At 37.6% G+C, this 286,038-nt stretch overlaps 23 protein-coding genes across 33 annotated transcripts in view; 10 read left to right on the top strand and 13 right to left on the bottom strand.

Annotated features, from left to right (window-relative positions):
* cacna1sb (calcium channel, voltage-dependent, L type, alpha 1S subunit, b) overlaps window positions 1–6,035 on the bottom strand; it is a 19,489-nt gene extending 13,454 nt beyond the window's left edge. The window contains exons 1-9 of the mRNA XM_056773230.1: window positions 5,836–6,035; window positions 3,909–4,014; window positions 1,704–1,843; window positions 1,389–1,522; window positions 1,085–1,237; window positions 741–946; window positions 525–628; window positions 210–361; window positions 61–142 (exon numbers count right to left, since the gene is read on the bottom strand). Of these exons, the coding sequence (XP_056629208.1) occupies window positions 61–142; window positions 210–361; window positions 525–628; window positions 741–946; window positions 1,085–1,237; window positions 1,389–1,522; window positions 1,704–1,843; window positions 3,909–4,014; window positions 5,836–6,035 (1,277 nt within the window). The remainder of the gene's footprint in view (window positions 1–60; window positions 143–209; window positions 362–524; window positions 629–740; window positions 947–1,084; window positions 1,238–1,388; window positions 1,523–1,703; window positions 1,844–3,908; window positions 4,015–5,835) is intronic.
* A 542-nt stretch (window positions 6,036–6,577) lies between these two features.
* Window positions 6,578–8,854, bottom strand: tmem9 (transmembrane protein 9). Of its 3 annotated transcripts, none has more exons than XM_056773390.1 (6): window positions 8,833–8,854; window positions 8,346–8,446; window positions 8,149–8,240; window positions 7,945–8,053; window positions 7,734–7,865; window positions 6,578–7,584 (listed from the first exon to the last, which is right to left on the bottom strand). In XM_056773390.1, the coding sequence occupies exons 2-6, from the start codon at window positions 8,439–8,441 to the stop codon at window positions 7,444–7,446; spliced, it is 570 nt and encodes a 189-aa protein (XP_056629368.1). In that variant the 5' UTR covers window positions 8,442–8,446; window positions 8,833–8,854; the 3' UTR covers window positions 6,578–7,443. The 3 variants fall into 3 exon arrangements, with proteins under 3 accessions (XP_056629368.1, XP_056629369.1, XP_056629367.1); XM_056773391.1 differs by having other exon boundaries at window positions 8,579–8,849; XM_056773389.1 differs by having other exon boundaries at window positions 8,678–8,849.
* A 218-nt stretch (window positions 8,855–9,072) lies between these two features.
* Window positions 9,073–12,957, top strand: suv39h1b (SUV39H1 histone lysine methyltransferase b). The gene is made up of 6 exons (XM_056773342.1): window positions 9,073–9,168; window positions 9,960–10,135; window positions 10,361–11,014; window positions 11,543–11,689; window positions 11,963–12,092; window positions 12,201–12,957. The coding sequence occupies exons 1-6, from the start codon at window positions 9,150–9,152 to the stop codon at window positions 12,332–12,334; spliced, it is 1,260 nt and encodes a 419-aa protein (XP_056629320.1). The 5' UTR covers window positions 9,073–9,149; the 3' UTR covers window positions 12,335–12,957.
* Window positions 12,958–13,352: 395 nt separating this feature from the next.
* Window positions 13,353–20,961, bottom strand: si:ch211-167b20.8 (protein phosphatase 1 regulatory subunit 3A). The gene is made up of 4 exons (XM_056773257.1): window positions 19,773–20,961; window positions 18,066–18,106; window positions 17,813–17,898; window positions 13,353–15,829 (listed from the first exon to the last, which is right to left on the bottom strand). Exons 1-4 carry the CDS (start codon window positions 20,627–20,629, stop codon window positions 14,495–14,497), a joined length of 2,319 nt encoding a protein of 772 aa, XP_056629235.1. The 5' UTR covers window positions 20,630–20,961; the 3' UTR covers window positions 13,353–14,494.
* Window positions 20,962–27,851: 6,890 nt separating this feature from the next.
* On the top strand, window positions 27,852–32,346 carry foxp3a (forkhead box P3a). The gene is made up of 12 exons (XM_056773530.1): window positions 27,852–28,007; window positions 28,185–28,259; window positions 28,349–28,439; window positions 28,564–28,726; window positions 28,816–28,923; window positions 29,019–29,106; window positions 29,213–29,281; window positions 30,908–31,061; window positions 31,279–31,355; window positions 31,435–31,536; window positions 31,833–31,954; window positions 32,141–32,346. The coding sequence occupies exons 1-12, from the start codon at window positions 27,852–27,854 to the stop codon at window positions 32,214–32,216; spliced, it is 1,281 nt and encodes a 426-aa protein (XP_056629508.1). The 3' UTR covers window positions 32,217–32,346.
* A 394-nt stretch (window positions 32,347–32,740) lies between these two features.
* tspy (testis specific protein Y-linked) lies at window positions 32,741–37,383 on the top strand. Its single transcript, XM_056773302.1, has 7 exons — window positions 32,741–34,206; window positions 34,380–34,457; window positions 34,557–34,668; window positions 34,771–34,925; window positions 34,999–35,075; window positions 35,173–35,318; window positions 35,417–37,383. The coding sequence occupies exons 1-7, from the start codon at window positions 33,343–33,345 to the stop codon at window positions 35,581–35,583; spliced, it is 1,599 nt and encodes a 532-aa protein (XP_056629280.1). The 5' UTR covers window positions 32,741–33,342; the 3' UTR covers window positions 35,584–37,383.
* Window positions 37,384–41,233: 3,850 nt separating this feature from the next.
* Window positions 41,234–56,963, top strand: sema3ga (sema domain, immunoglobulin domain (Ig), short basic domain, secreted, (semaphorin) 3Ga). Its single transcript, XM_056773261.1, has 18 exons — window positions 41,234–41,773; window positions 44,781–44,902; window positions 50,539–50,699; window positions 50,846–50,908; window positions 51,028–51,147; window positions 51,246–51,339; window positions 51,625–51,744; window positions 51,860–52,005; window positions 52,093–52,207; window positions 52,832–52,901; window positions 53,112–53,256; window positions 53,345–53,567; window positions 53,680–53,768; window positions 53,863–53,904; window positions 54,040–54,197; window positions 55,027–55,094; window positions 55,432–55,559; window positions 55,732–56,963. The coding sequence occupies exons 2-18, from the start codon at window positions 44,800–44,802 to the stop codon at window positions 56,125–56,127; spliced, it is 2,241 nt and encodes a 746-aa protein (XP_056629239.1). The 5' UTR covers window positions 41,234–41,773; window positions 44,781–44,799; the 3' UTR covers window positions 56,128–56,963.
* Window positions 56,964–57,199: 236 nt separating this feature from the next.
* Window positions 57,200–64,100, bottom strand: wasa (WASP actin nucleation promoting factor a). Its single transcript, XM_056773277.1, has 11 exons — window positions 63,731–64,100; window positions 61,729–61,869; window positions 61,422–61,508; window positions 59,957–60,053; window positions 59,811–59,843; window positions 59,671–59,706; window positions 59,322–59,487; window positions 59,067–59,245; window positions 58,074–58,981; window positions 57,461–57,569; window positions 57,200–57,384 (listed from the first exon to the last, which is right to left on the bottom strand). The coding sequence occupies exons 1-11, from the start codon at window positions 63,830–63,832 to the stop codon at window positions 57,332–57,334; spliced, it is 1,911 nt and encodes a 636-aa protein (XP_056629255.1). The 5' UTR covers window positions 63,833–64,100; the 3' UTR covers window positions 57,200–57,331.
* A 2,289-nt stretch (window positions 64,101–66,389) lies between these two features.
* On the bottom strand, window positions 66,390–81,518 carry slc38a5a (solute carrier family 38 member 5a). 2 transcript variants are annotated; one of them, XM_056773317.1, is made up of 16 exons: window positions 81,295–81,518; window positions 76,805–76,924; window positions 71,882–71,966; window positions 71,478–71,593; window positions 70,426–70,499; window positions 70,105–70,197; window positions 69,559–69,640; window positions 69,395–69,477; window positions 69,057–69,115; window positions 68,822–68,947; window positions 68,664–68,743; window positions 68,461–68,561; window positions 68,255–68,370; window positions 68,005–68,149; window positions 67,800–67,903; window positions 66,390–67,729 (listed from the first exon to the last, which is right to left on the bottom strand). In XM_056773317.1, exons 2-16 carry the CDS (start codon window positions 76,870–76,872, stop codon window positions 67,628–67,630), a joined length of 1,434 nt encoding a protein of 477 aa, XP_056629295.1. In that variant the 5' UTR covers window positions 76,873–76,924; window positions 81,295–81,518; the 3' UTR covers window positions 66,390–67,627. The 2 variants fall into 2 exon arrangements, with proteins under 2 accessions (XP_056629295.1, XP_056629293.1); XM_056773315.1 differs by lacking the exon at window positions 81,295–81,518 and adding an exon at window positions 78,714–78,873.
* A 979-nt stretch (window positions 81,519–82,497) lies between these two features.
* On the top strand, window positions 82,498–95,128 carry stk38a (serine/threonine kinase 38a). 2 transcript variants are annotated; one of them, XM_056773320.1, is made up of 14 exons: window positions 82,498–82,553; window positions 84,302–84,438; window positions 85,093–85,144; window positions 86,743–86,865; window positions 87,011–87,094; window positions 87,175–87,298; window positions 88,970–89,124; window positions 89,276–89,378; window positions 89,605–89,666; window positions 89,944–90,061; window positions 90,151–90,274; window positions 90,416–90,511; window positions 92,094–92,188; window positions 92,301–95,128. In XM_056773320.1, the coding sequence occupies exons 2-14, from the start codon at window positions 84,308–84,310 to the stop codon at window positions 92,435–92,437; spliced, it is 1,404 nt and encodes a 467-aa protein (XP_056629298.1). In that variant the 5' UTR covers window positions 82,498–82,553; window positions 84,302–84,307; the 3' UTR covers window positions 92,438–95,128. The 2 variants fall into 2 exon arrangements, with proteins under 2 accessions (XP_056629298.1, XP_056629299.1); XM_056773321.1 differs by having other exon boundaries at window positions 82,535–82,557.
* A 1,449-nt stretch (window positions 95,129–96,577) lies between these two features.
* Window positions 96,578–98,086, bottom strand: tmem81 (transmembrane protein 81). The gene is made up of 2 exons (XM_056773374.1): window positions 97,990–98,086; window positions 96,578–97,523 (listed from the first exon to the last, which is right to left on the bottom strand). The coding sequence occupies exon 2, from the start codon at window positions 97,475–97,477 to the stop codon at window positions 96,689–96,691; it is 789 nt and encodes a 262-aa protein (XP_056629352.1). The 5' UTR covers window positions 97,478–97,523; window positions 97,990–98,086; the 3' UTR covers window positions 96,578–96,688.
* Window positions 98,087–102,182: 4,096 nt separating this feature from the next.
* Window positions 102,183–166,186, top strand: prex1 (phosphatidylinositol-3,4,5-trisphosphate-dependent Rac exchange factor 1). The gene is given in 41 exon segments (XM_056773231.1): window positions 102,183–102,766; window positions 118,770–118,835; window positions 119,601–119,723; window positions 122,520–122,624; window positions 122,947–123,048; window positions 123,492–123,653; window positions 126,229–126,362; window positions 126,625–126,740; window positions 128,524–128,673; window positions 132,321–132,468; window positions 136,866–136,966; window positions 138,068–138,171; window positions 138,449–138,498; window positions 139,218–139,293; window positions 139,511–139,583; window positions 141,385–141,527; window positions 144,688–144,780; window positions 147,727–147,875; window positions 148,136–148,221; window positions 148,942–149,081; window positions 149,164–149,275; window positions 149,441–149,622; window positions 149,940–150,101; window positions 150,739–150,949; window positions 152,104–152,359; window positions 154,288–154,494; window positions 156,663–156,751; window positions 156,840–156,922; window positions 157,342–157,432; window positions 157,767–157,895; window positions 158,645–158,686; window positions 159,346–159,563; window positions 159,991–160,093; window positions 161,329–161,472; window positions 161,925–162,039; window positions 162,194–162,254; window positions 162,384–162,458; window positions 162,460–162,560; window positions 162,825–162,927; window positions 163,127–163,194; window positions 163,278–166,186. Coding segments are annotated over 41 exon segments (4,869 nt in total). The 5' UTR covers window positions 102,183–102,613; the 3' UTR covers window positions 163,321–166,186.
* Window positions 166,187–166,641: 455 nt separating this feature from the next.
* On the top strand, window positions 166,642–189,102 carry kcnq2a (potassium voltage-gated channel, KQT-like subfamily, member 2a). The gene is made up of 17 exons (XM_056773250.1): window positions 166,642–166,974; window positions 170,517–170,607; window positions 171,287–171,413; window positions 171,801–171,976; window positions 172,745–172,873; window positions 173,248–173,358; window positions 174,552–174,647; window positions 174,875–174,969; window positions 175,328–175,390; window positions 175,555–175,584; window positions 176,081–176,134; window positions 179,650–179,828; window positions 180,978–180,995; window positions 182,276–182,375; window positions 182,964–183,095; window positions 186,767–186,884; window positions 188,369–189,102. The coding sequence occupies exons 1-17, from the start codon at window positions 166,679–166,681 to the stop codon at window positions 189,080–189,082; spliced, it is 2,529 nt and encodes an 842-aa protein (XP_056629228.1). The 5' UTR covers window positions 166,642–166,678; the 3' UTR covers window positions 189,083–189,102.
* A 318-nt stretch (window positions 189,103–189,420) lies between these two features.
* On the bottom strand, window positions 189,421–195,482 carry si:dkey-183p4.10 (uncharacterized). The gene is made up of 9 exons (XM_056773256.1): window positions 195,415–195,482; window positions 195,040–195,224; window positions 193,294–194,868; window positions 193,065–193,131; window positions 192,521–192,930; window positions 191,911–191,977; window positions 191,735–191,786; window positions 191,528–191,644; window positions 189,421–190,671 (listed from the first exon to the last, which is right to left on the bottom strand). The coding sequence occupies exons 2-9, from the start codon at window positions 195,080–195,082 to the stop codon at window positions 190,570–190,572; spliced, it is 2,433 nt and encodes an 810-aa protein (XP_056629234.1). The 5' UTR covers window positions 195,083–195,224; window positions 195,415–195,482; the 3' UTR covers window positions 189,421–190,569.
* A 300-nt stretch (window positions 195,483–195,782) lies between these two features.
* dnase1l1l (deoxyribonuclease I-like 1-like) lies at window positions 195,783–198,904 on the bottom strand. Its single transcript, XM_056773370.1, has 9 exons — window positions 198,806–198,904; window positions 198,425–198,574; window positions 198,215–198,303; window positions 198,039–198,125; window positions 197,826–197,944; window positions 197,614–197,726; window positions 197,348–197,505; window positions 196,855–196,951; window positions 195,783–196,751 (listed from the first exon to the last, which is right to left on the bottom strand). Exons 2-9 carry the CDS (start codon window positions 198,560–198,562, stop codon window positions 196,671–196,673), a joined length of 882 nt encoding a protein of 293 aa, XP_056629348.1. The 5' UTR covers window positions 198,563–198,574; window positions 198,806–198,904; the 3' UTR covers window positions 195,783–196,670.
* A 228-nt stretch (window positions 198,905–199,132) lies between these two features.
* LOC130440277 (TRAF3-interacting JNK-activating modulator) lies at window positions 199,133–206,170 on the bottom strand. 2 transcript variants are annotated; one of them, XM_056773301.1, is made up of 16 exons: window positions 205,982–206,170; window positions 205,485–205,761; window positions 205,045–205,110; window positions 204,295–204,747; window positions 204,019–204,133; window positions 203,757–203,826; window positions 203,472–203,499; window positions 203,323–203,352; window positions 203,100–203,195; window positions 202,519–202,590; window positions 202,215–202,355; window positions 201,935–202,072; window positions 201,528–201,660; window positions 200,700–200,839; window positions 199,986–200,105; window positions 199,133–199,733 (listed from the first exon to the last, which is right to left on the bottom strand). In XM_056773301.1, the coding sequence occupies exons 4-16, from the start codon at window positions 204,664–204,666 to the stop codon at window positions 199,533–199,535; spliced, it is 1,656 nt and encodes a 551-aa protein (XP_056629279.1). In that variant the 5' UTR covers window positions 204,667–204,747; window positions 205,045–205,110; window positions 205,485–205,761; window positions 205,982–206,170; the 3' UTR covers window positions 199,133–199,532. The 2 variants fall into 2 exon arrangements, with proteins under 2 accessions (XP_056629279.1, XP_056629278.1); XM_056773300.1 differs by having other exon boundaries at window positions 201,528–201,663; window positions 205,982–206,168.
* Window positions 206,171–206,249: 79 nt separating this feature from the next.
* atp5pb (ATP synthase peripheral stalk-membrane subunit b) lies at window positions 206,250–210,084 on the top strand. Its single transcript, XM_056773377.1, has 7 exons — window positions 206,250–206,399; window positions 207,120–207,156; window positions 207,383–207,528; window positions 207,628–207,791; window positions 207,907–208,032; window positions 208,271–208,450; window positions 209,877–210,084. The coding sequence occupies exons 1-7, from the start codon at window positions 206,372–206,374 to the stop codon at window positions 209,952–209,954; spliced, it is 759 nt and encodes a 252-aa protein (XP_056629355.1). The 5' UTR covers window positions 206,250–206,371; the 3' UTR covers window positions 209,955–210,084.
* A 340-nt stretch (window positions 210,085–210,424) lies between these two features.
* On the top strand, window positions 210,425–218,853 carry eps8l3b (EPS8-like 3b). Of its 3 annotated transcripts, none has more exons than XM_056773273.1 (20): window positions 210,425–210,576; window positions 211,792–211,845; window positions 212,639–212,709; window positions 212,789–212,853; window positions 213,151–213,309; window positions 213,500–213,649; window positions 213,859–213,950; window positions 214,095–214,225; window positions 214,322–214,416; window positions 214,508–214,625; window positions 214,712–214,782; window positions 214,937–215,011; window positions 215,155–215,300; window positions 215,381–215,552; window positions 215,677–215,708; window positions 216,230–216,323; window positions 216,458–216,583; window positions 217,431–217,540; window positions 217,677–217,809; window positions 217,984–218,853. In XM_056773273.1, the coding sequence occupies exons 2-20, from the start codon at window positions 211,808–211,810 to the stop codon at window positions 218,020–218,022; spliced, it is 1,917 nt and encodes a 638-aa protein (XP_056629251.1). In that variant the 5' UTR covers window positions 210,425–210,576; window positions 211,792–211,807; the 3' UTR covers window positions 218,023–218,853. The 3 variants fall into 3 exon arrangements, with proteins under 3 accessions (XP_056629251.1, XP_056629252.1, XP_056629250.1); XM_056773274.1 differs by having other exon boundaries at window positions 216,227–216,323; window positions 217,452–217,540; XM_056773272.1 differs by having other exon boundaries at window positions 210,426–210,576; window positions 216,227–216,323.
* A 638-nt stretch (window positions 218,854–219,491) lies between these two features.
* Window positions 219,492–221,959, bottom strand: LOC130440320 (glutathione S-transferase Mu 3-like). The gene is made up of 8 exons (XM_056773381.1): window positions 221,808–221,959; window positions 221,008–221,083; window positions 220,858–220,922; window positions 220,703–220,784; window positions 220,491–220,588; window positions 220,210–220,305; window positions 220,005–220,115; window positions 219,492–219,927 (listed from the first exon to the last, which is right to left on the bottom strand). Exons 1-8 carry the CDS (start codon window positions 221,841–221,843, stop codon window positions 219,832–219,834), a joined length of 660 nt encoding a protein of 219 aa, XP_056629359.1. The 5' UTR covers window positions 221,844–221,959; the 3' UTR covers window positions 219,492–219,831.
* A 998-nt stretch (window positions 221,960–222,957) lies between these two features.
* On the bottom strand, window positions 222,958–244,396 carry ampd2b (adenosine monophosphate deaminase 2b). 3 transcript variants are annotated; one of them, XM_056773253.1, is made up of 19 exons: window positions 244,357–244,396; window positions 243,105–243,200; window positions 232,223–232,341; window positions 231,986–232,116; window positions 231,588–231,656; window positions 231,380–231,488; window positions 230,431–230,617; window positions 230,092–230,218; window positions 229,727–229,816; window positions 229,376–229,505; window positions 229,021–229,215; window positions 228,314–228,445; window positions 228,040–228,203; window positions 227,710–227,836; window positions 227,266–227,429; window positions 224,704–224,824; window positions 224,180–224,353; window positions 223,946–224,056; window positions 222,958–223,838 (listed from the first exon to the last, which is right to left on the bottom strand). In XM_056773253.1, the coding sequence occupies exons 2-19, from the start codon at window positions 243,184–243,186 to the stop codon at window positions 223,623–223,625; spliced, it is 2,448 nt and encodes an 815-aa protein (XP_056629231.1). In that variant the 5' UTR covers window positions 243,187–243,200; window positions 244,357–244,396; the 3' UTR covers window positions 222,958–223,622. The 3 variants fall into 3 exon arrangements, with proteins under 3 accessions (XP_056629231.1, XP_056629232.1, XP_056629233.1); XM_056773254.1 differs by lacking the exons at window positions 243,105–243,200; window positions 244,357–244,396 and adding an exon at window positions 238,790–238,866; XM_056773255.1 differs by lacking the exons at window positions 222,958–223,838; window positions 223,946–224,056; window positions 224,180–224,353; window positions 224,704–224,824; window positions 244,357–244,396 and adding an exon at window positions 224,837–226,222 and having other exon boundaries at window positions 243,105–244,347.
* Window positions 244,397–247,786: 3,390 nt separating this feature from the next.
* On the top strand, window positions 247,787–253,581 carry gnat2 (guanine nucleotide binding protein (G protein), alpha transducing activity polypeptide 2). The gene is made up of 8 exons (XM_056773366.1): window positions 247,787–247,904; window positions 249,748–249,790; window positions 250,009–250,150; window positions 251,071–251,228; window positions 251,899–252,027; window positions 252,822–252,951; window positions 253,114–253,267; window positions 253,337–253,581. The coding sequence occupies exons 1-8, from the start codon at window positions 247,787–247,789 to the stop codon at window positions 253,525–253,527; spliced, it is 1,065 nt and encodes a 354-aa protein (XP_056629344.1). The 3' UTR covers window positions 253,528–253,581.
* A 1,455-nt stretch (window positions 253,582–255,036) lies between these two features.
* Window positions 255,037–269,963, bottom strand: gnai3 (guanine nucleotide binding protein (G protein), alpha inhibiting activity polypeptide 3). 2 transcript variants are annotated; one of them, XM_056773353.1, is made up of 9 exons: window positions 269,373–269,963; window positions 264,557–264,599; window positions 264,227–264,368; window positions 263,896–264,053; window positions 260,285–260,413; window positions 260,074–260,203; window positions 259,419–259,572; window positions 258,201–258,411; window positions 255,038–258,104 (listed from the first exon to the last, which is right to left on the bottom strand). In XM_056773353.1, the coding sequence occupies exons 1-8, from the start codon at window positions 269,488–269,490 to the stop codon at window positions 258,221–258,223; spliced, it is 1,065 nt and encodes a 354-aa protein (XP_056629331.1). In that variant the 5' UTR covers window positions 269,491–269,963; the 3' UTR covers window positions 255,038–258,104; window positions 258,201–258,220. The 2 variants fall into 2 exon arrangements, with proteins under 2 accessions (XP_056629330.1, XP_056629331.1); XM_056773352.1 differs by having other exon boundaries at window positions 255,037–258,104; window positions 260,074–260,413.
* Window positions 269,964–273,253: 3,290 nt separating this feature from the next.
* gpr61 (G protein-coupled receptor 61) lies at window positions 273,254–277,986 on the bottom strand. Its single transcript, XM_056773322.1, is given in 4 exon segments — window positions 273,254–273,953; window positions 273,956–274,012; window positions 274,015–275,486; window positions 277,494–277,986. Coding segments are annotated over 3 exon segments (1,392 nt in total). The 5' UTR covers window positions 275,240–275,486; window positions 277,494–277,986; the 3' UTR covers window positions 273,254–273,843.
* Window positions 277,987–286,038: the final 8,052 nt, after the last annotated feature.

Raw genomic sequence — 286,038 nt, 5'->3', positions numbered from 1 at the left:
TTTATGCATGAGGTACAGTTTTGTTTTATTTTCTGTGACAGGGAGGATGACATTACATACTAGAAATAGACCACCCGGTTGAGCCCCTCCATCTGGTATAGGCTGTCTGTCTCTGATCCCGTGTCCCTTCTAGAAAGAAGTGCTGTAAGGTAAATTAAAGAAAGCTTAATATTACACTTTTCAAACTCAAGTAAGACAGAGAGACAGACAGCAAGCGCCATTACCCGCCATATCTTCATCCATTTCAGCCTGAGTGATCCATTCCATGTAACCTTTCAGATCCTCATCCATCTGTTGCGTTTCTCGTAGCTTCTGGTACTCTCCTCGCGAACGGGACTTCTCTCTTTCCTTAGTAAACTCTCTAAAACAGAAAGAACACATCTCAGTTAGGACACAAAGCAGTTGTGTTGCCAAATTGCATCTTCTATGTTGTCCGAATATAAATAAGGTTTTGAGAGAAACTATGTACCATATATACCGTTAATAGTACAAAAGCCTAAAAACATCAAAAAATGTATTAATACCCGCTCAGAACTCCAAGAACCAGATTGAGAATGAAAAAGGATCCCAGCATAATTAGAATTACAAAGAAGATCCAAGGCCAGTCATTTCCCAGAGCGTCATTGACCTGAAAAATCAACTCATCCATTAAAATGCACTATTAAAATTAATTAATAATTGTCATATCGTGATCTCTGACAAATGTAAATAGGAGCACCATCATGTCCTTAAGTAATTACCCAGTAGAGCACTTCAGTCCAGCTTTCCGTTGTGATGCACTGAAATACTGTAAGCATGGCAAAGCCAAAGTTGTCAAAGTGAGTGATTCCAAAGTTTGGACCAGGCCAACCTGCCCGACATTCAGTGCCATTGATGGTACAGGGTCGCCCATGTCCAGCCTGAGCGCAGGGTGAAGGTTTCTCGTTCTCTCTGACAGCGATGATATCTAGAACAGAGGAATCATCAATATTAATTATAAATAAAGTTTCCTTGCATTAATGTTTCAGTATATTAACATCAAAATGTATAAGGTTGTTTTGAATCTGTGTTTATTAGATGTGGTTTCAAGATATACAGAACTCACCCGTGCCCTGATAGTAACACGTCTTGTGCATTTTACACTTGAACAGCTCAAGGCCCATAATGGCAAAAATAGTGACCATGAAGAAGACCAGCAGCGCAATATGGAAGAGAGGCAACGTAGATTTCATTATAGAGCTCATCACCACCTGCAGGCCTGAAATACAAGAAGTATAGGTCTAAAATCCAATTGATCAGATGATCTTATCCATTCGTCTATTTGATCTCAATAACATTGATTATGTATGCTCTTTAAAATCATGTTTTTACAGTGAAAAAGCTGGTGAGCGTTTTTAAAATGTTCTTACTGGGAACTCCTGAGACGAGGCGCAACGGTCGCAACACTCGAAACGCCCTGAGTGCCTTCATATCAAAACCTCCACCCTTCTCTTTAGGAGCTCCTCCTACTGAGTTGATGGTGTCGACAACTAGTGTGAACAGCCTGTGGAGATGGGTTAAAAGTTTCTTTCAAAGGACTGTTCTTTGAGGAAATAAAACAACTAAAAAATAGACAGATACTTTATAACATTTTTATGCTCCACAGATAAAAAAACTATGTAAATGTCAGGATTTTATGACCTGAGATTTAAAAAAACTACTGAACTTCCAAAATCTCCTCTTACCCCATGAACACAATGACAAAGTCTAGTATGTTCCAACAATTTCGTAAATAGGCTCCATCATGAAACAGAAGTCCATAGGCTATTATCTTTAGAAAGCACTCCAATGTGAAAACGACCAGAAAGATGTACTCCAGACTCTCCTGTAACAACAGAGAAAACAACCATAAAAAGAAAGCAATGTTACGTGAGAGATTAATGCCATGTAAAATATTATCAGTATATGTATTCATGAAGAGTTTCAAATAACTCTGATAACCAGATCATTTTATTAATTAAGATTTTTTTTTATTATGTTACTACGTTTTCTTGTGTTAATAAGCTTATTATTACTTAATCAAAACAACCCAAATGCAGTTTCATTGAAATTATCTGTTATCTGTCTTTGCACATGAACTCTTTTTACATTGTTTAAGTTGTTTAAACACATGAATCCCTAATTTTATTATTTAATATTTTACATTGTATACATATTTAAGGTAGTTTCACAATTCCAGGATCTATATTTAACATATCGCCATTTGGTTGCATCAAAACAAAACAAAATCCGATGAAATCAGCTTTCAGTCACTTTCCAAAAAAAATTAAGCAGTACTACATATCTTGAAATGACTGTTTACATCCCAGAAAGGGTTTCAGTTCAGTTCAGCAGTACTCCAAGAATGTACACATATGCAAAACAATCTTAGTGCCACACAAATCTCAAGGCCAAATTCCTGACCAACAACTGTTCCCGGGTCTGTTGTGAGAGTCTAATGTGTGTGTTTGCCAAGCTTCTGTTGATTCATTGGTGCTTCTTATTCTACAGTAGAGGTCTTTGACCTAATTCTGAACACCTCTACTGCAGATCAACTCTCAGCTCCTGTTTCATGACTTAGGATCTGAGGTATGGACGGCCCACCAGCACAAGTCACTGTAACCCCAGAGAGGAGCAATGGGGAGTACTAAATACATGAGCTGGGCTCAGATTTGTGCCATTTGAAATGTAATGACATCCAGAATATAACTGCACACACTAGTGGAAAGAATGTCTGACCTAGATACCTCCAATAAAGCTTGAGTCATGTTTGTGTAATACAGTAGATTTTTCGTTTCTTTAGATGTCGACTCATTAAATCATGAAAAGCTATTTAGCAACCTAGAAACTGAGTTGTGGGAGTAAATGATGCCATCAGTGTGCAAGTATGCTGGACAGATGATGTGAGACAACACAGTCATTTCAGTAGAATGTCGATTAGAACAATCATTTCACATGCGTCACTAAAGATCCCCTTCTGACAGCTGAGTGTATCTTTAAACCCCACACTCATACCTTTGGATCTCAGAGATGCATCTAAACCTGCCTGCACTGCAACTCACAAACCAATGTCTAAATATACAGCTCTCATTGCAAAACCATCTACAAAAGCAACTTACATTTAACCATTGATTTTCTTTTATTAATATAAAAAAGCACAAAAATATAAAGTATATTATTTAGAGATGCACCGATATTAGATTTCTCCACCGATACCGATTATTTAGAGTGATATCTGTCGATACCGATATTAAAGATTACATTAATATTTCTTAACTTTCTGACTGTTATTAATTCTCATAATGACTATTAATATTGATCTTCAAACTGGTGATGTTTCTTAACATTTTTACATAGCTCAAATTCATTGCATTTTCCAGTCCTGTTTTGATTGACAGGAGATATCAGTCCCGATCGTCGGATATTTTCAAACTATCGACCAATAGCTGATTATTGGCCACCGGTGCATCTGTAATATTTATCCACAACAATCTTTTTCTAAATCCATAGAAAAATCCAACAGGGCATAACTACAAGCACACGCGTACAGTATCAGTTTCAAGTGACATGCACCTCTTTCATAACCCAAGAGAGACAAAACCTGAGCAGGCGAAATGCTGAACAAAATTTTATCTTTTATGTTAACTTTCTCTTGAAACAGACCAGGTGGTGTGTCTGAGACATGTCTATCCATTTAATCCAGTTAATCTATTGTTTCATAGAGGCATTCTCAAGATCTCAAGCTTCTGGAAGGGGTACTAGTCTCTCTGGGAATTCCTGGAAGGGGACTCACATTCACCCTCACAACAGATGATTTGAATATAATTATTTTATCATTTCATAAAAAAATCTATGAATGTGTCAGTTATCGACATAACAGATTTTAAATAGAGTGTGAACTTGCATCTCACCAGTGTTAAGTTAGTGTTGTTGGTATCCTCTTCAGGCATTGGAAGAAACACAGCCAGAGCTATACAGTTAGCAAAGATGGTTAGCAGGATAATGATCTCAAAAGGTCTGGAGGAAGCTGATCAGGAAAACATTTGGGATGTGAGATGAACCTTAACATATTTTAAGGTCAAAAATCATTACTAGCCAAGCGCCAAAAGCGCATGACAGCTGGCTTTGGTGAGTTATTCACTAGCTGACTGGTACCTTTATTAGCTACTGCAACATAATCTGTGATTTACTAAAAAAAATTATAAGAAGGAAAGTCAGTTTTGTAAATTTACTATGAGTGGATGACCAATAATAACTTAGTTAATGGCACAAATACGTCAGCTTTTTCTAACTTGTGTTGTAATTCTGGGACGTCCAGAATTCTTAGCTTATTATGTCAGTTGGTTATTAATCTAATCGGGGATCTTCAATTCATCAGTTATCTCTAAATCAGGCCCAATAACTGTCATATACAGTATATCCAGACTTTAATTATTATTAAATGCTGTGTGCATTTCTACCACTAGGGGCCTAATGGAGAATTTCCCTGCCAACTCAGCATCTTGTCCACTAGTGATCCCAAACAACAGCTGTGCACACCCAGAATATTATTCAACTGTTTAAATACACTTTTGCAAAACAGACTCCAAAATTACTCCTCCTATTTGACTTACACAAAGTTCTCTTCTGAATTCTTATCTGGTTCTTCCACTTTTTGAACAATGCTGGAAAAGAAAGTCACAATTGGCCCTATAAGACAAATATTTACTCTAAATGTCAGTTATGTGACCTCAAAGAGGGAATTAAACAAACTGTTTCCATCCATTTCTGAACTGCTGCATTTTTTTGTATTTTGATATCTAGATTCTTATGATCATGTCAAATTCCTACAGCATTTAGTGACATAAATCTTTGTCTGTTTTTAATCATATTTTCAGAGAAAGCCCTTTAATTCTGCTTGGTAAGACAAAAAACCTCCAGGTGTACAACACACCTTATAACAATGTTGAACTCAAAATGCTGTCCACTATCCAGATGGAAAATTAGCACTGAAATAAAGTCTTGGTGGTAATGTTTTGCCATTTGGCTGTAAATAATATGAGGATCATACCCTTATCAGCATCCCTGTGAATACATGAGGCAACTGTTTGTCTGTGGTGAGCTTCACACATAACATAAGCTTAACATCATAATTTAACTGGCAGCAGACAGGTATGATGGCGGGTTTGAAATCAAATAAACGTGTCTGTTTTGTTCCTTCTGATAGACCACAATATCATCGGTCATATATCTCACTTTTAAAGCCACTTCACCCCAAAATAAAAATTCTGTCACCATTAACTCAACATCAAGCGGTTCCAAATCTTTATAAATGTATTTGTTCTGATGAACACAGAGAAAGATATTTGGAAGTATGCTTATAACGAAACTTGCCCCCCCCCCATTGACTCCCAGAGTAGGAAAAATTACTTTATCATTTATTTTTGTTCTGTTGAACACAAAAGACATTTTGAAGATGTACGACCGCAATCAGTTCTGGGGCAATTTTGACTACCATTGTATTTTTTCCTACTATGGTTGTCAATGGGTGTCAAAATCTGTCTGTTTATAAGCATTCTTCCAAATATCTTTCCAAATTAATACAGATTTGGAACAACTCGAAGGTCAGTAAATGATAGAATTTTGGTTTTTGGGTGAAGTATCCCTTTAACTCAAATAGCAGAGTAAAGGAAAGGTAATAGCCATGGTTGTGAGCTTTTTCTGGCATGCATGCTAGATCTCACCAGGGGACGGATCCCTTTCTGTGACATGCCCAAAAGCACTCCCCATATCGCATATACACATTAAACATCAAACCACAGTCCAAAACTTTGCCACTAAACCGAGATTGAAGGATACTTCCATTCCACAATGTTGATACAGGTCTTGCGGAAAGGGTTTTTGAGCTTGAAGAAGAACAGAGTACGTGGAGGTCGAGGGTTTCCTCCAGTGGCCTGCAGTTTCTTCAGCTTCTCTCTCTGCTTTCTCTTTAGTTCTTCCTCATTCATGATGAATGAGGCCAAAGCTGCCGTCCCACCGCCACCACTGCCCGAATCCATGATGAATCCCAAATCTCCACAAAACAGAAAAGAAATTCCCTTTTTTCACCCGTATCACAAAATCTGATTTAAGATTCCAGGCTTAGCAGGTCCTTGGTCTCCTTAAGTCCAGGGCAGGTATTAGTATGGTCCTAAGCCTCACTCCCTCTGTGAGGAAGGAACTTCTTGGCCCTGGCCCCTGCTGCAAAACTACACCAGACAAGGAGACATCAGAGGGGCAGGGAGCATTTAGACACAGCTGGTCCCTTATGAGGTATATATATAGACAGGCTGTCAGTGTCCATTCTTGGGGTTCTGGGGCAGGTGGGGGGGAGGGGCCTAGGGGTGCAGCAGGTGAAGAAATGATAGTAAAGAGAGCGAATAAAGTTATACAACAGCAGAAATAATTTTGTTTGGGCGGTTAGCATATTTCTTAACTAAATAAAGCTTGCCATAAATAAACTACTTAATTTAAATATTAGATCCTTTGAGAATATGTTATTATATAATATATGAATTTTATTATTAATTGGTAAATCGGATAAAGAATAATCTGCACATAGTTGACAATTTTCTGTGTTTATTTCAGTGAATTTTCACATAAACAGAGGTTTAAAAGTTTTTTTGAGACAACCTGTAAAAGACATTATTGTAGCAGCAAATACCATAATCAAGCAAAAATGTTATAAATAAAATTACGTTTTGAAATATCTTCACATTTTGTGCTCCAAAAATCTTTCTGAAGAGTAACCATAAAATGTATAAATCATATCAAAGCAAACATATTGTTTATAGTTTATGGACAATAACTTAAGATCTAACAGAATTATTGCCTTGATAATTTTTTTATATTTAAGATATATATTTGTGACATATGCCATCCCTTATTGTGTTATCAATAGGCAAACAATGTAGAGACTAAAATAAAAACATAAAACCCAATCATCAATAATATACTCAATCTGTACATTTACATATAAGTGCAAAATGAAACTAAAAGTGCAATGACATTCTACACATTTTAAACCGCAAGTATTTTAGATTATATACAATTCCACAACAGTGTTCCCAGAATACAGTCATGGCAATAACATATTTTGCGATGCCGTTTCAAAGAAAAGCAGGGATAATACTTCAAGATATTAGTTAAGAAATGTAAATATGAACACTGAGCTGTCCAACTCCCTTTAACTGCAAAATAGAATAGTCAAGCAATTTCAGAGCAACCTTATTAAAATGTTTCCATGTTAGCACAAGCTTCAGTTTGGAAGCAGGATACAATCCAGTCAGCCTCCGTACTATTATAATAGCACTGCAAAGACAGTAGGCTCAGTGACAAAACATGTGCAAAAAAAAACTGAAATTTCAAAACCATCATGCATGTTTCCTCAGTCAGTGATCCAGTTCCCCTGACAATCAGATGAAGGGTTTAGCTGAGCAGCTTGTGGCGGTCAAACACAGTCTTGCGTTGCTCCTGAACCTGTTTTTTCCAGCGCTGCTGAGCTCCCTCTACCCTCTCAAGCACCGTATTCCCACGGCCCTGAGCACCATCCACATGAGGCCTCAAATCCTGCAGGGGGAGACAAACGGCACAAATTATGCTCAATCCCAAGCAAAACTATTCCATGTATGCAAGTGTGATGTAAAAATAGGAAAATATCTGTAAAACTGTTCCTGGACCAAACTTTATAAAATGAGTAGGAAACAGACGGCACATGCCTCAGAGTCCTCCTCGTTCTGCAATGGCATGGTGTAGGGATCATGTTTGCGGATCAGAGGATCAACTAGAAGCAGGAACAGCATGTACAGCAAAAGAGCTCCAACAACCGACAAGTAGATGATAATGGTCACCTAAAAAAACAAGGCGACAATTAAATCATAAAATTTGCCTGTTATTTTGATTTTTATTAGATTACTAAAGCGGTAATACCTTAATGGTGTTGCTACTTCGCTCTTCATACTTGCACTCACAAAGCAGACAGTATGCCTCCACATCATGACCAGGAACTGGCATAGGCTCCACCACATGCAAACAATTACTACAAATAAAGACAATGATAAACCAGAGATGAATGACAAATGTATAAGCTAGTCATTACATGCAATTATGCCAGATCCGTATATCCAAACTCACCAGTCTTTCTGGGACACGTTTTTATTGTAGATATGGCCACTTATGTTTCGGTAGGGTGGACAGATGCACTTACAACGCACATCTTCAAAACTCTGTGTGACAGAATCATATTGACACGTTTAGGGGGCGTTTTAATATAAGTGGGACGTCTGTATTAAATTTGACAGACGGAGTTTTACAATAGGAAAAACAAGTACCTTATCTGCATGCGCATGTGATATCACCTCTATGACAACTAGAAACATCAGAACAAGGACTGGTGTCCGGAGAATCTGAGCGAAGCAGGACGACATGACGCCTGCAAAATAATAAAAATAACAATGTATTTTATTTTTGACAATCGATGGAATGATTAAATTGTCAATGAAAAGATAGAAACAAATCGCTATTTATTTAACAAAGTGGTATATATTAAGGTATATACCTATACCTTAATAGATATAACTGTTACGACGTAACGTCAGCTTGGCAAAATTCACGTTAAGCTTATAGAAAACGCTCTCTCAATTGTAGAGTTGGGCCTTCTTACCTCTCTGTGGTATGTTTTAAAATCAAATAAGACTAAAACATAAAGCGCCAAACTTGTAGACCGAAAGCTATCTAAAGGTAAATTACGCAACATTTAAGAACACATATAGCAATATTCCCTAAAAGCAATGTCTTACAAACATGTGTTTACATTACCCGGATATTCACGAATGTTCCCGTGTCACACGGTTCCGGAAAATTATACGCCCCGCCCCCGTATCCGATTAAAGGCAAATTAAAAGACCACACAAAAATGATTTATTACTAAACTGTGGATGTGAGACATTTAAATTAAATTTAGCTTCTGAATATTTTGTTTACTTATTTCTTAATATTTGTACTTATGTACGATCAGTTGTGATTTCCCTGTAGTGTAATGTGCCTCTATTGGTTATTCGAAACGTCACTCAGACCCCACCGCATCCAATCATTGAGCATTCTTTGACTCATATAGTTTTGGCGGCGGTCGGAAGATGGCGGAAAATTTGAAAGGTAAGGATATATCGTGTTAAATCGCTCAGAAACATTACTTTACACAACATATGTTTCACATATTACCCACGCTGTCGGTTAAACTCTGGCTTTTTTATATAAAAGTCGGATAGAAACATTTTATTTAGGAAAAACGTTTGCTCAAGTTGGTGATACAAATTCACATTAAGGTCGATGTTATGGCTTCCGCGCGCTATTCGGATCTATTCATCAAGCGCTTTGTGCAAACCGCAGTTTATATGTTTCTCTTTCTGTAAAGTTAACCAGCATAACGCAAATATGGTTCAACGGGTTTGCACGCTTAGTAGTTTGTTACATTCTTACAGATTTTAGCAAACTTTTCCCGCCCCCCTGAATGATAACTTCGCTTTTGTCCATAAGGACACTTAAATTAAATAGCATCGTTGAAAATTTAACACTTAATCCTTGATCGAAAGAGTCATTGCATCTCTTGGCTAGTTTATCAAACTCTTGTTTATCGTAACATTTACATTTTCGACCACTTGTTGATGACGTTTCTCGCACTTGTCCTTCTTTTTATGTGTTTACTGCTGTAACGTTACATTTTTGTAATGCATTCATGTTCTTTATGTATTTGTTTGCCATTTTTAAATTGGAATTTTAAATTCAATAAAAAGTGATGCTTTATAACGTTAGTGCTGTGGGTTTGCAAGAAGCTGTTTGCTAAAGCGTGTCTATAAAAAACATGTGTGTGTTTTACTTCCGTTTATCGTGCAAGTTAGAAACAAAACAAAGAGTAACAAACTAATTATTGTGCTTTATATTGGAAGTGTGTAGAGTAGCATGCATTGCTACTGTAGATCAGCTGGAGACGCTGTGTCGACAGGAGGGTGTTTTGTGCGCCAAGCTTGGCATCAACAAGCACAATCTGGGCGATTATGACGTTGAATACCTCTGCGACTACAAAAGAAAAGTCATCACCGATGGGAAGACACAAACGGTACAGGTGAGGATTAAAACTGCAAATCTTCAATATATCTTCTTTTGTGTTCTGCTGAAGGAATAAAGTCATACGGCTTGTAATGATATTTGAGCGAGTAAATGATAATGATAACGATAACATAATTTAAATTTTTGGATGAACTACCCCTTTAATGCACTTTTTTTATATGTAACATTCCTACCATATATCTGTTTCATCTTTGAATGCATTTTCTTATGATCTTCACAGGAGTCATTCTTAGTAAAATGGAAAGGCTATCCCGAATCTATGAACACATGGGAACCGCGAAAGAACCTGAAGTGCATAGATCTGCTCAATCAATTTTGGGCAGACCTGAACGCAGAGATGCAAAGACAGAAGAAGCGCTGCGCCCCCCGACGGCTAGATCCCGCCACCGCATCCTTCCTCGTCCAGCAGGCAAAGCTCCGGCAGACTCTTAAACTGTGGGAGGTGCACCTCAACAGCCTGGGCACCCACAAGGGCCATATCTACGTCACAAACAAGGTGGATTTGGAAGGGCCGCCTAAGAACTTCACCTACATTAATGACTATAAGGTTGGCGACGGGATTTTGCTGAACGAGGTGTCCGTGGGTTGCGAATGCACGGACTGCCTAAATTGCCCAGTAGAAGGCTGCTGTGCTGGAGTGTCCCAGCACAAGTTTGCGTACAATGAAATCGGCCAGGTCCGCATTCGGCCAGGGTTGCCCGTTTATGAATGCAACAAGCGTTGCCGCTGTGGACCGGACTGCCCCAACAGAGTGGTGCAGAGGGGCATTCGGTATTCCCTTTGCATTTTTCGAACAGACAATGGCAGGGGCTGGGGGGTACGGACCATGGAACGCATTCGCAAGAACACTTTTGTCATGGAGTATGTTGGGGAGGTAAGAAGCATGGGGTGTGTGGCTTTAGCCCATTCTGTCTAAGTCAACTATTTCAAATATTTCTGTGGAACACAGAAGATATTTTGGGAAATGTTTCAGAGACTTTGTGTTTATACAATATAAGTCAATAGGGACCCATGTTGTTCATTTACCAACGTTATTCAAAATATAATCGTTTATACTCCTTTGGAATGACATTGTTGTGAGAAAATGTTTAGGTGAACTATCCCTTTAAATATATTATTTAAGGTGTGTGTCATTAAATCATAGTTTACACTGCAGAATTATCTAATATCATTTATAATGACTTTGTTCATTGTTATTTCTACGCAGTTAGGTGCTGCAGCACTGTCAGTTTAAGGTTTTGTGTTATCACATGGACATGTGTTCCTTCACTACTTGATAATGTGTTTATCTAGCAACTGACACTTTCAAACTCGCAGTGATGGATGATTGGCTGTTTATCAATTTTTTCCAGAAGAAACTCTGCCATGATCGTTTGACGACTTTGTTTATCATATGCTTTAGATCATTACAACAGAGGAGGCCGAACGGAGAGGTCACGTGTATGATAAAGAAGGTGCCACCTACCTTTTTGATCTGGATTATGTGGACGATGAGTACACAGTGGACGCCGCTCACTATGGAAACATCTCCCACTTTGTCAATCACAGCGTAAGTGTACTTTAGCTTTGATTTTCTTAGTATGACCTTAGACTTTTGAAAGCATTATGATTTTACAATACATTAGTTTTTTTAAATTGATGATTACAAATGTAGCAACACCTTCTAAAGTTAAGCAGCAGTAGAATATACAGGAAAGTTATGAAATTAAGCAAACGAATATTTAAACGCTTCATTGCAATGATCTTATGATCTCTATAAGGGATGCTTCGAATTTTAAGCAAAGAAAGTCACTGACATTGTTCCTCCTTTGTTTACTCACAGTGCGACCCCAACCTTCAGGTCTACAATGTGTTCATTGATAACATAGACGAGCGGCTGCCAAGAATAGCGTTCTTTGCCACACGTGGCATTAAGGCAGGAGAGGAGCTTACCTTTGACTACAAAATGAAGAGTAAGTTGTTGTTGTTGTTGCCAAACAAGTGGCAGCCAAGCTGCAGGCATAAATAAATCTTATGTAAATAAAACCTCAAAACTCATTCTTTTTCTAAATTTTCTACAGTCGATCCAGTAGATGCTGAGAGCGAAAAGATGGATTCTAATTTCAGTCTGACAGGACTTCCAGGTTCTCCTAAGAAACGTATGCATATGGAGTGCAAATGTGGTGTGGCAACATGTCGAAAGTACCTCTTTTAAGGGGGAAGCAATGCTGCAAGAACATCATGTGAATTTGAATAATGACATCTACATTGTTGGAAATGTTTAGGAGGTATTTTTAAATGCCTCGCTGAATTTTACAGTGCTTTGTTTTTAGCTTTCCTTAAGATCAACGTTCTATTCAAAATTGTTATCCAGTGTTTTCCATTAGCATTTCCCTATTGGATTTCTATTTAAAAACTATGTTTTGGTCTGACTTTTTATTCTGTATTAATTGGTAAATTTCAGTCTTGTTTTGCATAAATGTGACCACAAAAAGGAATCTTATTTCAAATGTATAGCTTTTTAAAATGGTCAAATTTTAACTGTTTGGCTAGGTTTCTTTTTCCTTCCCAGCTGTTTTACCAAATATCTCTTAGTGTCCATGAGATATTAATGTTGAATCATTTAAAATGTCATTTACTTATGTCATCTGGTGTTGCTTGCCATTAATTGTCCACTTGGTGGCGAGATTGTAGTAGTGCACAACGAAGCAAGTTTGTTAGAAGGGCAGATTTATGTGGCTGGTGCCCTTTACACATGCACAGTGTTGCCTTTCTGTTTTGTGTACATAGTGTAACTATCCAAATGTCAAAAATATATGAATTTACTGTTAAACTGGTCATTCTGTGGCTGTGTGGTTTGGGAGTTTGCAGAACTGGACAGTGAAACTAAGCGATGTGTGCTACAGATTCATGTCTGATTCGGAATTAGTCTCAGGAAATCTCACACTAGCTGCAATTCTTAAACGTGAGACAAAAATCTGAATATCTGTGCATATATGTATATAATTTCTTTTTTTTGGTTTTGTATTAAAAAGTAAGATGCTCTGTCACAAGACCTCACGTTTATTAGAACACACATGGATTGAAATTAAGTCATTTGGTGTCATTTTTATTAAATATGTTTTTTGTTTCTTTGTAAATTTCCCTTTTTTGTAACTTCTCTAAAGTTTATTTTATAAGCTTGTTGTCATCCTAAAGTCTTAACATGTGAAAAGAGACACTCAAAAGAAGACTTGAAATAAACTGATCAACTTTATTATTTAGCTATAGAGTTGAATCTCTCAAATGATAAAATATAGCTCTGTTTTCTTAGTGAACACGTTTTCACTAATGGAAGCTACTGAGCACAACGTATGTGTATACAGCTTGTTTTGTTTGCTCATCCAGACATTAAATCCAACAATTGACACAACAAAGGAATAACATGGCTAAGTAACTTTACAGTCATGTTTGGAAAGAAATAAGCCAATTCTTTAAGGAACTGCTGTATCATATCTGCTTACAATGAAGTTTAGTCACCCAGTAATTTGATGCGTTGACTTCAGAGTAATGCGTGACCTTTTGGGCTGATATCAGAGGCCCGATGCACAACAAAAAGACCACAAACACACTTACAGAACAACACTGTCCTAACTTAAGGAGCTAGCTGTATATTTTGATTAAAACATGATGTAATGGCTTAAGCGTTCCATGTAAATTTGGATAAATGGGCGTTACATTTTATTTAAGGTGTATAGGCAGAATATTTGTCTAATCTGGTATTGCCACACATTCATTTTCACAGTGTAGTTCAATCAATCAATATACCAACCCAATGGCTTAAAACAACAAGACTTACAGTATACTCTGCCTTGTTCTGAAATGTTTGTACAGAATCACAATTTATCACAAAGAATAGTTGTACCTAAAATCTTGATCAGCCTTAAACCCCTTACAGGTTCAAACATTTCTAATTTCCATACAGTGCTACAAAATACCCTTGATTTCACTTTGTCCAGGCCCATTTCAGTCTAAAACATAAAACCACAAACATCATCCAATCTCAAGTCACCCAGTGTATCAATAAATACTTAAAATTCTTCCCTTTCCATCTGCCTGTTGCTACACATACCACAAAACTCTTCAAATGCACAACTCCATAAGCGTAAGTTGACATATACTGTTGTTTATAAATAAACTTTAGCCAATTTAATATAGAATTACTTCCTAAACTGTCAAACACTGAATCTCTTCACAAACACAGATACGACACTGGTTACATTGGTATTGAATTATTTTTGGAATTCATTAAGGCACAATGGAGAAAAGAATATAACATGTTAAGGCTTTTCATAGTGCATGGAGAAAAGAAAATCTTCACAGAAAAGACCAAAAATCAGTAACAGAGGGACAACAAGAATAATCCAACAACCAGGAAGATGCTGGGGTCCTGAAAGCCAACAGCCAACAAGACAGCAGCACTAAAGCAGGTGAAAGAGGCGGTCACGCACCTCTCCAGAATCACTTCAGTCTCATTCTTTGATACTGTAGACATGTTACCGGTCTCTCTGGGCAGTGGAAGCGTGGTTTCTAAGTCTTTACACGTCTGAATTGCAATGACAGAACTTTTATCACCCTGACATGTTAAATCCTCTTGTGCTGAAGAAAGCACAGTTGAAGGTTGAGGATAGAAGGCAATATCGAGAGCCATAGATGATGTTTCAGAAATGCTGGCCAGCTCTGACGTTTCCTGTGCGGTTGTTTGATGGTTTGAAGTAGACACGGGATTACCCTGCTCACCATTGTTTGGATCCTCATTTGGTTCTTCTTGCGTGATGTTCAGCTCATGATTAGAAGTGTCTTCAGGTGGACAGATGGGTGCGCTATGGGTTTCTCTGTCCTGTTGAAGACAGGAAGCCGCCAAACCATCCATTTCCTCACCGCCCTTCTTTGTGCTTTCCACTGTCAACATTACTTCAACTGTCTTGGAGGTCTCAGCTGTGACCAAAGAGACAAATTCTACTTCCTGTTCTTGAATTCCTGTCTCCAGAGGATGGTATTGGGCCTCTATCAAGCTGTATACAGTCATGGTTACACTTTGTTCCTCCACATCTTCAGTTGTGTGATAGTTCTTCACACTCTTTGAGAACGGAGGCGGCACAGATTCTTCCAACTTGTCAAAGTAATTCTCTGTCTTTTCCTCTCCAACATTTTGACTTTGTTCTTCGACCACGTTCATTCCTGTCCCATCTATTTCTGACTGTATGCACACAACATATTTCTTCTTTAAATCATCTTCTTCCTGAATGTGTGGTGCATCTGAAAATCTACCCGATAAGTGTTGGCCTAACTCAAAAGGCACTTGGACTGGTATCTCAGGATGGATATCATCTTGTTGTGGGTGAAGGGAATGGTCAGGTTTATTAGAATCCTCAGATTCATAATTTTCATCACAGGGGTGGACAAATACAGTAGGAACGGGCATAGAAAGGACAACATTAAAGACGTCAACCAGTGACTCACAGAACTGTGAAGTGGATTGTGATTGAGACTTGTGTAAAGTTGAGGATTGAACAGTTTCATCTGTAGTTTCATCTTGGGGTGATTTATATGATGATGTTGACTCTAGAGGAAGTGGTTCTCCTTGGAGAGAAGCTGTAGTAGAAAGAGGACATCCTGCTCTGGATAAAGACCTGGTGGACTGAGGAGGACTGGACAAATTCTTGGCGGTCTGCAATGGAAAAGAAATGTGACAAATAGCTTGGAATTTTAAACTACGCATTTCCAGAGACGTGGACAAACAAAAGTAACTTGCATATGTAATGACACACAACATTAATGAACTGGAATTCCTACTGACTTATAAATCATGTAAGATGCAGGGCACAAACCTGAAACGTATTATGCATTTTCATAATCGTTTCTTGATAGCAACTAGTTTAGGATTCACGACTAAAGCATTTTGTTATACATACTATTATTCATACCAGCACTAACCATGAACACCATTGATCCACCAATATTAGTTATATATCTATGCTGTATAATTCATGCTCTTTTAACTCATATACAAGATTTTTTTCATCTTTAATGATTCTATAGATTCACTATAGATGGATCACTATCAATACAGAGACACTATTTGTATGTAAAGCCACCTGTCATCCATTTATCAAGATTCTGTTTTAAATAATTGAAGTAGTTAATCTAAAATGAGTTAATAAGTGCACGTATTAATTGTTTATAAAAACACAATATTCCATAAAAAAAAATATATGATTTCATGGTGACTTTAACATTAGTTTAAGTCTTTAACCATTGACATTAACTAACATTAACTAAGCTTAATAAATGCTGATAAACTATTGCTCATGTTGGTTCATGTCAGCTGACGCATTTACTAATGTAAACAAATACAGCCTTATTGTCAAGAATTACCAATATATTTTGTAACCACTGACAGATGAGCAGCAGGGTGTTTAAATTTGCAGTTTTCCCCTCAAATAAGTCCTTGCCAAAACAGCCCATGGGGAAAAGCCCAATAACATTAATACAAGATCTCTCACAGTCATTTTCTGATGTGGGAAATCTCAGGAATACATATCTAGATCAGTATAAACAAGAACTTGGAACAAAGGTATTTTAAAACTCCACAATATAAATGAATTCAACATGGTTGATCTAAACATCATGTATGATAAGTCATGATACAGGATGCACATTACATGCAACACAACGAACAGATGACGTTAGCAAGCCGTAAGGTTATCAAGCCGCATGCACATTACCTAAGTTGTTGCTGAAGCTTCAATGAGCTGTACAGATAGACAGATGAAAAGAATCCAAATATCAACAGAAATTCATTTGTTTTTTAACTCTTGTGTTTTCTGTGACACCATGATGTTTAATACTTTACAACCTTGACCTGTACATAAATGGTCCTACTATCCCAATTCTTTAAAAGAACTGAAGTACAACCTTTATGCTTTTGTAGTCAGCCCAGCTGCTTCTACAAACAACACAACTTCTCATAATACATTTTTAAGAGCAGGACAAGCTTTCCTGTTTAAAAACGGCTAAGAAGTGCAACAGAATAAAATAAATACATTTTTACAAATGAACAGTTAACCCCCCCAAAAAACGATTCATTTACTTACTTATGCTGCTCCAAACTGTTTAATTTCTTTATTTTCTGCACAAAAGACGTTTAGCATGCTGCTCATTTCCATACTGTTCATCATGAGGTGTGTAAATAATAACAGTTTTTATTTTTGGTTGAACCCTCCTATTTAAAGTGGATATAGTCATTATTTTCAATTATATAGAAGCCACTTTCTGCAATTTATAACATTTTAAATTATGTTTATTTTGCAGTTTTCTCAAGTGCATTTAAGATTTTTTGAAACAGCATTAAAGTATTTCATTATTTAAAAGACGCATAAAGACTCGAAATAAACTAAAGTTTTACAAACAACAAAACAATTGAAAGATGGCATGCAAAAAGCGTAAACCGAAAAGTGAGCGAAAACCGAAAAGTTTCCCGTTTTAAGGTCATAGAAACCTAAAGGTAAAGGTTAAAGTCAGGAGCGGAAAATAAAGCTCTCTTTAAACCTTTGACTTTTGATAACTCTGTCTGATCCACGCCATGACATTTTCAACTTGCTATCCCAGCAGCACCTGGAACAAATGTGCATATAAAACAAAGCTCACTCACATCAATGTCGATCTCCGGCTGGACTACATTCCGTTGTCCAAAAGAGGTTTTATTCTCGGCTGGTTCGAATTCATTGCTTCTCAGATCTGCTTAAACAGAACCACAAAGTAATCTGAACATAAAATAATTTGGATTTGCCATTTGTGTGTTTTATTGACGCTGAGTGAAAACATATTAAAGTTAAAAAAAGTACAGTATCATGACATTGTGCAGTTGTTTTTATGTGTGGATATTGAAAATATGAATGACATACCATCTTCTTCATCATTAGATTCATCATAATCAGTGTTTGCTCTAAAAGAAAAAAAACACCATTAGTTAAGATTCAATAAAAATGTGTCATCATTCCGTTTAAATAATTGGATAGGAAATTTGAGAACTTCACAGAATAATAAATTGTAAAATATAAATGAGTATTATTCATTTGCCAAGGGTTTACATGATAATAACTCTTACATTTGTTATCATAGTAGCACCTGACCGCCTCCAGTTTTTTCAAGTTAGTTTTTTTGGATGTCAGTTTTGTGGGTAGACTAACCCACACTCCACTCCTAATCTAAATGTTGTTGACCTGTCCAAGTATTCAACATAGAAAAGCAATTTTCGAACCCCACCAAATCACATTAATGGTCATGTAGGGAAATACCCATTTTACATTCAAGTTTATAACTCACAGATAATGCACTTTCAATTTCTTGATACAGTGAGTGAATGTGTAGGGTTCAGCTGGGGACAAAATAATTTTCATGCGCTAAAATGATTGATTGACCTCCTGTCTTATGGCGCTCTATTTGTACTGCGATTGGGCAATGAAAAAGAAACAAGATATGACATTTAGAAAGGATTGCAAGCATCATTGCTTATGAATCTGCTTGGTCTCTGTCGGATTCACAACTTGACTTCGATCCACTCACATGAGATGAGTTTCATGACAACGCAAGTGCATTTGACTACTAGATTGTGTTACCAGGTTTTACAAACCTGTGTGAAAATGTTTATGCTTCTTTTGCCTCAAAACTACAATGTATGGAAAACTAAACCTTAAAAGGATCCTCAAGAATTAATCGAAATATCACTAAGCTAATAATATGCAGACAAAATGTGAAAAGAAATAAAATTCTGTGAAAGGTTAATGACAACTGCTCCAGACGCACAGATGAGAAGTAGTGTGGATCTACATTTGGTGGCGCGCTGCGTTTCTACTAAGAAACCCCTGCAGAAAGGTCAGAGGTAAGGTCTCGGTACGCCAGAGCTGAAAGTGACACCTGCCTTGTCCTATTTTCATCCTCCTCGCACACCACTGAATGACTGCCATTCTCAAAAGAGAGGGAGGGGGTGAAGTGTGCAGCTCCAGGCTCACACAATATACAGATGCTTTAATTCTGTAAAACAGACCCTGTGTTTTAAGGTAACTTTGTAAAAAAGTGTAAACAACAACAACGGATATTTCTAAATGATATTTAAGTGCATGCCTACAACTTAAGAGTAATGCTCATATTTTGGTCACCAAAGCCCATCAGAACCTGTATGAGGCCTTGAAGGTTTCGTCGAACGCATGAGTCTTCCGGTCTGTGTTTGGGTATAACATAATTTAATTTATCTTATATTAAACGTATATTAATAACCACTTATGTTCATATTTTATTGTATATGAATTGCATTAAATTAAAACAATTAAACAGTTATCCCCTATGTCCACCGGAAGTTAGGTTTGGGCCTAACGTTTGTTGTTGCTGCTAAAACCGTCTTATACACATTGAAACAAAAACTTGTGTGTTAAACATAAACAGTATCGATGAGCCCCCCAAATATGACATATAGCCTATGTATTGAATTCAGGTATATTAAGGCACATTTTGAGATCATAGGTCACCTTATGGGAAGGGTGCTCCTCAATATTATCTTTTTTTTCTGAATATTATCACTGCACTGCAACCAATCTATGATGACGCCCACTTACCGGTACCTTGGGGGCTTTAATATACCTCTCAGCTCAATATTCTCCTCATAGCTGGACTGGGTATTGTCCTCTTCGTAAGATTGTAACAGGGTTACTGAATAATTTTGGCCGGAGTTATTCGCCCAAAACTCTCCATCTGACGTCTCATAACGCACCACAAAATTGATGCGCGCTCCGTTGAACAGATACGGCGGAGAGAAAGACAGCTTCACAGAGAACATGTCCGTTTCGTCGTCGTTGGAGCCCTGCACGTAATCTGCCGGATAATCAAAGTGAGTGATCCAGCCGTCCATAGTGGACCGAACGTAGACCGATTTCTGAAAAGAAACGTTGAGGACACGGATCAGCACCTTAAAAGCCAAGGGCTCATCCGGCACGGATGTCACGCTCTCCACTTCCAGCTTATTGGTATGGACGGAGAGCACCAGCTCCGTTCCCGTGAGCGCCTGAAACTCTGGCAAAACGCGGTAAGTGGGCTCCTGGTAAGCCTTTTGGTAACGCGCCTCTTCTTCCATCCATCTCGATTCGTCTTCTTCTTCTGAATCAAACGGAACAAACACCCTGACATCAACCAACTCGCCTCCTCCCGTGCTGTCGGCGAAGGACACTCTCCGGTCGGGTAACCCGAGGCGAATGCGCATGTACTCGGCTGTTTCATCGGCAATCGATGGTCCCCGCTTTCTGGGCACCGGGGAGCATCTCGGTATAAGCCGGGCGTCTTCCTCGGTTTCTTCGTCATCTTCATCGTTAAAGGGGGAACTGTTGTTCTCTTCGTCGGAACGTTCGACCCTCACCGTCCGAAAGAGATCCTCTTGAGAGGGAATGGTTAAGAAATTGTTGTTACTTCCCTGCGCCATTGCGTCTGTTTCTGACCCCGAAGTCGCCTCGAGTAGGCAGGACACATGAAAAGGTGCCGATGTAATCGTGCGCGTCCGTGCGCAAAAAGTCAGATCGTGCTCCCCTGCATCGCGCCAATGGAGACCCGCGGAGCTGCAGCGAGGGTCTTCCACCTCGTTAGGATGGGATCAGGCCTAAATTGTTGACATAAACAAGAGCTGCGATTTGGAACTCGTAGTCCCCAGACACACACAAGTGAATAATTTAGAAGAAAGCTGCAAGTCCATCGTTTTACTAGAGGTCAAGAGGAAGATGGGCTCTGTTGGTATATCCCTCCCCCTTATCTCTTGTTGGTCGCTCCAAACAACACACGCCCCCACTTTTATTTTAAAGGTTTAAAGTCACGCGGATTTGTTTGGTTGTTCTTATTGCAGTTTTTAAGGAAAATAACCCTAATAAAAACGCAAACTTATACTGCTATAAATAAAAAATAGGTTACTATACATACTAGTAATAAAACTATAGCCTAATATATATATATATATATTTTTTTTTACAAAACATAAAAAGGTATGCGAGTAATAATTAACAATATCTAAAGTTTTGAGTTTTTTTGAGTATGACGACGATATTTTCATTTAAATAACTGTTGATGAGGCTTGTCAATCATTGTTAGATATTAAAGCAAAATAAAAGTCCCGCCGTTAGCCTACCTGTCTCTGATAGTACAATCGTGGCTAGCTGTATTGGCAGTGACATAGATTTTGTGTTTTGCAAAGTTTGCTGCTTCTGTATTTGTAGATCATTTTTCCACATGTTTCTGTGGTATACTGGATATTTTAAATAAGAACATGTTATTTTAAAGGCGTTTATTGCCAAAAACAAAATATATGCATGAGTCCAAAGGGCCATGTTTTTCATAACCTCTGCAATTTCCTCTGGCATGCTGCATACTCGCTTCTGCCAAATCTTTACTGATGACGAACCTTCCTTGCCTTATTAGTGCTCTGAATTTTTGACCAATTTTTGGTCTTCTGCTTGTCATACTTCTTGACCACAATTGTTTAATTATTTAAAATGCATCGGATCACTCTGCATAATCAAGAATGTGAATGAACACCATAACAGCTTAAGCAGAAACTTTGCAAAATAAAGCATTTATGTCACTGCCAATTCCTTTGGCCACGACTGTACAGTTTTAGGTTTTAATTTACAATCATTAATTAAAGCCTTGTAGGTTAAAATTGACTTCTCACAAAATAATCCAGCAGGATTGTAAATGAATATTGTGAAATAAAGCCAAACACTGACAGAGAGAATTTGTCATTTTAATTTAAGGAAAATAACTCTTCAAATGTATAAATTGAATAGTAAACTCTAAGATGGAGCAGTCTTGCTAACATCTGGGGATATAACACATTGTTTAACCACGAATAACTCTTGTGGGTTTAAGACACAGCACTTTCAATGTTTTAAGGGATACTCCAAACACAAAAATTATAATTCAGTTGTACACAAAAAAAACATAGTTTGATGAATTTAGGAAAGCAAACATTACACGTTTGGAACAACTAGATGGTGAGTAAGGCTAATTGATGACAGAATTGTACTTTTTTGGTGGAGTATCCCTTAACATGACATAGCTTCTTTTGTCTAGTACAAATTTCAGCCATTTTAAAACAATGCACTTTCATTATTCCAACCATCCCTGCCAAATGTGTTACACTATAGATTGTGGAATTTATAACAATATAAAAAAAGAAAACCATTAAAATATCCATAAAAGTAGAAACGTTGTGCATCATAAAAGCTACCACTGTATAAACAAATACAAAGTTTAGATGTTTGAAAAATGGATAAATGTAATTAAGACAGATTTGACAGGTGTATAGTACTCACTTGTACGCATATTTTAACTTACATTGTTTAAATTAACAGTCAGACTCAACCTAGTGAGTCCTACTGAGGACTTGCCGGTTATAAGTAGGCATTTTGTGTAACCGTTTTTTTCAACAGTTGCTATAACACAATTTGTCATGGCATATAAAATATGCTTTAAAACAAAGCTTTTGGAGTGATTTTCCCTGTCGAAATTAACTGCAACCTTTATAAAAATTATGAATACCTTGCATCTGTCTTTCATATTTCAAAAGTCTTTACAGAGGCTTGTTTTTCTCAGACCATTGTAACTCTTCTCAAACCTGCCAAGTACTGTTGCAGAATAATAGTACTATAATAAATCATCTTGAATAAAAAGAAACAAATTTTGAATTTACAACAAAGTTTAATATCAACAGTGTTTTAAAAAACATATGTTAACAACGTTAAGCACCCTAAAACATGTTCTTTGAGTCATAAATGGCTCAATGTTCTTTTTGTAATTTTCAAATATTTAACTAATTTATATTTTCATCTTATTTTATAGGTGATCAGTTGGTTAAAACCTCATCATCAGTTATTTTTCTTTGCTGTCAGAAAACTTAAAGTGTAAGTATAGACGTAAGAATACGGTTCATTTTCAAACAACATCATCAACCACAAAGAGACAAATAATAAAGTCAATGTTCAAGCACACAGCATACAGTATCAAACTCTTTGTTTAAGAAACAAAAGCGTTCTCTTTGTTATAAACGTAAGTGTAAATATTTTAAAACAATATTATGAAGATATCCATAAAATGTTATGCCAGTAACAATATATGTGTTGTTTTAGTATACACAATTTTTCAACAACAAAAACTTTAGAAAAACGAATAGTATACCAGGATATGAGCTAAAATTCTGAAGGAAATAGACAAAAAATCTTATTTGTAACTTATTCTGTATTAAATTGCTGCCCACAATTGCATTTGTTTTTTTAATATAACTGATTTAATTGTAAAGATTTGAATAGTAAAACATGTTCATCATTAAATGATCTGCCCCATTGCCTTTCGGGACAAGAATGGTTTGTTTACGTCCTCAGGAAAGGCATGCATGTATATATACGTGAGTTTGGGGTATCAAAGATGCACCATTTGTTCAAAACTCAATGACCTTTTTAACCACAGGCTGTTTTTTTCCTGTGTTAAACTAATCAACACACATGTTATACGTGTACATAACTTCAGTCTCCCCCCAGAACCCAAATTTAACGTCACACCTTGAACACGGACTTTCCGAAGACGTAACAGGTTATTTTCACATTTTTTGGTGTTCCGGAACGGACATCCGGTACTATTTTGTTGAAAATACCATATATGCCCTTATTAAATTAATTCAAAACAGTGGGTTTTGGACTTAATCTATGACAAGAAATATCCATAATGGTTTAGTTTATAAAATAAGGAACTACTGGACTTCTTCATATAATCTGAATAAATGAGGGAGAACAGACAAATCTGTAGTAAAAGCATTTTACAGATGGTTCTGTGGTAAAGTAAAATCTGGGCATAAGGAGATGAGTTTGGGCTTTTGGTCAATGGTGTATCTAAGACGTACCATTAAAGCTTCGGATCAGAAGATGCTTTCTCAAGCAGTACACTTAGGACTAAATCTCCTAATCTTGAAAGAGCCTATGAAATCTATAAAATATTAACCATAAAGTGAACACTGAGAGTAGAAAATAAAAAAACACCGGGTGTAGAAAAAAGAAATGCCACATAATGTGGAGACATTCTGTCTGGTAGAAAAAAACAATCATACACGTTTGTGCATTCACACACGCCAACAGCGTGGGGGAAATTATTCCCGCCCGTTTTCCACTAAATGTCACACAAAAATTATAAAAGGGTTGACCCAAGTACTCACCCTAATAACAGCTCTCACTCACATCTCTCACAATTGCACGGCAGGTGAGTTATTTTTCACTTTTTTCTTTACGCTGATTGTATTCATTTGGCAATCGGTTTATGTTTGCCCATTACTGCAGGAGGGAGAAAAAAAAAATTAGCCAAAAATAATGCCTATTGGCCTAAAAGTAATTTTTGTTTGCCTTTTTGCCACTTGCCATTTTGCAAGAAGTGTACAGGGATTTATGAAATTGCAAATGAAAAGCTTAAAACACATGTGTATGATTATGGAAATTTACGTACATTCTTGTGGAATGTTACCACTCACACAAAGTACAACTATGTACAACATTGTTCATTCATTATTTTAAATTAACACATGTAAGCTTATCTTGTCTTCTCATTGATTCAAATAATCAAAAAACATAAATTTGACACATCGAAACACCATTTTAATACATTTAAAGCCTTTGAAAACCCCACATCATGCAAAATCTGCAACCCTTTGAAACACATCAACACTGCAAACAATAAGCTCATCATAGTGAAGAAACCCAACAAAGTGCTTTCCTGAACTGCAGATGCAAACTCGACGTTTGGTTTCTCTTTCCTGTCGAGACGCACCACAAACGAAGGACAATTTTAGCACAAATTTTAGCACATCATTTAGCAGAAAAGCCCTAAAGACTAAGGAAAAGAGTTACAGACAAAAGGAAGGTGTGGGAGGTATTGTAAGGCTTTTTCTTATTCACAGAGCTCCTGCACTCGTAATAGTAATTCCATCGTGCGTTAGTTGTCAACCACTGGCTATGTGATCAATGTTCCATATCACAAGAGGATCACTCAGGCAATAGGTGTAAAGGGTAAGTTGCAAAACTCTAAAAATAGAATTTGTACCTGTCTGATGTACTTGCACGTTGAGAGAAAATGTGTTGAAAATGGGAGCAGATGCAGTGTTTTGGAAATTGCCAGCTTGGCTGACGCAAAATTATTAAACGCGTTAACAGGATTGAGAGTTTTAACCATGAAATCAAAACGGTTAGAATGTAAAATGTCATATTATGATAGCGAGAGATAAGTTCCGATAGCATAACCAAATATCACCTTTGACATTTTTTTCAAATGCGGAACACAGATCATCAACATTAACTCAAATAACTTAAAAATGTTATGCATGTTCTTTTTTGGAAGATTGAAAGTCTGTCAGACACTTACTGTGCTACCTGAAAATGTGTAAATTAACTTATCTCTGATACATAAAAGTGTAAAAAATATATGGTGGGAGGAACAATTTAGAAAATCTTCCTTATGCCAATATTATGAATATTAATAATATCAAAAATATATATTATTAACAATAAACTCTACCCTTATGTTCCCTAAACAATGACAATTAAGTTCTATTCTATTCTATATTTCCAGAAGTCACATTCAAAAACAGCTTTAAAATAAAATAAAACACTTCTTTACATATTGCCATAGAAAAAGTGACACTAACCATCTTTGTGGTATCCAAAATTGAGCTAAACCATGACTGCAACAATACATTTCTAAAATTGTGTCAGTGTGTCCGTTTACCAAGCGTTGTCATTTCTATCTCTCGAATTTACAGTACAGTACTCCAAATATTCCACTGTCGATTCATATCATGTTTCGCGCAAACAAATAAAAGCAATTTTTAAATTACAGACCCACTGTAAAGTGTGGTATGTTAAGCAAAATCAAAAGGCTGGAAAAAGTGAGTCAAAATGAAATCTCCAGTATGCTATAAACAGCTAACCTGGTGGGAGCGGAATTAGGCCAAAATATTCTTTCTGATTGTTTGTTTGTTTCTATTCCGTATCTGATTATACGGTGTGAATTGAAAGTATTTTATCGGTTTAAATTAGATCCATATCAATGCAAACAGCCCTCTCAGATCTAATAATCATAACATGGAAACTAGAAAGATTTTTTTGGAGTTATTGCGAAATGAAACTTTCTGCTGGTCCAGACTATACTCATATCTGTTAAGTGAATGGAACCGAGAGGATGCTGTATTCAGAGAGAGAAATGAATAATGGGTTTCAGTGCCTTGAATAATCCAATATCATCTTAAGGTCAAAGTCTCAACCCACAGAGAAATTATTGGAAAATATATACACCCTTGCACATACCCAGTGTAAATAAAACATTGCAAAATTGCAATGGTGCCCGTAAAATTATAGAGAAAAAAAATGACATGACATGGTGTGCATACACTACTTTTGTGTTACTGGCGGACAAAAACATACTGAAAACCCTTTTTTTCTTAAGCTTGTGTAGGCATTACACGAAAACATCTGATACTATTCAGAACCCACAAAATGAGGCTCTCTACTTATTTCTTATCTTCTCCTTATCAGGGCAAGTTGCTTACTTGAAAAACCCCCCAGGTGAAAAAATTTGACATTTATCACATACTGGAAGTGGTTAATTTTAAATGTCATTCACCTGACAGAGAAATAAGCAACACAAACGTTCTGCATCGCTTTACTCTGAACACATGACTTCTTAACAAGTTCAGAAAACCGCAATGACACTGACGCTCCAAGGATGAAAGCTAACTTTCTTTATACGTTTAAAGGCACTTCATTTAAGTTGTTTTTTGTTTCAGAAAGTGTTATATCGATTATTTTTTGTGTCTGCCAAAAACTAATTTAAGAATAACGTTTTGATGTATCCTAATACCTCTTTTTTGGCTCGAAGTCAGAACGACAAGCACCACCAGAGTGGCAAACAAAGAGCAAGTGTAACAGATCAGTCAATTACGATAGAACTTCTAAAAGATTCCATCAATTTTAATGAAAAGATAAAAACAAAACATATTAAACAAATAGAAATTGTTGGATTCAATTTGAATTCAGTAAAAACATCACTTTCGTCAAAACTGTTTTTGATAGAAAATGTAAATTAAGAAAGGGAACAATTTTCTCGAAGAAAAACTGAGATTAATTTTATGACATGTATATTATCATTTTTTATTTGAAATAGGCTACTTGTAAGATGCTTCTCTGGTGGTAACAATGTTACATTTTGTAATTTGTATTTGAATCAACAATATAATTAACTATCTGTAATTATGTGTGTCACAATATACTGGTATTGACAATAAAACTATTAATAACCATGATTATTCATATAGTGTTAATATGACACATATGAGAATATCATGAGTAATTTGCTCATTAAGTGCCACAATGGTTTACAAACTATCTATCTTTGTCTCGTATTTGAGTATAATGTATCGGCCAAAAAAGAGAAACAAAAATAAACAAAATTTTGTGAATTATTTAGTTAACATTGTTATTTTGAATTCTTGCCAAATAATTGTCTTGTGAAAGTCTGATAATGTGAGAGACCATTTGCAATGTTACCGCTGGAACCAGCCAGATGCTCAGAGTGATAATCCCGTCTGAGGTAGATTTTATTTCTCATATATCTCATTTTAAGGAATGCTTCAAAATGGAGCCAGTAAGCACAGAGGTGAAGATATCAGGAGCAGACAACATCCATATCAAGAGGAAAACTGTCCCACCTTTCGCAGTTCACAGATCAAATCCAAGCGCAGCAGTTCACCCCTGAGCTCAGTCAAGTCCATGGCTACCAAGGTTAAAAACCAGCCTTTTATGTACATTAATAGTCCATCCATAAACATCACGTTTAGCACAATTTACATGTTTGTTTAAATCCCAGAATGTTTACACTGGATTTTGGTTAAGCTTAAATGACCTTTGTCACACTATTAAAACATTTTATGTACTTTTGATATGTTTGTGAATTCAAAGGCCTCTGTTACATTGGAGAATGATCTTAGACGGTATGGCTCTTTCCTCATTCAAAATTCCACCCCACAACAGCAGGTACGTAAGCTTTATCTAAGAATGTCAAGCATCGGGTTACGTGACAAAACTGCATTTTTTTTCTGTTTCTCTTCTGTTTCCTGTTTCAGAATACCAACGAAAACACAAGCAAACAGCAGCTTCATTCCCGACAGCTAAGACCGTCAGTACTACGCAAAGGCAACCAGCCTTTCCCACAGGGTACTTTACAAACTCACTCTGCTTTCAAATTACTGAAGAAAATTAAACATTTTAATTTGAGCAGATTTTAGAACACAACCATGTTAAAAAAACACATACCTTTTGTTATACTCCTTAAATGTAGATGTTCACTCTGCTGTGCACGACTGGGTTGTGAATACTGTGTGTAAGACAGAACCTGAAAGCGAGCAGTCCGATTTTGCCCCGTTTTACAATGGCCAATCAGAGAGCAGAAGCAAAGCCTCCGGGTCAAGTCCTCAGCCAAGCAGCACAGAACATACTGAAAGGTGGGATTCAAATGCGAATAAACAAGCAAACAAACAATATGTTCAAATGGACTCTGGTGTGCTAAATAAACTTAACAATTTTTCACTAGGAATGCATATTCTGTTCAAGAGGACTTGCTTTGTGTTAAAGGACAATGTCGATGGCCAGGTTGCTCAAAGAGCAAGGAGGTGTTCAAAGAATATGCGCATTTCCTAAGGTAAAACAGATTAATGGATGGACGCAATGGTTTTTAAAGAATAACTCCTCTAATAAGCACATCTATTGTAAATGCTTTTCTGTTCAATGACACAGACATCTGTCTAATGAGCACGCTCCTGGAGACAGAAGCATAGCCCAGCTGAGGATGCAGAAAGACAAGGTGCAACACATGGAGAATCAGGTACATAACAGCAGTACAGTAAAAACAATAAAAAATAAAGCATATCTAGATAAAACAACGGATGACTGTTAATGAGATTTGATGATATTTGGTGTGTTGATGTTAGTTAACTTCAGAAAGACAGAAACTTCAGGCCATGCATCTACACCTGTTCCAAGCCAAATCTTCCTCTGAGGTAAGAGTGAATAGTATGCATGTGTTTTGATGTCATAGTTGCACATCAACTACTATGCTTTCAAGAAAATAGAGTTCTGATATACATTGTGCTTGTTTATTCTCAGGGAACACACAAATTAATCAAGCAATAAAATTATTTTAAAAAATGATACGCGTCTAAAGGGAAAAAACGTTATCAAATGCAAGAATGTTACAGTAAGTGGAAAAGAATCACCCTTTAGATTCACTAGACAAAAACTATTACAATTCTAAACAAAAGTAACTCTAAATATAGGGTACTAAATATTAAAACTGTCACTACATAACAAAATTAAGATAATACTCACCCAAAAATAAAAAATTATTTACTGACCCCTAAAGTAACAATATTTTTTTCATTAAATATTGTAGAATATATTGTAAATAGCTTACCTATGTGGGTCATTCACATTTTAAAAAAGTTTTCACTCTTAATCTTTAGTTAAAATCGGAAAATGCATTTCCGTTCTGTAATGACTATCCATCTACCGCCGGCTTGGGCAGGGCATCCATTAACTCCTCCCATTCCACTGTCAGTCCCACCATTCGAAATTCCATTTTACTCAGAAACTTGTCATAATATAAAGTTTTTAAGTTATTCCAAATCTGTATAAATGTCTTTCTAATAAACACAAAGATATTTGGAAGAATGCATATAACCAAACAGTTTTTGGCCACTAGGCAAGATTACAATGGTAGTCAAAAGTGCCCCAGAACTGTTTGCTTTCCTACATTCTTTGAAGGGTCATATGGCGCAAATACGTGTTTTTAAGAGTCGTTGATGTGTTATAAATAGCCCATGCATGTATTAAGACACGTAAAATTGCAAAAATGAAACTGTCAGAACAAAAGATGCATTCTATCTAAAAGCGAATGCTCACCCAGACCTGCCTGAAGCGCTTCATGTAACCACACCACCACAAATCTACGTCAGTTCGTGGTATTATTTGACCGCCCAAATGTTTAAACAGGTAAGGTGGGCGTACCTATCAGTACAATTGCTTTGGAACCTTAAGGTTAACTGGCCAATCATAGCACACCTTGCTTTTCAGAGCGATGATCTTTGTAAATAATCAGCGCGTTTCATAGAGGCAGAGCAAAGAGGAGATACGGTATGTGGAAAATACAGGGCTTTTGAACCTTAAATCGTGAATACACATTGCATTACATCTAAAACAAATCATAATAATAATTTTATCCGTGTCATGTGACCCCTTTAAAATATCTTCTTTTGTGTTACACAAAACAAAGAAATGCAGTTTTATCTACTATGGTAGTAAGTGGTAGCCAAGAACTGTTTGGTTACAAGCATTTTCCAAATATCTTTATCTGTGTTTATCAGAACAAAGAAATGTATACAGATTTGGAACAACTTAAGGGTTAGTAGCCTAAATGAAGACAGAATTTTTATTTTCAGGTGAACTGTTCCTTTAAGAAGGCGTTATCAACAATGATCCCAAGTCAATTTAAATGAGGGTCAAAAATCCAAACTAAATGACAAGTTTGTCCGATACGATTTTTTTGGCCTGATAGAGGGAAGAACGAAGGTGTGCTTTACTGTTGCTCCTAACATCTTTGTGATGTAGTTATCGCTCTCTGATCTCAGGTCAGTACCAGTGTGGACAAACTAGGCCATCTTTCTGGACACCTACAACCTGCTGTGTGTCAAAATGCAAATGGTCTCTTTGACACTGAGCAGGTGGCAAGTGATGCATTAGCGCAGGGATACTGGCAGATCTCTACCTCACAAGTTATACCAGGTCATTCAGCACCCCCCCATCCACACACACACACACACACAAATCCGGGCAAAACAGAACGCTGAATTCTCCATTTACGGTTTTATATTGTGATGGCTAAAATTGTGCTAAAACAAATCTATTTGAAATAATTGGATTAGAACTGACTATATATTTGTGTGCATTTATTTTTTATTTTACATTGAACTTTATAATGTTATTTTGTAACTGCTTATAGGAATTATCCCCAGTTTTGAGTATTATAAATACACAAACATCCGGCCACCGTTCACCTATGCCTCCATGATAAGATGGGTAAGTGTTCTGAATCCCACTCTCTATTCTATTATCATTTACTGTGAGTCACATAAAATGTGTATTTGTTGTAACCCAGGCGATCCTAGAGACACCAGAGAAACAACTGACTCTCAATGAAATCTATCACTGGTTCACCCGCATGTTCTTTTATTTCCGACACAACACAGCCACATGGAAGGTATGACATAGTGTTTGCACTGTCACTTAAAATTTTTGCATTTTTATATTTGTCATTCCATAACTCAGAGCCCACAAAACCAATCCTGAAAGCCACAGCTACTGTTTTCAACACCAGACGACTTTCACATACATGTCACTAACAGAATGAAAATAATGATTTTATGTCAGTGCAAAGTAAATGCAAATCATCTATATGTAATTTAAATATCTATATATCTTAAACTAGCATATCACTTTTTTTATTTACATAAGCAATTCCCCTGCTGATTGCAAGGTATGTTTTATTATCTGTAGAATGCTGTTCGGCACAACCTGAGTCTACATAAGTGCTTTGTGCGTGTTGAAGGAAGGAAAGGTTCTGTTTGGACAGTGAATGAAGAGGAATTTCTTAGAAGGAAAGGACAAAAGTTACACAGGTACTTTGCTTCACTTTGCATTCCTGTCGGTTGGAATATTGAACAAGAAGGAAATTAGAAACTAGTTCAACCTGATCAACCGGCCTAACAAGGTCCCAAAAAGAGCAACTGTTGGGGATGGGAAACTGCTTGGTCTTATATAATCTAAAAAAGATTCAAAACCATTTCATGCTACCTTTTTTCCAGGGACCAGGATATGGGCTGGATGACACCTTTTCACCTGTTCCCTTTGACTCCACAAGGGGAATCTTACCAGATGTGAGGGACCTCAAACAATACTCAACCACTAACAATATTATCTTTTAGAATAAATGCAGTTTATAGGAGCATTGATCTCAGTTAAGACTGTTATACAGTAAGTTGATGCAGATTGATACATTTACACCATGATGCATGTTACCCACATTCAAAATAGTAAACTGTTTAGCGTAAACTGTAGTATTTTATCATACTACTATAGTATAGTATTATTACTAAAAACATACTACTACAGTATGTTGTAGTGTTCATTATAACAAGAACAATAAATGTTTATAAATAATAAAGTACACATTACTATAGTACATTTCAAAAACACTATAGTATCTATGGATTTTACTAGTTCACTATAGAAAATATTATGTTATTTTTTGCGAGTTTTGATTTTTTCCACTCATTACTGCTGTACAAATACAGTCGTATTTAATATTAATATCGACAAAGTGTATCATTATTTTACTAATTGTTCTAAAATACATATGCAAATAAAACTGCAAAATGACATTAAATCCTAAACTGTCCGACTATTTTCTAGAGAGTGAATGAATAAATACAATACAATACAGAACGTAGACTTTTGGCCCTTAGAAAAAAAGAAAGCAGCATCGCCAGGAAGAAATTTCACACTGCGTAAGTGTAACGCGGCGTTGATATGCTTCATGAAAGTAGATCGTCACAAGGTTCAGTACTGCGCGTATACGATTGGTTGAGATGTTTTGCGCGGTGCATTTCGGCCAATGACAGCATTGTTTTTCTCGCTCGTATGTAACGCTACAGATAAATGGCGAACGGAAGGGCAAACTGTAAACAAATATAACAGAACTAGACGTTATTTAAAAAGGCGCCACGTGGCTTCTAAGGAAAAACACCACAGTAGCACGCATGCCGCTTTTAAGTACAATCGTGAACGTTTGATATGATGGAGTCGGAGCGCACCTAAAAAAATCAACAAGAAGCTATCCAGGCCTGCTGAAATTTGTGCAGACAAGAATATGGCAGTGCTGTAATGTGATCCGGACTAGGGAAAGCGAGAGAGAGAGAGAGAGAGAAGGGAGAGAGACCCTTACAGTACGCATCATTACTATACGATTGAATGATTTGTCTAAAGTAGTTATACCTCAAACGGTAACATGAGCGCAGACTCGGACAGCGGCAAGCCGTCCGAGATCAACCAGAGGAAAAGAAGCGCCAGTCCTAGTGCCGCGTGCGAGTCCGAGCTACCCAAGCAAGCGAAAGTGAGTGAAGAACCAAGCAACGAGTCTCGTGGAGATGTTGCTCCCGGAAAAGTTAAGAATGGTGAGCCAGAACATGAAACGGAGCTTCTCAAAGGTTCTGCGGAGAGCTCTGATCCTCTCGATAAAGCAGACTCCCAAAAGCGCGCAGGACGAACTGTAACAGACGCACCTAATGTTACGAACGCTGGAGATAGAAAGGCTGGGTACCAACAGCAGTCCGACTCCGCAGCTATCGCCGCTGCCGAGGCGCTAGCCAGTCTGATCGGCGGAAATGAGGACGGTAAAGAAATGCCCTGTTCCTCTAAACAGGCGATTCGCGAGAAATCCAAGGATAAGTCTAATCGTCCCAGCTCCTCTAAGGGAAGTGGTAGAAGGATGACGGAGGCAGTCGCCGCGGACAGCTCCTCGTCCCTGCTGCACGAGGACAGAGATGATCCAGAACAGACAGCCTTTATAGATGATGATGAGGAGGAGGAGGAAGACGAAGACTCCATTCCCGGATCTTCATCCACGGCTAGTTCGTCGATAGTTTCCGATAACGAAGACGGCGAGTGTGCCATAGTGTCGGTGAAGATGGCCCCGGAGGTGCGACAGTCCGTAGCGCTGCTCGCACAGGTGCAGATGCGCCTGGACGCGCTGGAGAAGAAAAGCGCGCGTCTGCATCAGCGCCTGGAGATGAAACTGAGCCGTCACCGACGCCCTCACCTGGACCAGCGCAGCGCCATCACTCAGGCTATCCCGGGCTTCTGGCTCACTGCTGTATCCTTAACCACAATGTGTGATATGCCAAATGGGTTAAACAGTGTATTCTGACAATTATAAAGTTGTCACAAACACGTGACTTGATAAAAGCTATTGAGTTTGTGGAGTCCAGATGTTTGTTGTCTTCCATTTTTTTATTCATGTCGTCGACTTAACTGAGAGTCCATCAGCTTTTGAATCATCCACATCTGTCAGCGCACATCGACGAAACCGACGAAGATGCTCTTAGCTACATGACTAATTTAGAAGTAAAACATTTGACTCTATATATGTAGAGGGAATATTATTTTCTTGGTTCTCCGGTCAGTTTCATGCAGCTGATTCATTTTTATTGTTGTTATTAACAGGTTGAGACTTTCAAGAACAACAAACTTGGCTACCGGATTTGCTTCCATTTTCGGCGAAATCCATTCTTTCAGAACAAAGTGATAGTGAAAGAGCTGCATCTAGGAATAGGAGGTGAGTTCAATTATCACAGTGCCCATTCTGTTTGATCAGTTGCATAAAATAATTAAAGTGTCTTTATTTTATGCTGTGAATTGCTTTCGTTTTTTTCCTTAGGGTCTCCAGTGTCTTTCTCAAACCCGCTTTTGTGGCACAGTGGCCAGAATCTTGTGGCAAGTGGAGATCCACATCGAACGTCACAGGGAGTCTACCAGAGCTTCTTCCACTGGTTCAGTGATCACAGCAACCCAGGAAGGGACGACATAGCACAGGTACAGCACAGGTGAAAATCTGATGAGGTCGAATGCATCAAATTAAGACTAACTGTGTGTTTTGTGGATGTAGTTACTGAAAGATGACCTCTACAGAAACCCTTTGAGGTATTATCTGACTCCTCTCTGGGAGCCACGAGAGAATGGCAGGTAATCCAATGTTGTGTAACTTCTGTACAGAATCTGAAAACAGTACCAAAATGTCTTATTTTGTAGGTTTTCCTAAATGTGACTTAATGCTCAACAGCGCTCCTAAACCACAGGGCAGCAATAATGGAGACGAGTGTGTAATCATCTCCGATTCAGATGAAGAACTGGAGAAAAATAATCAAAACCAGAGCCAAGAGCAAGAAGAAGAAGAGGAAGAGGATGATGATGATGACCAAATTGGAGGTAAAACAGGGAGAATTTTAAACTTAATTTCCAAACCACGTTTGGCAGGATAATCATGACTTGATTTTTCTATATTCAAGTTTGTGTTTCTTTCACAGGGTCTGAAGAGAATGACAGAGATGAGGGGGAATCCTCCGATGAGGAGAGAGAGGAAGAGGAAGTGGACATTGAGGACGTAGACAAGTCACGTGATTCTGGCGGATGTGAGGTCAGAGATCAAGGACAGGAAGAGGGAGATATTGATGTAGATGAAAGGGATGGTTAGGAGGAGAGTTAGAAAGTGGAAGTGTCTCTGTTTCTTTTTATGCCGAGAAGCATACTTGGAGTTTTCTAAGGTCTATTTTAGTGGTTTCTAAGTAAATGAAGACTGTACATTAAGATTTCAATTCATATCTGGTTGACAGCGCTTATTGATCAGGGTTAAGCCGTGTTTGTGTGTGTTTTTTTGATTTGTTGTAGATGGTACTTAGGTTTGTTTTATATTTTACACCATAGCGAAGATAATGAATAAACAGGTTAAATGTGTGCACTCCAAGAAGCATCTTGTTTGTCCCCTAATTATTTCATTTAAGTTTTGCAAAATTATGTAAACAATTCTAACATGCTTTGAAATCACTTTTATTAAACTCCACCACCACTTGTTATTTGATGGCAGTTAAGAGTTGGTCATTTTTAAAAGCAATTAGGAAAATACCCCAAACATTCTCATTTACTTCGAGATAGTTCATCCAAAAATGAAAAATACTTTTACTCACCCTCTGGTTGTTTCAAACCTGTATAATTTCTTTGTTCCAATGAACACAGAGAAGTTATTTGGAAGAATGTTAGCAATTTTCAGTTCAGGGATATCATCCACTACCATAGTAGGAAAACAAATTGTTGTTTTTTTTATTTCTGTTGGACTAATAATGAGATATTTTGTAGAATTTTAGGTAAACAGAGTTCTCGGGCACCTTTGACTACCATTTAATTCTTCCTACTATGGTAGTCAATGAAATCCCAGAACTGAAAATAAGTAACATTCTTCCAAATATCTTTCTCTGTGTTCATCAGAACGAAGTGATTTATATAGGTATGAAATTAAATAAGGGTGAGTTAATGTTGACAGAATTATCATTTTTGGGTGAACTATCCCTTTTGTTCTCAACCAAATCTCGACTTCTCAGGGATGTTTACTGTTATGCTCCTCTTAAGTATTTTCCTGTATACAATTCATTTAAGTTTTTTTTATTAATTATATACTCCTTCGCTCGTGTCTTACTTCCAACTACATTATTGTGTTGATGCTTAGTGTTATGTTATCTTTTTGTAATTTGTAAGAATTTACACACAGATCAACACAGGCGCACGTTACCATGAAGTAGTTGAAATTCTCATTGTATCATGATGTACACGAGCAAATGTGACCGGCTACAGAAGGTTATGTTTTTTTTTTTGACTGCTGATGTGTGCACTGAATATTCATTAGATTTTTGTGTCCAGTTAAATACTTGGGTAATGTTCTAAAAATTAGGAATTTATGTACACACTTTTCCTTTGTCATCATACCATTTGTTTTGTTTTCTTATAGTGCTTCTTTTACTCCTTTGTAATAATATCTTGGTCATATCACAAATCATTTAAGATCATTTAACGTGGTTGTCATAGGATATTTTTGTTTATTGGTAAGGAAATGTTTTTAAAGCAAGACATTTAATACATTGCTTTTGGAGCTTTGTTTTTAAAAAGGTTGATTTAAATAAATATACAAGCTGTAAGTCATATAGAAATTACTGGATTTAACTTGTCCAGTGGTTTGTGAATAGTCCTTGTTCCGGTAAAAGGGGTTTATAATTTGTAATTGACTTATTGAGGTAGATTTGACCAACAAGATCAAAATGAAAAGCTATATTTTGTGCTAAATTTTATAGATATCTACATTTTTTAATCTGTGCATTTGATTTTTGTTTTCAACATGAAATAAAGTTGTTGTGTTGCTGTTTACTCTGAATATTGTATGCAGCTTTTTGTCTCCTTGTAGTATTCTCAAACCATTGATTAACATCAATTAAACTTCATTGTCCTTTCAAAACCTTGGGTGCCCAAATTCGTTTTTTTAGGAAATTATTGTTTTTCAGAAATCTTTGGGAAAATACATTTTCAGTTATTAAATACTGTTGTCAAAGTTGAGAAGCACGTTTTAAAACTTTTTTGGGTTAGATATCTGCAAACCCAAGGAACAAACTAATAAAGATTTATCACAAAATATGGAAATACTTAATTTCAAAAGAACAGCAGCACTACAAAAATAATTTATTATAATAATATATCGTGTTTCCTGAGTTGGCAAGCAGTCTAATGTCTAATTTTCGTATTTATCCACAAGGGGGCAGCATAGCAAAACCAAAGTAACCTCCATTCAGCCTGTTGTGTGTTTGAAAGTTTGTTACTCAGTGAAAGGCGTGAAATATGTATTTATTTTCATGTAATGTTTGATTAGTACACTTCAATGAAAATTATCAACCAAATGTATTTCATGCTCTATACTTTCATTTGTAGGCTACATGATGCCTATTCAAAATTTGTCCATAGTTTGTTTTGACTTGACAACACAAGCTCTAGGTTTGTTATTGAGGTCTGCAAAAGACAACGAGATAAGCATTCCATGCGCAGCACAGTATGATTTCCACTGTCAAATTCTCTTATCTCTCCATTTCAGACACCTGTACATGATGATCTGCTGCATTCCATTTACTTATGATAAATTCAACGATTTATACAGGTTTGCAGGGGGATTATGTAAAATTTGACCTCCATTGGTAAAGGACATGCAAAGAAATGCATCAAAACGGATTAAACGGTGTCTGCGTGAGATACTGGTCGATACTGTACGTTTTGAGTCATGCTCATGATTTTTAATGTGTAAAAATAGAAGTAGAACTTGTTTTTTAATACGTACCTTTTTCCTATTAAATATGGAAATGTGTCCACAATAAGGTCATGGAACTCTAAACTTTGCACTCATTACTTCTGAATCCATGTTAACCAGTAGCTTAGATCTTGACACACTGTGAGAGAGGTCTGTGTGTAATGAAGCTTAGAGTCGAATGGAGACGCCACAGTTCAGCAAACAGCCGCAAGGCAGGCATTTTTAGGCAGGCCTCAACAGAGGAGAGCTGATGTTGGTACGCCTTCAACCTTTGATTTTGCGCTTAATGCAGTGCTATAAATGTTCCACTAGCAAAGGCCTGTTTTTAAATGTAAATAGCTTAGCATGTATGATCGAGTCGAACTATTGTTGTGTGACTATAGATACCACTCACTTACTAAATAAAAAACACAATCTCCTTGGAGCACAAGACAATTTTCCATTCACTCCGGTGGTTTGGCTGTGAAGACACAGAATACTGTGTGATCAATGTTTGAAAAATATTGATACTGTATAAGATTTATTAAAAATACAATTTAATACAATTAAATCTGACCCTTTTATAAACCATCCTCGTATGTTTATTGTAAAAGCCGTGAATCTTTAAACCTGTCATATTCAATTCATGAATTAATCATAAACATTATTTCCATGTTGTTGATCACAGAAGCTTTGAGAATTAGACTCGGTTTAATATTCAGAAAAAGTGAAGAAAAAAGATCTTCAGTAAAAATAGCAAGAAAAAGGTTAAAGGGTTAGTGAGAGTAGACATAGATGGAGTGTGATACAAAGGTTGGGAGACAGAGCGAAAGAATGGAAGATGGAAAGAGTGAGAGATAGACTGAGAGAAAGAGAGAGATGAATGGTAAAGGTAATTAGCACAGCCTCCTGAGCGCCTGACAGCTCCGCCGTGCAGACAAATGATTTTTATCTGAAAGATCACCAACAGCAGCAGGAACTCCTGGCTTCAGGCCTCCCCTGCACCCTCCACATGTCCGCAGTCAGGCTTTGAACCCCTCTGTGGGTAAATATGTGTACATCATTACCAGAGCGTGGTATTCTATGATATCATCAAAACACAACCTTTGTGACACACCGCCAGCGTTTGTGTGGAAATTGTCCCACTCGAAAGAACATTATGCTCGGGTAAACGCATTTGTAATCAAGATGGAGTTGACACGTGCTGTGAAAAAGGAAAAAGCACCTCTCAGTGGGACTTTTATCATCCCAAAATCTCTTGGCACTGCATCCATCTTTGATGAGGCAGGGTGCTGATGCGCTCATCCATCCTGGGCATCCCGTGGGCTGTAGCTAAGGCGCTGACAGATTTATCTCCTAAGACAGATGTACTTTACATTCCCACACCCCTCCAGCTTTTTAACTTTCCACAGCTCCTGCGTTACTTTCTTTTCTCTGCATCTTGTAGCAGTAACGCAACCCTGGCTACTGACTCGTGCGGGAATTCATTTGGGGGCGAAGAGCATCTTGATAAACAAAAGTGAGTCTGTTGCGGAGAAATTAAACAACTGGATGAAGTGCTACTTTAAACATTTTTTATCTATTACACGCCCCAAAAGCACAGCGATGAGTGCTACACATCAATGCCCGTTCTTTGTTTTCATAACTCCCGCTTTGAAGAACCTGCCAATCCCTGTTTAAACACAATGAAAGAAAGACAATCCGTGTCCGTCATGTCTTAAAAGCCTGACCTGCAGACCAGGTGCAGTGCAGTATGACGTCACAAGCAACTACACATAGAAAACTTATGTGGGAAAAGTAAAGCAAACAAGTTGAGCTTTCAATTTTTCAACTTAAAATTGTATGTCTAGAACATATGAAACTTTGATGGAAGATGAATCATTGGGCCCTTTGACATGTAGAATAAAGTGTAAAATGTTTTTAGAAACATGAGGCTGTAACTTAATAGGCCACTCACAATTAGTGACAAATGGAAATCTATAACTTGCATGCTCAGACAATATACAAAGGTCACCTGTATTTGAATTTAAGAAAGATGTGCCCGAATCTAACCCATGGACTCATTTTCCATCACATTTACTCCTCTTTAATGTTCATTATTTTGTTACATCATTGTAGGATTAGTCAGAGGTTTTACTGCACATTTGCTCTTAAAGTTTTCATTGTTTCACTGGCGTTGCGTAAATTTGGTGGCAAAACATATTGGCCAAAGCGTCTCTGACGTGGGAGAATTTTGGCTGAATGGAGGATGGTTCAACTGGTGGGGCTTATTACATTGTGGGTGAAAAATCACACGGAAACCTGAACTTAATGCTTTCTTGAGTCACTTCCTCTCAGAGGAGAATAAAGGATGCCTCCCACAAAGAGACAGAGAGACAAGAAACCACCTCCACATCCGCAGCTGTACAAGCAAAGGGCACATTGCGGTATGTCATGAAACACAGATAACCTTTATAATAATAAAAATAAAAGAAACGGTAAAACCTATTAGACGCCCTTGGTCTGAGAGCAGTCCTTATCAAAAAACTGTTTTCAATACATGCAGTTTTAGGTTGAGAACTGGCATCCTAAAAAGTTGCGGAGGCTCTTAAAAAAAAGAACACATACCACGGGCCTTTTGTGTCGAAGAGAATGTCCTTTCACCCAACGCACCCCCTCGGTTCCATTTAGTTCCAGTTGTAGTAGGTCATGCCGTGAGAAGCAAAATAACTTCAGGAGGAATAAGAAAAGTGGCTTTTCTCAATAAAACTTTGTAACAACTGTCAACTTTTCACTTAAGTCGTAGTGGTTAGTAAAAAAGACTTTATACCTTCTATTGAGTTACTGCTGATAATAATCTTCACCAAAGCAAATCACAGCTTGTCAAAAAACAGTAAGAGAGAGAGAGAGAGAGAGAGAGAGAGAGAGAGAGAGAGAGAGAGAGAGAGAGAGAGAGAGAGAGAAGGAGAGAGAGAGGGAGGGGGGAGGATGAAATACACATATCTAAAAAAACAAAATTCATCATCAAATGCGAATAATCAACGTGGTATCATGCACTTGAATAACTGCATTCAAGTGTTCATCATTTCTTGTCACAGGGACCAATACAAAGGGGGCTGGACCGGCAGAATAAACTAAACACCTGCCGCAACAACACACAATAAACCGCAGACCTTCAACACGTATACGTGCGGCGTTTTGCTCTCGTGACAAGACGGTAGTTGCTGACGTTTTCTGTTTTGTATTCGAAGTTGTAAATGCGGGAGATATTGTCACGAAAAGTGTTGCATTTTATCTCTTGAGCTGCCCAGATAAGAACTTGAGAAATATCTGACCGGAATACAGGAATCGCGTGCGCAAACCGCAACTTTTTATCCCCGACTTTTCCGAATCACTGGCACGCCCCAAAAAGAGTGAATTCAAAAGACTAGAGCTGTAAAAGCTCTTACGTTTTTAATGAGAAGCTTTTGGACGGCTTTCTGTTTTAAAGCACGAGCGCTGTGTTTTGAGAGACGTGAAGGAATGTGAGGATAACATCTCACCTGCGCGTGGAAGTACCAACTACACCGAGAGACGATCAGCGAACGAGGTGAATATACAGTTTTTTTATTAAAGTGTATTATAATTCAACTTTATATATAGGTCAGAGATATATATATATTTAGGGAGGGCATTTTTAGCTAAATAGGATTTAGGGTAGCCTATAGAGTTGTGTGTTTTATGGTGACAATACCGTAGGGCACGTGAGCTGTAATTTTGCGTTAGCATGCGGAATTGTCATCCTGTAGTTAAGTGGTTTACATTTTGCATAAAAATACGTTAGTTAATGTTAGCTGACATTTCATTTAACAATGAAACCTTGTTTGTAGAAATAACATTGTAAATTAAAACAGTATATTTATACACATTGTATATGTATTTATAAAATATTATGAGGAAAACTACATGCTAACGTTACGTAATTTAGCTACTAACCATGTTGGCAATGTTGGCATTTTTCACTATTTCACTACCATAATTTGTTCTAGCCTATTTGTGCACACATTAACTATAATGTTCTATTTGTTTATTTGATTGTTTTATAGACCTACTCATTTTCTTAACTTCTGTCATTTGTATACACTATTTGTATAAAAAGAGAGAGATGATACTTTGTCATTTTGTCAGTAACAAAACGGGGGAAAACGGGCGCGCAGGGATTGGATTTAATGGACGTCATAGATTGCGCTTGAACATCTATAATTCATATACTGGCCATTCGGTAGAGAAGAACTAATACATAATACATGCTAACATGAAAGAATAACATTTTACACCTGTTTATATTCAGTATTAAAAACAGCAAATCTTTAGTGCTTTGTTTTTTTAAGGGAGAAAAAGGGATGCTTTTTATACACAAACGTTAAGAAAATGAGGTCTTTTACATTAATGCATTTGGCATAGATGTACATTGCATTGCATTTTCCTATACATTTTGTTTTCTAAGTATGTGCAATTGCCTGGGATCGAACCCGCGACCTTGCTCTTACCACTGAGCCACAGGAAAGCTTTACCAAAGTGTGTGTTGTAAGGTGTGCAGTTCAATGTGTTGAAGATGGGTAACGCATACAGTGATTTACAAAATGTCAACATATTTATCTGTCTGTCTGTTTGGATAGCTGTGTGTGTGTGTTTGAGAGAGAGGGAGTTGTGGCTTCACATATGAAACAGCTGGAACGGACATTTGAAGTGGTCCCCTATTTATGTTCATTTGATGATTATAGGAGGTTTGTGTAAGGGTTAAATTAAGGGGCAGGTTAAGGGTTCATGATTGAAGATCACTGCTTCTTGAGTTGTCCTAGTGAAACCAGCACATGCGTGGGTGTGTGTTCCTTACTTTCCCCTCCAACCAGTGCCAGAACCAACATGTAAAAACGCCCGAGTGACTGATGCTGAACATCTGAGGAAAAGAAGACATGGGACAGATCTGATCTTGCTCAGTATGCAAGACTCGTCAAGAGCCAATGAAACACTCTAAAAACATCAGAGAACTTTTGCATTCAGAATCAGAAAACAAGAGGCTTTCAGTTGGAACATGATATCAGTTATTTGTCGTTTTTTTCTCACAGACAAACATCTCTTTGCTCTCGTGGCTCCCAATTCAAACGCAGACAGCTTTGATCCCAGTCTGTCTTCTAGGTCCATGATACACATCTACATGAACATATAGAGATTACAATCTCCTCTTTCTCTCATCTCTCAGTTACCAACTTTTTCAGACAATCTACAAGCTCATTCTCCTTCTATCTCTCTTTGTGTCATCATGCAGTTTGGACATGTAGTACATTCCTGGACAAGCCTCTAGATGTGCTTTGAATATGAATTTGAACCAGTGACAGCTGGCAGAGACCGGACCTGGGCTTGTGTGTTGAGTGTGTGTGTGCGTGTATGAGTTTGTGGAAAAGGATTTAATGAGTTGCCTAGTGTCAAAACTTTTGCCTCCACATGTACTAGAACCAAAGCACACAAACAGCCGAAAGTTAACTTTAGCCAACACACAGGCTACACAGGTGCAGTGCCTGTAAATACAAATCAAAACGCAAGCTGGCGTCTGTCCCCATATAAGCTGTTTTAATCACGGGTCTCGTGCCTAAAGAACTCGTGGACTTGCAAATCCCCCAAATGCGAGGGTCTGCTGCGATGACATCACCCACATGCATCACTGACAAGCGGATGATGTCATAACCAGGAGCCTAGGATCAGTAACTGATGGAAACAGGTCTAAAAGAGGCAGCAGTTGCCGCCGGGACTCCAGCGAGATGTTTCAGGTTCTAACAGTGAGCAACGTGACGGGGCTTTGCTGCAGCTTGGGGGTGATTTGCCACCTTCAGCTTTTCCCAGGCACATGGCATTTCTAAGCTCTTTTTCATAATCACTGGTTTCTATCATTCCAACCCTCCTCCCCTAAACCAGTACACAGGTTACAAACCGCAGCTTAATCTGTTAACTCTCAAATCAATCCACGCAGTTGCTCAGGGTGATTGAAGACGATTAACAGCACCTGTTTTTCTTAAAATAAAATTGACACAATGTACCGTAAATGCTGGCCCCCTGATGCAGGACTGAAACTGGCTTTTTATGGGGGGGTTGTGGGAGAAGGTGTGACAGGCAGGGCTTTGCCCGGCCATTCAAACTGGAGGCTAAATATATGACATTGTAGTAAAAATGACAAGAGACCGTTGAGTTGTAGTCATGCATGTTTGTATTTGTTCATTTCACTGCCTGTGTAAATCAAACTCTGTCTTTGTGTATCTTTCTTTTCTGGAACTCTCCTTTTTTCTGTCGTCCTTTGTCATTTCAGCCTCTTTCTTTGTCTTAAACTGTGATGACTTTAGCCACTTTTTTCTCATCTTTAGTATGTCCTCAGATGTTTCTCTTTAAATGTTTAAGAGCAATAAATATAGAAACTATTAAAATACTACAAAGTAAGGACCTTGGAAATGAATGTAGATTGTACAGATAATATAATCTGGATCTTTCATATACAGGAAATATAAGCGAGATATTAAAGAGATCTTTGATTTTATTAACTTATGGGTTTCTTTCATTTGTGTTAGCAAACGTTTCCTGAAAAATATGGAAATTATGGAAGCTAGACTCTTTTTGCTGTGGGCTTTGTTTGTGTTTGACGTGGCTGGGACACATCGGCCCGCTCCCAGAGTGCACCTGGCGTTTAAAGGTAAGCACAAACTTTTGTTCATTACTTGTCTATGCATTCTCAAACATTCTGTCTCTTTATTTGTTCTATGCAAACACCTACATTTCCAAACACACACACACACACAAACACGCACACACACACAAATGTATGCAGAGATTCCTTTCAGTCAAAGCTTTTCTTGGCTGAAAACAAATGGTGGATGTTGTCATTAAGTTTGAGGTGGGGTATGCAGAATATTCCAAGACCCAGCAAATCCTTTACATTGTTTATTGTTTCAAATAGATTCAATGCTAATAGTAATATTTCTTATTTATCTCGATTTCATAAATTTTACATGAATTTTAGAATCAGATAGTGAGCCATCGGATATAAAATGAAATTTGGGGGTTAAATTATTGCAGTCAGTTTAGTGAATAATGATCACTAAATAAACTTAGTTTGAGGTGCTAAAGATTAAATTCCTACTTTTTTTCTTTTATTTAACAAACTGCAGAGACATCACAAAAAGTAAAAAGAGGAGCTGACACAGAACTTGTGTTTTTATGCAGTTTTGGGATATTCCCAGCATTCTCTTGATAATTGTACATCTTAAAATCATATAAGAGCTCTGAATCCAAGTCGTTTTATACAATTACAGTCATTGTCAATGTTAAGCTAACAGTCACCCATCTTTGATTCAAATACATGAAATCATCTTGCGCATACAAACACACACACACACACACAAACACACACACACAGCCCTCTAATTCAAAAAACTCTGGCAGGTAGAAAAAGGGTCTGCTTAACAACACACCGGTATGTAAACAGAAATTAAATGTGTGAATCAGATAAGAGGAACTCTCCCGTCTTACATTTCAATTGAATAACATGAAAGTGGAGTGGTGAATACTATGCTGCATAATCATCACCCCAAAGATGACAGAGGAGTCCTTCTCTCATATGTGCGCTATTATAACCCTGCACAGCGCTGTTTGGAAAGTGCTTTGTGATCGCAAGAAACGGTGAACCAGAAAATAAAGAGACCCATAACACAATACAAACAAACATTTTGGAATTGTTTGTGTTGTGCCAGCCGGACTATAAGTCCCACGATTTTAGCTTGTTAATTTCTTTGTGGCCTCATTCCTTGCCATGGTACGGTAACTTTGACCTTCATAGAGAAATACTCAAAATTATCATTGTGGCTTCTTCATTGAACATCCAAGTTATTAAGCAGTATTTTTCGACAATTCCTTTTTCCAAGAATTTACAAAGTACATCTTCATGCTGTTGTTATTAAATACTTCACTTTTGGTAGGCCTATTTACTTTGTGATAACTTGATGCATAGAATACAAATAGAAAGAATGTGACATGGTCTGATCATAATGTCTAACAATAATGTTTTTGTCGTTCATTAGCCATAGTATCATTGCCACATTACCAATAAATAGATGATCTTCTAATTTTTTTTAAACTTGCCTGCTACATTGAGAGAGGAATAGGTCAGTACCGGTGTGTACCGGGCCACACATCTCAAATAAGGCAATCATGTTTGATGCCCCAATTCCCCGCGACTCACAATATTAGGAGAATTCAATTGACCTCCCTGTTCTTCACAAACAATCCAATCATGATCTGGGTCGAAGGTGCCTTGAAGGAAATTCATAATGTGATTACCGGGATTCATGAGAAATAAACGCTGTTTCCTATATCAATCACCTCATGTTTCATATTGCTCATCGCCCGTGGCTCAAATTCCTCATGCTTGTGTCTTGATAAAATCTCATTGAAAAGATGACTGGGTTAAATTATATGCCTTCAGTAGTTGGGATATAACTGGTTATTGTCAGCTTTGTCTTTTCTTTCATCACCCATTGCTGTAATTCCGTTGAAACTCCGGATGGCCTTGGCTCTGATCCAGTTCATTTCTGCGGTCACATTCTCCTGAACTGCGATCAATGTACACGCCAGGAAAGATCATCCCTCTGCTATCAAACCCGCCGCCCCTCCTCCCCCAGCCCCGCCCTCTTCTCGACATCAAGAATAGTTGGACGGAAAAATCCACTTGTCTTGTTTGGCTCTCCATTTTTTTGCTGTTATCCGAGATGGATTGTTCTTTGTTTGCCACTGGGATGGTCTTTGTTTTGGAGGCGCCTGCCGAAGAGGGAAGGTCTTTGTGTAACTCTAGAAAGTGTACCCAAGTGGAGACTATGAGAACATAGCAAGGAACTGGCAGAAACTGCAAAAGAGGAACTTGATATTCTACAATGTAGACGTTTCCCTAATATGAATATGCATTGTGTCCCACTTGGATACTACACTTTTTGGCGAATTTAGATAATATGCATACAGAAAACTATGCACAGTGCACATACTGAACGATATACTACACAATTAGTACGGTAGTTCTGAAAATCCCTTTTTAAAATATATTTTTTTGTGCTATTTTTATTGTATAGCACAGTATGCAGGACTGGAAAGGACAGGGTTGAGAGAATGGAAAAGCATCTGGACCTCGAGACGGGAATCAAACATACGTCACGGGAAGTGCAATTGCACTATATGTAGGAGCGCCATGGGCTCTAATACCCAAATTAGTTTTTATTTCAATATCATTCAACATAAGCATGTCATTGGCTTCAGTCCACATTAAATAAAATGCTTAAATTGCTCTGAAATGGAAATTTCATGTTTATCCTTATATTGCTTTTACAGAATAAAAATGTAAACCCTAAAAAAGTCATATAATTTAAATTCAGATCAATGTTCAGATAAAATATTTCAATCTGAAATTATAGTCAGATAATCTTATAGCTATTTTATGAAAAATATATGTAATGGTCTCTTATTTCCAAGCCCCTATAGTAATAGCATGTTAAATTAATAAATGTAAATAATCAGAAAAATTATATAAAAATAAAATATTATTTATAGTATTAACTCAAATAAAGGTTACTATGCTAAAATGTATTGTTACTCTTCTTATTGTCCCTGTTGAATTTTCCAAAACACAACAAAGGCTTCCAAAGAACAATTCCGGTAGGATGTTGCATCACTTGACGTGACTCACCTTTGTACCAGTGTCTCTTGTCCCTGATTCAATTCAACCCTGGGCCGTCTCCACTTTGGTCCACAGCAGGTCTGGCAGCCATGGCGTGACCTGTGTTCTTTCCTGACGGTAAAGGAAAGACAGGGAAACTGGATTGTACACAAACCCTTCCCCTTTTGCCCACCCTGTTCCGTCTCTAACAGATATCCGATCATAAGGTTATTTTAGCACCCTCTCCATAGCATCCTGTAAACACATACTCCAACATAAATACGCTGTTAGAACATTCAAGTCGTCACCAAATGCCCACATTTCCTGTACCTAAATGTTTCCATGGGTGTGTACACATCCATATGAATGAGGGGTGATTAAGCTCATTCATTTGGACTGGCAGAGCATCCTTCATATGTCATTTTATAAAACAAGTTCTAATAGAAGAGTTCACTTGAAAATTGAATGTTGTTCCAATGATTTTCTTCTTCTGTGGAGTAGAAAAGATGCTAGGCAGCCGCATGATGCACTTTTTCGTATAACAAAACTGTGATCGGGTGTTTTTTTGCTGAAGTGTGCATTTAAGGCAGACACACTTTGTAATGTGAATGGCTTCAATATGCTCTCACAGTGAGACTGTATTTATCTACATGTGAATGTTCAGAACATTTAGAGCAAACGCCACCCTCTGGGTCAGCGCTTGAAATATTCAGGCCTCAAAAGCTCATCGGACACAATGAAAATGACTCAAGATCGTAACGCAATCTTTCATTTATTTCTGCTTGATATACACTGACTCATCTGATCTACAGTAATATTGCATCAGATGACTTAGAATTAAGCACACAATATCAAACTGTGTTGTGGGTCACAAAAAGGTGTTACAAAAAAACTTTGAATTACAGAGAGGACTTTAAGTTTTGTTTCTAGGCAAATTATTTATTTTATAAATGGATGTAATGACTATCTATTAATCAAACATCTAATCATAATCAGTATGGTTTTATAACAATCCAGACCCACATCCTGTTTAAAAAGAAGGCATAGCGAGTTACTAGATCACGATGTGGATGAATGAGCCTTTAATCTTCCACCTGCATTTTTATGAACTTTAATCCTTAAATTCGACTGTTAAATCATACCCTGCCAAACTGAAGTTCTGAGAATAGTCTGAGGAAAAGAAAAGCAATTGATCGTTTATGTGTTTGGTTTTGGTTGTTTTTTAAATCTACTCATGTAGATGAGGCACCTTTTACTTTTCCTTAATGTACTCAAATCTCTTTTATTATATTTACTGACCTTCCTATTTTCAAGTGCTGTTACTTACTGTAAAACATAGGAAAAAGAACACGCATAACATGGGTTTGATTAAAATAAACAACATTTTTATTGGCAAACAGTCTTTCTCTTGGGTTCTTTGTTATTTGTTGTTGACTTTTCTTAGTCATGCCTGTAAAAAAATGCTAACATATTTCATGACTCTAGAGTCTAAACTGTTAAACATTTACACAACATTAACTGCACTTCTTGCATCATGGGTCAATTCTTTGAAGACCAGTGTCAGCCTACAGTACTGTCTTATTAAACTGTTCATTTTATCAGAAGTGAACTAAACATTTTAACCTGATTTACACTGAATATTTCGCCCACACTTGAAAGTGTTTTCCAGCACTCAGGAAATGTTTCTGGAACTGTGTTAAGTGCAAAATGCTCCCACGAGCCTCCGACTCACGCTTCCTGGATGCTCATTTCCAGCTTCGAGGAGAACTCACTGAGGAGGGGCTGCCCACAACACGATTTTTAATTTTTAAAATTTCATCTAAATACTGTAGACTGTGTCCATAGAGCTTTGTTTACCCCGTATGAGTGCGATGTGACATTAGGTGAACAGCAGAGAGTCGTGAACGCCCCCTTTTGGTCTAGAGATAAAAAAAAATGTAGTTCTTTAGTTTAGTACATGTGTTAGTTCAGTTCTCCAGAGAATTTCACATTTCAGAGGTCGTTGGAAGATTTGAATACTGTACCAAAAGTAAGAACAAACAATACGCATAAGCGTGTAGTCGATGATTATTTATTTACGCTTCTGCAGAGACGGGAAACGGTTTGCTCGCTAAAGGGTGTAACATCATAAAACAGTTTTAATAATGTTTTAGGGATTTTTGTTCTTTATCACCAAAAAGTGTTATACACTGCAATCACGTACAAAAAGTGATTTAGTGTTAGGATTCACATTTAAAATTTCTTCTGATCGACCGCCTCCTTTTAAGAGACACGCCCCTCTCTGAAAATATTAAAAAAAATATTTTTCAGTGCTTTACACTCATGCATTAATGCTTAAATACTCCTAAAAGATTAAACATCTGTCCAAATATTATGGGATATCATTTCAAATATTTGTATATTATTATAAAAGCGGCCAATAATCTAAAATCAGCCAATATTGGTTGTAACACAGACACATCAGCTGTTATCTAGTTGCTTTTGATAACAAGAAACTTAAGCTTGTTAGTAGTACAGGCTCTAAGGTTTTTTACGGTGTTGCATTGCTGTGAAGACAAGTTCCTAGGTTGAAGTTAGATGCACGGCATTCACGATTATATGACTTGTTCTCTTTTGTATTTTTTTCCCAGAACTTATGGACACTCGCACCATAAGACCGTTCAGTTTCTCCTTCAACACCAGCGATTACCGGATCCTTCATGTGGATCAAGACCAGGGTCGTCTCTATCTGGGCAGCCGCGAGTATTTAGTCTCTCTGGACATGCAGAACATCAATAAAGAGCCTCTCATAGTAAGGGTTGATTCATTGTTCAACACAATTAAATACATAATACAAATCTTGTGTTAAAACCCAAAATGTGATTGACCGATGACCGCAGTGGAATGAAAGTGTCAGTGAATTCTTCTCATAGCGTGGTGGGTGTTTTATGTCTGTAGATCCACTGGCCGGCTCCGGCTCAGAGAAAAGGAGAATGTCAGATGACTGGAAAAGGCAGTCATGTGAGTTTACATGAGGTCTTTTCATCAGTTTATTAAATTAGTGGTTACCGAAACACTTAGAGAGCATAGGAGTTTACAATATACATCCAACAGGGATTTGTTTTTGCTGTGCTTTGCAGGGAGAGTGTGCAAACTTTGTGCGTCTGATTGAGCCGTGGAACAGAACTCACCTGTACACGTGTGGCACAGGGGCTTATAAACCCATCTGCACCTTCATCAACAGAGGCTGGAGAGCTGAGGTACACACATGTATACAAACAATTATAATGTGCTTGCATTAACTGCATTGCTCTGTGCATCACTAATATTCTTTTGTGCTTTCTTCAAAACTCAACAGGACTACCTCTTCAGGCTGGTTCCTGGTTATATGGACTCTGGAAAGGGAAAATGCTCTTATGATCCAAATCAGGACAATGTTGCAGTTCTGATTAGTAAGCACCTATAAATTAAAATGCCATGTCATATATTCTATATGTAGTTTTGTAGTTTCTTCATATATATGAAGAGTTCGGTTCCAAAATAAGAAAAAAAACATGTTTTTTATTATGTTATCATGTTTTTATTGGGTTCGTTAGTTGTATTGTTTAGTTATTATGGCTTGAATAAAAACAAACCATCTGCAGTTTTATTTATATTAATTGGAATGCACAATAAAAAAACATGATTTTGAAAAATAAACAAACAGTTCATTTTTATACCACCTCTTCTCCATCTAGATGGAAATCTTTACGCCGGGGCAGCCGTGGACTTCATGAGCACCGATCCGGGCATCTTTAGGACCATGGGGAGCCGGCCAGCTGTGAGATCTGAACAGTACGACTCTAAATGGCTCAATGGTAAATAACTTCTCTTCACATTTCCATTGGCAGATGTAATTCTAATTAGACTGAAAATAAATATTTGGTCAAGTAAATTAGTTCCTGACGAATATTATTTCTGTTTATTTTCTAGAACCTGTATTTGTTCGGATGCAACAGATTCCTGACAGCTCAGAGAGGAACGATGACAAACTCTATTTCTTCTTCCGAGAGAAGAGTCTGGATGCTGGGAGTGGAGCGAGTCCAAGTGTGGTTGCCAGAGTGGGCCGTGTGTGCCTGGTGAGAAACATCCGGCTGCACATCACATCCGGAACGGAGGAAATTCAGTTGATAAACAGTTTGTGTTTGTATCCTGTGTATTGACAGAATGATGAGGGTGGTCAGAAGTCTCTGGTAAACAAATGGACAACGTTTTTGAAGGCCAGACTGGTGTGCTCTGTAATGGGAGACGATGGAGTGGAAACTTTCTTTGATGAACTGAGTGAGCAATGTTTCCTTTTTTATGGTCATTTTTATTAAGATAAACACATTTATTAAGATAAACGCAACTAGTGTTAGCTATTGTAGGTTTTATCTGTCTGTCTTATCGATTTTCAAACAAGTATATACAATATCTATGCAAAACTTCCAAGTACCAAACTTAATCTACAACATTGTCCATTACTTATCTACTACAATTATATGAAAGAATGGCTGCATGGGTTTACTATATTCAGACCTTTAAGTAAAAATCAAAAATCATTTTCTCACTCTCAGATTGTTCCAAACCTGTATACATTTCTTTGTTCTGCCGAACACACAGGAATGTATTTGGAAGAATGTCAGATCTCATCCCTTGTTTACTGCCACAGTAGGGAAAATAAAGTCAATGGGTTGGATTTGACATTCCTCCAAATGTCTTCCTGTGTGTTCGGAAGAACAAAGAAATTAATACAGGTTTGGAACAATCTGAGAGTGAGTGATGACAGAATTTTAAGTTTTGGGTAAAGTATCTCTTTAAATTTATGTATGTATGCTCAGTATCACTGCGAATGAATGCATTGCAAATGTTGCTTGAAAACTCATCATTGACCAACTTTTGCATTGCTTTTCTCTTCTGCTTCAGGGGACGTGTTTATCCAACCCACCCAGGATGAAAAAAACCCTGTGGTCTATGCCGTCTTCTCGACTTCTGGGTACATACCTGCTTTTTCATTCATTTCCTCAAATGAACAGATAAAAAAAAATGTTTTTGCTCCTCTTGCATTCACTTTTTTATCCCTATTTATTTATATGTACACGGTTCATATATCTTCTCACTTTTTGGTTGTGGAATTTTAGAAGATGTTTTGCTGTTTCTGTATAATGATTTTACTCATCGGTGGATGTTTATTTTTTTGTCTTAGCTCTGTGTTTAAAGGTTCAGCAGTGTGTGTGTACTCCATGGCAGACATCAGAAATGTCTTTAATGGCCCATTCGCCCATAAACACGGACACAACTACCAATGGACAATGTATACAGGAAAGATTCCTTATCCAAGGCCTGGAACGGTGAGTTTATCTTGACTGAATTTATTTCTAAAAAGTCGTCAAACTTACATTAACACTTAATTTTGATTGTCTATTATTTCCGCATAAGTGTCCTGGAGGTACATTCACACCAGGTCTTCAGTCCACAAAAGAGTTCTCGGATGAAGCGGTAAACTTCATTCGTGCGCACCCCCTTATGTACCATCCTGTGTATCCCATTCACAAGCGCCCTCTGGTGGTGCGCTCAGGTGTGGACTACCGCTTTACTACTATTGCGGTGGACCAGGTGGATGCAGTGGATGGCCGCTATGAGGTTCTCTTTCTGGGAACAGGTAATGTTCAGATCAGTTTCAATCTCTTTCTGCTGTGAACTTTTCATCACTTTTAAATATGTGTCAGTGTTTGAATGAATTGCAGTGTTAAAATGAATCTCTCCCTTCACAGATCGTGGTACAGTCCAAAAAGTGATAGTCCTGCCCAAGGATCCCACCACAATGGAAGAGCTCACTTTAGAGGAAGTGGAAGTTTTCAGGGTAAATAAATAAAACATAATTATCAAAAATATCAAAGACCTGAATAGGTTAATGTTTTTTTATACATTTAATATTTTGTATTCCTTCTCTACAGACACCTGCTCCTGTTAAAACTATGCACATATCTGCCAAAAGGGTAAGAATAAAAAAATATATAGCTCTGAAATGTTATTAAAATATATAGATTTTGTCTTCCAGCTATAAAACAGCGATACAAAATAACCAATTGCAAACATACAATCCAACACAGTTGCTTTTTCTTTCTCTGCAGCAACAACTGTATGCATCTTCAGAGGTCGGTCTTACCCAAATGTCTTTGCATCGCTGTGGGGTGTATGGGAAGGCCTGTTCAGACTGCTGCCTGGCCAGAGACCCATACTGTGCCTGGGATGGAGACAACTGCTCTGCCTTTACACAAGCCACCAAAAGGTAAAAAAAAAGACTATCTAACACTAATAGATCTATTTAAATCCAGCTAAATGGTGGTTACTTTGAAGACACTAGAATATAACAATAAATATCTTGTATGTGACAGAGAAAGTTCTGGCATGAAACTCTAGATGGCGCAGTCCTAAAGTCTAAACCAATGTGACGTAATAACTTTATTACACTGCGCAGCTGATTGGTTCCTTCAGTATCAGCAGCCAATGAGCTTGCTGCTCTACGTTTATATCTTTGCTAGTGATTGTTGTAGCAGTGCAGCACTTTTCAGAAACCCTCCTCCATCCCCAGCGCCACTTGTATAGAGCTGCTACAAGGTGATCACGTGAGCTATGCGGGCTCTTTATGTCATCCAACAGCAATATGAAAGACTGACAGAATGCCAAGACACATGAAATCTGTGATACAAATCCAGGTCATCACATAAAAAATAGGACTTTTCCTAAATACATGTACAGATATTACAGTTGTATTGCTTAAAGTGAAAAGTGAATATGAACTTCATTATTTGAGATCTAAAAAAAAGGCAGATCACTTTTTATGTGAAACACTTTTTATACACTTTTTATAATAGAAACAATATTTTGATTTGAAATTTTGGGGAAAAATAGTGTTAGTAGTTCACAGAATTAAACAAAATGATAATTTGACCTTAACATATACCTATTAAAAGTAAATTAAGTAAAATGTTGAATTAGAATCTCTTTTTCCCACGGTTGTATACATTTGGAACACAATCAATAGATGAGTTTGTAGAGGAAGTTTTCGTAAGACTGCACAGTGTGATGTTGAGTAATGTTTCATAATCTAATTTAAGGAGAAGCAGAAGGCAGGATGTAAAGCATGGTGACCCTTTGCGTCAGTGCCGGGGATACAATGCCAAAGGTAACAACAAGAAATACAATGTGATTTTTCATCCTTATTGAACACATTTTTTTGATCAAGACAGTCAATGTACCCTGTTTACATCCTTTTTTAAATAGTGCAGGTAAATCAAAATAGTAAATATTATCATATCATAATATAGTAAATATAATCAGAATATAATCTTTTGCCCTGCATTTGAATTAACGTTTCACCAACATCTTCCATTTTACCTGTCATTTAGAGACAGTTTTTCATTAACCAATCAATTTCATGATCCAATATTAAATGGTGTCAATCAAATATACGTGCATGCAAACACAGACAACATGTAACTCAAGTCTCTTGTGTCCATTAGTGGAAAGGAGACTAAAAGAGAAAGTTCAGTTTGGTGTGGAGGGCAGCAGCACGTTTCTGGAGTGCTCACCACGCTCTCCACAAGCCACCATCAAATGGCTTTACCAAAAAGAGGGAAGACGAAAAATGGTATGATCACAACTTACTATGCCTTCTAAGATGTTTCAATACTATAAGTTTGAAAGTAAACTCATGCTAAACCAAGTGAACTACAGTAAGAGTTTTGTGTTTCGTTCCTACTAGCCAAAAGCCATACAAAGGCGTAGCGAATCAGCTAACGTCTTGTTTTCTACCCTCACAGCTGAATCGAGAAGGGGAAGTTCTCAAGACTCCACATGGCATTCTGATCAAATCTCTCACAAAAGCCGACGGAGGCCTCTACCACTGCTTGGCCACAGAAAATAACTTCAAACACACGCTGGCTCGCGTCTCCTTACGCATTTTAGACAGGGACATAGCGATAGCTCTGACCACCCCCGATGAAAACGAGGAGGCAACAAGGAGTCATCACAAACACCACCAACAGGAACCTGTACCTCCCACCCCAGCGAATCTCCTCGAGCCTGAACTGCGTCTGATTCAACAATACTGCCAGTCTTACTGGGAGCAGCTGACAGCCGCGGGGAGCTTGCAGGATTACTTTCCTAAACGCACAAGTCGTAGACACACAGAGGAACAGAAAGCTGGTGGAGGGTGAGAGTAAAAGAGAGCTATAATTTCATCATTCCCTTGTTCATTTATGTATGTATTGTTACGGCATTCACTTGATAAAATGACAGCCCGGCCCCAAACTCACACCATTGGTTGAGCTAATGTCACACGCTTAGTGCCAGTTTACATTTTGCGGGAGAACTAACATACAGCTTACTTATACCACGCGTTAACTGAGATAAGTATAAGTAGTAACATTAACACTTTACCCTAAAAATAAAAGTCAACAAAACAAAGCACCTTTAAAGAGGATATGACCTGACAAGCTTTACTTTATATTATCCTGTTTGCAAAAACAAAGCTAGCTAATATATTGTTAACTCACTCAGTCATTGGGCCTGTGCAATTTCTGATGTTCCATCTGGATTATGAAATTGAAAGTAATATATGTGTTTGTTTAAATGTAATATATATGGATTTTTGATGGGTTAGTAACGGCATTAAACATTTGCAAGAGCACTACCGTCCTTCATGTCCTGCGACTGTGGCTGTTTCTAACCATTTGTAATGTATATTTATTTGAAGTTGTAAATATTTTTATGGGACGAGCCTCGTTGGGATGCTGCGTACAGGGTGGAGGGCATTTTTGCATGATTGATATGTTGCGTTGCTGTTGTATTTATTTCAATGCATTTAAAATGACTGACACTGTTTAAGAAATGATTGTATGCTGTGCTGTTAGTATCATACTTTGGGTTGAGCAATCACATTACAAATACATAAACAAATGGTCATGAAGACCCACTCTGATTTTATCTAACACTGGAAACATCTTTAAACTTTGCACATTTGTGTCCTTTTTTAAAGGAAATGTCAAATAGCCCAGTTGTGAATTCAAATGTGCTGTCTTGCTACTAGATGTTGTCAGAAAAAAATGAATAAATACGCAGAATTTGAGAAAGGTAGACTCATTTGTAAATCACACTCAAATGAGAATGTTTACTGTACTTAATAAAACATCTAGTGACAAATTGTACATTTTAATAAGACAGTGTCATGTAAAGTGTACTGTACATTTCAGCAAGCAATCATATAATTCACAGTGACTTCTCCCTGAGCAGTTTCCTGGCGCTGCTTTATTTCATAACCTTCCGTGCTGCTGCTGTGTAGAACACAGAGACAGTTCTTCTTCTTGTGTTCTTTAAATATGTAAAGCTGCCCAGATACATTCGAAGTTGAACATTTCAGCCTTAATCCCACTCTTCCTCGTCATCAAATTCATCATCAAATTCATCGTCGTCATCTACAAGACATGGTAAAAGTTAGTAAACATTTTTGAAAATGTAAGGAAAATGCATAAAAGAAAGCACCATATTTACCTGAGGAGTGGATGGCTTTACTTCGCTTTTGCATGACCATCATGAGAGCTCCAACTATTCCCTCTCCTGAATCCGGTGCAGGTGAAGGAGGTTCAGCGTTGGCGGATACCTGTGAAGAGAAATTACATGAAGCATTAAGCAAACAATTGCTACATATTATAAGTACAATGTAAAAGTGTCCTTGACTCAAAGCAACTTCCTTTTCATTGTGACTTTAAATATTAAGTTGAACCAAATTGATTTCAAGAATCACTTGAATTTTAATTATTATAACTAACTATTTAACTTGAAAAATAGTTAAATGTGTTAAAATTAGTTAAAAGTAAAAATTTCTTAACAGAAATACTGAGCACATCGTTTTTTTTACAGTGAAGGCTTTTATTTTGATAGCTACAAACAGCAACATCTTTCAGTTTTATACATTCAGACTCTACGGAAGATTCTTCACAGTGATATGAGGAACCATTTATGCCTTCCACAGTATGACTAATATTGCCTTCACATACTCTCTAAATTATCAGAAAAATATATATCAGAAGACTCCCTCTGATGTCACATTTCCCACTGGGAAGTTGGGAAATACCCCAACAAAATTGTTTAACAATCAACTCACCTTTTTGAGTTTCAGCCCTCCTTGTATCTGTGTAAGTAAAGCCCCTCTACCACCACTTGATTCTGAAGGAGGCGTAGCCGTTCTTCCAGATGAAGAAGTGTTGCTTCCGAAGTTCACTGGAGGCAGGGCAGCCGGAGGAGGTGGAGGTGGTGGTGGAGGTGCACCACCTGAACTGGGTTTGGCTGAGGTTGGAGGAGGAGGAGGAGGAGTGTAATTCTGCTGATTGCTCCTTGGAGGAAACTTGGGATGAGATGGAGGTGCGTCAACAAAGTCGTCAGGTGAAGGAGGGGGAAACGACTCAAAGGGTGGTGGAGGGAAAAAATCAGATGGTGGAGGGGGTAATGACATGTCAAACTCTGGTGGAGTTGCCAAATATCCACTACTGTCTCTTGAAGGTGGGGGTACAGGTCCGCTCCTCACTCCCGGGGGCATCGGCGGAATAGATGGAGCAGCGGGTCGCACAGTGCTACCTCTCCTATCAGCCACTTGAGGTACAGATTTTCTTCCTTGAACTGGAGTTAAAGACTCTCTACGTTGGCCTGGAGGTGGAGGGAGAGATTCTGTCCTACCTTTGGGTGGTGGGGGTAAGGGTGCACTGCGCAGCCCTGGGGGCTGAGGCAAGGGCCCGTTCCGGCCTCCCCCAGGAACGGGAGGTAGGGGACCTAGCGTTGCAGACCGTGCACCCCGCGACTCCGGGGCTTGCGGTGATGGAACTGCTGGTGGATTCCCGGTGTGACCTCTTGAAGGAGTAGGCGGAATGGAACCACGTGTGGACGATGGAAAAGAGCTCTGACCTGGGACAGGTGGTAGGGATCGACCTTGAGAGGGATGGGGGGCAGTGGAGAACCCAGCAGGCACTTGGGGGAGAGAACCTCGATGACCTTGGTGTCCTGGAGGGTGAGTGGTCTCTAAACAAATCGTGAACTGTTAGCTTGAAGTTGAACAGGATGAAACAAATGTGTGATTTTGATCCGGGTACATGAAAATATTTACCCTGCTGGTTCACTTCTTTTTTAACAGCCTCCATTCCACCTGAGCGTTCAATGACATCATAGATAAGTTGAGAGGTTTCAGAATCGTCCAAATCTGCGTCGCTGATCCCAGCGCAGGATAGAAGTTTCTTCAGGTCTGGGTCCATGGTGTTGCCACCCATGCCAAGGTGAGTAACATGCCTAAAGTCAATACGGAATAAAACCATTTAAAAGAGGTTTGTAAAACAGGATCTCAAAGGCCACTGTAAGGACTCACGTGAAACCACTGGGTGCTCCAATATCCCCCTTAATAAATTTAGGTCCTTTCTTCTTTTTCTTTTCCTTTTCTTTCTTCTCTTTTTTTGATTTGGTAGGAGCGATTCGGTTTGGGACATTGATAGGCACCGTTGGAGTCATGGTAGGTGTGGTAGGTGTGCCAAAGCCTGTCATTAAAAGACAAACTGCATTTATTCTGCAAACCGATAAATGCTGCTTTATAACAGCACAGGACAGAAAAAGTTGAGTTTGTTTGCAGAACAAAAGTTTGGTTGAATGGCCACATGACTAGTACACTTCGGTTATCACCAGACAAGCACAATTCCATTGTTAAAAGTGACCCGACTAACCATTAGGTGGAGGAAGTGGTGGGAATGATCCACGATCTAAGAATATAAAAATATTTCATTGATTTGCAACATGCACTTCATTCGGACTGAAAATAACCAACTGATACTGAATGAAGGTGGTGTTGTTAGATATCACTCACCTCTAGAATCAGATCCTTTTCTCTGATGTTTCTCTGAAAGTTTTAAAAGGGAAACGTTATGCATAGCTGGGATTTAAGTAGTTTAAAGTATTAAAGTGCTTTGACAGACAAACAAAGAAAACACGAGAACATTTATTTCTGAATACCAAAGCGACAGTTTCTCTGGCTGATCTTTTCCTCCACGACAGAAAAGAAACATTCAGCCTCAGTAACATCTGCAAAATTTAACCCCACTTGGCAATCCTGGGGAGAGATGAAATATCTTTATTTCAAGCCACGACACAAAACTAAATGCACTGAGGAATCCATAGTAAAGTAGAGGATAGTATTAGATCATTTATATATATACGTTTTTTTTTTACCGGAAAAAACGTAATCTCAATTTAAATTAAAATGTGCAAAAAAGTTCATATTGAAAGATCATAAAATTAATAAATGAAACTAAGTTACATATTTCTGGATCTATATTTGCTCACGCATCAGAATGACTGTGCTTCTGATAAAGTCTGTCAAGGGATTTAAATAAAATGTGACCATGGACAACAAAACCAGTCTTATGGGTACATTTTTCGAAATTGAGATCTTACACAATCTGAAAGCTGCATTAATAAGCTTTCTACTGATGTATGAGTTGTTAGAATAAGACAATATCTGGCTGAGATACAACCGTTTAAAACTCAGGAGTCCAGAAAAATCTAAATATTGAGAAAATTGCCTTTAAATTATTAATCAGGGGCACTGTGGCAGGCCACCCATTCACAAAAATTAAGTTTTTATATATTTTAGGTAGGAAATGTCCGAAATATCTTCAAGGAACATGATCTTTACTTAATATCCTAATGATTTTTGGCATAAAATAAAAATCGATAATTTCGACCAATACAATGTATTTTTGTCTTTTACTAAAAATGTTCCAGTGCCACTTAAGATGGTTTTGTGATCCAGGGTAAAAAATATGATAGATTATGTAATAAAAAATAAATTTGAAAAAATCTTGAACGATCAGGGGCTAAACTGGGTATCCACAATGCCTCATTATGCATGAATAGGCTTTATTTTATTCGCTATCCAGAATGCATTGCTCTGTGGCTGTTCTAAACAAATGCATACTGTAAATAAAAGTGTCGGCAAAGTTTTCATTTGTGTAAAAAAATAATCAGTATCGCACAAAAGCATAAACGTCTCTCTGAATATATCTGTCTATCAGCAATGCGGACTGAAGGGGAGGGGTGTCTTCAAAGTTAGTGGATTGCAAAATAAATATTTGACATACAAAACAGCACCAAACCGAGGACAATGAAATGACGAATAGTAAATGCATACAATTATTTAAAGACATTTAAGACACTTGCATTAAATCAACAGTTGTATTATCAAAAATGAAGATGAAATGGCAGACATTCTGGTTGTAGCGAAATGAGGAAGTTCTATCACTACAGTCAAATAACAGGAAAGAGAAATAAAAACTTCTCCAACACAAGACAACATGTTAGTATTTGGTTTTGTGGGCATATGTCAAAAACCACTAAACCAAATGATAGTAGCTAAGCATTAGAGGCACATGTGGAATCAATCCTTTTTTCCATGTACAAAATATAAAGAAATACTCACATCTCCAGGAAAAGTGTGAAAAAATGGTTTGGCCCTTTGATACATAAGTTGATTATATATTTCCTGTTCCCAGACCAGCTTCTCTGCCTGAGGGGAAGAAACAGATCTGAGGTCAAGAGTTTGCAGAACTACATGGAAAATAGATAGAATACTCATTATTTTCTAGTCTGTACATATATAAATACACAATTCACAATAAATGCTGACATGATATTTTTTGTGTCAAGGGTTTTATTTTCATGCCCACATAATGTGCAATAATGATTCAAGTTAAAATATAACAAGTTATAAAAATTGTTGTTTGAACCTTGAGGTCATAGAGGCGAATAAAAAATGAGCGCAGAGGGCTGTCCTTCACGAAACAAACCACTCCAGATTGCTGTGGGGTCCAGCAGATCGGGTCGCTCGGCAGGGCCATGAGCAGCTGCACAACAGCAGAAGACAAAGACTGGGGACAAAACCAAAAATAAGAGAAGTAACCAATGATGCGTGATGATGTATGGAACATGTATGGTTCAAATTTTAACCTAAAGAGCGCTCATCGCGTATTCAAAGTCCATTCTTTGGTGTTCAAGCGTTGAGTTAAAGCTAGCAGATTTAAGTTTGTGAGGGATGTCTATTAGACTGTGACAGGAAATGCCTTTAAGCAACTTCCCCTCTCAAACCCCTCTGTGATCACAGCTCAAGCTGCATGTGACGGACAACTTCACACCTTGTCTTCCTTTAATCACATAACTTTCACTGTGCAGCCAAGCAGCCCCTCGAACAGACACAAAATGGCTGTTTCTTTACTGTTCGGTGTACAGCACAGGACTAAAATGTGTGTGTTTTTGTGGAATACGCAGTTAAAATTATGCAATCGTGTAATCAGTAGACTTAAGGCGAACAGATATCTGTATGTCGGGTGTTAAACTTCGGCAGTTGCTTTAGATTAAAGCATCAGATAAATAAACATTAGTGTCAATATTAAGAAAACAGGCACCAGACAGCGGGATCCAGTCCTGAAAGTCTCAAAGAAAAATGACATAAGGAAGCAGAAATATACAACTCAAAATAGAAGCGAGAAACACTTACAGTAGCCATGCTGACTGGTTTACCTTCACCTTTCTTTAGCTATAGGTTGTCTTACATGTGGCTGGATTATTTGAATAAATCAAAGCAATAAGCCTCAATAAACAGAGGGTTAAAATGCATCTTTTAATAGCAACGGCTGTGGTGGCAAAACTTGAAGCATGCCTTAAACCCCATTAGCTGTTATAAAATGCACTTGTAACCCACTGCTTCGCAGGGCTTATTGCTTATATAAAACGATTATTCCATATGCATAGCAAGGTTTCATAAAAAATGTGATATTTAGGCTCTGTAATGCAGTCAGGGATATTAAATCGGGGTATTTTATAACGGCTTAGAACTCGGCTCAACCAAACGGAATCAAGGACCAGAACTGACCGTTTTATAATATGTTTTAGAGAAGAACACACTGTTCACACAATATTATTTGACGTGGCCTTTTTCCACGTCAGTCAATTGGAAGAAAAATCTTAAAGGGGTAGTTTACCCAAAAATGAAAATTTGATATCATTTTATTCCCCCATCACGTTGTTCAATACTAATATCGCTCTTTCTTCTATAGAACAGAAGATATAATGGTAAAACAATGTCTCTGTTTTTTGTGTCCATACAATGGAAGTCAATGGGGACAAGAGCTGTTTGGATACCACGTTCTGCAAAATAACATGTTTTGTGTTCCGCCGAAAGTCCTACAGGTTTGGAATGACATGAGAGTGAGTAAATAATGAGCAAATGTTACATTTTTGGATGAGCTATCACTTTAAATGGCAAAAGGGGGTGAGTTCAAAGACAGTAAAGAAAAGTGGTGTCCAAAAACTTCAACGTTGTACTTCTTTATTCGAGGCAAATTAGGGGAAAACCAACTGACAGAGACCTATATTCAGATCATAACCCGGATGATCATCTCAATATTATGTCAAAATATACGAAATACTAAAACTATTTTTAATCAAACGTTTCACTTAAACCGTCTTTTAATTTGTAATATTTTTTGAAATTTTTCTAAATAAAAGCATTTGTACATCCAATTTTGTATAATATTATATCCATTTACATGTCTAATTATTTTCATTTTGCTTGTAAATTCACAAAAGACCCGATGATACAGTACTTACAGTTAAGTGAACAGAATAAAATTTCAGTAGCATGCGTTTAGGCCTTTTTAACCTTTTCAGAGTTAAAATTGTGAATTTCACCCATCCTCCTTCGACCTGCTCCCACTGCCCCCCTGAACCTACCTGACACCTCCTGCCCAGCAGATCCTCCAGCTTCTCATTCTCCAGTGGACTGAGCAGAGAGCTGCCTGTAATCTCCTGACCTTTCTTATTTCCTCGCTTCATGGCCTCTAATGCACAGATCAAATCTTTCAAAAGTTACACTCGAAGATAGACAACGCCGCGGAGAAAAATAACGAGAGATCTCCGGTGATCTACAGATGACTTGACTGAATGGCAAGCATCGAGTTTCTCTTCCTAGTTCTTAGTCGCACCATCAGCAGACAAAAGGTTTTCACAGGAAATGGACAACCACACTTTTTTTTTCTTTTCTATTTTCATTCTGTTGCCTTGTTGTCAGCGTGACATGCTGCTGTATGTTCATGTTGCTTTGAGCGGAAGTCCCCTTAGGTCCGCCCCTATTGCAATAGTCAAACCATCAAACCACTCATACTGTCTACAACTACACAACTGCAGAAAATTTCAACTTGTGTCGGTCAGTATCTGTCTCAGGTTCTCTAACATCTAATAACAATTGTAGAAGAAAACAAAACAATAACTGAGGAAGCATCAGTGACATTTTGAAAGAAGAACAGTTGAGTGGGCTCAAAATATACTGGCAACGTAATGCAAGCTGCTCTCATAAGCTAAATGTTTCTGTTTGAGCTATTATACAAGATACCAGATCATGGGTTTGATTAAAAAATCCTGCAAGACCATGTACCTCTTAAAAAGGTCACAACATGAAAGTTTATGCTTTTATAATAATGCAACAAACACATGGGCCCTCAACACAACAGCCTACATCGATCTGTCACACAAACAGTGAAAATCAATATACACATCAATAAAATACAAAGATGAGCTCAGAGCAACATTACAAAAACAACAAAGATGTTATTTATTCATGCTTATGCATGCTGACATATCACAAAGCAGTAAAATGGACATTCTTCACCATGACCGGACTGCTGATAGCTGTCACTTCTACTCCCAACCACAAGAGGTCTCCCTCATCTGAGTTCTAACTTCCTGTTTCCAGCCAAACTTGTTTAACATTAGTTGACATATCCTTATTGTGAATATATTTGTTTATCGTCTCTAGGTGTTGTTGTCAATGTTTGTGGTTAGTTTAACTAACCTTATGCCCCTTTCGTTTTTTTTTGCACTTTTTGTTTCCACTTTTGTGAGTTGCCTCTGCCTTTCTTTTCCATGAAACTACCAAGCCCATGGATCCTACTGTGTCTTAAGAGTCTGCTTTGTTACGTAATAAGAAATGGTTTAAGTCAACTCTTTGTCAAGTCATTTTTAGGAAAAACATGTAGCGTTTACCAACTCTTTTCAATTGAAACTAAACTTTGCTTAAATGTCAATCGTTAACCTTGCTGTACAAGTACACATATTGTTTCAAGGACATTATTGTTAAAATCCCCGTCTGTGTTTATACGACTATTGTGGACTTTTAGTTTGTATTTTGTTACGTGTGATGAAAAACCAGACAGGAAAGGCAGAGGATCCATATGCAGTACATGGTTAAATCAAGGTAAACAGGACAAAACATAACAGGGTAATCCAGACAATTGTGCAACTTAAAACAAAGACTGACCAAACCTCTAACAACGACACAGAACAGATAAAGGAAACACAAGGCTGTAAACACACAGGGTAACTAATGAGAGGGTTAACAAGACACAAAAGATCATGATACAAAAGAACTACAGAAAACTACAACACTAGACTGGAAACAGGAACTAAGACAAACAAACTAAAAGTCCACAATATTCGGGGCAAACACAGAAGTGGATCGTAAAAATTGCAATTGTTTAACTAATATATAGATGCAGGTTGTTCGTTTGTATAGAATGAACTTCAAAGGTTGTATAAGCATAGTTTTTTATGGTGTTTACATAATGCAGAATGAGCTCAAACATATATAAACAGCCAATAATATTCAGCCTTTATTAGGTCAAGTACAGAGAACAGTGTGTTGTCTAAAAGAAAATACATTCCGAAGATCAATCTAGATGGAATCCTATTCTTTATTTTTCTTCAACCTCAGGCACTTTATCATGGAGAAAAAGTCAGGACTAGGCCCAAGTTAAATTTATACATTTAAGTTGCTATTACAAACATGCCTTCAAAAACAATACTTGTGCACATTTTGAGACAAAAGTTGGCACTGATGCATTTTATGATATTTACATTTACACATTATCCAAAGTTACTTTCATTGCATTATACTATACAAGTGTTTCTAAGGATGTACAAAACCCTAGGATGGAACCCACGACTTTGCCGATGCTTGCGCCATGCTTCAACCGCTGAGCTACAGGAAAGCTAGGAAAGGTTTAAACTAGCAACTTACACAACTTACCCAGAGCTTTGGCAGCTTTACCACGGTATCTATAAATATCTATAAATAAGGGAAATACATTGTATTAATGACTGACTTAAGGACTCATTTTATTTTTGATTCTTGATAGTATTGAATTATCTTGTTTATTTTTAACTTTAAAAACCCAAAGCGAAATCTAAAACAGAAAGTATAAAAACAGGAAGTTAACCATTGCCTGGATTTTCCATAATGGACTGGGTTGACACGCAACAGATCTATGACGAATATTTGCATTTACATTAAATTTAGTAATTTAGCAGATGCTTAATAAAGATATGTCAGTGCAAGTTGTTTTAGAAAGCATTTATTCAAACATTTATTTTATTCTAGGACTAATCTCCATTCCTGTCTGGGAAATCCCCTCATAATGACAAAGTTGTACAACATCATATACATAATTTTCTATACAAAACAAGCACATGCATCGACATTTCAATGTAGGAACCATATTTTAGGCCTGCCACATAAAAACTAGCAGATACTGATGAGGAGAGACAGACTGTTAACTTTATAACCACTTAAATGCCAAGCAATTTTGTAGTGACCTTCACATGACGTGTTAACCAGCATTCATTATTGTCCAAATAGTTATTGAACAGTTTTTTTAGCTATTAAAATAAAAAAATGACATAACGTAAACCACCCATACATCTAAAAAAATTTAGTTGGTTAAATGTATGTTACAAATAAAAAGATATTTCCAAATATTCAACTAATAAAATGGCACATAAAAACCAATAACCAAGTTTTTTTTTTTAAATACTAGAGAACTGGTATACAGATGTTATATTCCTCCACCTCTCAATAACAGCAAGATTATGTTTGAATAACGAAACAGAAGTTACAGAAATGTTGTCATTTGGCAGTGCCACAATACATAACAGGAGTTGTGTTAAACACTGCTGGTGTCTACCGTATGACTCTGTACATTACATTTTTGAGTGTAACAGGTATTAATACAAACATCTAAAATAGATTTGTTTTTTACATTTAAATATTCTGTCCTCGAAACAGAAACTCATCATAAAACTGTACAAATTTCCCATATAAATCAAATGATTTATTCCCATAGATGCAATGCGAAAAATGATGGTGTCACTTTAAAATTTACTGGGAGGTAGACAAAAATATTCATCACTTAGTTTCATACCTTTTCTTCATTGTTATGCAGTTTTGGAAAGTCTTAAGGCTACTGTATTCAAGCCTTATCACATGACAACAGGATTTTCACACAAAAAACAAGCTGGCGCTTGTTGCAGCAGTGTGATCAAAGCATAAAAAATCCCTCAATTGGCGTTATTTTTTAATGTGCATGTAGACTTATAGTTCATGTCATCTTTTTGTCCTATGAATGTTTTGGAAGAGAAAGGGATATATACTCCTATTGTGCCATAGCCTGAACAAATATTGTTCATGTTTGCTGATATGATAAATATTGAGGGTTGCAAGTTTCAGGTTCAGAGGTCACAGGTGTATATTCTGTATTAGAATTTGGCCTTCATATGCTGTTGTGTCACCCGGTTCTGTCAGTGACCACCCACGCCCTTCTGTCCAGTCACCCATTCCACTATGATGAAGGAGATGCTCATTATCATGAAGATAAAACCCATCGCCACAAACAAAATGACCTGGAAAACGAAACACAAAATGAATGCTTGTAACTTGACCTTGAATAAAACGCAAGTTGCAGATTCTCACCTGAATCTTTGGCCGTGATTTCAACGGCTCCTGTTCTTCAGGGACGATGCGAAGGTAGAATACTCCCGGCAGAATGAATATGAGGCTGGGAGCCGACGTGGCACCTGAAACCCAACGACAAACGTTATTCCTCAAATTTCTCCTTTTGAAGTATGTTAATATTGCACATAAAATCATCTTCAACGCATCATCAGAACAGACTTACCAATGAAGCCGAAAATGTCGCGAATGTTCTCCACGAAGATGACAAGCAGGTTGACAGCAAAAAGCAGACACACGGTGATGGAGATGTGAATCACCCAGTGAAAGGGCTTATCAGGGAACAGAAGCTGAAGGATAGCACGCCGTATCTGAGGAGGTACACAAAAAATACTGTTTTACAGTCTTACATGTAAAAGGAAACTTGTACGCATGTAAAGTTTGTGATTGTCAATGAGTGTGTCATGTGTGTGTACCGGAAACAGGACGACAGGAACGGTCAGTGTTACTGCCACCAGAACAGCCAGCCGAACACAGAGCATCAGGGTGTCTGTTTTGTTGTACATCTCCAAAAGTTCTGACTGCACATTTTCTACAAGCACACACAAACATGCATGTAAATGGTATGAAATTAACATGGATGATGTAAATAAAATGAAAGGTTTTACTGAATTCACCTTACCATAGAAGGTGAGGTATCCAAAGATGGCAGTCAGCAGGTACATAATAAACATGGCCATAATGGAGACATTAGCAACTCTTTGCATGCGTTTCTTGTTTGGCCTGGTGTAAGAGACCAAACAGATTTGCAAATAAATCAATTAGGAATCAAATCAATATGTGGAGTAGGTTTATGGTAGATTATGGAGCATGTAAAATACTTACTGTTTGAGTTCTGTGTAGATGGGCAGCACTTCCGGGTGACACACAAAAGCAAACGCTATAATAGGAATGGTAAAAGCAGTCTGCAACAAAACCAGAAAATCAATGAAATCCCTGCGGTTAAAGTAACACACATTTGTAGCTGACGTAAGATGACTCACATTTGAGTTGAGAGTGCAGAGTTTGGCTTCACATGTATCGGAGGTGTAGTGTACGGTATGGTTGAGCAGAGTGCTGTTACGGCTGTGTTGTCCAGAACAATCTGTGACAAACTTTTTGTAGATTACCTTTTAAGACACAATGCAACGAGACACTTCTGTTAGTGATGGACATGATTACCAAGACTGTTGGTGGCATTTCAGTGATGTAAATAGGTGGATAGATGGATGGACTCACAGATGTGAGGAAGAACACCATACAGGTGAGGGAGAAGCCACTGGTGTAACCTAAATACCCTATGAGTGATAGATAAAAATGATTCCATTATAGCTTATATAGTTTTATTGTGATCAATTGTGTTTGCTTTAGCGGAAATACAGTATTAGCACAAGTAATGCCTTTCCAAAAAATGTGAGAAGCAAAATAAACAGCTTAAATAAGATGCTTTGGAAACATTTAAGAAAGCCTCCATGGTTGACACCGAACTCCCCAGTGCAGGTGCTTAAATGATCAGGATATATGAAAATATATATTAATGAATAAACACATAAATGAATGAAAGGATGGGAACGTACCAAGTCGTTTTAGTAATGCCAGGGGAAAAATGACAAAGATGCTAACGATAATGATGAGGTATTTTCCATTAACAAACCACTCACTGCCAAAAAAACACACAAACGTCATTTCCACAAGTCTGAAAAATGAACAAGGACAGCAACTATTATAATGTCAAACTCACTGCGAGTCATCTGGCATCCCCTTAAGACCCAGTATAATATTGGGTAGCTCAGTCTTCACAATGAAGAGATAACTGGACATTGCTGTTGGGTCAAACGAAGAACAGAAGTATTGCATTACATCTGTATTATGTACTTAGATTGTAAACATTTACAAAAATGTAAATCTGGTTAAACTCTATGGAGAGTGCAAACAATATATAATATATATATATATATTATATATATATATATATATATATATATATATATATATATATATATATATATATATATATGAAACAAGCGATTTTATCACACCTTTAATTCTGTGTAACAAACTTAGATGTTGCAGCAACATATGCTTAATCACTAACCTGAAATAATTAATTATATATAATATTATTTTTTATATTATACTGTATTTCTCTCCTTCTTCGTTTCAATAAATTCTTTTTTTGAGGATGAATATTTTTGGCAACCTCACTGAATTTGTGCAAGAGGATGAAATTATATTATTATACTAAAGTGTTGCGAATGACATTAGCCGCGATGTTGTTTTACATTACCTCCAATATTGTGCAATGTTATGATGCACGCGGCCACGACTTTCCCAGGTGGACCAAATGCTCGGTTCCCAAGTTGTTCGTATGCACGAATTCCTAAACAAACAAAAAAGAAAAATTAAAAACCTGCGCAGTTAACTGGGACGAAGTGTCAGGTCGTAGAAGAAAAAAACGTTGATCTTACGGCGCTGCGTAGACCGATGGGCCTATGACATCAAAGTACCGCCGGCACTGTGAGAAACAGTCTGCTCTCGCGGTACTTTGATGTCATAAACAGACATTGGTCAGCGCAGCCCTGCATGAAGTCGAATACCAAACACTCACCAACCACTCCTGCGCTCTTCAGAAGAAGGTGTATAGAGTACGCAGAAAGAAGAGCTATACTTATCAACAGTACTCTGAAAGAAATTTAGAAGATAAACGTTAGTGTTAAATTAACAGCGACACAGTAAAGTAAAAATGCGATGTAATGTTTGTTAACTGGGAAATGTTTATAACCGTGTAAACACTGCCACCCAGTGTCTAACAATTGTACAACAAGATTCTTAAAAAGGCCTTGTGGAGACTTATGTGATAAAGTAGCTTAACTGTAACCCACACAGTACCTTAGTGTATTGTCTCACAACATATACAAAATGGATTATATGAGATGTTAACATTCTTAATTTTAATGTTCCAGCTGAAATCTAAACATGTCAGTTGCATGAGCACCCGCATGATTTCAGTCAGATCTACAACTGTGTGTGGTCTTGTCCTGTGACCGCCCTTAACATTTACAAAAATCAACTACAGTAGTCTATTGTGTTAAACTGTGTTTTAAGTTTGATGGGTCTTCTTGTAGCAAAATAGATTTGTAAGTGTCAAGGTCTCTTGTTCTGTTAAATGGCTGCTGTTTTAATAAAGCACTTGTCAATACTTATTTCTAAATAGTTAAAGGAGGCTTTCGCATGATTGTTCCTGACCGTCTCTTAAAGTTACATGATACCTCAGCACAAGAAACATGCAAATTGTGACTTGTATTTGTATATAGGTGGAGTCAACTCAGGTTTGTGTGATGCTGACAAACATTTCATGACTGTGCAAACACAAAGAAGCTCTTTCTGGCAATGCATCATAACTAAATACCAGAGACATTTATTGACCCCAAAGGGAAACATGGTTCTGCTTATATTTGTAAACAAATTGACCAAAAATGCATACTTTTGCATTACAAATTTGATTCACAAGCATCTATGTTTATGGAATAAAAGAAATACTGTGAATAATTTTGGTTGTAAACTTTTATAAATCACTCCCTATCTTACCTTGTTCGACTGGTTTATCAAATAGTCCGCTCTCACGCACTCATTTGCATTGATAAATGTAGTTTCACTTACATAAAAAGGATGATGCCAGTGTTGGCCATGGCATAAGCCAGTCCCAGAATCCCACTGCCCATTATGGCATTACTGAGGTTGAAAATAGACATTCCAAATGAAGTTTTCCCCTCAAACTAGAAAAAGCAGAATGACAATAGTTATGCATTTATAAAACAGAAAGCAAACATTGAAATGATAGGAATGTCAGATATGTGAACATTACAGTCTACTGCTTAAATAATAACATTCTATAAGTTAACATTTTCATGTAACTTCATGTACAATATCAAGGTGAAGTCAGACGTTATTATCACTGTTACATCTGTAATTTGCTGTGTTGTGTTTCTAATCAGTTTCACTCTGCCTTCACAAAAGACTTGTGTTTATGTGGCATTAACTCTTAAATTTAAAATCATACTTACGTCTGTAAACTTTGTCTCTATCTTCCCATTGCTCTCATTGGGAAGGAATGTATCGCCTTCTGATATGTTTTCAAGGCCATCAAATCTATATAATATAAGCAAAATACAACATTTATTATTAATTGATTGACTTCTTTGCAATTGGAGGTGGAACATTTTCATCAGTTTTGATGTTATCTGTCCCACAAAGGAAACTGCTTAGAGGAAACTGCAGGAAATGACACAGATGCTGAATACTTTGATGCTTATGCAGGGGGGAAACTCTTCCACTCAATTTCTCTGACTGTTTTTAGGTGCTGAATTAACAAATTCCATTAAGCACTCACAAATATTAAGTGAATCACGCCTTATAGAATCTGACTTTAGTACCAAGATGTTAACTTTCAAAAAGGCATTTTTATTTTACCTCATGTCATTTAAAACCTGTAGGCTATGTGACTCTTTCTTCTATGAAACACAAAAGATAATATTTTGAGAAACGTGTCAGTGGTTATGTGCCTTGTGGAGGTCAATGGGGCCATATTGTTTGGTAACTGAGATTCAATAAAGTATCTTCTTTCCTGATCTGCAGAAGTCATTATAAGGAAATGATGAACACATGTGTTTTTTGTTTTTGCGTGAATCTAACAAAAAAAAGTATAAAGCACGGATGAAGAAATCACCCATAATAACTCTAAACAAGCTACATTCTGGTCATTGAAACGATCAGTTTCTGCCAATCTCCTATTACTCTTGAGTGCCTATACAAGTCAAGTCAAGTCAAGTGTGCTTTATTGTCAATTCTTCCACATGTACAGTACATACATACAGAGAATCGAAATTGCGTTACTCTCAGACCCTTGGTGCATACAAATAACATTAAACACTGACAGTAGACGTTGAAATAAAGATAAATACGATTTAACCATATGTACATATAAACTATATGGATATACAAATGAGGACATTGTAGAACAATAAAAAAAATAAAAATAAAGAGAGATAAAGTGACAATTGGCACATGGCAGATAAAGTGCAAACCAGTTGAATAAAAATAATACTGTGCTTATGAGAGTAGTGCAAGAAAAAAAGAACAGTCTTTTTATCAGACTGTCAGAAGAGGTAGATTTCAGACAATGCTGGATGAGGTAGAGATCATTGCTGCAGTGATGCACAAAGTGACTGGTGCGGGTCACAGTTGTAAAGGGGGGGGGGGATCGTAGTGTCAGAGTTCAGTGTTGCTTGGGGTTAAAAAGGGGAGGGGGGGCAAGGACGGGAGGGAGTTCAGCTTCCTGACAGCCTGATGGATGAAGCTGTCCTTCAGTCTGCTGGTCCTCGCCTGGAGACTCCGCAGTCTCCTCCCTGATGGCAGCAGACTGAAGAAGCTGTGTGTCGGGTGGGTGGGATCGCCTGCAATGCTGAGGGCTTTGTACATAGTATTGCATACATCGTATCTATTTAGTGTGATCAAATTTATAAAAGAGAGCTACAGCTGTCCGATTACTTCCGGAAAAACACGAACTGCTGGAGGCAGACAGTGTGACGGAACTACAGCATGAGCAGGCATGGGCGTAAATCTCATTTAACAGTAGGGGGTGACAATACATGTACAATTTCTCAAGAGCAATTTTTGGAGGGGACACAAATAATACAGTCAAAATTGTACTTACTACGACACTAAGCGACAATATGCATTAGGTTTAAAGGTTTATCATGCAGACTTGCAGTCATATTATAACTGAACTGAACTGTGAACAATAAAGATTATTCCATTTATATATATTTTTTGTCTTTGTTGTGAAGACAGGAACTACCCATGATACTACATGTTGACATTGAGTCACTTTTTTAAACAGTTTTAAAATGTTATCCTGATTTATACTGCAACATTGTTTGACAAAGTAACCGTACATCGACATTATTGAGTGGTTGTTATTTTCCCCTGTAGTGCCCAATCTCCGCTAACAAAACTGTTCATGTTCGTGTACCCAAACAAACTTAAATTCTGTGTTGTACTCGTTGATGAATCGCCCGAGATTGAGTAAACTGAATGTTTATCCGCTGCGCACATACTGCACAAACAGATGCTGAGAAAACGATCCTCTCCCACTGAATGAAAGCTGTGCACCTTTTGTGGACTTTAGATATAGTGCCAACGTCACAAAACTGTAACCGGTATGTTCGCGGCTGTGTGTGACAGGCGACCTGAATGGCAGGATCGGTGGCCAAGTGTTGCGGTTGATGTTCACATCATGTCAGGTCGCTTAAAATATAACAATGAATGCGAAACGGCTTCGGCGTGTTAGTTGCAGTGTGTGAAGTCCTATGTAACAAGCTAACGTCAACTAGCTAAGTAACGTATTAATCGCTAACATAGCAGATTCATGAAAAAATACATCGGTAATCAGCATTTTTTTTAAACAACTAATTTATTAATGAATCAGCATGAACTACATTAAAGAGAATCACTTCATTTAAAGTGAATAAAATATCCTTCTTACTGGAGTGCAACAACCACTGATGAACTGAGCCGCATACCTGACTTGAATGTGTTGCGCAATGCGCAGGTGATATAAACGTGGAGAGCAGCATTGGGCCAAACCACCCAGAGGCAGGGGGAACTCAACAGTTTCTAAATTTAAAACGCAATTTTTGCTTTTGTATTTTCTACTAATTACACAATTAGATTAGATAAACATACATATATTTATGACAATAGCGAATTTAATTGATCGAGGGGGGGACAACCCTCGGATAGAGGGGGACATGTCCCCTCCGTCCCCCCCCGGAATTTACGCCCATGTGAGCGGGCAACACATTATCGCATTAATCCCTTCCTGTTTTTATATTATGCATTTACACGCCGATTGCCAACGAATTTATGGATGATTTATGGACAGATTTTTTTAAACTAGACATCATACACTTGCAGACTTGTTAGTTTAAGATAGAAACACACTATAAAATATGCAGACTGACACAGACTTTCTCCAACAAGTCCAGACTGAAAATCTGGGCAAAATCTGAGCAAAAGTCTTGTAGTATTTTAGCCTTTAGTTTCATTTACAGCATGCAGTTCACCTCCGGCATTTTTTAGCACTGGAACCGCGCCATCTATCAGTTCTCCAAAAATCCAAATCCTTTGTTATACTGTATGTCCACCATTTGTATAACATCCATCACTTGCTACGTTTATATGGACAAATGTAATCCTCTTAAAAAATCCAATCCGAATTAAAATGCTCCATATAAAAACGTCAATCAAATTTAAAATAGCCCAAAAACGATTGAAATTTCAATCAGATTGTAAGGGGTGGTTTATGCCGTTTGTAATCCGCTTGATAGGACATGTAAACACTTGATCAGATTGAAAACCTAAGTAGGAAGTTTTGAACATGTCATGTGCAAAGACGAAGCTGGGTCGTAGGCCTACAGACGTTAGGGCACATGATGCACGGAACGAGAAGTTGTTGCTAAAGAAACCAAAAGACATAAATCTGAAAAAGAGGTTCAAATTTGCATATGCTGTCACCTGTTAACTGTCAGAGCCCTTTTTGAGCCTACACATGAAAACGCATGTTGGTAACTCATGAATTCTTTGTAATACAGATTTACGGTTGGTCTCGTTGGAAAAAGAAAGCTGATTATTGCTTAAAAAAATTACAAACACAAAAATAAAACATAGGTATGTTGCTAGGTTTATTGTAAAAAACAAATCAAAATAGTTTACGTTTTTCTTTGATTAAAAATACATCAAAAATATTACACATTTACAATACGGTGTAAGACAAAATCTAAGAACACTCTTTATAAAAAAGAATCAATCTCTCTCCCTACATAAATTATTTAAAAAAAACACCAAAGAAGTCTGAATTCTAGAGTCTTTGACCTTTCCAATGATACATAGTTTTTCATGATGCGATTAGAAATCACATGCACAATATTGACGCAAACTTAGGTGTCCTATATACGGGACAGGTGACAGTTAACTGAACATATTTTACGCATTTAAAATGTCTTTACTGTCTCATGCGAGTCAAAACATGATACATATGCAGATGTACAAACATATGCTAATCATACAATTTTGTTTGTATCCGTAGTACCGAACATTTCTTTTATTTATTGTTTACTAACATGTGGTTTGGAATGGTTTACTGGTTTTACCATGATAGTCGCTGTAACGACCTTGTTTCCAAAACAATGTACATGACATATTTTGCGTTATAAATTGTTCATTACTATGCTGGCGTCTGTGACAAAAATAAACATATCCGTGCTTATAACTTTGTTTGAGGAGCCGTTTGTGTGATTATTGTAATGAGTGCTGCCAGTTTCTGTTTATATAGGAATAGACTTTTTAAAAAAACTTTTCCAAAACAAGTTGAACTACTGGGGGAGAGTATGAAGCACAGAAATACTACGTCATATGTCCAACTCGTTTTTTAACAAGTTGACCATGTTAAGCGACAAGCCTGCACGTTCAACAGTGTAAAGAAGTCAGGATGCATGACATAGCATGTTATCCCGCCTTTAATTTGATGGTTTGTTATCACCTGCACACCCTCAAGTTGCTCTAAGCATGGTTTGAAACAAAAGATCAGTTAGTTACTATCAGAATGTTACAGCTTCTCTTTTGCAAGCAACAAAAATGCTGGTCATGCTGATTCAAGCAACTGAACTAACCTTCACTTTGAGTTTAAAAGAAAACTGTATGAACTAATAGACTCACTAAGCTCCTTATTTCTAAGAACTATTATTGTTGTTGTTATTATTTATTTACTTATTTTATAGTTTAAAAGACTTATGCCAATGGACCAGGTGAGCCAAGGATTGCCACTGACGCCCCCTTCAAAAAACACAGGTACATGATGCCAATGATCTGTGAAATATTTAATAAAGTACGTTTTTGATCTCCGTAAACATGCTGTTGTGGAAACTCACCCGTTCTCCAGTGTGATTTTGTCAGGACTGAAATCATGATGACCGTTTGCCATTTTTTGTAGTTCCATGTTGGTCTATCGAAGACACAATCCTCTAAAAGACTGTATTCAAGTCCTCAAACTGAAACACAGATAACAGTTCTCGGATTAGTAAAGGAAAATCTTTTAAACTGAAACCCCCCCCAAAAAAAACATTTCCTCACAAAACATCAGTGGTTGTGAAATGAAAACATTGAAATGGGATGATTTTATAAGGAAATTGTTTTTTGAGTTCTAATGCATTTTAGGTGCTCAAACGCGTTTAACAGCTTGTTTTATAGTACTTAAGTGAGATAACATCACTTGGGGAGTTACAGGAACATATAGTTTCTTACAAAAACACGTCAAAGAGTAAGACAAAGAAAGTGAATCAAAGAAGCATTGAGAAATGTTTCCAAATGTTACCAGACATTCCTCTGAGCCTCATTACTGAATACTATCAAGACACCTAATGGAAAAAATTGTCTTGATATGAAACAGATGTTTGTGTTTCCAACACGGAACAGGCTTTACTTTGAAGCTCAGTGTTTGTAATCGTATGGTTCGTGAAGGTTTATTTATTGTAAACAGTGCAAAAATCTTTTTTGAATATGTGGGCGGTCCAAATAGACGCTAGTTTGAGAGTTGACAGGTTAAAGGACTCCCACTTTTAGCCTAACAACACTATGGAATACTTCACAAATGTTTTATTTCCATATATTAAATATTAAAGGACCAGTCTGTGAAATCTAGTGGCGAGGATGCAAATTGCAACCAATGGCTCACTCTACCCCTCCCCCTCCCTTTCAAAGCAATACAAACTGATAGAATCCGCTCATTCTAAGGTAGTAAAGAAAAACGCTTCATTATGAACACATAGTTATGTCAATTATATTGCATTTCTGTCAATGGATCCCCCAAATAATTACACACTGGACCTTTAATTTCATTACATTTGAAACATAATCCGTCTAAGAACAAGTGCTTCTTCATCTCTTCTCTCTGTTTGGTTTGACATAATGAGGGTGACAGGGCACAAGCCAGCATATGTTGTGTTTACAGTATGAATCAATACCAAGAATTGAAACAGGCAGGTGTATCCTATTGCATACCAGGACAAATAACACGAAACCATCTGATGCAAACGTTCGTGAGCTTGCACTCAATGCACTCAACAAGGAACAAATTATGAAAAAGTGCCAATGCTATTTCGAGCTATTAGGTTAGGAAATGCTTACAGAGACTCAGTCTAATCTGCTTGGCAGCACATACAGAATGAAAGGATACTGTCAGGTCATTTAAAATACCAAGTGCTTTGGATTTTCAAAATAGTTGTCCGCCAAAATGGGTCTGGGCTAGACAATATTTGTGATTAAGCATTCCACAAGTGAATATAAAACATATAAATGTATTATTGTACCACCACAACGGCGCTTAGTACATTTCAGCGGGTCTCTTGGAAATGAACCCATGATCAAGCATGGCTGGTTTACACACTACCACTGACAGAAAGATTTTATTCTGTACAATGTATCATGAGATTGTATAAAAAGGACAGAAAGTGAGATGAACAGATATCTTTATCAATTGGATTTAACAGCTTTCCATCATCGAAAGTCTGTAGCTACTTGGTAAAAATGTACAATGTGTATGTTATAGAGATTATTGCAAAACACCAAACGTAATGACTGGTGTGTATTGAAATAAATTGTGTTTATTACTCAAGTGTGTGAAGAAGCTCTATATACAAATTCAGTGTTTGGCCACATGTCTTTTTCTGATGCAACACTTCAGCTGTATTGAAACAGAATCTACCTCCCAACACACCCTTGTTCAAACACACACACACACACTATTCCAGGAGGAAGTTAGTAAGTTAAGTGACTACTCACCACTGTGTGAAGAAGAGAAATGTATCAAAAATCTCTATTATAGTATCAAATGTTCTTAAATTAGCAAGTCCGTTCATTTAAGATTTGTTTCCGTGTTGCCGTAGTGAAGCTGTCCGTCTGTTTGAGTTGTACGTCCTAACTACTTACCTGCGTTCAGAGAGGGAGGAGGGGCTATGAGTCACACCAAAGCTGGATGAGTGTGCACCTATGTATTGTTTGTTAAGGTACAGTCTGGCCTTATGCAAGCGTATTTTTATCACACTTTCTTTTTCAGCTTCAAAATATTGCATCTAGACAGCATTACAGTTAAAATATTCTTCAAAATTAGCATTCAGGTCAATCATTGCCAGTGTTTGGGCTCAAATGTTTATTGTTTAAAAAACAGGAGTGTTTAATTGGGTAAGGGGTGTATTATGAACTGCATGTTTAAGTGTTGGGAGAAGGAATTAGAGGATTATGTGTATGTGTGTGTGTGTGTGTTCTGTTAAGTAATGTGATTAGAAGATCAAGTATTTTTTAGGGCTGCCTGGATGCACCTGCTGTGCGAGATCTGGAAGTGAACCAACAAACAGAAAGCTTTTTACAGCTGTCTGTGTTTTGACTGTACTTGCAATAGAAAATAGATAAAAAATAAAATAATGATGATGACTGTGACACAAACATTTCACAGTTGCCATGGATGATAAGAAGATGCAAATATGACAAAGCCATTTTTATATTTCTGTAGAATACGGCATCATACTTGAAACATTTAATACAATGTGTTGATAACCTAAAGGTTTATGAAATAATATTAAATTTTAACTTTATTTTCTGTGTGTCGCCAAAGCAAATCCTGCAATATTCACACAGACTAAACGAGTTTCGACATTCTATTCGTTTAGGCTATTTCAATAGGGAATATACTATGACAGTCTATGGCAAAATATTTGACAGACTGAGTAACCACGTAAAGTACTTAATATTTGTCTGGGAAAACTATGTGTAAACAGATTTGAGAAATCTCAATAGTAATTATTCGGGATGCCGAGACCAGTATCGGTATCGGACCCGATACTAAACTGATGTGCTCATACTCGTAAAAATGGACATTCATTTATTTGTTTTTTTTATCATAATGTGTTTAAGGTGAAGTTGTTTTTAACTTTGAAGGTATTCTATTTTTTAGGCAAAGGGTCTGAAAGACGATACCATGGTTGCTCTCTTTCTTTCGGACAGGTATGTACATGCTTCTAGAAGAATTGAATGGATTTAGTTTTTAATTCGTTACAGTGGCTTTACGAAATACATTCATAAGTTTGGAGGAGGCGTGGCTTTGGACAGCGAATCGCTTACAGGGTGGGATTATAGTTTCAGCGCTAACTTTGACTGAATGGTTATTTGTGGAATCAAAGATGGTTCTTCTATGGGATCATTTATTTTTATGAGTTTAGTCCGATAAGGAGCAGCTAGCAAGCTAATCATGAAAATAAAAATACTTAATAAACAAAAAAACACTAACATTTAACACTAGCAGTTACAACATATAACATTACACATTATACTGTACTATACTACTACAGGATGGTGTAATGCAAAACAGGAACTAGCTTTTAAGAATTAAGATTGCATATGCCTAGTCACACACACTACGCTGCAGTGTCATAATTCTACTTTTGACACATCCTTTGTTTCAGTGCCTTGTGGGTTAAAAAGACCTACACAAAGCTTTACAGTACATGAGTCAAAACACTTTATATGTGTAATGGTCTATATTTTTCATTTAACCAGAAAAGGTTAACTTTTGACACTTTAAATTTACCAAAGAATGAGTACTTTCCACACATTCCAAGAAATTCAGATATTGTCAAAGTAGTATAGATAACCACAGGATGTAAGAGTGTGTTCCTGCCTTACAAAGCTTTTAGATAAAGATATCTGTTCAGTGGCAGATTTTCCACACATATACATTGTGTAGACATATCTTAAACGAACAGTGTCCAGGAAATGTTTCAACCAAACATTCAGATGACCAGTGACAAAGCAGCTATGCCCTGTTGATACCTGTATGATAATCTGGAACTAAAATATTATAATGGGTATACGTAAAGTTGATGTTGTGACCTGAATAGTAAAAATACATCAATGTTTGAGTGTTTGAATGCATTGTACATTAAGATAAAAATGTTTATGTCCATGTGGATTATACAGTATCCGCCCTCATTACGTTCATTACTTAAAAGTCACTACATCCTGTCACATGTGAATCTGTAGTGCGTGTGTGTGTAAAAGGGAGAAAAAGTTCATTTTATGATATCCAAATTCAACATAATATATAATACATAATACAATACAACTTTGCTATGTTTAAACACAGAAACATTGTAAAGATGTTTGTAAACCAAAGACAAAAAGTGTGGTTGAGCTACATTTATAATGATATTGTCTATAGCTGCCATGTGCTGAATGGAGATATAATGAATGGCGCTACATATGAGTCAAGAAACAGATGAATAATTAACCAGCCATCCTAAAAAACGCTGAATGCCATCTGTTAATGATGTAGTGGTTGAGAGAGAATATTTGAGAGTTATTGTCTTACCTTTCTGACACTTTAGGAAAGAATCTTTAAGCAGTAATGGAACTTCTCACATGTCCTCCAGAATGTACACAGACAAGATGATATATATAGGTTACTTGTATTCCCGACTAATGGTTTGATACTCCAAGGAGTGAAATAATATGATATATATTAAAGAAAGATGAGAGGAAGAGAGAGCGTCAACGGAAGGTTTGTCAGTCACACATAATTTTTTTTTAAAAGAGCGGGTTCCAGTTTGTCCCGCCCTTTTCTCTGTATTCAAGCTGTGGTACAAGTATGTGGAAAGACTTTATAAACTTGGCAAGAAAACTATTGAAGTCTATGAGATGTCCTCACCAACACATTGAAACAAACCTGTGTGTGTGCGCTCGCTTTAACCCTACAAATGTCCCCACAAGGATAATAGGACTATAATTTTTTTTTACCGTGTGAGGACATTTGTTGTCTCAATGAGAAAAACTGCTTAAAAATCACACTAAATCATTTTAATTTGAATGTAGAAATGCAAAATGGATACTTTGATATAGAGGTTTAGGGTTGTGGTTAGTGTCAATATAAAATCTATATAAAAATTAAAACATGGAAACCTAATGTGCGGGTGTTAACCATATTTTAACAAAGTGGAGCCTCCCTTCAGGGATTTCCTCATTTGTCAAAATACTATAAAAAATATAGTAAATTAAGCTTTTTCAACACTGTAAAAATGCTTTCTATTAGGGTAGTGTGGGAATATACAAGGAAATAGATTTTTACAACTATAGATTAAATAAAATATGACATAGCCTATGAATTCATGTTTTACTTCATACAAATATAAAACATGACCTTTTGATATAGTTTAACTGTGAATATTTCCATTTGTGGAAGGATTGGAGTAGCTCCATTATCTGATCATAACTGTAGACGCACATGTCATGTCTGTTATCTAGTAGCACATGAGGGATGCAGCCCTCTAGTGGTGTAAGGACGGTACTAAAGAAAGGCCGTGAATTTTCCTCTACAAATAATAAAATACGTAACTGAAATAACTCCGTTACGCTTGTATCATAGTGTTTTTTAAATAAATCCATCTTTAAATCTTCACAGAGGGTTTAATAATATTAATTTTTAATTGGCGTATTAAAGTAGATCAGGTTGAAAAATGGCCGTCGATAGGGGACTTTTGTTTTGTTCGTTTCCCACTGAAGCACAAACCCGGAAGAAGGAAATAATGACCGTCGTCCACCGCTAGCTCAAGTCAGTTTGAGGTCGAGTGGAAGGTAGGTAAAGAAGTATTTTTTTCTAACTAACACTTTGTATGTCAACAAGTTATCGGTTGGTTTTCGGATATTATTTATTGTTTGTTAAAGTCGCTTAAGCTTTGGTGAGAAATTTGACTGAATTCCTGTGGTTTTACACTTTTCTATTAAAGAAGATGATTCTAAACAGGCGTTTAGCTGTAACAGCTAACTAGCAGACTGACAGTCTCTAAACAAGTGCTTTTCGGTTTTAATATTTTTTCTTTAGTTGGGGCTAGCATTGCTATGTTTTTTGGCATTATCTTTGTTTTTTTAAATGGCATAAAGGCAACTATATACCCACGCATTGTGGGTTTGCGTTTACAGAAGTATGTTTATGTTATTCTGTCAGTCTGTTTGCTTTTCAGTCTGTCGGACTGACTGTTTGTCTGTTTAATTTTCTGACCGATTGCTTCCTTCAGTCTTTCTATTTGTCTGTCAGAAAGATAACATTTCACTGTCACTGAACTAAACTAACTTTGTATTGTTTTTCATACTAAACACTGTTTATTATTTAGATTTAGATTCGTCTTAAGGAATTGACTTTTAAGTATTATTAGCTGTTATTCATTAATCTTCAGTTTATTATAGTTTTTGTAACAGTTGAAGTTCTTTTTTAATAGAGAATCATGTTTCATAATATTAGTCACAATATTAGTACAGAGGAAAATTTCCCTTGCAGTCTGTGTCAACACTCCACCAGACGTAAGTCTCATCCTCTGTAGACGTTTAGTCAGATGACAAGTATGGCATTTGCTAGAATTTCCAAGCAGAGTAAAATAAACACACGTTTTAAGCTTGTTTGGTCTACAGAGCAAAAACGAGCTAGTCAGACTTTTCTGGTGTGGAATTTTAGGCCAGTGGAACTTCAGGACTGTGGGGTTCAGCTTAAATCAACTACACCGTAACACATGTTAAATGCACCCTTTCAGTTAAAATCCTGTACTGCTAGTAATGGAAAGAAATGTTTATTGTGACGTGAACCAAGGCTTCTTTGTCCATATCATACATATAACACAAGATGATATTTGTCTAGACATTTCACTTTAGCCCTGATCGAAGCTCTGATTTCCAATGTGAGTTTACTTTTATTTGTGGTGTCATGCAGTGTGAAGCAAATAATAAAAAAGATATATTTTCGATGATCAATCGATATTGTCATGTATGACAAGAGAATTATAAACCTAAAAAAATCTGATAATAACCTGGTAGCCATTTGACAGATGTGTTACTTCATGTTCTAACAAAATCAAGTTTAATGTAGAAAGATATCGGTGTGTGTTAAGTCATTTTAAAATGTTATGAAGGATGAGAAGATCAGTATTTGACACTTTTTCCCACAATTTCTTTCCACTGTTTTTATTATAAATAAATATTTAGTCAGCGTTTTCCTTTTTGTCATTTAAGGATATATTATATAACCATATATTTTAATTTTAACCTTTTAATCACTCATAGCTGGACATGTTACAGAGACATAGCCATTACGGGAATGAGATTTTCTGCAGAAAATGCAATAAAATGCAAAATAATGAATTCTTATGTCTTTGTTTTAAGTAGAGAACACGGTTATCTTTACATTTGTGTTTTATATTTAATTATATTTGTGTTTTATATTTGAAACCATTACAGCCATGATGCTTCAATGGATTTGTGAGAATGACCCATTTTGTACCTCATTTGTAATTAGAAACACATCAGATGTTTTTAATCCATATTTTCCCGACTAGTTAACCATGGCGATGACAAGTCAGATGACCTGCTCCTCAATGAGTAACCACACTAAGGAGAGGGTCACTATGGCCAAAGTGACCTTAGAGAATTTCTACAGCAACCTGATATCACAGCATGAGGAAAGAGAAATGAGGTGTGAGAGTCACACATCACATTTAATCCTGTAATATTTTAGATCTGTTGTGTCTATTTCGCTTGAACATTACAAACACCTTCTTGTTTTGTGGCTAATTTATTGCCAAAGCTGACCAAAATGTGTATTGTACAGTCTGACATAAAACATTATGATAAGATCTCATTGTGATTATATTATATACATTTAATAAGCATTGTGCGTGGGAGTTGAAATGGAAGTGTTTTTATTTTGTTTAGCTGAGCTACTCTTGGGTAAAATTTTCACTTGATCTCAAATACTGGTTTAAATTGAGAGATAAGCCATGTAGGACTTGAACAACACCAGTTACAGTTGTTTCTCTACTAGAAAACATTTGCTAACAGACAAGTTTAGCAGGTCTGAATAGTGAGCTTTTGGACTGTTTAATGTAATTCCTTACGTGTTTTAGGCTTGGCTAGGTATTGAGGGACCACTTCATGTCATTTGTCTATAAGAACCTCCCACATTCCAGTGGCCTTTTTATACAAAACAGTCTATTCTGTTCACTTTTGAAATCACATCAAACTATGCAACCACACCTTTCACCGGACTGATGAAGCAGCTCAACCACATTGCAAACAATGTTGCTAGTGTTTCAGAACAAGTGATAATTGTCTCCTGTGTCCGTTATAGGCAGCAGAAATTGGAGAAGGTCATGGATCACGAGGGACTAGCTGATGAAGAGGTGAGCTAGCTTGACTTCATCGAAGTCAAGGATATTGACAAACATTATGTGTCTAAAAATAACAACACAAAAAACTCTTTCATGTCTTTATTGAACACACTCATTCAACATTCAAAATGACAGTGGAAAAAGAAAGTGAACCCTTAGAATTGGCAGCAATAACATCAACCAGGCGCTTGCTTTAACTGTGGATCAGACCTGCACATCATTGAGGAGGAATTTTGGCCCATTCTTCCTGGCAGAGCTCCTTAAGCTCTGTCATATTCTTTGGACGTCTCATGTGTATGGCCCTCTTCAAGGCAATCCGTAGAATCTCTATTGGGTTGAGGTCTGGGCTCTGACTTGGCCACTCCAAAAGGTGGATTTAGTTTTTCTGATGCCATTCTGTTGTGGACTTGCTCCAGGGTTTTGGTTTGTTGTCCTGCTGCATCACCCACCTTCTACACAGTTTCAGCTGACGTACAGACATTCTCACATTATCCTGAAGAATTGTCTGATATATTTGGAAATTCATCTTCCCCTCAATGATTCCAAGCTGGCCAGGCCCTGATGCCGCAAAGCAGGCCCAAATCATGATGTTTCCTCCACCATACTTTACAGTTGGGTTGATGTTTTCATGATGATATGCCGTGTCCTTTCTAATGCAGATGTAGTTCAATCTTGGTTATATCAGTCCACAAAACATTTAGCCAATACCGCTGTGGAGTGTCAATGTGCTCTTTTGCAAACTTCATGCGTGCAGCAATGTTCTTTTTTAGTAAGCAGTGGCTTCCTTCGTGGTGTCCTGCTGTGGATACCCTGCTTGTTCAGTGTTTGACGTATTGTAGACTCATGAACAGAGATGTTAACAAGTTGCAATGATGCCTACAAATCTTTGGATGTCATTCGGGGTATTTTCTTTGCCTCATTGAGGAGTCTTCGTTGTGCTCTTGGTGTCATTTTATCTGGGCGACCACTTCTTGGTAGAGTAGCAACAGTCCCAAAGAGTCTACATTTGTAGATTGTTTGCCTAACTGTAGACTGGTGAATCTCTAAAGTCTTTGAAATAACTTTTGAACCCTTGCCAGCTTTATGTAAATCAACAATTCTTGATCGTAGATCCTCGGAAAGCTCTTTTTGGCGAGCATGGCACACATCTTCTTGTACAGAGCAAACGCCAATAGTTTTAGGGGTTTTTATCAGTCAAAATAGCAGTAGGCCACACCTCCAAACGTATTCTCTTCACGAGACTCCAGGTGTGCTATAAACCTGACTCAAATTAGCTTTTTTGAAGTCATTAACTCAAGAGTTCCACTTTTCCACATGCACTATGAGTTTTGGTTTTTCTCAATAAATATGAAAGATCACATTTTCTTTGTCAATACACTTGACTTAGATGTTGATCAGATCACATTTTATGACAAATTTATTCAGAAAACCATGAAATTCAAAAAGGTTCACATGCTTTCTCTTGCCACTGTAGATTCTTATTGGCAGGCTCAGGAATGACCACTTTTGCATCTCCCATGTGTCAAGCATCTTAATTGATTAAGTTTGAGCTAGAACACTTTGAATTCTGTGATTTATCTTATTTCGTTTTTTTATTTTGGGTCGTGCAGAAGTGTGTACGCCGATCTGAGCATGCTCGAAAAGAGACTGAGTTTCTTCGTCTGAAACGAACACGGCTCGGATTGGAGGACTTTGAGTCACTCAAAGTGATTGGCCGTGGAGCTTTTGGAGAGGTAAGTGGTTATTGCCATCATAGACACCATGAATTAAAAAATGAAGCTTTGTGGCTTTTATTCCCTGTCTGCTAAAGTTAAAAACAAGTACATTCATCTTCATGAGATTAAAATGTATGTAAAAATATATGCTTTCCTCATGTAGGTGCGCCTTGTTCAGAAGAAGGACACGGGCCACGTTTATGCCATGAAGATCTTGCGTAAGGCTGACATGCTTGAGAAAGAACAGGTGAGATCATTAATAAAACCTTGTATGATGTTAAAGTTCTTGGTAATGTGCGCTCACATCTGTCTGTATTTATGTTCTAGGTTGGTCATATTCGAGCAGAAAGGGACATTCTTGTAGAAGCAGATAGTCAGTGGGTGGTCAAGATGTTCTACAGCTTTCAGGATAAAATGAACCTCTACCTTATCATGGAGTTTCTGCCTGGAGGTGAGTGCTAGCTTGAGTCTTAACATTTTAGGGAAACTTAACTGCGTCTTTCAACTTAAGCATATGAACACATTACCCTTAAGAAAATCATTGTCAAGTAGGCAATACTTGTTGATTTAGTCGGTGATACATTGTGTCCCCCCTGCCATTCGATTACATCACTTGTCCACCGTGGCACCGACCTTCACTGTCATTTCGATTTTTATAGTAATAAATCACTTAGTTTAGTTAAAGACCAAACTACAATTGCGTCTGAACGCGGCTGCTGCATTCAGTGCAAGCTGAACAGGTGTCGCAGCAAAGATCAGCAGCAGGAGTCAGAGTTTATTCATCATGTGAGGAAAGGGAAATGAGCTTACTGACAAGACGATGGCGGAGGCTTTTCTGTCAAAGAACATATAGTAGAATATGTAAACACTGTCATCAAGAGCCGGTTACATTAGAACTTTCTTTTGTTCTAATTTTAAAAAGCCAGTGCTTTGCAATTTATTTAACATAATCGTTTTTCGTTTCGGCTATTCCTTTCTTAATCATTTCTTATTTATTTATGTGTTTAACATAAACGTTTTACGTTTCGTATTCCCTTTCTTATTCGTTTCTTATTTATTTGTTGTTTGCACAGTGTGTGCCGTGATAACTCGTTTTGTTACGTTTTTTCGTTTCTTATTTATTTTTTGCTTGATGTGTGTTGTGCTTATTCGTTTTGTTAACTCTTTCACCGCCATTGACGAGTTATCTTGTCATTTAAAAAAAAAACGCTTCCCCGCCAAAGACGAGTTTTTACAGCAATCAGTATTAGTACTGTTTTAGAGCAGGTGGCACTATTACACACCTTTGGGAAAAAGTACAGAATCCCAGAACCTAGAACGTGTATGTTTTAGAGGTTTTTAATTAAGGTTATGAGTGTAATCTTGGCAGAATCTTTGACAAAAAACGTTAATTATCTAAGCTGTTTAATCAAAATAATGTTTTTTTGGAAGAAACCTACCCACATCTGCGGAGTGATAAAAAACGAACAAATGAAGATTGAAGAATACGGTTTCTTTGAGAGACTCTGTTCTTTCATTTGACATATTGTTTGTCCATATATTCTTTACAAAAAAATTTACTGTGAGCCATTAGAGTTGGGTGAAAATGTTAAAAATCACTGGCCTAGGCTGGCAACTTTTTTTTAAAGAGGCTGGCGGCGAATGAGTCCAAGGCAACCTATCTTACGTTAAGGTTTTTTACATTTGTTTCTTATTTTTTGCATAGTGTGTGCAGTTGTTATTCGTTTTGTAAGGTCTGTGTTTTATAATAGTAAATGTCATGACTTTTTTGTAGTTTTTGTGTGTTTTTATTAAGAAATTGAACCCAGCATTCAATCAAGCAATTGCCGCTCCCGAATTGATGCTAATTCAAATACGAAAATAAAATGCATAATGCGCACGGCATCATCTACCACCCCATAGCAAACCCCCGGTGTCAACGTTACTACCTGTGTTTTTACTATCAACCGGTGGGAAAATTTCATCACCGCCACATCCGTAATGGCATGGCCATTTCTTATACTTATTCTGTTATTTTGCATGAGTGGGGATTTTCTTCCACAATCAAACCCATGATCTCTACTATGTAAGATTAGCGGAGATCTAAAGCCTCTCCTTCACAAGATGACTTTTCTGTGCCTAGGCGATATGATGACGCTGCTGATGAAGAAAGACACTTTAACGGAGGAGGCCACACAGTTCTATATTGCTGAGACTGTGTTGGCAATTGACTCCATTCACCAGCTGGGCTTCATCCACAGAGACATCAAACCAGACAACCTGCTGCTGGACTCAAGGGTAAGAACACTCGACTGGTGTTAATATTTAAAACACTATAGACGGATCTTGATTGTATTGTATTTATTTAGCACCACAAGAATATGACAGGGTAGCAGAAGGGGTCATCTAAAGAGTGTTTCCAATCCACAATTGTGTTTACTTCATCCAGGGCCATGTGAAGTTGTCTGATTTTGGTTTATGCACTGGTCTAAAGAAAGCCCATCGCACTGAGTTCTATAGAAACCTCAATCACAGCCTTCCCAGCGACTTCAGTAAGCAGACAAATCTCTCGTTCTCATATTATTATAAAGATCTTAGGCTTATCAGTTAATCATCTGCTAAGCATAACACACTGGGATTCTTGCATTTTTAAACATGTGCTTATCATATAATTTAAAATAGTCACGCTGTTAGTTAAGTTATGATGCATATAGGCGTATATATACTGCATGGATTTTTCTTTTCTCAAGTTATACATGTATTTGCGTATCTCTGCAGCTTTCCAAAACATGAACTCGAAGAGGAAAGCAGAGACATGGAAGCGAAACAGGAGACAGTTGGTAAGCGTTTTCTCTTCACCCAATACTGTCCACATGTATTGCAGCTGTTGTACGTTAATAGTTGAGATAGATTTTAATGTGTCTATAATTGTGAAAATCCGACATTTTATTAAAGCAGGAATACAGGAATGTCAAAATTGGCCAAAATAATTGAAATTATGTTTTTTCTCAAGCAAAACTTGTGCATACCGTATAAATTATTACGTTTAATTATATTTTATTTTGGGTCAATAATTTGAATAAAGGTCTGTCTGTAATAAATCCTCTTCATTTTCAGGCTTTCTCCACTGTTGGAACCCCTGACTACATCGCTCCAGAAGTGTTTATGCAAAATGGGTATAACAAGCTTTGTGATTGGTGGAGTCTCGGGGTCATTATGTATGAGATGCTGATCGGTGAGAATTTACGTAGATTTAGTTTGGAATAAAAACATTTAATACTACAAAATATGCTTAAGTTGTATGTGCTTATATGACTTTTTCAGGTTACCCTCCATTTTGCTCAGAGACACCTCAAGAAACCTACAGAAAAGTGATGAACTGGCGAGAGACTTTGATCTTTCCACCCGAGGTCCCGATTTCAGAGAAAGCCAAAGATCTCATTCTCAGGTTCATCCCATATTCTTACTTTTTCTTCACAGGGAAAAAGATGGGGCTTTGTTCATATCTTTTACCTTACTTATATAGAATTATTTGCCTTTATTTTACTCTGCCATAGTTCATCTCATTTCTTTTTATCATGTTTTTCAGGTTCTGTTGCGAGAGTGAGTACAGAATTGGAGCCTCTGGAGTGGAAGAGATCAAGACTAACCCGTTCTTTGAGGGGGTGGATTATGATCATATAAGGTAGAACAACTGCCCGTATTTAAATTGGGCAGAGAGCTTTATTTGATAAGGAAATCCTAATTTATTGAATTGTGATTTGATAAATAATTGTTCTTAAGTAAACAGTCTGCATTATTCCACAATGAATGTTGTAAACACATCACACTGCGAATGAGCGGTCAGTTAGAGCATGTTGCATTGCAGGTTTTAATAAACTAACTTTATCAAATTTTGTAAGCCACCCCCTGTTTATGCAAACTTTTTTACAGAAAAGTGCAAAACGTGCCCTATTTACAGTGCTGTGAAAAAGTATTTGCCCCCTACCAGATTTAAGTTTTTTGCATATTTGTCATCCTTAAAGGACTCAGATCATCAAACTAATTTTTATATTACTCAAAGAAAACCAGAGTAAATACAAAATGCATATTTTAAATAATGGTTTCATTTATTAAGGGAAAGAACAAACCAAACATTTCTGACCCTATTTAAAAAAGTAATTGCCTCCCTTGGTAAATCATGAATTAACTGTGATGAATTGAATAACAGAGTTAAATTTCACTAGCCACATTCAAGACAAATTTTTGCCAGAACTGCAGGCCTCTCTTGCTTCAGTTAAGGTCAGTGTTCATGATTCTACAATAAGAAAGAGACGTAATGGCATCTATGCGAGAGTTCCAAGGCCAAAACCACTGCTGACTAAAAAGAACACTAAGGCTCATCTCACATTTGTTAAAAAACATCTTGATGATCCCCAAAACATTTGGGCAAATATTCTGTGGACTGATAAGACAAAGGTTGAACTTTTTGGAATGTGTGTTTCCCGTTATATCTGGCGTAAAACTAACACAGCCTTGCATAAAAAGATCATCATACCAAATGTCAAACATGTTGGAGGTTGTGTGATGGTCTGGGGCTGCTTTGCAGCTTCAGGACCTGGACGACTGGCCATAATTGATGGAACCATGAATTCTGCGCTCTACCAAAAAATGTTAAAAGAGAATGTCCTGCTATCGGTTTGTGACCTCAAGCTTACACGCACTTGGGTTATGCAGCAGGACAATGATCCAAAACACACCAGCAAGTCCACCTCTGAATGGCTAAAGAAAAACAAAATAAAAGTTTTTGAGTGGCCTAGTCGATTGAAATGCTGTGGCATGAACTTAAAAAGGCTGTCCATGTTCGAAGACCCTCCAATGTGGCTGAATTAAAACAAATCTGCAAAGGAGAGTGGGCCAAAATTCCTCCACAGCAATGTGAAAGACTCATTGCGAGCTATCGCAAATGCTTGATTGCAGTTGTTGCCGCCAAGGGTGGCACAACAAATTATAAGGTTAAGGGGACAATTATTTTTTAACAAGGGTCAGAAAAGTTTGGATTTTTTTCCCTTAATAAATAAAACCCTCATTTAAAAACTGCATTTTGTATTTACTCTTGTTTAATATTAAAATTTGTTTGATGATCCGGATTATTGACGGATGACAAATATGCAAAAAGTCAGTGAGGAGGCCAAATACTTTTTCACAGCACTGTACATAATTTATGCTGCAACAATAGTAAGAGCAGCATGGTGGTTTGCCATTCTAACCAGCTTATGTTTTTATAGAGAGAGGCCAGCTGCCATTCCAATTGAGATCAAAAGCATTGACGACACCTCCAACTTTGACGAGTTCCCTGAGTCAGACATTCTCCAACCTTCAGGTACATTTTTAGTCAACTGATGCTAACCTGAAATTCATTGACCCATTCTATTGGCTGTTGTGTTTCAAACTAATGTAATAATGTTACCTTTCTCTCTCTGTCATTTTAAAAGCTACTGTTGTATCCAACCACACCGAGGCTGATCTAAAGAGTAAAGACTGGGTCTTCATCAACTACACCTACAAGCGCTTTGAAGGGCTAACTGCACGAGGAGGCATCCCATCATACATGAAAACTGGGAAGAGATAGACGCTAAGAGACTCGATAACAATGTGACATTCTTCATCGCATCTGGCATCTGAAGGATCCTACATCACCGTTTCCTGTTTAGATCACGACTCATTCTCACGGATGCCACTCAACCTCTTTTCTATCTGCAGTAGGATGAGTCTCACCTAAAGGGCTTTTTTCCTCTGACACCTCTGTTGAATATGGCCACTTCTTTCCTGGGTTTGCCCACTTCTTAAGGAGAGTTTGGCCTGTCATCTTTAAGGTTGCAAGATTTATTTTTAACATTGAATGACGGTATTTTTTCGAGTACACAGACTTAAAAGGGCTTGAATAGAAGCTGGCTAGACCTCCTTTATGGTCTAAATATGGACTGGTCCTGGAACAAGAATCAATTTGAATTGCATTAGTTTTGGTACCATTTCAAAGGTTTGTGGCAGAATTGTCCTATCCCAGCCTTCTCATCCACTTCTGCTGTATGAATCATAAAGATTGGAAACTTCTCCCTTGTCTTTTATCAAGGTGAAGAGGATTGACTCTTGCTCAAAATCTGTATTTTTAAAAACACTTGTTTCCTCTGTTTTGTGGACATTCCTTTCCAAATTACGCTCCACGTCAAAGGTCCTACAAACAAGTGGCTTTGTAGTCGATCATCAGAGCTGCAGAGATGTTGCCTTACATTTGGATCCTTCTTAGAACAACATCATAAATACAGTCGCGTTTGCCAATCGTACCAAATTCTTCTACTTACAAGGAAACTTCACCAGCTGATGTTCAAGACCAAGCAATCTCGCCGGACCAGAGTTTGTTTAATATGCAATGAGTAGTTACGGCCACGTATAGATCAATAGTTCCTTCAGAAGTTGCTTGGTGCTAATGGTGTTATTTTTCTTAATGAAAGCACTCGTCGCTTATGTTTGGGGAACAATCTTTTTTTTTGACATGTTAAGGATAACAACACCGTTCAGGTGTTTGAGTGTTTAAGTACAGCTTAGTCTTCCATTTTAATAAGGGCTGAAATGTTTCATGCAAAACTTTGTTACCAAAGAGGCACAACTAGGCGAGCTTCGTGTCTGACGGCTCATACCTACATGTTGTTTGATTGGAGATGCTTTTGTGTTTAGCTTTTTGGAGTTGGCAAGTGGCTTAATCTTAAAGCGCTACTTGAAAAACATTTCATTTTGCAATCATTCCACAATGATTATAATCAGTCGGTGCATTCTTGTTGTTGCAATACTTTGCCTGGGTGGATGCTGGTATTGGCATGTTGCTTTGACTTTGGCTAAGCTTATCTACAGCATGTTTGTAAAAATCGACCAATGGCACAAGATTTGTCTTAGAATATTCAAACATCTTTCAGACAGTAAATATTTCTGAAGTCAGGATTCATAATAAGTCTTCTCTCTGAGACCAAACTGAATGTATTTTTAAAGAGACTGGCCTCTAGTTTTGCTAGAATGCTCAAATTCCCTTTATATGTCTTTGCTGCCCATGAATGCTAAAATGTGGATTGAATTTGCCTAAATGCTTGATTGAATGACGTGACACCCGTTTTTCTGTGTATTATATGCTGCACAGCATGACAATGATGATGTATGTGGAATTGTTTGTTGGTAGAAGCTGTTATCCTGCACCATAAAACACAATATACTGCAAGATGTATATTTAATTATGTCTCAAGACACAGATTACTGTATACCACAATGTTTTAAAAAGTAGCATAAAATAATGTATGAATGGTGAATTGAAAAGTCTTTGGAGCAATACGTGATCTACAGAAGACTGGATATGTGTTTTTTTTTGTTATGTATATAAGTCATGGCTGGAGATTATTCATTTGAGCTGTCTGAGGGTTGAATTGTACTGCATGTTTTTATTACCATGCTGGAAAGTCAGAGCTATGAATGAATTTTTTGTATTTTAATGAATTGTATTTTATTGTGTGTTGCTTTGTTTTTTGATCTCTTTATTTTGGCATCACTGAATGTTTTGATTCTGAATGGCTGAAGAAATGACACAAATAATTATACACTGTCTACATGAAGCAGATCATAGGCTGGTCTGCTTTGTTTCTTGTTATATCTCACATGTTGAATATGATAGTAAAACCAGCTTGTCATTAAGAGGATGTGGTCTGTTAATAACTTCCACATACAGCCTCTTTAAATACAAGTGGTTCTGTAGATTTTTCTCTTGCATCTGTTCACATGGATACATTCTTTATTTTAAAGAGGAAAAAACATTTTTGAAGATTAACAATGCACCTTTTAATAGTTGTGATGCCATGTATGTTTAAAACACACACTGAATGACTGCTCTGTTCTTCTGAGAAATTGTAATTCTTATCATCAAGCTAGAAGAAGACTAGTCTTAAGGTTTTTGTGGGTCTCCTTTGCGTAAAGCTAAAGAAATGTTTAGACCTACATCATGTGTTGGCTTTTAAAGAGTGTATTTAAACTGGCGCTAATGCTCAAAGAATCACAAGTACTGGACGCAGCTCCAGTTTTCACTGATGTCACATTCTGCTGTGGGAGGTTGACGATTTTTCCCTCTCTGCCTTAAGTTTCAATTGAAGAGTGTGTTTGTGGATTTTTCCTGTGTTTATAGAGCACCTTTCACTGGTTTGTTTGTCTGATGGAGTTTGTTTTTGAGGTGGGAACACACTTTAACCTGTCAAACATATTGAATAAAACACCAGTTTATTTAAATGTGTGAGAGTCTTCTGTACGTCATTTTCTCATTAATGGTGTTTGCTATAACTTGCCACACACCTAGGTTAGTGTTGGAAAGCCACGTTGTTCACCAATGGGCCTTTTTTTTCCCTTAAAGGGACAGTCCAACCAAAATTCTGTCATCATTTTCTCAGCCGTAAGCTGTTCCAAATCGGTATAAATTGCTATGTTCTGAAGTACACCGAGACAAGAAAAGAATTGCTTGTAACCAAACAGTTCTTGGCCACCATTAAAAAAAAAAAAATTACATTGATAGTCAAAAGTTCCCCAAAACTGTTTTCTTTCCTAAATTCTTATATCTTTTGTGTATCTATTGTCCAATAGACTTGCATTGAAAGAGGGAATTAAATCATATTCATTTCAGAGACTGTTTTCTTCGTCTTTAGGCAAAATTCTATATTTTTTTTATTCTGTGAACTACAAACAAACTACAAAATATTTTTATATTATTATTGTTATAAATAAAAGTATTTTTACATTTATTTTAAGAAAATGACAACTGGAAAACCAGGTCAAAATAACTCTCTATATTTTTTCAATGTCCATGTTCACTTAAGCAATGGGCTCCATGCGCACTTCCGCTTTGCACAGGAAGAATCCAGGCAGTTTCCGGATGGGGAGACTTAAAGCAGAGAGAATGGGAAACTAAGAAAATTGTTACATTTAGCAGAAGCTGTACATTGCAGCACACAGCAGTGGTATATAAAAGTGGCATTCTATCATATTTGAATGTTATAACGACATGTACATTTATGAAGGTATCATTTCAAATACGGTAGAACGGCACTTCTATACACCACTGGGGTGTGCCGCAGTTTACAGCATCTGCAAATTTTGTTACTATTTTCTCAGTTTTCCATTTCTCTCTGCTTTGAAGTGCATCTCGTGCATATAGCCCATACAACAGTAACACATATAGTAAAAGTTCAAAAATTATTTTGTTATAATAACCTGGAAATTTATCACAGTTTTCATGTCTCTCTTCATGCTGTCAGTCTTTCGCAATGCTGTTGGATGAATTCATTTCACTCCAGTGGTTTGATTTTATTTAAAAAAATTCAACAAACACTGGACCGGAACGGCAACAATATCTAGAATGATGTGAAATGAAAATTTGGAATCTTATTTTTTCCCCGGCTATATACTATAATGGCAGTACATGTAATATAATATGCTACCGGCAGTACAGGTAATGTAAAAAAAACCTATAACAACTACATGGCATCAGCCCATCAACAAACAGCATCGTGTTAGTATTTAGAATCATATTCTCGACTGTGTTGTTGGCTTCACTGTGATCACTTAACCCCATGTTGTGAAGTTAAAGTGCTTTATAAAACGGTTCATTAACAGCTCCGGCCTATAAATAGTTCTGAGTAGTTTGAACATGTCTGTTATTCCCACATCCCACACTTTCTTGACATCATCATGCTTTTTAATAGACTTCTGTTCTTTAATGACTGGCTAAAGATAACATTTTTGGATATGACTTATATTTGACATTGCTGTAATCTACATGCTGAAAAACAAAAGGGAGTTCTTAAAAATTGTCATGGAAAGGTTGAGCTGTTGCTTTGGGCATTTTCCGGTTATAAGCCCACAAGGGTAGAAAGATGACCGCTATCAATGCAACACATATAGACACGCTAACCAGCACCACGTTTCGGAGAGTGCTGCTCGGATACAGTTTCCCCTTGTTGATCGTGGTGATGTTTGGCCACAGGCTCTCGGGTTTTTCCCATTGATTCAGACCTTTAGCAAAGTCCAAATTCAGCATGTCAGGAGATATCACCCTCACCCCTTTATACATTCTCTTTACTCTGTGTCTACCAGTATCCAGCACATCACATCGAAATGTCCCAGAATCCTCCTCTCTCAAAGGGTCTAGTACCACCTTGTCCAAACTCAGAGCTTCATAGCGGGTAAACAGAGAATCGTCAGAGGTGATCACTCCACGGGCGAAACGCCAAGACACCACAAAGGCAAAGCGGCCCATGGCATCCATCACTTCTTCTAAACAGTCAAGAATGAGCTTGTGACCGGAAATCGCTGTTTGGGTCTTCAGGCCACACTGCCAGGTGTCTAGGCAGCGGACCGTCCTCTTCTTGCAGGTAGTGGTGGATATGCTTGTGGTCCCCCCGATTGGGCAGAGCTCCTGGGTACGGATGCCCAGCCCACAGGTGGCACTGCAGGGAGAGCTGTGGGTGATGACCCAGGTGTTGATCTTCTCTAGTTCTTGCAGGTCTGCTTTGTTTAAAGTGCTACACTTGTTTGGGGAGTGCAGGAGCGTCCAGTATAATAACGCCAGCCAGAGTGCTGAATAGGACATGGCAAGAGCTTCTTATACCACAGAAGAGAACCACAGACAGGCCAATCTGTCAGAATGTAAGAATAATATAAGGTCAAACAGATATGTTCAAAGATTTTTATAAAAAATCTGAACTAACTAACTAAAGGTAAAGCACAATTTGGTTATAAAATGGGATTGGACACATACAGCTCTGGAAGAAACCACTACAAAAAAAGTTATATTATACAAATGCTCGTCCTGCATGTGTTAGGTGAACTTATAATTTGTGTTCAATTCTACCAACGTCTGACATTTGTCCCAAATTCCGAACAAAAAAGTTGATTTTAATTGCAGCAAAGGCGGAATGTCATCTAGACAAACTGACCATAACAACAAAATACCTGCAATGTTTTCGAATACTGCAAAACAGTTTACATGTATTTTTAAACAACTCAAAACTTCCAGTTCCAGAGCTGTACATAAAAAATGGGATGATAATATTCCCAAATGTTTCTAAAAACACTAGCCCAAACAGAAAAGAGGGACCTTACCTTTGCTGATGGGTTTTGATGTGAGAAACTGAAAGATGCCGATCGTTGGTGACGTCATTACGTCTCGACTGGGGGTCTCCCTATCAACGTTGCGCATATCTAAATAGAAATATACACTAGAAATTAGCAAAACCTGCATCTAAATTATTTGTTTTATTTTTATAGAATCTTTCCCTACGAAAATTAGCAATTGTTTGACTACAAGAACTATGTTTTTTTTTTGTAGTAAAACCATAGTTACCACAAATTACGTCTCAACGTAATACTTTAACCTTGTTAAGTGTAGCTAAACTATAGTATCACAAAAGGGAAATTAGGCATTTAACAACATATATTAAAACCCTTGTTAATTTACTTTGAGGTTGCCACTAGATGGCGCTCGGCTTCACAGACCATACGTGCAGCATTCTTTACGTATGAGTTTAACATACTAACACATACTTAAATTAGCGTTGCGGCATCCTAGACATTTAGGTTACTCGTGAAGAGCAATAATTAAGTCACGTCAAAGTACACATTGGCTATGTTCAGTAAGTTTGGACAGAACTCATGCCAACGTGGTGCCAGTGGTTATTGACACCTGTCTGCTGCTAGCTATGAAATGCCTGCAGCTGATAGACTCCTGCAGGTTAATGGTGATTTAAACCAGACCAACTAGTCATTCTCACCCTTTACCCATCATTTACTGGGGTCTGGTGGTTTGATGGTATAATTTGTGAGTGCGTGCGAGATGGAGTAAAACTGTAGTCTTGGTTTAAGCCTTTTGTCATTGAGTAAACAGGATGTGGACAGGCTCATCATGCCGACAAAGCTTCACCTCAAGGGCACAAAGGGTACGAACTAAGTGCATTAGAGCCAACCAAGTATTATGCCACCGACAACACGAACACTGCATACATATGTTTGTGATAAATATTTATTTATGTCTGGATGGACTTTTAAATTGTGTTTCCCCTAATGATGAGCACCGGGGGTCAACTCAGACAGAAACAAAATAAATGCACTAAGTGTCTGAGAGATTTATTGACTGAATATCAAAACTGCCTTGTTTAATGGTTGGACATAAATGAAGAAAATATAAGTGAAAATATAGCTGCAAGCAGCAATCATCGGGTTCGAGCAGTCTAAGGGGACTAAGGTCGACTGCCTTCGCTGACTACGGTCAGGAATCGCACCATAACACATCCGCAACGGATGACACTTACTTATAACCAGAAAAATGAAAGAAGTGGTCACCAACGGTTAATACAGACCACGCATGCTTACACTCGTATGCAAAAACAGGTTTAAACCGATAATACCTGAGGGACGAGTGAAATTAACCAATTCTCATGTCTCTACGATGTTCAGTTCCAGAGATATAGGTCTAGCTTAATGGTTGCTAAGTTAACCTGTTTAGTTCCTATGGATGTGGCATGGCACCTGCCACACATTATGATAGACGTGTATAAAAAAAGCTTAAGGCTTAAGGCCAGGAGCATCTTAAATAGATACATTGATTCACATTCATAATATTCTAGAATGCTGTGGCATTTAAATTATGCTTAATTTTATAAAAACACCTCACATAATACAGTATATCCCATTTTGATGTTTGGTTGGGACTTCAGGAAGTCATGTTTACCATGTCTAAATGCCTAAATGCATTGAGTTGCTGCCATGTGATTGGCTGAGAAGCAATTTGGGTTTACATGCAATTAAACTGGTTTTATCTAATAAAGGTGTGTTGTATATATATATATCAACACAGCATCATAAAAGCAGCCAGACATTTGCTATATTTATAGATGTGTAAATATGGAGAAACGTTTAATGTGTAATACATTTTATTTCTAACACTGTCTTCCTGTCAGACACATTTCATTCCACACACATGCACAATCTCAATCACACACGGCACACAGAACTATACAGTACATGCACACTCTTATTATACAGAGAGACATAATATCCATAAATACACACACACACAAATACAGAATATGAAATTCATGCACACGTATGCACATATAATACACACTGCAGTGCACGATAAGGCGCTACAGTGGACAGTGCATTGAACTACATGCATTGTGATCTGTTGACTGTAAAAAAGCCATTGAAATGAATGATATTTCACCTTTTTGACTGTTATGAAGGCATGCCTCTTCCGATGACCTTCACATTTTGCATGATTGTTTTGTGTCACAATATGTATAATAGCACTCAATGGCAAGGCAGTTGGATTCTTTCTTAAGGAGCAGCAAGCTTTCAGGTAGACTTTTGAGGTTAATATAATAAAGGACCCATGTTATGGTCACACAAATGAAAAAGTTCAACATGTCTTTGATAATTATTTATCTAGAGAGTCCAGAGAATTGTACTGTGGTGGAAATTTTGAAATTGCATGAAAGACCTAAAATTAGTATGCAAAAGTACATCTTTTTCATCATCACCGATTACTCGCGAACCATTTGATTGACATCAATGGATCAAGAGGCAAAGTTGTTCAGAATGAGGAGAACTATCATATGATATCATTAGTTTGTGTAAATGAAAAAAATGTCACTTGATACACAATTGTTTAAGCAAAGAAATACACTTAAATTTGACCATTTTTACTGTTATAGTGCCACCTAGTGTCCAAACGCCACGATCTCTTGTAGGTGACCTCGGAGTGATGGTAAACACATATTTCCCGAGCCCCATGATGATATGTTAAGCCGTTCTGGATTTATGGCCATTTAAATGTGATAGGCTCCGCCCATTTTTTTTATTTTGGCGCGCCTAAGCGACCGTGAAAGGAAATTTCTACTTTTTTTCGATAATTATTTCCAATAACTTTCCACAGAAGTCATCTGCATTGTTTTGGTTCCGATCGGTTGAAAAACCAACAACTAGTTCGCGAAAGTAGGTTTTCAACATCATCAGCGATAACTCATGAACCGATCCATCGACAGATATGGTTGAAGAGGCAAAGTGGCTCAGAAAAAGGAGTCCTATTATATGATATTAATAGTTTGGGTATATGTCAAATATCACGTGATACACAGTTGTTCATGCACTCCAGAAGCGTTATTACGCCCCCCGGTGGCCGAATGAGTTCATGTTTCTTACAGACCTTCAGGACCATGAGACAAATAAGCCCAGCAAGTGTCGTTTTTATCGGCCTCCGTTAACCCGGTGTAATGAGTGCTCAAACTTCATTGACGAATGGTGTCCATGTTTTTTAAGATACGCCAATGTCCTTTTGGATATTCATGTAGAATGAGACAAAGACACACCATACCAAATAATAAGTCAATCGGGCAAACTGTTGCGTAGTTATAGCCATTTTCTAGCTCATTCAAATTATAGCGCCACCTAGTTGCCAAACGCCGCATTTGTTTTATTATGACCCCGGACTGAGGGTCTGCACATATGCTCCAAGCCCCATGAAGATATCTTAAACAGTTCAGGAGTTATGGCCATTTTAGTTCAATATGTTACTTCCGTTTTGGACATTTTTGCGCCCTCTAGCGATGGGGGATGAAAATTTCAACTTTTTTTAAATAATTATTCATATTCACACTCCACAGAACTCATCAGCGTTGGTTTGGTTCCAATAGGGCAAAAATCCAGGGACTAGTTCATTTTTTATTTTTTTCATAAAATGCTAATTAGCGAAAAAATTTGCATACCGGAAATGAATTCGGAGATATACATTTTTTAAGTTTTGAGCCAGTGATTACTCTGATATAAAATACTTGGGTGTGCAACAAACGGTTTAGGAGTAACGAGCGCAAACGCGTTCGGCATCGCTGTAGCGCCACCTATGGGTCGATTTGGCTGGTTCCGTGTATCTGAGTAGCGACAAGGACTACTACCATCTGACCAAGTGTCAGCTCTGTCGGCCTTACGGTTTGGGCTGCAGTATCAGTTTTATGGCAGAATAATAATAATAAGAAGAAGAAGAATAATAAAACCAACAAATACAATAGGTTTCTAGCCCTTCGGGCTCGAACCCTAATTAAACTGGTGCTTTAGTGAAATAAAAAAACGAAGAGATATTAAATTAGCCGTGCAAATATGATGCCCTAAAACTGAAGACGTGATTGCGCAAGCGCTGCAACTTGCAGACGGTCCCTCAGCGGCAGACACACTCTCTCTCTCTCTCTCTCTCTCTCTCTCTCTCTCTCCCTCTCTCTACAGCTCCGACAAGCGTCTCACTTTTCATGTAGCTCACATTCAATAGCCCGTAACACTCGTGAACCGCTACTTCGGGGTTTCGCTGTTGCTTTACTGCACGGGTTTGTCCGTCCTTTCACGATTACTCAATCGTTTCACGTGCAATCCAGTTTTGCACATCATTTCTCCTCTAGTCACTTTCTTCACCTCAGACACCCATCGGGCTAATTCATCTGTTTGCCTTTTAAACGGAACGCAATTTAAATGAGATGCAAATTGCTTTGCGTTTGACTTCGATGTCGCGCGCCGCTACATTCACAAAAGTTTCTTCAATTTCAATGTAACATTTTCACCGCCGCATCCTCCTGAAGGGTTGCGTGCAGCAAGCGACGGATTAAATGGATTAGTTTTATCAACTCGGTCCGGAGTCTTCAAGCAACTTGTGTATCTTTTGGTTTGTTTGGTGCGGTCTTTAAAAATGAGCGAAATAAACACAGAGGAGAGTCAGCACGAGAACGGGGAGCATAACAGAAAGGAATCGGACCGTCAACTCCGGTTGAGACTGTGCGTTTTGAATGAAATATTGAACACCGAACGGGATTACGTGAGAAACCTGGCTTTTCTGCAGTCGGTGAGTGTATGAATTGCATGATCTGAAGTTGAACATAACTTTGCCCGGGTTGTAGTTTGAGCTCACCATGTGACTGGTTGCATGCAGCAGTTGAGTGGTAATTGTTGTCTCATTTACAGGCTCATAAAACTCTTCATTTGTAGATAACGGGCACTGGTGAAGCTGCCAAACAGTCTCTATTTCAATCATTCGTTTAGTTTGTTTTCCTCAAGAATGGGGAAGAGCCAAAGTTTGTGAAACAGCCAGCCTTCCGAAAACAGACCTTGTTGACATTTTTTTTTATAAAAGAACAATCAGGCGTTTGATCAACAAGCATGAAGTTGCACAAGGGCCTGTTTGTAGAAAACATCAGGATGTTCACTGAGTGTTTGTGTAGTTTTTCCATTGGGTGTTTTCTGTCATTTTAAACTTGGGTGATCTCCAGGGTGGTACTTTACGGGTGTGAAATTTTGAAAATGACACAAACATGTTAAAAACGAGAAACACAAGTCTGTCACCTTTTGATGATGATTCAAATAGGCTGTAATGTTAACATAAATGAAAGTGTATTTCCTGGTCATGTGTCAGTTCCTTTTTTAAGTCCAGTCTAATAAAGACGGCAGCAAGAAAACTGTTTTTCTCCTATCTTAATCATCAGTGACCCTTCCCCACATTTAATGTGAATGTTTTTAAAGCAAGCGAATGAATAAAAAGCTAAATAGATATATGTTTGCTGAAATCTGCAGATAGGGACTTGGCATAGTTTGGCAAGTGTTTTCTTGCTCTGAGCATCAGATCGTGACATAGCTTGCCTGGATTTAGGAATAAATGATCATGAATCCATTTATATTTCCATACACAGTTAAGTGAGTTATAACTAGTACATCAAGCCCATTTATCACATTTTAAGTGCATTCCATGATGCATATCTCTGTTACATTCCACACCAGGACGTTTGTCCCATATAAAGCCTCTTGATCCTGCGATACATTTAGGAAGCACCAAGGGACTGCAGTTTTGAGAGGTTTTATAAGAATGGCAATGAGCAGGAAGCTGTGCCAATCCTTCATATAGGCCTGTTAAGGGTTCATAGTAGCTTTTGTGAAAGCTACCAAATGATGGTCTGATCTACTTGGCAGTAAGCCTTTAAAGTGTTTTTGAATGACCTTTTTTGACTTAGGAGTGTTGTTTATTGTTCCTAAAGGAAAATCTGGAAGATGATGGGTACACTTGTTCTAATTGTTATTTTTTCTGTATGGGAAAAAGTCGTAGACTACTCTCATCTGGTAAGTCTCAAGGGGAACATTTCCCTAGTGGTGGGTCTGATGTTATTCGATCTGGAAGCGTTTACTGAAGCGCGACCAATCAAATTAGTCCTTGCAGATGCACATGACGGTCTCGCATCAAGATATGTTGATGCAGGTGAAGCGTAGCAGACGGCAGCGATTCAGGTGAATGGGAGAGGAAACGGCATTGCATTGCATGGCTCTTTATGGCCCCTGTGTGTCCAAAGGCATTGTGTGGAAAAATAGCGGCTAGAGATTGATATCAGAACGGCTGCCTTTTAACTCAGGTGGTCTGATGTTCTTTTGTTAGCACACAGTCGTTCTGAACATGGCGGGCTGCCACACACTCTGGGGAGACTGATAAATGCCTCATAAATTTGTTGAGATATTTAAACAAGATACTTTTTATTAAAGGTTTCAGGACTGTGTCTCTGTCATTCCCAGAATGGTTCTGCCTGCCACTGTTTATCAGTGAAATTCCACGGAGGACTATTAGACAGATATTCCAAATGGATAATGCCATAAATTATATATAAAAAAGGCAAATTTCATAAACTTTTGACAGAACCAGCAATTCCCTCAAGAGCATTTATGACTGTTTTGTTATATTTTGGAATCTTATCTTGCCAAATTTTAGGTTAGAAAAGATTAATATAATAGGATATATTAATACTTCACATCCATTTATGGAAAATGAATAATGCTTAATAGCACATCAAATGCTAGGATATTCGCTAGTTATGATACAGTGGATGAACATTACCCGAATTACATACATCACCATATGCTGAAAAGTGTGCAACCAGTAGGCACTTTACTCTCCTATCCCATAATCCCACAGGAGCTGAGGGGCAGTCATTAGAGTACGTCATACATTTGGTTTGAAAACACAGGTCAACGCTGTGCCAGCTAACTAATATTTCCAGTCATTTATTTATACTACACATGCCTGCATAGCTACAGAAAATATTCACCCATCGGGAAGCAAGATCTTTATCAGATTTAGTATGTTCTATTATAGTACTGATTTATATTCGGTGTGAATTGTATCAGTAGCAGAGACCAGCTTATTAAATATCTAATTTATTTGATTTATCAGACACAGACATCAAGACCGTAAGCTAATTTCAACCCCTGGGGGTTTAGGGACTCGCACAGAGACACAATTATTGTTCTGATTTAAGCGATGAATATATGGGCATCCCCAGCATTTGTTTGGGTCTCTTTCCTGTAATAAGTGATACGCAGCCCCTCTGATGTCTATGTTGTCCCTCCAGCTGTTGTTAGTTTTTGTGCCACAGCTGGGCTCCCAAGGAGGAGTGAGAATTGGTCCAACAGGCTAAGAGGAATGTATCTAGGACCGGAGAGAGGAAGTGGAAGTGGTGTGCTTCCTGCTTGCAGATGAATTCTCTGTCTGAGTGCTTGCAGGAGGGGAGCACAAGTTAAGGTTTTCTGGGTTGAATATAGTTTGTTTTTTAAACCCGAACTGCACCACTGTGTCACGACCAGCAACTATAGATTAATGTCTGCATTAGTCAAACTGCAGAAACAGCAGCTCATCTCAGAATTAAAGTGTAAATAACACTTTTAAAAATTGGAATGCTATTTTTGTGCATTTGCTAGAAAGCATAGTGTGTAAGGAGAGGACAGGAAAGTACATGGTGGAGAGGAATAGGATCAGCAAAGAACCTTGAACGTACACAGGTTTGGCCCCTATTGACTTCCATTGTAAGGACACCAAACCCCTGAGACATTTCACAAAATATCATCTAAAGATATGAGATGAGCTGAAAAAAGAAAGATGAGCTGGTCTAGTCCTCGACACATTTGACACATGACAGATGTTCTGATAATAGTGACAGCATGACCTGTTTCAAATGATTAATCCTATCACAAAACTGAAAGAGCAGTGAGGTATCTGTTGACAATTTGTTTTTGGCACAATATCTTGTAATCCAACTGGTGGTTTCTCTGCAAGCTGCAATGTAGACAGTCTGTTAGCCCCCACATATGCTGCAGATGCTCAGAATCACGGATGATTATAGGAAGCTTCGCCACCTGTACAGCAACAGTCTACATCTGGCAGCTCTTTTATCACGACAGCATTTCAGTGGCACTTTAACATAAAAAATAGAAGATTTTAAATAAAGCGCTGCATTACTGATGAAGTGTATCTGCTGATGACGTTGTGCCATCCATTGAAGTGTCAGGTTATCACGTCGTCTTAAAAGAGTTTTTCGCCGAAAGTCCTTGTTTTTCTTTGTCTTTTGTGTGTTATAAGTTGCCCATGCATGTATTAGACACGTGAAATTGCAAATATTTAAGTGTCGGAACAAAATATGTATTTTATCTAGAAGCGAAACGCCTGAAACTCCTCGTGTAACCACAACGCCACAACTTGACGTCAGCTTGTGGAGTGATTTGACTATAACCGCACAAATCTACACGGAAGTAATGTGGGCGGTCTTGTAAATCTCATTGTAGCATCGCCGGCACAGCCTGATGTTCCGAATATTTGAAGAGGCGTTACATTTCCGTGCAGTTTTTTACCAATCACCACGCACTAGTGACCTGGCCAATCATAGCACAACTCGCTTTTCCGAGCGATGAGCTTTGTAAAATATCAGCTCGTTTCAGAGAGGCAGAGCAAAGAGGCACGAACATGCACGTTTTTTAACCTTAAATCATGTATCCACATTGTATTACATATAAAGCAAACATAAAAACTCGTTTTAGCCAAGTCAAATGACCCCTTTAAAGTTGTGACAAGTCACGCGATATAATCCGTGCCACAGGGCCACAAGTCAGCAGGTGGAATTTCAGAAATCTCTTGAACTTTCTAGAGCACAGTTAGCTTGGTAGGCATTTCCTCATGGCTATGTTTAAACATTTGATATCGGTATAATGTTACTAAAAAAGATAACATTTTCATGCAGTTGAGTTACTGGTTTACGTTATCTTGTATTATCCTTCCACATGTTTTTGACTTCCTCTGATAACATAACTCATGAATTTAAGGTAAAGGAAATACTTCAGCTCTTTGCAGCGGAAGCTAGTCTTTCTTTTTATCTATCACACTTTGTAAATGGAGAAGGAGCCACCCAAAATATCACATTGTTTGTATAACGTTTGGATGATTGTATTGCTAACCATTCTTGGCCAGGACACTCCTGTGAAAGAGATCCTGGATAAATAAAGTTATTGTTATGTAGGAGGATATTTAGAGTCGTCTTTTTGTGGATCCTGTACCGAATAAACTGCAAAATTAGCTAAAGTAATCTGGATGTACCATTTTGTGCTTTGACAATTATTGTGAGTAAGAAAACCTGCTGATGTTCTAAGCGATATTTGCCATCTAGACTAGACTTATCAGACGGTCTGAACTGAAAGTCGAATGTGCAGATATGAGAAAGCCAGCTGATTGGTGAGTCACTGTGAGGTCATGAGCACAGCTTGAAGCTGATAAAGACGTCTGTGTTTCTGTGAGAGGCCTTTAGGATGCTAATGAATTGTTTGTTTATTCGGGTATCAAAGACAGAACAACATTCTTGACATATTTTCCATCGATAGTGTAGAAATCACTTTCTCATGCTTGCTTGATTCAGACTTCACATTGACATCAATCTGGCCAAGTGCCATCACACATACACAGACACCTAAAATACACCTTCTGCAAACAAACAGACAGCAAACAAAGCCACGTCTTTGAGATTGTGAATGTTTACAGACGTCGGAGAGGTATGCACAATCATATGGCATACGTCCTTCTGCAGATGTTCTCAAAATGTTCAATAAAGCACAGATTGTGGCTCGCAGCAATATCGCAGACTTTAAACTGACGCTTATATAACATGCAAGTTTTGGATTCAAAGGCTAAAAAGCTCAGTTTTTTATCTCGGCTGTTTAATTGTTCAGGTTGTGGGGATTTGTGTGTGTATATATATATATATATATATTTTTATGATGTCAACTTTGCCTCTGATCGCTCTGTGGGATGGTGGTGGTTATTTGCTTGAATTAGCTACAATGAAATAACAGTGTTTTCTCGCTCTATTTCTAGACCGCCAACACCCTTGGCTTAATTGTGACCCAACGCAAATTACCTTTGTAGCTGCAAACAATAGTCGCCTTCTCGAGAGGCATGTTGTGCAAAGAGGGAGATGGCAATAGAAGCCCATACATGATGCATTGACCCTTTGGCCCCCTTTGAGAGGGAGAGCTCTGAGGAATTCCAAAGTTTTCCAGAGGGAATTGCCCCTGCGATCTGTTGCCACAGGCCGGCCATAGTGTCATGACTCTTGGATTTTTTTGGTGGACTCTTCAGGGTTCTTCCAGATGTTTGGAGTTTCCCGTTCCTGAACGGAACGAAATATGAACGCAGTGATGTTAACTTATCCTGCTCGGCTCAGCCCAGGACAAACAAAGGAGTGTGCAGCATTGATGAATGTGGACTGATGTCAGGGTGACCGCTTTAAACTGAATTATTGACTCATGCCCTAAAGAACACTGGGAGACCGCATTAGTACCTGTTAGCTGATGTAATGCCCTTTCAAACACTGAAGTGATTGCATTTGAGAAGCTAATTAAGATTAATCAAAGAACTGAAATGAAGTCATTTTACTCCCCATTGTTTGTGGTATAGAAGAAACTTTGAAGTGCGGCTTATTAAAGGATCATGGGAATTTAGTAAGCTAAATTTGACTATTTTTTAAGGGGAGTATCCATACTCAGTCATTAAAATGAAGATGGTTTATTGTAGACCCTAGGTTCAGGAAAGGAAACCCTTTACTTATCAAGAACCTTTTTTTGCTAAATAGGACTTTTTTTTAGCTCTTAAGTAGACAAAACTAAAACAAAAAATGAACCCATAACAGTACTAAATTCTATTATTAAGTAATTTTATAGCGCTTTTTAAAAATTGCATTGTAGCAAAGCAAGCAGTACAAGTAGAAAAAGAAAAACAATGTTGAACACACAAAATAGATAAAGATGTCACCCTAGACGTATAATATGAAAGTAAAAAATAAATTGGTAGAAAATTAAAAAGACAAAGAAAAATAAAATTATTTCTAAAGTTATTGTAAGCACAAGAACCAACGAGAGTTCAAGTTATAAACTACTGTAACTACTGCTTAAGTGTATGTAAAGCTGCTTTGCAGCATGAAAAACACTACTCAAATAAAATGGAATTGAATTAAAATAGAATTACACATATTGCCAGTTTCACTACATAAGCTCAAAATATTAATATTTTTCTCCCACACACTTATGCTTTGCTTCATAAAATCTCTAATTGTAAGGTTCTCCTATGAGATCAGTCTGTAAATTCTGTTTGTATCAGACTCACTTCAGACTTTTATACATTTTAGCTGTGCAAAGCATTTAGAAACCAAAGTTTTATTTAGGAACATAATACAGATTCAGTATGTGCAATGATATCGGTTATTATGTCATCATGTGGGAGGGTTTTGTGGTAAACAGACAGAGTCTTCTCGTCCAGCCACCAAAGCCACTTTTTAAAATAAAATCAATGCAGAAATGGATGAAATCGTGCATATATGTGACTCAAATAAATCACTTTTGCGGTAACTTGTGATGACTTGTGAATGTATGGCATACCCTGTAGTAATGACTTGACGCCATTAATCTAGAAGGGAGTAGAAATGGCACATGAGGATCTAAGATAATTTGCACACACACTCATATAAGCGTTTGATAAATGTTAAAAGTGAGCTACTGCGGTCAGATAAATGCAGGTATACGTCAGTTGTACACACCAAAGGTAATTAGACTGAGTGTGTTTGTTTGACTGGTCAAGATAATGATTAGTGACACATGACCAGCGCTGGTGTCTGCTCATGTCATATAGGCCAGCTTAGGGTCTAGTGTCTCCTTTCCCCCCTGTGGTGAATGAACCCCTGGCTATCATGGCACTCTTCCATGTGCTCGATCGCTCTTCCATGGAGAGGAACCCAAATGCCTTCCAGATGGTCCCTCCAATCTGGACTGAGATCTGATCCTGGACTACACATGTCAACACAAAACCTTGTAACAGTGCTGTCCAGTGAGTATTCAGAAGCAGTGTTGGTTTTTCGCTACACCTAATGATAGGATGGCGTCACGGAGCTTGGGTTTTCTTGTCAATGGATATTTAAATGGGGGAACAAACAGAATCTGAAATTTCCAAAACAACTGAAGAAATGGAGCTGAAACTTAGGGTCAGAGGTTGCAACAAACCTGTTGGTATTAATTAATTGTGCAGTATAACTTGTTTGTTTTGTGTATATGAGTAATATTGTGAGTGCAGTTACTTTAAGCAAATATACATTTTCCTGTCAGACAATAAAGGCCAATTCCAAAGTTATGGATGTAACATTTCAGTCAAAACTTTAAATATAAACTCTCAGAGAATGTATTTATTACAAATCTGTTTATTTAGTTTAACTCCTGTTGATGGAGCACAGTTTCTATTAAAGATGAGGGAAATATTCTTGCATTGCATGGATGTGACAAAAAAGGACATGTTTTGCAGGATTTTTATGAATTAAAATGCACAAATAAGAATAATACCCAACAAATGGAGAAGGGATGACTCTTCACAGAACATGAAATAGGTATAAAATCTTAAAAATTCACGTGGCCACTTATCAGGTATATGGATCCATCATGGAAATGACTATTCTGAAAATGACACTCGCCAAACTATGGAAAATCATGCTGCAATAAAATAAAAATTCTTTAAAAACTATACGAGACTTTACATAGGTATTTAAACCACCACATATTGACATCTTATCTATCAGTATTGTATTTTTTTTCTTTTTTCATGTAAGGTTGACATTTGCATTCAATTGACCTAAACAAACAAAACAATCTCATAGACTTGCAGTGTGATCTGTATATTTAGACAACTAAATATCATAGATAGGCTGGTTTTGTAAATAAGAAGATTGTTCTTAATTGATTATTCTGGTTAATAAAGACAACAAAAAGTCCACAAGAACCCATAGTAGCTTAGCAACTGCATAGCAACTGCATGGCATCCACCCTAATGCACACCTATGTTTTCTGTAATGTCATTGTGTTTTTTGGTGAAATCATCTCCATCATGTTTCCATTAGATTCTTTCACTTGCTCTCCCTCTGCTTATTAGATAATTCTCTCTTGTCACCCTCGTTTCTGTCTGTCTGCTCTCCTGTAGCGCTGTGGCACATTTCCATCGTTATCAGCAGCTCAAACAGCCGTGAACTTTAAAGCCTCTCGTAGCGGAAGTGCGGGACAGGGGGCCAAACTCAATGAGGACTTTGTTGGAGCGGGCGGTGGAGAGGGGCGATGGTGAACCAGAGTCATGAGGAAAAAGCGATCTCGGGTCCCCTCTTTCAGACCCCATCCTCATGCTGCTCGGCTCTTTGTCTCCATTAGCTGTGTCGTCGCCACAAAGAGGATTTTTTCTCTCTCTCACTTACCCCCCTTCTCCCTCAGTTTATTTATTCGATTTCACACCACGCCGGCCAAAGTTGCCCTTCCTTGCATCCAAAACTACTTCATACGCTTTTGCAGTGAGGCAGATTCTCACAGCGAGCCATGAAAGGGCCCTTTGGAAAGCCCTGGTGAGTTTTTAGCCGGGTATTCAGAGGAAGCGTGAGCGTCGGATTCGGTCAGTTTTGCTGTTGCTCACGTTGTGGGAACCAATGTGGGTTGTCAAGATTCTCCTCACTCGCATAGGAGAATGAGGACAAATGTGAGGTTTGAAGAACCTCAGGGGTGTTTCTGTGACCCTTTAATGTTCTTTGAATGCTAAAGTACCAGCAAGTAAACGGTACTGTTTGTTTAATGCGGGAAAACCAACTTTGTGCAGGATGCTATTGTTCGCAACATGTGTTGAGACGTTTACATGAAGGAAGGCCTGATGGTTTATGGTTTACGGACGTCCTGGACAAAGGGAAAGTGGATGTCCTATATTTTAACAATATCCTGTCTATTATTACCCATTATGTCTGGCTGAGTGTGTTTGATTTCATAAAATATCCATAAGGTTCCTTATAGAATATTGTCTGCGATCCATGCAGTCCCATAGGTTTTCACATAGGGAAGGGGTTGGAAATGATATTGTTGTACAACAAGATGGCATCTCTTTAGTACAGTAAGCCATTACTCGGGTCTGTGGCTGCTCTAAACAAAGAGCTAAAAGAAGATGAATCATGGAAATTCCTGTAGCTCAATTGATAAGAGCATTGTGTTTGCAACACATTGGTCATAGGTTCAATCCCTGTTCACTCAAACGGATAAATGTATAGATTGTATCTACTGTAAGAATAAAATAACAGCGTCTGATTCATTTACAATGAACTAAAAATTCAAGGTGCATTTGATATTCCAGACTTCTGAACAAAAGTGTATTTTCTTCACACTGTCCTAGTTTTTCAGGATATCCAGGTTCCCTGTATTGTTGTGTATTGTAAATATCTTCATTGTTGCTTCTGTGGAAATGCTGATGGACAAAAGGGAAACTGACTGCTAGTAAATCTCCATGTTTGCAGAAATATCTTCTGCTGTTTTAATGGGAATGCTGATAAATGCCATTTATTTGTCTGATGCTGTGACTCACTACACTACAAATGTGCACTTAAGAACATCTTTATCCTTATTGTGATTTTGTTAGATCACAAATTGTGTTTCTGATGTCCAGGAATTGTACCAAGTAACTGGAGATGATTCATGACTGTAATGTGGTGATGCGTGTCAATGTTAAACATCACCATTTGATGTGTCAATATACAATTGTCATAGCCTGAAGGAGAGAGAACTTTGATATAGTATATTACCTAATCTTGCCCCTTGGTAGTTTTTACTTTGTCGCTGCTAGTATTTTAGTGTAAACTGTAAAGTATTAGCTACGGCATAATCTTTGTGTATCTTATTGGATACAAAAAAAGGTCAAATAGCAGTACAGTTCAAATGTGGGATGAATAGCTTTATTTAACTCTCACTGTTGTTTTGTGGGACTAAAAACATGGCCGGCAGGTCTTTAAAGTTTCAGTTCTGTCAAGTCAGAACTTAAGTTTGTACGTGTTGTTCTTTGGCACTGTTTTCAGACGTCTCACTTCTGTTTCTTGGTTCGATTAGTAAGAATCACGTGCCACTTTGAAGGCTCAGAATTGTGCTTGGATGTTAAAGCATTTCTGCTTTTTCGTCATCTGTAGCTTCCCTTATGTTTTTAAGCAATTTCGGCTCACCCAAAGCACTTTTAAGATTTGGATTGGAATAATTGTTCTTGCATAATGGGGACACAGTCGATGAATTCATTATTTAAATCAGTTAACCTTCTTTATACAGTAAATTGCAGTAATGTATTACATCACATTAGCCTGAGTTATTTTTTTTACATTTCTATCAACAATTTTGCCATGAAACTGTTCCTGTATAATTGACATCAAGCGCTAAGGTGCGTTTTTATACTTTTGTTGTACGTAGCTTTAGTCAATGAGTTTTTTAGGACTGTCTCTTTTAATGAAACTCCAGATTTTACCCTAGTTTCACAACTAGGGGTTTAAAAGGAGAATGTCACAATAGCCAGTCTTGTCCTTTATTTCATTTGTGTGCTGGTACTGTGTTTGCCCTCGTGCGACAGACTTCACGTGCGCTTTAAAGTGGATGTGGTTAAAAAAGGATCTTAATGACACATAACATGTGTTTCAGTAATCAGATGGTTTGATACCCTGATTAACAACTGTGTCAAATAAAAGAGTTTATCTTATACATCTGCAGTTTATATACAGTTTTAAGTGTAAATTGCCTGGCTATTTTACATGACATTTGTGTAATGCGTATGTCAGTACAAATCATTTCTTATTCTCCATCATACTGGTTTTGGCCGTCTGTGGTATAGTGCTGCTAGGTGACCCAGAACGGTGCTAGCCTTGACGTCTGCTGGTGGCAGAAGTGGTGGCAGCAGGCTCTTGACCCTCAGCGCTGTTGGGAGAGGTTGACGTCCACCACAGCATATGGCCAGTCTGGTTTGGTCCACCTTACTGTCTGACCGTCTTTGCTTGACTGATTCACATTAAACAAAAGGCTTCTTGCCCATGTCTGGCCTTATGTCGCGGGGCGATTCATCTCGGCTGGTGTGTTGGATCTTTTGCAAGTGAGATGCATTGGTCAATTGAAAAACCAAACTAATATTCATAAATGACATTATTACAAGACAACTGATGTCAATTTTTGACTATTGTTATACACACTGACTGATAGACAGAGAATAACACATTCCGTACCATATTAAAATGTGTCTGGTCATCACTCTTCATGTCTTGCAGTATGCACCTTGGCTGATCTAAAGCTGGTCCTCCTTTATATTCATCTTCTAAATTGTTCACAACCCAAATTTATCCACTGTGCATAAAGTTCTTTCTTTCTTTCTTGTTGTTATTTCTTTATCGTTGTTGTTCTGTTTTGACTAAACACTTGCATGCATGTGGCCTTATTCTCTGAACTGACGGATGCGGACCACAAGAAGCCTCTTCACACACCACAGTGTTTCCTGTCCACAGTCATATCCTTCCTCTTTTTTGCTTTCCGTAAAGAGAACTGAACTTTATTTCCCCAATATGAGTTTCACCTCCGTTCATCCATTGCTCAGATTTTTGCGAGGAAGATTCTTATTTCTTAAACCGTGTATGACATTTAACAACTAAAAAATGACAAAGGGTTTGTAAAAGCATTCTAAAATAAAGCATTTGAGTTATATATTAACACGCTGCCGGCTCAATTGACAGATTATATTATCCTAAGTGACCGAAAGAGACAGTCCACCCAAAAATGAAAATTCTGTCATCATTTATTAAATCTCTTTTCGTTATAAACCCATTTGAATTCAATTGCAAGTCAATGGGCACTGCCGTTGTTCGGTTACCAACATTCTTCACAATATCTTCTTGTTTTGTGCTCTGCAGAAAAAAGAAAATGATGACAGAATTTTCATTTCTGGGTGAACTATCACTTTAAAGTAACAATTTGGCAGGCGTGGTTGCATTTTTCTATTTTGGTTGTTCTTATATTATTATTCTATGATTTTTGTCGATCTAACTTTATAATACATTTTCACTTGTCCATACTTGAAATATCCCACTCAAAGGCATTGTTGATGTCCTGGTAATTGAGTTGCAGTAGTGTTTGTTTACCAAAGAGGTTTTGAGTGCTCTGTCAGTTTGCATGACAATGATGGACTCTCTCTTCTGTGAGAGAGGCCATAGAGAAGGTCATTTGAGTGGACTGGTGAAGTGTCTGACCCCTCTGTGAACGAGCAAGTGTGACAGACGTGGTTCTTTAGATGTGTTGGATGAAATTTTCTCACTCATGTTGTCCTCTTTTGTCAGACTCTGGTAAGATGTGCTGCTGTAGTCCCTTATCAGTCTGCTTGCGGTTGAGCTGATCTACGTTGGTCTCATTGTGCTGGCTGCCTATTCTGCACCTGTGTTGGTTTTGTCGTATCTGAAAGGTTCAGTCAGTAAGATTTTCTCCAAAGATAAGATTTATCCATTTACCGCTGCGGGTAGGCATGTTTATTTCTAAAACCGTGCAAACAAAATTGTTTTGGTGTTGACGAATGGTTTAGATTTGAGGTCAGTGAAGCAGGGTTTGGTATCAAATATGTTTTATCAACCTACAACAGAAGACATTGCTGTAGTTCTTAAATGCATTATAAAGCCTCACATACCATCACAGAGCTGGCATATGTGTGTTTCTGTTTTGTGTTACTTCACTGTTTCCATGTGGTAAGTTTATTGGCAGTAGTCCATCCACAATACAAGGGTGACAGGCAGTACACGCTTCCTACCCAGCCCCCCTCTATTTCCTAATAATGACAATCATTGTTTGATAATGGACTAATTTAAAAGGAAAGCCTTCTAGACAATAAGCAGTGTTGATGTATTGTGTGGGAAACGGCAGCCTTTTTGTTACGGATATGGTTTGTACTGCCTTTTCCTTCCTGCAATGCAAGGGGCCAAGGTCTCTGTCCTGTCACTGAAGTAAGTCTTCGTGTTTTGGTTAAGGTCACCCCATGTTGCAGGTGGCAAAATTATAACGTCTGTTTCCTGGCAAAACATTTCATTGAGAAGGGAAAAAGAGTCGGCGAACAGCTTGTTTCCTTAGTGGGGGCATATGGACGCATTCATTCTCATCTAGATCTAATAGCCTGTGGCTATTCTACTGTGTGTAACTCAATTCCCCGGTCTCTCATACCAGCTGGACGGAACGGCCATAGTCACAGCATTGAGTATTTCAGCTTCATTGGAGGAGTGTAAAATGTGTAAATTTTTTGAATCATGGAAGTGACTTTTTGTTTGGCGAAATCTCTGCTTCTTGCCTCAGGTCCCTCATTGAGCTGCATTATAATTAAAATGTCATTTATTTGATTTGTTTCTATTTTATATTCATTTGTTCTTATTTTTTCTATTTTTTTATTTAAAACATTAATGTTTTAACTGTATTTTTACTATGACACTCAACTTTTTATTTTTGTGTGTTTCATATTTTGTTTTGTTTTAGATGTATTCTATTATCTTCTGTATATATTTTTTATATTTGATTTTATTTCATTATTTTAATATTTTATTTTATGATTAAATTATTATAACTGTATTTTTATGTTTTTTTTCTGACACTCACCTGTTTTTAACCTGGATGCAAGTTCATGTCTAAACACCTCACCGTATCACAGGCATAGATAAACGGATAAAATTCAGTCATCTTGTTTAGGTCTGTCTCAGCTCGTTTTTATTGAGATGAAATAAAACTCAGATTCATCTGATTACTAGAAGAGATTACTAGTCATAACAAAATTGCATTTGAAGATTGATTTTCAGTATTTCATTAGATCACGGCCTTGTGCATCTCTGAATGAGAATGAATGAATTCATTTTTTATCCTGCAAACATGCCCCGCTCGCACCTGTCATCCTCTGCTGCTGACTTCACACTTGCCGTTGCCCGGAGGAACGGCTGCGGTTGCCATGACAGCACTGTGTAGCACTATAGTATTTACGTGATTTTTTGACGTAAGCGCAAGAGTGATGCGGTAGAGGACCGGAGAACAGCACAATGCAGTCAAGTGAGACCTGGGAGAGAAACATTCAACTCATGGGTATTTAAAAACATATCCATCAAAAAAGAAAATTAAAAAAAAAGAGCACCCTTTTATAGGGGAATGACACTTGACATCTTCTAGTAGGCTAATATGTCTTTTTTTAAAAGATATTTTCCAAACAGTACAGGATTTGTTAAAAGGGATTATATTGGAGTAAAATTCAAAGAACTAAACTCTTTATTATCCAGATGCTCCTTCACACGTTTTTTTGTTCTGTCTGTGTAGCAGTTTTGAAGCCCAAAGGCCTGTCTGTAACCCTGCGGTCCCCTCGGGCTGAGTCACACTTAGATGACCGTTTTATGGTTGGATCCGGATGGGGCTGTATGAAAGATTGAATTAGCACACGCCCGAGGGACGGTCCCCTCACGCTGCCCCCGGGATTTGCAGCAAAGAACACGACCACCATCATTGCCCAAGTTACCTTGGGTATCTGTTACAAGCTGTGCTCGAGTCCCTTTTGAACATGGCTCTCATGTGTTTACTTCACAGCCATAAACACCATTTTTTCAGGATTCACATTTGCTTATTTTAGTTGTGCTTCAGCATTTTACATTAAAGAATTCATTGTTTTTTTAAGCGCAAGCATGTGATGTCCCATGATGTTACAGAAGTTTGTAGCTTAATGTGTCTCAGAGCTTTAACAGACAAACACTGTAAGAGGAACATAAGTCAGAATGGTAAATGTTTTCCGGAGATGCAGAAGTGTGACTGGGAGTCAGTCTGCCATTAAGAAAGAATTGAGGAGTTGCCGCCTGTGGGTCAGTCGACGGTTCTAGTTAGCAAACTTTTTATTTAAAATTATTGTGACTTGATGGTGTGTTTAAAGGAATTTATTCAAATCCAGATCGTGTTATAATTTATAACCCCTCATGTCATTCTAGAACCATTTGTGTTTGTTCTGGTGTGGAAGACAAATGAATGTGGCACACCGTTTTGGAATAAAATAAGAGTTGATAAACACCAGTCATGTGACACATTTTAAAACGCTTTGAAAAAAGCTCAAGTTAGTTGTGTGGAGACAATAGCCGGAGTGATGGGTAATGAAGAGACATTGGGGCATTGTGAGTCCGTCTCACTGTTAGAGAGAATCATTTTGCAGAGCCAGATTTAGAAACCTTGAATTAGTGGCCGACTCTCCATCTCCTGAGGAGACGCTTCTGAAACGAAGCATGCAAATCAACACGAAGATATTGATAATCTTGTGTTGTGAATGTATTTTGTTGCCAGGTTGTTTGTGTTTGGTGTGTGCGGGTCTGGGTAGCAGGGCCCCCATCCTTTTCATTGTGAGCATTCTGTATTCTCTTCCGGATGAAGCTCTCTTTAGAAAGCCCTCGACAACTTGTCTGTGATGCTGAGGTGTCCAATAGCCAGAATACGTCTGAGACTGTTCGATATATTTTACAATTATTGAGTGTCCAGTTGGGTCTGCAGTCAGGTGGAGGAGACGGGGTATAAACATGCAGGGTATTTCTGTTACGTTTCAAACAATGAACTTGGAAATGATTCAAATGTAAAAAAATCTCTCTTTCACACTTCAGTGATTTCACTTGTAAACACTAACCAGCTTTTCTTTCTTTATGTTGTGTCAACAGGCTTTTCTTCAGAGAATTAGACAGACGCCAGAAAACCTACAATGTCTCACGCCAGAGCAGGTCAAGGTAAATCCTGTAAATGCATTAATTTTATTTAGAAAAAATACGTTCAGAAATGATTGTATTACATAGATAAGATGTCAGGAAATATTTTCAGATTTTTTTAAGCACTTTAAACTAGACCCATGGTCATTTTTAGTGTTGATTGATTTAAGTTAACCTCAGCTTCTAACTGCTGCACCATAAAGAATGGCGTGAATACGTGTTTTTCTATCACGAAAAATTGCAAAAATTAAAGTGTCGGAACAACAGATGCATTCTATCTAAAAGCGAATGCTCACCCAGACCTGCCTAAAATGCCTCGTGTAACCACACCCCCACAAATCTACATAAGTTTGTGGTATGATTGGACTAAGACTGCCCATATGTATACGCAAGAGAGGTGGGCGTACCTGTCAGTACAATTGCTTTGTAAAAAAATCTGCATGTTTCAGAGAGGCAGGGCAAAGAGGAGATACAAACATGCTCGGTATGAGGAAAATACAGCGTTTTTGAACCTTAAATCGTGTACACACATTGCATTACATCTAAAACAAACAATAATATATGTTATAGCTGTGTCATGTTACTCTTTTAATGCAAGTGTATTTGAAGGCGAAATAAAGTCGAATTTGTGTTTCATATGCTGTGCATCAAATGTAATGATATGAATGCAATAAATGTGACCTGAATGCCAAAACAGTATTTAGGGCCCGTGTGTGAAAATGTGTTATTTAGAGACGTTCCCTGTAACCTTTTTAGTAATTTTCCAAAATTTTCGCTCTCATTCAGATCTTGTTCTCCAACATCGAATCCATTCTGGAAGTCCAATTCAAGTTTCTCTCCGCTTTGGACGGCAGTCTGCAGCCAGAACCTCAGTCGCATCACTCTCTCGGACACGTCTTCCTCCAGTTTGTGAGTTTATGATGTCACGTCATCTTCCTTTAATCTGCTTTTAAACTTCATTTGATCGGCAAGCTTGTTGGTTACACAAACCATCAAAGTCATATTCGTAATCCAAGTGTTAACTTATTTTTCTCCCAGCATTGGATTGTTTTAAATATACAAAATCTCAAAGCATTCACCAGAGTGCTTCCACTCATTCAAAATATTGTCAGCCAGCATCTGACACTGAAAACTCACCCAATAAAAACAACTGTACCACTACCACAACAAACTTTACGCGAGCCTGAAGTGAACCAGCTACTCAGCCTAGTAAACAGTTGTGTAAAATGAGCATTTGTACGACGGTGTGAATATTCATTTTCCATGCACTTAACACTAGACACAGAACCTCTACTGTAGTAATGACTGTTCAATTCAGGCAGCTGACAGTTTGACTCTCTTGACTGTAAGTCATTCAGCTCTGTTTAAATGCATGCTTTGGCACATGGTTGTGTTATCTCAAGCAATAGTTGCTTAGTTCAGCTTCAAAGCATGCGTGTCTTTTCCTAGGGCCATCACAGTCAATACATGCTTTATGCCGAGACCTTAAACATCAGATCTGTGAAATCCATGCGGTGCATGCTTATGTTTTTATGCTTTAGCTCAAGCATTCCATGTTGAAATCTTTCTTTCATTTTCAAAAGAGCATTTTAGACAGCTTAGAAAGTTTCTCCACCCTAACTGAGCCCAATCCACAGTGTTATGCATGGTTGGGAAAACACTTATCTTTTGATTTACTTAACCTTGCTAAGTTCAACGGGCCTTGAGTTTTCTGTCTGTTTCACAGCTAAAGCTCATTACATTTTTTAACAGTTGCTGAAAGGATTGTTTGATTCATGACCTTAAAATCACCAGCAACGTGTTTCCTTAGTGTTGTCTAAATAGCCTTCTGGAATTCCGCCTGTTTTTCTGTGTGGAACTTTGTAAGATAAAACAGCTTTTCCTCTTAGAAAATATGGCAACGATGATAATTATGGTATTCAGTGATTTGATTCATTTTATCTGATGGCTTTCACAAGTAATCTGTTTTCAACACTTTAAAATCTCTCTAAGGTTCTCACAGCAAGCCATTTGGGTTTGGCGTTTATGTCTGACCTCCGACCAAGTTCACTGAAACATTCTGAGGTTTTAACCTCAAACTGTAGTGATTTTCCCTCTGATTGGAAGGCCGTGTGTGTTCTTGGTTGGACTGTTTAAGAGCATATGCCAGGACAGATGTTTGTTATAGATGACGTGTGATGGTGCCAAGCTCTCTCATTACAGGTGCTGAGGTTTGAAGGCCTGAGGGCTGAACCACAGCGCTTAAGCTCCTGCCAAAGTTACACACACAACACACTATATACACACTAATACAAATCACAAACTCACCACATAGAAAAACACATAGATGGACCACAACGTGCATGGGTGAAGTCATGGTATATTAAGAAGTTCTGTAAGACCCCCTCAGGTACTACCATGGCATTTTGGACAGTATCATACTGTGTATGTAGGGATAGAAAGCAACAGAAGCCAGGAAATACAGATGCTTTATTTGAATACTTTCACAAGCTCCCAGTTACCTCTGGAAAAGAGTTTTCTACTCCGTCAGGATTCGGCGTGTTTCAAGCACCATCAGCCATCAGGAAAACATAGCGTCCCTGTCAAGGTTACAGTACCTACACAGACTGTTCCTGTGGAGCTCCGATGAATGTCATTCTATCACCCAATGCATCATTAATACTCTCTTACCTCATCCCTCATCGGATGGGTCTTAAACAGTTCCTCTGGAACATGAGCTGACAGAATGCCTGCTTTTTTATACATCTGAATAATTGCACTTGATCAAACAATGTAGCTACTCCTCTAAACTTAAATCTCTATTTTCTGTCTACTATATATACACTATATAACCAAAAATGAAAATTGCTTGTAACCAAACAGTTCTTGGGCACAACTGTCTACCATTGCAGGAACTTTTTCTTTGTAAATTTCTTTGTTCTGTTGAATACGAAAGAAGCTATTTTGAACAATTTTTCAGGGGAACTTTTGACTACTATTGTAATTTTACCTTCTATGGTAGTCAATGGTGGCCAATAACTGTTTGGTTGCAAGCATTCTTCCAAATGTTTTTCTCTGTGTTCATCAGAACATAGACATTTATTCAGATTTGGAACAACTTGGGGGCGAGTAATTTTTCTTTTTTGGTGCACTGTTCCTTTTACACTAAGATGATTACTGTAGATTGCGCCTGATCTCCTTATCTGTGCCCGTCTCAAGATACGTCTTTTGCAGGTTTTTTTCTTGCAACTTCCTATTTCCACCCAGTTTAGGCCATAGAGAAGGTGTGGCTTTTAGACAAACTATATGCGCTTCGATTTCACATCCTGTGTTGTTTCGAATAATGTAGGCTAGAATGATAGCGGCGACGATCCTTCTGTGCCTTTGATAGTTTCACTACCCCAAACCATCCGCTTATGTCACTTCTCAGCTCTTTTTTTAAAGGATTGGAAAGGAGGGTGCCATTGAACTTCATAAATTTAGTTTACGAAACACTTAGAATCTCTTTGACACTTCTCTTACGAACGTGAAATTTAGAAAAGGGAATGTGCAAAGTAGATGCTATTTATCCAAAATGCATCAGAGACTTTATGGTGGATTATTAAGGTGGTGAATCTGAAGTGACACCAGATTCATTACGATCTGAACATTTCTGATGTGTTAGATGTATTTGATAAGTTCACAGACGTTTTGTTTTGAAAAATGACTCTTTTGTTTTCTCTACAGAGGGAATGTTTCTCTGTGTACGGGGAATACTGTAGTAACCATGAGAAAGCACTCAGACTACTGATGGAGATAAACAAGATCCCTCACGTGCGGACTTTCCTGCTGGTAAGGACCTTTACGTCTTGATCAGAGAATAGTACCTTTTCATTACGGTCTCATGAAGTCCTTTATAAATGAGTCCCATCACAGATCAGATTCACCTCTATTACCCTGCAGATTTCCTTACTAGTTGGATGAAATTGCTGAATTCATCTGAAAAATCTGTTGAAGTGAAACTTATTTTAACTTTACGAATCAGGATGTGAGAGAATTTTATTCAAAGTGTTCCAGTGTAAACTCGTCACCGTACGTGTCAACTTTCTATGAGTCATAACCTTGAATCAGTGTTTCTTCTCGTTTTGTTATTTGTTTATGTATGTTTATGCAGCACCTAATGCTGTTGGGAGGCAAGAAGAGCACAGATGTTCCTCTTGAGGGGTACCTGCTTTCTCCCATCCAGAGGATCTGCAAATACCCTCTCCTACTGAAGGTGTGACTTCACCCTTTTACTGTACCCTCTTGGCCATTTCAAATGTGTGTTATAGATTTAGATGTTTATTCTGTGTATTATGAGCTTTTGGATAATAAAATAACTATAACCACGAAAGGCAGGGCATATGAATGTCTTGAAATGAACAACTTCTAGTAAAAAAAGGAAGGAAAATGTAAGCAGGAACTTTTTTAGCTTTACAGGTATTAGTTAACATTATCTAATAGCCAGGTCCAAATGGATCTGCAGACAAAGAAATCTGCAGAAGTATCTGCACGTATAGACACAGAAATCTATAGAATCAGAATGGGGGTTTACTTTAATTTGATGTTGATTTTTTATATGGCTAATAGACTTACATGAATAGCATCCGGAGGCCACTAGCACACAGTTGTTGTGTATAACAGTGTAACATAAGCATGCACCTGCTGTCTGCCCCCCAGGAGCTTTTGAAGAGGACCCCTAAGAAGCATCCAGATTACCCCGCAGTAGAGGAGGCCCTGCAGGCCATGAAAGCTGTGTGCTGCAACATCAACGAGACCAAGAGACAAATGGAAAAATTAGAGGCTCTGGAGATACTACAGTCACATATAGAAGGCTGGGAGGTGAGTGCTGGCATTGTATGTGTGTTCGTATGGCTGTAAGTATATAAAGAGCTTGTCAACCTTTACAGAGCTAGAGATCCTCCATCCAAATCCTTGATGAAACAGCAATAGTATAAAAAAGAGCGATTTGTTGGTGTAACACTTAATATTACTATGAAGCTTTTTGTAGTGCTATACTTTACTCATCCTCATGTCATTCCACATGTATGACTTCTCTAGAACACCAAATATGATATTTTGAAGAATGTTGATATCCCAAACATTTTCATTGACTTTCATTGAATGAACCATTTCTCAAATATCTATAATATAATAGTTGTTAGTGAAAAGGATCATAGCATCCTTCTTCGAAACCGTGCTTAGCGTTTCAGAGCATTTTTATACACAATCTAGAACAACTCAATGATGTGGAGATGATTGGTGCCGCTTCTGTTTGCTGGTGACATTTTCTTAGGGCATACCACAAGCAGGAAGAGGAAGTCTTGAGACAAAAGCGTGTTACCATGGAAATCTGTTAGTTTTGTATACCATGCAACAGTGTGCCACCACAAGCTCTCTCTCTCGCTCTCTGTCTGTCTCAAGCAATTCTTTGCTCGTCTTTCTTTCTTAGAATCTTTTTTCTTCCCTACTTTTCTCGCTTTTACCCCGTCCATTAATCCTCTCTATTGATCTATCTGATGCGGTACTGAGTGGCTGTGCAAAATAATCTCTTTTTTACAGCATGGCGTGAGTGTTTTTAGTGGTGCTGGTTAAAATGTCGACCATTTAGTGCATCCAATGCCTGCAGGGCATGCCGACCAAGAATTTTGACCCCCTGACACCCAGAAGAAAAATCTAGACTCTCAGTCTCCCTGAAACTCAGAATAGGAATCTAGACCCAACATCCATCCAAGAAGCTTTCCATTTTAATGAAAAATAAGGGTTAATGCATATCATGACAGAAAGGCGCTGGAGCTGTGTTTCAAGAGTCATATTTCGACAGTTGTGTTTATTTGAGGTTTCTCAGATTGTGTATAGATGAGATTAAATATTTCATTCAAAATAGCATGAGGATTTTGACACAGACTTGATTTAACCTCAGATATAGATTAAGGGTTTAGGATGCGGTCTGGCTTAAAAGCAAACACATTAGATGGAAATTTGGTCCAGACTGTTTGGCATTATAGGCAAATAATGAAGAACAAGCTGGAAGAAGATTCTCATCTTTCTAATTGACCCGTCTGCGCACGCCATTGATCAAGCCGAGAAAATTGATGCCGACTATCAACCGCACTCTCGCACGCCCTCTCTCGCACACCTGCCAAGCATGGAAAATCACATCCTGTACAGAGTCAGCATGGACCGGGACGTCTCTGCAGAATCAATTTTTAATGGTCCTGAGTATTGAGCTGGACACACTTTCTGCTACTAAAACCTGTCTGACTCCTCCGTCCTTTCACAGAGAGGGAGAGAGAGGCCTGTTTTATCTTGATGAGATGGAGGGTCATGTTTTAAACGGGGCCTAATTTTAATTTAGTCAATTTTAATTTAGGATTTTTAAATAAAATTAGGCACTCTTATTAATGCAGACAAAGTGTAAACCATAACAATTCTACAAAGTTTATTTGTTATGAATAAATGATGAACGGGTGCTTCTCAGATTCCTTTATAATAAAAAAATTCTAGCATTTGCATTTTCTGCCACATCATTGATGTTTTTGCTTCAGGATCAAATTGTTTCTTTTACTGTAAATTGATATTAAAATATATTTGATTGTTGTTGGAGCCAATGACCTTCTGGGCATTGCTCTGACATGTTGCGTGGTTGCGCTTCGGCCGACCCAAGTTCAAGTCCTGGCTAGAGGTCCTTGCCCAACCCCACCCCATTCTTTCTCCTACTTCACTTCCTGTCCACTCTTCAACTGAACTGCACCAATAAAGGCAAAAAGCCAAAAATATATTAAAGAATATATATATATATATATATATCTCAGATTGTTGCCAAGGCGGCTCTACAACATAGAAAAATATCCATTTTACTATAGTACAAAATGTATTTGTGTACATTTAGAATAAATTATAATATTGCATTTGTTTGTGAGTTTATTTTAAGGTATTATTACGTTCATGCACACAATTCATAGTTTGTGTAAACATTAACTAAACATTAAGAATGCTATTAAAACATTCATTTAATTCGCTTTTTAATTGGAGCAAATTTTAAAAAAGAACCAGTCAACCTTTCTTTTATGGTGTAGTGTAGATGCAAGTACTGAGTAATATTATGAAGCAATCTGTTAGTATAGACAATTGACCTAAATGTGAACAACACTGGTCGAGAAGCACTTCCTGTTTGAATTTTTTTAACAATATACAACATTACAACCAAAATTCAACTAATGGAACATTTAAAAATAAATTAAAATGTTATATTATATAAATGTTATACATATATACATTTTTAAAAATAACACAAGAAATGCTTCAGGACTAAAGCTTTGGAGGAATTTAATGTTACTGTATATTAGCATGTTCTTTAGTACATGTAGAGTTGATAAAGTACAAGTACCAATGTACTGTTTGTATTTCTGTACAGGGGACAAACCTGACTGATATTTGCACTGAACTGCTGCTACAAGGCAACTTGTTAAAAATATCAGCTGGAAACATCCAAGAGCGGGTCTTCTTCCTGTTTGACAACCTCCTGGTCTACTGTAAGAGGAAGTCAAGGTAAGGCTTACATGCAGTTTACAAAACCCACATTATGAGTATGCAACCCTAGTATCACATTAATAGTTGTAATGTCACTGCATCTAATTTCATATTATTAGAAGACTTGATCACATTTGATGCTTTTAATTTAATCTGTCCCCTCTGTAACTTCCCCATGTAAACAAAGTTTAGTTGGCTAATCATGATACTGAAACTTGCGTTATATAGACAGTAATTTAGCATTGCGTTTCAGTTCATCCTGAATTCTTTTAACATTCAGGGTGTCCGGGAAGAAATCCACCAAGAGGACTAAATCCATCAACGGTCCGCAGTATGTGTTCAGAGGCCGCATCAACACTGAGGTCATGGAGGTCGAGAATGTGGAAGATGGAACTGGTATGTTTTTTTTCTGAAATCAGTATCTAATTTACTTTTACTAATACAGTTTAAAAAAAGCATTCAACTTGATCTAACTTTAAGTAAAGTCTCCCTATATGGGTGGTGCCCTTTGTGGTTAGCCTGCTATAGGTTTTAGAACGGAGCTGCAGTGTTTTGTTTCCTGCAATGCAAATAAAAGAAAACCTCTTTTCCATAAGATTTGTTAGGGGTTTTCCTGCATGATATCCGTGTTTATTCCATCTGAGCAGCATGTGATGCTTGCAAACATCACAAGCGACAAACAAAAGGGAACTTCAGTTGACGCATTTGAGAATTATCGCCGCTATGCTCTGAAGATAAGATCACACTGTGCTTCTTACAATGGAGAGCTCTGCATTTAGCACCTCTGCGCACAGATGTAGCAGTCAAACGTGGCCTTCAGCTGTTGCGTCCCATGCGAAATTCAACTCTCAGGGGAAGTTACGGCTGCTGCGTCTCACCTTTTGCACTTAGTCTTTCAACACACCTTAAGTGGCAGGGTGGAAGTACAACTCCTTTCTCTCTTTTTCTTTCTCTCTGCCTCTCTGCCACAAAGAAAAACATCCTCTTTGACACAGATGTGAAAAACAAGCCGGAGGGCTGTCACAATACCAACCTTAACCGCACATGTATTAGGTTGATACGGCTAGTGCGAGCACATGTTTTGTTTTTCAGTCTCTAAGCGTCGTGTTTATCGTGTCTTGTCCATGACCCTTCACATCTGTGGAAATGTATCATTCAGGCGGTGTGTTACAGATAAACTCATTTGCTGGATTGGATGAAGAGGGCGTGATTATTTGTTTATTATTAAAAAAATACACCTAATCTAATATAATGAGTCCTATTTAATTGTTGTATCAAGTACACAGTATGTGTTATTCATTGTGTGTCTTATTCATCGTTTTTTTATTTTAAGAAGAGGAAATCTTGAATGATTATAAGTGTAAATTGTTTGAAGAATGTGCATCTCCAGGAACATGGATAAGTAGAATTGTTCATACAAGCATCTTTTGTGAGCGTTAAATAGCTTATGTTGCATCGCCTAGTACAGTATTACATAAACAACTATCCGGTAGATATGCAGTATGCTGACTTGGCAAACCGCTTGTTTTGACCGGCCAGTTGTGTTTAATTGGAAAAGGAAGATCAGGTAGTAAAGTAGTTTTAATACTAAGCGGCTCTTGCTCATAAATTCTCTCTAACCATATTTCAATGAGCTAAAAGCCTCTCATATTTTCTCAGTGCGGCGAAATCTATTTATACTTCCTCAGCATTAAGCCAGTACTCATTACATACCTCATTCATTTCTCTGTATAATTCACCTACCGTCAGATCCGGGATAAAATTGGACCGTCAATGAAAGGCTGGATTTCTCTCACACACACAAACACACAGCATCCTTTGGTTTAATGGTGGGAGAGAAGTGCCGTGTGCTGAAATGCACCGTTAATGATTTCTCACACTAATGGCATAGTTTAACCTCTTTGCATTATTAATGCAAAGATTGTTGAAGATGGTCGGATTCTGTATGTCAGCATTTACGACTGGGTCAGTAACTCTTTTAGTAATGGCATCAGACAGCTTTTGATCCTTTTGTATTTGGATGGATGAGCCATAAATTAGTGCGTTGTATGCTGGCTGTAACATAAAGCTGACGCGTGTCAAACATAATGTGCATCCCGGATAGACCCATGGGGCACCGCAGCCTTATTCTTTGGCTTTAATCATTATTTGTAACCCTTTTCTTGTTACACTTTTCTAGCGGATTACCACAGTAACAACTACACCGTGACCAACGGATGGAAGATTCACAACACGGCTAAAAACAAATGGTTTGTTTGCATGGCCAAGAAAGCTGAGGACAAACAGAAGTGGCTGGATGCAATTTTAAAGGAACGTGAACAGAGAGAAAGTAAGTCGTTTTGCTTTTCTTTAACTATTGAGATTGAAACAAGAATATAATGATAGAAAGCATTTGTTTGCCTCTATATGTAGAGTACTAACTATAAGGTACACAAACAATAAGACATCTGGATTAATTTACTTTTTTATAAATTTGATTAAAAATGATTATACTTTTTATATATATATTGACTTCACTTCCTGATTCTAAAATTGGCCTATCATATCAAAATAATCTAGTTGAATCAAAACCAAAGCAAAACATTTCCTAAATAAATGATGAATTGATATTTTGAGTCAACCCATTTCACTCTGTGTTTTGTAATAACTTCAAAGCATCTCAATTTAAAGTGATAGTTCACCGTAAAATGGAAAATCTATAATTTCTTTCTCTGGCAGAACACAAAAAAAGTTGTCAAACAGCCGTGCCCATTCACTCACTGCATATTGTATAGACACCAATGCAATTCAATTTGTACCGCCATTATTTGGTTACCAACTTTCTTCAAAAGACAGTTTTTTTTTCAAAATATCTTTTGTGTTCTGCCTAAGAAAGTCATACAGGTTTGAAATGACAAGAGGGTGAGTTAATGATGACAGAATTTTTGGTTGAACGGTCTGTTTCAATCTGCAGCACTACTGTGTTTTAAAGGGATTTTTTTCTTTTGTTGTTGGGAGGTGTTATGGAACACCTGTCCTCCGCGGGACACCTGTTCCTGGTATTTTTAAGTTTGTGGCCCATATAATGCGTTTTACTACCGGGTTGCACTGATTGTTTAGGTGATGGCCACTGTAAAACCACAGATATAGCACACAGCTCATTCTGAGCACATCTTAGGTTTCAGCGTAAAGCTTCAGTTACCAGTGTCCAAGTCCTTAATGCTCAGCCAGAGCATTAGACCGCGCTCATAGTTGTCTGTAGAGCGAGATGTCACTGTTGCGGTGTGACGGCAGATGAAAGCAGACGTTTTATGGCACGTATCAGATTTCCAGCGTTTGAAATTGGAGCCCAGTCCAACAGGTGCCGCATCAGTCACGCCTCTCCAACTGTCCAAGTCTTTAGCCAGCGGCTGAATTACATGTTCCAATTGATACTTAGTTTGACTTGCAGAATTGTTTTTAATTTAAGAAGTTTGAAGCTAGTACAGCTGTACTTTAGGAAAAGTTACCAATTACAAATATACTTTGTAGAATTTACAAGAAATGTGTGAGCAAAAATGTTTTTTCCCATATTAAAATTCAACATCATCATTTTCCATTTCTTGTGTTGATGTACCTTTTGGAACAGGGTGTTTAAAATTGGGATGCAAGCAGTGAATTTTGGTAGTTAAAGCATTGAAATGATTCTTACACTGAGATAAAAATGCCATTCTGTGTGCGGTCATAAGATGCCCCAGCGGAAAAAATGCTTTAACAGGGCCTTTTTTGAGGAGCCATTTTTAACAATCCCCTTTTTGCCGCGGCACGATTGAATTGGAGCGTCATACAGCTGCCGCGGACACCTCCTCAAAACAGTCTTTGTGAGAGAGAGCTGCAGCTGCCGGTGGCTCCGTCTCACTGGGACCTCAGACAGAGCGAGGAGCTCAGAATGAGAGCCACGCCAGCTGCCACAGCCACATCTGAACACTACATCAGCTGCACGGCACACACTCATTTATACACTTTCTTTAATGTTCACCTTTTGTTCCTCCTCTTAAAACCTCTACAGCAGGTTTTGTTTGGATTCACGAGTCCAGGGCTGTTGAGTCTTATATTGGTAGCATTTTATTTTTTGAACTGCGCTGTTATAGAAACAAATTTGATTGAATTTTTTTTATATATATTTACCATCTTATCCAAAACCGTGTGATCTGTGCAGATGTGAAATAATCCCTGTGGCAAACGTCTTTTTTTGTATAATTCTGCCGTTCAACATGTTTTCATTATAGCTTGTTTAAAGGTCCAGTGTATAAAATAGCGGGATCTAGTGGTGAGGTTCTGAATTGCAACCAACGGTTCACTCCACCCCGCCACGTTTATGCTTCTTTGCCGAAGGAGATAACACGCAGATTATTGAAACATATTTACGAAACACGCTCTTTTAGGGCAGTTTGTCCGTTAAGGACATGGCGAATTCCGTGTAAGGGATAGATCTGTATGTAGATAGAAATAGCTCATTCTAAGGTAATAAAAACATAACGCTTCATTATCAAAGGTTTTTATACACCTCTAAAGACATAGTTATGCATATTATATCGCATTATATGGACCTTTAATTGTTAATAATCTTCAGGAAGTAATAACATGCTTTGGAATGACATAAGGCTGAGCAAATATGACTAAATGTTTATTTTTGGGTGAACTGTCCCTTTAATACACACAAGGCTGTTTTTTTAGCAGTAGCCGGGCAGCATTGCACAATTGCACAGTTTTTAGTAGGTGACGTGGTGTTGTTTTCAGGTCTTTAGGGTGGCAAGGAAACTGCTTAGTAGAGCTTTCATCTTTGTTTGCTCCTCAAACTGTTCTCACCCTGTTAACCACATCTTGTCTCTTGACCAGAAGTATAGTGATAAAACGAGAATGAGTGCTATTTTGGATGACCTATCTTGAGAAACGTGTGATAAAACATTTGTGACATCTCACAGTTTCATTGCCGGCTCAATGCCAATGCAAAGACTTAGAAATGTTATTGTCTAATTTAATTTTAATAGACAATGAAAGAGAAATGTAAGCAACCGCTATATTTGTGGCGTTGTATTGCTTATGCGCTCAAGTTGTTTAAACCCAGAATGCCAAACTTGGGCGGCCGCCCTCCTGTTAACAAAATACCACAAAAGCAAATTACACATGCATGTGTGAGCAAACACGGGCGTATAGTAAAATCGGTTAAACCAGTGTTTCCTACGTGCCTTTCACACCTAAACATTAACTGACACATCAACACCCACACTGATCCAAACTATGGCAGGAGGAAACTTAGTCTGAAATGTGTATTTGAAAAATAACAATAATTACATGTTAAGAGTTTCCTATTAAAATATAATAGCAGTAGGTCTGAATATAGAGGATTTCACATACATTTTTTTTTTTTTAAGATGTGCATTTATCCGAAAATGGTTGAAAGGTTATTTATTTTACCCTTTGAAATACACATAATTTTTAAAATATATTTTTCATGTATATCGTCGTTGTCCTGCTGAAACCGTGTATGTCCAAATTTGCCGCTTTTTAGGAAATGAAACTGTACTTTTTTTTGTACTCAATTTTTACACATGGTGTTGTTGACAAGCACTTTTAATAGTTTTTATCGGTTATTTATTAAAAAAAAACAGTGACAAACATGAAGGGTGACTAATAATAATGATTTTTGGAGGGAAAAAAACACAAAATATGGAAATACGAGGATTCAGAAGGACAGCAGCGATATGTAAAATAATCAATATTCAATATCTGTAGCAAAATATATATATTAAAATATTTTTCAAAAAATTTATTTATCAATTTATAATAGAATAATTTTAACTTTATTTTTTTTCCCGTATTTTATCTATTAAAATATTTTAAAAAATAATAATAATTAATGGATCAACTTTTAATAAAATAATTGTAATTTTAATAAATGTATCTACTTCTAATCAATTTCGTTGTGTGTTTTTATCTTGTCATGATGATTGACAGGTCTTAAACTGGGCATGGAACGAGATGCTTACGTCATGATTGCAGAGAAGGGAGAGAAGCTCTACCATATGATGATGACCAAGAGCCGCTACCTCATCAAAGATCGACGCAGGAAACTCACCACTGTACCCAAGTGCTTCTTGGGAAAGTGAGTTTTTGATGGTTTTACTGTTATGTAATACAGTACTTAATTGTAAAAGATTTAACAGAATACCAGTCAGTTCCCATGCCTTTGATTGTCTCACTCAATGCCAAGCGTGTCTCCTTTCCTTCACTGTGTTTACACCGTCTCTGCTGAATACCTTGCTAGTCATCCTATTCCAAGAGGCCCTGGTATGAATGAGGACGTGTACACCCTCACGCACACACTCTCATATACACTCACTTAGCACTTGTAAATGCTTTCCCAAGCTCACTGCCAAGCACCCCAATGGACACAGACATTCCCAGGAAGAAAGCCTTCATTAGAGAGAAATCTGCATTCAGACTCAGTCTCTCTCTCCCTCTCGCTGTCCGTCTCTACATTTTCTCTCTCACTCACTGACTCGCTCACCCCATCAACACTGTGAATGAACAATGAGTGCTATGTATGCCATAAATACACCGTGTGTGTTCGAGAGCACGGAGGAGAGATTCTTCACACATTTTAAATATTTTGCACCACGCTTGTAGATAAGATAACGTCCTGTGGACAGTTTAGCGTGTGTATTGATTTCATCTGTTTATACAAAATGAGCAAAATACAAAAATGCAAATAAAGCATAACATTATACAGTACACTGTAAAAAAATAACAATATAAATTATATATAATATATAAATATATATATATATATGTATATTATAATTATTATTAGAAGTGGTAAAATAATGTAGTTTACATTAAAAATAATGTAAAAATAATTGTTTACGGAATTTTCACAAATGATTGAAATGCGGTAAAAAATGTTAAATGACAGAAATAGACTGCAAATTTACAAGTGGAGCATATAAAAAATAACAAGAATACTTATTTTTTCTGGTTCCTTAGATGCCAGAATTTTACAGTTTTTATGGGATTTTTTTACAGTGTAGTTCAACAGCTTTAAGGGGAAATTTCACCCAAAAAATGAAAAAATGTCATCAGTTATTCAAATCTGTATATGACTGGGACTTCTGTGAAACACAAAAGAGGATATTTTGAGAAATGTCTCGGTGGTTTTGTGTGCATACAGTGGAAGTCAACAGGGTCCTTTGTTGTTTGGCCACCAACATTCCTCAAAATATATTATTTTGAAAGTCATACAGTTTGACATGAGGGTGAGTAAACAAATTTTCATATTTGTGCAAACTTTCCCATTAATAGTAGTAGAACGTTTATAGCAACAATACATTTTTGCTGAGAATTGAAGATAAAGGAGTACATTGGTGATGTATTGATTTCTGTTTGTTGTAGTTTGTGTCAATATGTACATTTTAATGAGTTTAAAATTTTGTCTTAGTACAGTAGCTTGTACTGCGTTTTTTTTTTTGCTATGCTGTTGGTAAAAGAAAGGTGGTTTGTAGTCTGTCCATCACTGCTGCTGACGTGACCGATATGCAAACCGTTTTTGGCCTCATGGCCTCAGCTGGCCTGTTGTTCCCGTCAACACCTGACTGGATTCATTTCACACGCGTCCCTCGGAACACAATTACTTGTGCGTTTCAGCTTCGGTGGTCCAGGTTAAAGCAGCTGTGATTGGCTCTGTTGTCCACTGGCTCGTGCTTCCGTCTCAAGATAGAACACAATTCCTCTTTCCTCCAGAAACAGCAGAGATGTTCAGCTGTTAATACAGACAAACTCTGTCTGCGCCTCCTCACACTTTCTAAGCTCCGCTCATATCTGAGGCTTTTTGTGGCTCTCTTAAACAAATAGTGCTTTGTCTCTTTGCTATAGTGGTGAGATTATTTAGATGTTTTACAAAGTAAATGCTTTGTAGCAACAGCATCAAGTAATTCCTTCTCATTCTTTCTAATCTTTCTCTTTCAAGATTTATGAGGTTAAGTTGGCATGGCGAGATGGTTAAAAAGTGCAAAGCACTAAGGGAATGTTCTTGCTTTAATTCAGCTTAAATTTGTCAACAGTATCTTTTGGCAAGCTGTCAGCATCCTCAGAAAATAATTTTGTCAGATTTAAATTCCCAAGCGTGCACTTACAATGGAAGTCAATGGGGCAATGGATTGCATCATAATGAAAGTTGTAATACACTCTGGTACACATTTTATCTGTTAGCATGAGACGTTTGCTAACTATTTAAAAATCGTAATCATCCGTATAGTTATCCAGGTTACCTTGTCATTTCAAACCTGTATGACCTTCTTTCCTCTGCAGAACACAAAAGATGTTTTGAAGAAAGTTGGTAACTCAATAGCACTGGCACCCATTCACCTCTATTGGATGGACACAAAACCAATGCAAGTCAATGGGTGCATGTAAAGAACATTCTTCAAAATATCTTCTTCTGTGCTCCGCCAAATAAAGAAAGTCATACACGTTTAAAATGACAAGAGGGTGAGTAAATACTGACCGAATTTTCTTTATTGGGTGAACATTCACTTTAGTATTTTTTCATCACGCCACACTTACAGGATACAAATAGAACATTACCAGACATAATCACACCCATGCGTGCGAAATTCTCACAAGCACCCATACCTCCACCGCATGTGAAGGAGCTCTGTGTGTGCGTTAACCACTGAGAATATTAATGAGTTACATAAACACTAATTAATTCACCCCAGGGACGCCCACCTCAACCCCTTTCCATTTCTTGCCAATCTGAATTAGAGACTTATGTAATCACAGCAGACTCGCTGTCTATTTCATTCATGAGCTCTCTCCAATGAGAACTCCCTGCACACAAAGGCTATAGGACTGCTTCAAGATGGTGCTCCACAGGCACCACTAAAACCCACATAACCACATCATAAACATTTATTGTTTGTGTAGTGTGTGGAAGATGGGATTACTGTTGAAGACCCCCTTATGGTGTTTATCTTTCAGTGTTTACTAGGGCTTCGTTCTTAGGTGTCACTATTACAGTTGCTTATATTGAGTGTGAAAGACTTTGAGAAATTGTAAAGGTCGTGCAGTAAGTCGTGTCCATCGTCAGCTCATTTGAAGGAAACTTGGAGGGTAAAGTGGTTGTGTAGTCAGACCATACACGAGTGGAGAATCCGCTTGTTTTACTGTACTGCACGGATGCGGGGCATCTTTCCTCCACCATCTGTTATACCATCCCTCCATCCGACCCCTCTCCCCTCTATGATGTCTTTCAACAATTTAGGGACACATGCAGGCACGCACACATACACACATCCTTCTCACATTTCCTCAAAGGCGTCAGAACTGTTTACACATCCCTTATTTCTGTCCCTGAATCCAATGGGATTCGCACAATTGTTCACACACTGTAGTCAAACACACTTTTTGGGTACTCGGCATGAAGTCACACACACTGTCTCATACTATATTTGATACGCCATTGAAATACCTCAAACATGCCAAAAATGCCCCAGCCCCCTTTAGAATCAGTTTATATGTGAACGACTACATTTTCTGAATGATGATAATTGTGGATAAAGGTAGACTGGCATTCTATAAGTCTAGCATTGTCCAGTCGAGTCTGTTCTGTTTTTCTATTCTGGTCTAGTCTAGTTTGTTCTGTTCAGTTCTGTTCTTGTTTTCTCTATTTTATTCTGGTCTGGTCTACTGTAGTTTTTTCTGTTCGGGGCTATTCTAGTCTGGTCTGGTCTGGTCTGTTCTGGTCTACTCCAGTCTGTTCTGGGCTGAGTTTCCCAAAAGCATCGTAACCTTAAATTGATTGATCAATGTTTTTGGGAAACGCAGCCCTGGTCTATTCTAGTCTAGTCCATTCTCTGTTCTGTTCTTTTCTGCTCTATTCTAGTCTAGACTAATCTAGTCTGCTCTGCTCTATTCTGGTCTAGTCCCATTCCGTTCCGTTCCAGTCTATTCTAGTCCGGTCTGATCTGGTCTAGTGTTCTCTAGTCTAGTTTCGTCTAGCAGTTTGATGTATACTCCCACTAGAATTATCAAACAAAATTGCAAAAATATGGTTTTCTGATAGCTTATGATGGTTGTGCCAATTTTGGTGCACACGTGTCACAAACAAACATTTGAATGTTCATGGAAATCAATCTACAAAAAGCTTTCTTTTTTTACATGGATTAAAGAAGGCATATCAGCTTTAAAAAATGAATTGTTGACGTCATTCCTTTTCAAAGCTATTCCTCGTATTCGTTGTAGCATTTTTCAAAGCTAAAGTAACAATCTTTGAATTCCACCTGTGGTTGAACTTCAAAGCTTCTCAGTGAAGGTGGAATGCAGCTCGGTATCACCTTGATTTGTGTTCTCTATGAACTTTTTACCTGCGATGCCTTTTCTTCACTTTGAAGAATTGAGCGAATCCAGTTTCCCAAAGGATCTTTGACTGGTTTCTCATAAATCCCTCTGTAGTGTTAGCATCACCTGTGTAGTGATACAGCTGTCATCTTTGTGTGTTCTCAGTGAGTTCGTCTCATGGCTCTTGGAGAGTGGAGAGATCAGTAAGGCTGAGGAGGGAATCAACCTGGGTCAGGCTCTTCTGGAGAACGGCATCATCCATCATGGTAAGACAGCAAGAATTGTGGCATTTTCTTGACATTCTGGAGGTGGTTCTGTATAGGATTTTTGCACATGTACTATGATAATACTACAGTGTTTTAAATACTAGTCGGTGGTTGGGCATTTCAGTCGCTATAAATCATCTGATACCCTGACTGTACCACCGTAACTCAGTTTACCCAAAAATAAATATTCTGTCAACTTTACACTTGAGTCGTTCCAGATCTTTATACATTTCTTTGTTCTGATGAACACTTGTAACCAAACAGTTCTTGGCCCCCATTGATTACCATAGTAGTAAAAAAGACAATGGAAGTCAAAACTGTTTGTTTTCCTACATTCTTCAAAATATCTTATTCGTGTTCAACAAAACAAAGAAATGTATAAAGCAATTTTTCATGCTTTATCTGAGAATATGTTCTTATGAACAATGAATCGAACTTTAAAGTGAATAACAATCTATTGACCGTTTATAAATACTATGGGCTGCAAAAAAATGACAGATTTACAGTCTACAAATGTAGCACACGTGATATTGGCTAACAGTCGCTGAGATTCTCTACAGATGATAAGCAGTCTGTTCATCATCAACCATATTCTTTTGAATAATTCATGAGCATTTGCTCAAGTTCAGTGGAGCTTCATAACTCTCTATTACTGCCGGGAGATTCTGACAGTCAGTCTGTGAATCCCGACATACGCTGACAGGGTTTTTGAGTGATAAATCCAAGCATAAAGGATCGAGGCGGTCGATCAATAATGTGGTGGTAGCATTCGAGGAGGAGGTCAAAGTGGCATTTGTGTACCGATAGCAATCACAGCTTCGATTATTCACACACTCCACATACAAATTATTGTAGTCCTCAAGCAGCACGGTGAGAGGAAGATGGTCAGCATAAATGTTGCTGTGTCATATAATATGAAAAGTCAATAAAGGGATAATTCCACCTAAAAAGCAATATTTTGACCAATGTCCTTGTTAGTCTCTTTCCACAACCATAAAAGTGTTTCATATGTCGTCTGATTTCATATATTGGATATTGTATTGAGACAATTCATTGAACAACTATTATGCTTTCAAGTATTGTTTGTGTGTCTCTCTGTAGTGTCAGATAAACACCAGTTTAAGAACGAGCAGGTGTTGTATCGCTTCCGTTATGATGACGGCACTTATAAAGCCAGGAGCGAATTGGAGGACATCATATCAAAGGTATTTCTCCCACAATATTAAATACTGAATTTCACTTGCCTGATCATTGTTTGAAATATTATCAAGTCAAGGTTACTTCATTCCACATTTGAATACGCATATTAAATAAACAACACTTTAGCAATGTCTATGTGTATATATGCACATCCAGTGTTTCTAAATTAACTATAAAATGAACTATTGTTTCTAACAAATGTGTTGATGGGGTGAGGACATCAGTGACTGAAATACATCGAGAGGCAGCTGTTTATGCAAATACTTTGTGTTTATTTGACAGGGAGTAAGACTCTACTGCCGTCTACACAGTCTCTTCACACCTGTTGTCAAGTAAGTGACACACTGCGATGTTCACACTTAACACACACAACATCAGTACTTGACTCTCACTATCATTAAAGTGTGAAGGATGGTCTAAAACTCCAACACACGACACATTTGTTGTTTGAAGACATTGATTTGTTTTTCACAAGTTTTTTCTTAATGATCGTAGGGTTATTTGCAGTATTCAAATAAGTATTCATCGCTCTGTTTTGCCTGGGATTGACCCTGGAAGCTTTCACATCATGTGCTATTTAATCTGTCCCGCTTTACCACAGCAACATTAGTGTCATTTGTTTTATTATGAGCAAGATGCATCATTTTTGCAGCCCGATGGCTTATACATTTAGGAACGCGATGCTCTTTGTTTCGATCAACAGGGTTCATGGTATTTGTAAAGGTTTTTTAATGTTTAACATGATGATGCCAACTGAGCTTTTAGTCCGGTTGAGAATTTCCTGTTGTGTCTGCCTGTAAAAAAAGCTGTCTTTTCCAATCACAACGTGTACACTCAATATAAACCGAGGCATCGGAAATGTGAGCGTGACTAACAGTCTAGAATTAGTTTTGTGTACACATGCAGACAGTCTTTATCAAACACAGATGAACCTGGGTTTGCTTACAGTATATGTGATGGAACAATAGCATTTAATCATGTTTAAGTGATCTGCTCTTGTTTGCCGTTGCGTTTTTTATTTATTTTTGTTTTTACTATTCTTGACATACAGAGACAGAGACCATCACCTGAAAACGTTCAAATCGGTCATACCAGCTAGCAAACTGGTGGATTGGCTTGTGTCACAGGTAATGTGACCCACACGCATAAACACAGCATTCACAATTCTACATTGCCTTATGGCTACTGTTATGACATAAACACATAGTCAGCCCATTCAGCTCTTTACGCTTATGTCTTGGTTTTTCATGCCTAATCTGTTCCTGCACGAGTAGCTGTATGAACACTGTGTGTTTACGCTCTGATCAAATATTTCTGACTCTGTGTGATATTTTATTTCGGTAGGGTGACAGCACAAGCCGTGAGGATGCGGTGACCCTCGGCGTGGGACTCTGCAATGCTGGTTTTATGCATCACGGTTAGTGTTACTATCCACGTGCAATAAGTCAGACACATGCACTTATCAAAAAAAATCTTCACTTTGTTTTTAAACCACCTGTAGCATTTTGGCCTTTTCTGTTTGTTAAACGCAATACAACTAGAAGAGATCACACGGGCATTAGAAAGACTATAGAAAGAACGATGTCTTATTTATTACATAAAATTAAAGGATCTGGATTTTAAGTATAAAAAGAAGGATAAAAGTCAGGCAGGAGCGAGGACCTGCGGTATTTTTATAAAGACTTTCCAGCACAGACACAATAGGACCCATGGTACTAAGGCTTTAAGTAGACATACTCATGGATTTCTATGAAGATACTTTCCAGCAGTGAGTCGTTTGAGTGAAAGCTTGTCTTAAAATCACCCCGAGGAGGTTGCTTTGATTCGGATCAGTATGTGAGTAACATTGGTTTTTCTGTTTGTTAGAACCAAGGTATGTTGTTGTGCTTGTTCTAATATTAGCTGTGTGACGGAGCAGTTTTGAGCGTCATTGTTTATCGGGAACTGCTTTAACATTGTTCTCGTCCAGATACTGGAGAGAGAGAGCAAGGGCGTGTTGTCCCTAAAACTGTGAGAGCTCGTTTTACCCTCAATGGTGAATAAACTTGCATTTAATCCGCGGGTCACATGCGATCCGTTTCACCACTACACGCAGGGGAGAGGAAACACTCGGTGTAGAGTTGTTTGTCCGTTTAGGGCTGCTGTACAAAACATTTAGGCCCGCTCTATATGTAGATGTAAACAGCTTATTCTAAGGTATTAGAAACATAACGGTTCATTATGTAAGTTCTTTATTCACCTTTGTAGAAATAGTTTTGTATATTATATTGCATTTCTGTCAATAGATTCTCCCAATAACCCCGTATTGTTCCTGTATGTCGCTTTTATTAAAATGTCTTTGATAAAAACATAACTGGTGGATATCATAAGACAAAACGGGATCGATGACGTTTTTTAAGAAATGTCTGGGCAATTTATTTTCAGTTCAGAACAGCTCAAACTTTCATTTTCGTCTGGGACTAGTCTTAAGCCTTGTCTCTGAAACCAGGCACACGTGTTTAGAGAATTAAACTGTAACAGTGTTTCTCAAAGGTTGACGATGGATTTTTGTATTTTATTTTCTACATATGTTGATGTGTGAAAAAATATGTTTCAACCAATGTACTCACAATTGTTTGATTAATCGCGCATTCATTGCGCCTGTCAGAGGTCCAGTGTGTGTACAAGAACGAGACAGAGAGATTTGTAAACAGATGTTAAAACAACATCTGGATGCTCTAATGAAACAAAAGTACTTGCAATAAAGAAAAAAATAACTTTCTGATGAGATAAACATACGCTCGGACACATGCCTCCTATCGAAGCAATATGTGTGTTTTGCTCCTTTTTTCCCAAGAAATGTAACTTCAAACAATCCTCAACAATATTTTGGTTGGAATGGAGGAACAGAACAGGCTGTCCCTCCAAAGTTCAGACACAAACATGACCGCTGTCACTGACTTCCTCTAAAGAGGGAGAAACTCTCACATGGCAGGTTTTCTGCTGGCTGTTAAATTCTCTGCCTCCTTTCACCTCATATTTGTCCAACCGTCAGTCCGACAGACATGAGATGTTTTGTCAGTATTTGAGGGCTGTTGTAATCGGCTCATTTCACACTGTCACATCATTTTGCAATCGGCGGATGTGAGCTGCATTGTACTTTCAAGCTTTTCACCTGTTAAATAGTGTGATTTTGGTTTATTGGTATAAAATTCATTTCCAACGTTTCTGCCTTGCAGTGCTGGAGAAAAGTGAATTCAAAGATGAATCTCAGTTTTTCCGTTTCTACGCTGATGAAGAAACCGAGGGCACGGGCTCCAAAAGTAAACAGCTACGCAGTGACTTCAAACTCATTGAGAACATCCTTGCCAAATCCTTAGTGGTGAGATACAGTGCACGCACGAACACACACGCGTTTACTTAACCGTCTAAATGAGGATATTTCATTCACTTTTATTGTTTTTATAAACCGTAGTTATAAACACTATAGGCTTATGCTGTAGATTACATAAAGAGTCAATGCAAAGACATGAATACACGTGAACTCGCGGCGGCCATGCATTGGGATGCGTCTTCCGCACTACTTGAATAAAATAATAAATAAAGAGGAAAGCCTTCCTTCACGTTTGGTATTAACACAGCATAAGCCTAATCTCTCAAAAAACATGGCAATTTTTTTTTTAACACATTGAAAATAATTTTGTGTTGATTTTGTTAAGAAAATACATGTAAAAGGGACAACACAAAGTTGAACTAAAAGTAACACAAAATGTGTTGTCTATAACTAGACACAGAAACCGTATGTGTTCAGTTTAGAACCTATCTAACTCCAAAAGATAATCATAAAAGATAACATTTAACCAACTAAATGACTAAAAAGGTGTTTTTGCTAATTAAAACATCCCTAAATTTGTTAGGCTTAAATACAAATTTGTCCCCCGAATTTAGTTAAATGAACTTATTGGGTAGAGAAAAGCAGGGTTTTCTTTCAGAAATGGAACATGAAGCAGACTGTAAATTGAAAAGAATGGGTTAAAGGGACAGTTCACCCCAAAATTTAAAGTCTTCATTTATTTACCGTCAAGTTGTTTCAAATCTGTGTACATTTCTTTGTTCTGATGAACAGAAAATACGATTTTTTTGAAAAATGTAAGAGAGCAAAAAGTTCTGGGGCACTTTTGACTACCTTTGTAATGTTACCTACTATGGTAGTCAATGGTGGCCAAGAGCTGTTCGGTTACATTCATTCTTCCGAATATCTTTCTTTGTGTTCATCAGAACAAAGAATATATACAAATGTGGAACAACTTGAGGTTCAGTAAATGATGACAGAATTTTCATTCGCACCTTTAACAGATCTTCTACCTAAGCTGTCAAACTGTCAGATTCCAAAGTGGATGAACATTTTCATTTCTGTATTTTGCAGTTCACCGCAAAACTAGTAGTGTGCACTAACCATATAAATAGAGAACATTTTGATTCGATGTGGACTTTGACCATTTATAGGGCACTCATTGACATACTTAGAAATGCAAAATTTCAACCCTGAAGAGTTATTGGAGGTCATCACAAGACTTTTGAACTTTTGTGACTTAAAAGAGAAAAAAATGTACAAAATCAAGGTCAACGAAGTTACCCTATATGGTCATTGTTCCCAAACGTTTATATATATATAAAAAATATAAATAAATGCATAAAACGTATATCAACTTCAAAGAATATTTATTTGGAAACATTTATGAACACACACTCAAAACTGTGACAGTTTAGATGAGATCTATTGAATTCAAAGAATATTGACATATAAATTTTAAATATATTATAAGAAGTGAAAAATAGCTCTAAGTACTGCTGGTGCCACTTATTTAAGCAGTAATAAGGCTCACAGTAAAAATAAACACAAATATATGCCATTTAGGTATAATACAAACTGTGAAAAGTTTAAATGTCCCACTGGATCATTGTATAATGTTATACAATCCTGTGGCAACATTCAATGCATTAATAAATATGATTGCCCTATGTTAATGCATTATTATTAAAAGTAAGACTTACTATACTTATCGGGGGTATGTCTAAAAATGGGCACCTTGTCATTTACGCATGATCAAATATGATCACACCATTTTTCAGCAACAATGTTCACTAATTTCTAGAAATCCTACACAAATAACATCTATCTCAACATTAAACAGAACTATTCAACAATACACGTGTTAGTTTCATTAACTTATTATTGTTCGTTTCGATGATATTTACGTATTTGTAGAAGTAAGAGCGCACTTTCACATGTTCCAGAATTACGCCCCCGCCAACTCCTGATTGGTCACATACCAAGATGACACTGTTTGTAACGTGGAATGATCTCTATCGATTGACTGGAAGACATACATGCACTTACATAACTTACAAAAAAAATATTTCATGTGTTTGATGTCATTTTACTGCAACACATGTAAACAGACACACCTACATACACACGTGTGCTACACAAACACAACCATTGGCCCAGCATTGATTTTTCTCCTGTGTCCTAGTGCTGGAGCAATTAAGACCCTCTTCATCCACCAGTAATTACCCTGACCTTTACAAACCACTCTTTCATCCCCATATATAGAGACCGATTTCTCTTCCAGACCATCAAACACATCACAATCTTGCCCTCTCTCTCCTCTCTGATCAGCTGCTAAGTGCTTGTCTATTTATCCCTGTGAAGCCCACCTCAGACGCCACCCCGTTTTATGCATCAAAGGCTTTTCAGGGAAAATAAAGCGTGATGGTTTGAAATGAAAGAAAGGAGAACATTTGCAGGCCTGGTGAACCTGTTCTACTTTATGCCATAGCTAAGAAAATCATATTAAAGGCCCTTTAGTGTGAAGCAGTGGAAATATTGAGCATTATATCCTTATTACGGTCCAGAGATGAACGTTGTTGTTTTATGGCCTAAAGGTAATGTTACGTTTGACCACGATAACCCCGCAGAGTCTGTAGCACTTGAGCGTACATAGTAGACAAAAGCGTCCTGGGACTGCCATCATAGCAAATTTGAGGTGATTTAGTTTTTTTTCGAAAAATAGTTAACACCTTGCAGCTCTTGGACTGCGGAGGAAACAGCTTGTTCACACATGTTGCATGATGTTCTTTCGAGATGCGCTTTAAATGTCCTCTCACTCTTATGATGAAATCATAAGTGCACTTCCTGTTTTTATGCTGTTTCCATTTGCTCCTCAAAATAAATATTTGATTCCCCTTTATGCCATTCCAATCTTCTTCGACTTTCTTCTGCAGACCACAAAGTAATAATTTGAAGAATGTTGGTAACCAAACAACATTGATCCTCATTGACTTCCATTGTATGGACACAGGACAGCTGACACACTTCTCAAAATATCTTCTTTTGTGACACACAGAAGACATATCAGAGTCATATACAGGTTTCGAACCACATGAGGATGAATAAATGATGACGAATTCGTATTTTTGGGTGAACTTGGAACTATCTACCCTTTTGCTGATCTAGTGCTTTTGTCGGCTCTTAACAGATTCATCCGGAAGAGGAAGACTACGGCTTTGAGATCGAAGAGAAGAACAAGGCAATCGTAGTGAAAAGTGTGACCAGGGGCTCATATGCAGAGGTATGAAGGGTCTAACTGGGGAATCTTTTAGTATGTTTTCGAGGTCAGAACCTTCAATACAAACGGTTTGGATTGGAACATTCAAAACACAGAAGACACATTAAAGAGTAAATATTTTGTGATTTTATACAAGGTGTAAAAACTCTTCATTTTTTAATAATAGGCAGTTATTATTACCTTATTTCTTAACTGACTCTTAGATGATTCGTTCGGCGATTCAACTCGCTAAGCCACTCCTTTCTGTCAGCCTACTCTGATCTGATTGGTCAGATGGTCTAGTCTGCTGTTATTGGTCTACTGTGTAAAGTGTTGCAAATGGCACGGAGGTGGAGTGACGCAAATCTGTCCCGGAACTGATTTTTGAATGATAGAAGACTCGTTCGCGTGATTCAGAGTCGACTCCTTTTTATCCAAGCCAATAACTTTGTTATTCGTTCACTTTCGTCTTTACAATTTGGCAGATTGCTTACATTCACATAAAGCAATATTACACACTGCATGAAATATAATTTTAAGGGCATTGTAATAGTTACTCTTTACATAGATCCTTTAACCATCAAGTATCTGTACCCTTATAAACTGTATCAATGACTGTGCATTCCCAAAATCTAAAGTGTCGATGTTTGGGATTTTCCATTTCACTGTTGGTTTTTCACTTCCACCCAAATGTTCTCCACAGTTTTCCATTGAGAGTCACAAAACCACATCCACTGGTAATTTGGAACAACAAAGTCACCTGCTTTCTCTCATGTTTGAACATTATTATGAAGTTCATTTACAGTTTAGATACAGTTTGCAAAATCGTTGTGTACCACTGTACATGATCGATGAAACACAATATTTTGTTGTTGTGTATGCCACTTCATGTGCCACAAGGTTTTATGTTTAGTGGAAAGAGCAAGTCATGCATCTTTGCCCTGTGCCACGCTTTACTGTAATACAATCTGATAGACGTCCATTTATTTTTATCCAGTCTATGGGGTTGTCTTGTAAACTCTGCCCTTCACAAACTCTTCTCAAAGGCAAAATCTCTGTCATTGAACTAACCAAAAATGTTTCCAAGGTCTTGGATGTGACCTAATGTGTTTAGTGTACATGTTGGAAAAAGCTCTTCTCATTTTGTGTTATTTGTGGCAAGATTTCTTTAACTTTGCCCTGCTGTGGGTTATGTTTTCATGCTCTCTAGAATTGGGGATATTTCTGGAAGACGATTGGTAGATAATTATGGTTAGGATCTAAACCACCTCTAATTTTACCACCAGTGAGGCTGTTAGACGTGACACAAGACGTTTTGTGTGTATTAAGAGTTAGATGTGAAGTGTAATTGTAATGGTGATAATGCAGGGACTCAATAGAAGTGCTGTCATTCTATTTGTGTTCTGACACTTGCGTCACGGGCGGCTCTGATCTGAAGTCAGTGCGTTCATCTGTCACGTCCAGGACACGCTTGCTTAATTCATTCCCTCACAGTTCTGCTCTCTGGAGATTTGAAAGAAGCAATTAAGCATGTCCCGTCATATTCTCCTCTGAGCCCTCACACACTTCTCACTCTTTCTTTCTCTCTCTCTCCCTCTCTTTCTTTCATTACTTTCATTCTTACTTTAATTCCATTTTTCTTTTCCTCTCTTCTTTTCTTTTCCATTTTCTTTTCCATAATTTCGTTCTTTCTTTTTTCTTTAGTTTGTTCGTTCTTTCTTTAGTTTGTTCTTTGTTTTTCCCTTTCTTTCTTTCCTTTGTTTTTTTCTTTTTGTCCTTTCGTTCCTTTTTTCGTTCCTTTTTTTCGTTTTGTCTTTCTTTCTATCTTCTGTTCTTTTGTTTGGTTTTTCTTTTTGTCTTTCTTTTTGTCTTTCTTTCTTTTGTTCTTTACTTTTTTTCTTTTTGTCTTTCTTTCATTCTTCCTTTCATTCTTTCTGTCTTTCTTTTTGTCTGTCTTTCATTCTTTCTTTCTGTCTTTCTTTTTGTCGTTCTTTCTTTCGTATGTTCTTTCGTTCGTTTTTTTGTCTTTCTTTCTTTCTGTCTTTCTTTTTGTCTTTCTTTCTTTTGTTCTTTCGTTCGTTTTTTCTTTTGTCTTTCTTTCTATTCTTCTTTTGTTAAGTTTTTTGTTCTTTCGTTCCTTTTTTCGTTCCTTTTTTCGTTCCTTTTTTCGTTCCTTTTTTCTTTTTGTCTTTCTTTCTATCTTCTGTTCTTTCGTTTGGTTTTTCTTTTTGTCTTTCTTTCAATCTTTCTTTCTGTCTTTCTTTTTGTCTTTCTTTCTTTCGTTTGTTCTTTTGTTCGTTTTTTTGTCTTTCTATCTTTCTGTCTTTCTTTTTGTCTTTCTTTCTTTCGTTCGTTTTTTCTTTTTGTCTATCTTTTGTTCGCTTTAAGTTTTTGTCTTTCTTTCTTCCTTTCATTCTTTCTTTCGGTCTTTCTTTTTGTCTGTCTTTCTTTCTTTCTTTCTTTCTGTCTTTCTTTTTGTCTTTCTTTCTTTCGTTTGTTCTTTTGTTCGTTTTTTTGTCTTTCTATCTTTCTGTCTTTCTTTTTGTCTTTCTTTCTTTCGTTCGTTTTTTCTTTTTGTCTATCTTTTGTTCGCTTTTAGTTTTTGTCTTTCTTTCTTCCTTTCATTCTTTCTTTCGGTCTTTCTTTTTGTCTGTCTTTCTTTCTTTCTTTCTTTCTTTCTGTCTTTCTTTTTGTCTTTCTTTCATTCTTTCTTTCTTTCGTTTTGTCGTTCTTTTTCTCTTCTCTTTTCTTTTCGCTCTTCTCTCCTCTCCTCTTTCTTCTTTCTTTTTCCTCTCCATTTCATGTTTTATGACTCTTATTTGAATATTAAAATTGTTCGTATTAGTAATATGAAATGAATGTTAATGTCAATATTTATTTAATTGAATGACTGCTTGTTTATAGTTGTTGGTCTCTGGTCTCTTCTTGATGTTTATCATATTCTCTTCCTGCTGTTTTTGCTTCGTGCAGATGGCAGGTCTGCAGCCGGGGAGGAAGATTTACTCCATTAATGAAGACTTGGTGTTTCTCAGGCCCTTTTCTGAAGTGGAGACAATGATCAACCAGTCCTTCTGTATACGTCGCTCTCTCAGAATACTGGTGGCCACCAAGAACAAAGAGTGAGTCCACGTTAAAGGTGGAAATCAGATACTTGCACACTTATGTGTTAAATGTAGATGAGTGTGTAAAATGATACTACAGGAGTTAGGGTTACATGCAGGAGACCTATGCTCTGCAGTCCTTTATAAGGAGAACTTATTAATAATTTAACAAATGCTTACTTAGGAAGGACACTTCTATGTTTCAAACAATGACATCCTTTTAACATATGAAACTAATAAGACCCTGAATAAAGCATTTTATGTACATGTGTCTCTAGGATTGTGAAAATACCAGATTTTCATGGGACTTTGCCGTTCGTTCTGTGTGGTTCATGTCCACCTTACGTTCATGCGGTAAAGAAAGGTGAGTTCCCATTGGCTCAATACACATTTGGAATAATCACATTCATATTTTGACAATTTCAACAACAACTCATGTTAGATTGATTCTCTATGTTGTTGGCAGGTGTCTGTGTGTTTCATATATCAATCCTGTTAGTAAAGAAGTTAATATCCAACAGCTTAATGACTAGAAAAACTGAGCATTCCTCTCCCTCTCCCATAAAATTTCATGCATGTCATTATGATTCAAAGACCTCATTGCGGTCCCTCTGTCTAACTTGCCCTGCAGATGTTTATGTGCTATATAAAGAAAATTCATGACACCGACTGCTGTGGTGGTGTGATAAACATCTGGAGCTGTAACGCAGCTCCTCCCCTTTTGAAGCAAAGCTTAGAATCCCCCACATCACCTTTTTGAAGTGAAAGCCGTTACCTCATCTTCACAGAATGTGGACAAATGCATAGATTTATGATGTGTCATTACAGCAGCTTTCAACACACAAAGTGGCTTTGAATGCAGTGCACATGATCTTATATTCCAGGATAAGTGGTCTTTTTAAGACACTAGCGAAATCTGTATTTGAATACGCAGAAATGATGGGCTGTCATAACTTTTTTTGTTTATGCAGCTTGTTGAACTAAACAAAACATGCATAGCTAGCTAAATGATAAAACAAAGCGATACACAGTTATTCCAGAGTTCAAAACTGGGTCGATTTAGAGTGTTTGTGTTTGTTGACAGGATCTGAAGCAGCATCAGCAGGTCTTCAGCCCGGTCAGTGCGTGCTCAAGGTCAACGGCAACAACATGAACCAGAGCAGCTATCAGGAAGTTCTCGAGCATTTCAGCGGCCATCAGCCAGTGTTGGAGCAGCAGGACTCGGTGAGAATCGACAATGCGCACGGTGAGCATTTCTCACATTCGGTAAACCCTTTGTGATCGCGGCCGATGTTGTTTTTCTCAGAGCTGTGGTCAGTGGGCATACCGCGTGTATGAGGATGTGGAGGAGCAGATGTCTTGGAGCAGGGCGTGTGAGAACGGCTCGGATTCAGAGGATGGCTGCACTAATGGAACAGGTAGTGTGCATGTGTGTGCGCACGCATGACTGACAGGTGCACAGAAGGCTATTGTGAAGATGAAAAGCAGTTGTATAAATAATAATGTTTTATCAACAGACTGAAAACTAACCTTTAAATGTGCACTAAAATAATTTTGTTCTTTATATTTTCTCAATGTTCAAGGTTCTGTTAGAAGGTTGGAACAGCTGTCCATCTCTGACGATGGTCCTTTGATCAGTCTCAACGTGGACAACGTTCACGTGGAACATGGGGTCGTGTACGAGTACGTCAGCACGGCAGGCATCAAACACTGCGTGCTGGAGAAGATGGTCGAGGCCAATGGTTGCTTCAGCCTGGCTGCAAAGGTCAGTGAAGGGTCAGGGTGATGACTCTTGTGTGTCATGAAACACCATTGATCCTATACATAGCATTCTTTTGACATGTTTAATGATAATTCTAGATGTCAGTTTGCTAAATAGAATTATTCAAAGCACATGCAACATCTGCCACAAAGATTTATTCGGCTATCATCAAAGGCAGTTTGTGAGATGTGTAATACGGAGTTCAGCCAGAAATGAAGATATGTCCTCATTCTTCACCCTCTTGCTATTCCAGACTTGTTTCTGATTTTTAAAATTTGCTTTTTGTTTAGATCTCATGTATATTTGTTGTTTATTGTCAGATACTGAAGGCTTTTGTGAAGGACGACAGTCAGTTTGTCAGGAGCTGCCGGCTGCTTATGTCTCAGAATGACAAGGTGGTGTCCATGCCACAGTTTGAGTTTCGAAACATCTGCGACACCAAAATGGAGAGCATCGAGAGACGCATCCACAGCTACGAACAGGTGTGACCTCTCCCGCATTCCATCTATTTGTGACCCCAGAGATATAAATTGTGAGTTGTGCATCATATGAAAGCTGAATAAATAAGCTTTCCATTGATGTATGGTTTGTTAGGATAGGACAATATTTGGCCGAGAGACAACTATTGATACTCTGTAATCTGAGGGTGCAAAAATAAATATATTGAGAAAGTTGTCCATCATAGGCGCTGTTGAAGGCCCTTGCCTTTGCAAGGAGAGTCTTCTTTAAGAAACATGTTTGTTTGAACACTCTCCATTGGCTGTAATGACATTGTGAAGAGTAGATGAACCCAAAAATAAAAATCATTTGCTTTATATAGATACCAAATTTGAGTGTGTAATTCCAAAATAGCGGCCAGGAGGGAGGGAAGTTTGGAGATGTGTTTGTGGCCATTTTTGTCTGATATATTTTCAATAGGAAATTTATTAAATATCTTCATGGAACACTTGTATATCATAATGATTTTTGGCATTAAAGAAAACGGATTATTTTGACTATTGCTACAAATATACCCCTCAATTTACAAATCAATGGTTTTGGGGTCCAGGGTCACATTTATCTCTTAAGATATTTTTGTGTGCGTATTTGTATTTAATACCCTCTCTCTATCGCTATCAGTTTGTGGAGGAGCTGCAGATGAAGGCCTGGCCCACGTTTAAGCAGGCGAGCACTAAGCCTCACGTTCTGAACTACATGGACTTTGTTCCCACCAACTGTCACCTGAACCTGATGCAGGTGTCCTGCCCCAAGAACACCTCCTCAGTTGGCCGAGCCTTCAGCATCCGTTTCGGACGCAAGAACTCCTTCTTCGGCCTCGATCCAGACCAAGGTGTGTGACTTTCTAGAGAAGAAGATGCTTTAAATTGGTAAAACTGCTACGTTATAGTCCCTAAATTGCTTTCTTGAATATGGATTGAACACATGGGCTCAGCTAACCAAACCTCACCCTTGTGATCATTGAAAGTTGTAAAATAGTAATTAAGCCGTACAGTAGAAACCACACAGGGCTTGTAAAAACCATGGCATGGTATTCCCAAAGCAATCCAAAGCTTTTTAAAGCTTTCAGGTTAATAAAACACCTCCATCAGGCCACCATTAAGATGCCATTAGACCATGAGTAGCTTTTAGTGAAGTCATTGTCCCAAAGGCCCACTGTCTTCATCTCTTCTCATCACTGTTTGATTTTTGTTTACGACTCCTGAGACTTTATTTAAAAAGCATGTCTGGCTTTCATTGGCTGGCGTTGAATATATTTGAATGCATCTTGAAGTTCAACAAGGCAAATCTGAGTCCGGTGAAGCTATTCCATCTGGCTCGTGTTTTTTGGCTCCACCTGCTCAGAATGCTTCAGTCTAGCCATCGCGTGTAATCGAGAAAGGAACCGAACTTTGCTTTGTCCGTTCTCAGTGTGCAGGGTTTGGCTGCACATCTGCTCTGCAGTTGTCTCATGGTCGGAGATGTTTCGCATTCCTCTTGTATACTTCTCTTCGGAGCCTCATGGTCCACGGCTTTACCACATTCAAGAGTATGCTTCACTGCATCTAAAGGCTTTGAGGCATTTCATTCTTCTGTTTTCTCGAGTTAAGCTCTTTTACAAAACCTGCTGAGGTACATACCCGGAGAGCATTTTAATGTCAGCAGGAAGGCTGTTCCAAAGGGTAGTCTGCATTATTATGCCACCTTCTGAGATGTCTACCCTTGGGCAAAATTCATGGCATTATCACGAGTATTCTTCATAGGAAAGACAATCCCACAATGCTTTGCATTCTGCATATGTTTTATATGGAAAAAGCATTTAATGAAAGGGGTTATGCTGTTGCACACTTTATGCTCTTGTTAAACTATATTGAGACGGATAGCATATACTAGATCTCGATGAATTACTAGTCAAGTCATGCCTCCCCATGTCTTATCCCAGCTCAAGACTTTTCAATTATCTCAACTGACGCTATCGATTACTGACAATCGTTTTTCTTCCTGCAGCTAATCTGAATCCAATGTCTCACGCCGTACACTGTGTGACCAGCATGGCGGCCCCTTCTTGGAGCTGTCTGAGTTCAGATGAAGAAACGGAGGAGGGAGATGGTGGGGCGGAGAACGGCAGGAGGCAGGAAGAAGGGGGTCTCAGTTTCCTCCTCAAACAGGAAGACACCGAGAGCCAGGACAATTATATTTTCCTATACAATCGACTGGACACCGCCGTGCGAGAGATGAAGCAATACGTAGCCCAGATTGATGTGTAAGTGATGACGTAGTGAGACTGCATTGCAAGCAGCTGGTTAGGTTGTTTAGCAGCGTATTTATAAAGCACATTGTTTCGACCGTACATTTTGTTCCCACGGTCACAGAAAACTATGGAGGTACCGGGGAAGTCATTGAAATGAATGCAATTAATACATAACTTATATACGTACTAGTGGTTGGCCGTTAACGGCGTTAACGTGCTGCGTTAACGCGAGACTCTTATCGTGCGATAAAAAAAATGTCGCCGTTAATCTATTCTCAAAGTTGGGTTGGGAGCTGGGTCTATACTACGAAAGCTATGATGACTTTCACCTTGATATTTTAGCGCGGATGTATACCAGCTTAATTGCACTGTACTGGGCCGAGAACGAGATTTTTCAACTCGCGTGATTCGCGCAATTCGCGTCATTAGCACCACCTCATCATCTCATGACCAGGGCTTCATTCGCGCGATTCGCGCCGCAAGTAGGTCTATTGCGTCTTTGCATTGATTTAACACGTAAATAACTCGCGCTTGACGCGCCATTCGCGTTTGGTCTGAACACAACATAACGTTACTGTGAAATTACCACATCAAACGTGACGTGCTAACATGGATGCAGCTTTGAAGCCGCCGGGTTGCTTCAGGGAAAATTTATTTTTAAGAAGCTTCCCAATGGAAACATCGACAAGACTAAGGTTGTTTGCACCTTGTGCAATGCGGAATTGGTTTAAAAAAAAAAAACTTTCACTCAACAGGTAGTGGTCTAGCTTTAGTTGAAACCAGAAAATTTGTATTGGCACCTAATGTATTATGGCTCCTGTATGACATATAGCTTGTTGCTACCTCACTCTTTGTAAATTGATTTGGATAAAAGCGTCTGCTAAATGGCTAAATGTAAATGTACTGTAGGAGCTCTTCCAGTCTCAAGTACCACCTAAACGCAAAGCATCCCTTAGCTAATGCGTTATTGAACATAATTTATTTTCATCACCAATTATCATAGTAGAACAGCTTTCTCAAGCAGTTTGTGATGCATCTTGGAAACAGAAGATGAGCCCCTGGTCTAATGCGCCACCTGGCTTAAGACACCAGTTCTCAAAGACTTACTTTTAGTCATTATTTGGGTAGCACACATATTCTGAATGCCTTCGGCAGAATTCAAATGAGCCATTTTAATCTAGATTAATTCCAAAATTAATCTAGATTAATCTAGATTAAAAAAAAATAATCTATGCCCACCACTAATACGTACATAAGGTTTCCTGTTCATTTTTGTAGTTAAAGCAGTTATAAGGAACAGTCTGGAAACATAATGGAAACGTTAAAAGAACCTCGTTTGAAACGATTGTTTGTTCGTCACTTTAAATTCTCAGTTGGTCTCATTAGAGTGGTTTTAAAACCCTCATCTTTCAGGTGCTGAACTTCTAGACTTCAGGATACTCTTTTATAACCGCATATAAATATTTATGGGTGTGACAGAAACGAAAAACACAAAGTTGAAGCCATAACAGACGACTTCAGCGGATTTCCACAAGCTCTCCACAGGAAGCGATGTTTGTTATTCAGCAGCTACAGAAGCATGTGCTGAAGTTAATTGTCAGTGAAAGTCATTTTTCATTCTCCCCACACTGTCTTGTCTCATAAAAGCAGTCCATAAATAAAATGAAAACAAACAAAAAGATCGGAGTCTTGAGATTTATGTTTTCGATATTAAAATAAAAAAGGAAATTTGATAATGATCCCTTGTTTTTGCACAAACGCTCTGTTGGTGATTTCCAGGAACAAGTGTCATTAATCTCGAACGAAAGAAGCAACCATGTACGGGTTTAGTGTGTTTGTTGTTTTTCCAGGAGACTTTCATAATTTAATGTTAAACTCAGAACAGTGTTTATGTTTGCCTCTGTTTTATAGCTTCTCTAAACATGTCTGTTTGATCTTAGACTCCTGTCATCCATAACCGGACCGACCCAGCCACAGGGTTCTGAACCACCCTCATTCGAGAACTCCTCCTCGACCCCTCCCATACCAGAGGAGACGGACCAAGACAAGACGGAGCACGGAGGGAACAAGAGAGTGTGCTTCAAAGTGAACGAAGACGACCAGGACGATTCTGGCCATGACACCATGAGCTACAGAGACTCCTACAGGTGGGCAAAAGATAAGCAATAAAAAAAGTGTACATTACAATCCCACCATTAAAGAATGTCTCAAATTTACTTAAAGGGACAGTTCACCCAATAATAACAATTCTGTCATGATTTACTCGCCCTCAAATTGTTACTAAACTCTATTAGTTTCCTTGTTCTGTTGAATACAAAAGAAGACATTTTGAAGAATGTGTGACACTTAGCAGTTGTGGGGCACCAGTGACTAGCATTTGAGTTCAGCAAAACAACAAACGTAAAACAGCTTTGAAACAACTTGAGGGCTGAGTAAATGAAGACAGAATTGTCTTTTTTGGGTGAACTGTCCCTTTAAGTAAACAAAAGTACAGTTCACTATATAATATGTACAGTATATATAATGAAAGAAATGTTCTATTTGAAATAATCATACAAGAAACACAATTTTTCCTCATTTATGATCAAAAGCTATTCTCACATATATTTCCATGGTTGAGTGTTCATATGACATGCATGGGAGATGATATATAATCCAGTTCTCCTCCAACACACACGAAGCAGACAGTGAGGGAGTGAGACGGCGCTTGTGTACTCGTGTCTGCTCCTGGTGTCAAACACATGTTGCTAAAACAGACACATAGATGAAAAACATCCCTCACAGAGAACCTGTTGTGCCATAGCAACCCAGAGTCTGCCGACACACTGCTGAGACGCCCTCTTAACCACTAAAGAATACAGACGTCACCATTGTTATATCACTGTTATATGGACCGGACTTTGTTTGCATTTCAGATTTGACAGAGATGAGACCGACCACAAACAGCCTGTGGGTTTCTGCTTCTGGTGGGAGAGGTGGACGTCCGTCCTTACTCTCCCTATCATTATGTGGCGTTCCACTGTAAAACCCTGTTTCTCCGTGTTGAGATGAGCTCATGTACAGCTGCAGCAGTCGTGTTTTATAGATGGAAACATTTTTCCTCTATTTATGTGTGAATACTGTAGGAAGTCAAGGGGCTGAATTTGTCTGCGGGGATGAATCTTGTTATCGTGAAAAGATGATTGTTGTTAGAATGTGAATGCTGAGGAGATTAAAAGGATAAATATGAAGGAATGTTTTCTCTCTTCTCTCTCTCTCTCTCTCTCTCTCACACTTCTTACATCTTGGAATATTGTGACCTGTCGCAACAGTATCTGCTTCCATTTTTGGTTTGTGGTGGCACTAAATTTGGTCTTTCTTCTCTCAGTGGGGTGTGGAAAGGGAACTTGGTTAGTACAGGACTGGGTGGTAGTGTCTGTTTTCCCCTATATAGCTTTGGGAGCAAAATTCTTTTTAGGTTTCACCGTCTTAGGATAAACATGACAATGTTGATTCCAATGGGTGCAATATAAAAGTGGAGCACTGTTGATGTTTAAATTATTGCGGCTGTTGAAATGGCTTTAGCTCATAGTCACTTATACTGGTTGAATAGCAGGATCATGGGAGATGTTTGTTTAACCGTAAATGTCTTTGTCCTTTGGCATTTGTTCATTTTCTTGGTCCTAATATTCCAAGTTCAGCTATATTGGATGCAAAGCCTTTTTGGCATGGGTGAATACACTAGCCTCAAAGAGTTTTATCCTTTAACCAGTCGGTCCAAAGCGATGAGGTCAGTTCCATTTAAGTTCTCACAGATGTTCTACAAAAATGACCACAGGTGGAGTTAATCACATGACCTATAGGAATGTTTCCACTGAAGCCTAAAATGCCCAGATAAGATTTTGCCTTAATTTTGAGATTTATCTATTGTTTTAACATCGCAATTGTAACTATTTTAATTGAATGTCTTGGACTCTTTCAATGCTAACATTTTACAGGTTGTATTTTGTTAACAACTAACTTTTACAGCATTTATTAATCATAGTTCATTTTAATTTCAGAATTGACAAATAGGTTTTCAAATAAAAAAGTTACTGTTTACACACAATAGTGAATGCACAATGAACTAACATTTTACAATTATGACATGAACAAAGATAAACAAACAAAAAATACTATTTTCCTCATTGTTCATGTTAGCTAAAGCATTTACTAATGTTTACGAACAAAAAAAACATAAAGTGTTACCCTTTCAATCAAAAAAATCCAATCTTGAAATGGGGATATTACTCAAAGTAACGACATTTCTAATGATGTGATTGTTTGTATTTTTCAGTGAATGTAACAGCAACCGGGACTCAGTCTTGTCGTACACAAGCGTCCGGAGCAACAGTTCTTACCTGGGCAGCGATGAGATGGGCTCAGGTAACTGTCTTCTGTCACATGTCATTATAGTTTTGACAGCGATGATTGTTTTTAGGAAAACACTATAATCCTCTATGTGGTTTTTCAGGAGACGAGCTGCCATGCGATATGCAGTTTCCTCTAGACAAGCAAGATAAACTGCACGGATGTTTGGAACACCTTTTCAATCAAGTACATTGATTATTTCCCTCATAAATACTCAGTTTAATTCAAATTGAATAATCGCTTCGTAACCCGTTTGTTTCCGCTTCTATTTCTGCTCTTCATCGATATGTCCTATCTTTTCTTCGTCTCCCACAGTAAAGTTTATCACATTATCCCTTATCTTCCAGCTTCTTTGACCACCGCTTTGACCTTTAAACTTTTGCCTCTTGCACTCTTTGAATCTATCGCCTTTCAAAGGCCAACAGATTTCAACCCCCTATCCATTTCTCCCCAAGCCCAGATATCAATAATGGCTCTTGAATTCAGTGTAGACAGGTTGCATGTGGACAGACTCAAACCAGCAGGCCTGGATTAGAGCGAGCTTGTACTTCATATCTTCTGTTAGCACAGGATGTGAGGTGTAACTGTGCTTGTTTCATTCTCAGGTCGACTCCATCAACAGTCTTCTGAAGGGCTCTGTCATGAGCAAAGCCTGCGAGGAAACCAAGCATTTTCACACCGACCACAATCAGCCAGGTAACGCCCGGTCGGGGTGTGCACGCATGTGCTGTATTTGAATGCGGGCTATGTTTAGAAACTCTTGAGGGATGTGTGTCTGGAGTGTTCAGGTTGTCCGTTAAAGTGCACAAGGGTGTGTGTGTGATTCAGTTTGCGTGTTTCACACCTCGACACGCGAGGGTACCGAACTAGTATTTCCCTTGTGCTTTATGTATTTACGGGTGTGCGTACTGTAATTAGACCCTGCAAGTTTGTATTCACCGTGTGACAAATTCTGACCTTTTCAAGTGTTTTAACACTTTGCAGACTGCACACATTTGAGACTCTCACACTTATCTTTTTATCTCAACAGAGTTTCGGAACACAGATGACTGGACTGCACGCTGGAGGTGCGTCCTGCACAAGAACATCCAGGAGGACCCTTGGAACCTGCCCAGTTCCATCAAATCTCTAGTGAACAGTCTTCATCGCTTTGTAGAAGGTATTTTCAATCCTGAACAATGTTTGCAGACAGCGTAAAGTCTAAATTAACACTATACACTTTTTTAAACCAGTCTGTGTTGTTGGTTTTGTTAAAGTGATAGTTCACCCAAAAATGAAAATTTCAATTTCTTTCAAATCTGTATGACTTTATTTCTTCTGGAGAACACAAAAGAAGACATTTTGAAGAAAGTTGGTAACCGAACAGCACTGGACCGCATTCACTTCTATTGTTTGGACACAAAACCAATGCAAGTGAATGGTGGCAAGTTAACAACGGTATTCAAATATCTTCTTTTGTGTTCTGCGGCAGAAAGTAATACAGGTTAAAATGACAGTAAATGATGACGGGATTTTCATTTTTGGGTGAATTATCACTTTAAATGTAAAGTAATAAAACCAGCTTCTCAACTTTGACAGCATACTGTTAGATTATGTATTATTAATTATTATATTATTTATTATTTCCTGAAAAGTAGCAGTTTTGACTATTATTTGAAAGATCATTAATTTTATGTCTAATTATTCTGTCATTTAAGTCGAATAACTTGCTTCCCCTTTTCAGACAACATTTCTTTTTGGCTCCTAACCCAGTTGGTCTTTAAGTTAATAGAAAGTTTTGTTTGTTTAATATTTTGACACGGTAAAAGGATTTGAAAATGCAAGACAGATATATTTTCCTACATGTTAAGTATTTGAACGTAATTTGCTTTGCTCTGTGTTGTATTTATAACTGTGACTGTGTTTTAGATGGAAGGAGTCAGCTCTTGTTGGCGTTGCTTAAATGCACAGGTTAGTAACACCTGGATGTTAATATTACTCTTGTGTTGAACTTGATCCTTCTGGCTCTATTTTTTTATAACATTTATCCATCCAGAAAATGCGCAAATTCTTGTTCCTATATCATCATCTGTATAAGATTTTCAAAAAGGACCCTCGACCCAAACCCAACTACTGTTCTGGACTCTCTTCTGTTTATGTTCTTAACAAAGGAGTGTTTTATTGGAATTTTGTAGCTGGGAGTGTGTGTACAGTATGCTCGCGTGTGTTATGCCAAGTTGGGGTAGGGCGTGGCTGTTTGCGAGATTCTGAAGGAGCAGTAGACGGAGATTAAGTGAGAATGGAGAGAGTGGGTTTGTCCCGGGGGGTCTGTGGTGGGAGACATATGGAAGCTGTTGAGCGTTTGCTTTGGAATCCGATCTAGAGCCCCGCTTTACACAGACACCCGTTCCCACCCAGAGCTACATTGAAGCCCACCATCTGCTTAATTTATTACACAATCTGAGCGTGACTTACATTGGGTTTAAAATATTTGCAATTCCTCTGTAACTGATGGGACTTGTATGAATGTAGAACAGTAAATTAAAGCTTATTAGAAGTTTGCTGAATTAAAAAAAAATACATGGAAACGCACACATCTTAATAATAATTTTCTTTTCCCTTTCTGTCAGACACAGAACTCCAGTTGCGGCGAGATGTTATATTCTGTCAAGCCCTGGTGGGGGCGATGTGTGCGTTGGCTGAGCAACTTGTCAACGCGTTGAACCTGCGTTTCAACAATAACGGAGAATACGAGGAGGACAGTAAAGAGGTCAGCCGAAAGTGGCTAGAACAGATCTCCACAATTGGGGTGCTCTTTAACTTCCAGTCCACGCTGTCTCCACACATGGTAAGACTGTCAGACATTTAGTGTCCTGTGCATTCCCTGGGATTCAAACCCCTCGGCCTTGGTGTTGCTAGTCTCATGCTATACCATAATCACTGTTAGTTTAAAGGTAACAATGAACTGATAAAAATGATACACAAGAAAGCCAATAAAGGGGCTATAGTGTAACGTTATCATAACCTAACCCAAACTGTTGGTCAGCATTCTTGGAATTTTATCTCAGCCTGATGACGTAAAGACTAAACCCAAACTATCACATGCTAGACCTCACTGAATTCCATTTAACCTCAAGGGTTTCTCTGCAACTGGGAGCTAATCGCATCAAAGTTTCAGTTCTTTATGAGACGTTATAATGCAGCGTTAAAGTCAAATACTGTACTATAGTATCCTGTTTATGCACGAATAACTCAAAAACGGTTTCTATTTACAGAAAAAAGAGAGAATCATGCTGGAAGACACAAAAGCAACTCTGCAGGATCTGGAGAAAGTCACCGTCTTATTCCGCCCACTGGAGAACGAGTGTCTCGTCCCAAGTATGATAGCACATACATTAACACATGGACTGTCAATCTTAGTGCCTATAGAAATTAGATCAACTGTATATTTGTAAAGCTGTTAAAATGAAGGATGTGATTTCTGTTTTCCACAAAATATACATTTTATAAATGTATTTAGTGTGCAAGATTGGAGTCTGTAAGCCATGACTGCCCTCCAGCAACCAAAAAATCCTTTCCTTTCCATAAATAGAATTACATCCACTCCCTTTTATGAAAAAGCGGTATGATTTCACTAAAAATGACAAGCCAAAACTGTCATCCGTTTATAGCATCCCCCCTCCCCACACACACTTCCCCTCTCGGCGCAAACACACACACCCTCCAGATGTCCTCTTTGGGAATGTCAGCACAGTTAGCACTTATCTGGGCTCTTCTGCTTGGGTTCGAGTTATTCAGAGGAAGGATTTCCAGCTTTTTTCTGTTTGTTTCTGCTTCAGAGGTGTTTTTGTTGCAAGGTCAACTGAGTCAATCTCTGAATAGTACAAATGTAAACAGCTCGGCTGCTTTCCCTGATTCACACATCTGCAAGGTTTTGTTTTTAACTCATCCCGTTGAGTTCACTACATCTCAATGTGGGCGAACACTGATAATAACATGCAGGTGCACAGACTTTTAAACAAACAACATAAGGGAAAAATATTAAAATCACTCTGAAGTCAAAAAGCGAATGCTTAAAGGTGCAGTTTGTAAGAAATTTGCTGTAAAGTATCCAAAAACCTCTAAGCTAGTGTTAGATATTTTGTTCAGATGAGTACTTATAATATCTCAAATGTTTCCAACTACTTGTAAATCGTGAGAAAATCGCCATTCTAAAGAGTGATACGGGGCTGTGAAGTCGCCTGATAATGGCGTCAAATCTGCATTCCCCGTTGTTACCGCTTTTACTGACGTAGAAACCGCATGACAACAGTGTTGAGGACAGATGAGGAAGTAGTGTCTATCGTCTAGCAAGCCCCTAACTTGTTCCGAGCAGTCACTCGATCATTTCCAACAATTATAAGACTTGACCTCATCTACTAACATGATTTATTGTTCACGTCTGATTGATGGCCATCAGCGGTGGAGTTCAAGACAACAGATCCCATCATTCCACGCCCCTTCACAGCGCCATCAAGCTGCGGCATTGTTGTTGTTTTGATTGTGCGCCCTCTAACGGCGTTTTTTTACAAACTACACCTTTAATGTCTCAAATTGGATCTTCTCTTTCACAGACACATCAGTGCATTATCAGGTGGAAGGTAATCGGCAGGCCATCAGGGTGACCATGTTCCTGGACAGGTGTCAGTTCAGCGAGCTGCCAACTCGACTGCAGAACGGAGGCTCTCTGAAACTTCAGGCTGTTTTTTTCACGAGAGGTACGGACATGGATATTTTACACTGGATATTTTCCTTTTAGCATCATAAACATAGTTTTAAAGGTAAAGTTCACCCAAAAATGACAATTCTGTTATCATCTACTCACCCTATTGTCATTTCAACCCTGTACGAATTTCTTTTGCAAAACACAAAGAAAGATATTTTGAAAATGTTCAGAAACCGAGCAGTGTGGTAACCCATTCACAAGCATTCAAAATCTGTATGACTCTTACTTCTATGGAACGTAAGATTTGTTTCATACAATGGAAGTCATTGGGGTCCAATGCTGTTTGGTCACAAACATTCTTCAAAATGATAATAATGTGTTCATACAGTACAAGTTTGGAGTGACACGAGGGAGCGGAAATGAAGGAAACAAGTATTTTAGCGCCATCTAGTGGTAACGTGGAAACACTACAAATTGTTAAATTCTGAATTATTTGTTTATTAGGGCTGGAGAAACCAGAGGGTGTGCTGTCTCAGGATTTCGTCGCCATGGAAGAGTTTCAACAGCGCACAAATGCTCTGTCACTGGAAAAGGTCAAAGGTTATTACCGCAAACTCAGGTAAAGCCCTGCTATATTTCATTTGAGCATATGAAGTGACCCTAAAACTGTTTAATATGCATTAAATGTGCACATTTTATTCTGTGTTTTCTGGATATTCTAACATGAAAACTTATCTTTTATCATTTCTAATGGGTTTTAATGTTATTTTAAGGGCTTTTTATCTGGAGAAGTCTAATTCAGACTCAAATTCCACAGCCATGAAAATTGACCAGGTTGGTATATATTATAACCCTCTATAGCTTGTGTGTCTCTGTTGTGTTTCTATCCATTTCTATACAAGTTAACAAGAACTCATTCAAAATGCAGAAATAAAAATATTACGGTCTTGAATCTTTCCCCAGCTTCTCCGGCCGCTTAACACCTTGGATGACCTCTGTCGGCTCATGCAGACATACATGAACGTCAAAGCCAGTGCTGCAGGGTCAACCGTCAGGCATCAGCGTTCTGCAGGTCTCCTCTGAGCTCTGCAGCCGTCTGGGGGCGTGTCAAATCACCATGTGTGCCACTGGGATGCAGAGGTACAGTATCAGTGGAGAAACAAAATGAAGGTTGCCTTCGATCTTTTAGTCGATCTTGATACCGCAGATAAATATAAACTTGAGGAACGAACCCCAGTGCTCAAGTTTCAGCTGTATTTGAATTCATTTTTACTATCTTTTGATGCAAATACTTTGTCACTTTCAGTACCTACGAAGAATATGTTAAATTATATATGTATTATAAATAAACCCCCTGAGGGTTGCAGACCCACTGTTGAAGACCCATGTTTCTGTACCTTACAGGTGCACTCTGACTGTATCACTGGAGCAGGCTGTTACTCTAACCAGAAACCACGGCCTCATGCCCCGCTGTCTCATGCAAACCATGGACATCATGCGAAAACAGGTACATGACACAAAGCTATCGGCTATAATGTCATCAACCAATAATGTGCCTTGTTCATGGAAAGAGTAGGGTTAACAATTTATATTTCAAATATTTGTGTATAAAACAGTATAAGACACAAATAACAACAAACCAGTAGAACATATTCAGAACCAGTCATCTGTGCTATTATTCCTGATAAACAAACTTTTCTTCACAGGGCACCAGAGTGGAGATCTCTGCCAAAAATCTCAGAGTAATGGACCAGATGCCCCCTTTTGCTCCCAGGTATCAATTTCACTTCTGCGGAGTTATGTTCTTTAGGACCGCATTGAACATTTGTGTTAAATCTTTTTTTAACATCTTCACAGGCTCTTCAGGTTGTGTTTACCACCTTCTGATGGAGATCTTTGAATTAGAGACGTGTCCCTCAGACCTCCTGGTTGCCGAGAGATATCAAGACTGGCTTAAAGAGCTCTTATTCATTATTAAACCATCTCGCTCCTGAGCAGCCTCATCCAGAGAGGTCTGGCTCGGGTCAGGGAAACCACAAAAGCCCGGCCATCTTTATCTGCTGCTCCGGCAGATGAGAAAATCGCTAATGCTAACTTTGCTAATATCTGCTAGCTGTGTCTGCCCACATTTCTACATTGTTGGAGTTCCATCAAGCGCATTCTGGACTGCACGTCAGAGAACAGATGCGAATCGCTCGGTCCTCCAGTTAAAGGCTGTTTTGTTTCTTACTCTGCCTTTGACTGCAATCTTAGTCGGCATGTAGGTGGGTACGGTTTGGTTTGTGGATGGTGGGGTTCCGCTCAGAAAGGTGGTGATTATGTGCAATTACTGTAGCTTAGCATGAGTGTGTGTGAGCACTATGTGACAGGAGGTGGCGTTCTCTCACTTTCTCTCACTTATCAGGTATTATGACATTACTGAAGTCATTCCAGCTACATGGACCAGCCTGAGGCTGTTCTAAATCTTCATTCTTATCCGTCCTGTGTTTTATTATTCTGTTAAATGACACGATTTTATTATAGTTCAACTTCTCATTTATTGAAGGATAGCAGGGAACACGATGGGAGGCGTACAAAAAGTTTCACTGTAATCAAAGTGTTGATATTGAAGGCAGAAAAGGTTTATCGATCAACTACGGTTGATAAGCTAAAAGAAGTTGGGTGTCCCTGGTGTAGAGCACTTTTTACCGATGCTTTGTTACGGTGTGCTGGTGTTTTGAGTAGGACAATAAAACGCTTGTGTTCTTCATCATCAGTGTTTGTTAAACATACTGCACACGATGAGAATAAAGCACAAGCAAAAGGGAACATTGAAAATAGATACAGTAGACTTTTATTTTTTATTTAGGTAAATATATATATATATATGTATCAGAGGGATACGCAGACGCTTTTGGCAACCGCAGTGCTATAATTTAAAGAGTATTAATAATGTTAAAACAAACAATGTAATATGTACAACTTTCATTTTGTATACTTGGTGTATATTTGGATATAGGAAACTTTTTTGTGCTTACATAATGTGTTCAATATTTAAATTTCTAACTGCGGTCAGTAACCGAGAAGGCCTGGGAATTTAACAGTATCTAGTTTAGCTAACGTTAGTTAGTACAGTATTTGCGATGGGCTTTTGTACTGCGCAAAATTTGTTTAAGTCTACATTTTTAATATATTGTTATATATGTGATCTTTATTGATCTTAACGGTTGACTTGCTGTATTTACGCATCTATATTGTTAAATGGAGGTGAGTAAATATAATAATCTCGTCACTGTATATGGCAAAAGTTTACTTGTATTTTAGCTTAGCCCATCTCACGCATATTAGCATGACAGTTAGAGGCTGCGACTTAAGACTGTTTCACATCTTATAATGACAAGATAGTTTAGAAAAGTAATACTTGGATTGATGTTAAATCTGCGTTCAACCTAAACTATCCAATTTGAAGATTTACGGTCTTAAGAGTTTTTATTTGGTCTTCAAATATCGAACAAGTTAGCAAGCATTACTGTTGTGTTTAATGAACAAAATCTTAGCGTGTTTATTTGTATGTTTTGAAAGTCTTGATTGTTGCTTTGTTAAACACACTTTATAGTGCCCATATGAAACCTAGTGAAATCTAGTGAAACCCAAAGACAGAGCATTAGTATGTTCCTATCACTGTATGTTAAAATCTCAGGTTTCTGCTTTATCTTGGTCCATTATTGCGCAGTTAGCTTCCCCTTTGAAAAGCTGTCATCAGAAGTAACATCACTAATATGCAGGGGCGGTTCTAGGGGGAATATCATTTCAGATTTAGGGGGGCACTGGGGTGGCCAAGTGTGCTGACACTGAACACCCCATAAATCTGGAATGATATTTCACAAAACAAAGCAATTTTGAGCTGAAGTTCTTTTCAAATGAAAAATGACAGAAAAATAATCATGACAAAAAATCTTAGTGTTCCCCCTAAAACCTCATGTGGTCCCTGCCTGGCCCCACCAGTTACGGTGGCCTGGAACCACCATTGCAAATAAGTGAACTGAAACATGGCATGCTATATTTTTTTCTTGACCTAGTGGTATTAAGTTCATATTTGCCAATTTTCTGCCTCAACTTAAAGTGTACTTTTAGTTCAAAGAGCAGAAAATCTATGTAATGGTGCTTATAAATCAAGCCTTTCTATTGTGGGGCTTAAAGTTTTTTTAGTGTTTACCTCCGTTTCGGTTTACTTTTTTAACAATTTAAAATCATGTTTTAATCACTCTGACTATTTTTATTATACAGTGTGAACACCTTAAACAAAACTCACTGGTGGAGTTTTGGAGTACACAAAACCGTTACTTTTCATAGCTTAACTCATCATATTTTACAATGTTTGAGTCTCATGTCCTTCCTACTGTACATTGCAATTTGTTCATTTGGGTCTTAAACGCTTGCTGGTTATGTCAGCATACAGTTGTTTTAACACAATGTAGAATTAAAATAATTGTGTTGTTTCTCTTTCTGAGGTTATGTAATATTTTCCACACATAGTAAAGAAAATAAATCCAGGGGCCTGGAGCCTTTGTCTCCTAACAGGTGTAAAATAGTCAAATAATGCCCAAGACTCGATGTGCTTTCCCTTCTGTGAAAATGTAAGAATGCAGCCCTAATAACAGTTTGGTGATTTAATAGCTCATTTCAGTTTGACTGGAGTAATCTTTAAAGCTCTGTTAAATATTTCTCTGCTGTACGGAATGCATTGCTAATATCAAACAAACAAAATAAAATATGTTTATAAATTATTTCTGACTTGTCATTGATGGAGATGGAAAGCACTGGATGAAGAATACAATATCTATAATGAACTGTTTAAGCAAATCTATTTTTGTTTTTGCAAAGAAAGATAATTTCCAAATTAACTTTAATGAGGGAAAATAAATCAACCCTTTCTCGAAAACGTCCCATTTAAAGTTTTTTTGTTTTTTTACTTGTCAAGAATCGACAATGACTCCCTACGTGAAATAAATAAACCCCCTTTTTATTGTGCTGTTTGGAGGAGACCAAAGTTCCTTGTGTGTTTTTTGTAAGAGTGATGTAAATAGCTATTAATAATGTAATACTGCAAAACACTATCTGATAGTTGAAACAGCTGTTGAAAGATTGCCGGAAGACCTGAAGATAAGGCACTACCCCTTGCAGTGTCCATAGGAAACCGCCGCACTATACAGTACACACCCCGGTTCGGCAATGTCTGCCCACTTTGTACACTCGTTTGGATCTCTTAAACTGTAAGGATGGTGAAGAAACCAGCCAACGGTGAAGTTTATCACCCCCCGGCAGGGGAGAAGAAACTGAAAGTGGGCTTTGTCGGACTGGACCCCGGCGCTGCGGAGACGAGCCGAGACGGGGCACTTCTCATCGCCGGTTCCGAGAGCACAAAACGGGGCAGCATCCTGTGCAGACAGAGGTCCAACATCTCCAGGGGAAGCCTAGCTCACAAACGAAACGCGCGCTATCGGAGACTGCAAAATTTCCTTTACAATGCCCTCGAAAGACCCCGCGGCTGGGCATTCATTTACCACGCTTACGTGTGAGTATTTGCTCCGTGATTCGCATTTCTGCGTGTATTATCAGGTAGGATGTGACCGCCTTAAGAGATACAGATGCTGCCTTGCTGCTACGCCCAGAATGCTGAAAGTTTGGGGTTCCGTCGGCCTGCCTGCAGCTTTTGTCGCAGAGCACCACGACTCGAGCAATGCACAAAACATTTATCATTATAAAAGTTTTGCTTCCTGATTCTAATGTATTGTCATGGAAACGTATATTTGCGACGATAATTCACTCTTTGTGTATCTTATATCTCTTACGTAAATGAACAAGGTTTAACTATAGTTATATTTGTAGTGAACCCAGTAACCAGATTTACTATGGTCTCACCACAACAACCATAGTTTTATTATTTGTAGTGAATTTATGGTATTAAAAATATGCCAAAGCGATGGTATAATAATAAAATAATGGTTCATTCTTCCTAAGGAACTGCAGAACACCCAAAATGTTTTATGTTTGTACTCAAAATGTATTAACTTGTAGAAAAGGGACAACCTGAGAGGTAGAGAAGGATTGACAGGTTATTGATCATGTATGCTGTAGTATGTAGTGTGAGAGAGAAGCTCTTAGTGGTGTCCCGTTTCATTTCAGCACCGGTCAGCTCCTGTATGACGTCACAGTTTTCTCTAAAGCGCCTGCGAACACGACAAACAAATTAGTTTGCTTGTCTGTGGAAAATAAGTGACATTCGAGCAAAACATTCCTAAACAAGTCTAATTATATTTTTTGAGTATCGTGAGGTGTTTCCATGGAAAATCTTTTTGAAACGTGCTGTGTTGTATGCAGGTTAGCTGTTTAACTCACCACTGTTCTAGCCTACATTTACGCGAATTTAAAATATATATATATACTGTGAATTCATCTTGAGTGCTGTTTCGTTATGAACTTCTTTTCTTTCAAAATCCTGGCGTGCTGTGTCACAAAGGTGGATGATTTAGTGAGAGATGACATCTGGCCACACAGTGCCAAGGCATCCCGAAGCACAGCTTCAGTTCTTCTGAGAAAGAAATCTTGAGAAATTTCCCTAACAGTGCTTCTAGTGCGCCCCATTACCTCAAATGTTTTCAGCATCAGTTCATCTCCTATTAAAGCTCTGAAACCATCTGTCATGTTGGTGCATCATAACCACACATCACAGCTGCTGGAATATGAGCCGTTTAATTTGATTGAACTCATACTGGGAGCTTGTAAATGTCCGATCGGCTCTGCATTATATGTAACTCCCATGCTTGACTTTCAGTTCATCCCTAGATAGGAGCGTGTGTTCTGAATATAAATGATTTATACCACAGCACACTTATTTTACTATATCAAGTGTATGCAACTCACACACACACCTTCAGTGGAGTGCAGCGTGCTGACTTTGGCCTCTTGCTCTTAAGTGTTTTTTTTCTCATTCACGAGCATTAAATGCAGTGAAAGCACTTTGTGTGCTGTACAGATTCAGCTAATCCTTTCTCAGCCTTCAAGAAAAAGTGTAAGAGGGGCAATATTTAGCAGTTGTGAACAGACGAGGCTTCGATGTGTGGTTCTAAAAAACAATGTTTTGTGGTGCATGTGTGCATTTGTGTGTGGACATTATCCATGCTATAGAGACGAAAGCATCCACAAGTACTGAACACCTGACAGTCATTGGAACTTGGAAGCTACTGTGAAGTATGAATCAGAATATGTTTTACCTTCTGCACCCCTCAATGGCGCCTTAAAGCAAATCGTTGGGTGTTATTTGTTCATTTTAGAGTCTCTAAGTTTGTGGGAATTATACTAATGGAGTGAATCCGTTAAATCGATTAATCCTTATTTACTGCTGAGTCAAAGAAAGTGTCTTGTTGCCTCCCATCTTGACAGACCTGTACAGCCTCCACAGCCTTACAATTTCCAAATTAATCTGTGGCCATTGCCAGGGTTGACACTGACCTGCCAAGTACTTTGGTTTGGTTTTGTGTGAATATCTACATTTGATGAGTTCAGTGAGTATCACCTAGTGCGTTAAACTCAAAATCTCATTCAATTGTAAATGTATTGGTACTATTCAAGTTTGCATATTATGTGCTTTTTGCAAACTTGATTCATTTGCATATGCAGTATGTGATCAGCTTTACATGAAGTACCATATGGCTAGGGACTTGCCTTTAGATGCTAATGAAATGTTGTGCATTTCTCTCCAATTGAGCTCTATTATTGTCAGAGAAATTTTAGTGCAGGTTCTGCAGCCCTTAAAGCACCAAAATACTCTTTGTGAGATTTCAATGGTGGCCTTTTAATCTCTCATAATGCAACACATTAAGTTAGTTCCTGTAAGAGTTGTCACCATTTCAGGAATTACTCGGCCATGTCTGATGTCACTGTTTCTGAGGGACTATTGCAATTGCTTATTTTAGATTTCCCGTGAGGAGTCTCATTTGAATGGGTTTACTCACCATTGACTTGCCAATCCTATTTTCTACCTTTATAATTGAAACTTTCATTTGTTCAGCCTGGGCCTCATTCCCTTTAGGCCAGTCTGATCTCCTCCTTTTGGATTATTGAGTATCATAAACATGAGTATTACACAAATGATTAACCTTTATGATATTTAATATTAATAACAGGGGCACAAATGAAATACAACAGCTTCGCGATGATTTAGGTTTTTTGAAACAATGTAAGGGGAAGGTGGTCAGAACTCATTTGAAGTTTATGATGATTTATTTCTGATGTAATGAAACATAGTAGCATGCAGCATTATAGCATGCTGTGGAGTTTCATTAGTCCAAGTGACTGTCTAAATGAGAATGTGTTTTGGTCCTAATACGTTTTTTTAATTATTATAATAAATAATAGTTGTATCAGTAGATGTGTGCACATGTTTTCTTACAATCAAGACAATTGCATAGAGTAGTGTGTAATGATAAACTATGTGGTAATAAAAGTTCTATGGTGGTTTTTGGTTCTGTTTATTTTCTCTTTCCTAATCTTGAATACTGCAAAGAAAACAAACTCGTGTTCATTTTTAAACAAAATACTAATGTTTTACATGTATTTTAGAATTTGTTAAAAAATGAAATTCAACAAACACAAGACGGTGAGGTTTATTGCATCTCTCTCTCTCTCTCTCTCTCTCTCTCTCTCTCTCTCTCTCTCGCTCTCTCTCTCTCTCGCTCTCTGTCTCTCTATCTCTCTTACTCGCTCTCTATCTCTCTTTCTCTCTCTTGCTCTCTCCAGGGATTAAATTACTGCATTAAATTAGAGTGTCAGAGTCTCAGGGGATTCTTGCTTCTGTTTATTTCCCATAAACTGAAACAAAGTCCCAAGAAAGTCCCATTCCAATTAACTCGATGTCCATGAAATTGCATTGACCAACCTGTCCTAAACAAATTAATGTAAATAAATAACTTCAGCGTGTGGTTCTCAGACTTGAAACCTTTTTTACGCTTATTTCAGAGACTTTTGTGTACGAACCTGCCAGCAGTCGTCCTAAAAAATCAACATTCTTCTTTGCTGTATTACAAATAATTGATTTGCCATTGGCTTTCCTTTCAGGTTCCTGTTGGTGTTTTCCTGCCTCGTTTTGTCAGTGTTTGCAACGATTAAAGAATTCAAGAAGAGTTCTGAGAGTGCCTTGTACATCCTGGTTCGTATCTATACCTCATTGAACACGATCCACAAGACTGACTTACTGTATGTGCACATTGCACACTTGAGATCACAGTAGATCTTGTGCCACATTCTATTAAATTGTGATGGGCAGGAAATGTCGAGTGCGGTGAACATGACACTTTATAGATCTGTTTGGATCAGTGTTTGTAACATCAGACAGCAAGGACACACATGGTCCTCTTTTCATAGAAAAAAACTAGAAATTGCACAGGTGGGTTTATTCATAAACGGTACACTGGGATTAAAAAGTGTAACACAATATTCAAAAACCTTCATGTTTTCTTCAAAACATTTTTAAATTTAGATCCATTTAAAACATAGGACGGTTATGAATAACTTATGAAATGAAATTTAGTCACTTAGCATTTTTATAAATAAATAAAACAAAATTTAAATACTCTACTAATTCAAGATCACTAATCAAGTTGAACTCTTTTGACATCATTGCTTCCATTGTAGCACAATTGGCTCTTTTAAATGTTCATTTCATGCAGCATAACATGGATATTTTGAATATTTTCTACAGTATGCAGCTTTTTTAAAATATGACCTCAATATAGAATTGTTATGCAAAGCAGAAGCTTTGTGACAAATGTGTCAGTCTTTTGGTCCCCACATTTAAAAATAGGCAGGGTGTTTTTCTGTTTTTCCAGGAACTTGTGACAATTGTGGTGTTTGGTGTGGAGTATATAGTTCGGATCTGGGCCGCAGGATGCTGCTGTCGTTACAGAGGATGGAGAGGAAGACTGAGATTTGCTCGCAAACCCTTCAGTATCATCGGTTAGAAAACCATCTTTCATGTTCTCATGTCCTCTTGAATGCATTTGTAAACTTCAATAAAGGTGTGGACCCCATTGAATTACAACACTATGTTGGGGGGCTACCGCAGAAAGTGCTGTGAACTTCATTAGTAATAAAACATTAAATAAATCAATATTGATCTCAATCACGAAAAGCGACACATGGATATTCCTTCCATTACGAAGAAAGAGCACTTGGAAAATCTATGATTTCTGTGTTGTTCTGAAATATAAAACCCAAACACTGTCCTTCTCCTAAATGACATTATATGAAAGATGATGTGAGAATAGAAGCATGTTATGCCTAATGTTGCGAAGCACATTTGTCATCTTGGGTTTTGATTTTATCTTCTGTATTCTTCTGCAGACATCATGGTCCTGTTTGCCTCTGTGTCTGTGCTGGCCGCTGGCTCTCAGGGGAACGTTTTTGCTACCTCAGCGATTCGGAGTTTGAGGTTTCTTCAGATCCTTCGGATGTTGCGGATGGACCGTCGTGCCGGCACATGGAAGCTGCTGGGATCTGTGGTCTATGCTCACAGCAAGGTGACCTGCTTTCTTTCCGCCATAAGTTTCCAGCCTTAAAAAATGTCACTGTCTATGCTAATCATGAAAATGGAAGTCACACAATCACAGCCAATCAAAACGTATTAAAGAACTTTGTTTTAATGCATGATGCATATGTGTATGAAGGTTAATGTATGTGCGAGCCGATCGGGTGGCTTGATGGGCTGCAGAGATAGCAAAAGTTAATGTTAAGTAGGTTACTGAGTGCATTTTCCACTGAATGCATGCAGGTTCGTAGGAAGCAATTCAGTTTCTATTAATGGCGAAACTGTATCGCACCATTTAGCCTTCTGCTTTCATGAGTCTTCATTGAAGACTATCCAGCGTCCTTTAACACTCCTGAAATATTTAAATGAATGCAAACTTCCTTTGTGTTGTTGCTTTTCGTGTTGAGGCAAGAAGTTGGGCTGAGCCGTATTGAAGGAATACTTCTTTTTTGAAATAGAACTGTGTTTGTGTAACATGACAGCACAGTCAAAATATTATGAGTAATAGTAAAAAATGCATATGTGATTAAAATGAGGCAGCGATGTTCTTGTTCCATTGTCCAAAAAGAGGATAAGGTTTATACACAAGCATATACGTTACCTTAAATCAAACACGGACTAAACATTGATGTTGATGTAATCTCTGATTTATTATACACATTTAAATCAAGAATCCAAGCACATTAGTAATATAAATGTGCTGTGATATCAACAGTTCTCATTATGAATGACACATTTTCCTCATTTTCCTGAATTACAGGAACTCATCACAGCATGGTATATTGGGTTCCTGTGTCTCATCCTGGCATCTTTCTTGGTGTACTCGGTGGAGAAAGATGACAATGCATCGATGTTTGAGACGTATGCAGACGCCCTCTGGTGGGGGCTGGTAGGTGCTACAGCCTCACCCAAACCCCAGAATGCAATCAGATGAAATGAGAGACAGCAAACTGACATGGGATGCTGTTCAAACAGAGTTCAGAGATCTATTTCGCAAAATGGACCAGTGCCGTAAAACAACTGCCAGCTTTATTTACTGTATAATCTAATAAAGTCTAACAAGCCTAAATATACTTTGGTTACAATCTTTGGTTTACCATCTAATACCCTTAACCATGGGTTCAGCAATTTGTGTTATATTTGTAGTCAAGTTGGGACTTTTGACTGTTACAGAATAATACAAAATGGTAAAAGTTCCAGAGTTAGGAATGAGAGGATAAAAGCAACCCATAATCACAACCTAATAGTATTTCTGTTCTCTAGATCACTCTGACAACAATTGGCTATGGAGACAAGTATCCTGTCACATGGAATGGACGCTTGATCGCTGCCACCTTTAGTTTGATCGGAGTAGCTTTTTTTGCTCTTCCCGCGGTGAGTTTCTCTTTAACAACACATTTGACTTGAGCAAAAGTTCTTGAAATTCATTACTTGACTGCTAGTGGTTGAGAGAAGAAATTTCCTTGCCACTGTTGTTATTGTAAAGCTGCCTTCAAACAAAATGAAATAATGATATCATTTAAAAGAGCAATGTCGACATTTTAGCGGCATCTAGTGGTAAGGTTACGAATTGCAACCAATGGCTCCCTTCACTACTCCCCCTGCCTTTCGAAGGACTATTTACATTTACATTTAGTCATTTGGCAGACGCTTTTATCCAAAGCGACTTACAGTGCACTTATTACAGGGACAATCCCCCTGGAGCAACATGGAGTAAAGTGTCTTGCTCAAGGACACACAGGTGGTGGCTGCTGGGATCGAACCAGCAACCTTTTGATTTACCAGTTCAGTGATTTAACCCACTAGACCACCATTTCCATGTGTTGTCGACTATTGTCGTCATGGTGAATTCCATGTAAGGGGACCTGTGTTGTATGTAGATAGAACTAGCTCATTCTAAGGTAATAAAAACGTAACTCTTCATAATGTAAGGTCTTTATATACCCTGATGTTAAACTGCCGATTCAATGCCAATCAATTGGTCTGTGTAAGAAACTGAACGCTTTTATCATAGATATAGCTATAATCAGATCTTCGGGTCAATTCAAATTGAATGTGCCCCACGCACTTAGAAGGGCAGATCATTTGAAGTTCAAGTTTTAGAGGGAGATGAACAGCTGTTTTCGTAAATATAGCTGTTTAAATCATACCTAATGACACAGTAATAAAAAACACATTTGAACCCTTATCTGAGGCAACCGTTCATGTGGTGTATTTCCCTTTCTACAGTTACTTTCAAGGGCACAAGACGCGTTTTGGCTGTGGGTGTGGATTGCCGGTTATGACGTTGTAAATAACATTAAGTGTCTTGGACAGACTAATCAAATCGCATTATAAGACGTCAACCGTTTTGAGCCGCAGGAATTACTTTTGTATTGAATGTAGCATCATTTGGGCCTTTCAAAGAATTGACGTCTCAGGACGTGCATTTCTTAAAGTCTCTCCACTTATTTGAAATGTTAAGGCGGGACATTTAAAGATTGGCCCGCCAGTGGACTAGCCCTGCACTGAACATTTAAAGCACTACACAGAGGACTGCTATCTCTGTTTTCCAATCTGTGTTTCAGGGTATCCTTGGATCGGGATTTGCTCTTAAGGTTCAAGAGCAGCACAGACAGAAGCATTTCGAGAAGCGCCGTAACCCTGCTGCAGGTCTTATTCAGGTCAGACTCAGAACCAGAAGACACTCAAGCAGCCCTGAATGATTTTTAGGCCTGTTTTAGGTCTATAAATGACCTTTCTTAAATCGGAAATGTAACATTTAATCTTCAAATGTAATGTTTTGTGAAAAGCTAAATGATGGCTTGGCATGCTTATGCATACTGTGTACAGTTATTTATTATGGATATGTGAATTTAAATGTTTTTATTCCATTTTATTCCCTTGACAGGCTGCATGGAGATTTTATGCCACAAATCTCTCACGCACAGACCTGGTGGCCACATGGGATTTTTACGAGCAGAATGTGTCTGTCCCAATGTACAGGTACAGTAGACGTGTAATATTATGTCATATTATATAGAATAATTAGAGTAGTAGTTTACTAAAAATGCACAATCTATTTCTAAAGTGAAACTAAGTATAAGATGTGCATGCTTTGTCAACTTTTGGAACATTACACTTTAGAAAAGCACACACACAGCTAAGGCTGGGAAGGGCACATTAGCTCAAATACTGCATGTACTCCTCCCAGCTTCACTTTTAAGAGCTGAATTAAATCAATCATCCAAAACACTACAGTACATATCTGTAGAAACAGTATACAGTATGTTGTAGTGATGCACTACAGTATTTTTATATTAGCTAACCATGAAAAAGTTGTGTTATGTTCTCTCTTATCTAGACTCATACCTCCTGTCAATCAATTGGACATTTTAAGGAGTCTGAAGGGAAGAACTACATTCAGGTTTGCCTTTATGCTATATGGATTTCAAACAATTTAACATTGAAACAATATAGGCAATAATGTAACGTATGTGTAATGGATTCATAGCATTGCCTGTATAAAGTCATATCTTAGCAATTATATCAAACAGGCTCTGAGTAGCTGTGTTTGTTCTCTTTTTAAAGGAAAGACTCGCAAGTGGATTTTACTCCAAGGTTGGTTGTCAATGATTTTTCCATAGACACTTAACTACTCCCAAAACCCCTTAATCAAAAGCACATTGAAAACACTCTTTCATGGGAATCAATGTACTTCAAATGAGAAAAAACCCATACTGCTCCGTTTGAAGTCATTTGACAGCAAAGATGTCATGCAAAGACAATCTGTTTGTACTGTACTTGTATATCACAGCACCTTCAAATGGTGTTTACAGGGTGAAGTAGAAAACTGTCATACTGGAACACTCATTTTTGATATGTTAATGAGAAATAATGAAAATTTTAGACACAACCTGTCTGATCAAACAAACGTATTCTTCATTTCATTCAATGTGAAATACATCATGCTCAACTTTGGTTGAGACAGTCTGGGTTTTGGGGGGAATATCTTTGAGGCCCACACTTTGTCCTTTTTGGACACAGACTAAACCATTTTTGACTACTGCTTGTACAATGTTTTCTCTCTCATGACCCACTCCAACCACATTTGCAGTAGTGACGTATCACACAAAGACACCCTCTGTGGGTGCTGCCCGAGAAGCCATAGGTACCGTTGCACACAGATACTAACGTCTGCACGCCCAGATCTCTCTCCAGCATTTTGGATTTTTCTTTCCCAATTTTGATTTTGCCCTATTTCTTAATGTCTACTGTACCTTTAATGTTTACCACCTTTTAACATTTATTGAAAACATGTTGAAGTATTTCAGGTGTGCTGAGAAATGGTCTCCTTTATAATAAGGATTAACATCCAGAGAAGAAGACCTATCTTTAGTTTTTTTATGTCAGTCCAAAACCATCCCTCTCTGCAAGCTGCCTAACTTTATCATTTTTTAATTTGGCTGATATTTGTTTTTATATACTGTATATTATATATATTTCTAACAGTTGTGTGTAGCATGCCCAAACATGTGCATGTGTTTCATTGCTTTGTTGTTTAAGAGCATCTGCTCTGGCAGCATGTGGGTCTGCTGTTGCATCCTGACATTGGATTGCATTTAATGGGTGAGAAGCACCATTATCCATATCTTTACCCATGAAAATCTTACTCTTTGTTCATAGGAGACTGCAGTGTTGGCTAAATATTTTGCTTTAATGTGCAGTGTTGTTAGTTTATTACTGTACATTTGTGTTGGTTCAATCTCATCTTCACATGAATTTTCTTGATGTTTATAAATTATGTAACAAAATGTGAAGTTATTAGTATATAAGTACGTATTTTAATTTCATATATTCATTCATAAACTGCTATAAATACTAAAAACTGACCAAACAAATAAACAAACAAACAAACGAACCATACAGACACAACCAAATGTTTTAACAAGAGCATAAGGGCAAGAATGCTGCTAAACTGTATATCAGCACGGCTGTGATTGAATTACAGGTATTTGAGGGATATTGCTGTTAAATAAGTGGCATAAAGAAAAAAAAGATTGAGTAACTTAAGTAATAGTTTAAACTAGTTAGGGCTGGATTATATTATATGATTTTACTTGTGACTAAGGATGGGACTTCTGAGGTATTGGCAATCGAGATGTGATTCTTTAGAGTTAAAGGAGATACTCCACTCAAAAAATGAAAATTCTGTCATGAATTACTCTCTCTCTAGGTGTTCCAAATCTTTATACATTTCTTTATTCAGTTGAACAAAAAGAAAGATATTTGGAGGAATGTCAGCATTGAACGGGGCACCATTGAATACCTTTAGCGCTAGTCAAAGTTGTCTGCTTTCCTAAATTTCTCAATATATAAAAGAAATAAACAATATTTTTCCTAGTGTTGTAGTCAATGGTGCGCCAGAACATATTTTTCTAAATATCTTTCGTGGTTTTCAGCCGAAAATATTAATTTGGTTTGGAACAACTAAAGGGTGAGTAAATGATGACAGAATTTTCATTTTTTTGGTGAACTGTTCCTTTAACACCACTCCTTGAAAATGGTCCTCAGAAGATATTTATTCAATTCAACACTTTTCACCTACTAGTTTAGTAAATTACACACTATAAATGGCTGGGTTAAAAACAACCCAATTGGCAACCCAGCGCTGGGTAAATATTGGACAGAACACACGCAAGGTTAAACTAACCCAGCACACTGGGTTACACATGATAACCCAGCATGCTGGGTTATTGAAAAAACCCAAAATGTAGTCATTTTAACTATTCATGTGTTTAATTCTGGGTTATTCTTGCTGGGTTATTCTTAATTTATTCTGTACTTCATTGTCAATCAAGACAATTGACATCTGTTTTTAAAAAAAATATTTTTATTTGACTGTAAAAATAATTGTTACTAAAAATGTCAACTTTTACACCCAGTAACAGCAATATTTTTAGATTTGCATAATTAAAAGGAAACAGTTTAAATGTTTAATATCAAACATTAACAAGCATTATAAATAACATTATAAATGACTAGTAAACATACTCCACAATATGTAGCAACAAATGTCAATTAATAAAACTAACTAAAGACATATAAATTATGTATAATACATTATGAATTACACTTAATACACTAAGAAACCACACGTGCAGCAAATCAAATCATAAAATTCAGACTACCACGCTCGTCTTTCTTTAATATGTGCACAAACCTTGAAATGTTTGGTTTAAAACAGAGGAGCAACATAATTGACTGGACGCTTAATATCCAGAGTGAACACCGAGAGAGGCGTTCCTGAACCGTAAATGCTTGCCCGCGCTCGCGGGGCACTCACCAGTTCGACTCAAATTTTGTTAAATTCTCAATAAAGTTCATAACTTAGTTTACATGTGATGGGGTACACTAAAATTTTATTAATTCGCATTTTCGCGCATCTTCACAGGACTATGGGATGTCAATTTATGTAATGGTGATCTGAGGTAACAGTTGCTGGTCGTCTAAATTACATCACTAATGTTAGTTAAGACACCGTGGCCTTGCAAAACATTAAAAATTATGCTTATTTCAATAAATATTCAATTATAACGTAAAAAAACGTAGCTTTAAATTGCTCCAGCCAGTGACTTTGCCCCTTTTTTCTACATAAAAATGAAAGTTGCGAAGTACACTCAACATCTTCAGGGCGGTAAGCGCTCGAGACTCTTCAAATAACCCAGCGGTGAGCAGAAACAACCCAGCACATTAACCCAGCAGGTTTAACCCAACACCTTGAAAACTAAAACTACCCAAAAAGTGTTTAACATGTGGAAAAATAACCCAACAAAACAACCCAACGGACTCAACCCAGCGGTATGGGTTAAAAAATAACCCAGCCATTTTTAGAGTGTATATTAAATCATAAAGAAATCATCAAGGATACTGCCCATCTCACATCCATAATGTTGAGCTGTTTTTCTTTGGACAAAGCAAACATTTCAGTAAAAGCTTAATTTGCAACAGAAAAGTGGTCATACAGTAAAACAACAACTGACAGAGAATCTGGCATTACAGAATGATATAAAAACTATGAATGATCCAGTTTATGTCGTAAATTAAAAAGTCTGTAGGTTAAAATAATTGTTGATCTGCACTTGGCACTCGGCAACGTGTTTTGTCAAGGTAGATCAGTAAGATTGAGTTTTTTTCCAAATCGCTCAAGGGAGGTTAAACACAAAGACGTAGACAAAGAACTAATCCAGACAATCTTCTTCCCTGGGGAATCTAGTTGTATGTGATGTGTGTTATGCATACGATGTTTTATGTGTGCATGAGGCACATGATTTTAATGGATACACTTTACTTCAAAATCTGTTTAAAAATAATTGTGTAGTGTAATACAGCTTTTGTTTAGCATATTTCTCTGTGAACAAAAAAAGTTCAACATACATTTATTAACATTTGGCAGATGCATTTATCCAAGGTTTCTTATTCAAGCTAAACGTGTAATCTACAGATCCATTTTTCATGATCCCTTTTTTTTCCAAATTTGAAAGATGTAATGCTCCAAATGATGTTATTGGGACCTATTTCTACCAGTGGTCCCAATCTGGTAAAAACTCCATTCTTCTATGTGTGGGTGATTTGTTTGTTTCCTTTGCTTTTTTGTTTGTTTTCTGTGCTTTACGTCCGCTGTAGTCGTAAAACCAGTTTAAAAGAGAAAGGCTGCCCAAGCCCCTCTAAAACCCCCGGGGGCAAAGACACAAAGACCCTCAAGAAAGAGGACGGAGTCAAAGAGAGTCCAAGCAAAGTGACCAAGAGCTGGAGCTTCACAGACCGGAACCGACAAAAACAGTCTACCCGGCAAAACTCTGAGGGTGAGCGAATGTTGATTTGTGCAAGGACACACTTTATTTCCACTGTTAAACAGGCTGAAATATATTATGTTCTGTTTGCAGTTCTTTTTTGATGTTGAATGAATTTTAATATTCAATGTGAGCATCCGGCAGCAAACAAGTGACAAGTGGTGGTAGTGACACTCCATGAATTAGTTCATAAGACATTAAACAGAAAAAGTGTTGCTGTTTTAAATAATTTTGTTCTATTGTTGCTGCTACAATGTCACAAAGTTTGACTGCTTCATATTTGAACCTGTTAAGAAAAATTGCAGATTAATACTTGTTGATGCAGTGGTTTTCTTTTCAGGGTTATCGGCTTTCCTAACTTGATCCCCCAAATTTCATACGCAAAAATATTTTGTGAATATCTCAGCACTTGTTTTTCTTGCTCTTCTGCAGTGACCAACTTTAAAGTATATTTATATGGATCCGCTTTCTGTTTTTTAACATCCCGCATACTCATCGGTTTTTCTCTTATTTCTCTCTACATTAAAATATAAAGTGCTGATTGAGTTAAAAGATGAAGACTTCGCCATGAAGAGTTCTCCAGGTTAGGCGGTGATGCAGAAATATGATCCCAAAAGAAGATGGCAGGGCAGAAGAAGCTTATATTTAATTAAATGCAGTGCGGCGATCACTTCTCTTGCAAATGTCATAAGATGTGTGAATCACAAATCTCATCTGAGTTAATTCTCTTAAAGAGTATCTACAGCACACGCAATACGAGAAACCGATTTCACCTCCAGTATCGTAACATTTATGGCATTTTCCATGAATAGGGTAAACTTTACAATAGTATTTTTCAACAAAATATCAGTGTGAGGTGCTTTACTAGACAATATCGATTATCAACCGCAGAAATAAATCAAACTAAAGGTCAAACTAAATATTCTATCATGAGTTGTTTTTTTTATTTTCTTGAGATTTTGTTCCCCCCCATGCTGTAGAAAGAGTCAGAATAATGTATATTACAATGTTCAGTCCTTTGCTAATATAAATATAAGCAGACCATGTGTTGTACAATTGCATGGTGAAATTCATTTTCATCTTTGACCATTCGTCTCTCATCTCTCTCTTTTCTCTCTCTCCCTCCCACGTTTCTCTCTTTTTCTCTTTACATTTTGGCAGCGATTGAGGGCTTAATCAGTAAGACAAATTATGTTGTCTGGGGCTGCATCTCTTTAGCACTAGTCCAAAAAATCCCCACCACACCGCTCTGCTAAAGAAACACTGTGCATGTTTTACAAATGCAGCGTATTGTCACACATTTGCTCATCATCAACACTCTCTGTCATGATCGCTTGGCTGAAAGTTTCATCTCAATTTAGCAGTTTTCTCTTTGATGCTTGGATAGCTTTTACAGAAGTTACATCAGTTTAATGTGTCACCCATATAACAGTGATGTACATTGGTGGAGCAAAGCAAATATTACTCGGTTGTCTCGTACTGGATATCTTGACATTGATATCCGACCATTCCATGGCAGAATGTGCTTTATGAAAGCGTTAATAAAACATTCCCATCAAACATATTCACTAACCTGCATGGAGAAATGACTCGGAAACTAATTTCTAACAATCTTCTTGTGCTTTTTGACATGCCGGTCATTCAAATGGTCATTCAAATAGGAAACGCATTTGTAGCTTTCACATCTTCATTCATCTGCCATACGGGTGACACATGCTAACCAATAAATATGTCTGAAGGGGCTTGAAATTTGTAAAAGATTTTGTTAGGTGCGCAGGAGTGGTGGTAAAGGTTCTGGTAAGTGCTTCATGCATGTATGACACTTGTTTCGGCTCCAAGTATACGTGGAACTTTGAAGCATGCCTGAAGCCTCTGCCAAAAAAATCATTTTAATGCTGACAAAGTCATACTGAGATTAATATCGTTAATATAAGTCTCATTTCCACCCTAAGCGCCTATGAAGTGTGAAATGAATTAGTTTCATTTGAAAATAAATTTGATCTGATGCTCTTTTGCAAGCGATTGGGCAACATGTGCATTAGTCGATGATACTTGAACCTCATGCGCCTTAAAGAAATAATTCTACCAAAATTGTCCTCACCCTCATGTTATTTCAAACCTGTATGAATTTGTATTGACTTGTTCGAGCACACAAACATATTTTTATCTATACAACAAAAAGCTACTAAGGCTAAAAAAAGAAACCATAAAAACAGAGCATATAACTCTTTGTGTTATAGTTTGAATGAATAGCTAAGTAATACCGTTTTGGAATGACATGATGGTGACTTCATTCATTTTTGGCAGAACTAACACTTTAAGAGATGTTACAATAATTTACAGAATTTTTTACAGTTTATCGAGCATGTCTGCTGTGGCAGATGTTTTCCACAGTCGATCAATTTATTTAGTAAAGGTTCTTCAGAACCATTAGGAATTGTTGGTTTTGTGTGTTGCAGAGGCAAGTCTTCCAGATGAGCTTGGGGATGAGAGGGATTTCAACTGCGAGTTTGTGCCGGACCTTTCTCCTGGACTTAAAGTCACCATCAGAGCAATCTGGTAAGAGAAACCAATCTCAATCTCCACAAAAGCATGAATGTACATATATCTTAGAGAAGTGGAAGAATCTCTGGTTGGAAGTTACTCCGTGCTGAATACTACTATAACAGTAATACTTAGGATTGTCATAGATCAGGGTTTAGGGTCAGCTTCTATCTAGCCAAGGTTGTATTAGGCTAAAATACACTATAGGACTTTTGCTCGGATTTTGCCCAGATTTTCAGTCTGGACTTGTTGCAGAGAGTCCGTGCCAGTCTGCAGATTTGATCAGTTAGTGTGTTTCTATCTAAAACTTTCAAAAAGTCTGCAAGTGTGTGATGTCTAGTTTAAAAAAAATCTGTTTAGATTACAAAGTCTCTATTAAATGTAAATGATTTAGCATCATTTTGAGCAGTACAAATGAACGTTAACGATTTAATTGGAGTTGCTTTTATTCCACAAAATGAAATCTGGAATAGAATAGAAGGTATTGATGACTCATCATGCACTACTTTTGGTCCAATCAGATGAATTCTATCTTCAATTTGGTCACAATTTCAAAATGTTCATTTTTACACCCTTCTTAAATACTTATTATTGTTTCTCCAGTATTATGCGGTTCCTGGTGTCAAAGAGGAGATTTAAGGAGAGCCTAAGGCCCTATGACGTGATGGATGTGATTGAACAGTATTCAGCAGGTCATCTGGACATGCTGTCACGAATCAAAAACCTTCAGTCCAGGCAAGACTTCAGTTTGTCCAACACATCACAATATTCTACCCTATTGGTAACAGTATCACGCCTGCTCATTGGTTACAATGACAGGATGTGTATTTCATTCAGACACTAGAGCTGGATTGTGGGCAGCACCCTCTGGTGGTCACAAAAGTACACTGTATTTCACTACTGAAGAAATAGGACAAAGGGTGCACTCAGTCATTTTTTACTCATTTGAAAGTTTAACACAGAAATTAGTGCTGCTTATGAGAAATATGTATATTATTAGGGATTTGGAAAGTTTTATTTTACATGGACCGGGCATGATGGCATCACATGACATATAGCCCATGACCAAATACTCAGTACAATACTCACTTTATTTCAGAAATCCCTTTTATTGTACATCTTTGACTGAAAATGCTTTGCATGATGCTGCATCCACACTGCTAGGTGTCTCTATAACTGTCTCAGTCTGTGCTGTTTTTAGATGAAAAATGACTGAATGCACCTGTTACGCTGCCTGTCTTCTGTTAAACAGACAGATCCTCCTCTATAAGAGATCACATTCACTGTTTTTTTTCTGTGTCACATTTGAAACCTTTCCAATTTAGATTCACTCCTTTGCTCAAAAAAAGCATCATATATGTTGTGATATACGTCCACACATATACCAATATATTCCAGCAGCAAAAACCATTTCTGTCATACATGTAAACATATAACACTGTTCATAGAAGTTGTTGAGAACAGACATGTATGGAATATATTCTTACTTTTTGATAGTGATTGCTGGTGTACAGGGATTGGTTTCCATGTGTTGCTTGATGATGCTTGGTATCCATGTTCTCTCTGTGTACTTTGCCAGGATAGATTTGATTGTGGGTCCCCCTCCCCCCTCGACCCCTCGTCACAAGAAGTACGTAATCAATTCTCCAATGGCCTTCCCGGGCTGAATGGGTTTTATATTGGACAGCATTGAACTTCGGTTTTATGATCCAGTGTATTAGATGATAAAATGAAAATTCTGTCATTATTTACTTGACCCTTCATTCTTTAGACTTCCTTTTGATTCGATTTATGAAGAGCTTTTATTTACACCAACAATATAAAGTGACCAATAGTGATGGCTTGAGGAACAACATACAACACAATCCTTAAGAACGCTTTTAAACTTTACAATTATTTTGTTTTGAGCCAATGCACCGGCTGTGCAAACTAGCCAATTCACGTGATTTTTAAATGAAAGGTTTTGAAACATTTGTATTGATGGTTTCACACTGGGAGGGCATAAAAAGACGTTTTATTGTTTATAGAAACAAAACTTTAGTTGGTATTTGGCAAGGGCTATTTGAAAGCGTTGAACACATCTCTTATACATTAAGGTCAATGTCTGGCAAAAGTTTACATTTGTGTATTTAAAGACACATTTTTTTGAAGTCCCCGAGAACCGGAAGTGGCAATTGTTTTTACTTCCGTATTCTGACACATTTCCGAGTGAAAAGGAATTTAGAAGAAGAAAAATAGTGGGCGTGGCTTGCGTTTTTCACTTGGATTTATTGAATGTGTAAAACAGCTGTTGCATTGACTTTGAAATGAAACTGACAGCAGACTGACAGTTGATGTATGACACGGCTGAAATAAATATTGTCTATTGTTTTAGATGTAATGCAATGTGTACACACGATTTAAGGTAAAAAGAAAACGCTGTATTTTCCACATGCCGTGCATGTTTGTATCTCCTCTTTGCCCTGCCTCTCTGATTTTTAACAACGCTCATCGCTCCGAACAGCAAGGTGTGCTATGATTGGCCAGTTAACCAGTGCGTAGTGATTGGTCGAACAATGCAAGCGTGTGACGGAAATGTAACGCTTCTCACCATATTTGAAACCTCAGGTTCCAAAGCAATTGTCATGACAGGTACACCCACCTCACTTGCGTATACATATGGGTGGTCTTAGTCAAATCATACCACGAACTGACATAGATTTGTGGAGGTGTGGTTACACGAGGCGTTTCAGGCAGGTCTTGGTGATTATTCACTTTAAGATAGAATGCATCTTTTGTTTTCCGACACTTTCATTTTTGCAATTGTACATGTCTAATACATGCATGGGCAACTTAAAACACACCAAAGACACAGAAAAACACGTAGTCGTGCCATATGACCCCTTTAACGGATGCTCCGGCCAAGCCGTCTTATTTACGTAATTTTAGATGGATAGTCATTTCAGGGCGGTAGTGCATTTTCAGATTTTAACTGAAGATTATGAGGTAACATGAATTTTAAAAAGAAAATGACCCACACTGATAATCTATTTACTATAAATGCTGCAATATTTCATGGAAAAAAAAGAATTGCCATTTTATAGTTCACTGGGACTTTAAATGAAAAATGCTTGCTTTAAATTGAAAAAAGTTTGAATAAATTTGCCATTGTAGCTGCTTTCGACCGTCTTTACATTGAATTGCACACATAGAACCAGGAGATGTCCTTAGCTTTTGGTGTTTAGCCTTTATAATCGAATCAAGAAAATGAATCACTGTTTTTCAAAGAACCTAAAAGCATTGCTTCATAACTAATGTGACAAGCTGTTTTGGACACAATAAAAGTAGTCCATCTGACTTGTGCTCTATATTCTAAGCCTTCTCAAGCTATGTACGTATACGTTGTAGCTTTGAATGAGGAACAGACAAAAATATAAATAATTCATAACTCTTATGTTGTCCTGCAGTCAGTCAGCTTGGTGAATGGTTCAGTAAACAGTTCATTCAGTTCACTAAACTCAATCAACCGATTCATAAAAAAGATTTGAGACCTTTGTGAGTCAGTGAAATACCATCCTAATAACAGTATATAGGTCTGGACTAACATGAGGGAGGTTAATAATGACATAATATTCATTTTGTAGTGAAACTACTTGTTTTATATTGTTCATAGGTTATTCCATGTGATGATTGTACTGTAGCTCTACTTGCATTTGCTGCTGCTGCTGCTGAATGGAGCTTATCGGTTCATTTATGAAATAAAGAATAAAATAACTTTTTTTTGCTGAACAATAATACAACACCATTCAGCCTTCTTAACGGGGGACTGATGCAATTGTGCATGCTGTTCCAGTTTCTAAAAAAAGAGAGAATTACAAAAATATATAAAGTCTATGAAACACAAAGCATCATAAGGCATGGAACCAGGTGACAATTCTTTTATCAATTTTCACGTCCTTCCCCACATCATTCATTATAGTCAATGGCTTACTATGGGTCAAACGACTGTCAGCAACGGAGCAGAGGAACACAAATGTGTTTTCACTGCATCACTGTGATGATTCATCTCACTAATGCTGAAGCACATGTTTGTTTTAGAGAGTCATCCTTCCATCAATAGACTATTGAACACACTGGCATCCAAATCCCTAATGAACGCATGTTGATGAACGGGGCTGCAGTATTGCACGCAGGATGCGTTATTTCACAATGTCACCTCCAGCGAGTCAATGCCTCAGATGGTCTGCAGCTATCTTTCATTCTATTATTTCCCATTAGCCTGTTTTTCACTTGCATGCTCAAGTTCTCCTCCATGAAGCTAATTTTTGTTAACTTGACAAGGTACAATGCACAATTAACCACTGAATCTCAGTGTGGATGAGGGTGTATTGACTATGTGTCGAAGTGATGGTCTATTGGATCACTAGAGTGGATCAGATTGTGGGAAAAGGAGCTGCGACAGGAGAGAAGGACAAGCCCAAAAGTGATGCGGAGGTGACTGAAGACCCGAGCATGATGGGACGTCTAAACAAGATGGAAAAACAGGTGATGAATTCTTTCGCCTGAACCACTTCGTAACCATCACAGATCTGCAGTTGATTCCTGTATTTTAGCAAATAAAATATGTCAACAACAAATAAAATCATATAATAAGTGTATAATAATATTATTGTAAAATTATTTTTAATTGAAACAGTTTACTGATTAAATTAATAAAAAATAATGTATTAATTAAAACTACATTGTTAATATTAATACATTGTATAATATTCAAAATATACGGTTTATTTTAATTATTAATGCAAAATCATAATTAGTGTAGTATTGTTCTATCAGAACTGTATAATAATAAAAACAATACATTTTTGATACTAATAATATTATATTAAAATGTAATAATAACTTAACTATTGTTAATAATTAATAATTAATAATAACTTAACTATTGTTATATAACAGTTATAATATTACAATTATATAACAATAATATTAATAATTAACTTTAATTGTTTACTTATTAAATTACTAATAATAATATATTTAACCCTCTGGTACTCTTCGGTCATTTTTTCGGAATGAGGTGACATTTGGAGGCTTTTGTCACATTAGCTATTTAAACACAAAAATGGACGTGATTCATGGTCCAAAAAAGATTTAGGTCAAAAATCTGAGAACCATATTTTGGTGATATAAACTATTTTGAGAATATGTTAAATGAAATAATAATACAAAAGAGGGTACCTCTCTCTCTCTCTCTCTCTCTCTCTCAGAAAACCTAGAAGCTACACCATACCATTACACATGTTTTTATATCTGCTTTTCAAAGATTGTATTTTTAGCCTGGTATCTATTTTTTCCCGAAATAATGCCTTGAAAAATCTAATTTATAAAAATATCTGACAAAATTGTATGACAATAATCATTTTAAATGATATTGTTTTGAATGCTGAGAAAAATATATATTCATTATAGCATAAATATGAATTAGTACCATAACATTCTCTCAGAAGGCAAAATAAAAAATATTTTGAAGAAAAAAATATTTTTGTTAAATTTTGTACAAATAAATCATAAAAAAGTTACAGGAGCCAAGTGTGACCCCTAAACTAAGTGGCCTGAATGAACTAACACTTAATTGCAAAATGTTTTTATAAAGTGTTTTAAGTACTTCTATCCATTCCTTATTTTGTTAAATAAAAGAAAATATTTCCATGTGTTTCTTTTATAGCAAAATTGTAATGTTTGAATGTAATCATAATGCAAAAGTGATTTATTTATAATAAGTATTGTAAAAAATAAAATATGCTTAGAAAGTTCTCAAATTCATTCTCTGAAATTACTTGCAGAGCATTGGCAGCTTATATAGCCAATGTATGTGGATTCCCCAACACTTCATATTGGTTCACACTTCACAATAATTGAGACCATTAATAAGAATGGGTTGTCTAATGCATGTGTACTGTATTTCAATGTTTTCTTGTAATTTACTATTTAAACATTTCAAAAATGGTGTACTCTCTTGTGCTCAGGTGGGCGCGATGGACCTCAAACTCAACTTTTTGGTCGGTGTGTATACCACACACATGGGCATCCCACGTTCTGAAACCGAAGCCCTTCTGGGATTTAAAATAAATTATCCTGCACCTCCCTACCACAGCCCAGAGGATAAGAGTGAAAAAGTGGCGAACGAAAATGAGGAGGAGAATAATAATAAGAGCGTGTCCCCCGTTAAACTTGGCTCTGATGGGACCCCCACTGACAGCCGGTGTCGACCCTCTACCTCATGGCATCAGCAAGAAGAGCATCCTCTCAGCGTGCCTCTCTGGAACAACAGCCGAGGAGTGTCCCCGATAGACGACCCCTCGCTGTACCGCATCCCACCTCCACCGTTCCACGAGAGCGGAGACAACAGCCGGTCCCGCAGGCCCAGGAGACCAAGGCAGCAGGCAGCCCCAGAGAGCGACACGTCCCTCTCTATACCTTCAGTGGACCATGAGGAACTAGAGCGCTCGTTTAGCGGTTTCAGCATTTCTCAGGCCAGAGAAGAGGATTACGTACCTTCAGTGGGTCCGGGGATGTTTGGGGGTGGTGGAGGGGGAACGCTCTGCACCCGTCTTAGGCCTTACCTGGCTGAGGGGGAGTCAGATACAGACTCCGACCTGTATACACCTGGAGCACCATCACCTCTTTCGTTTACAGGGGAGGTTCCTTTCGGTGACCGGGTATGGCCCAGTTTCAAGTAATTTGGAGTTTTGAATGTGTGGGACCAATATTCTGGTGTGTATGCGGCCATTTAAACCCATTGGAGGTTTGCTATATGAATGATTCATTTTCCATCTGAACATGGATGATCTTAATATTGAGTTTCAAACGTGGAGCCTTCTGAAGACATAAAAAGAGTGTGTGTATGTAGTTCATGGCATGGATTTGAATTCTGATCCAACGAGGCACCTCTTCTTAGTTTGTGTAGTCATCACAGCTAACGCAATATCAAATGCACTTTACCTTGCAAATGTAATTTTGCTTCATGAGATGTTTTATTTGGTTTACATTTTCCTTGAAATGTGTTTTGAGACTGTTATGAAAATTAGTAGTAAATCAGGGCATGTGTTCATTGTGAGCATTTAAACGAAAAATTTAAGCGGAAAAGGCTCTTTCGGGACAAAATTCATTTAGCCAAAGAAAAGACAGAAAGCTGTGCATGCCTTAAAGGTACAGCTGTTCTCTTACATTTCTCATATGTAGAAATGAAAAAAATATTTGATACAAATATAGCTATATTTAAAGGGAGAGCACTTGCTGAGAGACAGTTAAGTGATGGTCAGAGGGGAAAAAATGTACCGTACGGAATCGGTTTTCTTTTTCTAGAATTGATATCTAGCACTATACTTTAAGCTTTAGAAAGAAAGAAACTGAATAATAATCAGAACTTAAATACATAGCATGGCATGTTTATGGAATATAGCTTGTTGATGACAGCTCAGTTAGATGACAGTCCACCTTGAAAGAAATGGCGTTGAATGTCCCTTTAACTGCATTCAGATTGTTTTGTGAAGGAGGAATGTTTTGTAAGGTTTAAAATGCCACATAATATTCATTTTTATTCATTTATTTTCCCACATTTTGCTTTTTAAGCTCCAAGGGCAAGATAGCCTACCATGTACATCCACTTTTCCAAATAACACTGTGTCCACACCATATGTGAGGCGACGTTCAACATTTAAATCAAACATTTCTAAACCATTGCAGCTTGTTATATATCACTGATGTGGCTGGTGTGGAAAAAAACTTTGAGTAAAATGGAAAAAATAGCTTATCTAATGTGTTAGGATGTCGCATGACGTCTGGTGTGGAAACGGCGTGAAAAGTTGCTAGAGCAAATATAATTGATGTAATGTTGTGAGTAACATTTACTCGACATTAAATCAATTAACCTTTGCCATGGGTGAATGGGGTTACACATAAAAAAGAAGATAACAATGTTATAAGACATGAATGTGATTTTCCGAAGCTATATTTCAAAGCACTGTTTAAGCATAACAATGTTAAGTTGCATCCTGTAAGGAAATAAACTTGGACCTACAGTATCTCGGTCAGTTTACTGAGCTTTTGTGGAGTAATCGCATTTTACATGCAAGCTTGGTCTTGTGCAACAGTTTCTTTATCATACACAGAGAGGTCACAAATGTGTTGCTTTAAATCATGTTGTACAGCCGAAACAAATATATGTTCAGTAGATCCATTCCAGGCTGTCTGTGGCCCACCAGTAAGACAGAACTCCCACCACTGTTGCCAGACTCACTGCTAATACTGACTTCAGCAGGACAAGACACTACAGAGAAAGTAAAATGTGGTTGGGTTAAAACTAAATCCATTTGGTTAGATGCTTTGGCCTAAGTGACTTAAAAAAGAAAGTTCACCCATAAATAAAAATAGTGTTATGAAACCTATGTAACTTTCAATGACCACATATATGCTATTTCTTTCCACTGTAAAAAGTACCTGTATAGCCTACTGTGTTCTATTGAAGATGGAACAATTATACAAGTTTGAAAACTGAGCTTGAAAAAATTATTTGTTGAAGGGAGACCTATCTTTAACCCTATGCTGTATATGATAAATGTGTATATACAATATACACAATAAATGCATTATGTGTTTGTAACGTACACTCTCTCTTAAAACAAAGGTGCTTCAAAATAGAAGAACCTTTTGGTTCCATAAAGAACCTTGTCCTTTTCGTGGCGAAAAAACGGTTCTTCAGATTGTAAAAGTAAGAAAGAAATGGTTCTATAAAGACACCTTGACTGGTTCTTTGTGGAACCAAAAAGGGTTCTTCTGTGGCATCGCTGTGAAGAACCTTTTATGCACCTTTTATGTTTAAGTGTGTGCTAAAAACGTATGGTTCTTCACAGCCATGCCACAGAAGTGCCATTGTTGGTCCCACAAAGAACCATTCAGTCAAAGGTTCTTTTAAGACCTATATCTTTCTTAGTTTTTTATAAGCTGTGGAGCCATTTTACGCCACAAAGAACTTTTTGTGAAACAGAAAGGTTCTTCAGATGTTAAAGGTTCTTTATGGAACCAAAAGGTTCATCTATGGCATCGAATAACTTTTTGGAAACTTGGAAAATGTATAAAGAGCCTATTGGCCGGCCAAATGGTGTTTACTCTAACATAATACTTACCTTGCTCTTAGGTTCCTTTTCATTTTTGGTAAGCGTTTGTAAAGGCTTTGGTAACTTCTTCATGTCTGGGTGCAAATACTGTGTACAACTCTGTGGTTCATCAGAATCGCTTTGGTCCTGAGAAACATGGCGAGACGTAAGACTTTGGCAGATTGACTCTGATTATTTGGTTTACGCTATACTGTATTTGATCTGATGTTTTCTTACCTTAGTCTTCTTGTTGGATGTGTCATCTTCTGTGTTTGATTCCTGTTCACTGCTATAGAGCAATATCAAATATATATTGTATATATATTAAATGTATTATTCTCAAACCACGCCATCTATGAAATCTGAACAGGGAATATTTTACTTTTCTTTAAACTGAACAAAACCCATCTCACCTTTCATTATCTTCAGTTTCAGTAGATTCTTGATCCACAAACAAAAAATGTTGGCTCACGTCTGGCACTGTAAGGAGAGATTTTTACATTATAATGTATTGATTTGTGAGATTCAAGGTGATTTACAATGTATTCTATCAGTATATGTGACCCTGGACGACAAAACCAGTTTTAAGGGTCAATTTTTTTAAATAGAGATTATTACATCATCTGAAAACCGAAGAAATAAACTTTCTATTGATGGTTTGCTAGAATAGGACACATCAGGCGGAACAACAACTGTTTACAAAGCTGGAATCTGAGGATGCAAAAAAGCAAAATATTGAGAAAATCGCCTTTGAAAGTGTTTATCTGAGGCAATGCAGCAGGCCATCCACTGACAAAAATAAAGTTTTTATATATTTACGGTAAAAAAATTATAAAATATCTTCATGGAACATGATCTTTACTTAATATCCTAATGATATTTGACAAAAAGATAAATCTGTAATTTTTACCCCTACAATGTATTTGTGGCGATTACTAAAAATGTTCCTGTTTTGTTGTCCAGGGTCACATATGTGTTTCTTTTTCATATAAACTTAAATGTGATACAAAAATGAGCACTTACCCTCGTTTTCGGGCTCTTTATTGCATCTGTTTAAAACTTCAGTTTTTGCTTGTTCATGCCTCTCTCTTTTAACATCCTGCCCATCAGTTTTCTGCTCCTCCGTAAAATGTTTCCTTTCATCACAGACCACCTCACTTGAATTAAGTTTACCCAAGTCTTCTCTATAAATGTCGTGATCATATTCATTAAGCTCCACATTTCCCTCATCCATCAGTAATGTTGTGGACCAGAGTGTCTCAGGTTGTTCAATGTGGACATTTTCTCCAGCATCTAAAGCCTCTAAAGGTTTGCTGTTGTGTTCTTTGTTGCTTTGATGTAGATCGATTGAACCAGGCTCTGCAGGATGCAACTCACTGTCGTTTGTGTTCAGTTCGTCTCCACTGCTGTTTGTGTTCAGTTCGTCTTCACTGCTGTTTTACAAAATCGAATGTGCGTAAGGTAATGTGTTTTATGAAAAATATTATATTTACAAAACCTGGTATTAGTGCTGCTAGTGGCACAGAAATAACACACTTCACCCAAAAGCTAAATGAATCATTCATACCTACTACATTCCTCTTCATATTCAGTGAATTCTGGATCCAAACAAAATGTAACTTTGTGGCTTCTGCCTGTTGTAGAAAGTTCAACTTTTATCAGAATTCAGACATATTTACAAGGTCTTACTGCACATTCACATTTTATCAATAAGTACGTTCTTTTTAACTCTCCAAGTTAACTATGGTGAGAATTGATGTACAGTAAGAATTTTAAAATGGTTTCCAAAGACTTACAAATGTTTTCCTCGCCTTCTAGGGACTTGTAGTATATGTTAAAAGCTTCAATCCTTTCACGTTCTTTCTCCCAGTCCCTCTCCATTTCCTCCTCATTCTCTAGCTCTTCAGGAAAATCATCCTCTTCATCGCAGATCACCTCTTCCTCATTAACATCCCAGTCATATTCATCCAGCTTCAGGCTGTCCTCATCTACCAACCTCCAAAACGTCTCTGGGAACAATGTGTTGTGATCTTCTCCAGTGTTTAAAACGTCAATGTTGTGTTCTGCGTTGTTTTCGTCTGGTTTGACTAAATTGGACATTAAGTGGCTCAAGCTGCTGTTTGATTTGTCAGAAGCATATGAACAGTATCCGGAAGGGTCCACCATTCCAGCTTCAGGAAATGCTTGAACGCCTGATAAACCTCCAACATCACATATCTCTACATTTCGACTGTCTGTGTCCTCCATTTCATATTCTTCACACTCAACAGCTACTTTTGCGAATGTTTTGTCTTGTTCATGAGAAGCTATGTTCTTTCTCGTGTAGTCTTCATCACTGCTGATATCACTGTCATAGTCACGTTGCTCATTGGTGTCACCTTTATGGCTCTCATCCAGTAAAGCAATCGATGGAAAGTTCTCAGAATCAGCACTTTCTACAGTGTTTTCAATCCTACTGTTACCTTTATCTGCATTACTGTTGTTTCCTCCGCAAACATCTTCAACGTCCAGGTCATTCTTGATATAAGTGGCCGTATCTGCAGGGTTCATGGATTTGTTTTTCCTTTTAATATCAGCATCAGTTGAAGTTATGGCTTGATTCTCCATCTGATCGAAGCAGTCGTCTGCTCGCAGATGCATTTCATCTAGTTCACTGTTCATGTGAGAAGGTTCACTCTCTGGGCAGTCCTCATCTTCACTTTGAGACAAATCAGAGGGGTAATCTGCTAAACCCTCCACCACGCTCACAGGATCATCTTCTGTAAATATTTTGATGTCATCCCTGGGTTGGACGTCAATTGACATCGTTGGGTCATCTTCAATGAAATTATTGCTTTCTTTGTTGTCTTGTGCATGCTGAAAGGCATGTTCCTCAATATCCTCAGGATCCGTTATTTCTTCTTCTGATGCTGAGCTCTTCTCTTCTAGGTTTTCCACCATCTGGAATGATAGTAGATGTGATGTTTTCTCCTTAATTACCATTCCAGGATCCTCCATCTGAACATGAGCTTGTTCTTTTGTCATTCGATGGATGTCTGATGTTTCTTCATGTGTCTTCGTGTGTAATTGCTGGTCTTCAGATTGAGTCTTTTCTTCATCTGAATCGTAATGATCACATAATCCATAGACCATAGGTCCTGTCTTCATGCTTTGTTCATCTAAAAAGCCATCCTTACTGTGTCGAGAACTAGTCTCTACTTCCACATCGGTACTTTTAAAGCTTTGAGTCTTTTCTAAATCTACACGAGACTCTGTCCAAGAGACACTGTCTTCATCTTGATTGTTGTTGCCCTCCATGGCTGCTCCTGTTTCAGGTTTATCACCACTGTGTGTCGTTACAGTGTCGTCATCAAAGTGTCGATGTTCAAAGTCTTTGATGTTTTTATTTAAAAAAGCAGGAATAAGCACAAGTCAGTACTATTTAGGTACTAAGTTACGTAACTACAACACCACTTTAAAAGTCAGGAAATGTTAATGGAATAGTAATATCATGCGCATTTGGTTACAAACTGTGATTAAATCTTACATGAAAAAATTCTCACCTGGAAATGTGTCTTTCAGACAATCAGTAATACTTTGTTCCATCTTGTTTGCAATGCAGCAAAAGGTGTAAAAAAATAAATTTCAACTCATAAGGAATAAAATCAAGCACAAAACTGATAGACGTTTGTACCACCACAGACAAAATGAGAGTGAGGTGCACACCGCTGCGTGTCGTAGCTACTTCCTGTCAAAATAGTCATAAAAAATTAACAAACGCTAACACACACACAAAAAAACTTACCAATTGGTGCACAAATGTACAATACATGAACACACACAACAAACTGAATGTTGTTACAGATATTTGTCAAAATCACCCTTGTTTCTAATGTATAATATGAACTTTTTTATATTTGTGTTTGCTGTTGTCTTACTGCTGCAGGAGTGCAGTCATGCCTTCTAGATTGTGGTTGGAACGAAACCTCATTATGTGTTCATCAAAATACATCCTCCGAATCCTTACACGTTACTGTATAACAGCACAAGTTACAACTTTATTTAAGTCTTATGTGTGTGTTATTAAGATTACCAAAAGGTTTGCATACTATTTGTTGCTCTTTTTATAATCAACTTGTGCTTACTATTTGGCGTTGCAACAAGATGCATAGCTTCTTGTTTGTTGCCTTGGTAACCAAACAGCACTCATATAAAACGACGCAGCAATTGGATAAAAGTTCTTCATGTTTCACTAATAAATAACATAGAGCCAAGATATGTTTTTTTTTATTAAAATAGTGACGCATGCAAAATAAAGACAGGTTTATTATTAAAATCAAAGGATATCAATGCTCTTACCAACATCAAACTTTGAAGATAGCCTAATAAAGCTGAGCACAAAAGCATCACAATATCAAAACAGATTCATTCTTGGCACTTTTTAAGTTATTTGTATGTCAGCAGTTTATTGGCTAAAAGAGATTTTCTGTTCAGCATGTCTTTATTAGTTTAGTAACAGGGACAGTGCTTTTCTTCCTGTTGTTGTGTAACAATGTATATGACGAGAGCCTGTGTTGTTATTAATGACTTTGGTTTCTCTGTTTATATTCTCTCCATGGCACTAATACCGCTGACTATTGCTCTGCTCCAAATCTAGAAGCTATGAATGAAGGCAGCATTTCAAGCCATCGTAGCCACGCAACTGACAAATGTGTATGAAGTATGTTATTAAAAAGTACCTTCTTGATGCACCAATGGATGTGTCTGTTGTGCAAAACAAGCAATCCCATAATGCATTTCAAGATGCGTTAAAAAATAAATACATTCATCACTTTTCACTATAAATGTACTACATGAAATATTCGTATATTGCATTTCACTTGATCACTTATGAGATCACATTCCATGCTACCAATAAACACAACTGTACATGAGAGTTTAACCGGTCCTACTCGGCTAAAGACCGCAGCCTCTAGCGTCTGTCGCTATAGCGTGTCTGTTGGTCGGGGAGTGAGGTTTCTCTCTCGCTGGCCTCCGTTACACGAGGCATCACTTTTAGTGTTTTATTGCAGGGCAACATACTGGTAAACATTATATCTGAGTTTGGGGTTTTAACTATGAGTTCTGGTGAGTAAAGGTATCATAATGTGGAAAACAGATGCATGTATTTTTGTTTAGCAGGATTCGCATATTTTCACAGCTCATGCCGCAGATGGTAGCGATGGTTCGGTTTTAAATCAACCTCTACAGGATAATGGTCACTGACTTCCAAAGCCTGTGGAGAAAAGAAATATATACAGTATATATGGTAATCGATTATGAAAGATAATCCAAATATTTAGCTTAGTTAAATGACCACCTTTTTCAAGTCTGCTTACCTCTTCTTCTGATAGACCAAACTCTTGTTTGAAGTTGAACGGCTGGGCAGATCCTGGAACTATTCCAGAAATGAGTTCTTTGCCATGAATAATAATCCTAAAGGGCAATTTCAGAAAGATTGAACTGTTAAAGCACGCAGCATATATTAGCATATTTTGTAATGTACTTTCTATGCAAATCTTAACTACACTTGAGTGTCAAATCTCTTCTGTCTATCAAGTGACTGTGTGTGTGCCACCTGCCATAGATGCTGTTCAATGGTCTTCACTTAATTCCTTAAGAGTATCCTCATTTTTCATTAAATATAGAATAGTTTCATTCGTAGTCACTGCCACAAATTCTGTACTGCTCATTGGATTCATATTCAAAATCATGCTTCTACAGTAAAATCGCCAGTGTTAAAAAAGGTCAAATGAACACTCACAGTGTATATATAATCCACACTGGGGATGTTGCTGTGTACAGACCTTTCAGAGAGGTTTGATAGAGTACCTGTCATAAGCACAGTGTGTTTTTTCTCGAACTGTGGTGTCCTGCTCATCTCGGATCAGCCAATGAAACTTTGGGTCACTCCTGAGATGGACGTTTCTCAGTCCTTTATTAGTAGTGTAGCTGCAAGCAGCATTTAGATCTCCCAGAAACATCACATTCTGAAGAAGTTTAGGTACAGTTTATAATCCATGCAGTCTACCCGTATATTATTCAATATATACAGTGTGTATTTGTAAAAATGTGTCTTTTTGAAAAATGTTGTTTACCTCAGTTTTCCATTTCTTTCTGACTGTTTGGAAGACCTCGTACAACCCCTCCATTTCTGTCATGGCTTTCTTAGGACAAGTATGTTGACCAATGAGGACAAAGTTCTTAATCACTATAAGAAGATATAGCAATTGTCACAAAAGGTATCTGAAGGAGCTGTACTAGTCATGTGTCATTGTATTTCATAAGTAATGGAAAGGTTAGCACATACAGGTTGTGGGAGAATGGATCCGGATGATGAACGGCTCTCTGGAGAACACCTGTGATTCGGCCACTGCATCATTTAATTTAAGGTGCTGGTATTGCTCTTGCACCTGTAGCATATCTTTTCTGTTAACAGAGCACATGAGACATTACAATGACTATTTCTGTTGATTTTATATTTCCTTTTGTTTGTTCTTTAATCGTTTGCCATTTCAATTACCTGTAAATGTACAAATACTGCTCTTTATATGTTGTCTTCCCCATTCGTTTGCTTTCCAGATGGGTGTAAATGTGAGATGTGTCATACCTTGAAAAAAATTAAAACATTTGTACTATATATATATTACATATGCATTCATAGACACATTTGATTCAGGGTGGCAGGTGTAGATGTACCTGTTTAAGTTCATCAACAGCGCAGATATGGCTTTACCTCTAGAATCTCGAACCTCCTGAATCAAACTCAGATCACATCGTGAAATAATCTAGAAATAAAATATCACTTGAGAAAAATCTGTAGCATTAAACATTTGAAGAGAGATAGTGATTCTGGGGTCCTTTTTAATCTTTTCCTGTTCTACGTCACATGTTGTCAGTGGTTTGTACCTTGATCAAAATCTCCATAACCCGCTTGTTGCTGGCCTTTGCCTCACCATAGCTCTGTATGTTGAAGGCGCAGATCTTTAGTGAGTTTACAGTAGTCCATAATCCCACGAAACAAGCCAGCAGAAGAGTTGACCTCATTTATCAGAACTTCTAAAGGTCAAAAAATATTTAGAAGACACGATTAAGCAAAACATGTAAAAACATTTTGCACATACAGTATAAAACAATCTCTGTGGTAGTATAGTTTCCTTGTTACACCCAGGCCTAGAGTTGTCATATTTCTGGTTTGCATATTCCGTTTCATAACTTAACCATTAAAAATACATCTCTTAAAAACTAATTCCTTACAAAAGGCACTCAAAAAGGCACAAATTGACTCACCCTGTTTGACTCTTTGAAGTTTAAAGATGGTTATGGAGTTGGACTGTTTAACAGTATTTTACACAGGAAAGTATGATGAAATGCAGTGATGGACAGGGGGAGGGGCATTGTGTGAATGTGTACTTCCTTTTCAAAGGAGCTGTGTCAGTGCAGGACAGTCTGGAACGCTAAAGAGTGACCGGCTATGACAATGTGCTTTTTGTGCCATTCATCATCCCATTATTCTCAATGAGTGCAAGCTTAAAAAGTCTATCACTATCTGGAATAATCTTTTGAAATCAGCCAGTAAATAATATAGTTCCTCAAGTAAAAGAATTCATATTTTAGGTAAATGGGAATTTATTCAACGTTTATCTGACATTACATCAGCGTTTAACAATAAACAAATAGTTAAATTCATCTTTTTCATGTTCGGTTCAAGCCACACGGGCACATGTATGAGTATTTAACTTTAATACTATTCTGTACAAAAGTACTATAACAATTTAAATACAAAGGACTATTTCAAAAAGCTACAATTCAACTCATACAAATATTTAAGCCATACATGTAAATGTGTTCATTAAACAAAAACATGCAAACAATAGGCATGTTTGTTACTGATGTTAATTAATAAAAATACATTTTAAATGTACAAAGTCTTCAAAAAATATTTAGAAACAAAAATGCAAAATAATATAACAAATATCTAGAACATTCTTGGCTTTGCTCTTGTTTCTTTGTCTGGTCACACGGGTCTAACACAAGCTCCATGTTGTGTTGACGCTGTTTGTATCATGTACTCTGCCATACGTTGTTGCAAAAGAGAGTAAAACTGCCGTAGCTGCTCTCTGGCAGGTGGATGGTACAAACACAGAGCTGCCATCACCAAAACTACCAGCAGCAGGAAGAAAAGACACATAATAAAACAGGATCCACAACATCGCTTCTGTTTGAGAAAAAAGAGAGGAGAACGTTGATAAATATAATAAAGGAGCAAAAGAAAGCAATGAAACTTCAAGGTAGATAGAAAAGAATACATGTTAACCATCATTCTTGTCAAACTCAGAACATTTTTCAGAATAGACTTATTGTGATCATTTATAAACATGGTGCTAAGAACACCGGGATGAAAGGTGTGATCAAAATGAGGCCTATAGTCAAAGTATATGTTATTATTTCGAAGGGGGTAGATTCTCACCCTGGTGCCGTTCTGTCGTGTGGTCAGTTTGTTTATTTCTTCTTTGCAATGGCTCAGACGGGATTGATAGCTGTAACACTCCTGCTCCAGGGCGTCAAGCTCCGCCTGTAACTCCATGCACTGCCATGGCAACCATAAAATCAAGACCGCAGATGTTATATTGTGCCTTAAATTTGGGGAAATTACTACTTTATCGATGTCACTCTATAGAGTCTATAGAATGACTCAATAGACTTAAAATAATAATAATAATACTTCACTTCAAAATAAAAATTTCATAATAATTCACTCACCTATTAATGTTTAAAAAGTATATAATTTGTTTGGAATTCTTAAAAAAAATCTTGTTTCGCTAGACAACACCCCTATTCATTGACTGTTGTCGTGTAGAGTCTTTTGAAGCTGCGCAGAAACTGAAATTTGGACCTTGACTACAGCCCCCCATTTAAGTCCATTATATAATTAAGAACCCAGGAATACTTTCCCTTATAAGTCTCAGTTTGTTTTCAACAGAAGACAGACATGTATGACATGTGGGTGAGTGAATCATCATGAAATTTTAATTTGAAAGTGAACTACTCCTTTCATATATTTTACAACAGCTGAATTAAAATTTGTATGTATCATTTGTTATTTACTCCCAAATTAAAATAGGGAAATGAAAGAAAATTAGAAAGTACATCATCTATACAGTTCTCTCATGCTGTTGTGTACCTCTTTTTCTTTGATTCTAAGTCTAAGCTCCATGTCCCTGAGTTGTTTGTTCATACTGTTGTCTGTTCGTAGAAGTTGGTCCAGTACCGTAACGTCCTCATGGGACTGTGTGTTATTGTTCCACCACTCGGGGTTGTTTCCTGTGAGTGACAGAAAAACTCTAAACTGAAATATCTATAGCATAAAATATGTATGGCAACTTGGGGGATAGTTCACGCAAATATGAACATTCCGTCATGTCACCCTCTAGTTGTTCCAAACCTGTACATATTTGTTCCGATAAATACAAAAAAGATATTTGAAAGCTGACAGTTCTGACTAAATTCCTCAAAATATCTTAATTTGTGTTAAAATACACAATATTTCTACAATTGTAGCCAGTGGTGCCCCAGAACAGTCAGTTGCTAACATTCTTTCCAAATATCTTTCTTTGTGCTCAACCGAACGAAGACATTTATACAGATTTGGAACAACTAGGGTGAGTTTTTTTTTTTACAGAATATCTGGGTGAACTGTCCCTTTAATAGTTTAAAACAAAGGTTGTAAATTGCTGTAAATTCCGTAAAGGGACAGTGCACCCAAAATAAAATATGGGTCATTATTTATCATACCCTCATGTTGCCTTATTTCTTTTTAGTCAGCAGTCAGATTCACTGTATTATAATTTGTAATGAAAGTGAATCTATGTCTAAGATAAGTCTGTCAACAAGTGACACATCTGGAAGGTCTATGAAGAATAATTTGATCACTATTCCACAGCATTTATATTTTTCTGAAGTGCATTCAGTCGAAAATCTCTACTACTAAAAACAGACTGCAAATGTGCACCTGTGAGTTCCTGTAGATGTTCTCTGAGAGCGAGGTTCTCTTCCTCCAGTTCAGAAATGCACGACTGAAGCTCTGTTGTCTCCTGTTGAAGAGATTCTGTCTGCTTTGTCAGCATCTCCTCGTGTCCAACAGACTGCTGCACAACACAATATTCAAAGTGACGCAACGTCCAAGGCTTTCATTCAGCATCACTCAAGGTTATTTGCATTGTAAATCAAGTGTGCAGACCGGATTTCCAGGGTTAGACCTAAAGGCAAATTCTAATACTGGTTTCTCACTAAAATGTCACATTTGACTAAATTTCCTCATGTGATTGATAGAAGTTTAGAAGCGCCACCTACAGTAAAGGTGGATCTTCACTCATAATGGCATACATGATTTTAGATGTATTGGTTTGTCAGCTTTACCTCTAACTGGCCTTGCAGATGTAATATCTGATCGGTGCATTCATCATGTCTCTGTTTAAGCTGGTTTGAACCCTCTCTCAGCTCCTCACAAAGCCTATGCCAATGCTCCGACTCGGTCTGGGTTGTCTGCAGCATCCCCTAGTGGAATGGAAGAGAATGAAAAAGTAATAGTGGAGACAACTCGGATTACAAGTGTTGCCATGTATCTCATTAGCAGAGCAAGGTTTCCGTATCTTATTCTGCATGTTTGTATCAATAAAAAAGTGTATCAGGGTTTTACCTGGAGGTGCTCCATTTTGCTCTGAGCCTCCGCCTTCTCGTTCTCCGCCCTCTGAATAGCCTTCAGAGATTTCTGCTCATACTCCTCCCTCTGTTTCTCCATCTTTAGCACCACTTTTTTCACTCCATCCTGAGGTATCTTCTGAAAAAGCCATACCACAATTACAGCATTTTATCCCTTCTGTTCAAAAACATGGCACGGTGTCTGACTGATTTCTGATGAGTTAATGCATTGCAAACTTTCACGTCCAGATATTCGCAGATATTCGACTGGAGTTGTTCAAATGTAACGTTTCATTTCTTACCTTGATGCAAACCTGCAGCTGTGCCTCCAGAGCTTTGATCTTACTCTTCAGCAAGTCCTCATCACAGCGTGTCTGTGGGAGGAAAAGGAAACGTGCGTGTTTGAGAGAGCGAGAGAGAAAGCCACTGAACCAAAAACAAAGTGTTGTTCAGTTTCTGTAACGGTATACTGCATCCTGTATAACTGTCATGTTGAGCATTTAGATAAAAAATGTGTTGGTTTTGATATTTCTATAAAAATAAAATTTCAAAGGCTACTCTTTGGGTTAACACAATTGAGCAGTTTGGATGAGTTATGAAGCATCACACGACACACACAAACCGCTCTCTGACAACAAGACTTCTCTCCGTTTCCTGTGTGACAGAGAGACAACTATTCATTTATTTCTAAATAAGACCCATAAGGAGCCGGATGTTACCGACCACAGAACCCTCCCTTCCAACCTGCCTTTGTATCATTGATGTGACCACTCCAGGAAACTCTGCAACTGCTGAAGCCAGCAGATATACAGACTGACAGCTTAACTTATAAATATAATACAGATCATACAAGGAGGTTCAAAAGAAGGAAATAATGCTTTACCTTCCATAGGAGCTCTGTTGAACGCACCAATGTAGAGGCACTTTTCTGAAGACTGGCAAGTTTGTTTTTAAGAGCCTCTTCTCTGTGTAAGGCCTCCTGCATTAAGAAAAAATCCACTCAAGTAGGCTTTGAAATATATTGCATTACTTCAAGTACTGAAGAACTGATGACTACATTACATTGACATTGGTTATAAAAGTACACTTCGCAGTACATTCCTTACCTCCAAATAATGAGCTAACTGTTGCACATCCTAAATCAAATAAAGACACAGAGAAAAGTGGGGAACTGAGAATTAATGTCACACACATTTCATATATAATTTGTATAAAATTAAAAATGGGTTTTATTTTAAGCACCAAAATTCCTTACTGCTTCTTTGACAGTCACAAATCCAGACCTGCATGAAGAGAGTTCATAATACAGAATTAATTACTTAAATAATTATACACAATATAATTGGACTGCTTTAGAAATATTACACACAGGGAGCAGCCATACACTTTAGAGTACTTAATATACTGAATATACCAGAATAAACTGTCAAATGTATACCAAAGACATGGGTTTGATTTCCCAGGTAACACACATACTGATAAAACAAAACTTGAAAATATGATTTATTTATACATGTATGTACATGTAATGTCTACTTACTCTGTTTGCGTGCTGGTTGAGAGTAAAGTCTTCTGATTCTTTGAGTCCTGAGTTATGTCTTGTGCAAAAACTATCACAAACACAAATTACACTTTGTCACAAGAAACATAGTGATGACGTTTGTATTGCACTAAAGTATTACTATAAAATATAATTGAACTATTTATTAGGATCTGGTTAAGCTAAAATCCAGTATGTCAGTTAACAGTGTTAGAGATAGAAATGTTAGGCATGATTTTTATTCATCAGAACGTCCACTAACCTCGTTCCTTTCTCTCTTTCCCTCTAACCCAGACAGAATTGAGAACTGGATCATCCCATCTCACTGCATTCAGCCTTGGATCATTTTCATCATTTGTTGAAGAGGTGGAAACTGTCTTTTGAGTTTGGAAAATTCATGTCAATGTTGTTATACAAGTGGAATATACTGTGGAAATGTCTGATATGACTTTAGTCTGAAAATGATCAGTTTTAAGGATTAAACCGTAACAACTATAGACAGTTAGTCACAGATCACACACAATATTGATGTCTGTACCTGGTTTGCATAGTTTATATAATCTCTCCTGAGTTTTATGTTTTCACTTGTTATCAAGGGCCGCCTGATTGACGTTAAAGTTTGCGTCATATGCTCTGGTGCATACTGGGATTCCCTTAAGTATTTGCGCCTTGGCATTGAAGATAACGGGTCATATATGTCCCGGTCCACTGGTCTTCTCTTTGAAAACTCAAATTGCCTTTTGCGATGCATTTCGGTTTTAATCCACCTTGTGTCCAGATCTCTCGTAGGACTACGACACAATGTCTGGTTGTTCCGATCGCTAATTTCTCTGTGCTTCACTGCACGCTGTTCTACTTTATGCTCGTAAGTCGTGGTCTGCAGTTTTTCGTTGTCATCAGCACACTCCATTCTTTCTCAGTGGGAACGTATTACTCACTGGATTGTCACTTCACAATATAAATAGATGTTGTTTCTTGAAGTGACAATTTCCTGTAATTAAAAAATAGCACATTCTGTTTAATTATATCTTTTAAAAACAGATCATCCTAAATCGACTGAATGACACAACAGTTGAAAGTGAGGATAATGTGTAGACCAAAACACACACACACAAAATATAAACATGACGATGTTCATGGGGTGGAGTCTACGTTTCACAGAGCTTAAACAATTTTGCAGGGAATACTAATAAAAATTAGGCAAAGTAATTCAATTTAGTTACATTGATTTTAATTTAAGATAAGAGAAAAGAACAGTCATCAAATAAATTAGTTGAATTAAACGTACTTTATGATGTGTGTCCAGTTATTCACATCTGCTGTCATATTCTGTTGTTCTAAAGCAGGCAGGCAGCTAAAACCGAAAGGAAAAACAAAAAATGCTTCATTAAAAAATATCTTATATAGAAAATTGTCATACAGTGACTTGATAACGTTTTTTAAAGTAGACTTCAACAGTGTACTAATGCACGACTCAATCTGCAGTCATTTCAGGGATTACAAAGATTAAAGACTACTTGCAAATCCTAAACATCAACATTTTCAAACTGCAGTTTAAATTCATTGAATATCTATCGTGTTTATTTTCAGGAACATGCAGTCTGAATACCATGTTACTACAAACGAACCTGCAAAAGAACAGTTACAACAAAATATAGAAGCAAAGAACAAGATAAACTTCTGCAGGCTTTGAAGGTTTTGTTTCTTTGGAATATTTCATTAAAGTACCTGCTCTTAGAGAAGTCCTTGAAGACAAAATAACTGTGAAAGAAGAGTTTGAAGTTGACATGGCAGTTGAAAACTAGTTCATTCAACAAAGGGCGGTCTATGTCTTCTGCCTTGCTTGTTTAACAGGAAGTAAGATGAACCTCACAACTTGCATGAGTTCCTCTATCTCAGCAGCCATGCGTATTGAAACTGATGCCAAACATGGATGGGGCCATAGATTAGGACCAGGGAGGAGTTTAAGATGTTGCCTCTTCTAAATAGACACTTCTAGGGGGGTCTGCAGAATGGGAAACAGACAAATGAGAATTAATGTTTGGTGTAGAATAAATAAAACACACATGAAGACAAAACTTTGAAGTAAGAGGTATGAAACCATGGACATCGGTGCTAGATGTATAAGACCTTAATTAAACTTCAAATTTAAAAAGAAAAGAAGAAATTGAAATGCGATGGAAATGGTTGTAGAGCTATAACGTAAAATATAAAATCCACCTGACCCCTGTTTGTTGTTTTGCACTGAAGGTATGGCTATAGCCTTTCTCTATGTTAAATTTTTGAGAATTTTTGGGATTTCGTAACGTATTTAAATAAAAATAAAAAATAAACAAGGAAGCTCTGCCATATGTCGTATTTTCAATAGTTTTTTAACGCATTCAAATAACTAATATGTCCATCTCGACCGCTAAACGTGCTCTCTCGTTGTGCTACACTAGAGCCACCTGCTGGCCCTCGAGGGTAAAAATCCCCGGATGTGAGATTTGACCAAATGGTTTTTACTAATCTCGCGATGCTACTGGCGAGAGTTTCTCATCCTTGGTGTAGAAGGGCACAGAGAGCCCGGCGTTAGACGTTCTACCAGGGATCCTGACATTCACACCCGTTTAAACATGTTGTCCAGATTGGTGTTGCTTTCAGGTGAGTTTTAAACTCAGTTATGTAGGTAATGTAGCGTTTTTAGTTGATTGTGTGTATAAGGTGGACTGTTTGATGAGTGAAGTTGAAGGGTAAAATGAGGCCTCGGTGTAAATGGCCGCACACGAATCAACTCAAACTTTAGCCTTGAAACGTGTTTCTGCTTTATAATTTACAGTTTAGCATAATATTTATGTATTAAATTGAGTGTATTACAGGTTTTAATTTCAGATTCTTGTATTTGAGTAGTCAATGTGTTGTGCATTCGATAAGTGCTGTATGTCCTTGTGTTGAGTTGTTTAGCTGTTAGCTTAAAGCTAATCAAACTGTATCGACTGTAGGCTTTTAGATGCATAATACACCTTCGCCTATAAGGTAACTTTAATTATATATTTTTACTTTATATTATGTTTAATTCATCGTTTGCATCGTTAATAACGAAGCTGATGACGTTGACAGCTTGTAGCGCTGTCATGTGTGCAAGGACGTGCATTTAATGTTGGACTTGCACTAAAGAAAGAAAGAAAGAAAGAATGAATTGTCATTAAAATACAATAACATTTAATTTTATTGTGTAAGTACAACTTATCTTTAATGTTGGAATCAGAATCAATTTATGATCATTGCTCTATTTTATGATAAATAGCACAATGCGCTATTTGAGTGTATTATTTCTCCTTTTGATTGAATTTTACTTTAACATGTTTTGTTTGGTGTTTGCAGGTCATACCTTGAAAAACAACGGCTCCTTTGGTGCTTGGTATGTAAGATCTTATTTCAGTATTCCTTCCATGTGTCAAATGACATGTAAATCTAAATCTAAAGGCGGGTTTACACCAAGAAGTATATCTAAAGATAATTGCAACAATACATATTAGCGTTTACAACTAATAGATCTCAAATATATTGTAGTTGTGGATTTTATAGTTCCTGTTGTGAATGTCTTTACCCTGCACTTATTTTGCTAATGGCTTTTTCCTCCTCAGCCTGGTCCAGGCCTCCCGTTCTTTTCATCAGTCGTCCCAGAGCTTGGCACCGGTACCCCCTCTGCCTGAGAAGGGAGGCAAGGTCCGCCATGGAATATTCCCAGAGGAACTTTTCACATTGTTGTACCCTAAGATCGGTGTCACAGGTGAGCTTGAAGCCTCCATTGTGATTCTTCTTGGTACTGTAATGACACATGTCTGTGTTGCAGGCCTGTTTTTATTGTGATGTTCTTCTGTGATTGTAGGTCCATACATGCTGGGCACCGGACTGCTCCTGTACATGCTCTCAAAGGAAATCTATGTGATCAATCACGAGACCTTTGCTGCCGCATCTATCGGTGCAGTCGTCATTTATGGAGTCAAGAAGTTTGGACCCACTGTAGCTGAATTTGCAGACAAACTCAATGAGGTTTGTGGTCACCCAGTGCAGGCTGAGATATTGTCTACTTAACCTGTTTGATACTGTGCATGATTTAAACAGTGACTGGTTGTTTGTGCTGATATCTTGTTCTCTTTCTCTGCAGGATAAAGTGGCAAAGGTCCAGGAAGTGAAGGATCTGGCTGTGGCCCACCTGGCCCAGGCTGTTGAGGATGAGAAGAAGGAACAGTGGAGAGTAGAGGCAAGACAGATGCTGTTTGATGCCAAGAGGGTGAGCAAGATTCGAATACTCGAAGCCCATGACCCTGAGTGCAAACCTTGTAGTATGAACTCACTGCTTTGCATGTTTGTGTTATCTTGGAAAAAAGCTTGTTTTTTTAAATCTTGTTTAAGACATTGCATTGTGAGCTACAGGATTCCTTATACTTTATGGTGGTCAGCTTTGGTAAAACTAGGTTTTATAATCTGCTTGAGTCTGGTTTTGTAAAACACATCTTTTATTCTTTCAGAACAATGTGGCTGTGCTGCTAGAGACAAATTACAGGGAGCGACTGCACATGGTGACCAATGAGGTGAAGAAGAGGCTGGACTATCAGGTGGCGCTTCAGAACCTGAACCGCCAAATGGAGCAGGAGCACCTGGTCAACTGGGTTGAACAGAATGTTATCAAAAGCATCACCTCACAGCAGGTACAGGGTTCATGTTGGTCATAGAGGAGCTTTAAATAACGCAATGCGTTAAACTAAATAACATGTTAAAAATGTAAGCAAACTCTTACTATTAGAATTCTCTGCACACATACTGTGCTGTTACTTTTGTTTTCTTATTTTAAGCTGGCTCTGAAACAGCAATTCCTTGTTTGGCCTCTAGATGGGGATGTTGTATTCAACACTGTGTTACATGTGACTTTATGTAAAAGTCAAATTTCCTGAAGAACCAATTTTAGCCCCATGCTTCAAACATGTGTAGCAGTTTTAAATGGTGTTGTTTTGCTATTTAGACCATCATATTTTTTAAATGCTAAAAAACACTAGAAAAAAACATCTATTTGTTTGCATGATTAGCCTGACAGAAAATACAGTTTGGAGAAAAAAAAGAGGATTTTTGAAAATGAAGGTTTAGTCCTGCCTGAGCAAGTTATTTCACTAAAGAAATGTTAACATAAAGTTCACACTAAAGAATAATAACAGAATTTTTTTTATTGCCCAGCCCCAGGGCAAATGTTTACACGCCACTGTTTCTTAATGCTGTATGATGTTACCTAAACAATCTATGAGTTTTTATGTTTAAATAAAATATATAGTTGAGATTCCTTTTTTTACATTGAGGACAATCAAGAGACTAACACAAATATTACAATTACACGACATTCAGTGCTTCCCACAAAGTCAGGACGATTTGTTTAAACTCAGGTGGGTGTTGACCACTGAAAATTGTTATTGTTTAATTTATCCATCTTATTTTTTCATTTCTAATTTACTTCAGAAGATTTAAAAATACATAAATGTTTTTCAGGAAATTAAATATATATTTTTTACACAAAAACATTTTCATAGGTTTACACACATTTGACTTTAAACAAATCGTGTTGACTTTGTGGGCACCACTGAATGTTTCTATCTATTGTAATAGTTGTGTATGAGTCTCTTGATTGTCCTCAATGTAAAAAGAGGAATCTCAACAACATACAGTTACTGCTCGACATGAGTCAAATATCCAGAAATGCTGATAAAGGAAAGACTGTGGAGGACCTGGGTGATTGTTTGGTAGATCAGTGGACAGTCTAATGACTAACTATGACTAAATATAAAAACTGTCATTGATTGTTTAGTTAACATCATTACCTAACTCTAATCATCAGTATTAAGAAACAGGGGTGTGTAAACTTTTGGCCTGGGCTATTTTTTTAAATTCTTTAATTATTCTTTATTGTGAACTTAGCTAACATGTCTTTAGTCTAATAACTTGCTCAGGGCAGGACTAATTTAACCCTTAATTTTAAAAAATCCTCTTATTTTTCCAAAAGTTTCAGCTTTTTCCAGATTCTGCAAGGGGTGTGTAAACTTTTGAGCACAAGTGTACTTTCTCTAAACAATATTTCTCTCTGTCTTTCAGGAGAAGGAAAGCATTGCCAAGTGCATCTCAGATCTTAAAGTCCTGGCCAAGAACACTCAGGCTAGAGCGACTGCATAGGTCTCTATCAATGTCCACACTGAAGCCTTCTGTTTTTCCTTCTAAATAAATCCTTTCTGTCTGAAAGTCTGGCAGTGTCGTCAAATGTGTACATACCCGTATTAATTAAAAGATTTGGTTATTCACTAAACTGCAGTGTCCTTTTATTTCATGATACACATTCTTATATCATACGTTCTAATTTGATGCTTATATTTTTAGCATTGATATTTAACTGTGAACTTTTGTTTTGTCACTGTCATGGATACTAATGGTTCGTCATACGTAATATGGTTGTAAATAGTGATTACCAATACATGTTAGCCTCCTAGTAAATTACACAACGACTCAGTTTTGTTGTATTCAGCAATAATAGTTTAAGAGGTGTTGTTTAACAATGTAAAACCAAGCCTGTTAAACCTTTGGACCCATAAATTTAGAGAATATTCCCTGTTTTTACCCTGCGTCAGAAATTACCTCATTGTGCTAGACTTTGACCTTGGCTTTTCCATGAAGGAAGTCCAGAATATTTGCTTTCAAGTAGTCCATTTTAAGACCTCATATAGTCTACACGCGTCTAAATGCTGGAATACTCTTGAGGAATGAAGTTTTGAGATTGATTCTTGTTTGGATTTTCTTTAAGGTAATGTATTGCTGTCAGATTCCTTCTTTACTTCTGTGAATCTTGTGTTTTGATGATATAACTTTAATATCAAAAATGTTTGTTTAGTTACTTATTCGTAAAGGTGTGCCCACAGAATAAACAACAAAACGTATTCTTTAAAATCACCCGAAATCTATACAAAATATTCTGTACGTGTGGCTTTGTTAATTTTGAGCTTTGGTGATGTTTAGTGTCCTGTAAAAAGCAGCGCTGTCTTTGACGCCTTGGTTTAACACATCTACTTCCAGTTTTCTTGTTGTAATAACAAAAATATAGCTGACATACACAGACTGTTTCTGTAGTGTTATAGTCTGTTGTTTTTACTCCGTGGTCTCCCACATGTGATAACACTTTTTACCTCCTTTAGGCTGTGTGGCCCCAAAGCATAGATGAGCCAAAGCTGCTAAGTGATGTGTTAAAAGATTTTGCCAACTCTGCCTTTCTGAATTTTGTCCTGTTACTTCCTCTTTTTTCCTAAACACTGTTATTGTCATGTGATTGTTTCATGCCTCATTCACGGTTAACTGATGGGTCACTTTAAATGTCCAATATAACATCTAAGATCTATTAACAGAAATGCAATATCATATACACTTCTGTGTTCAGAGGTGTATAAAGACCTTACATAATGAAGTGTTATGTATTTATTACTTTAGAATGAGCTATTTCTATCGGTAACCCTGCATGGAATTTGCCATGTTGTTTCTACAGTAGCCCTAAACGGACAAACTGCTCTAAAAGCTGCTTTAAAATACTGTTACAAGTAATGAAAGCAAATCAACATTTTATAGGATTTATAGAATTCACTGTAGCCTATATGTTTAATGTATAGCTCATTTTTTACGTATTCTCTATGATGCACTTGTTGAATAAAAAGTAAAATTATAATAATATATCGAGCTTCTGAACAAGTCTGGTCATATTATCTAATTAATAATCAGTTACTGAAATGTATATAGTACTCTTAATATTGATACAAATTTCTTGTCAGCAGTTTGTATTTAGTTTTTTAATTTTTGAGGATGTAATACACATGCCGTCTTCACAAACTTGACAACTTAACAGACAGTTTTTTTGTAAGTGTCAAAAACTTAAAGACCTCAAATGAACTCTAAAGTTCTTGCTCATTCATTTTCCTGACAGTTTTGCTCAACTATATATTTAGACATGCTTCTCTGACATTTATTATTACAGGTGTCTGTGTGACATCATGTATGGAGGAAATTCTTTCCCAGTTTTTCCACTAAGGTACACTTCTCACTCTCTGACCCCTGAAAGCACTGTGCATATTTGTATTGTAGGTATGAAGAGTTTGTTTCCAAAACGAGATAACTTGTGTGTTTTATTGTGTTAGAAAGCTGTATTTTGAAGTTATTATGGCTTAAATCAAAACAAACCGACTGCAGTTTGATTGATATTGATTGGAATTCACAATAATACAAAAATGAAAACCTGCTTTATCTCATATTGGAAATAAGCTCTTTGTATATTACAGAGTCAAGTCAAGATTCAGAAACGTTTGAACTTTTTGGCCCCTGGCCATCATTTTCAAAGGCATTTTAGCCTTCTTGGGGACATGTTTTTTCTAACCATAAAATATGTTGTCACCTCGCCCTCATATTGTAAACATTTTTGTAACATATCAGTTGTTATAGAAAGAACACCTTAAAATGCAATTACATTTCCATAGGGTTTTATGTTAATCTTCTTTCGAATTCATACTTGTATTCAATGGGTCTCATGTACAGCTGCTTTGTAACAATGAAAATTGTAAAAAGCGCTATATAAATAAAAAGGTGAGTTGAGTTGAGTCTTCTATTGAATATAGCTGAGTTTAGGTTAGATACAGTATAAGCGGATCATTCAACATAATAATCTTGTTATGTCCCACATTAGCTAATGTATAAACAGTGCCCTCTTGCCTTGAATAACCTGCACCAGCTGTTACTGTGTGTTCCAGTAAAACATTAACATTTCCATTTATTCATTCACATTTGTATAGTTGCAGATATGTATTGTTGTGTGTGTTTGTATTATACAGTAGAGGCTTCTCCTCTGAGCCAGTCTCTCAGACGTCTGGCATGTCTCGTCCCAGTGCGAAATCCATCTACAGTATGTACAAAACTTCTTACAGCTATAAAATACAAGAGGCAGTTTATATCATAAAGTTAACCCGAATAACATGATTTAGTGCAAAGGAAGGAGTATGCAGAATCAATGAGCAGACAACAAGACGACTTCCAGTACAGATTGGAGGTAATAGAAAATCTGGTTATACGCTTGTGAGGTTTCATGAATTATTAACTTAAGGATGGTGTACAACATCTCTTTCATAAAATTGTGTAAAAGTTAAAATCGACAACGAATCGAAGTGTTGTAATTTGTGATTATACGTAAGGCAAATAGTAAGTGTGTGTAATTCATTATCTCTAACGCACTAAAACAAACACTCTTCTTTGTTCTGTCCACCAAGTAGACTTTTACATTTTTCACACAACCCAATTTAAAAAGTTGTTGCCATAGTAACGCTGTTATAACTTTCTCATACTTCAGCACCTGTTCACCTGTGAGTTTGATGGCAGAGAGGTGAGCAATATTGAGGACTGTGTGACCCGACTGAAGAGTCTTGACAGTAAAGGTAAAGTGTGGGGTCAGGACATGATCATGGGACTCCAGGGTAACAACCTGCAGCTGTGTGACATAGAGACCAAGGTGAGTTTTCTGCCACTTACATGCTTTTTAGTCTAAACCTAACATTCAATTTATATTGTATATTTTGAAATATAGAAACATTATAAAAATGTATATACTGTCAATTCTGAAGGACCTGATAAATACAGGAATAAGATAAATGCACATTCTTACTGTAAGTCCTATCTTATTCTGCTTCCTGGAATTGTAGGAGGTTTTGGAGTCGATTAATCTGAATAGCATCAAGAAGGCAATCTCTGTTCTGGACAGCTGTGTGTATGACTCCCTTCTCATTATCGTGGTTCAGGATTACAGCCAGAGATCCCCACAGGCCTTTCTGTTCCAGTGTGAGGAGAGTGGGGTGAGGAACATGCTCTGTTGTATACTGTAGTCCCTACATCATTTATCCATGAGTAGATCTGTCAGTTCAAAGGTTATAAATGGGGCTTATCTCATAGTCTTGCGATTTGTCGTTAGAACCGACAGCTTTAGATTCTACACGGCTGTGGGAGTTGAATTCCATTCTATCAGTATTTTAGGGACTACATTTTTGCATTTTTGTTTTACTAGGCTCAGGATGTATTAAATGATCTGAATAGAGCAATTCCGCAAGGTGGAGGGGACATCAGTCCTCCTCTTAAGGAGCCACAATTGGACATCAGGTCAGCTGATACAATACCTTCAAGCAAATTCAAACAGACTTTAGCAGTAAATCACGAGTCTGTTCAAAAGTTTAGGGTCCGACCCTAAATTGACCTTTGCTAAGAAGTGAGCTTCTTTACATTGAAACATTTTTTATTTCTCAGGAGTAACCTAGAGAACATCCTTGGGCGGGGTTTTCCAGGAAGCTTCAAAAGACCAACTATCTCACCACAGCCATCCACACCCCCTCCCCCAGAATACCCCCCTCCACAGTTCAACCACTATCAAGACTACGGTGATGATTTTGGGATTATATTTCGCTATAAACAAATCAAACACACCTTGTGTAAATGAAATGTTGTTAATTTAACTTTTAAATGGATGTTTCCAGATGATAGAGAGCCATCACCCATTGCTCTCACTCCCAGAGATGAGCGGCACGAGCGGGAGCCGACTCCACCTCCATACGACATGGAAAGAAATGCGGTCAGTTCATTTTTGTTGTCAAGTCTAATGCTATCTTAGCTCACCACGCATCCTTTCATTTATTGACACATTGCACCAACGCTCTCTACAGGAAATCTTTAACCATGTCGCTGCAGACATTGAGATCTTCATAAATAAATGTGAAGTGGCTTTGCCGAAAAAAGATGTAAGCAAGAAAAAAAAGAAAGAAAAAAAATCTAAAACAAAAGGTAACGTTTGTCCGAAGATTTTGTTGGATTTTGACATCAGTTTCCTTCATTCAAATTAAAATGATTATTGTGGTTATCAATTCTAGCTGTAAACGTTCCCCCTGTGGATGAATATGTATCATTTCTACAGAAAATAAAGTACGGGTTCAATCTTCTGGTAAGTAATAGCAAAAAAATCTTATGGCCAACCAGTTTAGACTGATACCTTTAGAAAAATTTGAAATAAAACATGTTTCTAAAGTTTGAGTTCATTGGATCTTCTTTTTGTCAGTGTTCTAATGAAATAGATTTCTGTTATCTACTCTTAACAGGGGAAGCTAGACGGTTACCTACAGAATCCTCCTGCTTCTGACTTTGTTCACAGTATTTTCTCTTCTCTTGGTTTTGTAAGTATCTGTTCATCCAAAATGTTCACTGAAGGGTTATTTTGTAATTACTTTACTTACATAAAGATCACTTTTTTGGTTGGCAGTTTTTCTTAAATATTCTAGATGTTTTCTCAGTTGTTTTTGTTCCCTGGTTTCTTCAGGTGGTCAATCAATATCCCCCCAACATTCCCACCACAGTGCTGAGTCCAATGCTGACAGAAAAAGCTCTGCTGCTCTTGGGAGTTGTCGTCACATCAGAGGAGGACAGACTGTGGGCAAGTTTAGGAGACTCTTGGAGCATCCCTAGGTCTGACTTTTATTCGCAAATAACAAATAAACAAACAAATAACTGAAGCCAAGCTCATGTAATTTTTCTTTTGCACTCAGATCCAAGTGGCCAAATGGGGATCAGATTCCTCCATATTATCCTGTATTTTATGATGGCTGGCAGACTCCTCCACCCACCCAGTCTCTGACACCCCCACCTAGAAGTCAGCTATCACAACAGAACGGTGAACAGTTTCCACCCAGAAATGTCTCACAGAGGCCACCTGAACAGGTAAAATCATCAGGCAAACATCAATTAGGCAAGAATAATGATGTTCCCAAAGAATTTCACACATCATATCGCAAGGTACAATAAAATAGAATGAGTAAGAATTGCTTTATAATCTGTATTGCAGGATGACATACCTTGGAGTGCCCCACCCATTCGGTGAGCCACATGAACTATTCTAAAACAGTGATAAAAAAATGTGTAGCCTCCATGACTGTGACATCAAGCACAATAATATGTCCTTAACAACCAGAAACGAAGTTAAATAAACCTGTTTTAAAACTATTGTTGGCTTAAAAAATTGAGTGGAACAAACAGCAGTAATATATGAAGTTTGCTTCAAAAACGAGATGACTTAAATTACGTTTTTTAATATGTTGTCATGTTCTTATAGTGTTTTATTGTGTTAGTTAGCTTAATCTTTTGAGTCGTTGTGGCTTAAATCAAAACAAACCAACTGCAGATTGATTGATATGAATTGGAATGTACAATAAAAGCATGATTTTTTTAAAAAAATCAGAGTTATCTCATTTTGAAACCAAACACTTCATATGTATATATAAATAATTCTATATTGTGGTTTGAGCTTCTTTATATTTTTTATATAAGATGTATTTTAAATGTATAACCTAATCAAACAAAGCTGAATAACGTGAGGATTTTTTCTTGGTTATCAGCAGGTCAGCAGAGCCGCCTCTGTATATGAGGGTGAATTATGACTTTATGGCCAGAAACAGTCGGGAACTGAATCTGGTGAAGGGTGAAATGGTAGAGGTAATCTCATGATCTTTAACCTTTACATACAGAGGTCACCACACCCCACAGAAAGGAATTGTGTTCCTTACATTTATTCTGGGAAGATGTAGGCTATGTGTGTTTTATGTTGCAACTAATGCATGCTTAAACAGGTAATCGACAAGTCCGGGCAATGGTGGAAAGTGAAGAAAAGCCGTGGCGAGGAGGGTCATGTCCCTAACAATGTTCTAGAGCCTGCTGACAGAGATGCGCCAACAGCAAACCATGGAAGGGGTGGGGTGAGGCATATCTTTGCTATATGCAAAAAATAATTCCTAAGAGAGTCCAAGATTTTGTAAAATAACCTTTCCAGTAAATCTGTCAAGCATAGTCTGATAATGCTGTTATGGTTACTAGAATAGAAAAACAAAAAGTCGCAAGTTCATTTGGCACCCAGCTTCTTGTTTTAAAGTCTGGGTAAAAATCTGGAGCTTCATTTATAAAGTGTACGTAGTAGTTTGATCGTAGTGTGCGTATGCAAAAATCCATGTGAACTTTGACATGCAGACATACTAACTTTTGCTTATCTGAATGCTGCAGGTTTTTGGAAATAGAAGCCATTCTTGCCGCTCGAAAAGGATTTGGACGTTGATATGTGCTCTTTATATATCAATGATATTAACTAAACATAGTTAAAAGGGCGGAGATCTGAAACTGTTCAGTTGTGCAAAATTTCAAGATAATTTGCGATTTATAGATTTCACATCTGAAAGATAGGCCTACATGTTTTTTTCTGGATATGTTCTTTTAATGAATGACACGTACGCACTTAAAATTCATTCTTAAAATCAAAATTAGGACAGTTTCTATGCAACATTTTATAAATGAGGCCCCTGAACACGTGATAAACTGTTAACAGACTTACTCCACAATTCAGTACTAGTCACAGTCTTTGTAAAGTGATTCAGCAATATATTATGAACTTTAATGTGTTTCGAAAAGATTCTTGGAAATGCCTTTACCCAGAATTTTTTTGTTGCTAAATCTCTTGAAATACAATGACTTTGCTAAATAGTGATGAGGCAAAACGCCATTACATGTTTATATTTATCTAAATATTTAACTTGTTTTTAACTATTTTAAAAGGCTGCACCTATATATTCTCAGCAAAATATGAGAGGACCTCCACCACTGGACATGAAATCCAGACCTGAGGAAGTCAGAGCCTGGTTACAATACAAAGGCTTCTCTAAAGGGTATGGACTACTGCTGTCTCTTTAATTTCATTCTTGTGTCATTACCTACTATCCTATATGCATTATAACTGCTGTGAACAAATATTAAAGAATATAAGTACATTGTTAATGTGATTTATAACTTTTATGTGCATAGGACAGTGCAGAGTCTTGGCGTGTTTGATGGAGCTATGCTGCTGGGCATGAAGCAATATGATATAAGAGCGATCTGTCCGGAGGAAGGAAGTCGGGTCTTCTTCCAGCTGCAAAGTGTGAGATCTTCTATTGCGGTAAGTTATGCATTTCCCTTTTATGATTATGTCAATGTTTTTCTATATAAACTCACAAATGCAATTTAATTGTGGAGTCCTCGCAGAGCCTTGAACATCTTAAATGTTTTCACAACTGCCAGTCATGTATAGACAACAGCTTACAAATGTATGTGATCTTCATTGTCTTTGCAGCTTGCTAGTGAGGCGGAATACCCATATGGCCCTCGTTGAAAATTTAAGGCGAGATGAAAAGAATCCCAACATGTCTGGATCTGTATGACCAAGGATTATTTACATGTCAGCACTTTCTTTCATTGGCAACATGGCATATGCCTGCAAGCTACTTTTAAACAGGAAAAAAATGTTGAACATAACTTCTCTTTTTAGATGCATGTAGATTTATAGCATACGTTTAAGACATTACTTTTATTTATTGGTATACATATTTTTCTTAATGTTATGGGGTGATGGTCACCAAATGTTTGAAAACCCAGGCCCAACATAGGAGCTCATTAATTGACAGATAAAGATGTTCTGGGACCTGATACATACCACAGGTTATTTCGGGGTGATTGTCAATGTAATTTCAGGACCTGCAATTCCAATTTACAGAAATTAACTAAATGTGCATCACATGTTGTGTTTATCTAAAGCTTATAACTGCTGTCATATTTTGCATATTTTGAAATCTTCAATAATAAAAACTCAGCTCTGTTGATTGATTTATATCTATTGTTCTAAAGGAGATGGTGGTCTAGTGGGTTAAATCACTGAACTGGTAAATCAAAGGTTGCTGGTTCGATCCCAGCAGCCACCACCAGTGTGTCCTTGAGCAAGACACTTTACTCCATGTTGCTCCAGGGGGATTGTCCCTGTAATAAGTGCACTGTAAGTCGCTTTGGATAAAAGCGTCTGCCAAATGACTAAAAGTAAATGTAAATGTAAATGTAAAGTTATATGATGCAAACTCATTGGGGTGAAAAAAGGTGACAATGATGCGAGATATATATATAGTCATAGTTTATATATAGCGTATAACTATTAAAATAATTATAACAACTAGTATTTCATATTATTCAGTGTACAGAATAGTCCATGGTCTACTAAAAGTGTCTAGGATAGACAACCACATGAAGAGTTAATTTGCAAAACCACATAACTCTGTTTTAATTCATTTTCATGAATCGTGTTTTTATTGTGTTACTGATCGTTTTTTTTTGTTATTATTACTTAATCAAAACAATCCAACTGATTAAATGATATGACCTGGAATGGACAATAAAAACAGTTTATGAAAAGGTAAACAAACCTTTACCTGTTGCTTAGTGACGGTTGTGTTGAAGTTATGGCTATATACACTACTGGACCTTTAATATCTGAACAGATTTATTTTAACTAGACATTATACACTTGCAGACTTTTAGAAAGGTTCAGATAGAAACACACTAACTGATCAAATGTGCAGACTGGCACACCGCAACCCCGTCCAAAGACTCACAGAACCCCCCATCCTCAAAAACTCATCGGATCTAACACGAATCACAATACTGACCCGTTTTGGATCCAAAACGGCGAATTTCGCTGAAAGGCGTTAAACGCCTGGTTTATGTTTCCCCTTTGAATGCAAAATATGTCAGCCCATCTTGAAAAATGTATATAAGTATATGGTATATAGTCCAAAAAAATAAATCAATTCCAGGTAACACTGTTTTCTGCTTTATTTGGTCAAAATAAGGTTTTGCTTTTTTACAGTTGTAATATGGATTATCCAATAGTGAAATCTTTATTATAAAAATTAAAGTGCTTCTATCACTGATGCTTTGCAACTGCACTTTGTTACTGTATTGGCAACAACTGAAAATTCTTGATTATTCTGAAATGTTTTTTTATAAACAGTGCCTATGCTTATAAGGTCGACAGAAATTTTGGAACATAAACATAAAATGGTTACTTGCGTTTTAAAAAACCAGTACCAACAAATAACAACAGTGTGTGGCATCTAAACGCATTGACCAAACAGTGCTTTAGGCAACAAACTTGTCACTCCTTCTTGTTTCCCCATTTAGCCATCTTGTTGTTAACAGGTGTTTTCATGAATTTGCTCGACTTCATGTATGAGACAATCTTCTCAAGACTCTGGGGTAAAAAAAAAAATCACGACTAAATCAGTTACATCCTAAATAATTATAATGAATCTAAATAATCTGACAAACCTCAAAGCGATCCAGAAAACGTCTTAGGTTTTTAAAGTCATCCAAGGTTTCCTGGTCAAACATACGATGCTGGTCCAACAACTCGTACATAACAAAGTCCACAAATGTAATCTACAAAACGAGAAGACAATGTCAAAAACTAATAGTTTTATAGGATATTCTGCCACTGGCACATATTATAGTTTTGCTCCCAAAAATGTCTCACCTTGTCTCCAGCAAACCAATCCCTGCGACCAAGGAAGTCAGACATCTGCTTTAGCTTTCCTGGCAGTGCCTTTGCGTAACATGTTTTGTTTTTGTCCTGCAATAAAATTCAAAGCAGTTATGAATAACTCATGTCGTCTTAGCACTTAAAAAGAAGTGTATCAATTTACATTACATAACATCATTTAGCATACACTTTTCCAAAACGATGCAAATTCTTCAACATCGTAATCATGCTTACATATCGTACAATTGAGTAATAGGTCAATTTAAGGCACTCACAAAGTCTCCATAGCAGAGCTGAACAAAATCATTGCGGAAATCCATTGCCTGATTTTCCAAGATGTCAACCCTCACCTTCTCCTCTTCAGTTTCTCCACCTAGAAATACAGTAGAAACACTCTAACACATTTCTCTCTTATCAAAGCACACGAAACGCATGCAGAGGTTTCCCCGACGGAAAAAAACACCAGTTTAAGTTCCAAAAAACTCACACAGGTTGTGTTTGCGGGCAATGTATCTCATGATGGCATTGCTCTGGACTATCTTCTTGTCTCCATCGACTAGGTATGGCAACTAGTAAAGAAAGTTTATTGTTAGCTGCTTGCACAATAAATGACTCAAAACTGTGGCTAACCTGCAAACTTACATTGGGAAAATCCATTCCGATTTTGTTCTTCTCATCAATCCAACAGCTTTTATCATAGTTGGGACCTGCAAGATGAATCAGACTGGATCAATAATATATTAAAGGAAGATTTGTATTACATCTGCCCTGTAAGAACTGGAAATCATGTACCTTCACCACAGGAATATAATTTCTCCTCATACTTGGAACCAGTGTATTCCAACAGCAGACGGATTGGTTGAGCAAGCTGTTCAGCAGTCAAATTATTTATGTGAGATATTACTAGTAACAGTTGGACGTTAAATCAAGATAACAAAAAGTTTGCACATGTAGAGGTGGGCCGCCCTAATATAAGCCCCCCACTTGGCTTTAATTTTACTCAAAGCAAATATTAGGATAACATTTCATCAGAAAAAATCCACATGCTTATCCACTGAAAAACACGGCCGTCGGCGTTTTTAAATCAACAAAAGTTGCGTTATTTTGTAAAGCATTCGTGGGCGTGGCGACTCTAACTGTGCTAACGTTAATTAACATTATAGGTTTAAACTTCGAACGCGTTTAAGATTTAATCTACTGTACACGAAACACAGTTTGACCATTAATAAAAACTCTTTACAAACAAATATTTTATATAAACTATAAAAAATGATAAAAATGAATACGTTAGCCAAAAAATAAAGTTGAGAAAAGCTAACGAGTGAGTGTTGCCATACAAGAAGGTTATTAAACTTGAATACCTCGTTGAGCGTAACGTACAGTTTACGTTAACGTTACATAGTCTGTTTTGCATTTACCAACGAAATAAATAAATGCAATTTATTTAAAGTTACAATTTGACAGTTTTGACAACCAAATCTCGAGTGTATAAAAGAGATGATTGTTTGACAAGTTATGCAATGAAATAAACTTTGCAAGATTACAATTACTCATAAGAAAGTATAAAGAATTGAAAACATGCTGCATCATACCCCGCGTATATCCCAGTAAGCCAATTTCATAGTCATCTTAGAAACAGAATGAGAACAACTGTGACCCCTGTGGAGGTGCACGTCCTTAAAAATAGGCTGCCGCGCGTGCGTGAATGCGCTGCACTTCTGCTCTGTGCGATTGGACCAAATTGGCTTTCAAACAGATTCCTCTAGACCAATCAGTGACACAGTTGAGGAATTCCTCAACGCAATAGGTTTGTTTTACTTCGTGCTGCGCTGCGCAGATTAATCGCATCAAAGTACCGCGAGTGGAAGTCGGGATGCGTTTTTCAACCGATCTCGCGGTATCTTGATGTCATACGCTCATCGCTCTACGCAGTGCAAGGTTCGGTCGAAGACACACGGGTTTCTCTAATCTATCCTGCGTCCTATTGCGCATACATTTATTTCTCTTTCATCGGTGATCTTTGTTTTCATTGATATATCAATTTAGTTTCGTAGCATTATCTTATTTCTTAATGGTCGTTCAAAAATAACGTTTTTTAAAGTTTTGTTTTTTAATTACAAGTGTTACAATAGTAAATACATATCATTTACATCATCACATAAACAAATGATCACAAAAAACTATTTTACAATAATATGGACAAAACATTCTGCCCAATATCAATTGTTTTTATGTGAAGTGATTTCAAGACAACCTCTCGAAGTCATCGCAAATGTTGAGACGATGAAACTCAAGATATCCAGCAGAATTTACTGGCCCAGCTGTAACACTAGAGAGTCACGAGGTACATGGAACAAAAGGTGATCCAAAGTACATAACACAATGAAGGCCTGTGTCTTTGTTACAAGGTCAGAACAGAGATGAGGATCTGTCAGGCTTCCCAGGCTATGGGGTCTCTCACTGGGAGATTAGGATTAATGTTGTTGTTTCAAAGGTAATGCCAAGTAATCTATACAATGTCAGAAACTATAAAGGTAGACCCTTATTTTTATAGTATATAGCGTTCCTGTAGCTCAGGTTCATAGGTTTGATTTCAAGGTAGTGTGGGATAAAACATTTAAATTAATAAATTGAGATGTATTTTGTGCAATATAAAAGTAAAAAATGCAGAATACACAAATTGTTGAAGTTATTCACTCAAATCATATCATGATAAATTAAGAAAACATCCACGCAAGAACATCCAGAATGTTGATGTTTTAATTTTTGAGATATAGAATACATCAGAAAAAATAAACTTCACTTTGATATTATTACGTCTGATTTACAATAAATAGCACTAATGATTTTCTATTACAGACACATATAAATGGCCAACTGACACAAAGGATGCACCACTAGAAAGAAATAATACCACAATAATAAACACATTAAAATATAAACTATTAAAATCAAGAATATAAATGAGAATAATAGTCTATGATGACAATGTTTCATGGTAAAGATAGCAGCCAAAGAATGCATATGGCTATTATTGTTCAATCTACACAAATGTTTACACAAACCTCATTTTTCTTGAGGTTGTAAATCCTTTTGATACTGGATTTGAGATTATGGACGGTGGAATGTCCTCAGTAACAGAGGTTTCCTGACGATTGACTCAGTCCTCGTTTTCTTGAGGCACAGCTAGTTCTTTCTTAGCTAGGTGTATGTTCAAGTTCATATTGTGAAACATGCTTTTTTGAAGACAATATTGTCATTTTCTGGTGTAAATTCATCTTTTCTCTTTTTTTCTCAACAGGGTATTTTGCTGAACACATGTGGGTTCAAACCTAATACGACTGGTCAACATTTCCCTGATTCACCTTTCACTTACACTGGTTTAATAATTGAAAGATTACGACACCCTAACAACTGGCCTGTCCTGCACCCATGCACAGGAGACCCTGATCTTCACCTATCTCCAGCTCCTCTGACTGCACGGCTTGAGTTATCAGATTCAGCTCCTCACACAGCGTCTCGAAGCGATACGCCACACGGATGTCTGGAACGTTGGTGCGACTGATGTCATTTCCTTCCTGTCCCTCATGCAGGTAATGCGGTCCCAGCCAGCACCGCTTCACCTGGACAAAGAACGTTTGGATGCATGTCACACTGACCTATTGGACACTGAGCTTCCTTGTTGAGAGTCTTGACAACAATCTAAAAAATAATGTAACACGTGGAGTACCTGGTTAGAAAATCCACTCATGAGCACGCTGTTTCGGGCCAGCTCGCACATATCACAGGAGCTTAGCTTCCACACCTGCGCAGCAATACTGTACTCCTCCATAAGAGGCTCCTGGAACAAACATACTGCGTTACAGACATCTTACAAAAGTCAACAAACCTACAGTATGAGTAATATTCAATCTATTATTAAAGTTAAGTTCAGTCTGGTTTTCCATCAGGTACGATTTGTTACCTTTGTGAAATGGAACTGCAGTGGGTCATCGGTGGACAGGGACACCATGAGACCCCTCGACAGATACTCGGGCAGCGGATTTCGATGGTAACTGAGGAAGAGACTGTTGTTGCTGAGTGGCGACATGGCGATGCCAATCTGAGCCAGGTAATACAGGTATTGCAGTACAGGAGCCTGAGGAAATTACACACACATTTCAATCTAAGTTTCTCATTAGTGAACTTCTTTCTGTAGATACGAAACATGAATTAGCTGCGACTAGTGTAAAAGAATGTGACAGATATGACATGTAAACTGATCTGGTATGGTACATAACCCAGAGTAAATTCAGTTCCCTAAAGGTTAAAGTTGGCGAAGTGATATTGCTGTTTAAAAGCCAGTAAATAGTTTAGAAAGTTGCAATGGAAAGATACTAGCGCATACTGTAATTCGTCTGCCACAAACAACATAAATAAAGAATATGAATGCATTAGAAACTTAAACTAACTTGCAATTATCTGTTTAAATATACAGAGTATCTTTACCTTTCTCAGAAGCAGACCATGGGAAATATTCTCCGACAGCATAAATCCAGACACCAGATGGTGAATAGGCCCTGCCTCTCCACAATGTGGCCGTAATACAAACGTATTAATGTTTCTTTGCCTGTTGGAAAGAACAGCAGACTTAAGTGCAGCCTTGGAGCTGGGTAAAAAATATCTCAAAAATATCTCCATAAATTAAAAAAAAAAAGATTTTTCTGAATTACTAAAATATACTCAGTAAAGCAAGGTAAGAGTATATTTCAGTAATGCAGTAAAGCAAGGTGTCATACAGGGGCATTAAGACCTGTAGTCAAAGCCGGCAGGAAGCCTCAGGGTGGAAACTTCTAAATCCTAAATCTATCATAAAAATGGGAACATGGAATGTGGGTTCAATGCATATTGTAGGAAACGCAAGGGTGGGCAGCACCGACAACACCGGCTTTGAACAAGTGATGGGAAGGCATGGCCTTGGAGCGATGAACGAGAATGGAGAACTCTTTGCTAACTACTGCGCTAACAACAACCTTGTCATTGGTGGAAGCCTCTTTCCTCACAAAAGATGCCAGCAGGGTAACTTGGGTTTCTCCTGACATGAATACACAAACCAAATAGACCATTTCTGTATCTCTAAGAGATTTAGGAGAGGCATTCAAGATGTTGGGGCACTGACCACCATCTCGTGGTAGCTAACTTAAGACTTAAGTTGAAAAAACACCACAACAGCACCTCAATAGGCAAGCGCTACAATGTGTCTTCATTTTAAATCAAAGACAAACAAACAGATTTTCAAACAGAACTTAGAAACCGTTTAACAGCACTAAAAGAAAGGGAAGAGGAACCCAGAACTATAGAAAACCACTGGCAGCAAGTGAAGGAAGCATTTAAAGGTGCCTGCGAAGCATCAGTTGGGACCAAGAAAAGAAATCATCAGGAATACCTTTCACCTGACACCTTGATCAGAATACAGGAAAAGAAGAAACAAAAGGATGTAATAAATAATTGCAAAACAAGAGCAGCTAAGAAAATAGCTGGGGAAACATATAGCAGAGCAGACAGGAAGGTAAAAAGGAGCGCTAGGAGAGTTAAGAGAAAATTTGTAGCCAAGCTTACAGCGGAAGCGGAGGAAGCTGCAAGGCAGAATATCATCAAAGCTCTCTATGACAACAACCGACTGCTGACCAAACAATACCAGAGAGGGAACCACCCAGTTGAGGATAAGGGAGGAGGATATTGAACACACACGAAGAGCAATTGAAGAGGTGGGTCGAGCATTTCTCACACAGACTGAACCAACCATCTGCGGCAGTAAGAGCAAACATCCTACCTGCAGAAGTCCCCCTTTCAATTGACTGCAGTCGTCCAACCAAAGCAGAGATCAAAAAAGCCACCATGCTCTCCAAGAACAACAAGGCACCAGGTCCAGATAGTATACAGGCAGAAGCTCTTAAAGCAGATGTAGAAACATCCTCCAAAATACTCTATGGCCTGTTTGGTAAGATCTGGTAGGAAGAAGACCTGCCTTGAGAATGGAAAGAAGGCCATCTGGTAAAAGTACCCAAGAAGTTCATTACCATCATTAAGAACACCTATTTGGGAATGCAATGTAGAATCATACATGAGGGCCATCTGACAGAAGCTTTCCACATCACAACAGGAGTAAGGAAAGATGCTTACTTTCCCCACTACTATTCCTTTTAGTGGTCGACTGGATCATGAGGCAAGCCAAAAACAACTGGCGAAATGGGATCCAGTGGACTGTGTTCACACAACTGGACGACCTAGACTTCGCAGACGATATCGCATTACTGTCCCATGATCACCAACAAATGCAAGAGAAATTGAGTGAGGGAGAACAGAAGGCAGCCGAGACAGGTCTTCGCATTAGCATACAGAAGATCAAAGTGCTCAAGGCAAATATAAAGATGTTGACCAGCTTGATGGTTAACCATCAACCACTAGAGCATGTCAACTCCTTCATCTACCTGGGAAGTGAAGTAGCAAGTGATGGGGGATCATAAGAAGATGTAAAGAGGAGAATAGGCAATGCAAAAGAAGCATTTGGCATGATGGGGGCCATATGGAGAACAAGTAACATCACACTCAAGACAAAAATACGACTATTCAACTCAAGCATAAACCATACTCCACTATGGAGCTGAGACGTGGAAAACAACAAAAAACCTCTTGAACGCCTTATACGCATTTTCAACATCAGATGGACTGAGAAAATAAGAAACAAATAGCTGTGGGAAACAGCAGAGCAGCCTGCAATGGAAGTGGAAATAATGAGGATGGATTGGGCACACATTGCGGAAACCGAAGAATGGCATCACACACCAAGCCCTGCAGTGGAACCCACAGGGCAAACGTGGTAGAGTAAGACCAAGAAACACCTGGAGTGTCACAGCCGAGATGGAAAGAGCTGGCTACAGATGGCAAGATATGGAGAAGCTGAACAGGACAAGGTGGAGAAATATTGTCAGTGGCCTATGCTCTTCCTTGGAGTAACAGGTCTTAGTAAGTAAGTGTGTAAAGCAAGGTGTGCTATGTTGTAGCAAGTACCTGCGCAGGTGGTTGAGTACAGTCATATTGGCATACATGTAGTACAGATAGTAGGAGTATGGAGGATTATTCTCCTCCGTCCAGTTTCCAGGTTTTGGGCTGTCCAGGTTAAAGATGTGATGTTCTGGTTTAGATTCATCATCCACACTATCAAACCCAACAACCTGAGGAGCACAGCAACTTAGTTTACATAAAACCACTGAAAACTATTTTAAGGAAAATCTATTTCAACTATATTGTGTCACTTTACTGGGTGTCACACCCTTGATTTCTCAACCAGTTACTTTTCATTTAGTAATTTCTGTCTTATCCTATGCAACCCTCACGCATTATACGGTCATTTTCACTCTCATGACTCTGATATTTATGCGTCTTATCTATATAAAAACATACTTTTCTACACTCGCTTTTGTTCACGAATAAACACCAACACAGTAAACTTACATGTTGCAGGAATAGATGCAGCTCTGGATGACTGCTGGGGAGAACGGTGACCTCAAACAGAGGCATAAAAATGTTCTCTAGCATCTGCTGGAAATTAGATAGCTGCTTTTTGGTGTGGTACACATCACTATAGAGGAGGGAAAAAATGTTACTTATGTGTCTTTTGTTAAGTTTTATAGAACTATAATTTAACCATAGTTTTTAGTTTCATTTGTAGATCAAACATAGAAACCACAAATTGACAAACAAAATAACCAGGTCTGAGATACAGTATCGAATAATACTTCCCCCTTTAAATTATATAGATTTTATAATAAATAGACTACTCACAATAGCCTTGGCACCTGCACCAGCCAGCGCACGTTATCTGAATAGACTTTGTGTCTGACAGCCCACTTAGCCAGTTGGTCCCACTCATCTCCGGATCGGCCGTAGATGGAGAGACGCAGTTCAACATTCTGATACTTGCTCTCCTCCAGGTCAGCCATCACTTCCTGAAACACACCAACAAAAAACGATCAGCAGGGGGCGCACATTCAATGGCAACATTTTACTGTATCCCAAATTTGAGACCAACAGTTTGTTATTAAAGAAAAGCTGATACCTTGACTATGTGCCCAAAGTATTTCCCCTCAACATGGTTGTCTGTCTTGATAAAGATTTCTCGGAGGATAGACTCTCCAATGGGGTTGTACTTGGAATTGAATTTATCAAAGCGGTGGAATGTGTTACGGTCCTGTGAAAAAGAGTACGTATATATGCATGTTAATTATTATATACAGTTGACTGAGGGTTTCTCCAAAACGCGCTTTTCAAAAAATAATTTTTATCCAACTTTATTTTTATCCATATTTATTTTTCCTCATACAAAATGATTTTAAAAATAGTTTCTTTCATTAAAGTTTGCCATGTCATTATGGTTTATGGGCCGATTAAACTGTGTGCACCTTTATATAGCAACAGAGTATATAATAGTGAACAACAGTCCATTCATAAGCGTGTTTATTTAAGTTCTAGCTCAAGTGTAAACCCACTGAGCTTGTGCAACATATTTTTGGTGTGACACAGATCCCACACAAGCCCACTGAAATTTGGAATCCCACCAGATATTTGCTTTACATCTAAGTTGTGTGCAACAGGTTAAACTCTTCTCTTTATACTCTACATGCTTTTTGGTCTCCTTTTATTTTGTATGTTTATGTATTTGTAGTTTTTATTTTTCTCACTGCATTTTAAAAAATGTTGTCATGAGAATTATTGCTATTAGTCTTTCACTTCTACTTATTATGTAACAGCTTCTGCAGTTCTTACCGCGTGCATATCCAGAGTGTCTACGCTGAGATCAAAGGCTGTTAGATTCATGCTTTCAAACACCTCATTTAGGGTCTGTCCCCGCCCCTGTTCAACATGGACGATTTCACCTGGATACTTCTTCATGGCTCTTTTAATAAAACGCAACAAGTGCTTTTGATTCATACAGGAGGAGGCATGGATGTGAGTGTCCACCTGAAGAACAAGAAAGAAAACAGTCAGACTGAAAGATCAAGAGCGCGAATTACATTACAGAGGGGTTTCATGGATAATATTTAATATTTAAAATGGTGTTACTGTCTGGTCCAAGAAACAAATAAAGATTTTCAAATAAAGATTTTAATAGAGAGACAACCTTCCTGATGTTGTAGAAATCTCTGTGAGGCACTTTCTTCTGTGCCGCCAACTCTTTCATCTCATTTAACAGAATGTGCATCTGGAACTTGGAGCTCAGGTACTGCAGCCGGCGATAGCAAAAAGATTTCCTGTTGGAAAATTCTCTGATCAGGAATTGACAGTATGGCACAAATTTGTTCAAATTTCCAAGTTTATATTGAAGTCAGTCGAGAGGATTTCAATAAAGCACATTAATTCACACAGTGACGATTTCTCGCTTACAGAATCCCCTTTCAAGTGATAATTTATTCATCATCTCCATAACATGCTGGTGGCTAAGAACAGAACAGATCGACTGAGCAGAACTTACACAGGCCCGTTAATGATGAGAGCCATCATCATATTCATATCAGCTATGTATTCCTGCAGGTCAGGGTATGGCAGATCCAGTTCTGAGGAACTGATGAAGAAACAAGTTCAAATGAAAATAAAACAACAATCCTAAAAACACGTCACTGAAAAGTCGCTTTTACTTAGAACTATAAAATATACATGTCAATGTCAGTTTATTTGCAAAGCACAAGTCCAAATAAGAGTTGTTGACCAATGTGCTTTACATTGAATAAATAATGTAGAACAAATGGAATAAATAAAAATGTTGAATTATATAAAAATTGTTTGCCTCTGTTCAGCTGACAACGTTAGTTCAGTGTGTAAACAACACAAAATTCTTACTCATGCGTGTATACATGAACAACACCGTCCACCATTTTGCAAGTGTAGCCTAAGCCTGGGGGCATGTTTGCAGGGTCTAGACACTCGTAAGGGTGGGTTTCTGAAACAGGCGGGTGGACGGTTGCATCTGTGGAAAATGCACAAGCGATCACAGATATAATCAGCTGCTTTGTGTTGAAACGGTTCTTAAAAACTCATAATGCAAACAGCAAATTTCTACTGAAATACGCCTAAAGAAAAACTGATTTGTAGTGTTTTGAATGAGACAAAAAAACGTTTTACTTTAAGTTTTACAGTCTTTCTTTAATATTTCAGAGAGAAAGTTTTGGTTACACCCACCTGCACATACAGCGGATTCAGGCATCTCCCCATAGGTGTTAATGTCCAGAGGCCGGTCACCCAACTCCTGCAGGTAACGTGTCGTGGTTCTGCAGAAGCTCTGCATGGAGAGAGAGACGTACTTCTCTCTGATGAACAGAGCTTTGACTACACATTTAGCAGCATCCAGTAGATCAGTAAATGGGACCTAGTTAGTATACGAGAAAAGAACGGAATAAAAAAATTGTGAGAAAGGTAATCTGTTTGTGCGGGACAAAGTTGGACACCACTGAATAGTGGTGTGTAACTGGGATATAATAACGGAATGAAACACTTTTAGGCCCGATTCACATTTTGCGCCTTTTATAGGGGGCGCCACGGTTGTGATGCGCCTGAAAAAACAAGCGCACTGCAGGTCATGAGACAAGAACCAACCAGCCAATATAGACAAACTCAATGAAAATGGAGACACAGATGATCACAGCATAACTAAATCTAGTAGCAGAGTTATAGCAAAGTATTTTCAGTTCATATCATCCATAAATCCTTTGTTTATACCTCCTCGTCTCAACAGCCATCGTGGCCCATGGCTGCTAAGCGACGACAGATGCCAGGAGAGCGAAAACTCCAGACGCTTTGGAAAAAGGAGAATGCAATGCAGCTCGCGTTTTCCAAGCGGTTTTAGAATCGGGCCTTATATATTTTTCTATATTTTAGCTCGTAAAAACTATTCGTTATTTAGTCCATTCCAACTACAACATAAATAAGGCATAGATCAAATGTTATATAACATAAAACCATTTAAATGGCGATTTCAATTTAAGGTTAAATGTCTCTTTGGTGCTGCTCACCGTACTTGTGTGTCGTGCATGTGTTCTCCCTATGAGCTTTAGTTTGTCTGCTTAATAATGTCAACAACATCTTTTTCCAAACAAAACAGAAATGAGTGAAAAACAGGAACTGTCGCTACCCCACATTTCTCCTCTCCAGAGATGCTAACTCTCTGATACTCCCTCTCGGGGACGTGTTCTCTCTCTGGATAGGGTTCTGTGGGCACCTGGCTCTGTTCTTTCATATATCTGTAAAAGAGATGACATTTAGTTTGCTGATATTATGTGATACTATCTAGACACACAAGAGTGTGTTATTAATAATCACAAAACATATTGAAGACTCACTCTAAATCTGTCGCGCTGTCTGTTTTCATGAACTCCTGTTTGGCTCGCAGCAGGATATCAGGCTCAAACCTGAAGACACAAAACAAACTGACGGTTTATCAGCGGTCAACAGTGAGTGTTTAATATAGGAGTTAAAGGGATAGTTCATACAAAAATAAACATTCTGTCATCATTCAAAAATTCTGTCTATCTGACACAAAAAGATATTTTGAGAAATTTCTTAGTGGTTTTGTGTTCATACAATAGAAGTCAATGGGTGTCAGTGTTGTTTGGCTAGCACATTCTTCAAAATATCTTCTTTTGTAACATTAAGAATGAAATGACAGAATTATAATTGCCTATTAATGTGCTTGTATTTTCAGAAATCAAGCAGAAATAAATAGTGAATGATTCATTACTTGATGTCCTGGCTGATCTGCCGCTCAAGTCTGTGCCGCCTCTCCTCCAGCTGCTCGATGGGACTCTCCTCAGGGAACTCATACGGAGCGCTGCGCATCTCGCTCTCTGCCATGCTGCGAGAGAACAGCTCCTAAACACACACACAATCGTAAATATACACACAATCGTGCACTTACATGAATGACTGAAATGTACAGCATCGTGTCTCAGAGTGCATAATCTGCTGTTTTGTGTACCTCTGCAATCTCTTTGTATTTGCCATCCATGGATGTACGCAGGTCGATGTAGCCGTGCTTGGTTACAGGGTTGCCAGGCAGAGAATGCTGGGCTGTAAGGAGATGTCGGCCACGGAGATCTGGTAGAAAGATAAGGAAAATAAGATTGTTGTTTTTAAAACTATGACTTAAGACTATTTGAGTGTGCAAACCAAGTGCCGAGAAAAAGTTTTTATGGCAAAATATTGTGGTTTAACAATGCTAGCGTTGTTTTTCTGCTGTCCAGAGAGAAGGGCAGGGTCAGAGAAGAGAATGCTGATGAAGATCTGCAGCTGTTTGCCTTACAAGACAATAGAGCATTCAGGTTGTAGGGCATTAGTGTTTGTGTGTGTGCAAGTCTATGTGTAAGCATAAATTTTGACAATAATGAAAAGAATCTAGATTTGATTCTAGTAAAAGTAAAAAGCGGTGAACAAGTGGATCAACATCCAGTGCAAGTCACTTCTATGGTATAAAGAGATTGCGGGTGGTTGCCAGGGTGTTGCTAAGCTGCTAAGGTTTATATACATGTATAATATGTATAATTCTGTATAAAGACGTTCCGTCGGACACACATGCCAGGTCGGAAGTTAACTTTCAGTCTGTTTGTTGATCATCAGGCTATGGCTAATAGTATAACGATTATTTATTTTTTAAATTTATCTAAATATCATTTATGTATATTATTATTTGAGTGTACAATAATTGTATTAATTATGTTGTGTAACTTTGTCACATTTAAGTTTAGCCAAGTAACGGTTCCTCAACTGGGGACCCAAAATAATACTGGCTAGACATACTTTTAACGTACTTGCTAATGTAATTTACTTGTTTATATCTATTGCTTTATATCAGAAATAATCAACAGGGACTCTATTCTTTGCGGATGTGTACCAGAAGTGAAGTTTGGGCCACAAAAGTGCGTTTGTGCAGTAATGTTTATGTTGTTGCCTTGAAACCATCTATACAAACCTATATTATGTAATACTTGAACAGATGGGAATGTAACCAGATTATACTCTCTGTAAAGCCCCTAAATACTTTAACTCTGAAAAATTTTAACTTAATTAAAAGGAACAGCAATAGTCATGCTTGATTGGACAATGCACATTTACTTACAGATATTGACAATTTTGACTCTCACATGGAGTCAAACACTTTCACTGTAAGAGAAGCTCCAACCATCTGCTCTTGTTCCCGTGTGTGATTTCAGTCTTCCTAAACTCTGACGTATGATCAAATATTGATAAGCCTATTGAATAATAAAGCAGTGATGTCTAGCCCCTGCACTGCAGACACTTGGACACTCTTTCCCACCATGAGGGATCACAGTAAACAAACCGAGCTGTTGTCAAAAACACTTCCTGCTGATCTGCAGATGTGATGAATCAGACTTTAACACCAATGTTATCTGCATTTCAGAGCAAACCTCTATGGCCCCTTCGCTGTACTTGTGCAATGTGGAGACTGTTATTATACAGATAACAGCCGTTTCCTAGTCCTGAAATCATCCTGAGATCATGTGATCAGCTCAGCTGTTGGTCTATTGACATATTCATCAGAGTTTATCATGAACAGTTTGGCTTTAGATGAAAAGCTAAATTTAGCATTATGGGGGATGTTTAGAAGGTCTTTTCATCTTACTATCACAATCAATATATCATACAATTATAGGTTATAGACGATTTCAAAGAGAAAACAAACAAATGTAACTGCGCATGTGCACTTTTGTGGACTGTTTTCCATGTACATCATTATTTTTGTGAAATTAATTTGCAGTTGTAATCTTTAATCAAAAACATAAACCTCTACTTCCCCTCTAAACAACAACTCTTCACTTCAAGACGTAATGCCTGAAAAAGAGGTAGGACTATACCGACTGTCCAATGGGTACGGGTGGTGTATCATGCCAACTTCAAACGATACAAACAATTAGCGGAGGGCGACATGAAGTCCCACCAAACGTTTTTCAAATTTCAGAACCTGTTTCACTCGGATATACGTCACAATACGGAGAAGACAATCGCAACATTTACTTTAACTTCCGGCACACATTCACAAATAAGAGAGTGCCTGTAGATTATTTCTCATAACAAGCAATAGAAACCTAGAAGAACCGTTACTTGGCTAAACTTGTCTGTCCAATATTTTGAATTTAGACTGCGATACCAAGCTCAACCGCTAGATGTCAATGTACCATATGGTTTCTATAAATGCATCAAAACTACAGGACCCATTCAACAAATTGTTTATTTGATAAGATGAACGTCCAACGAAACTTTACAAATAGTCCATTTAATCAAATTATTAAACAATAGATAATACTATTAATTAATATTAACATAAATACAATAAAATATTAATAGTTAGACACTAGACAAACACAGACCGGAAGTTAACTGCAGTTAAGACCGATGAAACGGTCTATACCATGAACCCTATTCATACTCTCTATAACAATGTCTCAAGATTTTGACATGTGGTGTTATGTACTGTACATTCTCCCAGTGAAAAGCAGGGATCGTCCTCTTTCTGCTTAAACTGAAGTACTAGTTACTGACTGCTGCCGTGTAATTATCAAACACAGACTGGAGGAGCAGAACTGAATAATTGAAAGTATGGTTTGCCTGAATGTTTTGACTGGAGCTACTGGAATGGTGTCATATTATACAAACTCATTCTAGTTTATGCTCATTTGAGTTTATAACAGAGATGGTAAAACCGAAATATCTTCTCACAAACTAAAAATATACACTTTAGACCAGCATATGCAGAATATGCACAGACTATTTGTAAAACTATTTGTAGACACCTAGCGGTGTTTCGGATCATGATAGGAATTACGAGCTGTTTCTAAATGGTCTAAGCCAACACAGTACTTTTACATACTGATTTTACGGTATGCACTTCAAATTTTTGTTTTTAACCTAAATAAATTACGAATTGCAGCTTTAAGATAGGTTTTCCGACAGTGAAAATGGGGATATATAGTCTAAAGGCTCTACAGTTAATTGTTTTACTCTGTTGGTCAAAGTTAATGTACAACTTGTGTATCAGTGAATTTATTGAAGCTAATAATAAAAGGATAATCTAGGACATTACATAAATGCTTCAGTTAGTGTGGCCTTTTCACAACCCCAGATGGGTGAACAAATTACGACAATGACAGTTCATTAGCACACACACAGACAGACACAGCGGGAGACACACCTAAAGCCACATGCGCTCAAATTCATTCTCGCACATAATAATCACACGCTCTTTTCCTTTCACACTTGCCCTATACCTCCAGATAATCACTGCAGGTAAATTAAAGGTCCAGTGTATGAAATTTAGCGAATTGCACCAATCGGCTTACTTCACCCCACCCCTTCGAAGCACTATGGCAGCTGACACAGGACTAAGATGTTGTCATGTTCTCGCATCTTTGCCAAAATAGATAACGTATTTATGAAATGTGCAATAGAGCAGTTTAGGGCTACTGTAGAAACAACATTGCGAATTCCATCAATCAATGGGACCTGTGATGTATGTAGATAAACATTGCTCCTTCTAAGGTAATAAAAACATGACGCTTCATTATGTAAGGTCTGAAGACATAGTTATGTCACAAAAGAAGATATTTGGAACATGTTGGTAACAGAACAGCACAGTTAACACTGTTCACAACATTCTTCAAAATATCTTCTTTTTTATTCTGCAGAAGAAAGTCATACAGGTTTGAAATGACAAGAAGGCGAGTAAATTATGACAGAATTTTCATTTAGAAGGTGAACTACTGCTTTAAAGCAGACATAAGACTTAAACATTTTAAAACAAGAAACTCCATAGTATAGCAAAATGAGTTTGTATACATTTATATGTGCATGTGTAGTTAATCTATGAATGTCATAATAAAAAATATATAAATCAAGATTTGTTTTAATAAATCTGTTTCTGTTCCGGTTTATTGCAAATAGCTAAAGAAAATCAAGTGTAGTGTTAGTTCTAGCAGGTCACGAGTAGTCATACAACACACACTAGAATGCGTCCTATTTAAGTTGCCTTTCTTTGCGACTTATCAGCTGCTTAATCGTGCTGCACTCAAAACCCACCTCCATCCCCATCTCCTCCATATCTGCCTATATCTTTCGCATCATGTAATTTAATCCTGTTACGCATCATGAACTGTTCTGGTTCCTCAGGTGGTGGGGACATGTATTGCTGCGCTCCCGCTCTGTCCATGCAAGGCTGCATGGACGGGCGGAGAGTTCGCCCAGAACAGTTTCATTCCGCCTACCCTAAAAATATGCTATTGTTTAAATATTTGATGACAGTGGTCCTGACAGCACAACTTGTTCTTATTTATACAGTGAGGTAAACGTGTGTGGAACACACCAAAGTCAACATGGAAGGTTGATGATAAATTCACTGGGTTGTGTATAATCTTCTAATTATATGTGTTATTTTTGGAGTTTCAGGCTCTGTAGTTACATAATGACCACCTACTTCATACACAAGATCATCACATAACCGGCAAGGCAGAAAAACAGTCGAATGCAGTCAGAGTGGCTAACCTCTTTCTTTGACTGTCAGCTACAGCTGAGCTTGCCTTAAACCATGGTGTTGCACAATAACAAAACAAGGCAAGATTCTAAATATTAAATATTATAGACCAATTCTGGTTTATAATGACATATGTTCAAAAATGATGATCTGTGTGGAATGATACACATTCGTGAGAATAGAACAGCAATACAATATGGGCCGATGGTGGGGTTGAAGGTCACGGCTTGATAGGCCCTTGTCTTAGATAGTGGCATGCTTAACAAGTCATTTACTTTGAATGCTTTCTCTCAAAAAGAAAAACGGACAATATAGCGAGGGCAAATCTACTAAAGATGTGCAATATCAGAATGAAACACTAATGCTTGTTAAAGTTTTATTTATAAAATCCAAGGCTGATGATTGTGAGATCAGATCCTTGAGTGGGCAATACCCATACCATCGGTTGCAAGAGTCTTGTTTATATTACATCTCCCTTGATTATTACAGATAATTAAGGAATGTTTTAATATATTCATATTTCCAACAGAAGCACTAGAGCAAAATGTATTATTTGAAGAGGCAACACGATATTGAAGAAAGCTGACCCTGACCTATGCCTCGTATTTGTGTTGAGGATGAGTTACCTCACTAATCCCAATCAGATCGCTTTATGATGCCATGGCAACCTGGTTTATTGTGGGTCTTCCTTTGTTTGTTGGCTTAAAGATTGTGGGTTTTGAAGGCTTATATCTTCTAAATGGTAAATTTGTCAGCACGTAGGAGCATATCAGTTTATTCAAATCCAGAAGGCTAACTTATTTTTAACAAAAGGAAAATAACTATCATTTTGATTTCACTGGGGCTTTAACAGACAACAAGGAAAAACATGACAAGGTGTAAATTAACCTTGAAATTGCACATGGTGAAGCCTGCCACTGTGTTGATAACACCTACATAGTGCACTTATACACAATGAAGTCAGCTATCTAGTCAGGATGTAGCTCCACTTTAAACCAAAATACTACTCGAAAATTCAGCATGAATGACTGTCTCCTTTGAGTCCTGCACCTTTCAAAACTGTGGAGGTACAGACTTTATAAGATCAGGGCACATGGTTGATCGCAACCACATTCACTATTCCTGGTGCCTATGTTTAGTTTCCCCATAAAATACGGTGTTAAACGTGCTCGTTCCGAGGCCAGCCTTTAAACGTGAGGTGGGGTGATGTTGCTCTTTGCTTAAAAAACAGTTTACATTGCCATGAACTCTCAGCCAGCTTCTCCAGAAAGTGCATGCTGGTTAAGTGTTACTACACTGGTTACAAAACCAGTATAGCCATGATATCCACCAAGAAATCTGTTACTGGTGTGTTCAACAGTGACAGCAAAGTCAATTTTCCTCTGGCACGTGTTATCATCATCCCATGACTACGACCTACTTCTAAAACACAGCATGTACTGGTGATCATTTCGAAAAGGTTGTCTTTGGCTTCAGACATAGACACGAAATTGCATACAAAGATCTCATTTAAACATCCGTCCATCTGGATTTAAACATCTGTCAGTTATCATCAGTGCAAAACATTGCTACACAATGCTGATCAACACCATCAAAAACAGGACAATACAGAGGACTATCAATACACACCATCTTCCACACACACACACACACACACACACGTGCATTGGTCCCAAGAGAAAAACATGAGCTGACAGAAACAGCTGAGGGTTTAGAGAGAGAAAGAGAGATGCAAAGAGAGAGAGGTGAGCACAAATACACTTCTTCTACATGCCTAGGTATGACCTGGAAGAGAAGTTAAAGATATGTGCAAACTAAAATTCATATTTTGCCCAAAACAGGTCAAACATAAAGGAGAAAGATGGATAAAGACAGAAAGAAAACGTACACAAAGCAACACTTTCTAAAACACACACATCCCCAGCTAAACATAAAGCATCCCATTCACTCTCACACAAACACACACACATGCTGTTTCTATTTGAATATGTCCCGCATACATACAGTAAACACAGCTGATGGAGACGAAGCATCTACTCTTCCCTCCCTCTTCTTCCTGGTTCCTGCCAGCTGTCTGCACTAGCCGCTGTTATCCCCCTCTCATTTAAATATCTCTGACACAAGGCTGGACCGTACCACCCTGGCTTATGGGCAGGGGGAGTTGATCGGCATCACTGCTGCATTTACGACACAGAGAGCCTACACGCTGCCTCCACCCCCTCTTTCCTTCACCTCTATGACGTATTGGGATGACTGCAGTGCATGCGAAATGCTGGAGGATTTGTTTTGAGAAAGAGACTCCCTCGGAAAAGCAAATGAAGAGGTCAACAGAGCGTTTTTGTCTACAAATGCCAACTATATAAGAAACAGACAAAAGACCAAAGATCTGCTCTGTTCACACAGGAGATAATGGGTTTATCATTACTTAATACTGACGAAACCATCACTTTGCATTGTGACGTTGGGTGTTTATTTAAACTCCGAATCAATAGAATATTGAGCTTCAATGCTTTGTAGAACCCGTAGGACAACATAGCAAGAAACATACAAATGCATATATTAAGTATAAATGATTTGTATCAAGAGGGCTTTGAGGGATATTTTTGATGATGTGCTACTCTTTCATCAAACTAAATAATGGCACCTCTGAATACTCCTGAATACATTTCTTTTTTCTGCTAAACACAAAGGGAGATATTTGTAAGAATATCAGTAACCTAACAGATCTCATGCCCAATTTACTGCAATAGTGGGGAAAATAAATACTATTGGGGTCAATGGGGGATGATATGTTTTGTTACTGACATTCTTCCAAATATCTTCCTTTGTGTTTAGCGGAACAAAGAAATTGATACAGGTTTGGAACAATCTGAGGGTGAGTAAACGATGACTGAATTTTCGTTTTTGGGTGAACTATGCCTTTAGGTATTTTTACTGAAAAAACGTCCTTGCCACCTAGTGGACACCAGGAAAGCACTCTTCAGTTTTACACTGGATTTATGGCACTGGCAAATTTTAAAATATTTCACTCTACATAAAAGCCAGATATACGGCGCATAATTATATCTTAATGGATTTACACTATACCATTTAAAAGTTGAATGTCACTTATCTATTCATTTTCCACGATTGACAATCTCATCAAATCTATAAAATAACACAATTTTACTATGAGAATTATGGTATGACTAAATAAATATAAATATCCCAAATAAATTAAAACTATATTTGCATCTTAAAATAATTGACTGTAGTCTTAGAATTGTAAAAAAAACTTTAATAATGTGCTTGCAAAGACGTGCACATATCTAGCTTTTTTCTAGAGCACAGAGCTTCATAATTCTATAATGCCTTACAAAAAAACTAACATTCATAGACTTACACATCACTCTCTAAATGCCAGAAAGATGAGATATTCCAGCGAACAACAGGTCAAGCGAATGTATTTAAGAAAACACTAAATTTATCAAAATACTTGTGCGTTTCTATACGATTTTACCTCAAAGGAAACGTCGTACATCACTACTTAGGAGGTTTAACTGATTTAGTTTTTACTAAACACTCATCTCCTCAAATCAATTATTAATAATGGCTTAAATCAAAAAAGCTCAAGTGCCCATATTGTGACTCTAATTAATCGATTCATCCGGCAGCAAAAACATGTGTGCCATTAAGGACGCATGAACTTCCTACCTTTTACCTGAAGTCCCTGAGGCTTGTAAAAGAAATTGAGTTGATTTGATCAGAGAGCTCTAAATAGTTCTGAGAGGTCTAGGGACAGGCAGTCAAAAATCTATCCTATCCAACACTACAGTGAGGAAAAGGGAGGTGCCACCAGGGTCAAAGTTTAAAGGACAATAGTTCTAGGTGTGGTAGAGAGAAGGCTGAAGACCATAACACTGTGTATCTATGAGACAGCTTGAATCCTGAACTATGACCAGTTTTAATCTCAATGCTAGAAAGATGACTGTAACCAAGCAAAATGAAGGCCAATTGCACACTTGCTTTTGAATGACCACTGACCTATGGCAACTTTGAGAGTAGTTTAAGAAGGGCCAATTCGATTCCCTTAAACATGTTCACCCAAAAATGAAAATCCTGTCATGAATTACTCTAACTCAAGTTGTTCCATACTTGTATAAATCTCTTTGTTTGGTTGAACACAAAGAGAGATATTTGGAAGAATGTTAGCAACTGAGCTTTCTAGGGCACCATTGACTACCATAGTAGAAATAATTATTCTGTTGAACAGAAATGGAAAAATGGTGAATGATTCATTAGCAAATTTGATGTCAATGCGAAATTTAATAATATTTCTACCATAGAAAGAATGACTCCATATATTTTTGTTCTTTTGAACACGAAATAAAATATTATGAAAATTAAAAAATAAAAGTTCTGAGGAACCGCTGACAACCACCTTAATGGGAGTCAATGGTGCCCCAGAAATCTCAGTTGCTAACATTCTTTCGAATATCGTTCTTTGTGTTCAACCAAACAAAGACATTTTTACAGGTTTGGAACAACTTGAGGGTAATTCATGACAGAATTTTCGTTTTTGGGTGAACTATCACTTTAAGTTAACAGACAATTATCAGAATGGTCGTGAAATGTTTCATTAAACAATTTGGAATGTAACACAGGCAGGGTCCCATGTGACACAAAAAAGGACCTGAATTGACTCTCTTATCAGGCAGCAGTCACACATCTAATTAAAATATCTGGAGGAATACAATGTTCTTTATTTCAGTGTTCACCTACACTGAAAATGGTCACAGTGCACTGTGAACTAACACAGCATCAACTGGGCAAGAAGAAAACTTTTGATTTTACACTAGAATTTTTATTCTGTCAGAGATAACATTTCATTGGGCTCCTCTGAACAGCCACTTAGGATGATTCCTTTATCCTGTGGTTTTACCAATGCCTTTGTTCTGAATCATGGCTTCATTTGCACATTCAGAGCCATTAACGTGTCAAGAGTGAGTCACTCCCCCATCGAGACCTTCAGAAATCAGAGATTCAATGGCTGTAGAATTTAAGTGTAATGTTAAAAATTAAATAGCTCAGGGTTTTGAAAAAAACTTTAGGGACTTTTTTTGTCTAACTGGATTATCAGAATTATTGAAATTGTGTGTGTTTGTGTATGTGTGAGAGAGACGATTCATTAACCAATTGGAGTCAATGTGAAATTGTTAAATCTTCATCCGCCTCTCTGAATTTTTTATCCGCCTCTCTGAATTTGCAGCAGTACTTCCCTTTTCTTGATTGGCTTTGAATAAAAGCATCTGCTAAATGCTTAAATGTAAATCGAATCCAGGAAAAGTCACGAAGAAATCATGAAAATGTATTGATCAAAACGCGTGGGAACACCTGAAGAGAGTCTTTGTTCACATAATGACTTCGTCTCTGTAGTGAAGAGATATTTCACGCCTCAGGGTGCAAAAATTATGCCACAGCAGGAAAAATAACTCTAACAACCATCCAATTCATCCGTGTATAGTTTTGCACTCAACCAGTGAGAAATGCATTTTCATAACAATATTTTAACCATGTCAGGGGAAGCAGTACAATCTGAATAGGCATTGAAATCTTAAAGCATTTAATGTTAGAAACGTGTTCCGGGTGCAAAATTCAATCACAGTTTTGCAAGAGATGTGTGAAGTGCTTTCTGTATCGGATCTTACATAAGCCTTACGCAATGCAGGCCTGACCACAGACCATTATGTTTTATGTATTTTGCGGATGTCGTCTAGACACCTCACTACTGTAACTGTAGCGTGTTTGATTTCCTTGCAATTGAATCAGACAGAATATAAGGAGGAAAGTATTCATACCGATGTTTCTGTTGCATTGTGGTCGGCTTTATACAGTTAATGTCATTATAGTCAGAAATGATGTGTAATGCATATCATCCTCTTTCTGCTCAAAAGACAAATATCAGGTTAGAAGCTATTTTTCAAATGCATCCATTTACATAAATGCTTTATGAAAAGACAAACATTTGTTACACAATCTCCTCTGTGAATTAAGGTTTTGTAATGGTTGGAATACTTTCCCTTAAATCAACAGGTATGAAAGTTTTCACCGCACTGTAACTCTACTGTACATCTGACGCATAACGCCATAAATGTCAAGACCCCTAATAAATGAAATATTATTAACAAGCAAATGTAATCATGTAAAATAACAAATAAAATCATCTGTTCTCACACGTACCCAACATTGGATCCATTTTCTGTTACACTCCTAACACACACACACATACACATAAACACATTTTTATAAAAACATATTTTTTTATAACAAACACACTTACCTCCACTGGCTGCTGTATACTGCAAGCTGCCTCTCTTCCTAAAAGGAGATGTGGGTTTGACTGAAGGCTGCTTAGAAGACATTTTGTATTGAGGTCCTTCAGAAACGAACAAAACACTAGTTGGTTATAACACGGAAGATTCCTCAGTGGGAAAAGAAAGGGAGGGGTCACGCTCAGTCCGAAAGGGGCATTGAATGCAGTAATTAGGATGTTCCAATGTGTGTGAGAGAGAGTGAGAGAATCCCCTCTCTTTGGATGCTGCAGTGGGTGAACTGGCTCCTCCCCACACCTCCCGGTGCCCACTCACACAGTACCACACGCAGCCTGCATGCTGTCACTCTACTTGGTTTCCATGGAAACCACAGATTCAGGTGGAACAAGCCAGTGAATGAGGATGCTACTGGCTACAGTCTATACGGCATGCAGGCTGAAGATAGTGTTTGTGGTGATTGTAGAGCAATGCATCCATCTGTCTTTCTCGCAGGCCAGTGAGACGAGATGAAGAGTGACAGGGAACATGATCAACCAATCACAAGCTCAGGCTGGACGCTTCAACGAAAGGAGAGGATACAGGTTGCTGACATCTGTGTCGCCTGTTTGATGGGTAACAACTTACACAAAAATGTAGACAACTGAGACTCGAAACTCAATGAGTTGACAAGTATTCAGAGTTTCTAGTATAAAAAGGCACACATGACAGCCAGTTTCAAACGCTCAAGCACCATTTTAGTTGACTGTGGAGAATGCCTGTACGTTATATTCCGCGTTAACAGCATATATTGAACCTCATCAGCAATGGACATAAAGGGGTCTTTACATAACAAAAGAATGTTTATGTGTATGTGCTGACCACCAAAACACTGAAAACACAGAGGTCAGTGAGTCTAGTGAATGAACTGCTCGGTTAAAATGCGTCGCCCTGGGATAGGGCCAGAAAATGAAGACTAACTTATATTGGTACAACAACCCGAATTAAATAACACGGGCATTGGCAACTATTTTGTGTCTTATCTGTAAGGTATGACTTTAAAAAAATCACGATTATTAGAAAAAACTGTAATTAACTGAAACACGCAGCCCTAAACCTAACCAAGTCCAATCGGAAAAGCAAATATCGTTACAACATACGGAAAAATTATGCCCATCGTAAAATATTTACGAATTCCTGTCAGATTGTGTGGAATAGACAGTCTTTAAACAGAATGATATAAAGTTGCAGTATATTTTTGAAGACACGTCGGGATTTACTTACTTATATGAGCGAGCGTGCAACAGTCAAAGTCCGCTAAAGGAATGACGTTGTAACGTATTCTTGTGGATAGCGCCCCCGTGTGGAAAAATCTTAAATTTGGTTGTCTCAGTGTATCTATGACTGGCACAACTACATTGACAACAATCTACACCAAAAGGGATAGCTTATACATCAAACCCTTATTTGCACAATGCCAATCTTTTGTGTTTTTATTTGTGCAATATCTCACAGGCCACAGTGGCAGTATTACATTTACATGTATGCATTTGGCAGGCGCTTTTATCCAAAGCAACTTGCATTGCATTAACCTATACATTTATACTTGGGTAGGTGCAATCCCCTAGAATCAAACCCACAACCTTGCGTTGTTAACACAATGCTCTTACCAGTGAGCTACAGGAAAGCTGACTTAGGTTTCACATAACTGATGCTCTCTAATGCACAATTCTCATCAGGAGAATTATGTTGTGACAAATGGCCTGCTCTCACAGGCGCTGGTGGGCGTTATGCACACTACTCCCTTTTCACAAGCGCAAGAACGAGTCATTAATGATTCAAACAGCTGGGAAAACCACTCATTGTTGTTTAAATTTAGTGTCAGGTGAATGCAGTTCAGCCCCTGTAAAAGCACGCATTTAGTGATTAGTGTGCGCATCAAAAACCATAGGGTTCAGAGGTTTTTGTGTTGCTCTCTCATATGATAAAGAATCACTGCTATACACACATATAACCATGTCAACATCTTAATATAATCAGGATAAAAAGCACAAGCATACAAAGATTGAGCTTTTATCACAACCTGAAGGAAATTAATTCAATTCAAATTAAAGCTGTTATCATGAAAACCATGCAAAAAAGGTGTGGGTTTATTTTATTTGTTCATCCAAAACAGTATATAGAGTGTACCAAATGTTTCTATTTAGCATTTTAGCATTTTTCTTATATACTGTTCCTTTTTTAATAACAGAGTATACATATATATATGTAAATATAAGAATAATATCAACATTATTTGAGTAAATAAATTAATATTAATTTGACCATTTATTTGGTGTGTTCCCATTTTGCAAAGTTTGTGCAAATTTATATACGAGTGTGCATATAATATAAAGTTTGTGGTTACATCATTTTTTTTTTCTGTGCAAAATTTCACGCATGATTTTAGACATTCCAAAGAGTATTATATTAATTTTCAATTTTTACTAAGTTGACATGATCAATGCTGCAATTTTTTAGACACATTTGCTAAAAATACATTTACATTTATGCATTTGGCAGACGCTTTTATCCAAAGCGACTTACATTAAATTATCCTATACATTTATATAGGTATATGCAATCCCCTGGGATCGATCCCACAACCTTGTTCTTACCACTGAGCTACAGGAAAGCTCAGTAATACGGTACAAGATCTGATTTCCGGTTTCCTTTACTGCTGATAAGAGTTACCAGATGTGCAAAACCATTATCTCAGTTTTGCCAGATATACTCTACAAAAGCTATATTCCACAACTGCACTCACATCCACACAATCGCTCCTCATTCCCCAGAAGGGCAAGAAATAATCACCCTCTATTTTCACCCCCCCAAAAGTCACCCCATCTTACCCCATGTGGCCTTCAGTAGGTAATCTTGTCAGCATCAGAGAAGCTGTGCTGGAGTGTTAGAGGCAGGGCTGGAGCACAGAAGCCTTAATGAGATTGGCTCCGCTAAAGAGAAGGATACGATGATTAGCTTGCTATATTCCTCTTGGAAGCATTTAAGGATTTGAGTCCTCACAACCTGCCACAAGCAACAAGACTATCTGCTTACAGAAAGTGACGTGGGTTGAAATCTTGCAGAGTTGGTCAGCTGCATCCAGCTGGGGAAAGAGTTCAGGCTACTGTGGTTACCAGTGGGAAGGATCTGGACTGGTGTCTGGTTGTAGATCAGTGTAAATGGGTTTATTTTAAAACAACAGAATGCAGAGTAAATAAATCAGTCATAGTTAACGTTCGGTATTTAGAGAATGTATTCAGCTGACGTGATGTGCCAAAATGTGCTGAAGTGAAAATGTTGGGGAAGTATTAAAAGGTATTATTGTTATGATTTAGAAGTATTGGATACTTTTGTCTTTTTGATTAACTACATTTTTGTCCTGCATTGGATCGCTTTGGATCAACATTCACATACTCAACTCATCAACAATAAATTGTACAGTTATGGAAGACTTTATTCTGTTCTGAAGTTCAGTATGTTCAATTGTGTTAAAGAAGGAACAGTGGTCAACTTTAGGGGTGACTTCACTCCAAGAATCAAGACACACTGACCTGTAAGCCCTCCTCTATCAACTGCAGTCCACCAATTCAAGGGTTACATAACATGTGAAATGGACAGTGAGTGTATCAGAGGATATTGCACATCAACAGTTCATACAAAAAAGTTTCCCTCGAGGACAATAATTTCTGTGCATATTTTCTCCTCTGACCTCTGCAGTAAGAAGAGAATTTAACGTTAAAAACATTATTTATGTTTTAACCATATTTTTTTTTAGATTTTACCGTATTTTTAAGTACGGTTAAAAGCGTCAAATTACAGCGAATGACTGCAGATTTACAAGAAAACATGAAAAATATGTTATTTTATGTGGAAAATCATTTTTTCTACTGCTTTTTCTCTGGCCCCCCAGGTGGTTTCTAATTTTAACAGCGTATGTAAGAAAAAGGCAAACCCAAAAATGGAAGAGTTTGTGCCTACAATCAGTGAGTTTTACTTTCAGAAGCAGCAATAGAATAAGTAAGGGTCAGATTAAAAACATTTCACAAAAAGAAGAAAAATATTCTTATATTTTAAGAACTTAACATGTTTCTATTTTCAAAAAAAAATATTTTAACATTAAATGATGTAGGAACACCACAGGTGCAATTATTTGACCACATCAGTTAACCACAAGGACTGATATGGTAAAAAAATCTCAATATACATCAATTATTCAAGCACACAATCCCAGCACACTTCAGTCCTGCATCCACACCTAAATCTGATCAATGTCATATCTTTATTTCCCTCAAAGTGGTCCTAATTTCGCCAACCTTAATTTATGTCCTTGTTAACCGAGCTAATAGGATTGGCTGGTTCATACAAGAAGATCAGCAAAGCCCTCCCCAATCCTAAGATTAGACTTTTGAGGTGGACACGGATGAATTAGAGAAGATAGAGCACCCAAAGGAGGAAGCAAGACAGTCCTCTTCAATCTCCGGCGTATCCACTCAACCGTCCTGAGGTGGGTCAGTCACACCTAATAGGGGACTCAAATTCGCACAACCCTCCCCGTACCACTTCATCAAAAGTACAGGGAAACCTGCACCCATTTCTCTGTCTGCAAAGCACAGTGGAAACCGGCAAAATTTCTTACCTTGAGGAACTTGACAAAGAATCGTCAGACGACGAGATGGGTAGCGGAGCGAGCGCAGAGGATAAGGAAATGGCAAAGAAGTCCAAAGAGCTCGAAAAACAGCTCCAGGAGGATGCCGATAAAGAAGCAAAGACAGTTAAACTTCTGCTGCTGGGTAAGATGTCTGGACAGACTTATCATGTGAATCATGTAGATGTGTGCTGCCTGCATTGTGTTATACTGCATTCAGAAACATCAGAAGATTTTTTGGAAGTGGATGAGTGTCATAACTATTTTATTCATTTGGATTATTCTTCATGCAAATGAAAGTACAGCAGGAGATCCAAAGTGTTTTATAAGGATTAAGCATGTGCTGAGGTGGAGCGTTAAGGCAAGCAGACAGATTAGACTGACATGTGATTTAAGACAACCAGATGTCATAACATTATTTCATAAATTACATATTTGTCTACATTAACTTTACAGGGGTGTAGCATATTGACAACAATAAAAACTAACACAAAATGTGCAAATTATTCATACATTTTAAACATCAATAATTATTTAATATATTTCCTTTATTTTAATAATTTTTACATAATAGAAGCACTTTTTGATCTTACTCAAAATGTTTAATTCTTTTTAAATAATTTTGAAGCTGCTTTTTGCAGGTGAGTGAAACACATTGAGTTACTCAATTCTGTTCTTAGCATTAAATTATCAAAGGCGATATTTAGAACATTTTAAAGTTAACAAATTATAAAGCCATAAATTCTGCAACATTTGGTCTTATTTCTCTGGAAAACATTCTGCAGTGTGCTTAAAAGATCACAACCCGAAGAAGCATGTCAATTGTGGCATATTGACAAAGACCAGAATCCGATTACTCTGACGATTTAAACCCAGATCCTCTTAAGAGCAGGTTCAGCAGCGGGAACAGAATGCGAGGGAGGCCAGTTTTGAATGTTTATTGCAACAGCGGACTTCAAATCAAAAAGCTATTCTGCAAATATTGTGATAGAGATGCACTTACTAAGTACTGACCTGATTTCTTGAAGGTCTATAAGCGTTTCAAATATTCCAAAAGTGTAGACGTAAAATGAATATAAACTAATAAAAAGGCAAAACTGTGTTAACTGGACTCTTTTGTATGACTAAACAAATCAAATAAATCAAATCTTAAATTAGTTTAGAAATATTTGACAAGGAAGTAGTATTTTTCTATAATTAAAAGAGTAAAAATGGTGGAAAATCAGCAGTAAAATGTGTTTAAATCTGAGAGGTAGTTTCCTGGACAGGGATTATTTTATTACAGAACTAGGCCTTAGTTAAATTAGGATATTTAGTCATTTAAAAAAAACGTACATCCAAAAAACATTACTGATGTGCATCTCGAGATATTTTAAGATATGTCAGTGTTTGATATATCTATAATTTAAGATATGTAACTAAAATGTTGTATTCAATCAAGAAACCTCTAATATTTAAATTAGTCTGGGACAAAGCTTAAGTCTTGTTCGGGAAACCACCCATGAGAGTTAGGGAATAAATGAGAGGAAGGAAATAAACATTGTCTAGTTGCTTAAGCAAAAAAAGGTCATATATTTAACAGGGATGACGCGCATTCTTTAACACATCACCACTGCTGCAGTCACCTCAGGGAGTACTGGGACACTTAAAAGTGACAGTTGCTATAGGAGACAGTTAAGCACCACCCCCTGACCTGGACCGACAGAAGCTCCGCAACGAAACAAAGTGTCAGTGATCTTCTGAGAGGCTTTTTTTCTAACACAAATCCAATTGGGTCAATTTATAAGCAGGTTAGAGAGCCTTCCTCTGACCTGACCCCCGATGACAATCTATGACTTTTACTGTACAGATATAAACCGCTTGACCTCATAATTACATTAGAACAAAATATAAACAGTCAGACTTCTAAACCACACGACTTTGAAATGTTTTTCAAAGTCTTCATACATTAATGTCTCTTGATGTCTCTCTCTCTCTCTGTCTGACAGGAGCTGGTGAGTCTGGGAAGAGCACCATCGTAAAACAGATGAAGTGAGTTTTAACACAACCACCTGAAGTGAATTTCATATTTATTTACAGTTTGGATAAATCTTTCTATAATATCTTATAGTTCAACTAATCTTACATAATCGTTGTTATTATGACCAATCACCTACCATGTTCAACACACTTCCATATAAATCCACAATAATACTGCTAATTTTTTAGTAATAATAATAATAATAATCTGCTTTTTTGCTCCATTCAAGAATTCTCCATCAAGGTGGTTACACAAAAGAAGAGCAACTGGCGTTTAGAAGTATTATATACGGCAACATCCTGCAGTCTGCTCTGGCCATCATCAGAGGCATGGAGATGCTGGACATCAACTTCGGGTCACCAGCATCACAGGTCTTCAAAGCAACTTCAACACACGACTTCAAAACTAGTGTGTTTACAATCACTTGTCAACATGCTGACGGGATTTGGCCCCGCCCCTCCTTGCTTAAAAAAATCACAGAAATTCTAATGGATTTAATTATTTAAATAGGAATTGTATTGGTTTTAATAGAAAGTGCAATGGTTGCTACTGGTAATGTTTTGGGTTCCATTGGTGGGGTGTTTTCTGACCAATGGGAATCAATAATATATTTGACCCTGGACAACAAAACCAGTTTTATGGGTCAATTTTTCGAAATAAATAGCTTTCTATTGATGTATGAGTTGTTCAAATAGGACAATATCTGGCTGAGATACAACCGTTTAAAACTCAGGAATCTGAGAGTGCAAAAATATCAAAATATTGAGAAAATTGCCTTTGAAGTTGTTAATCAGGGGCACTGCTGGAGTCCATCCACTCACAAAAATAAAGTTTTTATATATTTAATGTAGGAAATTTACAAAATATCTTCAGGAACATGATCTTTACTTAATATCCTAATGATTTTTGGCATAAAAAAAAATAGATCATTTTGACCCATACAATGTATTTTTGTCTTTTACTAAAAATGTTTCTGTGCTACTTAAGACTGGTTTTGTGATCCAGGGTCACATATTATTAAATTCTACTGGAGTAAGGCCCAAAACCAAAAAGAGTTTACTACTGCAAACTTAATTTAACAATGGTGTTTTCAGTGTAAACATGGTAACCACAAACTAAACATGGCTTTATTACAATATCCTTATTTTAACCATTACATTTTTGAAATAATAGAAATGCTAATAAATCTTCCCCAAACATGTTTTCCACACCTTTACTATAATAAACCCCTGGTTAACAATTTTTTTCATTTCCGTTTATTTGACAATAACACTGTTTTATGGTAATGCAGGAGGATGGTCAGAAGCTTCAGAACCTGGCTGATTCCATCGAGGAGGGCAGCATGCCCCCAGAGCTGGCAGATGTCATCATAAGGCTATGGAAGGATTCAGGCGTGCAGGCCTCCTTTGATAGAGCTGCGGAGTACCAGCTGAACGATTCTGCTGGATAGTGAGTAGGACACCTTTAAGGGATAGGTCACCCAAAAATGAAAATTCTGTCATCATTTACTCACCCTCAGGCTGTTCCAAACCTGTATACATTTCTTTGTTCCGATGAACACATAGAAAGATATGTTAGAAATGTTCAGTTCTGGGACATCACACGACCATAGCAGGAATAAAAATATATACCGTAAATATTTTTTGTTCTGTTGAACACAAAATGAGATATTTCAAATACCTTTCTCTGTGTTCATCAGAACAAAGTAAGTTATACAGGTATGAAATTTCACGAGGGTGAGTAAATGATGACAGAATTTTCATTTTTGGGTGAACTATCCCTTTAAACACAGAACAGTAAATACAGAGCTCCGTTATGCCTGAATATCTGAATTTAAATCCTTGTAAAATCTTGTCATTATCATACTTAACTGAGAATACAATCCACTAGACCAAGTACTTGGCAGTCTACCCAGCTAACAAAAATGTGTTCAAAGAAATTTTAACTGCAATTCATATTAAGTTATATCAAGAACATTTAACATTTATTTAGAATTAACTTTTAAAGTTGGCCAAAGTTCTTTTCCCTGTTAGCTGGGTAGCTAGATGTTTTAAGGGCTGTAAAACAGGTAAATGATTCAAATATGTCTGTAACTGAATGGCGGGTTCATCTTTCACAGCTATCTTGCTGAAATAGACAGAATCTGCGCACCAGACTACCTCCCCACCGAGCAGGATGTGCTAAGATCTCGAGTCAAGACTACTGGTATCATTGAGGAGCAGTTCTCCTGCAAAGAGCTCTACTTCAGGTGTGTCCATTAGGACTGAAATTGGTACTGCAGTGAGGCCAAAGTCCGGCTTTAAATAAAAAACACCTTAATTACCTAATTAGCCTATAGAAATATAGGCTACATAGATATACACCACCACACTATACACTATCAATCAAAAGTTTAGGGTCACTACATTTTTCCACAAATTACATTTCCACAAGGAAGTAACAATAATTTCCAACTTAAAAGTGCAGTGTAGAAGATTAAAGGTCTAGTGTGTCATTTTACTGGAGGATCTATTTACATACATGCAATATAATATACATAAATGTCTTAAGAGGTGTATAAAATGTTATGCTTTTATTACTTTATAATGCACCTTACATACAACTTGGTTCCCCTTATATGGAATTTTACAGTAGCCCTAAAGGGACAACTGCTCTACAGAACATGTTTTGTAAATACATGATCTCCTTCAGAAAAGAAGCAAAAACCTGACGGCATCTTAGTTCTGTGTCCGCCACAGTAGTGCTTCAAAAGGGAGGGGTGGAGTGAGCCATTGGTTGCAATTCACAACCTCACCGCTAGAGCCCGCAAAATTGAATTTGCTGGACCTTTAATTAGTTTTATCAAATCTAAATTTAATTTTAGTTTTGTAATGAAAGAAACCAATGTTGGCATAACCTTTAGGTAAAAATATAAGGTAAGGTAAAAAAAAAATTCAGTCGAGCAACCCTAAACTTTTGAATGGCTGTGTATTACGTGTGTGCAACTTATGAACAATGAACCAACCCCACATTTTTAAATGAAACCTTTTAATGTGGCCGCAGAATGTTTGATGTGGGTGGCCAGAGGTCCGAGAGAAAGAAGTGGATTCATTGTTTCGAGGGTGTGACTTGCATCATCTTTTGTGGAGCACTGAGCGCTTATGACATGGTGCTGGTAGAAGACGACGAAGTGGTAAGTGCAGATCCTACATATCTAGGCGTAGTTTCTATGGTTACATTATAGTGCACAAAAATGTGAAAATTCAGATGCCATAGAAACATCTGATGATGACCATACCTGAGATAATCTAGCAGTACAGGTCAGAGTCAAAAGGTTGTTTTCGTCTCGCCTCAGAACCGAATGCACGAGAGCCTCCATCTCTTCAACAGCATCTGCAATCACAGGTTCTTCGCCACAACTTCCATTGTGCTTTTTCTCAACAAGAAAGATCTCTTCCTGGAGAAGATCAAGAAAGTCCACCTGAGCATCTGCTTCCCTGAATATGATGGTAAGTGCTGCTCGAATGTCCAGCCGAACGTTCTTTAATGAATACGTTGATCATATCTGCCATTTCCAGGTCCAAACTCGTATGAGGATGCCAGCAACTATATCAAGCTACAGTTTGAGGAGCTGAACATGAAGAAAGGTGTGAAAGAGATCTACTCACATTTGACCTGTGCCACAGACACAAAGAACGTCGAGATCGTGTTTAACGCTGTGACGGACATTATAATCAAAGAGAACCTTAAGGACTGTGGTCTGTTCTAAACACCATCTGCAAAGGTACGGTTCTTTAACGAAGTTCCTTAATGTGTTATCGACCCCAAAAAACAAATCTTTCATCGTTCACCTTATAACGGTTTAAAGTTTTTCTTCAGATTTTTCTGTCCCCCCATCCCCACCTGAATGCTTGGATCTACTCTGGTGAAGCTGCCACAGTAACAAAAGAACACCAACAGGTGGCACAAACTCCACAGCAAGCAGTCGAGCACGGTCAGCTGATCCCCAGCCAATAACAACCATAACGTCAAATCCAACTAAATCAAGATTAGAGTAATGGGTTCTGCTCTCTAAAGGGACTCTAAAATCGTGGACATATTTTCAGACCACTTGTAGACTCACTGAGAGAAGGATTACAATATGACTTTTGATGCTACGAGTTGATGATGCTTGTAGAGAAGTCTCCTCTTGCTGTGTTATATTTGTAGAGGTAGAGGTTAGATGTTTTTCATTCCTTTCGAAAGAAAGAAATGTGATGCAACTAAATTTGACACTTTAGTGGGACTTCAGCCTCCCATGTTAACAAACTAGAAACATTATTTCACATATAGAGCTACACGGAGTTTTAGATAAACAACAAGAACTGATGCTTTTAAAATATGTGAAGTATGTTTCTTTTTCAGTCCCCAAACACTGTAGGGCAGTATGTTTTGTAAATAATAGTAGGCAAAGAACTTTTATTTCAAAGAAGATTCTATATATACATGGAGATTAACCTATATATTTATGATACAGTAATACAGTAACACACAATTTCTAGAATGGCCTGTTGCTTTGTTTTAAACTTGAGGTCTGAAATTGTGAAGATGTTCTGGACTGTAAATGTAGGCACATGAAATAAAGACTTGCATCAATTCCACTCGTTGCTGTTCCATTCCATTCCATTCCATTCCATTTTCTACCGCTTATCCGAACTACCTCGGGTCACGGGGGAGCCTGCGCCTATCTCAGAGTCATCGGGCATCGAGGCACTCGTTGCTCGTTGCTGTTATCGGATTATTTTAAATGTTGCTGATTATTAGCAGTATTATAATAACACGCATAAAAAGAGTGACCTTACATTGTTGTAAATTGGATTTTTAAACATGTTTTCAAACAATGACCCTCTGTGTCAAAGCTAATGTTGACTTAACCACGGTACAAAACCCCCTCTTTGCTAAATGTGTTACATAATACTAAATGTGTTTTAAAGGTGCCAGTATGACAGCTGGTTAGAACAAAATACACATTTTGAGCCACAGTTAGAAAAATTATACAATACCAAAGTAGAAAATTAAATGGATCATGCAAATATGGCAATTGGATATCGTTCGCAATATTAAAACTGATGCACAATCATAGTAAGACATCGTACAAAGTATATATTTTGGGTGTAACTTTGAAAATCATTTAGTTTTTGATAAATGAACTTTGAAAATTGACATTAAAAATTCAGAATCTATCGTACTTTTCAAGAAGACATTTTATTAGTTGTTTCAGATCATAATCACACATTTACATAAGAACTTCAAACAACTGCGCATAGATTGCATATGCATTTTATCAAAACTTCAGCAACTGGCGACTGTACAATTCCACATGATCACAAAAAACTAAATTCATTATTTAAAGTTCACATGACAGTGTGTAGGCATAAAGAAGGCGTGGCTTATTTTTTCAATGAGAATTGATTGGATCTAGAAAAGTAGATGTTTTATTTAGAAATGCAACTCAAATCATCAAACTGATGTCCTCGTAGAAGAATGGTCACTCCAGAGCAAAAGTACGTTTTCAAATTTTCATATTTTTTTTTTTTTATTGGATTAGTTTGCTACCACAAAACGAAGAATTTGTCTCTACAAAGATAGCCATCGGGAATTTAAATAATACTTAAATTATAAAATATATTTTTTAAAGTTTCTACACATATTTTTAAGCCTTAAATCTATAATATTTAAAAAATGTTTGTGTCAACATTTATAAAAAGCATAGTGATAGAAACACTGGGTGTAAACATCAAGTTCTTGTACTCACTCTGAACTACTAAAGGGTAGAAGCTTGAGTTATTTAGTAAAACTTTAAAACAAGGTCTTATTCATTGACATGAGTTTATGCAAATATGCACTAACAATAAATTATATATTAATAAACCATTTATTAATATTTGTTAACGGCAGTTACAATACATTGCAAATACTGTGCAATTGTTATTTGTTCATGTTGGTTCATAATGCCCCCTATCCTGGTTTAGCCCTTTTTGAGTCTACACACACTGTTGGCACTAAAATGGCTGTAACTCATGAATTCTTTGGAATACAGACCTATTGGTCTCGTTTGAAATAAGAGATCTAGAAAATCATTGCTGAATAAAGAAATCACACTATTGTTATAATTATTTTGTCATATTTTTTGTAATAAAAAAACTCCAATTTTAATTTTAATTCTGAGTTTTTTAGCTGATCCACCACCAAAATCCATTAGGGGGCCCCATAGGTTTCCAGTGGTTTCAACACTAAATCTGAAATTTTATAACGGATGCTTATTTTCTTACTTTTCCATTTTATAAACACAATGAAAAAATACAAAACCACATGACCATGTAAACAAAACAAGAAATTTGTTTAAAACTATATTTTTGATGGACACTTCATGAATTGATTTATGAATCAATAATCATTTATGAATCAATAAGTCTTGCTCATTATTCTACAAAACACTGACCAAACGTGTTTTCTAGAGTCTTAGACCTTTCTAACGACATAATGTTTGTCACGATAAGATAAGAATTCACATGCAAAGTATTGAAGAAAATGTTAGCGTTCCATTGGCAGTACTTATTTTTGATACACACTATTGTAATTTATGATATTAAATTACACTTCCTAGATACTTTATTTTATAAAACACAGATAAAATATGTATTCTAGAGTCTCAGAACTTTCCAACGATATATAGTTTGTCATGATTGGATCAGAATTCCCACACTACTGTGGAAGCAAATGTGGTTTCCCATACACGGGACTGTGACAATTGAAAGTCATAACAAATTTGAAGCCCTTTAAAAAAAATACTCTTCCTACATACATTATTCTAAAAAAATCTGTTAAAAAATGTTTTCTAGAGGTCTGGACCTTTACAACGATGTAAGGTTTGTCACAACAAGATAAGAATTCACGTGCCAAATCTTGAAGTAACAGATTACAGATAACAGTTACAATTTTGTTGCATTTTAAATGTAATGATTTTAATAAATGCTGTAGAAGTTTAGTTCATTGCTGGTATGATGACAAATGTGTGTAAACAATTGAAACCTTAGTGTTATTAAATATTTGGCAAAACATTTTTATACAAAAAGAGGCACCTGATATCTAAAGGAAAACAAAACGGTGAAATGTGTAATTTCTGCCCCACTTGTAACAACAAAAAGAGTCTGCAAACATTGACAAGTTTCTTGAACACCTCCCCCCCCCATTGGTCAAACAGACCGACAGTTTCATCCCAAACACAAGCTATTGGTTAAGTCAGTGTTTGTGTCTGGCATATTGGGATGCATAAACATGTTTTGATAGCACCACAGCATTTATGTGTTGCGGTGGAATAAACTATATACCCGTCTATACATATTAATCTGGGATAGGAGAGCGTAATACAAACCAAATCACACAGTGTCCGTTTGTTTTAAAAATAAAAAAAATACAGGATTAAACAAAAACATATAAAACTCATTTTAGAAAATGTTTAAGAAAATGCAAATTTGGCCATAAAGAAAGCCATGGCCCTGCTTTTACAGTATGACATGTTCCAAAGAGTTCTCGAGTGAGCAGAGGTCATTCATGCATCATTCAGAAATATATCTGTGCGAAGCAGCTGCTCATACTTTTACTGATATAAAAATACTGTACTGTGTTATTTATAGTGTATAATTTAAAGTGATCCGATGTCAAATGAAAAAAACCTGTCCTGTTAATGTGTTTTGACGAGAAAAACAATAATACTGTAAAGCATACTTATAAGTTCATTATTGTGAAAACACAATTTACAGCAACAACTCCCACTTTAACTAACGCAGTTTCACTCATAATAGCAAATGAATTCTCAGAAATTCAGCTGTGTATGCAAATGTATGTAAACCTGAAAACAGATCTAAACAATAAGTAATAAATGAGCTACATACATGCCATGAAAAACAGCAAAATGCTTATTTCCCCTTAGAAATAATACACTGTTCCATAACATGAACTCGAATTCAAAACTTATAGTTTACACATGTTTATAAAGATATTTGATCTAAGCTTAATGCACTGATACTGTCTGGATTTTGATCTGTATGCATAGTAGTGTGTCATGATCTTCTGAGGAAACCAAAAAAAGAAGTTGTCCTGAAACTAAAATACTTAAATCGAGTAATAAGTACTAGTGGCCATCACGGTCATGAAAAGTGAGTTCCCATAATGCAGTGCATGAGCATCATTACTGCATTTAATCCGCTGATGATGTGGCAGTCCGTCTTGTTTATTTTCCTCCAGAGGAAACGATAAAACCAGAAACAACCAGCCAATTAAGCTCCAAAAATCTTCCATAAATAACTGTAAAAGAAAAAGTCATATCCAATAACTTAAATGCTGATATCAGAAAAAGAAAAGCACTGACCTGCCCCTCTCATTCATAAAAACTGTACCTACCTTAGCGGACAGTTGACGCTTCAGTAGAGGCCACACTCTATGAGGTTATTCTTAATGATGACATCAGTGACTGCATCAAACACGAACTGGACGTTCTTGGTGTCTGTGGCACAGGTGAAGTGTGTGTAGATCTCCTTTGTGTCCTTTCGTCTGTTTAGATCCTCAAACTGGCACTGGATGTAGGCCGCCGCCTCCTCGTACGTACTCGAACCTGAGCGTCACATGACAAAAGATGAGACTTCTGAATTTTTTTAAAGGGATGGTTCACCCATGGAAAAGTCTTATCATTTGCTTAATGACTTTCTTTTCTCCATAAAAGTCGAGTTTGACGCTAGTTAAAACTTCACCTATTTTAAGATGTTCATCTTAAGTAACAAATGCAAATGTTTTCTTTAATAGTTCCCACCGGCAAAAAGAAGACATGCCACCGTAAGTACCCGACAGATTTCTGGGTCATACAGTGTGGACAATACAACATCTTTAAGTGCACTGTGTTTATAAAATAAAGACAGAGAGGCATTAAAAAACTGACATTACAAACTGGCAAGACTCAACTTTCAACTTTTGGCTGTGAAAGATGATGACTAGCAGAACCAAACAGAGGGTTTTTCACAGTGCTACAGAGATCTACCCTCAACTGTTCAAACTCAACCTCAGATATACCTCTCTTCATCTACAACTTGTTCTAAACAAACAATAATTCATTAATTCTGCCTCTAAGATGATCTGCTTTCGCATTAGGCAAGATTTAAAAGTGGCCTTTTCCGGGAATGAACCAAAAACACATTAAAGCTAACATGTTACATAACATAATACAAAAACTCAGCCTTGTAAAACCAAACAATATAACAAATATTTTTCAACATTAACATGTACATGCATACTTTGAAACACTGGAAGGTTAACACAAATATAGACTGGATATTCAAATGTTGTTCAAAAGCTAATATCCTAATATCTATAAAAATAAGAAAAACAGGGAGATGTTTTTATATGATTAAAGAGAAAAATATCCCCTCAAAAAGAAAAATTATCAGCGGAAATACATTAAGAAATAAATGATGCCCTTTGATCAAAGGATCATTTCTTACTCAGGCCTCGATATCAGACAAAATGCTTGCATTTGCTAAAGCAATATCCACCCACATTGTTTACATTAACATCAACCTTGTCGTAATGAATCCAATCATATGGGCAATATATAAAATGTGAACTCACTAGAGTATTCTGGGTAGCATATTGTGAGTGGACTTCTCTTGATCTTCTCCTCGAAGAGATCTTTCTTATTGAGGAAGAGAATGATGGATGTGTCTGTGAACCATTTGTTGTTGCAGATGCTGTCGAAAAGCTTCATGCTTTCATGCATGCGATTCTGTGAAAACGTCATAACCATATTTGATTCAGAGAACACGGAAAGTTCCATATTTTACACTGTTTATGCTTCTGTGTGAAGGACATTCATCATTGTATATCAAAGCAATTTTTAGGACAGTCTTTTATAACCCAGATCTAAAACCCCTTATAGAAATTACAAACAGGAAACATTGCTTAACCCAGTGTTAAAATACATTAACCCAGGGACATAGTGTGCACACATAGTATAACAAATAATTGGCACATATTTTGTATTATTCATGGAAAATTCTCAGTATATTTTAAGAAACTGGGTCTCATGAGAAAACAAAATTTCAAGGAGCAATGAGAAAACCACTAGAACAAAACTAGAAGAACGTCAACATCCTGTTCATCAGCGGTGGCTATGAAAAAGTACACAATACTAAAACTAATCAATCTGACGTTTTTAACAACAGTCAGTGTAAACACCTTTGTCCTATATGTTCGGTGAAACTAGAATGTCCTGGTTTCAACTCACCATCTCTTCATCTTCAGCAAGGACCAGATCATAATCACTGAGTGCCACACAGAAGATGATGGCAGTTACGCCTTCAAAACAATGAATCCATTTCTTGCGCTCTGAACGCTGACCACCAACATCAAACATCCTATGAAAGCACAGAAAATACAGTAAAAGAAAAACACACACCCCAGTAAAAAACACCATCATTATAAACACTGAAACTAACTTGAAGTAAAGCTCTTTGAAGGTGAAGTGTGTTTCTACAATGCCAGTGGTCTTGACCCGTGTTCTCAGCACGTCTTGTTGAGTGGGCATGTAGGTGTGCTGAGAGATCCTATCTAGGTCATTCAGATAGCTGTGCAAAAAAATCAAAGAACGTTTGAGTAAAACCACCATAAAACAACATGCCACACACATTTAGTTTAAAACCTTGTAATATTACCAATTTAGGGTAATGTTTGTTTTATTAAGCCTCATGCCTCAAACGCTAGCACACCTCATTTCCAGCCTCTGGTATTTGATGTACGAACTGTACTTTGCTATGTTTTGTGTTTGTGTGTCACCACAGTAATACTGTTGCTAAAAAAGAAACGTGTCATTTACATTAACTTCATTAAGCCATCCCTGTGATTTTTCTAGTTAAAGGGGTCATATGGTGCGAAAACGTGTTTTTCTATGTCTTTGGTTTTATAAGTTGCCCATGCATGTATGATCACCGAATGATCACCCAGACCTGCCTGAAACGCTTTGTGTACCCACTCCCACAAATCTACCTCAGTTCGTGGTATGACAAGACCACACAAATCTATACGGAAGTAGGGTGGGTGTAATTGTAAATCTCATTGTGTCGTCGCCACCCCAGCCATGTCGTGGAGACGCTGTGGTGTTTTGTTGCGAAAAGAAAGCCTCGTTGTTTGCCCTGACAAAAGATGAGACAACTAAAAACGAATGGTTACATTTTATTTACAATACTGTTCCAGATTTGTACAATCCGAATGTTCCAAGTTTGAATTTCACAGATGATTACTTCATGAACTTGGGAGAGATCAAGGCCGGCTGTGCAGGAAAGCTTTTGTTAAAAAGTGGGGCTATTCCAACCATTACAACTTCTCAAGTCTGTCGCATCAGATTCGCAGCCTGTAAGTATATTTTCATTGTAAAAGACTTTGTAACAGACTAGCGCGAGTTGAGTTTGTCGTGTGTTTGTAGCGCATGTTGTTTCTTTGTTTGATCTGCAAATGCAGACACGCGCACAACGTCAAAAAGGACAACATAAGTTCTAATTGTTCTAATAATTAGAAAATTAAGTTCCAACTAGAGGAAACAAATGTTGTGTTTATAATGGGGTTTATTGTCTGCACAATACTGTGCCGTATGCACAATACTGTCCAACACTGGTTGATCACTAACGGCAAATCTTTATAACGTCGTATATAAAAGGACAAACAGTTAGCTATAGTTTTTAACTATTTAACATAATATGTTTTTTTAAAACCTTACCAATCCTTTACATCCTGCTCAAGTCGGGCTGGAAAAGTTAATGCATCGGCAAGATAATCTTAATTTACCAGATCAGATTTGGGCTCGAATTGATAAGGAAAGTACCGATGACACTTTATCACATGTCAGTACAATTGCTTGGGAACTTGATGTTCCGAATATGGTAAGAGGCGTAACATTTCACTTGCTTGCCGTATTCCACCAATGACAAAGCACTGGTTAACTGGCCAATCATAGCACACCTCGCTTTAAAGAGTGATGAGCTTTGTAAAATATCTGCGTGTTTCAGAGAGGCGGGGCAAAGAGGAGATACAAACATGCACAGTCTCGCTCGAAGATTCAACTCTACAGGTAAGCCGCATAACGGCATGAATTGAATAAGGGGCAAAAACTGAACTCTTGATTATTATTTATGGAAACATTTTAGTCACCACCAAAAATAGAAATGGGGCAGAAGAATGGAAAATTAACAGACAAGGAAGTGGAAAAAGGATAGGGATGGAATTTTGCACTGTGCTCACAGAAATCTAGCAAGTTTAAATGCTGAACGTGTTTGCACAAGACAAAGAGAAGCAAGATGAATCTTGTCTGGGACTTGTCTGTGAAACAGACCAGTCTTAACCTAGACCTAACCGATTCATGAGACCAAATACTGATTCACTACTGATTCATCTATTAATAAGTAAGGACTGTGAAACGATTGATGCCGATTAATTGCATCCCCAAAAAAACTTTGTGTTTATAAAATATATGTCTGTATACTGAGCATATCATTTTGTATTTGTTAACATCTATTTATTTATATTTCCTAATATTTTAAATTGTATAAATAAATGTTTGGTAATTTTTTGATTTTCTTAAAGCTGTATGTAATAATTTTACTGTATTAAAACAATACTTTAATATGTTGGTAGACAATTAGGAAACATGCCAAGTTCCTATATTGGTTTGTCCAGTTATTCCACAAATGTGCGTTCCATGCCGGAATGTCGGTTTTTGTTTTGGTCTGTGTGACCACGCCCACTGACAATTTACCCACTACTGGTGTATTTCGACAGCTCGGTTGCCAGTTTTGCGACAATCACGGCATATGTGAAAGTCAGAACAGATTCCACCCTTTCTGGTACTATTACGTTGCAAACTTAGAAAGAAATTCTATATTATTTTACAACTTATGAGGAGTAATATACAATTTTATTATGGTGATTTAAAGAGACAGCAATATGTGACATCCGGAGGACTGAAACGAGCTGCTGATTGAGTTTTACTTGCGAACATCAAAACACTTCAAACATATAAATGATCAGATAAACGCATTGACAGTTTCCATACACTCCTGTAAGTGTCTGGCAAATCCTGTGAGCGTTGATTCTGAGGAGGAGGAGTTGTGAGGGGAAACCCATGTCAATATTTTGAATTTGGACTGCCAAACCAAGCTCAACCGCTAGGTATTGAAGGGACGGGGTCATCTTACTTCAAATATAAATACTTTTATTTGGTTTTGACAAATATGAATCATTTATTATTCAGCATCATCTTATTTTAAATTGTTGATTTAAGCATGATTCAGAATAACCTTTTCCGGTTATGCTATAAACTACATGAGAATAATTCATGGTTTAAGTCTCTAATGAATGCTCTTACTGCTAGGTCGGTGTTACTGTGAAAAGGGACTTCTTATCATCCTGTTTGAAAAACCTCTTCTGTTAGCACAGACTCTAACACCGTTTACAGAGCCATTGATAGAGAGAGTTCTGCCAACGGAAGTCCAAAACGCTGGAGCGTCACGTGATTCATGGAGCCTTCAGATAGTTCCAGGAAGTTATGTTTTCTCTTTAAATGCTTTATTTCTTTCATTTTTTATTCATTAAATGGCTTTCGTCTTTCAATATGTTGGAAGTTTACCATGGTAGGTCTGTTTAGTCGCAACTCCATGCGTTTCTAGTAACTTCCGGGAACTATTGAAACTATGTGAAAAAACTGTTCCATTGATGTCAAAGTAGAAGACGCGACTCTTTCTATCAATGGCTCTGACCGTGTCTACACTTGATGCGGCGCAACAAACATAGGTCTTTAACTGTAAATCCCGTACAGTGTCAATGTTACATACGGTAACATAAATGCTTGTATGTGTATGTTTTTAATAATTTAAAATGAATATGTACATCACACAGACATATATTATGTAAAAACAAACTTATTCTGGATGTGATTAATTGCAATTAATCATTTGACGGCCCTTTTTTTAATTCAAACTAAATGAGGAGGATTTTGTGGGGATTTGTACAAAATTCATGATGTCCCAACATTTTATGAGTCTTAAATAAGTGCTCTTACTAGTACGCCGAGTCGTTGAGCTGATATTCTCGTGATCGGGAAAAACACGTCTGCACTCCTTCATCCTTCCATAGCCGGGCGATGACCCCAGAAAGGTCAGGGGTCATGACCCCTTCCTCTGCAGTGCCAGCAAGCACAAACAGCTGGCGAGCATCGTCCTGATTTTAAACAGAAGAAAATCGGAAAAAGGTCAACTCGCATTCCCTCGTCGCTCATCTCCCATAGGGAAAGAATACAAAAAGATGCCGTGTAACTCCGTCCAAATGGACACGTACAATGCTAGCTTCTGGGTCACAGTATGCATTCTAGATAAAATGTGAGTGGATCTTACTGCTCTGGCGGGATTTCCAAAGTCGATCTTTAGGCGACCCATGGCTCGGATGATGGCTATGATGGACTGGATAGTATTGCTGTAAACCACCACTTTATACTGTTTGCACTCCTCTTCTGAGTAACCATCTTCATGAATGATCCTGATGGAAAACAGATCAAACAGGATAATCGAGTTAAAATCAACAAAGATGCAATAACTGAAGAAAACGAAGCAAAAATAAAATAATTATACAGAATATATATTATTATTGACATATATAACAATTATATAACTAGTATTTATACATACTGTATTAGATCCTGATCACTAAAAATAAAAATGACTTACTTCATTTGCTTAACTATTGTACTCTTCCCCGACTCCCCGGCACCTAAAAAAGGACAAAAATATAATTCACAAGGTTGATATGACAAATCGATAAACACAGTTTATTCTCTTGACCCCAAACATCACACGTCTTCGAGTGAAGGTCTGCTGTAGATGAAAAGAAGCTTTCAACCTCTGCCTCCCGCATCACAAGCCCAGCGTGAGCCGCAGAACCAGCCTCCTATTTCAAATTGTGCTTGCCGTACGGTGAGATTAAATGCCCTGATGATGAAAGGTTTGTGTGATGTTAGTTCCCCCAGCCAAAGTGCTTGCGAGGACAGCAGGAGCTCTGATAGGTGAGCATTTTATAACCAAGTCAAATGAATCGCTTCGATGGCTTCATAACTAGAAACTGGAAAGAGATGTTTGTACAAAACCTAAGCAAACAGGCCAGCAGACTGTAGTCCAATGCTTTAATCCCGATTGTTGAGTAATAACACACATGTCCATAATGACACAATTGCACACAATTTTTTCTGGATGTAGATACACTATTATTATTTCATATACAGTTCATTTCTAACAGCATTTACATGCAGCATATTAATAAAAGGATACATTATTATGGGTAAGATCAATTACGTCTCATTCTGAGGAACAGTTTCCGGCCCTATTATTTCAAATTTATAGCAGTGTGAGTGAATAACTGTGGGTTTTGGGGGCTACAGAATCATGTGGAAAACTTCTTCGGAGAACATTGGGAACCACAGGCATGCTGCAGCTGGTGTAAGACATCCAGAACTTTCTTGCATGTCTGATGTGAACTTTGCTCAAACAAAAAATCTACTACCCATCAATGACAGAGCAAAGAGAACATTTTGTATCATGCATAAGGTCAAGACAAAGCTCAGGGACAGGGACAGTTGACCCAGAAATTCTTTCATCATTTACTCACCTTCGAGTTGTTCCAAATCTTTGTAAATTCTATATACATTTATTTGTTCTGATGAACAAAGAAATTGATATTTGGAAGAATGTTTATAACCGAACAGTTCTTGGCCAAGAAAAATTTCAATGCTAGTCAAAAGTGCCCTAGAACGGATGCTTTTCAATATTCTTCAAAATATCTCCAACTGAACAAAGAAATGTAGAAAGCAATTTTTCATACTATGGTAGCCAAGAGCTGTTTGGTTACAAGTATTATTCCAAATATCTTTCTCTGTGTTCATCAGAACAAAGAAATGTATGCAAATTTGAAACTCGAGGGTGAGTAAATGAAGACATATTTTTATCTCTAGGAGAACTTTCCATCTTAGATGTTAAAGAAGAACTGTGATGTTTAGTTTAGATTTTAAAGACTCAAATGTATGTCTTTTTACTCATGCATGTTAATTTTAAGGCCAAATACCAATGCTAATGTGCTACTAAATGACAAAATACACAATTAACAGATTTAACTTGCAAATCACAAATTCATAACATTTCACTTCATAGCAAGATTGGAAAATCAAACACAGCTTTACCAATAAAAAGAATGTTGGCGTATTTTTAATGTGTGAGAGGACACAGCCATTTTGTAGGTTTAATGTGTCCGGCTGCCAGTGTCATCAACACATCAGCAATACATTTTGAACAAAACACTTTGTTTTGCTGATTAATGTCGCAAACTGGTACTTCCATATTATTACAAATATTTCCATAATTAGAAACTCTTTTGTATCACAAATACTTTTACCCTTCCAGTTTTTTTCTAATTTCTAATTCCAGTGTTACAAAATAAAGAGGAAATAAAGAGAAAATGTGCCTGTTATTTATGTCTTCATTAGCTAAAGAGTTTACTAACTTATTCATACAGTAAACACTAGAGTCAAACACACTGTAGTGGTCTGGATGTTGTCCAAGCAGACGTGTCTCGAACCGAGACCAAGCGGCTTGGCCATGGTGTGTTAATATCCATATACAGTACATCTGTGAATGCTTTGAATAGGCGTGTGAATGGCTTGCTCCTTCTGTAATTACACCATAAGCTGTTGTGCCATGGGCAATGTGGTTAAGATCACCACTATTATCAAGCAAAGCTGAGCGGAGCAGAGCCATGATTTATGATTTGTATCTTTTTCCTTTTGCTTTTATATGATTTTTTTCAAAGGCAGGTTTACATAAAGCAGCAAAAAGAGAGCAGGGAATACAGTATACTAGACCCCAAAGCTCCTACTGAATAATATGGGGGATTATCATGGCTTTTTCAAACAAGAATTAATTTTGCAATGAGAAGTGTGGCGACACACTTAAAAAGGAGCAGTGCACTTTAAAAAAAAAAATTGGTCATTTCATTTACCAACATGTCCTTCCATGTGCTGCACAAAAGCAGAATTTCTGGGCCACAGAACTGGCAAAATAAATGGTGAAATAAATAAACGCAAAAATGCATTGAAAATTCTCCCCTTTTCATAGAAAAACTGAATTTTGGTCTGGTGAGAAAACGCTTACAATATGTCCATTTTGGGTAAAATTTGTATATATGCGATAAGGTTTTTAAAGGTCCAGTGTAGGAAATTTTGTGTATTCTAGTGGCGAGGTTGCAACCATCGGCTCACTCCTCCCCTCACACCTACCTTTCGAAAGGACTAAAGTGGTCGACACAGGGCTAAGATGTCATCACATTTTCACTTCTTTGTCCGAAGGAGGTAACGCATTTACAAATTGCACTCTAGAAAACTCTGTCCGTTTAGGGCTACTGTACAAACAACATGGCGTATTCCATGCAGGGGGACCCGCGGTGTGTGTATGCTAGATAGAATTGGCTCATTCTAAGGTAATAAAAACATTCATTATGTATGGTCTTTATACACCTCTATGTTTATTATATTGCATTTCTGCCAATAGATCCCCCCAAAATGAACCACACAGCATCTTTTGCATCATATATAAACACTTACATTTGATTATTTAAGCTTATGAAGCTTTACAAGCCTTATACTTTGTATTTGTTTAGTTTTATATAATCTCATGATTGACCAACCAGTTCAGCCAACAGTTCAGTTATTTGAGCCTAAAACCTCAGAATCTGCTGATGTCAGGAGAGCCAAAGAACACAATGTGCCACAAGTGAGTTCCTCTAATGTGATTAAGCCTAGACCTCAATGTGAAACGCTTATTTCAAAACAACCATCATCAGCATCGCTAACAGTTGAAATGTTCTGGTGGCAGTCACATACAGTCTTGTTGTCAGAACTCATTTTGTTTTACATCCAAATGATCTAGCAGATTCCATACAATATACGTATATGGCGAACGACCACAACTGTCCCTGCCTGGTCCCCATTCTTTTCAATTCTATCAAAAAGGTGCAGCTAGTGACTTACTTTTCGATCCGTCTTTAACAAATAAACTGTGTATACACAATGATCGGTACATCCTTTTCATTCGGTAAAGAATCACGAGTCAGACATCAGAGAATCAACTCTCTAGCCTTACTTGGATCACTCAAGCAACAGAGGGATCGGTCTAAGGTCAGCTAAAATCTCAAAACTCGCCGTCCTTGGAGAGCTCTTTCTGAGAGCCTTTTATTTATGAGCTGCATTCTGTGTTTAACAGAGCATGTAATATTCGGCTCATTGAAATGCTCGCCCCGCTTCCAGAGTACTTTGGGTTTCTGCATTCACAGTAAAAAACCCTTAACATGCCCCAATGCAGTATTTAAATGCCTAGAGGGGAAGGGTTCCTTAACTCGAGAAAATACACCAGAAAAAGAGGATTTACACACAAAGACCCAGGCGCTAACATTTCAAGAACTGATCCACAGACAGGAAAAATGTCAGGATAGTGTTTGCCTTTGGCTTACTCTTACTGCATTATTCTGTTTAACATTAAGCCTCAAGAAACGAAACATTACATGTGAACAAAAAGGAATGACAATATTATCAAGATTACAGACGGAGATTAGAGCTGCGGGGTGTCATTTCTAATTCTTGACATGTTTTGGCAAAGAATCGACATGTTGGAGGAATGTCACATTTCACAGGAATACTGCTGCTATAGATATCCTTCCATACTTGACCACTCCTCTTCAAGAAACCACAGTAAAGTTTAGTCAGTGACATCATCCAATGGCCACAAGGCACTTGGAACAATATGGGAATATTCCCTTTTCCAAAAGTAAATTCATTCAAGTTCTCCAAGACATTATTGTAACCATGTTTTGAACTCTTTAAAAGCAATTTGACAATGAGTTTCAGTTTTGATCTGATTGATCTACGCCAGGGAGGAAAACCCATACACATGCAGTCCTCTTTAATAGTCCAAAACATGCATGCTCTTCTACATACCATCACTCTTTCAAAGCTGAACACTGACAAAATCACACTAGTACATTTTACTCCCTATTCACACAATATTTTCTGGTGTAAAACTTGTACAGAAATGTTTTCTGTGTAAATGTGTACAAGAAATGTCATACTGCCATGTTGGTTGGAACTGCACCCAAGTTTTTCACCTACTGTTGCACCTGTTTATATAGTTGAGTGACAATAAAGGGATTTGATTTGAGTGTTTAATTCTCTCATAAAAAGCAGCAAACTGTTTTTTTTTTAACAATATGGTAAAGATAAGAATGTAACACTCGTATAAAACGTATATAAGCCAATTCTAGTAAAAACAATACTGTGCTGAACTTGATAATGTAATAATTTACCCATGAGGTCTCCTGAAGATGCCACAGGTTGTCAATTGGTTTTGGACCTCATTCTTTCTTTGACAGTCAAAGATTAACACACACTGTATCCACGACATGATTCATGAATTAAAACATTAAGTTGCATAAACAACTATTGCTCACCGAGCAGCAGCAGTTTGACTTCTCTGGATGACTTCTCCCCGTCCTCTCGCAGGTTACGATCGATCATCTTACTCCTCTCCATCGCCGCTTTATCTTCAGCACTTAACGTGCAACCCATCTTTCAAAACCGTTGTAAAATAGCGCAGAAAGAGAAAATAAAACCTTTAAAACGGGACGCTGGAGTTCGACGGAGAAAGCAGCTTTTCTAAAGCTTGCAGAATAGCAAGTCCGTGTAAGAGAGAGAGAAGGCGTTGGCAGGTTTCACACGATGCTGCAGAGCGTATGGAGAGAATGTAGCCTACAGTTAAAACATTCAAACGGTGAGGATGAAAACATCAGGGTCAGACAGAAGGTCCGGTCGTGAACCGCTAAAACGGACTGAGAAAACGGATCCAAAACCAGAAACCCAGCAAGTATTTCGAAGACTAAAAAGTTTCCACCGATCGGGGATCTGCGGTCGAAAGGAAAGCAAGAGATTTACTTCTTTGCAAAAGAAGGTATCCAAGACTCTATCCGACACATGCAAATTTGATCACAGCGTGCACGGCTGAAGTTTGTTAAAGCGCAGACGCGCGTTTGATGCGCTAGCAGATCGAGCAATGCGCTACGAATTGTCAAGGAATTCTGGGAAACGTAGTCTTGTGATGCATCATTTTACAAATACCCAATTGGTCAATTCTATCGCTATTTGATGACGCTGTTTGATAAGTTGTTTTTACTTTTACTTGCGATTACAACAAACACGCGCTTGAAAAATAAGCTTATTATAAAAATAAGCTTACCCAGACGAAACGCGTTTTTTGCAAAGTTAAACAAAAAAATATTTTGAATATTAATCGGTCAAGTCTTTAATAACATTTTAATTGTTTACCGAAATACGCATTAAAATTGCTCGATACATAAACAAAACTTTGGTATAATGAGAATGTTTTGTAGTACACCATTAGGAAATACTGACAAACATACAAACTTATATATTGTTGCCAATGTGGTGAGGAGGGTTATGATAAGGGTCTTTTGCTCATGAACGCGCTCCCTCAGCCAGAGAAATGTCACAGAGGATACGTTACCATGGAAACACCAGGTCCCACAGTGGATGAGAATAAAGCCCGCGTGTTCCGCCACTGAATCACAGTTGATCTTGGTTTTAAAACGGGAATGTTCCCATGCATGGCATCAAATAGAGAGCAGTTTTTTGATACTTTAACATGTAGTCTGGCCCCAAATAAGATTGGATTGGATTTGTAGGTTTATATGTATAAACACTTTTAGATACATTTGAGTTTGGATCCATTAACTAAGGCACCTGATTATTTATTCATGTATTCTATTAATCTCATCAGGTATAAAGACCTGTTGAGCTTCATTCCTTTAATTGATCACATCCTTAATAGCAGTTATTACAGTAACCTATATGTATTCCACATCCTGCATTAATCCTAATTCTCATATTATTTTTGTTAAAACATCTGTTTTTAAATATGATAAAGAGATTTAAAGAAATTCCAGGTAATTATATATAACGCAATGCAATGACGTAACTAATGAAACGTACATAGTGGATATCAATATGACAAAATCAACAAAAACAGATCTCTAATCAGAAGTAAGGAGCCACCTTGTTCTGAAAATGAACAAGCAGCAGAGCTAAAAGGTCAGGCAGTTTGAACTTCGCCGCTAAGGGCCTCCCTCTTGCTTAGCAAACATCAAAGAACCTGTGACTTGCACTGAGTTCTGTGTTTGTCAATATGTTTGTGTTCACGAGTGTGTGCATTCATGTTTATGCATGTAAATAAAAACAGATAAATAGATGTAAAATACTAAAATATGTTTTTTAGACAATATTGTGTTTAGATGAAATTTTTTGATAATAAGCTTTACCCTCTCCTGTGGACTCATTTTCTGTCAAAATATGTGCTATATCTACTTTATTTTGTAATAAACAAAAACTAAAAACAGCATTCAGGTACGATTATAAATGTAGGTTCACATACCCAAATATTAAGTACTAACCAGTACAAAGAGTTTTCAAAACTAACACATGAACATAATAAACGTAAATATAAAATATATTTTTGAATGTGTTTAACATAACTTGTTTTTCAAATTAAGTATTTATTCTGTTCTAGTTATAACGCTTTGGATATCGTGACTAAAAATGGATATTATTGTTGGTTAATACAAATACAATTGTTTGTTTTTGTTCATGTTAGTTGTATTAGGTAAATTTAGCAGATGAATATATTCTAAGTTGTATTAAAGATATATCAGTCATGTTAAAATGAATAATTAATAAGTTTTAAATGCCACCATTGTGCTTATGGCAAAGATCACAGGCACAAGACATGCTGGTTTCACACTAAAACAAAGGCTCATTGACAGTTTAGTCTTGTCTGCCTCACAAGAACAACCTGGAAACAATACAGCTTTTAATCATGCATGAGACTATTTGTACTATAATTATTTCAAGGCAAAAATATAAATTTAAAAACAACTTAAAATAGTGTGTACTGTGTACTGTGGTGGTATGGAAAAGTGCCATCTTCAAACACCATGGTATTTACATAAAACTCCAAGATTGTTAAAAAAATCAAATTAAATTATCATGGTAGATGTCCAAAAGTCCATATCTTGCCTTACCATATCTTCCAAGCACATCTGCTCTGTATTTAAGCAAGCAGAGGAACAAGAGTCTCTGCTTGAACTTTCTGCAGTGAGGAGAGAGATGTGTGGTGTCACAAACAAACGACAATGCAGTTGATGATTCACATCTGATGTGAAACCTAATGAGATACTGTGAGGGAAGGTGTGATATAATCCACATCACATATATATACAGTATATATACAGTATATATATATATATATATATATATATGTAATGTGGATTCTATATATATATGTGTGTGGTTTATATTGTTTACAACACTCCTCTCTTATGGGAGTGGGTGGAGAGGTACAGTGAATAATATATAAAATAGGAAGGTGGCACATGTTTGCAGTTGACCTGATTATTAGCCTTTTTTTCAGAGCCTATCTGATCATCCCCACCATTTTGTGGATCAGGTGCCTCAATGGCTGGAGCCCCATGGGTGAAAGCCACCATCTCCGTGTCACAAGGTGTGGAAAATGTGACTGAATACACAGAGGCTGTCTTACTATATTTGTAAACAGACTTCACTCTTTTGTAACCCAAGATTTTATCTCTTTGCCGGATTGGTGAGGCTTGCCACATGAATGTGCATCTTTATGAAGTAGAAATTCACCATTTTTCAGATTGTACTGCTCTTTGGGTAGATTTTGCCTGTGTAGTGTAGTACAACCAGAATATAGATATGTATTCAGTGATGGAAATAGGGGAAACAGGTTTGTCATTTCAAACCTGTATGAGTTTCTTTCTTCTGGAAAACACAAAAGAAGATATTTTGAAGAATGTTGGTAACCAAAGAACATTCACTTCTATTGTTAAGTCACAAAACCAATGCAAGTCAATGTGTACCGCCATTGTTCGGTTAGCATCATTCTTAAAAATGTCTTCTTTTGTGTTCCGCAGAAGTCATATAGTTTGAAGTGACAAGAGGGTGAGTAAGTGCAGACAGAATTTTCATTTTCGGATGAAGTATAGCTTTAAGGGGATCGCAAAATGTAGAGTATTTCTATCTTTTATCCATGAAATGGCCTCCAAGCGCTGTACATTTCATGTAAAAATATTGTGATACTTTCTACAACTATGGTTCCAACTAGAGTCCCCTTCAAATGTTGACCACTGTGTGTATTTGTTTTCAGTTTCAATGCCTTGTTTATCTGATATCTCGGAATATGCAAAAAAGAAATAAGATGCTAAATCGACCAGATAGTACGCAGTACTTCAAATGTGTTTTAAGATTTTACATTTATTCTTGAGTAAACAAAACAAAACGTTTTGAAATAAGACATTGCGCACAGCCATCATTCACGGCAACACGGCATATCTCCCACATAGGAGCAACAACTAAAGATTTTGAATCTTTCCACCACACAAACAACCTTTATTCAATATTAGTGTGAGCTCCAAAATTGTGTTGATACAATAACTAATTATATATACTCATTTATTGTCTGAATTCACATTAAGAGCCTTAAAAATTACACCAATCACTTGCGGTTCATACTGCATTTTGAATACAGATTCCACATCACGATGTTGATTTGTGTTACATCTTTTGGACAAATAGCGTTGAACCCATATAAAAGAGTTTCCCTCTATTGGTTATGTGTTGGAACAAGATCATTTACTATCAGTCCAACAACTGTATGCACGTCAATTATCTCCTCAAGAGAAAAATACACTTTGGGTATGACACAAACCTAACCACACATTTTAAACAAGCTATGTACAAATTCCTGGGCAGAGTACAAAAAGATCAGATGGCAAAACATAGCAACAATATACGCTCAATTAAATATATATTTCACATCTGAAAATATCAACCTTACAGTTCTGCTTTAGTCTTGAAACAGTTGTCTAATATATTAAGATCATTTATGTGTTGGTGTTCGATGAAGTCGGAGGTCTCCTCCATGATCTGACCAGGAATGTGAAGTCAACAGAAGTCCTGTGGAGTTCGGTGGAGAGAGGATTGTCCTCCTCTTGTTGAGGATGGATATGCTTTGGGAATTCCTTGGCTGCATATTGCAGCCGGTGCCCTGAAGAAACTGGAGAAAGTTCTCCTCAATAGAAGCCTCTCTGCTGGGCAGCTGTTCCTCCTCGCCCGGACGCCCCCACTTGAAAACAAAAGCCAGGTTCCTGGCCAGCTCCTCCCGGATCTGCCGATTCAAACAACCGTAGAAAAAAGGATTGGAAGTGAAGCAGAAGTAGCCGATCCAAGTGAACACGTCCTCTAGCTGAGCCATGCGTGCGAGAGATTCAAGAGACGAGGGCATGACGGCACAGTACAGGTGGAAGGAGAAGTAAGGTAGCCAACACCCAAGGAACTGACCTCCGACAGCCACCAGCACAACTGCAGCCTTGCCACCGCTGAAAGTCCTATGAGGGGTGGTCCGAGCTCCGCTTAGGCTGGCTGCCATGCTCGAGCGGCTGCTCAAAGATTCAGAGCGGGGCCGGGGGGTCTCCATCCAGGTGGGCACTGGGCCTTGCTGCATGGCAGCCACTCTGGCGACCTTAAACATGTTACAGTACACAACGAAGATGATAAGAACCGGACACAGGAAGTACATAAGGGTGAAGAGGACAGTAAACACCAAGTGTTGGGGTCCCCGTTCTACCCAGAGGAGCGAGCAGCACTTTGGTACAATAATTTTTCCTATCACTTTCTCCAGCGCTGGACCTTTAACTTCTCTTTCAAGCGCCCAGCCGAATAAAGGGAATGCAGACATGATGGTGGCTTTGATCCATATTCCAATCAAGACCGACACCACCAGCCCCACAGTCATTTTCACTTCATAGCGCATGGGATGAACGACATAGTAGTATCTCTCCACGTTGATGGCGGAGATGGTGAGGATAGCAGCGCTGATCAGTCCCACGCTCAGACAGAGGTAAACCTGACACAAAGCCTCATTAAAAAAGCCCTGCCCTGACAAGATTCCCAAAGGCATCAGCACCAGCGCCGCGATGAGATCCACCAGGCAGAGATGGAAGACGAACACAAATTTACGTAGTCGTGGCGTCTTCACGATGACTGCCATGATGGCCAGGTTGCCGACTACGGCCAAGATGTTCATCAAGAGCATGGTGCACAGGGAAAGCGTCCAGAGCAGATGTCCATCTCTGGGCTCGCTCAGTCTCGAGGTGTTGGGCTGGGTTGGACGCCACGAGGTGGCTTGGGTGATGTTCCATAGTGTGCTGTGGGTGGTTGTAAGCTCCATGAGAGGATGGGATGAGATTTGTGGGTGGAGGCGATTCTCACGGGTCTAACACCCATCCTCCCCTGATGAAGTTGGGGATCCAGCAACACCGCTCGATGGTGGAGTTCTGGCGGTGTTACGGCATGGTTCTATGAGCTGTTCTCTGAAGCTGGGGCATGTTAGGGTAACATCTAGTTGCATCTCGAGGATTCAGCGATAAAGTCCCTGGAACTTCCTCGTGCTGGAGTCCATAAGCTCCATGGTGAAACTGTGAAAAGAGACAAAAATTTGAGTCAGCAACTGTTTTGACAAATAAGCTAACTCGGGTATGCACTTTATGCCTTGTGTACTCTATAAAAATCATTACATAAACATACAGTTACAAATCATGTGGTCTGTGTTTACGGTCATAACCTCACCTGGCGGTACTCCACACTCTCTAACGCACTAAATCTAAAAACAATGACATTTTTAAAAACACTGTACCATCTTTTTTTCTCTATACAGTAGCATCAATCCATCACATTTTCCCCCTTGCGACACAGCGTGGTTACGTCGTGCAAGAGCTCAAAAGCATCTCTAATTCAGATATAAACTGTTGTTTTAGGACATATAACCGTAACCAGAGAGGCTTTGTTTTGTGCTTAAATATTGTGACTAGAATGATTGCATGCTTAATTGATTGTAGTAATGTTTAAGGGAGGAGCTTCTGCACCTGGATGCTATCGCACATGATCTTGATAATCTCTCCTCTTTATCTGTACAATAAATTAGGAAGTTAGCAAGTTTTATGTTTATTTGACATGTGCACAAAGGTGTCAGCGACTGTTGTACATTGAAATGCTTGGTGTGGGCTCAAGTGTTCTACAGCAAAACAGCAAATAAAATAAATAGTGTGAAAAAATTAAGATAAGAAAACCAGAAATAAAAAAATGGAAAAAAAGAGAGTGTTTAATACTGATTTATACAGCTGTTAGTGTGGCTACTAACAAAGTGTTAGTTTGCTATTTTATTTTTCTGAATTTGTCGCTAAATAACAAAAATGTTATACATTGACACAGGAATGTTTATTAGTGTGCGATGTCCCTGTAAACTACTATAAATAAATTGAAATACAATAAAAATTATATACTTTTAATTGGTATAAACTCATGTATTTAAATCATGTTAACCATAATCAATGACAATAATAGACTTGATTCACTTTTATTAGATTATTTGACAAAATATTTTTACAATGAGATTTGCTTTTGGTTTAGTTTCACTTTAGCTCTATAATTAGCAATATGCCCAAAAAAAATGTATTGTGCTAATTTTTTATTTGTTGGTTTAAAGATCCGGAGATCTTGAATTAGAAACTCATACATGTCATGACATGTAAATATGCATAAAATACTTAATACAATAAAAAAAATCAATTGTCAAATTATTGTTGAAATTTAGGAAACAAAAACACACTTTAAGTTTTGTGTTTGGGGGTTGTAAAGAATTGTTAAAATTATGTTGTCCGGTCATAAAGCCTTGTATCAGCGAGACACACTTTTTCTATAGGAGAGGATTCTGATCAGCTGTTTTAATAATGCTTATAAATGCGTCATGTCCACTACAGGCTAAATAAAAGCTGTTGCATTACAAAAGGTTGCGAAGTGAGCCCTGCTACACGTTGTGATGCAAAAACCTTAAAGCAAAAAAAATCAGGGGGCTGGCAACAGAGAAACATATGACCCGTAATATGCACATGACTCAATATTTACAGCAATGAAAACAAGCTCTGTTGTTCAACGACATATCCCCCCCCCCCCTTAGGGTGAGACAAACTTTTTACTGTCATGACAACTTATAACTCACAAACATGAGCTCCACTGTCACCTCTCCTAAATAATCCACTACCATAATGACATATCTTCTGATGATGTGTCTAATGTCAGTTCCCATAATCCCCTGAGGTGAGCTGATTCAGTGCACCATTGCACATATCTCACCCATGTCAACACCTTCATCCAAGGCCACCGCTTGCTAAATTCCTAAGAAAGCACACAAACATATTTTTTTTCCATGTCACCGCCAGCATGCAAGAACCTGACGCCTCGTGCTCCAAAGCCAGACTTGATACATTCTGCAAGCTTCACATCATGAAATCCACTGATACTCATCTGTCTGGGAATTCTACAGCATGCACGAGTTTAAGCGGGCATATATTTGCCTCGGTGTGAGGTATGGACTTAAAGGAACAGTAGCTTTATGAAATAAGAATGAGAACATGATCAGAACATACCTGAGGCTACGGGAGCTTGCAGTAGTAAAAAGGTCCAGCAGGGAAGATCTCCTCTTCAGTTTCCAGGGTTAGTGTCGCACGGCAGTGAGAGAGGCATAAAATGAGGGGGAGAGAGGAAGAGAAAGCGAGCGAGAGAGAAAGAGGTACCCGACTCCTCTCCTCACCTGGCCCTTTCATCTCTCCGCCCCTCACCCTTTCACCCGCCCACACGCATGTACACACGCACACACGCGCGCACAAAAAGAGATGTCGCCCCCTCCCCCGTCAGCCAAGCTTCAGGCTGCCGACTGGTCCAGGTAGACGGGCTGGTGTTGCTGCGGCCGAGATGATGGAGAGATACAAAAGCACCGTCTCTTTAGACGCAACTGTCTCTGCGAGGCGCACGGACACACTCTCGCCCCTTTCTGACACACATAAACATGTGCTCTCCCTCACACGCGCACAGGGCAACCGCAGAGCAGAAAGGAGTGGAGACAGGGATGCAGGCAAGGAAACAGCCTTTCTCACATCGCTGGGTCCTAGTGTTCACGGTTTCCCACTAAAATCAGTCGAAACACAGCCTCTGTACGTTCTTCTATAGTCTCTTTCTATGTCTCCCAGACCTACATGGATCTATGCGTTCAAAAGACATTTCATGATACACAAATAATTTCTTAGTGGTTACAAAGTCTGACAAAGTACAAAGCGTCTAAGAGAAATGATCAGAAGTTATACTGTTCAGGTGATGTCCAGGAGAACCAGAAATATTTCTGTTTGCTGCTAGAAGACAGTCCACAAAGACAATTTGTTAAATTGTCATTGGCTGGTTGTGTTAATAATATATTCAAGATGCGTATCCCTCAAGCAGTGCTTCAGTTTTAATATCTTCTGACATTTATGCCATCATCATTCTGAACTTTTACTACATGGAATTCCCTTGCAAAAACTGTCTATTTGCAGCAAACTTGCTGGTAAAATGAAGCACATTTGACCAATGTTATACTGCTAAATGTATACCTGCGTATATATAAACCTGACAAACGTGTAAATGTAATCCTGGTGGGTTCTTTTAACATTGCATTTTTGTAAGGGTTTCTACATTCCTGTTTGCAATTAAACAATAATGCTCGGCTTTACATTTTAGGGTATACTGCAAATGTGCACAGGAATCATCAATAAAAGAAAGAAGTGTTAAAAATGCTAAGCATTATGTTTAATTATGAGAACATAATCAGACACTTATATGGTTTGCAAAAACATCACAAAATGAGCTAAAGGTATTACTTACTGAAAATGCTGTATTTATTTCAGCAAACCTGAATAAACAAATTAATGGACTCGTCATTTTCTTTATTTATTAACGACAAGGTATAATTGCTAACGGTCAGTGGAAAAGTGTTAAAAAGTACTACATTTTTAGAAGCATTTAGCAGCACATAAAAAGAAATGTGAGCCTTTTTGTGATTGAATATAGTTCGTTTAAAACATTGTGTACAGAATAAAGAATATTTATCTTTTTCCCTCTCGTGACATGCCACCATCAAACACAGCTGTTCAGTCATGAGGACAATTTGTAGTTCAACCCCTAAAAGGTCATTTGTCATGTGTTTTCTCTGGAATTTCTAATGGGCTTTTAAAATAGCAGATCCTGCTTTGTATATAAAATAAGTCTGCTTTAAAGCAGCTATGTTAAAATATGCTAAGAAGCTTTTTAAAATGTGCTTAACAAGGGAAACAGAGAGCACTATCATTTAAGCTAACATGCTTGATAAATAAGACAATCTTTGTAATGATTTCAATAGAAACATGAGCTTTTAAAACTGTCCAAAAACATCAAAATGTGGGTAAAAATGAGGTAAGAAAGAAACAGGTATAGGATTTTTTAAACAACACAATCTTCTTTAAACCACAACCGTTATTTATAAATCACAATTCTAAAAATCCATTACAAATTCCAGGGGAATTCTCTTCAGGTTTTATAAATACAACCGATCTGATCTATAGGACTGAACATTATCTTTCTACGAGAATAAAACATGAGAAGAAATAATAATAAAATTCTTGTGAATAATTGATCAAGACGAACAGGACTACAGGACTTGTAATAAGCCAATTATAGCCTTAGTCATTTTAGTGCAAGAATCAAACTCTTTCTGTTATTAAAGCATAACTGTACAACATGATTTAATATTCTAGAATAATTGTAAGAGGACAATTAGCATTTATGAAGATAATTTTATATCTACATTTTTTATAGACAAAAATCAGGACTTTTTATTCATTTAATATGTCAAGTATTCACTATGTATGAAGGTGGGGGTGTCGAAAGTCAAAGTAAATATCACTAATGTTCATTGACTATGTTCATATTGTTCATAGTGAGTTTAGTGTTGAATATTGCCTGTTGTTTTTCTGATGAAAACTGAAACACCCTTAATAGGCTACATAAATATCGAGACATACTGAAAAGTCTGAGTATTGAGCACAGGGATGATGCGTGACCTTTCTTCTCAATCATTGCTCTGAACCTCTGCTTCTCAGTTCACAGTCATGAATCTGCCTCGCTTTGTCGGTGGACAACCACCACAGCTTCTTCCTTGGGATTGCAACGTCAATTAATCGAAAGATCGATTTCGAGATACCTCGAAAGACTCAGAGTGCTCTGGACTGACTGTCAGGAAGGGTTAGACAACAATGAGAGTGAAGCAAGAACACTTGTGTACGAGTGAGTGAGGAGGCAGAGAGAGACAGCAGGCTGAAGGTGTTGAGAAAGACAGAAATAGCATAGGCCTATACTTGCTCAACCCGGCAGCACCAATCACGGGAGAGGCAAAATACAATGGTCTCCATGACAACCCAGGAGACCATAGACTTCAGGCTGCCTGTGAGCAACAACAGTCGAAGCATCTCCCTGTGCGGCAGCCAGTTATAACAAATCGTATTTTTAGCACAGCGCTCCAAATATAAACACATACACGTGTACAGGGGTATGACTCATCCTTCATTTCTTTGATAACACCAAATATTATCGGCAAGATTCTGATAATGCCGCAATGACACTTTAGGTGGAAAAGCGCAATGATAATCAAAACAACAATAATAATCAACAAATTGCGCTTGATGGGATTAAAAATGTAAAGGGGTGTCGTGCGTTGGGCAATTTGTACAAGATAAATAGCCTACATTAATGATACATTAATGCATAAATTACAAATAATGATAAATGACCTACTTGTCAATGTGCGAGATATTTTATTTATTTTTATTTTTATTTTTATTCTATTATTATTATTATTATCACTCAACAACATTCTCGTGTTTTATGCGCGAATTACAATAAATTGGCTGCAGGGGGCGCTGTTAGATTGGTAACGTATTGAAAATGGAGAGGACGTTAAAGTGCCAGTGACATGATTTATGTGATTACATGGAAAGTAGGTGAAGATTTATTCATTCACTTAAACTTCTAGCCAAAAAGAGCAACTTAAAAAGGAATTGGAACCATCTTAAAATGTTCATACATTTGCTTCTCCAAATGAAAATTTAAGTGAAGGGTGAATGCCATTGTTTTGAATTATTGTTAGCTTGTGGTGACCCTTACCTATCTGACAGGGAGTGATTGCAATTAAACCAGAGTGTGCACACCTAATTATTCAGGCCCATTTCATAAGCACCATGACAACTGTCATGTTAATTATACCACGATCGCAGGCTTCCACCATTTCAACATTCGTTCCCAAAGTGATGTTCCAGAGGTTTAATGTCCAGAGTGATCAAACGATCAAAGATCTTGTTGTCTAACAAGAACATGCAGAACAAATACAGAATTCTAATGGAAGTTCTTTAATGGACAGACTGCAACATCAATTATTTATCTTCAATTAGCTAAGGAAGCGAATTTGGGGATGCAGAACATTTCTTCATGTTCTAATTTAAAAACATTTGTCTAATGAAAATATGAAAAAAGATCTATTTGCAGGCATTGTCTCGATTATGTCCTTAAGGTTACAAAAATTGGACATTTTGACACAATCATAAGCTTTTCTGTCCTGTCTCACACACCTCAGCTTTCACGCACCCTGGGTCACATCAGCAGGAAAGAGAGCAACTCTCCTCTTGTTCTGACCTACTTATGGTTTCTGGAGAGAGGAATAGAAAGGGAGAGTCCACCACATTTCAGCACACACACATACCAGCAAAAGCATTTATGATTCTTAATGATCTTCAGCCTTTACATTAAAATAATAATCTCCCTCGCACAGTAAAAAAATGGAGCGGGCTCTCCACAAAACATATGATATATAATTCTCCTAATAAGTGATAAAAGGGCACATTTTCTGCCTCCATGAAAGTCAGTTTAATTATTTTAATTGGCTTTTACGAACACGGGAGCACATCCATTGGCAACAGTTAAAACCCAAGGGAGACTGTGTGAAATCTACAGCGTTGCACTCAATGCATTAATGCCAAAGCAAAGCACAGCAACTGTAATTATTAAATACCGGGAAATTATAATGCCTCTAGTCTGAATTCCCATCATAAAGATAATCATGGCAATAAATAATGAATAGATCATCAGTCTTAGGCAGTGAGGTACATCTGCCCTACATGTGCACTTTTGAAAGTTAGATGGTCCAGCAACACCATCCATCAAAGAATGAATGAAAGCACAGGGTCTGTCAAATGTATGCATGGGTGTGGTTCACGCGTCTGTGAGTGGGTGCACCATATATTTGGATCTTGCAAGACAGTCTAAGGCTTCGCTCATAAGCTGTCTTGCTATATTTTATTTATGTTCTATTCAAGAGAGCATATCTGTTAGTTCTGCGCCTCGGAACAGATTCGCAGGCCAGTGCTAATGTCTGCGCTAAATAATTTAAATGGGGCAGTTCACACAGGGCACAGTTTTACATTTGAAACAGCTAGATATGGAGCAATGCAATAGAAGGGAATGTGGGGGTCTTGAAGACGTTTTTCAAAGCAAATTACGTTTAGCTTGACAGCATCTTAAAAAGGGTGACACTAATACTCCAAGATGCTCAAAAAAACAATGTAACAATTGACTAAATAAATGTGCTATTCTCACCAGCTGATTAATACAGAGAATAACCACTGTATCCTTCACTAGTCACCTGTGTTGAAGAACTATGAAGCAACCAAGAGATCTGGTAAAGTTATTTTACCATTCTACCCTAGACTGGAGAAAATTGGAAATATGACAGAATGCATCGGTGCCAGTTGGAGAGATACCCACTAGACTATAAGGTTGGGTCTCATCCAAACCAGCTCCAGCCTACAGCTGAGGAGCATAACACAATCCACACACCCAGACGACACGGCGGCAAAGCATTCACATTAACCATAGTGTACCATGAGCTTCAGTCAACCAAAGAGAAATCAAAAAATGTATCCACATCTAGTCAACTGATCTACAGTTAGGCTGTGTCCAAATACCTGTGGCCACTTGAGATCGCGCGTACGTGACAGGAAGGAAGAGCGCAAGTCTGTCCAATGTCTTAAAAATGCCAAAGGGCATACCGCTTCGGAGCAATATTAAGGCTAAGCGTATCCCATCATGCATCATGATCTGGATATGAATCATGAGACTTTTTGCTCGTGTCTCGCGTGTCGTAGCTTTCCAGTGTATGTTATACTACTACTTTTTTATTCTATACTATACTATTTATTCTATGTCTGGCTAACATGAATTTTTCTTTTGTTTTTCATTTTTCCTACAATACAAATAAAGCTCTACAAAAATAAATCTGACTATATAATTACATATGACATATAATTTCGTAGTGAAGCTTAGTGTTACACATTTTATTGGTGAAAACTTTAGAATTATGTTTTTTGTAAAACGGCTTTTTATCTCATAATTAAAAACACCACATTAATTAATGTTATATGTTTGCACTTACTTAATGCTCACTTGGGATCTTCACGCCCACTAGAACACTAGGGCCAAAAACAGGAGATACGTCATGAAAGTAGTCAAGTGGTCAAGTGCAAAGACTGCAAGTGGGGGTATTTGGACGCAACCTTAATATAGAGACCAAGTGCATGGAACTGACAGTGGAGTTGCAAGATTACAGCATCCAAATCCAAAAGAATAAGAAGATATATTCAGAGAGAAATCATTAACTAGGTGAAGTTGAAAACCAAATGACCCAGAGAGCAATTTGATGTAGCAAGCAGCTTGAATGGCAGAGCTAATTGATCTAAAGAGAGCTTCAGTTTTTTCTTAAACAATTACATTCCCAGGGTACAATTATCTCTAGCACTCCACACCTTGCAAACCTACATCAAGCATGACCTGAAATTCACGGTTAACTGCCTAGATATCTTGTCTGAAAAATGAATCATATTTTTTTTACGGTCAGATTTCAAAATGTACTGAATACGTTTTGAAGGTTAAACTGTAATTCAGTCTATCCGTCAAACAGAGCACAGCTTTAAAAGATTTAAGTAAAATTGCCACTTGGAATCACTACTGCTCAGTTCTAACTGAAATGCTGAAAAGAATAAGCACAGGATAAAACCTAACATCATGGAAATAAAGAGTCAAATGAAGCCATTGATTACTGAGGAGTGAGAGTCAGATTACGTGAGGATGCTCATCTTTTGAAATTGTTATATGGTCAAAGTGATTTGGGTAATCTTATCAAACAGGATAAATGTTTTAGAGTGAAATAAGAGCCCAAAGAATCCCTCTCTGCTTGTTTTTTTGTCACTTTTATTTTTATATTAACACAATATACAACAAGATGTACATTCTGCAGAATGCAGATAATAATACATAATATTCATATTAATACATATTAACATGTACATCCCAAAACAAAAAGCCGGAGTCCAATGTCAATGCTTACTAATGTTTGTACTGCTGTTCCTCATGACAATCCTGGAGGAAGTCCTCATTAGAGAATTTGCTTTAAATAAAATATATCTAGAATATATATACATGATGATATTATGGATAATAAATGTATACAATTAATGACCAGTTTAAATAATATTATCAAGAAAAACGTAATGTAGTTTAAAATATAAAAAAATGATTAAAATTGAAAACAAATTGTCATACCCTGTGTTGTTTACTCAAAGCAAAGTAGTAAACTTTTCTAAAACTCATATAAGACTACTTGTAACATTAAGAGTTTGGTGAAATGTTTAGTTATATTCAATTTATTAACATATATGATATGGACATCAAAAAGTACACCAAAGAAATGAAGATACATCAGGTTGGAATCAAATCACATTGAAGACAAGTTATTCCAATGGTCGCAATCTGAGCACGGCAGAAAGAAAATAGCGCCTCACATTCTGACTTTAATGGAGAGAAAATGAACAGTGACATCATTTCTTATTGTGCTAACATTGAGTTGTGTTTCGATGCTTTTAGTCCGTGTAAGATGAGCAGGATGGGAATGTTTGCTGAGACTTTAGCCGGACGATGACAGACTGTCTCTGTTGATCAAGCTCTTCTGGTCTGCTGTTGAAGTGTATTAATTCATCAGCCCGGGATGCTTTAATCTCTACCTGAGGGTCTGTTCAGGTTACCAGGATGAGTGAATTTCATCAGCGACAGGATCTTACCCGGACAGCTTGTCTCTTTATGATTTTGCACTTCTATGGCTGCCTGTTCTACTCAAATGTTCTCTATAGGGGGCGCTAGTGTTTAATGGCATGCTGGGCAGACATGTAGTCCTTGCACAACACAACAAACAACAGCAAATACAGTTATTTAAATAACTGTAAATTAAACATGGATTGTTTGGGATGCAGCTTAACAAAACAATTAAAACTGATGCTCAGAATCTCATGATGACGACTATTGCTAAATAATCTATGCAGGTGTAAAATTTGAGTGGTGTTGGTTTATGTGTGCAGGCACATTCGGGGAATTATACATTAATCAGATACTTACTGTACTTCAGTGGTCCAAAAAAGGACCTTAAGCACTAGGTATTGTTCTAGAAACAAGCAAAGGCCTTTGTGTCCTTTCCGACTGTTCTCATGTCTGCAGTGTCCTTGAATGGGAGTGATGACATTGTGAGGCAGCAGCATACTGCAGCATGTTATGACCCTCAGCAATGTTTTACCCTTGAATAAAGAGCTATTGAGGTGACCAGGACCGTTTATACGAAAGAGTGCCACTTGTGCCACTGGTTATAGTTTTATAAGCAGGATTTCCTTTTTTATTTCAGTTGAATTTCACACTTAGAGTTTAATAGAGTTGAAATGATAAGTGACATTGAATACACGTATTAATTTAACCAAACATTATACACTTGCACAGCGAAGGGAAAACATAATGGGGCAAAATAGCAAATATTATTGCACCATATCTCACTATTCACTGTAAGTTTTTGTTCTTTGTGACAAGAAACATAGAAATATATTTTTTGTCCCATATAACAGAGATGATTGTTTTGAAATATTATAGCTACAATAATAAATTACTTGTTTTGATATATTTTTCATTTCATGCAACAGCTGCTCAATGTCTTCCAGCATTCAACAGAATTCATATTATATAAATGTCAACTGGTATAAAACA

Source organism: Triplophysa dalaica, chromosome 18 (assembly GCF_015846415.1).
Source record: "Triplophysa dalaica isolate WHDGS20190420 chromosome 18, ASM1584641v1, whole genome shotgun sequence".
Lineage (NCBI taxonomy): Eukaryota > Metazoa > Chordata > Actinopteri > Cypriniformes > Nemacheilidae > Triplophysa > Triplophysa dalaica.
This window is presented reverse-complemented; position numbering and strand designations above follow the sequence as displayed.

Coding starts and splice junctions, on each gene's coding strand:
- tmem9 (XM_056773390.1), bottom strand. CDS start 8,441: ATGTCGTCCTGCTTCGCTCAGATTCTCCGGACACCAGTCCTTGTTCTG. Junction 7,866..7,944: donor GAAGTAGCAACACCATTAAG/GTATTACCGCTT, acceptor TTGTTTTTTTAG/GTGACCATTATCATCTACTT. Junction 7,585..7,733: donor AGAACGAGGAGGACTCTGAG/GCATGTGCCGTC, acceptor CTCCCCCTGCAG/GATTTGAGGCCTCATGTGGA.
- suv39h1b (XM_056773342.1), top strand. Junction 10,136..10,360: donor GGAAGACACAAACGGTACAG/GTGAGGATTAAA, acceptor TGATCTTCACAG/GAGTCATTCTTAGTAAAATG. Junction 12,093..12,200: donor CTTTGACTACAAAATGAAGA/GTAAGTTGTTGT, acceptor AATTTTCTACAG/TCGATCCAGTAGATGCTGAG.
- si:ch211-167b20.8 (XM_056773257.1), bottom strand. CDS start 20,629: ATGGCGCAGGGAAGTAACAACAATTTCTTAACCATTCCCTCTCAAGAG. Junction 17,899..18,065: donor ATCTAATGATGAAGAAGATG/GTATGTCATTCA, acceptor CTGTTTAAGCAG/ATCTGAGAAGCAATGAATTC. Junction 15,830..17,812: donor AGCCGGAGATCGACATTGAT/GTGAGTGAGCTT, acceptor TTTCCATTGCAG/ACCGCCAAGAATTTGTCCAG.
- foxp3a (XM_056773530.1), top strand. CDS start 27,852: ATGCTTCAAAATGGAGCCAGTAAGCACAGAGGTGAAGATATCAGGAGC. Junction 28,924..29,018: donor GAATATGCGCATTTCCTAAG/GTAAAACAGATT, acceptor TCAATGACACAG/ACATCTGTCTAATGAGCACG. Junction 31,062..31,278: donor TACCTCACAAGTTATACCAG/GTCATTCAGCAC, acceptor AACTGCTTATAG/GAATTATCCCCAGTTTTGAG.
- tspy (XM_056773302.1), top strand. CDS start 33,343: ATGAGCGCAGACTCGGACAGCGGCAAGCCGTCCGAGATCAACCAGAGG. Junction 34,207..34,379: donor CGGGCTTCTGGCTCACTGCT/GTATCCTTAACC, acceptor AGAGTCCATCAG/CTTTTGAATCATCCACATCT. Junction 34,458..34,556: donor GCTACATGACTAATTTAGAA/GTAAAACATTTG, acceptor TGTTATTAACAG/GTTGAGACTTTCAAGAACAA.
- sema3ga (XM_056773261.1), top strand. CDS start 44,800: ATGGAAATTATGGAAGCTAGACTCTTTTTGCTGTGGGCTTTGTTTGTG. Junction 53,568..53,679: donor GGTTCTCTTTCTGGGAACAG/GTAATGTTCAGA, acceptor CTCCCTTCACAG/ATCGTGGTACAGTCCAAAAA. Junction 54,198..55,026: donor TTTACACAAGCCACCAAAAG/GTAAAAAAAAAG, acceptor ATCTAATTTAAG/GAGAAGCAGAAGGCAGGATG.
- wasa (XM_056773277.1), bottom strand. CDS start 63,832: ATGAAGCGAGGAAATAAGAAAGGTCAGGAGATTACAGGCAGCTCTCTG. Junction 61,870..63,730: donor TGCTGGGCAGGAGGTGTCAG/GTAGGTTCAGGG, acceptor TTTTGTCCCCAG/TCTTTGTCTTCTGCTGTTGT. Junction 59,488..59,670: donor ACCACTTCCTCCACCTAATG/GTTAGTCGGGTC, acceptor TTTTAATGACAG/GCTTTGGCACACCTACCACA.
- slc38a5a (XM_056773317.1), bottom strand. CDS start 76,872: ATGGAACTACAAAAAATGGCAAACGGTCATCATGATTTCAGTCCTGAC. Junction 69,641..70,104: donor AACATTGCACAATATTGGAG/GTAATGTAAAAC, acceptor TTGACCCAACAG/CAATGTCCAGTTATCTCTTC. Junction 68,744..68,821: donor TCTGCACTCTCAACTCAAAT/GTGAGTCATCTT, acceptor GTTTTGTTGCAG/ACTGCTTTTACCATTCCTAT.
- stk38a (XM_056773320.1), top strand. CDS start 84,308: ATGGCGATGACAAGTCAGATGACCTGCTCCTCAATGAGTAACCACACT. Junction 87,095..87,174: donor ACATGCTTGAGAAAGAACAG/GTGAGATCATTA, acceptor TTTATGTTCTAG/GTTGGTCATATTCGAGCAGA. Junction 90,062..90,150: donor TATGTATGAGATGCTGATCG/GTGAGAATTTAC, acceptor TGACTTTTTCAG/GTTACCCTCCATTTTGCTCA.
- tmem81 (XM_056773374.1), bottom strand. CDS start 97,477: ATGTCCTATTCAGCACTCTGGCTGGCGTTATTATACTGGACGCTCCTG.
- kcnq2a (XM_056773250.1), top strand. CDS start 166,679: ATGGTGAAGAAACCAGCCAACGGTGAAGTTTATCACCCCCCGGCAGGG. Junction 173,359..174,551: donor CTTTTTTTGCTCTTCCCGCG/GTGAGTTTCTCT, acceptor TCTGTGTTTCAG/GGTATCCTTGGATCGGGATT. Junction 176,135..179,649: donor TGCTGCCCGAGAAGCCATAG/GTACCGTTGCAC, acceptor CGTCCGCTGTAG/TCGTAAAACCAGTTTAAAAG.
- si:dkey-183p4.10 (XM_056773256.1), bottom strand. CDS start 195,082: ATGGAACAAAGTATTACTGATTGTCTGAAAGACACATTTCCAG. Junction 193,132..193,293: donor AGAAGGCGAGGAAAACATTT/GTAAGTCTTTGG, acceptor TTTCTACAACAG/GCAGAAGCCACAAAGTTACA. Junction 190,672..191,527: donor AAAAGGAACCTAAGAGCAAG/GTAAGTATTATG, acceptor CTTTCTCTGTAG/TGTCTTGTCCTGCTGAAGTC.
- dnase1l1l (XM_056773370.1), bottom strand. CDS start 198,562: ATGAGGTCAACTCTTCTGCTGGCTTGTTTCGTGGGATTATGGACTACT. Junction 198,126..198,214: donor CTGTTGATGAACTTAAACAG/GTACATCTACAC, acceptor ATTTTTTTCAAG/GTATGACACATCTCACATTT. Junction 196,752..196,854: donor TTGGTCTATCAGAAGAAGAG/GTAAGCAGACTT, acceptor TTTTCTCCACAG/GCTTTGGAAGTCAGTGACCA.
- LOC130440277 (XM_056773300.1), bottom strand. CDS start 204,666: ATGGAGTGTGCTGATGACAACGAAAAACTGCAGACCACGACTTACGAG. Junction 203,500..203,756: donor TCAACCAGCACGCAAACAGA/GTAAGTAGACAT, acceptor CTCTTCATGCAG/GTCTGGATTTGTGACTGTCA. Junction 203,353..203,471: donor TTGTGACTGTCAAAGAAGCA/GTAAGGAATTTT, acceptor TATTTGATTTAG/GATGTGCAACAGTTAGCTCA.
- atp5pb (XM_056773377.1), top strand. CDS start 206,372: ATGTTGTCCAGATTGGTGTTGCTTTCAG. Junction 207,529..207,627: donor CCCTAAGATCGGTGTCACAG/GTGAGCTTGAAG, acceptor CTGTGATTGTAG/GTCCATACATGCTGGGCACC. Junction 207,792..207,906: donor TTGCAGACAAACTCAATGAG/GTTTGTGGTCAC, acceptor CTTTCTCTGCAG/GATAAAGTGGCAAAGGTCCA.
- eps8l3b (XM_056773272.1), top strand. CDS start 211,808: ATGTATGGAGGAAATTCTTTCCCAGTTTTTCCACTAAG. Junction 211,846..212,638: donor TTCCCAGTTTTTCCACTAAG/GTACACTTCTCA, acceptor TGTATTATACAG/TAGAGGCTTCTCCTCTGAGC. Junction 217,810..217,983: donor GTGTGAGATCTTCTATTGCG/GTAAGTTATGCA, acceptor TTGTCTTTGCAG/CTTGCTAGTGAGGCGGAATA.
- LOC130440320 (XM_056773381.1), bottom strand. CDS start 221,843: ATGACTATGAAATTGGCTTACTGGGATATACGCGGG. Junction 220,923..221,007: donor ATTATATTCCTGTGGTGAAG/GTACATGATTTC, acceptor TTCATCTTGCAG/GTCCCAACTATGATAAAAGC. Junction 219,928..220,004: donor GTTTTCTGGATCGCTTTGAG/GTTTGTCAGATT, acceptor TTTTTACCCCAG/AGTCTTGAGAAGATTGTCTC.
- ampd2b (XM_056773253.1), bottom strand. CDS start 243,186: ATGTCTTCTAAGCAGCCTTCAGTCAAACCCACATCTCCTTTTAGGAAG. Junction 232,342..243,104: donor GTATACAGCAGCCAGTGGAG/GTAAGTGTGTTT, acceptor TCTTTCTACCAG/ATCTCCGTGGCCGACATCTC. Junction 224,825..227,265: donor GTACTCAACCACCTGCGCAG/GTACTTGCTACA, acceptor TCTTTCCAACAG/GCAAAGAAACATTAATACGT.
- gnat2 (XM_056773366.1), top strand. CDS start 247,787: ATGGGTAGCGGAGCGAGCGCAGAGGATAAGGAAATGGCAAAGAAGTCC. Junction 247,905..249,747: donor AGTTAAACTTCTGCTGCTGG/GTAAGATGTCTG, acceptor TCTGTCTGACAG/GAGCTGGTGAGTCTGGGAAG. Junction 249,791..250,008: donor ACCATCGTAAAACAGATGAA/GTGAGTTTTAAC, acceptor GCTCCATTCAAG/AATTCTCCATCAAGGTGGTT.
- gnai3 (XM_056773352.1), bottom strand. CDS start 269,490: ATGGGTTGCACGTTAAGTGCTGAAGATAAAGCGGCGATGGAGAGGAGT. Junction 260,414..263,895: donor CTCAACGACTCGGCGTACTA/GTAAGAGCACTT, acceptor TTTTTTGCACAG/CTATCTGAATGACCTAGATA. Junction 258,412..259,418: donor ATGCTACCCAGAATACTCTA/GTGAGTTCACAT, acceptor TGTGACGCTCAG/GTTCGAGTACGTACGAGGAG.